The 209698-nt window shown below is 40.4% G+C and overlaps 16 protein-coding genes across 29 annotated transcripts; 12 read left to right on the top strand and 4 right to left on the bottom strand.

The window, feature by feature from the left end:
• The first annotated feature begins 15384 nt into the window (after positions 1–15384).
• On the top strand, positions 15385–47395 carry LOC101474790 (scavenger receptor cysteine-rich domain-containing protein DMBT1). The gene is made up of 26 exons (XM_076885396.1): positions 15385–15491; positions 16050–16438; positions 16855–17169; positions 17531–17863; positions 18280–18594; positions 18956–19336; positions 19717–20019; positions 20282–20713; positions 21130–21444; positions 21707–22157; positions 22573–22871; positions 23136–23586; positions 24070–24368; positions 24633–24733; positions 25000–25148; positions 26089–26331; positions 26420–26579; positions 26678–26687; positions 41122–41451; positions 43301–43615; positions 43915–44356; positions 45200–45498; positions 45794–46135; positions 46520–46834; positions 46988–47196; positions 47378–47395. Exons 1-26 carry the CDS (start codon positions 15385–15387, stop codon positions 47393–47395), a joined length of 7323 nt encoding a protein of 2440 aa, XP_076741511.1.
• A 7660-nt stretch (positions 47396–55055) lies between these two features.
• si:ch211-286b5.5 (guanine nucleotide-binding protein G(I)/G(S)/G(O) subunit gamma-10) lies at positions 55056–63187 on the top strand. Its single transcript, XM_014411937.4, has 3 exons — positions 55056–55278; positions 55806–55932; positions 61851–63187. Exons 1-2 carry the CDS (start codon positions 55189–55191, stop codon positions 55929–55931), a joined length of 216 nt encoding a protein of 71 aa, XP_014267423.1. The 5' UTR covers positions 55056–55188; the 3' UTR covers position 55932; positions 61851–63187.
• Positions 63188–64368: 1181 nt separating this feature from the next.
• Positions 64369–67398, top strand: si:ch211-286b5.4 (afadin- and alpha-actinin-binding protein). Of its 2 annotated transcripts, none has more exons than XM_004539021.5 (12): positions 64369–64558; positions 64694–64794; positions 64869–64937; positions 65025–65148; positions 65233–65311; positions 65404–65524; positions 65887–66031; positions 66143–66246; positions 66333–66494; positions 66691–66805; positions 66887–67046; positions 67237–67398. In XM_004539021.5, the coding sequence occupies exons 1-12, from the start codon at positions 64510–64512 to the stop codon at positions 67331–67333; spliced, it is 1326 nt and encodes a 441-aa protein (XP_004539078.2). In that variant the 5' UTR covers positions 64369–64509; the 3' UTR covers positions 67334–67398. The 2 variants fall into 2 exon arrangements, with proteins under 2 accessions (XP_004539078.2, XP_004539077.2); XM_004539020.4 differs by having other exon boundaries at positions 64370–64558; positions 66878–67046.
• An 827-nt stretch (positions 67399–68225) lies between these two features.
• Positions 68226–69834, top strand: nanos3 (nanos homolog 3). Its single transcript, XM_004539022.3, has 2 exons — positions 68226–68348; positions 68460–69834. The coding sequence occupies exon 2, from the start codon at positions 68491–68493 to the stop codon at positions 69151–69153; it is 663 nt and encodes a 220-aa protein (XP_004539079.3). The 5' UTR covers positions 68226–68348; positions 68460–68490; the 3' UTR covers positions 69154–69834.
• Positions 69835–69946: 112 nt separating this feature from the next.
• On the bottom strand, positions 69947–75651 carry LOC101465306 (uncharacterized). Of its 7 annotated transcripts, none has more exons than XM_024802895.2 (8): positions 75499–75651; positions 75255–75294; positions 74306–74409; positions 73468–74219; positions 72512–73043; positions 71538–71677; positions 71133–71237; positions 69947–70205 (listed from the first exon to the last, which is right to left on the bottom strand). In XM_024802895.2, the coding sequence occupies exons 2-8, from the start codon at positions 75286–75288 to the stop codon at positions 70127–70129; spliced, it is 1746 nt and encodes a 581-aa protein (XP_024658663.2). In that variant the 5' UTR covers positions 75289–75294; positions 75499–75651; the 3' UTR covers positions 69947–70126. The 7 variants fall into 7 exon arrangements, with proteins under 7 accessions (XP_024658663.2, XP_004539080.3, XP_076741250.1 ...); XM_004539023.4 differs by having other exon boundaries at positions 74306–74406; XM_076885135.1 differs by having other exon boundaries at positions 72512–73034; positions 75446–75648.
• Positions 75652–78931: 3280 nt separating this feature from the next.
• cc2d1a (coiled-coil and C2 domain containing 1A) lies at positions 78932–98249 on the top strand. The gene is made up of 28 exons (XM_014411934.3): positions 78932–79138; positions 79415–79484; positions 79581–79719; positions 79853–79956; positions 80035–80280; positions 80420–80735; positions 81471–81580; positions 81689–81761; positions 82435–82536; positions 82657–82784; positions 83831–83903; positions 84062–84195; positions 84567–84654; positions 85381–85457; positions 85623–85718; positions 87663–87782; positions 88037–88095; positions 88845–88961; positions 89962–90035; positions 90124–90182; positions 90268–90419; positions 90539–90629; positions 90705–90854; positions 92601–92792; positions 92904–93030; positions 94451–94527; positions 94661–94708; positions 94789–98249. Exons 2-28 carry the CDS (start codon positions 79428–79430, stop codon positions 94819–94821), a joined length of 3042 nt encoding a protein of 1013 aa, XP_014267420.2. The 5' UTR covers positions 78932–79138; positions 79415–79427; the 3' UTR covers positions 94822–98249.
• A 2029-nt stretch (positions 98250–100278) lies between these two features.
• mri1 (methylthioribose-1-phosphate isomerase 1) lies at positions 100279–113130 on the top strand. The gene is made up of 6 exons (XM_004539024.3): positions 100279–100863; positions 101852–102075; positions 107682–107851; positions 107940–108116; positions 108211–108435; positions 110608–113130. The coding sequence occupies exons 1-6, from the start codon at positions 100732–100734 to the stop codon at positions 110739–110741; spliced, it is 1062 nt and encodes a 353-aa protein (XP_004539081.1). The 5' UTR covers positions 100279–100731; the 3' UTR covers positions 110742–113130.
• Positions 113131–117972: 4842 nt separating this feature from the next.
• Positions 117973–120108, top strand: lg6h19orf53 (linkage group 6 C19orf53 homolog). Its single transcript, XM_004539025.4, has 3 exons — positions 117973–118128; positions 119412–119467; positions 119562–120108. The coding sequence occupies exons 1-3, from the start codon at positions 118041–118043 to the stop codon at positions 119706–119708; spliced, it is 291 nt and encodes a 96-aa protein (XP_004539082.1). The 5' UTR covers positions 117973–118040; the 3' UTR covers positions 119709–120108.
• A 400-nt stretch (positions 120109–120508) lies between these two features.
• Positions 120509–142659, bottom strand: LOC101466180 (regulator of G-protein signaling 5). 2 transcript variants are annotated; one of them, XM_076885130.1, is made up of 6 exons: positions 142543–142659; positions 122949–123015; positions 122807–122863; positions 122666–122718; positions 121170–121333; positions 120509–121090 (listed from the first exon to the last, which is right to left on the bottom strand). In XM_076885130.1, the coding sequence occupies exons 2-6, from the start codon at positions 122990–122992 to the stop codon at positions 120923–120925; spliced, it is 486 nt and encodes a 161-aa protein (XP_076741245.1). In that variant the 5' UTR covers positions 122993–123015; positions 142543–142659; the 3' UTR covers positions 120509–120922. The 2 variants fall into 2 exon arrangements, with proteins under 2 accessions (XP_076741245.1, XP_004539083.1); XM_004539026.3 differs by lacking the exon at positions 142543–142659 and having other exon boundaries at positions 122949–123450.
• LOC101466476 (mitochondrial adenyl nucleotide antiporter SLC25A24) lies at positions 124646–140818 on the top strand. 2 transcript variants are annotated; one of them, XM_004539028.6, is made up of 12 exons: positions 124646–125192; positions 127744–127961; positions 131612–131735; positions 131821–131908; positions 133329–133440; positions 133578–133736; positions 133868–134020; positions 135317–135430; positions 135555–135722; positions 135803–135950; positions 136955–137137; positions 137534–140818. In XM_004539028.6, exons 2-12 carry the CDS (start codon positions 127767–127769, stop codon positions 137542–137544), a joined length of 1455 nt encoding a protein of 484 aa, XP_004539085.1. In that variant the 5' UTR covers positions 124646–125192; positions 127744–127766; the 3' UTR covers positions 137545–140818. The 2 variants fall into 2 exon arrangements, with proteins under 2 accessions (XP_004539085.1, XP_004539084.1); XM_004539027.6 differs by having other exon boundaries at positions 124649–125192; positions 136955–140818.
• A 501-nt stretch (positions 142660–143160) lies between the features above and the next one.
• On the top strand, positions 143161–152565 carry khsrp (KH-type splicing regulatory protein). The gene is made up of 18 exons (XM_004539029.3): positions 143161–143737; positions 145465–145564; positions 145647–145700; positions 145781–145817; positions 145911–145969; positions 146069–146140; positions 146229–146286; positions 147157–147304; positions 147835–147933; positions 148022–148123; positions 148209–148311; positions 148703–148827; positions 149265–149561; positions 149670–149779; positions 149879–149964; positions 150048–150257; positions 150487–150683; positions 151573–152565. The coding sequence occupies exons 1-18, from the start codon at positions 143648–143650 to the stop codon at positions 151579–151581; spliced, it is 1956 nt and encodes a 651-aa protein (XP_004539086.1). The 5' UTR covers positions 143161–143647; the 3' UTR covers positions 151582–152565.
• A 355-nt stretch (positions 152566–152920) lies between these two features.
• dcaf15 (DDB1 and CUL4 associated factor 15) lies at positions 152921–161741 on the top strand. The gene is made up of 13 exons (XM_004539030.4): positions 152921–153130; positions 153685–153782; positions 154220–154358; positions 154443–154549; positions 154652–154797; positions 154888–155049; positions 156660–157259; positions 157349–157440; positions 157677–157799; positions 159878–159960; positions 160054–160158; positions 160254–160369; positions 161174–161741. The coding sequence occupies exons 1-13, from the start codon at positions 152942–152944 to the stop codon at positions 161227–161229; spliced, it is 2016 nt and encodes a 671-aa protein (XP_004539087.2). The 5' UTR covers positions 152921–152941; the 3' UTR covers positions 161230–161741.
• Positions 161742–163949: 2208 nt separating this feature from the next.
• Positions 163950–179032, bottom strand: rfx1b (regulatory factor X, 1b (influences HLA class II expression)). 3 transcript variants are annotated; one of them, XM_012919290.5, is made up of 18 exons: positions 178921–179032; positions 176512–176881; positions 170937–171034; positions 170658–170747; positions 169487–169560; positions 169059–169356; positions 168786–168967; positions 168572–168691; positions 168127–168248; positions 167861–167979; positions 167292–167395; positions 167052–167203; positions 166761–166858; positions 166357–166506; positions 166035–166246; positions 165793–165946; positions 165627–165672; positions 163950–164790 (listed from the first exon to the last, which is right to left on the bottom strand). In XM_012919290.5, the coding sequence occupies exons 2-18, from the start codon at positions 176858–176860 to the stop codon at positions 164612–164614; spliced, it is 2547 nt and encodes an 848-aa protein (XP_012774744.2). In that variant the 5' UTR covers positions 176861–176881; positions 178921–179032; the 3' UTR covers positions 163950–164611. The 3 variants fall into 3 exon arrangements, with proteins under 3 accessions (XP_012774744.2, XP_004539089.2, XP_012774752.2); XM_004539032.4 differs by lacking the exon at positions 178921–179032 and adding an exon at positions 178014–178166; XM_012919298.4 differs by lacking the exon at positions 178921–179032 and adding an exon at positions 178014–178166 and having other exon boundaries at positions 163950–164787.
• Positions 178249–179657, top strand: rln3b (relaxin 3b). Of its 2 annotated transcripts, XM_076885128.1 has the most exons (4): positions 178249–178687; positions 178770–178826; positions 179002–179127; positions 179230–179657. In XM_076885128.1, exons 2-4 carry the CDS (start codon positions 178811–178813, stop codon positions 179496–179498), a joined length of 411 nt encoding a protein of 136 aa, XP_076741243.1. In that variant the 5' UTR covers positions 178249–178687; positions 178770–178810; the 3' UTR covers positions 179499–179657. The 2 variants fall into 2 exon arrangements, with proteins under 2 accessions (XP_076741243.1, XP_076741242.1); XM_076885127.1 differs by having other exon boundaries at positions 178256–178687; positions 178770–179127.
• A 1143-nt stretch (positions 179658–180800) lies between these two features.
• tnpo2b (transportin 2b) lies at positions 180801–194179 on the top strand. Of its 2 annotated transcripts, none has more exons than XM_004539034.4 (24): positions 180801–181007; positions 181644–181743; positions 181972–182047; positions 182194–182343; positions 182578–182684; positions 182807–182940; positions 183055–183136; positions 183795–183917; positions 184011–184129; positions 184232–184292; positions 184384–184555; positions 185355–185507; positions 186663–186888; positions 186976–187147; positions 187237–187431; positions 187517–187675; positions 188217–188304; positions 188397–188495; positions 188607–188702; positions 188820–188895; positions 189225–189324; positions 189431–189505; positions 191148–191277; positions 191386–194179. In XM_004539034.4, exons 2-23 carry the CDS (start codon positions 181645–181647, stop codon positions 191253–191255), a joined length of 2670 nt encoding a protein of 889 aa, XP_004539091.1. In that variant the 5' UTR covers positions 180801–181007; position 181644; the 3' UTR covers positions 191256–191277; positions 191386–194179. The 2 variants fall into 2 exon arrangements, with proteins under 2 accessions (XP_004539091.1, XP_004539090.1); XM_004539033.4 differs by having other exon boundaries at positions 188211–188304.
• A 3940-nt stretch (positions 194180–198119) lies between these two features.
• Positions 198120–207672, bottom strand: nherf2 (NHERF family PDZ scaffold protein 2). Its single transcript, XM_004539035.5, has 6 exons — positions 207045–207672; positions 206406–206711; positions 199737–199928; positions 199199–199352; positions 198898–199118; positions 198120–198526 (listed from the first exon to the last, which is right to left on the bottom strand). Exons 1-6 carry the CDS (start codon positions 207249–207251, stop codon positions 198359–198361), a joined length of 1248 nt encoding a protein of 415 aa, XP_004539092.1. The 5' UTR covers positions 207252–207672; the 3' UTR covers positions 198120–198358.
• Positions 207673–209698: the final 2026 nt, after the last annotated feature.

Genomic DNA, 209698 nt, shown 5'->3' with positions numbered 1-209698 from the left:
TCTTAAAATGGATAAACAGGTAAATACAGCGGTGAGCTTTTTTTCGGCTGAGGCAGCTCTCTAAAGTCAAACCTTTTTTTCTTTTTGTGACTTGGAGAGAGTTTTACATGCATTTGTGACCACTCGCCGTGATTATTGTAATGGACTTTATGTTGGTATTGATCCGGCCTCACTAACATGCCTGCAAATGGTCCAGAACGCTGCTGCTCGCCTGCTGACAGAGACACGCAAACGTGAGCACATTACCCCAGTTCTTTGCTCTTTACACTGGTTGCCTGTCCATTTTAGAATTAATTTTAAAATCTTATTGTTTGCTTTTAAAGTTTTAAATGGCCTGGCTCCTTCTTATCTGTCAGACCTTCTACACCGATACCACGAAGGTCTCTCAGATCAACTGACCAGTCACTCCTTGCTGTCCTCATGTCGAGACTGAAACACCGGGGGGACTGAGCGTTCGCTGTTGTGGCCCACAAATATGGAATAAGCTGACCCTCCATATTAGGCTGGCCCCAACACTTGAAATGTTCAAATCATTTTAAAAACACACCTTTTTTCCCAAGGCTTTTTAGGAATAGTACCAGAGTGTCACGGTCCCTGTGTCTCTCTGGCTGGCTCACGCTGGCTACACGTTTTGTTGTTGTTGTTCTTTTTTGTTTTTGTTTTCTTTGTCTCTCCTCCTCCTCTCTGCCTGGGTGGAGCTCGTTACGGGCTCTCGCTCTTGGCCCACGCACCTGTGTGATTGTCTCCACCTGCTGCTGATCTGGCTGATTTCCCCAGTTGCTATTTAAGGCAGTGGCACAGAGCAGTAGTGATGGGCAGATGAAGCCCCATGAAGCACTGAAGCTTTTCATCCAATTGGTTCACCCCAACGCGAAGCTTCATGAAGCTTCATTTGCTCTAGCAGGACACCTACTGGACGTAAAAATAATAGCTGGCATGAATTTGAAGAGTGTGGCATTTTGCACACAGCCTGTAAATGTCAACAACAAAAGGAGTGTGTAAAACATGTATATTGTAGTGATGGCAGTATACTGTGTATATTTATAGTGGCAGTATGGGAAATGATTATTTGGAAATGCTTGAAATGGAAATGATCATTTACTGTGAGGTGAGGTGTGGTTGGGGTGTGGACAGTAGTTGTGCTTTTGTAACGTTGAGGTATGGACAGCTACACACTGAGGCTTTGAGCCTCAGTCCTGCCTGTTCACATTTTATTCTGTAAAAACTAAATTTTCACTGCTTTTATGACCTTTTTAGTGGGGAGAACATAGCTAGGATTTAATGATTTAACAAATCTTTTGAATCCTTTGTCCTCCACAATGCTAAATGGCTGGGAGTCCTCAATCACCATGCTGACCAGGTCTTCATCTATTTGAGATTGTTCTCCTGAGGAAAGACAATAAAGATAAAGCACAAATATAAATATCACACACGTAACTTATAACAGTTGTATAATATTGTTATATCATTTAGTAACATTACTGCATGCTATGTTATCATGGCATTTGATGGCTCACCTGGTCTTGCTCCACAATCGGTGTTCCCCTTATTCTCATGCAAAGCTCTGTAGTGCCTAAGCATGGATGAGGTGTTGTTGTTATATCCCAGCTCCCTGGCACATAGCAAACACTTCACCTTGTACAAAAGTCAAGACAGCTCAACATAAATTGTATTGCACCATCAGTATCATGAAAATACATCTTCTGTAGAAATTTACATACCTTGTTGGGAGGAATAAGATCAAAATGTTCCCACACAGGGGAGGACATGCTCCTCTTCTTAGCTGGCTCCATTCTCTCCTGACTTTCTCTCCTCACTCTCATAAACCTCCAAACTGTCTCCAAACTCTCACTAACGTCAACAACTCTCCATCAAACACCCACATTTTTGAATGAAGTCTGAGGGGTTTATATCGCTGTCATATCTCGCGGCAAAGTTCGAACCACTTCATGAACCAGTCACGTGGTACAGCCGGGCAGCGAGACTTCGGACGTCATCATTTTCAGCTCCTCCCATAAATGAAGCAAGCCTCGATACGCGCTTCGCGGAAACGCCCCCTCCATTACTCGACACACGCTCCGAAGCCTCGATACAGAACGTCCCATCACTACAGAGCAGCTCACCGCTGGAACGTTGAGCCTCTTGAGTTCGTGCTCTCGGCATTATCAAAGGAATCCCCTGTGTGTATTTTGCTGTGGAACTAACGTTGAAATTCTGTGTGTAGATATCCATCTTCTGGACCAAATCACGGGACCTGCCCGGCTGTGGCAGCGTGTGTGGAGTTTTGGAGCGAGTGCGGCTGAAGAGGAGTGCGTGTGTGCGGAGGAGCTGTATGGATTCCCCCCCCCCCTTCCCTCCCTGGAATAAATAAATAAATAAATAAATATATATATATATATATATATATAGCACTGAGGTGATCCCTGTTGTAAATAAATAATCTCCTTTTGTTCTCAAAGAAAGAACTGTCTGCGCGTGAGTCCGTCCAGTAGCCATGACACAGAGTCAGCTTGTAGTCAGTAACTGGTCGCTCTTAATCTATTTATTTTGTTAATTTTATTCATTGTATATTTTATTATTTTACTCATGTCTTAATATTTAAGATATACTGATTTTTTTTCTTTTCTTTTATTTATATATATTTCTTTGTCTGTTTAATGTATTTTTTTAACTGTTATCTCTGGTTTTTTATTATTAGAAAGCACTTTGGTCAACTATGTTATTTTAAAGTGCTGTATGTGCTGTGTGAGGATTCTGGGGAGGAATCACCACTGGGACCACAGTGCCTGGGAATGTACATAGTAGTTGTTTCACTGTTAATAAAACTCACTGTTCATCTGCATCAGTCCTGCATTTGGGTCCTACTTTCCCGCAACACCACGGTCTGCCACCGCTGTCTGTGATACCACAACTGAGAATCCACTGCCTTCTGGTCGGTGCCTCAGGTCAGTCACACCTCCAGAGTCACAAACAGCTTCTATCAGAGATATTGACATAACAGTGACAACTTGAGTTGGCGGAATTATTTGGGCAGGTGTGGTGATTATTGATAGGAAAGAAGTGAGGTAATTACTATCAGAGAAATGGAACACCAGCCACACCCCTGGAAAAACACACACGCAAAGATAAGTTGTGAAATTCAGAATGTTAACCTACATTCGGAAGGTTAACACTCCAACAACACAAATGATAATCTTATCTTATGAACCTTTCTGGAAAAAGATGAGTCATACATGCCAAAATTCAGAATTCTGGGCTGTCTTAATAGTTCATGGACCCTATTCTCAATTCGTACCAGGGTAGCCGGCCTCTAGCAGGCTCGACTGCTCCTTACCTCTGGTCCTCTGGGACTCTCATCCTTTGGTCTCCCTGGTCTTGCTGCAGCTTCCCACCTTCATTCTCAAGTACATTGGTGACAAAGACACAAACATTCTCACACTAATTCTCTTTCTCTCACTCTATAAAAGAATTGTTAATTTATGCATCTGTGTATTTTCTAATTATTGTGTTTGTTTGTATGTTTTTTTTAACTATACCACATATAATGTAATAACTGAAATAATACAAATAGAAATGAATAAATAAACAGATAAAAGATTCACATGACCAAGAGGAGCCTATAAATATAGCTGTTCTTGCAAAAGTCAAATGTGTTTTAAAACCACAATGCTGAAACACTGGAAAAAAATATTTTTATTATGACACCTATTTTGCTTCAGTGACCAGAGCAGTCAACAAAAATCATGTAAAGATAGATCTATTAATGATGAAGATCAAAAGCAGCTCACTTTTTCTGTGGCCCCACAACAAGGATGACAGTTGTGATTCGTACCAGCCTGTCAGATCACAGAGAACCAACTGGCCGGATGTTGCCCACACTTTAGGCTACAAAGGTCAACTCTGCACTAAAATTTGAATTCTGGCAAAACAAATTTTCTGTTGTTGGACAACAAAGACAAAGAATCTTGAAACTTGATGTGGGTGTGAATCAAAAGTTTCAAAAGAGTATACGGACAACCTATTTCAAATTAGCACATTTTTAGAATATTTTCATCTTTTTTTATGCAAAAGTTTAAACATAAACAATGAGAGCTGTGAAATTTTAGCTTCATGTATCAAATACTTCTCAACCCAGTTTTTGTGTTTACGATTTTCTTAGTCTGCCAGTGTTTGTACTTCCTGTTTTACTTTGATAGTCTTCTGTTTAATGTGCATTATGTTCAGTTTTGCTTCCCCTGTCTTGTCAGTCAGATTAGTGTCAGCTGTGTTTCCACCTGTGGACGTTGTGCTTTTTGCACATTTTTCATCTGCTTTTAATTGTATTCAGCCCCATATTTTAGCAAGACATCTCACCAGTACACTTAATCTTAATTCTGGCTTGATTTCTTGGCTTACTGACTTTTAAACTGATAGACCTCAGAAAGTGAGAGTCAACAATATCTTATCAGATGTGCTTTTATCTTCCATCAGATCCTCTCAAAGTTGTGTCCTTTTACCACTTTTATTTGTTATTATACAATTAAATGTCAGAGCCTCTACCAGGGCAGAAATATAATCAAGTTTGCAGATGTGATTGTCTCTCTCAGGACGTTATCTAACTAATGAGACAGGGAAACAAAACAGAACATGCTGCACACAACCAGTGTTGGTCAAGTAACTAGTTACTAATGACTGATTACTTCTCCAAAAAAGTAATCCAGTTACTTTACTGATTGCTTATTTTCAAAAGTAATTCAAAAACATGATAAACCCGAGTACTTAATAATGCAATAGACCTTTCAGCCCAATTCTACATTTGTCAGTGGGGATACGGGGGTTTCTCTGTGAACTTCACATTCCCATGGTGGCTTGCTAGGTTCTTGCTCAGATTTGAAGTTTAATTTTTCACTGTAGAAAGACGTTTTCTTCCCAAGCAGAGTACAGCAGACTCTAATGTTTTTGTCACTTTTTACAGAATTAAACTTAAAGTAATGTAAGTATTTCCACGGTTTAAACGCTGCATGGTCGTACTCTCTGCTGCAATCCATATTATCCATTGTTGATCTACACACATCTGTTGCTGCCATGGACGACGCACACGCTTACGTCATTGTCATGAGACACTCTCACAAACAAAATCACGACGGTTTAGTAACGCGGTAACGCAGCATACTTACAGGAAAGTAACAGCAGTCTAATTACTTTTTTGCAATAATAATCCCTTACATTATTCATTACTTGAAAAAAGTAATTAGATTACAGTAAAGCTACCGCATTACTGCCCATCTCTGCACACAACACAAGTGACTATCAAAGTAAAACATGAAGCGAAACAAACACTGAGACACAGACTGACTAAACACAGGGAACAGAGGGAGTGAGGGAAACACGACCCGACTGCAGAACAGGTGAATAAACAAGACAGAGACAAAATTAGAATTACACAGAACAAGGTGGGAGTGCGAGGGACAGAACTTCCCAGGCATGATAGGCTACACAGAGACATGACTAGGGAACAGACAAATTAACACGGAGACAAGACTGACTTCAAAGAGAGATACTAACACAGGAAACCAGACACAAGAGAACGCAGAATGAGAACAGAACCGATCCCAGTTGCCTTAGTGTAAGAGGCTCATTCTATGAATTTTAAAGAAATTTCGTATGGCAACACTGATATTGCTTGATATTGCCAGCCAACTGCTACTCTATCTAATGATATCGGAGGTGATACAAGCATGTAGAGTCCACATTAGGTGATTTTTTTATATGTATATTTCAGCAGCATGGAAAACCAACTTCATGCATCAGAGGTAAAAACATTTCTGCAAAGGAGGCATATGTATTTTAGAATTTAAGACATCCTCTAACGTGACTTAATGAGACTGATCTGCAGGATGAGAAGGGGCACTAAACAGAGAAACGAGAAAGTCCCATGTCTCCAAGACATTAAGTTTCTGTGCTCTTAAAGACCTCTTATGTCAAACCTGTCAAGACCTGCATAAAAATTAAGAATAGCTGATTATCTGTGTTTTAGTAACTCTGAAAGACTGGCTGGACTGGCATTAAAAACAGATTGTCACTGAATATATTACTGAAATAATCAGTGTCAACATTTGTGCCAGTTTTGCAGTTTTAAAAAGAAAGACTGGAGTGGTGTGTTACAGGCACATGGTGTGAAAGAGAAAATTAAAGAAGAAAATGTATATGGCCTGACCTTTTAGCTTAAACAGGTTCAGTTATTAAATAAAATGTTACAGTAAAACAAGTCATGTAAAAGGAATCTATTAATGATAAAGCTCAAGATGATTATTGCAGTGTTACTCTCACATCTATGCTTTGTGATGTATAGTGCTTTATGTTTTGCTTTGGTCTCCACAGTCAATGTTAAATACATCCTGAGAGGAACACAAATATGTGCTTTCTTAATAACGTTCCTTCCTGAAGGGCTGAAAGTTTAGTTTCTATTTGGAACATCGTTGGTGCTCTTTGGTACTTACAGTCACAAAGTGCTGTAAAAATATTACTATCAAACTTTTCTTGTAATCGAACAAAGAAGAAGTCAATCATTAATCAAAAAGGGGAACAAGGAATTCTCTGAATAAATATTGTGTAATGGTGTTTATTCCACTAAGTAATGATAAGAAGTGACATGCCAGCATAATAAAAGTAAAATAAATTGAACTAGAAAATGAGAACGATCAGTCAAATAGAGGTTAAAGTGAGCCACTCCTGTTTTCAAAGAAGACAATTTGATTTATTGAAACCAATTTTTTAAAGCCAGTCGGATAAATATAGAGAACAACACACAAAAGAACAAACGTGATATACAGTGTGGTCTATCTGCTTTTTGAAAATGGCACCTTTTTTTTGTGGTATTTTCGCATCTGTAGAGATGATTTTAATGATAAACACAAAGATGTGATTGAAGCGCAGACTTTTAGCTTTAATTCAAGGAGTTCATCATATATCTACATATATGTGTGTGTATATATATATATATATATATATATATATATATATATAGACACACACACAAGGCTAGACCCCTTTTGCTAAGCAAGCCTACCGTAGACATGAGCGAGACAGATAAATATGAAGGCATGCCAGCTCGGACATCGCCCGGATCAACAAGGTCCGCATCAGGTGTTGAGGAACAGGGCACCCTGACGAGAAGTGGGCTACTGGAACAAGAAGGCATCGGTGGGCAAGAGACGAAAACAGGGCGTTGTTGGAATGCTACTACGCAAGTAACCCTGGCGGAAGGGGCTACATGAATAGGATGAGGGACCTATGGATTCTTCGATACCCAACATCCACAATGACGGCGAAACAACTAGTAGCTCAGTGTTCCAACATTTGGAAGAAGGGACTGCTCTCACAGCTAGAGATTGACGAGGTACAACATAAATGCTATGGCAAGGGGGAGCCAGGACGCCAGGTCAGGGGGGAGATATCATCACCCCCACCCGAGATTGGGTACCAAGCCCCAAGTGCGATAGGAGAATGATCCTCAGAAGGTCTGCTAGATGATGTTAATGCAGCACTACGGATGATACCTACAGCCACGATTACCGACACTAACAAGCTGATCTACAATACGGCAGCAGTGATCAGTGAGATGCTTGGCTACAAGTTGAACAGCCACAAGGGGCAGTACCCTCCATGGAGAAGGAGGCTAGAGGCTAAGACCAAGGTAGCACGGAGGGAGGTTAGCCAACTATCGGAGTTGCAGAAAGGCACGATGAGGAAGGTGCCTAAGAAGTACAGGAAGCTGTCCATACCTGAGGCCTTGGAAACTGCCAAGCAACGACTCACAGCCTTGGCCAGCCGTTCTCCACGGAACCAGCCAAGGTGTACTCTCACTGGCAGGGGAACAATATGAGAACAGCACCACCAAGGCTGGAGACGGAACAATACTGGAAGAGCATATGGGAGAAGGACGCAACCCATAACGGCAATGCTCAGTGGCTAGTGGATCTGAGGGCAGACCATAGCAACCTCCCTGAACAGGGTCCAGTAACCATCACAGTAGCAGATATCCAAGAAAGGGTCTCCAATATGAAGAGTTGGACAGCACCAGGCCCTGACATGTTTCACGCCTACTGGCTGAAGAAGCTGACTGCACTCCACGAGCGCCTGGCAGCACAAATGAACCAGCTGCTAGTTGACGAGAGACACCCGGAATGGCTAACCGAAGTCAGTCCTGATCCTCAAGGACCCCCAGAAGGGACCGGTCCCCTCCAACTACCGACCAATAACCTGCCTCAGCACCACGTGGAAGCTCCTGTCAGGCATCATAGCGGCTAAGATGAACAGGCACATGGGTCAATACATGAGCGGGGCATAGAAAGGATACCAGAGGCGCAAAACACCAGCTACTGGCAGACCAAGCAGTCAGCCGAGACTGCAGGACCAGACTGACCAACCTGTGCACTGCCTGGATTGATTACAAGAAGGCCTATGACTCAATGCCCCACACCTGGATCCTGGAATGCCTAGAACTATATAAGATCAACAGGACCCTGAGAGCCTTCATCAGGAACTCAATGGGGATGTGGCAGACAACACTGGAGGCCAACCTCAAGCCCATAGCACAAGTCACCATCAAGTGCAGGATCTACCAAGGAGATGCTCTGTCCCCACTGCTGTTCTGCATAGTGAGATAATTGACAAGATTGGCTACGGATACCGACTACGGAATGGAGCAGTTGTCAGCCACCTCCTGTACATGGATGACATCAAGCTGTATGCCAAGAGTGAACGAGACATCAATTCACTGATCCACACCACCAGGATATACAAAAATGACATCGGAATGTCGTTCGGGCTGGAGAAGTGTAGTCGGATGATAACAAAGAGAGGGAAGGTAGTCAGAACAGAGGGGATCAAACTACCAGAAGGCAACATTGCAGACCTAGAGGACAGTTACAAGTACCTGGGGATCCCGCAGGCAAATGGGAACCATGAAGAGGCCGCTAGGAAAGCTGCAACCACCAAGTACCTGCAGAGGGTCAGGCGAGTCCTGAGGAGTCAGCTGAACGGTAAGAACAAGATCCGGGCCATCAACACCTACGCCCTGCCCGTGATCAGGTACCCTGCTGGGTAATAGGCTGGCCAAAGGAGGAGATAGAAGCCACTGACATCAAGACAAGAAAGCTCCTTACCATGCATGGAGGGTTTCACCCCAAGTCCAGCACCCTGAGGCTGTACGCTAAGCGGAAGGAAGGAGGCCGGAGACTGGTGAGTGTTAGCACCACAGTCCAGGATGAGACAAGGAACATCCACGAATACATCACAAAGATGGCCCCAACTGACAGCGTGCTCAGTGAATACCTCAGGCAGCAGAAACCCAAGAAAGTGGAGGAAGGCGAGGAACCATCATGGAAGGACAGGCCCCTGCACGGTATGTACCACCGACAGATAGAGGGGGTGGCTGATATCCAGAAATCCTACCAGTGGCTGGACAAAGCTGGACTGAAAGACAGCACGGAAGCACTAATCATGGCAGCACAGGAACAAGCACTAAGCACAAGATCCATTGAGGCTGGGGTCTATCACACCAGGCAAGACCCCAGGTGCAGGCTGTGTAAAGATGCCCCAGAGACAATCCAGCACATGACAGTAGGGTGCAAGATGCTAGCAGGTAAGGCATACATGGAACGCCATAACCAAGTGGCCGGCATAGTATCTGTGCCAAGTATAACCTGGAAGTCCCAAGGTCAAAATGGTAGATGCCCCCAAGGGTGATGGAGAATGACCGAGCTAAGATCCTGTGGGACTTCCAGATACAGACGGACAAAATGGTGGCGGCTAACCAACCGGACACAGTGGTGGTAGACAAACAGAAGAAGACGGCCGTAGTGATCGATGTAGCAGTTCCGAATGACAGCAACATCAGGAAGAAGGAACACGAGAAGCTCGAGAAATACCAAGGGCTCAGAGAAGAGCTCGAGAGGATGTGGAGGGTGAAGGTAACGGTGGTCCCCGTGGTAATCGGAGCACTAGGTGCGGTGACTCCCAAACTAGGCGAGTGGCTCCAGCAGATCCCGGGAACAACATCGGAGATCTCTGTCCAGAAGAGCGCAGTCCTAGGAACAGCAAAGATACTGCGCAGGACCCTCAAGCTCCCAGGCCTCTGGTAGAGGACCCGAGCTTGAAGGCAAAAAAGTATTTAGTCAGCCACCGATTGTGCAAGTTCCCCCACTTAAAATGATGACAGAGGTCAGTAATTTGCACCAGAGGTACACTTCAACTGTGAGAGACAGAATGTGAAAAAAAAAATCCATGAATCCACATGGTAGGATTTGTAAAGAATTTATTCGTAAATCAGGGTGGAAAATAAGTATTTGGTCAATAACAAAAATACAACTCAATACTTTGTAACATAACCTTTGTTGGCAATAACAGAGGTCAAACGTTTTGTATAGGTCTTTACCAGGTTTGCACACACAGTAGCTGGTATTTTGGCCCATTCCTCCATGCAGATCTTCTCGAGAGCAGTGATGTTTTGGGGCTGTCGCCGAGCAACACAGACTTTCAACTCCCGCCACAGATTTTCTATGGGGTTGAGGTCTGGAGACTGGCTAGGCCACTCCAGGACTTTCAAATGCTTCTTACGGAGCCACTCCTTTGTTGCCCGGGCGGTGTGTTTTGGATCATTGTCATGTTGGAAGACGCAGCCTCATTTCATCTTCAAAGTTCTCACTGATGGAAGGAGGTTTTGGCTCAAAATCTCACGATACATGGCCCCATTCATTCTGTCCTTAACACGGATCAGTCGTCCTGTCCCCTTGGCAGAAAAACAGCCCCATAGCATGATGTTTCCACCCCCATGCTTCACAGTAGGTATGGTGTTCTTGGGATGCAACTCAGTATTCTTCTTCCTCCAAACACGACGAGTTGAGTTTATACCAAAAAGTTCTACTTTGGTTTCATCTGACCACATGACATTCTCCCAATCCTCTGCTGTATCATCCATGTGCTCTCTGGCAAACTTCAGACGGGCCTGGACATGCACTGGCTTCAGCAGCGGAACACGTCTGGCACTGCGGGATTTGATTCCCTGCCGTTGTAGTGTGTTACTGATGGTGACCTTTGTTACTTTGGTCCCAGCTCTCTGCAGGTCATTCACCAGGTCCCCCCGTGTGGTTCTGGGATCTTTGCTCACCGTTCTCATGATCATTTTGACCCCACGGGATGAGATCTTGCGTGGAGCCCCAGATCGTGGGAGATTATCAGTGGTCTTGTATGTCTTCCATTTTCTGATGATTGCTCCCACAGTTGATTTTTTCACACCAAGCTGCTTGCCTATTGTAGATTCACTCTTCCCAGTCTGGTGCAGGTCTACAATACTTTTCCTGGTGTCCTTCGAAAGCTCTTTGGTCTTGGCCATGGCAGAGTTTGGAGTCTGACTGTTTGAGGCTGTGGACAGGTGTCTTTTATACAGATGATGAGTTCAAACAGGTGCCATTCATACAGGTAACGAGTGGGGGACAGAAAAGCTTCTTACAGAAGACGTCACAGGTCTATGAGAGCCAGAGATTTTCCTTGTTTGAGGTGACCAAATACTTATTTTCCACCCTGATTTACGAATAAATTCTTTACAAATCCTACCATGTGGATTCATGGATTTTTTTTTTCACATTCTGTCTCTCACAGTTGAAGTGTACCTCTGGTGCAAATTACTGACCTCTGTCATCATTTTAAGTGGGGGAACTTGCACAATCGGTGGCTGACTAAATACTTTTTTGCCCCACTGTGTATATATATATATATATATATATATATATATCAACAATCTGGTACATTCTGGTCAGCTTAGCAACATTAAAACGCCTGAAGGAGCTCAGAAGATGAAAAAGGATGATCACAGAATTCTTTCCTTGGTTAAGAAAAATAACTTCATAACATCTAACCAGAGGTGGGACCAAGTCATTGTTTTGCAAGTCTCAAGTAAGTCTCAAGTCTTTATCCTCAAGTCTCAAGTCAAGTCTCAAGTAATGTCAGGCAAGTCAGAGTCGAGTCTCAAGTCACTGGTGTAAAAGTCCGAGTCAAGTCACAAGTCTGAAATTTTGAATTTCAAGTCCTTTCGAGTCTTTAAAAAAAAAAAAAACAACGAAAAAAGAATGTTGCAGTTATATGCTAAATGTAAATATTAGACCATGTCATTTTAAAATCTGTGTTTTTCTCAACACATGACAAAATAGTGAACTTAGAAAATATACACAAATTGTGAAATTGCACCTCTTTAAAATGCAGCTCAATTAAACCTAGCTCCAAGAATAATTTTCACCGACAGTTCTGAGATAAGCTGCATGTTATTCTTGGATGCGGTTGTAGGACCGGCTTTAAAACCGCATGACAAAAATATCATACACATTAAAAAAAACTGTATCACCAACGTAGCCTGGACAACATTTGCTAGTTAGATGAAGTCAGCTATCTCATCTTAGCATATTTATATGCATATTTATAATCATACGGTTCTTGGAGTGAGTGCACACACTCATGAAGTTTAGTAACTTCAGGTCACTGCAACAAGCCCAGGTACAGTTTACCGACGGATGGGTGCAGGACCTTGAAATGCACCGTGTAGAACGAAAGACCATCGTACGTATCATAAGTTTACCAGTCTCACAAATCGTCGTCATAAATACACATTCGTTAACCGTTTATTAATATAACCTTTGAGCTCAACGGTAATTAATTAGTAGTGGAAATAATTTCTGGTAGCATCACAGAAATGTAGCAGTGACAATAATATTGTATGCTGTAATCGTACTGGGCAATTAGTGATACAAAAAACCTGTTTTATCCTGTGAATAAAAGTATATGTTTTTGTCAATGTACCATAATAACAGAAGCGAAACGCAATATTGTGTCAGGACAATTCACTATTTATGCACAATAAATAAAGGAGCATAGCGCGACAATTTCTGTTCAGCGCCAGACTTGCTTGTAACCTATATCACCAATTATGTTAAGAAAAATGAGGTATTAACTACTAAAAAACACTGACCTTCGTGTAAATGCTTGGAGCAGACTAACCTGTGAGCTGGAGTGTTCTGGGACGTTATATTTGATCTTTGAATGGCTGCAATCCAGGCCATCCGTCGGGTCTTTGTTACTTCGGAAACATGGCTCGAACAATTTCTCTTCAACGACGTAATCCGATAACAACCGATCTCTTTACCCGTCGGCTTCCCGTGGCTGTCATGCGACCGGCTATTGCAGTTAATAATACAACGGCTTCTTGACATTTTTGTGTTTCTTTTTATCACTGTGATTTCAATTGAAAGCCTGCGTGCGCTAGTACCTCTTGCCACGAGTTCCCAGAATCCTTTGCGGTTCTACCCGTGAATGACGTCACATTTTCAATCTCTATATAATATGCGTGTTAAATTTTATATTTGGGGTAAAATATCAAGTCTTTTCAAGTAAACCGGTTCAAGTCCAATTCAAGTCCCAGGTCATTGGTGTAAAAGTCCAAGTCAAGTCACAAGTCTTAGAACATTTTTTCAAGTCAAGTCTAAAGTCATAAAATTAATGACTCGAGTCTGACTCGAGTCCAAGTCATGTGACTCGAGTCCACACCTCTGCATCTAACCATGTCAAGAACACGTTTGAGGAGGTAGGTGTGTGACTGTCAGTTTACAGTGAAGAGATGTCTTTAAGAATAATAGATGGATTATATGCATGGCTCTGTTCAGATAATGATAAGAAACTGCAAAAGCAACCCCCAAATTTCTCAGAACAAAGGAAAGGAATAATCAATGGCCACGTCAGTCAGACTGTTGAGCTGCCGATTTCAATCCAACAGAGCAACTTTTCAATACAAACCTGAAGGCAAAGAAACACATGCACAAGCAGCTGTAAGTTCTAAACCAATAAAGCAAAATGTTGTAAAGCCCCTCATATTAAAGATGAAAGCCTTTCACAACATCAATGTTTGGTCAAACTTACAACAACAGCAAGTCTTTATCCAAAACCTTTTGGGTCTAACTGTAAAAGTACTTACATGTGCTGGGGCATTTTGATTCATGCATGATTATTAGCAGGGTTCACCTGATGTCACTGGAAATATTGAATAGTTGAAAGTCTAGATGCCAACAGGATCTTGAGATAAGAATATTGGATCAAACAACATTTCTGAATGTCGGGCAGATAGCTTCATTGCACAAAACTTAGTGTACTCTTTATCTTCTGAGATGGTTATAAATGAGCAAAGTGCGAGAAAATACTGGATTGTGCAAACATCAATTTGTTGTACCATAAAAATGACTGACTTGGGCTTTGTGGATGTGCCCTTTCATTGTGGACGTGATTCTTTTTCGTTCTTTAGATTAATGAGTAACTCCTTTGATGTCATATGAATAAGTTCTCTATCTTGCCCACTTATATATTTCACCATCAATCACTTCAATTTGTCCTTTGCACACAGAAACAGGCCTATAAATTCCCATCCTTGCTGTGAGCTTAAGCGCTGGATTCTCAGAGTCTCTCCAGGGTAAGTACAGACACATCAGAAGTTATAGATTTAATACAGAATAAGATGGCATAATGTAAAAATGCAGTTTTAAAACATCTCCTTTGTCTTTTTCACGCAGTTTGAGTCGTGGATGTGATCAATAATGGGAACGCCTTCTGGACTGTTCTTACTCATACTTGTGCATATTTTCACAGGAACTTCTTCAGGTAAATCATCTCTAGTTAGACATAAATTCATTTTCTAAATGGACTGATGTAATTATTATAATGGTACTTTTTCCTTTGTCAATTATTGTGCCTCTAATTAAGACACTAATTAAATAATTGCTCCAGACAAACTATAATGAATTTGCTAATTTTACATTTTCACATTTCTCCTTTAGAAATTTTTTAGGTAAGGTATGTTATTTAAATATCAGTTTGAAAGTAGACAAATATTTACCTCATATTCAGTAAGAGTATTCAACAGTGACGTGAAATGCCTCCAAAGAGTTATTTTGATGAATTATCTAAATTACAACAAATTACTCAAATCTTTCTTCTTTTTAAATTCAGCTATTTTACACTGTGGTGAGATTTCAAAAGATGTTTCAAAATGATTATGAATCAAAAAGTCTTACTTGTATTTAAGTGCTGTGACAGATGAAATGCTGTGACTATTTTGTCTGCAGGGACTCCTGTGACCAGCTGTGATTCATGTCATGGCAAAGCCACCTGCTTGGAGTCACAGGAAAGAGGTGACACCTTCACCGGCCACGCCCTCTCATGTATCTGTAAAGATGGCTTTGTAGGTGATGGCCTCACCTGCTATGACCCAAAACTCTGCAGTGACTCTTCTTGCTGTGACCGAGGTTACCACTGGTCCTCAGAGAAGGGCTGTGTGGACACTGATGAGTGTTCCCTCCCAAACTCACCATGCACACCACCTCAGATTTGCCACAACACGCCAGGCTCATACGAATGTCCGGAGCCTTCCTCCAAGAACAGACCAGCTGCCTCTTCCCAATCTGTCCGGTTCTACTGTGGGAACACAGTTTGTCCTTCAGGCACGGACTGCATCAATTCCCAATGTGTGGACCCTTGTCAGAACTATGCAACATTGAATGATGACTGGCGTTCAACAAATAACACAAATACTGAGGTCCTACACTGTGATCAATATATAAACTGGCAAGGCTGGTATCGCCTGTTTTTGAATCAAACCAGTGCTCGTATTCCAGAGAGGTGTGTCGAATCAAACAGGTGTGGAACTCATGCGCCTTTGTGGATAACACAACCTCATCCCACATGGTCAGGTGAAATTGTGAATCGCACTGTGTGCAATGTTTGGAGTGGCAGCTGCTGCCATTTTCAGTCACACACCATCCATGTTAAACTTTGCCATGCAAACTACTATGTCTACAAACTTGTGAAGCCATATACATGCAACCTTGCATACTGTGCAGGTAAACCTATGCTTTAAATATAATTAACCTGTTGATGATTCAGTTGGTTCAATGGTTTCTGAGTGCATGATTATTATTATTATTTTAAACAGAAGTGAACACAATTACACCTGTTTTACCTACCACAACACCAAGGCCACAGAACTTCACCACCACACATGTGACCGCTAACATCTCTACCACAACACCAGTGGGCAACAGCACAACAGTCGAGGGGGAGGTCCGCCTGGTTAATGGAAACAGCTCCTGCTCTGGCAGGGTGGAGGTCTTCCACAGTGGACAGTGGGGGACGGTGTGTGACGATGCCTGGGGCCTGGTGGATGCTCAGGTGGTGTGTAGACAGCTGGGCTGTGGCAGGGTCTTCTCAGCACCAACAAACGCGCGATTTGGACAGGGCAACGGACCCATCTGGTTGGATGAAGTCACATGCACAGGCAATGAATCAAAGCTCTCTGAGTGTCAACACAGAGGGTTTGGATCTCATAACTGTGCCCACTCTGAGGATGCTGGTGTCGTCTGTGAAGGTAAATATGAACATGTGGGGTTAAAGAGAGTGAAATCCAACTTTGTTCGTGTGTGCATTTGGGATAACACTGAACTAAGATGATTTATAGTTACATACTACTACAGGTTTTTATCCACACAACAATTTTTTCTTTTAGTCTTGAATTATGAGAAATTTTTCAATAAAGATAAACTTACTATGAAGATATTTCCATGAATCCAGAACCTGCCCCCAAGAACTATCAAATTACCAACAAATTAAAAATAAGTTTAAAATAACGTGTTGTCAGCTGAAGTAAAATAAATGGTAGAAAGATGATTATGTTATATTATTATATATTATATATATTATTATATTGTTATATTATTCTAATAAATCTACATTTCCTCTGAAGTACTCCCATAGACAGTGTTCCTTCTTTTGGTTTTCTATTAGCTGCTTCGTCAGTGAGGCTGGTCAATGGTGAGAACCGCTGCTCTGGCAGAGTGGAGGTCTTCAATGATGGACAGTGGGGCACAGTGTGTGATGATTCTTGGGACCTGAATGATGCCAAAGTGGTGTGCAGACAGCTGGGCTGTGGAAGCGCTCGTTCAGCACTACAAAATGCAGCTTTTGGACAGGGCAGCGGACCCATCTGGTTGGACGATGTATACTGTTTTGGAAATGAACCATCAATAACTGACTGCAGACACAACGGGCTTGGAGTCCACAACTGTGGTCATAACGAAGATGCCAGCATCATCTGTGAAGGTAAATTTTATGCATTTTTCAGGTACCCTCCATTTCTTACTGCTGACACCTAACTGATGAGAAAACTATTCTCATTTGTTGCTTTAATTTACCATTTAAATATAACCTTGTTGTGCAGCACATGGAGTCAAATGCAAAGTAAACAAGGAGTTTGTGAGAAAACAATAATTTTGAGATGTACTAATGAGAGCTTATCCTCATTAATTTAGATGGAAGTGCAAACTGAGTTTGTCCTTTTAGTTCAAAGACACTTTTCTTTCAGTCCAACCAGGAATCAACAGCACTGTTTTTCCAACAACACCAAGGCCACAGAACTTCACCACCACACATGTGACCGCTAACATCTCTACCACAACACCAGTGGGCAACAGCACAGCAGTTGAGGGGGAGGTCCGCCTGGTTAATGGAAACAGCTCCTGCTCTGGCAGGGTGGAGATCTTCCACAGTGGACAGTGGGGGACGGTGTGTGACGATGCCTGGGGCCTGGTGGATGCTCAGGTGGTGTGTAGACAGCTGGGCTGTGGCAGGGTCTTCTCAGCACCAACAAACGCGCGATTTGGACAGGGCAACGGACCCATCTGGTTGGATGAAGTCACATGCACAGGCAATGAATCAAAGCTCTCTGAGTGTCAACACAGAGGGTTTGGATCTCATAACTGTGCCCACTCTGAGGATGCTGGTGTCGTCTGTGAAGGTAAATATGAACATGTGGGGTTAAAGAGAGTGAAATCCAACTTTGTTCGTGTGTGCATTTGGGATAACACTGAACTAAGATGATTTATAGTTACATACTACTACAGGTTTTTATCCACACAACAATTTTTTCTTTTAGTCTTGAATTATGAGAAATTTTTCAATAAAGATAAACTTACTATGAAGATATTTCCATGAATCCAGAACCTGCCCCCAAGAACTATCAAATTACCAACAAATTAAAAATAAGTTTAAAATAACGTGTTGTCAGCTGAAGTAAAATAAATGGTAGAAAGATGATTATGTTATATTATTATATATTATATATATTATTATATTGTTATATTATTCTAATAAATCTACATTTCCTCTGAAGTACTCCCATAGACAGTGTTCCTTCTTTTGGTTTTCTATTAGCTGCTTCGTCAGTGAGGCTGGTCAATGGTGAGAACCGCTGCTCTGGCAGAGTGGAGGTCTTCAATGATGGACAGTGGGGCACAGTGTGTGATGATTCTTGGGACCTGAATGATGCCAAAGTGGTGTGCAGACAGCTGGGCTGTGGAAGTGCTCGTTCAGCACTACAAAATGCAGCTTTTGGACAGGGCAGCGGACCCATCTGGTTGGACGATGTATACTGTTTTGGAAATGAACCATCAATAACTGACTGCAGACACAACGGGCTTGGAGTCCACAACTGTGGTCATAACGAAGATGCCAGCATCATCTGTGAAGGTAAATTTTATGCATTTTTCAGGTACCCTCCATTTCTTACTGCTGACACCTAACTGATGAGAAAACTATTCTCATTTGTTGCTTTAATTTACCATTTAAATATAACCTTGTTGTGCAGCACATGGAGTCAAATGCAAAGTAAACAAGGAGTTTGTGAGAAAACAATAATTTTGAGATGTACTAATGAGAGCTTATCCTCATTAATTTAGATGGAAGTGCAAACTGAGTTTGTCCTTTTAGTTCAAAGACACTTTTCTTTCAGTCCAACCAGGAATCAACAGCACTGTTTTTCCAACAACACCAAGGCCACAGAACTTCACCACCACACATGTGACCGCTAACATCTCTACCACAACACCAGTGGGCAACAGCACAGCAGTTGAGGGGGAGGTCCGCCTGGTTAATGGAAACAGCTCCTGCTCTGGCAGGGTGGAGATCTTCCACAGTGGACAGTGGGGGACGGTGTGTGACGATGCCTGGGGCCTGGTGGATGCTCAGGTGGTGTGTAGACAGCTGGGCTGTGGCAGGGTCTTCTCAGCACCAACAAACGCGCGATTTGGACAGGGCAACGGACCCATCTGGTTGGATGAAGTCACATGCACAGGCAACGAATCAAAGCTCTCTGAGTGTCAACACAGAGGGTTTGGATCTCATAACTGTGCCCACTCTGAGGATGCTGGTGTCGTCTGTGAAGGTAAATATGAACATGTGGGGTTAAAGAGAGTGAAATCCAACTTTGTTCGTGTGTGCATTTGGGATAACACTGAACTAAGATGATTTATAGTTACATACTACTACAGGTTTTTATCCACACAACAATTTTTTCTTTTAGTCTTGAATTATGAGAAATTTTTCAATAAAGATAAACTTACTATGAAGATATTTCCATGAATCCAGAACCTGCCCCCAAGAACTATCAAATTACCAACAAATTAAAAATAAGTTTAAAATAACGTGTTGTCAGCTGAAGTAAAATAAATGGTAGAAAGATGATTATGTTATATTATTATATATTATATATATTATTATATTGTTATATTATTCTAATAAATCTACATTTCCTCTGAAGTACTCCCATAGACAGTGTTCCTTCTTTTGGTTTTCTATTAGCTGCTTCGTCAGTGAGGCTGGTCAATGGTGAGAACCGCTGCTCTGGCAGAGTGGAGATCTTCAATGATGGACAGTGGGGCACAGTGTGTGATGATTCTTGGGACCTGAATGATGCCAAAGTGGTGTGCAGACAGCTGGGCTGTGGAAGCGCTCGTTCAGCACTACAAAATGCAGCTTTTGGACAGGGCAGCGGACCCATCTGGTTGGACGATGTATACTGTTTTGGAAATGAACCATCAATAACTGACTGCAGACACAACGGGCTTGGAGTCCACAACTGTGGTCATAACGAAGATGCCAGCATCATCTGTGAAGGTAAATTTTATGCATTTTTCAGGTACCCTCCATTTCTTACTGCTGACACCTAACTGATGAGAAAACTATTCTCATTTGTTGCTTTAATTTACCATTTAAATATAACCTTGTTGTGCAGCACATGGAGTCAAATGCAAAGTAAACAAGGAGTTTGTGAGAAAACAATAATTTTGAGATGTACTAATGAGAGCTTATCCTCATTAATTTAGATGGAAGTGCAAACTGAGTTTGTCCTTTTAGTTCAAAGACACTTTTCTTTCAGTCCAACCAGGAATCAACAGCACTGTTTTTCCAACAACACCAAGGCCACAGAACTTCACCACCACACATGTGACCGCTAACATCTCTACCACAACACCAGTGGGCAACAGCACAGCAGTTGAGGGGGAGGTCCGCCTGGTTAATGGAAACAGCTCCTGCTCTGGCAGGGTGGAGATCTTCCACAGTGGACAGTGGGGGACGGTGTGTGACGATGCCTGGGGCCTGGTGGATGCTCAGGTGGTGTGTAGACAGCTGGGCTGTGGCAGGGTCTTCTCAGCACCAACAAACGCGCGATTTGGACAGGGCAACGGACCCATCTGGTTGGATGAAGTCACATGCACAGGCAACGAATCAAAGCTCTCTGAGTGTCAACACAGAGGGTTTGGATCTCATAACTGTGCCCACTCTGAGGATGCTGGTGTCGTCTGTGAAGGTAAATATGAACATGTGGGGTTAAAGAGAGTGAAATCCAACTTTGTTCGTGTGTGCATTTGGGATAACACTGAACTAAGATGATTTATAGTTACATACTACTACAGGTTTTTATCCACACAACAATTTTTTCTTTTAGTCTTGAATTATGAGAAATTTTTCAATAAAGATAAACTTACTATGAAGATATTTCCATGAATCCAGAACCTGCCCCCAAGAACTATCAAATTACCAACAAATTAAAAATAAGTTTAAAATAACATGTTGTCAGCTGAAGTTAAATAAATAGTAGAAAGATGATTATGTTATATTATTATATATTATATATATTATTATATTGTTATATTATTCTAATAAATCTACATTTCCTCTGAAGTACTCCCATAGACAGTGTTCCTTCTTTTGGTTTTCTATTAGCTGCTTCGTCAGTGAGGCTGGTCAATGGTGAGAACCGCTGCTCTGGCAGAGTGGAGGTCTTCAATGATGGACAGTGGGGCACAGTGTGTGATGATTCTTGGGACCTGAATGATGCCAAAGTGGTGTGCAGACAGCTGGGCTGTGGAAGCGCTCGTTCAGCACTACAAAATGCAGCTTTTGGACAGGGCAGCGGACCCATCTGGTTGGACGATGTATACTGTTTTGGAAATGAACCATCAATAACTGACTGCAGACACAACGGGCTTGGAGTCCACAACTGTGGTCATAACGAAGATGCCAGCATCATCTGTGAAGGTAAATTTTATGCATTTTTCAGGTACCCTCCATTTCTTACTGCTGACATCTAACTGATGAGAAAACTATTCTCATTTGTTGCTTTAATTTACCATTTAAATATAACCTTGTTGTGCAGCACATGGAGTCAAATGCAAAGTAAACAAGGAGTTTGTGAGAAAACAATAATTTTGAGATGTACTAATGAGAGCTTATCCTCATTAATTTAGATGGAAGTGCAAACTGAGTTTGTCCTTTTAGTTCAAAGACACTTTTCTTTCAGTCCAACCAGGAATCAACAGCACTGTTTTTCCAACAACACCAAGGCCACAGAACTTCACCACCACACATGTGACCGCTAACATCTCTACCACAACACCAGTGGGCAACAGCACAGCAGTTGAGGGGGAGGTCCGCCTGGTTAATGGAAACAGCTCCTGCTCTGGCAGGGTGGAGGTCTTCCACAGTGGACAGTGGGGGACGGTGTGTGACGATGCCTGGGGCCTGGTGGATGCTCAGGTGGTGTGTAGACAGCTGGGCTGTGGCAGGGTCTTCTCAGCACCAACAAACGCGCGATTTGGACAGGGCAACGGACCCATCTGGTTGGATGAAGTCACATGCACAGGCAACGAATCAAAGCTCTCTGAGTGTCAACACAGAGGGTTTGGATCTCATGACTGTGGTCACTCTGAGGATGCTGGTGTCGTCTGTGAAGGTAAATATGAACATGTGGGGTTAAAGAGAGTGAAATCCAACTTTGTTCGTGTGTGCATTTGGGATAACACTGAACTAAGATGATTTATAGTTACATACTACTACAGGTTTTTATCCACACAACAATTTTTTCTTTTAGTCTTGAATTATGAGAAATTTTTCAATAAAGATAAACTTACTATGAAGATATTTCCATGAATCCAGAACCTGCCCCCAAGAACTATCAAATTACCAACAAATTAAAAATAAGTTTAAAATAACGTGTTGTCAGCTGAAGTAAAATAAATGGTAGAAAGATGATTATGTTATATTATTATATATTATATATATATTATTATATTGTTACATTATTCTAATAAGTCTACATTTCCTCTGAAGTACTCCCATAGACAGTGTTCCTTCTTTTGGTTTTCTATTAGCTGCTTCGTCAGTGAGGCTGGTCAATGGTCAGAACCGCTGCTCTGGCAGAGTGGAGATCTTCAATGATGGACAGTGGGGCACAGTGTGTGATGATTCTTGGGACCTGAATGATGCTAATGTGGTGTGCAGACAGCTGGGCTGTGGAAGCGCTCGTTCAGCGCTACAAAGTGCAGCTTTTGGACAGGGCAGCGGACCCATCTGGTTGGACGATGTAGCATGTTTTGGAAATGAATCATCAATAACTGACTGCAGACACAACGGGCTTGGAGTCCACGACTGTCGTCATAATGAAGATGCCAGCATCATCTGTGAAGGTAAATTTTATGCATTTTTCAGGTACCCTCCATGTCTTACTGCTGACATCTAACTGATGAGAAAAACTATTCTCATTTGTTGTTTCTAAATCACCATTTAAATATAAAGTTGTTGTGCAGCACATGGAGTCAAATGCAAAGTAAATAAGGATTTGGTGAGAAAACAATTATGTTGAGATGTTCTAATGAGAGCTTATCCTCATTAATGTAGAAGGAAGTGCAAACTGAGTTTGTCCTTTGAGTTCAAAGACACTTTTCTTTCAGTCCAACCAGGAATCAACAGCACTGTTTTTCCAACAACACCAAGGCCACAGAACTTCACCACCACACATGTGACCGCTAACATCACTACCACAACACCAGTGGGCAACAGCACAGCAGTCGAGGGGGAGGTCCGCCTGGTTAATGGAAACAGCTCCTGCTCTGGGAGGGTGGAGATCTTTCACAGTGGACAGTGGGGGACGGTGTGTGACGACGCCTGGGGCCTGGTGGATGCTCAGGTGGTGTGTAGACAGCTGGGCTGTGGTACGGTCCTATCAGCACCAACAAATGCACAATTTGGACAGGGCAACGGACCCATCTGGTTGGATGAAGTCACATGCACGGGCAATGAATCAAAGCTCTCTGAGTGTCAACACAGAGGGTTTGGATCTCATAACTGTGCCCACTCTGAGGATGCTGGTGTCGTCTGTGAAGGTAAATATGAACATGTGGAGCTATGAAGAGTGGAATCAAACTTTGTAACTGTCTGGCTTTGAGACAGAGCAGAAGCCCATGCCAAGAAGCTCCTGTTGCGCAGTTTTTGAACAGCTGTTAATGCCAGAGGAGGTCTGGAGCACTGCAGTTATTGAGTCAGCTGAGTGTTGGACATTTTAACATACTATGTGCCTCAGCACACAGAGACACTGCTCTGTAACTTTACATAGGATGATTCTTTGTGACTGAGCTGCTGTGGTTCCTAAGAGTTTCCACTTTGCAATAATATCAATTATAGGTGATCCTGGAATATCTAAGAAGCAAGAAGTTTCATGTACTGACATGTTGTAGTGGTGTCATCTTTTACAGCACCACCAGAGGTAGCAAAAGTACAGAAATTCTGTACTTAAGTAGAAGTACAGATACTACTATTGAAAAATATTCCAGTAAAATTTGACAGTGTTCCTTCTTTTGGTTTTCTATTAGCTCTTTCGTCAGTGAGGCTGGTCAACGGTCAGAACCGCTGCTCTGGCAGAGTGGAGATCTTCAATGATGGACAGTGGGGCACAGTGTGTGATGATTCTTGGGACCTGAATGATGCTAAAGTGGTGTGCAGACAGCTGGGCTGTGGAAGCGCTCGTTCAGCGCTACAAAGTGCAGCTTTTGGACAGGGCAGCGGACCCATCTGGTTGGACGATGTATACTGTTTTGGAAATGAATCATCAATAACTGACTGCAGACACAACGGGCTTGGAGTCCACAACTGTCGTCACCATGAAGATGCCAGCGTCGTATGTGAATGTAAGTTAAAGTTCTCACATACTGAAAAATTGAAATAATGAAATCTTTTATCTTATCTTATATTATGACATTGAAGTACTCATGCTGGCCTCATTTGGTATTTCCTATTTCATCTGCTTTCATTTTTTATTAGTGACCTCATGTCTTTTTCTTTAGTCCAGCAGCCTCCACTCCAGACTTCACAGTTAATTTGTGGCCGTGATAAAATCCAAGTTGGTCTGCATATGGGCAGCATGTCATCCTCCGGTTTGAACCCCTTCTCAGGCAACCTGGCTTCCAGCAACTGTTCCTGGGTCAGAGTCCGTGATGATTATGTTTGGTATGAAATGGAGGCTCGGGCAGGTGCCTGTGGAAATGTGCTGAGGGTAAAGACTTATTTCTTTTTCCTATTGTTTAACTGTCCCATTAAAAAACACTACTGCGCAATTAATTTGTGATAAGATGGCTGTAGACTGTGTTTTGGCATAAAATGGCCTTTTTGTTATTCAAGGAGAAAAAAGTGAGCAACAGCAGTCAGAGACTTCAGAAGGATTCACTGTATTAACCCCTGTGGACATGTCTCTGGTGATTAGACTTTCTCTAGGTGACATGATTTCTTAACTGACTGAAAATGTCATCACCTGTCTTTCAGACCAACAGCACACATGTCATCTACTTCAACAGTTTATTCATCTACCCTCTGACTAATTTGTCCTTCGCTCTTCCTGTGGGTCTTCCCTTCTCCTGTGCTTATCCCCTGGACACAGACGCCAGCCTGAATGTAGCTATCAGGCCAGACCTGTAAGTTCATTGAATTTAACTGCAGCATCACTTAGTATATGTAGCTCTAAAATTCAGGGCTCTCATGTGTGTAATAGTATAGTTATTACCCCACTCTTTTCAATTATTCTGTTACCAAACTGCAATAATTAAGATGAATCTTGTTTACTGTGTGTGTTTCTTTTAACCATTTATGAGAGAGTAAGCATGCATTACTGTGAGCTGTTTGTAATTTAACATGACCACTGAAAGTCATTTTCAGATCCTTCATGCATAAACTTAAGTGCTTTTAGCTGTGAGGCTACTTTCCAAACAGCGTTACAGTTTGTTTAGAAAGCTCCACATTAAGTTGTTTACTCAATCCAGTTAACAGTTTGCTGCCTAGTTGTAGTTTAAAGATATGTTTTGTAATTAATCAATGCAGAATTTAACAAACATTTACCACCAGGAGGCAGCGTTTTACCAGTGCAAATGTCTTTTTAGTCGCACAATTTCCTCAAGAGACTTTGTTGCTTTTTGCTCAAAATACATATATATCTTGGACTTTATAAAATAAAGTTTATAAAATAAAATAAACAAAGTCTTCTTTCCAGTCAGAAAGGGAGATTTGTCAATTAACATAACAAAACATGTTTACTGGATTAAAACTCTAGTGTAAAATTTAAATCAGCTATATAATCTGTTATTTAGGCAGTGCTATTTCACTTGTTCAACTACTTGATTATATGCACTTGAAGCACTTTTTATCTGCACATGCTCACATACCAATGGATGCATGTTTAGCACCATCTCCAAAGACATTTCCAGCATATGGTCTGGAGGAGCTGGGGCTCGAACCATCAGACTTTTGAAGAAAACAAATCCAAAGCTGTCTTCTTACACAAACCAGGAAAAAGACAGAATAGCAGCAAGTAGTGTCTGAGAGATCATTGCATTATATAATTTTCTTTCCCTTTGTCAGGTTCACTGGAGGAATTTCAGGTTCGGGTCCAAAAGCTCGAGCCTCCATGTCTCTGTTCCGCAACTCCAACTACACTGAGTCTTATCCACCAGGCCAAGTCTTCCTCCCAGTGGGTTCACCTCTGTACGTGGGCGTCTCTGTGGAGGACACAGACCCAGTTTTGGCAGCTGTTCTGGAGGACTGCTACGCCACTCACTCACCAAACCCTGATGATCCCACACAATATCCTCTCATCCAGAACAAGTATGTGCATCTCTCCAACCTCACCAATGCTTTGTGAGATACAGTGAAGTGTGTGGACCCTGCTGATCTCCTCCCTCCTGTCTCACAGGTGTCCCACTGACCGCCTAAAGGTGTCAATAGTTGAGAGCGGCTCGTCCCTCCGAGCTCGTTTCTCTGCTCTGCTCTTCCTGCTCCAGGGTGAATACAGAGACATATATCTTCACTGCAGCCTCAGCCTGTGTAACCAGAGGAACTACAACTGTGTACCAGTGAGTTCCACATTTCATTTTAGCAGTACTCCATAATCCAAAATGGTTTCTCTGGTTTAAATCCTATATCTCTTTTCTCATTCTTTTGCCCTTTGCAGTCGTGCACAAGTAGGGCACATCGCTCTGTTTCCAACTCAGCTTTTATGAATCCCGTCACCATTGGACCGATCACTTGTGAGTATGAATTAAAACCTGGATTCAGAGCTCATGTCTTGACATAGTGATTTATATTAAACTAATAACTGCCATATCAACTTTTTCTTCTTCTTCTTTTTTTTTAGTGGACAAGCCAGCTGAGTGATCTGGAACATCCAATAACATTCTGTAGTGTGAAATTAACTGCCAGAACTCTGTTTTCAGAAGAGAGATGATTTAAATATAATATTCACAAATATTTTACACATATTTTTTTGATATTATGTTCCATTTGGGCTTTTTTTCATTGTATAACTGCAAACTGTCCAAATAAGGTATGCATCCTATTTGTAAAAACTATACCTTGATGCTAGAATGTGAAACCAACTGGGTGATAAACTGCAAAGCCACCAAGTATCACAGTTCACACACTCTAATCATACCCTTTACATTTCATTGCACCGTATGAAAATTGCAGAGAAGGTATTAATTCAATTCAATGCAATTTTATTTATAAAGTGCCGAATCAGAACAACTGTTTCCTCAAGGTGCTTTATGTTGTAAGGTATAGACCCTACAATAATACAAAGAAAGCAGAGAAAACACCAACAAACATATGACCTCTATGGCCAAGTGCTTTGGTGACAGTGGGAAGGAAAAACACACTTTTAACAGGAAGAAACCTCCACCAGTTTCTTTCTCTCGAGTCCGAACTGGAAGTTTGTTCCACAGAAGAAGAAGCTCTGCCTGCCATTCTACTTTTAAATACTCTAGGAACCACAATAAAGCCTGTAGTCTGAGAGTGAAGTGCTTTAATGGGGTGATTCAGTACTATAAAATCATTATGATAAGATGGGGCCCGATTATTCTAGACCTTGTGTGTAAGGAAGAGGATTTTAAATCTGATTCTGGATTTAACAGGAAGCCAGTGAAGAGAAACAAATATCGGAGAAATCTGCTCGCTTTCTAGTCTGTGTCAGTACTCTTGCTGCAGTATTTTTGATCAGCTGAAGGGTTTTCAGGGAATTTTTAGGACATCCTGATAATGAATTACAGTAGTCCAGCCTAGAAGTAATAAATGCCACCATTTCTTCTTTTTGTTTTGCGGGATAAATCAGCTCGGTGAGCTTGTAACATCCTGTAATATCAGAAAGACTTTCTATGATGTAATTAAATCCTTTTTTCAAATTCATTCTATATAATTTAATCAAACTGATGTTACATTGTAGAATTTAATATGTTATTTCATATGTTATATGCTAAGTACATTATATCCAACCTTATTATTATATTCACAAAACATTTTCTTTATTACTGGAACTAATATAATCTTTCTCAAAAAAACACTGGATTCCTCTCTGGGTTGGTTTACTGACTTTCCATATTTTGATAAACTGCCATTAAATTTGGGATGGGTATCAACAGTCAAAGAAGGAGGATTTGAATGACTTTGGTTAACAGATGACTTTTCCTCTGGCGTCACCATGAGGTTGTCATTTGTATTACATGATGAAAATCAGGTCTGTAAGCTTTTGGACAATGACTGTTTCTGTGATCTTTCCTCTGTACACTGCAACACTGAATTTTCTAGATATGAGCGAAGTGCAGATTCCAGCTTGAATTCAAGAGGTTTTTACAAAAGTACAGCATTAACAGCTTAGTCAGGCCATCATTTGACTTAAAGACATATATACCTATGAGCAAGATAATGAAGAGTTCACGAGTGGTCAAATAAAGAAGGAGTATGATCCAGAGTATACCACATCACCAGGTAATGTCATGGCCTTGGCATGTATGGTTAAGAATAGAAACAAGTTAACTTTGTGTTTACTGATGATGTGACTCCTGGTGATGAGTACACGACTGTACTTTCTGCTCAGATTAAACAAAATCCTGCAAGAATTTCTCAAGGCAACGAAATGGGATATTCTTCAATAGACACATCAGTCACTGATCTGAACCCTAGTAGACCATAGTTTACAGTTACTGAAGGTAGAAAGACCCACAAACAAGTAACAACTGAACATGGGCTCAATAAAAGCCTGTTAAAGCATCTCAGAGGAGGAACCACAGCATTTGGTGATGTTCACACGTCCCAGTTGCTGTCTTGGTAGCCGGGGATCGGTCTGCCAGGGCCTCCGCTCCTGGCTGCTGCCCGACACACGATGCACCCGACCCCTGTGATACCTCCTGCGGGTGGTGGGCCTGCAGGACGATGGGCCTATGTCCTTTTTTTGGGCTGTGCCCGGCTGGGCTCAATGGACTAAGGCCTGGCCACCATACGCTCGCCCTCGGGCACCCTCCCTGAGCCTGGCTCCAGGGAAGGGCCCTGGTAACCCTATCCCAGGCAGGGTGAACTGTTCTCTTCTCATAATGGTCTTCTGAACCGCTCTTTGTCTGGTCCCTCACCCAGGACCAATTTGCCATGGGAGACCCTACCAGGGGGCAGAAGCCCTCAGACAACACAGCCCCTGGGATCCCTGGAACACACAAAACCCTCCACCACGATAAGGTAGCGAATCGCAGAGGGGGATTGGTGATGTTCATGGATTCTAAACTTCAGGCAGTTATTGAGAGCAAAGAATCCTCATCCAAGTATTCAAATGTAAAATTATGTTATTTTATCTAGTTAATTTTGAACCTCTGAAATACAGAACTATGTATAAAATGGCTTCCTAAGCAGTTAATAGTTTTGTTAAACCCTTTGAATTAAAGCTGAAGGTCAGCCCTTCAATAACATCTCGACTTTATTATTTAACCTCCTAAGACCTGAACTCTTTCACGGCATGCATTTTTAATTTTTCTTTGCCATTTGGGCTGATTGGGACCTAATGAATATAAAAACAAAGAATTACCTGATTTTTTTTTTTTATAACCTAATTTTTGTTTCTGAGAAAAATGAGATCAACATATGAGGACATTCGTTTTAAATTTTGATAGAACAGTGGCAGTATAATGTCCTCGTAAGTGGATATCAGTCCCTTGTAGAGCAAAATTAGGTATTTTGGTCTAGACATCCAAAAATGTGATGTCCACATATGTGGACGCCAGGTCCTAGGAGGTTAAAAACAAAATTACAAGAATTGTACAGTTTTCCAAAAGGTTACCGACCAAACTGCACCACCTAATTAGTGCTAAATAATGGTAAATAATGCTGTTTAGACCAGGATGATATATCTGTCTTTCATGCTACTCTGTAGGCACCAAAGTAAAAATTACGCTCTCCTGTTATTACATTTGATGCCTCCAACAAAACACTGGATTTGTGTTTAGTAAGCTATTTACCCTCACATTTCATTTATTTTATTGTAAATAAAGCTATCACACTGGTGGACGTTAAGTGATGTGATGAATGCTGTGGCTGAAGGTCATGTAATGGCTAATGTTTTCAGGGGCGTGTCTCTGAGTTTACTTTTTGATTGACTGGTCTAGAGTCCAATCCAGTGCTTTTTTTTTTAACTCAAATTATAATTTATATATATATAAATAAATATTATATATAATGTATATATGTATGTAACAGGTTACTGAGCTGTGCTGAGCCTCAACTCGAGATTTCAGTGTGACAAAGGTGGCCTTCCTTTGTACCTGGTAAGATCGCCATAGTAACTTAACACTGAGCACCTTTTATGTGACCTGAGTTATAATTTAAAATTGTCAAGCAGTGCATAGATTCTCCGCTGAAGGAATGCTTTTTGTGCATGTCACCGTGACATCAGCACAAACTGCATGCATTGCATTGCTGCCAGAATTTGCATGTATTCAGTTGGTGACTCCAAAAATGCATAAATGCGTTTTTATGTGTCGCCTTCCTGTAAAGTCTGTTTTACGCTGCTTGACCTGAAGCTCACAGGCTAGAGCACCTTTTCAGTCAGTGAACTCAATTTAGCTTACAGAAGACTATAAAAGTAACTGAGGAAAATTTAAAATCAAATCTACATTTAGCAGTCAGTTAGTTTGGCGGCACACAGACGGGAGTAGTTGAAAAAATTCTTCAGTTATGCTAGTTGATCAGATGGTTTTATAAAGGCTGTGAAGGTTTTCATTGTATTTATAGTAACAAGCTGATTGCCGTGTGTGTCCGAGAGGAGAGGCTACTGCTGCATAAGACAGCATTGTCATCACTAGTGTTTTTTGTTTACAGGCTTTTAGTTGAGAAAAAGAGGCTACTTGGGCTGGTTGTATTATAATTTTTATACATGTGTTTGACAGTCTAAATGCTTTTATTGTTAGTAAAAGTGAAATGAATTGATCGTGCTGTTGAGCCTCTTGTTTTTTCTTTCACTAACTTCAAACACTAGGCTTTTGTTCTTTTAATCTTAAAACAGACTATAGGCAGAAAAAATGTTAGTTTTTCTTTACAGATGAATTCATGCCTTTGAGGCAAATATTATAGAATATGACCAGATCAAATAACATCACTATTTCCCATTGGGTCTTATCATGTGCACTTAGTTTAGGATAATATGATGTCTTGTCTATGTAATATTTTGATCTAAGAATCAGAATCAGAATACTTTATTAATCCCGAAGGAAATTAGGGTTACAGCAGGCAGCACGCTAATGGCGCATGCACACTTACAAAGGAACCTTCTGACCAAACTTACACAAACAACACATTGGGAAGACATGTCAGAGAGGTAGGCTGATAGGAAAAAAACAACGAAAATACATAACATGAGGTGAGAGGAGGAGAAAAAAAAACTCCACTCAGACTGAGCTCCTAATGGGAGAACAGTTTGATAACAGAAAAAAACACCTCAGCACAAAAAGCACATGACTATCAGTACACCATAGAAACACAAGACAAGCAACAGGGTGGGTAAAGGGTAAGAGAGAGCCGGTGTAGACAGCGCATCCGGTCCTGCAGCATGTCTGCGCTGGTCCAGTCGATCGCCATCTTCCCCAGGAGGGGACAAGCATCGAAGGCGTTTGGAAAGGGAGGGGGGATGAGTGTGTATCAGTGTGTGTGTGTGTCCAGAGTTCAGCTGAGACAGTGTCCTCCGCCCTGCTAGGCTAAGTAAACAGTCTTCCAGCCAACCCATGGTGGCCTTGCGTAGGATAGGAAGAACAGTCTAAGCACAGTCTGTTATCAGGGTGTTTTTGTTCAGCTCCTGCCTTGAGATCACAGCTGGCGCCGAAGTGGTAGCCGCATGAAGTGATGGTGGTTTTTACTTTAGTGCGAACAACTCATGTGAATTTCAAAGCTGTTCTAACAGTCCGACACTGGTCTCTCAATCTCCCGTTGGAGAGCCGTGAGCTTCTCCATGATCTTATCAAACCTACGCTCCGTGATGTTGTCCTTCTTGTGCTCAAAGAGCAGATTCTGAGAACTAACGACTGCAGTGAGCTTCTCCAAGATGTAATCAATTTTCGCTCAGAGATCTTATTCTGAGTGCGATGTAAGATGTAATCCATCTTAGATATGACAAGTTTGTATGTTTTTTCTTCAAATTCAAAAGATTTTTTTTTACATTTTTATTTGTTAAAAAAACGGGGGCCTAACGACATCTTCTGTAATGACTCTAATTGTAAGACTTGAATGTTGTATGACACTACCTGCATAAAACAGAAAGGAGGTCAGATTATATCAAAGCCTATTCCTCATATCTTACAGTAAAAATCACGTGAGAGCAAATCTAAAACAAACATATCTTGATAAGATACCAAGATTTTATCCTATCAAGATACAATACCAAGATATGGTATCTTATCAGTGCAATAGTTTAACCTGAATTGGTTAGATAGGTTATCTGTTTTCATTCTTCCTCTTCTGGCTGCTCCCTAGCATGCTCTCCACAGTGGATCACCTCCATCTCACCCTATCCCTCCTCTGTCACACCAACCCTCTGCATCTCCTCTTTCACCACATCCATGAATCATCTATGTTGTCCAGCACCTGGAAGCTCCATAATCAACATCTTTGGTCAAATACATCAACTCTATATCTTCTCTGCAGATATCTAAACTATCTCAGCAACTACCCTCTCTCTCAGACAAGTCGATAAAAGTCTTTTCTCTTTGCTGTCTCTTTGCTACCTCTCTCTTTTCTGTACGCCAAGCCGCCCAGTGCTCTAGTCCAGCGGTCCCCAACCCCCGGGCCTTGGACCGGTACCGGTCCGTGAGTCGTTTGGTACCGGGCCGCGAGAGTTGAGGCTCAGGTGTGAAATGTATAGTTTTCAGGGTTTTTATCGGTTTTCAGCGTTATTTTGTTATCGTTTTTATCGTTTACTCGGTTTTCCTTGGTCTTTTCACGTGTGTTATGAATAAATTTTCTTTTTTTCGGTACCGGTACTAGTTTTATTTTGTTGTATTTATCCGCGACACCTTAAAGGCCGGTCCATGAAAATATTGTCGGGCATAAACCGGTCCGTGGCGCAAAAAAGGTTGGGGACCGCTGCTCTAGTCTACTTTCTTCATGTCCTTCACTACCCCTCTTTTTCTTCACTGATCTCTTTGTTTTGTTTTGAACACTTTCCTTTACTTCCTCATTCCACCACCAATTCCACAGTCCAGAGGACACAACACCTTCTTGGGAATTTCCCTCATCACTTAAGCTGTACTTTCCAAGTCATCTGGCAACTAATTCCCTACTACCCAGAGGCCATGTCCACATAATACGTTTTCATTTGAGAACGCATCTTTTTCTCTCCGTTTTGGCCTTCCGTCCACACTGAGACGGCATTTTTGGTCAAGGAAAACTGAGCTCTTTGAAAATGCTCTCCAAAGCGGATACATTTGAAAACATCGTTTTCGAATCGCAGTGTGGACTGCGAATCCGGAGCATTTAGAAAATTCTTTAATTCTCACTCACTTTTGCTACTTTGTACTTTTGTGTTACTTGCAGCAAGAACTCCACCTCATTGTCAGTCCATTTAAAAAACTTGGTGCTTTTCCTCAACATTTTACAGCAACGTTTCAAAGAGCCGGTAAGTAAATAAACAGCAGGCAGAAATTAGCAGGTCGAATCGTTTTCGTTTCACGCATGCGCAATACAGGAACAAGCGCTTTGAGTCGTTTCAGTGTAGATGAACAACTGTTAGGAAATGACTGAAAACGACAGTGTGGACGCGGAGCGTTTTTAGACGAGAATGTCGTTTTCAAATTTATCATTTGAAATTAGTGTAGACGTAGCCAGAGTCTGTATCAGCTTCTCTGTCTCTTATCTCTTATAGATTGCACAGGAGACAACAGAGGGCGAAAATAAAACAGGAAGTAACAAACACGGAGAGAGACAAAGTGTTAACAAGATACAAAAGGACACTGGAGATGTTATGCTGAGATATAAACCAATGCTCAAAATGCAAACAGAGCCAGAGTACAAAAGTAACAAGAACTACAGACTGAAATATCCAAAAGAATAAACTAAGAATAGAAACACGAAACTCTTGCCCAAAGACCCAAAGCAACAACACCTTCCCCCATTCTTCCACATCATCCTATATGTTAGCAGTCATCATAGCAAGCCTTGTCTACCAATAACATTATTCTTATTTTACTTACCCCAATTAATATTTTGTTTTTCTGTTGGTGATGATTCCTGAGATCTTAATGATGCCAATGTGGTGTGCAGACAGTTGGGCTGTGGCAGCGCTAATAGCACTACCAAATGCAAACATACTTGGTTTGGGGTCCACAATTGTGTTAACTGTAAAGATGCCAGAGTCATCTGTGGAGGTAAATATTATAACAAAGCAGGCTTATGTCTCCTTTTATGAATTTGCCACCGGGCCAAATCCAGTGACGTGTTTACTGGCTTCAGTGAGGTGGAGACGGTGCCTGCGCAAAGTGTCTGTGTACCCCTTTCTGTCTCTCTCTCTCTTCCTCTCTCTCTCTCTCTCTCTCTCTCTCTCTCTTTCTTGATAGTGTTGCGTCCGTCGGCCCCAGAAGGTTAATAACACTCACCTTCATTCCATTTCCAGAGTGTAACAATCAACCACTTGTGGCACATGCCACCCCAGTAGATCCGCCCCTGATAATCAGGAGGGCTGGAAACTGGTCACAGCTGGGATAAACCTAAGTATTAGTACAGAGGAAATAGAATGACTACAAGTAAATCACCAAAGTTTGATTCTGCTCATCTGGACGTGAAGTTTTCAGTGGGAGAAACGTTTCGTCACTAATCCAAGTGACTTCTTCGGTCTCAGCTGAGTGCAGGTTTCCCCAATCTTATAAACAGTACGCTGCATAACGGCTGAAGGAACAATGGTCTGGGAGGTCAGTTCCTTAATCATTAATATGCAAATTCTTATTTTTCCCTCGTTTCTTCCACTAAAAACGTAAATATGGATAACAAAAAGTGTAGATGAATCTGAGATGGTTTAACAAAAAATAGTCTAAACAATTTGATGAGTCAACATGGAATAGAATTTTTTCATTTTTGTGACTGGGAATTTCACATTGGATTTTTGGATTTATGTGTGTTCAAATATGGGACTTTGCAATCTTTGGACAACCAAGCCCTGCTGGTCAAGCAGAGGACTTAGTTGATTTGAAATACAATTACCCAGCAATGTTAATGACCTTATAGAAATTAACCAAATTAGTTGCAAAATGTTACTTGAGATTTTTCTCTTTAGCTCCACTTCATGACATTTCATGAAGTGTCAAACATTCAAGAATAATGTTTGTGCAAATAAAACTGCCAAAATTAATGAATTCTTTTGGTACTCTGGTGCAAATAAATATAAAACATAAAAAAATATGATTCTTCAAGATTTTGTGACTAAAACACCACAAATGTCCTTTATTTAAAATCATCTTCTTCAGCCCATCTGTTATATGTTGTTTTTAAACATTTTTCATCTTTTCTCTGTGTTTTTGTACAATAGTGTTGTTTTGCTTGGCGTTCCTATGGTGGATTACCACGTGGTTTCTAAGATGTAAAGAATACGTAGGAAGCGTCTTCTTATTTAGTCAAATCACATTTATATAAAACATTTAAATCTAAAAACTGTTTACTTAAAGTTTTAAAAACAAATTTGAGACAAATATACTTAATAATAAAACCTAAAAACAAACTCTAATTCCAGTAGAAAGAAGAGGATTCAGGGGGCAAAAGAACCCACCTGAGTCTTTAGTGAGAGGCTGAAACAGAGTTTTCCCACAAAGGCTTTGAGGAAGAGAGGAGAGATAGCAGTGAGATAACAGTGATCACTTGACTCAGCAGAATGATTGGTGGGGTGAAGTGATTATACACACACAATCATACACACACGCACAGGCACAAAGATAAATTGTGAAATCCAGGTCAATAATCTCAAAGTGGTGCTGCTCTCAGGCACATTTTTGGTCATTATATGGTCCCTGATTATGCTGTATAATTTTTTTATTTAATTTTTTTACCTTTCTCCAGCTGAGGACAGTGTTTTCCATAAGGGTGCGTCTACTTGGCTTCCCATGATGAAAGGGAAAGTAGATTACATGGTCACTGATAGGCATAGGGCCAAGACAAATGTGGTAATTATATTCATTTCCTAAATGATTATTTATGACTCTTTCTGAATCAAATGATCACACACACGTCAAGGTTCAAAATTCAAGGTTGTCTTAACTGTTCATCTACAGGAAATTTGTTTGGTAGCAAGCGTTCACATATTTGAGTGAGCAGCCGTGGGATGTGAAGAGTACATTTTTTAAAGAGAGCACTTCCTGTTCTCAAAAGTCTTTTCTTTGCTTCATTCCATAATGTATCCTGTCCATTTTAAGAACAACAGGATAAACATGAGAAAACAGGACAAAAAGATTCTGCAATTAGATTTTTATCACTAAAACAAGTTTCTGATTTTTTACAGCCTTATTTATTATTTAACCTGTCCTTGTTGACTTGTTGAGCCTCCTGTCATCTGAGGACCTGATTATTCATTAACAAATAAAGATCAGTACAGTGAGAGGAAAAAACTCAAGGAGATTTCACATGAGAGATTTCTATATTTGTATTTGTCCTTCTTTTTGCTATTTCTATGTATCCACCAATTCAGAAATGTTGTAACAAAATTATATGACAGCCACATTGCTTTAGTGAACAGAGCCGTCAGTCAATAAAAATCATGTAAAGACGAATCTATTAATGATGAGGATCTAAATACCCACATTCAAGTACTGACAGGGACTTTAAACACTTGCCTCGAGGCAACAATTTGGATTTACAAATTAACATAACCCCACAAACTGTATGTATTCGGACTGTGGGAGGAACCAGAGTACCCAGAGAGAGAACCCACACGAACACAGGAGAACATGCTCCACACAGAAAAGGTCCCAGCCAGGTGGTGGAGTCGAACTAGGACCTTCTTGCTATGAGGCAACAGTGCTAACCACTGTGCCGTTGTGAAAAGAAAAAAGCAGGTGAAGATGAGTCTATTCATGATGAAGATAAAAATACGCACAAAGCCTATAATGAAGCTAATTGTGTTTGACTGTGGTTATTTCACATCTAATAACAGTCAGAGTGTTAAATACATCCTGAGAGATGTAAACAGGGTTGTAGCACATGACTCTGGAACCCCTCTTTGAGAGCTCTTCTGTCTTTCTTGATCCATAACCATGTCATAGCCATATCTCTCACACGTGTTGCTTTCTGTTCAAGCTGCTATCAGTACAAATGATTGTTATTGTATCAACTCACTTTGTTTCACACCATTTGGAGATGGGACGCTCATGCTTATTCACCATCTGGCTGTTTGGAAATGAAGGATGGTTGCTTTTCATGCCTTTTAGCTGTGATGGCTCATTTTGACATGCGGTCACATCTGGGAATTGGCTTACTGACTGTAAGAACGGCTGCCTGCATAAACCATTCAGTCAACTGTGCTCCTCTCACCTTTATTTTAAAATACATTTGTTAACAGCTAACTTTCCTCAGTTAACTTTTTCCTCATTCTCAGTGCTTATACTAAAAAACATGACTCAAAGTGCATATTAGCAGTCACCTATATATAATTTATTAACATTCCCAGAAGCTGATTATTTTGAGTAAGAAAATGTTAAACAAAACCAAATTTTCATTCTAGGATTGCAACAGGCCTCCTGCTACTGAGGCCTTGGGTATTCAATCCGACTCCTCCCTCCAACTTAGGCCCTTGTGTACATAAATATATGGCTTTTTAAAAAGCTTTCTGTTGATTTTGGACTCTTCTCTGGCAAGCATTTCTCAGAAAAAATAAGGAGGCTGTCATTAACTTAAATATAGCAAAGCAGAAACTGCAACCGACTTAAGAGATACTATGTAATACTATTTATTCCAATAAGAAGTGACAAGAAAGTATCAAAAAATGCAATAAATCAGATTGGGTCAGCCAAGTTTGATGCACAAGTCCTGCTTTCCAAGAAGCCAGTATGACGATGAAAATCAAGTTTTTAAAGCCAGTCACATAAATGCAGATAAACTGAGAAATACATGCATGATGATCAGTGTTAAAGTTCACTTGGCATCATTTGAAATATTATCAGATGAGAATTTGATAAGAGGAACCTGAGGTAAGATTATCAGGTTAAACAATATATACAACGTGCAAATATCGCGTTTCAACTCAGACGCCAAGACTGATAATAATAACATAATAATAATAAGTGTTATAAATGAGCAATTTATGTCTTCCAACAAAGAAACACAGAAAGAGGTCATATATATATATTCTCAGGCTCACACTCATTCGAAATTAAAGATTCAGTACAGACACTAACAAAGTTTTAGGATTTTTAAAACGTTTTTTAAAATGCAGTCATCGTCAGATCAGATTTTTAAAAAATAGAACGTTTTTAACCCAAAAAGTCTCCTCGCTGCATCTTTGACCGACATGTTTCTCTATTCTAGTGTCTGTAAGTGTCTTGCACTTACAAATATGAGAATAATGTTAATAATTTTATAGACTGATATATAATTTGATTTATAAGAATGTTGTCAGATTTGTGTCGCTCTGTAATGAATGAAAGAATGAATGCAGGAGGAAAATATCCTGGCCCATAAAACATTTAACCTCTATTTAAATGGATGCATCAGTATATGGCTTTTCTTTCTGCAGGAACTTGTGTTACCAGCTGTACTTCTTGTCATCCTGAAACCACCGGCTCGCAGTCATGTGAACAAGGCCGTGCACTCGCTTGTGTCTGTAAAGATGGCTTTGTAGGTGAAGGCCTCACCAGCTATGACCCAAAAATCTGCAGTGACTCTTCTTGCTGTAACCGAGGTTACCACTGGTTCGCAGAGAAGGGCTGTGTGAACAATGAGGAGTGTTCCTTCTCAAACTCACCATGCACATCATTTCAGATCTGTTACAACACACTGGGATCATATAAATGTCTGGAGCTTTCCTCCAACACCAGACTGTCCGTCTCTTCCCAATCTGTGCTGATTCCCTGTGGAAACACAGTTTGTCCTTCAGGCATGGACTGCATCAATTCCCAATGTGTGGACCCTGTCAGAACTACATCACATTGAATGATGACTGCCGAAGATATTTTGGATATACACTGTGATCGAGGTAAAAAACTGGGAAGGCTGGTATCGCCTGTTTCTGGACCAAACCAGTGCTCGTATAGTAACATGAGGTGGAGATGAAGTCAGCCGTGGAGGTGTGCAGGTGGATAGCAAATGAGCAACAGCTTTTAACTTTCCACAAGTACTCATTTATTTTAAATATCAAAATTAAAAGTGCTAGCTCTACCACAAGTTACTTGGGAGCACACTAGTCCGCGTACACACGGCGGAATCCATAACAGAGATAGGGGGTTACAACTGTTACAGTATTCCAGAGTGGTGTGTGGAATCAAACAGGTGTGGAACCGATGCGCCTTTGTGGATAACACAACCTCATCCCACATGGTCAGGTGAAATTGTAAATCGCACTGTGTGCAATGTTTGGAGTGGCAGCTGCTGCTACTATCGGTCACAGACCATTCATGTCAAACATATGCAAACTACTATGTCTACAAACTTGTGGAACCACCCACATACCAACTTGCATACTGTGAAGGTAATGTTGGACTTTAAATATGATTAACCTGTTACTGATTCAGTTGGGTTAAAGGCTTCTGAGTGCATGATTATTATTATCGTCAACAAAGGTCAATATAACAGATGCTAGAGTTCCCCAAACCACACCTATTCCACCTACCACAACTTGAGTGGACAACAGCACAGAAGTCGAGGGGAGTGGTCCGTCTGGTTAATGGTAGCAGCATCTACTCTGGCAGCGTGAAGACCTTCCACAGTGGACAGTGGGGCACAGTGTGAGATGCTTTGTGGGACCTGAATGATGCCAACGTGGTGTGCAGACAACTGGGCTGTGGAAGCGCTCGTTCAGCACCACAAAATGCAGCTTTTGGACAGGGCAGCGGACCCATCTGGTTGGACAATGTAAGATGTTTTGGAAATGAATCAAAACTGTGGTCACCATGAAGATGCCCGTGTTGTATGTGAACGAAGTTAAAGTTCGTACAGACTGAAAACTTTAAATAATGCACTTAAAATGTTAAGTTATGATTATGGTTTGTGGAGATACTCATCTTGACCTCATTTGGTATTTTCATTGCTGGAATGTGCAAACATCAAGTTATGACTCTGGCTGACTCTAATTGTTGTACCATATAAATTATTGACTCAAGCTTTGTGGATGTGTCAGTTCAGTTTGAATGTGACCTTCTTTTTCTTCTTAGATTAATAAGTAACTCCTTTGATGTCATATGAATAAGTTCTCTATCTTACCCACTTATATATTTCACCATCAATCACTTCAATTTGTCCTTTGCACACAGAAACAGGCCTATAAATTCCCATCCTTGCTGTGAGCTTAAGAGCTGGATTCTCAGAGTGTCTCCAGGGTAAGTACAGACACATCAGAAGTTATAGATTTTATGCAGAATAAGATGACATACGGGTAATAAGTTTTAAAACATCTCATTGGTCTTTTTCATCTAGTTTGAGTGGTGGATGTGATCAATTATGGGAGCACCTGCTGGACTATTTTTACTCATACTTGTGCATATTTTCACAGGAAGCCCTTCAGGTAAATAATTTCTAGTTAGACATAAACTCACTGTGTGATTCACTGTCTTTTCCTTTTTCAAATACGGATGGGATCTAATTAAGACACTAATGAAATATTTGCTCCAGACAAATTATAACGAAGTCAGGACAGATGTGAGGACAGATGTGCAAATCACAAATATGAACATGTTAATTTTACTCATTTAACTTTGATATGGAAACTACTATCTCTACAAACTTGTGGATCCACCTGCATTGTACTATACATACTGTGCAAGTAATGTTACACTTTAAATATGATGAATCTGTAACCGATTCAGCTGGCTCACTGGTTTCTGAGTGCATCATCATCATCATTATTATTATCATTATTATTATTATTATTATTATTATTATTGTTGTTGTTGTTGTTGTAAACAGAGGCCAACACAGCAGTCGAGGGGGAGGTCCGCCTGGTTAATGGAAACAGCTCCTGCTCTGGCAGGGTTGAGATCTTTCACAGTGGACAGTGGGGGACGGTGTGTGACGATGCCTGGGGCCTGGTGGATGCTCAGGTGGTGTGTAGACAGCTGGGCTGTGGCAGGGTCTTCTCAGCACTAACAAACACACAATTTGGACAGGGCAGCGGACCCATCTGGTTGGATGATGTCGCATGCTCAGGCAACGAATCAAAGCTCTCTGAGTGTCAACACAGAGGGTTTGGATCTCATAACTGTGCCCACTCTGAGGATGCTGGTGTCGTCTGTGAAGGTAAATATGAACAAGTGGAGCTATGAAGAGTGAAATCCAACTTTGTTACATCCTGCCTTTGAGGTAAAACAGTGCTGAGAGGATTTATAGTTGCATAACTGTAGAAAAATTGTCAATCCACATTAAGTACTTTATCCACAGTAATTAAATCTTTTGTCTTTAAGTTATGATTTCTTAGAAACACAGTTCAGATGTCTTTAATAATCTCTTTACAAAAAACAAATTTGTCTAGCATTAAGGTCAGTTTTTATATTTTTGAATAAAATTATGTTTTTATTAGTTATTTGTCCATGCATTACTTAAAACCTTTGTTGAAAACATTCAACAAAAGAGAAGCAAGTGAGTAAGAAAGGGGAAGAACCCCATAACTAGTAGCCCCCACTATACAGGCAAAAATACTGAGCAGGTGCATATCACATGTACCTGAGCTGCTCAGCCATAGAAACCCATGCCAAGAAGCTCCTGTTGCACAGTTTTTGAACAGCTGTTAATGCCAGAGGAGGTCTGGAGCACTGCAGTTATTGAGTCAGCTGAGTGTTGGACATTTTAACATACTATGTGCCTCACAGAGACACTGCTCTGTAACTTTACATAGAATGATTCTTTGTGACTGAGGTGCTGTGGTTCCTAAGAGTTTCCACTTTGCAATAATATCCCTTACAGGCAGAGATGGGCAGATCTGATTACTTTTTTCAAGTAACGAGTAAAGTAAGGGATTACTATTGCAAAAACGGTAATTAGATTACCGTTACTTTCCAGTAGGAACGCTGCGTTACTGCGTTACTAAACCGTGATTTTTTTTGGGAGAATGTCTCATGACAGTGATGTAAGCGAGTGCGATGTTCGTGACAACAGCTGTGTGCAGATCAACAATGGATAATATATCGAGTGCGGGAGAGAGTATGAGCATGTAGCGTTTAAAGCGTGGAAGTACTGACCTTACTTTGAGTTTGATTCCATAAAAAGTGACAAAAACATTAGTGTCCGTTGTGCGTGGGAAGAAAACTTCTTTTTACAGCGAAAAAAACCCTAAACAAGCTCCGAGTGCGCAACGAGGTAATGGGAAATTCACAGAGAAACTCGCGGATTCTTCCACTGACCGCTGCGGTACACCTACACCAGGGCAAAACTTCGCCTGCCCTACTCCTGCTTTACAGGTGAAAATAGAACAACAGGACCGCTGAGTCTTTGACTTTATTTATGTTCTGCTGTGTTTTACTTGCATCTATTTGAAAGAGTGAGTGTAAACACAAAAAATATTTTATTTTATGTGCTGGAATGTGCAGAAAATAGGTTTAAATGTTAAACAAATTTCTTCAAGTCACAGAATGTTGCATATAATTAATTGTTGCTTGATGCATAAAGTTAAAAGATTAAAACTAATAAAAAAAGTTTTAAAAAGAGACTTTTCCATTTGATTACATTTTGTATGATGGATTATGCAGAAAAAGTAGAATTGGGCTGAAAGATCTATCACTTTATTACCTATTCAGGTTGTAAATTGTGATTATAAAAAGTAACTAAGTAACTAAGTAACTAAGTAATTAATTACTTTTGAAAATGAGTAATCAGTAAAGTAACGGGATTACTTTTTTGGGGAAGTAATCAGTAATTAGTTACTGATTACTTTTTTCAAGTAACTTCACCAACACTGCTTACAGGTGATCCTGGAATATCTAAGAAGCAAGAAATTTCATGAACTGACATGTTGTAGTGGTGTCATCTTTTACAGCACCACCAGAGGTAGCAAGAGTACAGAAAATCTGTACTTAAGTAGAAGTACAGATACTACTATTGAAAAATATTCCAGTAAAATTCGACCGTGTTCCTTCTTTTGGTTTTCTATTAGCTGCTTCATCAGTGAGGCTGGTCAATGGTGAGAACCGCTGCTCTGGCAGAGTGGAGATCTTCAATGATGGACAGTGGGGCACAGTGTGTGATGATTCTTGGGACCTGAATGATGCCAAAGTGGTGTGCAGACAGCTGGGCTGTGGAAGCGCTCGTTCAGCGCTACAAAGTGCAGCTTTTGGACAGGGCAGCGGACCCATCTGGCTGGACAATGTAGCATGTTTTGGAAATGAACCATCAATAACTGACTGCAGACACAAAGGGCTTGGAGTCCACAACTGTGGTCATAATGAAGATGCCAGCATCATCTGTGATGGTAAATTTTATGCATATTTCAGGTACCTTCCACTTCTTACTGTTGACATCTAACCGATGAGAAAACTATTCTCATTTGTTGTTTTAATTCACCATTTAAATATAAAGTTGCTGTGCAGCACATGGAGTCAAATGCAAAGTAAGTAGCATGTATGTGTTCAGAGCATGACTTGAGTTTGATTCCCAGTAAGAAAACAATAATGTTGAGATGTATAAACAAGAGCTTATCCTCATTAATGTTGATAGAAATGCAGACCAAGTTTGTCTTTTGAGTTGACATTTTTCGTTCAGTCCAACCAGGAATCAACAGTACTGTTTTTCCAACAACACCAAGGCCGCAGAACTTCACCACCACACATGTGCCTGCTAACATCACTACCACAACACCAGTGGGCAACAGCACAGCAGTCGAGGGGGAGGTCCGCCTGGTTAATGGAAACAGCTCCTGCTCTGGCAGGGTGGAGATCTTCCACAGTGGACAGTGGGGGACGGTGTGTGATGATGCCTGGGGCCTGGTGGATGCTCAGGTGGTGTGTAGACAGCTGGGCTGTGGCAGGGTCTTCTCAGCACTAACAAACGCACAATTTGGACAGGGCAGCGGACCCATCTGGTTGGATGATGTCGCATGCTCAGGCAACGAATCAAAGCTCTCTGAGTGTCAACACAGAGGGTTTGGATCTCATAACTGTGCCCACTCTGAGGATGCTGGTGTCGTCTGTGAAGGTAAATATGAACAAGTGGAGCTATAAAGAGTGAAATCCAACTTTGTTACTCCCTGCCTTTGAGATAAAACAGTGCTGAGAGGATTTATAGTTGCGTAACTGTAGAAAAATTGTCAATCCACATTAAGTACTTTATCCACAGTAATTAAATCTTTTGTCTTTAAGTTATGATTTCTTAGAAACATAGTTCAGATGTCTTTAATAATGTCTTTACAATTAAAAATTTGTCTAGCATTAAGGTCAGTTTTTATGTTTTTGAATAAAATTCAGTTTTTATTGGTTATTTGTCCATGCATTACCTTAAACCTTTGTTGAAAACATTCAACAAAGGAGAAGCAAGTGAGTAAGAAAGGGGAAGAACCCCATAACTAGTAACCCCCACTATACAGGCAAAAATACTGGGCAGGTGCCCAGATCTACAGGAGCTGCTCAGCCATAGAAGCCCATGCCAAGAAGCTCCTGTTGCACAGTTTTTGCACAGCTGTTAATGCCAGAGGAGGTCTGGAGCACTGCAGTTATTGAGTCAGCTGAGTGTTGGACATTTTAACATACTATGTGCCTCACAGAGACACTGCTCTGTAACTTTACATAGAATGATTCTTTGTGACTGAGCTGCTGTGGTTCCTAAGAGTTTCCACTTTGCAATAATATCACTTACAGGTGATCCTGGAATATCTAAGAAGCAAGAGGTTTCATGTACTGACATGTTGTAGTGGTGTCATCTTTTACAGCACCACCAGAGGTAGCAAGAGTACAGAAATTCTGTACTTAAGTAGAAGTACAGATACTACTATTGAAAAATACTCCAATAAAATTTACAGTGTTCCTTCTTTTGGTTTTCTATTAGCTGCTTCAACAGTGAGGCTGGTCAATGGTGAGAACCGCTGCTCTGGCAGAGTGGAGATCTTCAATGATGGACAGTGGGGCACAGTGTGTGATGATTCCTGGGACCTGAATGATGCCAATGTGGTGTGCAGACAGCTGGGCTGTGGAAGCGCTTATTCAGCACTACAAAATGCAGCTTTTGGACTGGGCAGCGGACCCATCTGGTTGGATGATGTAGCATGTTTTGGAAATGAATCATCAATAACTGACTGCAGACACAACGGGTTTGGAGTCCACAACTGTCGTCATTATGACGATGCCAGCATCATCTGTGACGGTAAATTTTATTCATATTTCAGGAATGCTCCCCTTCTTACTGCTGACATCTAACTGATGAGAAAACTATTCTCATTTGTTGTTTTTAATTCAACTTTTAAATATAAAGTTGTTGTGCAGCACATGGAGTCAAATGCAAAGTAAAAGATGAGTCTGTGCTCAGAGCCTGAATTGAGTTTGATTCCCAGTAAGAAAACAATAATATTGAGATGTACTAACGAGAGCTAATACTCATTAATGCTGATGGAAGTGCAGACCAAGTTTGTCTTTTGAGTTCACAGACACTTTTCTTTCAGTCCAACCAGGAATCAACAGCACTGGAGTCGAGGGCGAGGTTCGCCTGGTTAATAGAAACAGCTCCTGCTCTGGCAGGGTGGAGATCTTCCACAGTGGACAGTGGGGGACGGTGTGTGACAATAACTGGGGCCTGGTGGATGCTCAGGTGGTGTGTAAACAGCTGGGCTGTGGCAGGGTCATCTCAGCACCAACAAATGCACAATTTGGACAGGGCAGCGGACCCATCTGGTTGGACGATGTCACATGCATAGGCACCGAATCAAAGATCTCTGAGTGCCGCCATGGAGGGTTTGGATCTCATGACTGTGGTCACTCTGAGGATGCTGGTGTCGTCTGTGAAGGTAAATATGAACACGTGGAGCTAAAGAAAAATCCAACTTTATTACTGCCTGCCTTTGAGATAAGATTTAACTAAGATGACTTGTAGTTACATACTTTATCCACACAGCGATTTTTTCTCATAGTCATGAATTAAGAGAACATTTTAAATTAAAGATAAACTTACTATGACAATATTTCCATGAATCCACAGACACTGCCCCAAGAACTATTTAATTAGCAACAAATTATAAATAACTTCTAAATAAAAAGTTGTCACCTGTCAACCATTGCAAGACAGAGGACGAAGCTGATTATGTTGTTTTCATATTGTTCTAATAAGTCCACCTTTGACCTTTCTGAAGTACCTCCCATAGACAGTGTTCCTTCTCTTGGTTTTCCATTAGCTGCTGTATCAGTGAGGCTGGTCAACGGTGAGAACCGCTGCTCTGGCAGAGTGGAGGTCTTCATTGATGGACATTGGGGCACAGTGTGTCATGGTTCCTGGGACCGGAATGATGCCAACGTGGTGTGCAGACAGCTGGGCTGTGGCAGGGTCCTCGGATCACCACCACACGCATATTATGGAGAGGGCAGGGGACTCATCTGGTTGGATGATGTAGGTTGTTTTGGAAATGAATCATCAATAACTGACTGCAGACACAACGGACTTGGAATCCACGATTGTCTTCACCGTCATGATGCCAATGCTATATGTGAAAGTAAGTTAAAGTTCTCAAATATTGTTGAAATAATACACTTACAATGTTATACTATGATGATGGTTTGTGCAGGTACTCATCTTGGCTTCATTTGGTATTTTCTGTTTCATCTACTTTTATTTTTTATTAGTGACCTCATGTCTTTTTCTTTAGTCCGGCAGCCTCCACTCCAGCCTTCACAATTAATTTGTGGCCATGGTGAAATCCAAGTAGGTCTGCATATGGGCAACATGTCATCCTCCGGTTTGAACTCATTCTCGGGCAACCTGGCTTCCAGCAACTGTTCCTGGGTCAGAGTCCATGATGATATTATTTGGTATGAAGTGGAGGCTCGGGAAGGTGCCTGTGGGAATCTCCTGGAGGTGAAGACTTTTGTTTCTTTCTGTCGTTTAACTAGCCCAACAAAACACACTGCTGTCATAATTTGGAACAAATAGTGATTATCTTTAAGCCGAGTAGGTTCTGATCATTGCAGAGTGATATTTACCCGATGATCTCATAATTGTGTCAGCTGTAGCACATGCTCTTCCATTTTGTCTTCAGATCAACTCTTTTATGTAGACCTCATACACAATCTGTTCTGTGTACAAACATAGTGCATCAAGTCAGTGAACTGCTATGCCTTTTTGAATCTGTTCATGATTGCTGTACTTAAGACTGTGTTGTTGGCCAGAAAATGTTTGTTTGTTTTTTTTTATCCAAGGAGAAAAAAGTGAGCAACAGCAGTCAGAGACTAAGAATTCACAGTCTCAAACCGTGTGGACATGTCTCTGGTGATTAGACTTTCTCTAGGTGACATGATTTATGAACTGACTGAAAATGTCATCATTTGTCTTTCAGATCAACAGCACACATGTCATCTACTCCAACACTTTATTCATCTACCCACTGGATAATTTGTCTTTCATTCTTCCTTTGAGTCTTCCCTTCTCCTGTGCTTATCCCCTGCACACAGATACCAGTCTGAATGTAGCTATCGTGCCACACAAGTAAGTTCTTCTAATTTAACTGCAGCATCACTTAGTATATGTAGCTCTACAATGCAAGGCTTTTATGTGCATAATTGTATAGTTATCACCCCACTTTTTCAATTATTCTGTTACCAAACTGTGGTAAGATCTTGATTACATTGTGTGTTTCTTTTAAACGTTCATGGTAGAGTAAACACGCATTGCTGTAAGCTGTTTGCAATTTGACATGACCACTCCAGTTAAAACATGGCTGCCTAGTTATAGTTTAAAGATATGCTTTGTAATTACGCATTGCAGAATTTATCTGTTTATCTATTAGAATTTTTTTAGTCCCACACTAACTTCCTCAAGCAGCTGTGCCTTTTCTTTTTCAACTGTCAATGTGAATAAAATTTTTATTGATATTGCTTCACTACAATACTGACCTCTTTGGGTCAGAACATTTTAATTGTTGATAGGATTTTAGTAATGCAATTTTTTAAATTGTGTTTAAACAAAGGTACAAGAACTCTTGAAACCCTGGACTTTTTAGTCTTTAATTTGAATGCCTGTAAATAAGAAGTTAGTCTTCTCTATAAGGTCATTAAGATATGATGGGGCCTCATTATTTAAGACCTTGTATGTGAGGAGCAGGATTTTGAAATAGAAGAAAACAATCCTACGTATTTTTTTAATATGTGCACTGAAGAATATGTCCTGGTGAAAAATCACTCCAAGGTTCCTCACAGTGTTATTGGAGGCTAAGGTAATGCCATCCAGAATAACAATCTGGTTATATACTATATTTCTCAGATTTTCAGGGCTGAGTACAATAACCTCAGTTTTACCTGAATTTAGAAGCAGAAAATTGGAGGTCATCTGGGATTTATGTCTTTAAGACATTCCTGCAGTTGAACTAATTTGTGTGTTATCTGCATAGCAGTGAAAATGTATGCAATGCCTTCTGCTCATACTGCCTAAGGGAAGCATGTATAATGTAAACAGAATTGGTCCTAGCACTGAACCTTGTGGAACTCCATAATTAACCTCATTGTGTGAGGAAGACTCTCCATTTACATGAAAAAACTGGAGTCTATTAGATAGATATGATACAAACCACTGCAGCGCAGTACCTGTAATACCTACAGCATGTTCTAATCACTCTAATAGAATAGTATGGTTGACAGTATCAAACGCTGCACTGAGGTCTAGCAGGACAAGCACAGAGATGAGTCCACTGTCAGAAGCCATAAGAAGATCATTTGTAACCTTCACTAAAGCTGTTTCTGTGCTGTGATGATCTCTAAAACCTGGCTGAAACTCTTCAAATAAGCCATTCCTTATTCTATTAATGGCAGGACTTCTTTGAGCAGTCTTGCAGGAATGGGGTCTACAAGACACGTTGGAGGAAAAGACTAAAAAAATATCAATGGTACTGAAAGTAGCTGTACATAACGTTACATCTGTGAGATGATTATGAGCAATCTTTTCTCTAATGGTTATAATTTTATTTGTGAAGAAGTTAATGAAATCATTAGTAGTTAAAGGCATGGTTGGCTCAACAGTGCTCTGACTTTTTGTCAGCCTGGCTACGACTCATCTGCTTTAGGCTAGAAACTCTGTTTTTTACAGGAGCTACAGTATCCAGAGTCGTACGTAGTGAGGAGGTAAAATTATTAACAAGATAATCGACCTCTGTTGACATAGCATTCAGGTAGCCGCTCTGCTCTGTGTTGGCACAGGGCGTTGAAGATGATAACAGTGGGTGGATTATATTCTTAAATTCAGTTACAGCACTTTCAGACAAGAGAGACATCTAATCCCTGATGCTGTGTAATCAATTATTGTAAATGTAAATGTTATCAGGAAATGATCAGACAGGAGAGGGTTTTCAGGATACACTGATAAATGTTCAGTTTCTATGCCATATGTTAAAACAAGATCTAGAGTGTGATTAAAGTGGTGGGTGGGTTCTTTTTCATTTTTTGAGAGAAGTCAATTGAGTCTAATAACAGATTAAATGCTGTGTTGAGGCTGTCATTTTTAGCATCTAAATGGATGTTAAAATCACTCACAATAATGGTTTTATCTGAGCTGAGAACTAAATCAGATAAAAACTCTGTGTGAGGCCCAGGTGGACAATAGATGATAACAAGTAAGACTGGTTTCTGAGTTTTACAGCTGGGGTGGACAAGGTTAAGCATCAGGCTTTCAAATGAATTAAAGGTCTGTCTTGGTCTTTGGTTAATTAATAGGCTGGTGTGAAAAATTGCTGCCACACCGCCCCCTCGGCCTGTGCTTTGAGGTTTCTGATAGTTAGTATGACTCGGGGAGTTGATGCATTTAAGCTAACATAATCATCCTGCTGCAACCAGGTTTCTGTAAGGCAGAGTAAATCGATTTGTTGATCAATTATGAAATTATATGCTAAAATTAGAGAGACTCAATGTTTAATATTCCACATTTCACTTGTTTCTCTTCTTTGTGTTTTTTATGTCTGGGGTTTGGGGAAGATAATGGGAGGAGAGAAGCTGCATAGCAAAATGGGTATGGTTCGGATCTAGCCCACACAATGTGCTTACACATGGCCCACATACTGCAAAGAATGACGGCCCTTTGCTGGCCCATGTGTGGATTACCTCTGACAAACCTGGTCTGGGCCACCAAAGGGCTGTCATTCTTTGCGGTATGTGGGCTATATGTAAGTTGTGTGCAGCCACGGGCCAGTTGCAGACACACTGCTGGCCTAGAACAGTTTCAGCTTTGGCCCCAGATGTCAGCCAAATGTGTACCTTAATTAAGCCATGTAATAACAACATGCATAATAGTGCAAAAGTAACATGACAAAACTCTGTTCAGACAGCGAATGGACTGATTATTATATAGCATTTTTCAACTCTCCCAGATTACTCAAAGTGCTCTATACAACATGCCACATTCACCCAACCACACACTTCCTCTTAATTGAGTGCTTTCTAACTACATTCATACACATTCACACTCTTGACATGCAGACTGGAGAAGCCAGGGATCGAATTACTAACCTTCCGATCAATAGGTGACCTGCTCTACCGCCTGAGCTACAGCCACGCACTGGCAAAGATGAGTAAACTGTTACTAGGTTTTGGATAAAGTGTAAACTCACAAACCTGTCAAACCTCCATTTAAAACGTTGGCTACCATAGCAGTATAGTATTGCAACATGGAATTTGGGTCTTCTAACGAAAATAGTAAAATAGGAACATAAAGAGTGCGTCATTGCCAGACCTGGCCCACATCTTGTTGACATACTCCCTGCCATAACACCTGATGCTGGATCCCGGCCAGACCTGTTTGCTATGTGGGAAGACTGCAACTTCTGGTCTCAACTCTAGATAGTGACATTTTGGGGTGTTTACCGGTAATACATTTGGCCAGATTTCTAGAAATGAGAGCTGCTCCATCTAAAGTGGGATGGATTACATCTCTCCTAACAAGACCAAAAAGTTTCCCAATTATTTGTAAAGCCCACATCGGTTTTTTGGACACCACTCAGACAGACAGCAATTTAAGGAGAATATGCGGCTAAACATGTCACTCCTGGTCTGATTGGGAGAAAACTAGAGCCCGACACTGTTTTGGCAAAGTTACTCACCGATTCAATTAATTTATTTTAATGACTTCTGATTGATATAACCGGGGATCATTACTGCCAACTTGAATTAGAGGATTTCATTAAAGAAAAACATAAATATCTAGAACTTTTCAGAGTTCATAATTCTCAACAAGCTAATAAAACAATAAATAAACAAAGCTTACTTTCCAGTCAGAGAAGGGAGATTTGTCAGTTAACACAACAAGAACACATTTACTTGAATAAACTTCTATTGTAAAATTTAGATCAGCTGTATGGTCTGTTATTTAAACAATTCTTTTTCACTATTACTAAGCACACAAAGCACTTTTACACTACAAGCCAAATTAATTTGTTCAAGTACTTGAGTCTATGCACTTGAAGCACTTTTTATCGGCACATGCTCACATACACACATCTCCAACATATGGTCTGGAAGAGCTGGGGATTGAACCATCAGACTTCTGATTTAGAGATGTCCACTCCGGAGCACAGTGGGCATAAAGACATAAAGTGAAAACAAAGCAAACAAACTGAAGGCCTCCACTTACACAAACCAGGAAAAAGACAGAATAGCAGCAAGTAGTGTCTGAGAGATCATTGCATTATATAATTTTCTTTCCTTTTTTTCAGGTTGTCTGGAGGCATTTCAGGCTCAAGTCCGAAAGCTCGAGCCTTCATGTCTCTATTCCTCAACTCCGACTACACTGAGTCTTATCCACCAGGCCAAGTCTTCCTCCCAGTGGGTTCACCTCTGTACGTGGGCGTCTCTGTGGAGGACACAGATCCAGTTTTGGCAGCTGTTCTGGAGGACTGCTACGCCACTCACTCACCAAACCCTGATGATCCCACACAATATCCTCTCATCCAGAACAAGTATGTGCATCTCTCCAACCTCACCAATGCTTTGTGAGATACAGTGAATTGTGTGGACCCTGCTGATCTCCTCCCTCCTGTCTCACAGGTGTCCCACTAACCGCCTAAAGGTGTCAATAGTTGAAAGCGGCTCGTCCCTCCGAGCTCGTTTCTCTGCTCTGCTCTTCCTGCTCCAGGGTCAATACAGAGACATATATCTTCACTGCAGCCTCAGCCTGTGCAAAAAGGGGACCTCCAGCTGTGTAGCAGTGAGTTCCACATTTCACTTTAGCACTACTCCATAATCCAAAATGGTTTCTCTGGTTTTAATCCTATATCTTTATTCTCATCGCCTCTCTCCTTGTAGTCATGCACAAGTAGGACACGCCGCTCTGTTTCCAACTCAGCTTCTATGAATCCCATCACCATTGGACCGATCACTTGTGAGTATGAATACAAATTTAGATTCAATACTAATGTTTAATGATCGGTCTCAAATCAATAACCACCATTTCTTCTTTTTCTATTAGGGAATAAGTCACCTGCATGAACTCATAATATCCAAGTATATCGCAAGGACATTCTATGAGGGCATATTCATTTTTTTAAATCCTTTTTTCAAATTCATTAAATATTCATATTTAAATAATAAATATTAATGCTGTGATATTGTACAATTTAATCAATAATAAAAATCAAGATGCATGTACTTTCTTTTGTATTTGTTTTTGTTTTCTTATTTGTATAAAAAATTGTTTGAATTATTGAACTATTATTATTACTATGTTCACAACTATTTTTCTTTATTACTGGGACTAAGACCATCTGTTTCAAAAAACACTGGGCTCCTCTCTGGGTCTAATAACCAAACCAGTTATAAAGTTTCACAGCATAAAAGGTGAAAAATATGATGAAAAACAACTGCTTGATAATCTGTCATTAAATGTAGTATGTGTCTCAATGGAGGATTTGAATGACTTTGGTTAACTGATAACTTTTCCTCTGGCGTCACCATGAGGCTGTCATTTGTACTACATGATGAAATTCAGGTCCGTAAGGTTTTGGTCAATGACTGTTTCAGTGATCCTCTGTACACTACAAGAGTGAATTTTCTAGATGTGAGTGAAGTGCAGATTCCAGCTTGAATTCAAGAGATTTTTACAAAAGTACCTCATTAACATCTTGACTTAAAAACATATATACCTATGAGCAAGATAACAAAGAGTTCACGAGTAGTCAAATAAAGAAGGAGTATGATCCAGAGTATACCACATCACCAGGTAATGTCATGGCCTTAGCATGTATGGTTAAGAATAGAAACAAGTTACTAGTGTTTAGTGATTATGTGACTCCTGGTGACGTGTACACCACTGTACTTTCTGCTCAGATTAAGCAAAATACTGCAAGAATTTCTCAAGGCAACGAAATAGGATATTCTTCAATAGACACGTCAGTCACCTGATCTGAAACCTAGTAGACCATGGTTTACATTTACCGAAGAAAGCCTGAAGCATTTGGTGATGTCAATGGGTTCTAAACTACAGGCAGTGATTGACAGCCTGTAGGCAAGGATCCTCTTGCATAATTAAAGTTATGTTGGTTTTTCCGGTTAATTTTGAAGTCAAAGCAAATCTTAGCAAAATCCAGACAGATAAGTTATAAAAGACTCACCCACTACACCCAACACCATTTTTACACAGGGCTCTAAACATACTTTTTGTTTGGCCGTTTTTACCGTGGAAGTCTGTGGGGACTGATTTGTTTTTCAAGCCATCCTGAAGTTACTCCAGGAACTACAATTTTTGGCATTTCCGTGTTGGCTCAATTTTTAGCCCTCGATTACAATGCAAAACAGTTATCAGATAATAGCTAGACCAAGTATTCATGCAGTGACAATGTTCATGAGATATCACCTTCATACCGATACAGTACTAACACTAGAACTGTGCTTACTGTTTTAACAGTGCTGAACTAGTCACTTACTTGCCAGTTTGATGTCACCCAGTTGTTAGTATGATCCTATTCTATCCTATCCTACACAACAGGACCATCCTATAGTATGGTCCTATTGCAAACACTCGAGGTGAGCATTTTTGCCACTTCCAACTTAGTGATTTGAAAGTGGATATGATGAGTGATGTGTGGGTGAGTACTGTGAAAATACACACCCAGGGAGCCGATCTTGTATAATCCTGTCAGACTTTTTGAGTGACCATCATTTGCAATTCAAACAGACTTAATTTTAAGTTCAGTATGACTGGAAAGTATCAATTAAGCTCATAAACTCATTGGGAAAGTGTTTACTGAGGTCACAGATTAAGTGAGCCCTGGACCATTTTCCCATGTTTTCTATACAAGTCTTTCTGAAACCACATGAGTCGCCCCCTGGTGGTATTAAAAAGAAGGCAAAGGTTAGCACACTTTCACCTTGGCTTGGCTTTTCAGATCTGGAAGTTATGTCCGTCTTTCATGCTATTGTGTAGGCACCAAAGTAAAAATCCCTGAATTACGCCCTGCTGTTGCTACACTGGATGTCTCCAACAAAACACTAGATTTGTGTTCAGTGAGTCATTTACCCTCACTTATTTTATTTTCACGTATTTTATTGTAGATATGGCTATCACAGTGGTGGACGTTAAGTGATGTGATAAATGTTGTGGCTGAAGGTCACAGGATACCCTCGAGATCTGCTCTCTAGGAAACTAATAATAATGGTTAATGTTTTCAGGGGCGTGTCTCCGAGTTTACTTTTTGATTGACGGGTCTAGAGTCCAATCCAGTACCTCATTGGCGCAGCGGGGGCGGGGCACTGACCAGTGGACGATGTTTCCCCTCTCGGGTTTAGTTTGGAGCCGTTAGGGATAAATTGCCTCTGGCTCGGTGGTGGCAGTTTATAAGAAACAGCCTTCAACGTGTCTTTACCGACAGCCGTCGCCATGTCTAACAACAATGCCAACAACAACTTAGTTATCGCCCAGAGAGCCGTGAAGCAGCTCCGGTTCGAGGCCAGTATCCGGAGGATCAAGGTACGAACGAACCCCTGCTACACTCACACACAAACACGGAAGATTGAGCTGTTCTTGCTGCTGAATGGCGGAGACCGACCGTAGAAGTGACGCTGTGTCCGTAGATTCAACAAAGTTGTCCACACTAAGTTACACTTAAGACTCACAGATTGCTTTCTGGTAGCTTAAATCGCAGCTACAAGCGAACAAGTTTCTTCTGCTTATTAGTTTGTTTTAGAAAGTCGCTCTAAAGTGTCAGGAGAAGTGACCCGTTTATGGAATTTCTGAAAGTTAAACCTCCCTGGGTTGATTATTTTAAGGAGACTGTGAGCATAATCTGTCAGAGATACACAGCAGACACACCCGTTCGTGTATGGAACTGTTCCTTGCAAATGTTATGCAAAAAAAATGAGCCAGTTAGTCATGTAAATGAGAGAGTGGGAGGTACAAAGGGTTGTAGCAGGAATCACAAATACTCTGTTTTTGTTTTCATGATCCCCCACCCAACACACACACACACACACTCACTCGTGTGTCTGGCTCTGCAGGTGTCCCAGGCTGCCGCAGATCTGAAAAACTTCTGTATGCAAAACGCCTCCAAGGATCCTCTCCTGATGGGCGTCCCCTCCAGTGATAATCCCTTCAGACCCCCCAAGTCCTGCTCCCTGTTCTGAGGTAGGCTTGCTTGCTCCTTCATGGAGGTTTCATTTGGTGGGGGTATAAAACTGTATATTTAATTAAACTAGGGCGGAAAAAAAAATGCAGGGTTTTAACTGGGTCATAATGGACATTTTTCAGAATCAGAATTTGATTCTGATTCTGAAAAATATCCATTATGACCCAGTTAAAACCCTGCATTTTGGGGGGCATTTATAATGGACATTTTTAGGGGGTTAATGCATATATGGGTCACACACAGTTGAAGTAGATGGTATCAAATAATGTAGTGTTACCTTAAAGTACATTCCTGATATTTGATTTAAAAAAAAAAAAAATGTAAATAAAATTAGTTGTAGTTTAAAATTGTCAAGCGGTGCATCGCTCCTCTGCTCAAGGAATGCATTTTATACATGTCGAGCTATCTTGCTAACACATCTGTTTTGGAGGAAGGTTCAGAGCCTTTACAACAACATCACAAGGAAGCTGTGTGGTAAAGTCACAGCAGCGCAAATTGCATGCATTACATTGCCACCGGAATTTGCATGGATTCAGTTGGTGACTCCAAAAATGCATAAATGTGTTTCTATGTGTCGCCTTCATGCAAAGTTTGTTTTACGCTGCTTGACCTGAAGCTCACAGGCTAGAGCACCTTTCCGGTCAGTGAACTTAATTTAGCCCACAGACACTATAAAGGTAACTGGGGAAAATATAAAATCAAATCTACAATTACAGACAGTGAGTTTGGTGTCACGTGGATGGGAGCGATGTGACTCTGTCTCTTTGAATTTGGAGATTTTTGGCTGAGACTCACACAGAGTGACTTACAAGCCCAAATGTGATGAGTTGAAAGTATGGATGACTTTCAGGTTCTGCTTGGGATTAAAACAGTTTTAACTTTGGTAATATCTCTTAGTTGGAGAAGGCATGACTGTCTAAACAAAGCTCTGAGTCAAACATCACATCCAGATTGGTAGCAGAGTCCTCAATGTAGGAGAACCGGTTTCCATGATTGTTTTCCAAGCTACAGGTCAGGTTTGTGGAAATGAACAAAAGGACCTCAGATTTGGAATCACTGAACCAAAGTTTTGTGACATCAAATATCTAACGTCATAGAGACCAGTCTTAGCGGCATCCAATGTCGCAACTTTGGGCACGTGATTGAAAACTTTTTTTTTTTTTTTTTTTCTCCCACAGCCCTGTTTGTTCTTTTCCATGTTATCAAAAACAGCTTTAATTTGACAGTTTTAGTTTACATACACACACAAAAATATTAACTAAAGCTTAAACTAACTTAATTAAAGCTTTAATTACAAACATGAAGGACTCTAGCTTTTCATGCTAGGAGTTACTGAGGTTAGCTGCCTTCAGCCTGCAGCAAAGTTTACAAGAAATCTGATGAATTTAAAGATGCCACAGTAAACAGTGGCATCTCACTGTTTATCCTGTGCCTGTATGGGATTTCTGCAAGTAGTCAGTCATCCTGATGGTGTGCATGTATTTGGACTAGTTTTAATTTATTCTAAATAAAAGAAAGGCTGGAGATCAGGCGGGTTGATTAAGGCTGTGAGGGTTTTCATTGTAATTATGATTGTAATTACAATTGTAATTGTTTTCAGGCTTTTAGTCGAGATAAAAGAGGCTAGTTGGGCTGGTTGTATTATACGCACGTGCCCCTAAATATGCTTCACAGTCCAAATTTTTCTATTGTTGGTAAAAGTGAATTGATCATGCTGTTGACTGTGAAGGTTCTCAGTCATCCAGGTCATCGTAGTCAAAGGAGCTTGCAAAGAAAAGCGTCTGGACTTCTTTAAGTTGCTTGAAGACGTTTCACCTCTCATCCGAGAAGCTTCTTCAGTTCTAAGGTCAAATGGTGGAGAGTCCCAGATATAAACCTAGTGGGAGTATCCCCCACAGAGAGGGACAAAAGGACCCCCTGATGATCCTCTAATCGCCTGAGCCAAGGTGTGAAACTGGGTGTGGGTCCCAATCAGCCAGAGTTTCGGGTGAGTTCATTGTGAAACCTGGCCCCACCTTATCATGCGAATTCCTGAGATCAGATGGCCCAGGATGTGAGTGGGCGTTAAGGCGTCTGGGAAGGGATCTCAAATCATGCTGTTGAGCACTACTACAAACACTAGGGTTGCTCCACCCAGCCTTTGGGGCAAATAGGCTAGAATATAAACAGACTATAAACAGGCCGGGGCGGCTTTTTTTTACTCGTCCTCGCCCTTCAAAAGATTTTTGTATTTGCATATAGTTGTGTGTCATCAGCATAACAGTGGAAATTAACAGTATATTTACACATTATCTGACCCTACAGAAGCAAATGGAAAGAGAATAAAAATGGGACAAAAAAACACATTAAGTTCAGTTTTATTTCTTTATCGACACGTGAGTACATCCATTTAAGTGTATACTATCCATCAGTCTTCTTAACAAATTTATTCTGTTTAGGGTCATGAGTGGGGCCTATTGTAGCTGTGGACAGGTCACCAGTTTATCACAGCACTAATGCAAAGATGTTCATGCCTGGAGCCAGCCAATGCAGGCACAGAGAGAACATGTAGACTCTATACAGGAGAGCCCCAGCAGGTCAACGGATTAAAACCCCAAATATTTTCGCTGTGAATTGATGGCGCCAGCTGCTGCACCATTGTGCTGACCCATTTATTTTTATTACAAACATCCAAAAAACATCCATAGAACCATTGTTTTACTGAAATGTTATCATTTGCCACCATATTTTCTCAAACTTATTTATGTTTTACACAAATGACAATGTCGGCATTGCTTTTCCCACAGTTTCTCCAGCACTAAGAATATAAACCCAGTACAGCTATACTGGAGTTTTCACTTGTCTGTTAAGGTTGGGTGGAGTTTTCCAGGAAATTACATCAGATTGCCAAGCTGCATGTGCTACTAAGAGCACATGAAATACTTTTACTTTTCACCACAGGAAAAGGCCAAGTGTTGATAATACTTGTAATGATGCCCCTATTTTATTTACCTGTTCCAGTAAGGCTACAGTACAAACCACCCAGAACATTACTCCCACACTCAATGCTGTTACACTGTCATTATTTTTAATTATTTTTGGTATCTACACAAAGCATGATTAAGCATTCAGTAATATTATTGCACTTCCAAGCTTCTTAAACCTAAACCTAATTCTAACTTTAAACCTAAAAACTTTAAAACATAGGTGGAGTAGTTCCCTGTTAAATATGTGAATTAATTAAGTCACTAATTTTAATATGAAATTTAAAACCAAAGTTAAGTGCTTTTCAATGGAGGCAAATGGACTATGTAGTCTTCAAAAATGTGCAGAACCAGCAGTGACAAAACTGAAAACACAAAATACAAAAAAAACAAACCCATAATCAGTGTTGGGAAGGTTACTTTTAAAATGTATTCCATTACAGAATACAGAATACATGCCCCAAAATGTATTCTGTAACGTATTCCGTTACGTTACTCAATGACAGTAACGTATTCTGAATACTTTGGATTACTTAATATATTATCATGCTTTTTACAACAACGTGAATGTACTATTGCTGTGTGATTTATTACTATTACTGAAGGTCCGCGACTCCGAACTGTAGTAAAGGGACCTCAGACTAATACGGCGGGGTCCGTGTCAGCTCGTAGCCGAAAAATAGCTTTACTTTGTTGTGTGGGTCAACTTTTCTTGCGAGACACAGAGAGAGGCGTTGAAAGGCTGCTCCAACGGAACTTATTGTTTTCGGAGGAAAACATGAACACGGTGTACAGTCGAGTCTTAATAGCTTACTTACAACTGGGCTCGTCAGGCTCTCTTCTTGGCTGAAGTGGTTATTATTATATTTACATGCATCCAGCTCCCGTTTTTCCTCGATGACAACTTGTACCTTTCCACTCCCCTTTTTCTCCCTCCTCGCGCTCACAGACACTGCCCATGATGCTACATTCTTTAGAGCTATGCTTGTAGCATTCTGCCTATTAGCTTAGCACAACAACAACAACAACAACGAAAAGGCGCTCTCTCACCCAGGAAACACACAGTCGCAGAGAGAGAGAGAGAGAGAGCGTCGCCCTGTAACCATGGCAACCGTAACGCTGCTGCCTGGAACAACAGCACGTAGCTGTCAAACAAAACCCAAACAGTCCTGACCCGCGACAAAATGAAACAGGAAAGTACCGCAGTGTAATCCATTTATTTCAACAAAGTAACTGTATTCTGAATACCACCTTTTTAAATGGTAACTGTAACGGAATACAGTTACTCATATTTTGTATTTTAAATACGTAACGGCGGTACATGTATTCCGTTACTCCCCAACACTGCCCATAATTACAAAATAAGAGAATCACGTAGACATAATAAAACTAATAAAAGACAAATAAAATCTGCTTTTAAAAATGTCGAAAAAAGAGAAAATAAAAGTAAAAGGTACAATAGTCAAATAATATTTTAAGTAAGAATAAGTAAATAATATTTGAATATTTTATTAAAAATAGTTAAAATTAAAAAGTAGAAAAAACAGGTAAGAGATAAACATAGCATGCAGTACTTGAAGTGTTGCTTCATTTGTTTCTTAAAGCTTTCTTTATTGTGTGTTACAACAGTGTGTGTGCTTTTGTGTTACACAAAAGGAAGCAATTGACAAAAACTTGTGTTTTTGTGTTATTTCTAACATTTTGAAAAACAAAAATGTGCTTTAAGCAAAACACTGGTAAGAACAAAATATTATATCCAAGTACTCGTGTTTTTCTTTTGGCTTGGGCTAAAACGTATTCCACTAAACAGCAAAAACCCTAATGCTGTCTGGCCTGGTCAGATATGCATGTGTTTGACAGCTGAATGTGAGTTGACTATATAAACAATTAGGAATTTTCCTGACCTTAATGTTTCCGAGAAAAACCAACAGTGGTGTTGTCATTGCTCTCCTCTGTGATCTTTCTGTTATCTGGCTTCATTTACCCTAACATCATCAGTCAGGCTGAGAGGTCACATGGAGCGTGTTGACACAAAAGATAACAAACACAAATAAGTCTGTTTAGCAGCAGAGTGGCTGATTTTGCAAGGATAAAACCGTGATATTAGAAAAATATGAAGGTTACACACATAATACAAACTGAGAGCAGCTGAGTGCGTGTCCACTTGTTTAGTAATTTGTTTAAGCACTTTTGTAAGTAAGACCAGAATAGACCTACTTTGTTAATAAAGATTGGCCTATTTGAAGTCAAAAAGGAAAGTTGGCAATAAAACAAAAGATGACTGTGTAAATAAAGCAACAATATAACATTACACATAATGTGGTATTAAGACTTGGTAAGAGAATCTTACAGATTATAATAGTTGTTGTTTTAGTTCATCCTTTCAGCTGCAGCCAGAGTAAAGAATAAAACATACAAACCAGTGCTCTGGTTTAGGAGCGAGCATTAAGGCTTTTAGAACAATGAAAAGTTTTTCAAATTGTTTGCAGCCAACAAGTGGGGGGGGGGGGAGAAATAAAGATGGTTCTAAGAATATTTATTGTATGTATGGATTTATTATTGATGTTCATTAGAGAAAGACAAAAGACTTTAGATGATGATTTTTAAAAAAAACAACTTTTGGTCCTCCTACTGTCTACACACAGAGGTCTGAGTGATATTCTAGGAATGCTGAAGCTGTTCTCTGTAGAACTGGTTGGTCTGTAGGCAGTGATTTCATACCTTTTTTATCTCAAATTTCAAACATGCACTCATCTGGAGCAGGTTTATTCTGCAGCATAAGTTACCATGGTGATGTACCTTGGTACCGAGTGAACCACCTTCATAACACAAACTCAGAGTTTTAGCATGCATTAGATGTCATCAGATGTGTTTTATTGATTTACTGATTTTTGTCATTTTGGCCTGCAGCTTAACTCTTTTTTTCCATGTTTCTGTTTTTTTTTTGTGTGTAGCGGAAGGAGACGCGGAGGATTTCTGGATCTGTTCTTTGAAGGCTTTCTTCACTTCTAGTTGTTGCCGCTGTAGATCTACCTGCAACACCTCTTGGGATGATGCACACAGGGGTCGGGGTTTTGGGAGAGGGGAGGAGGGATTATGGGGGGCAGTTATTCCACTTGTTTGCCAAACTAATGGCTTCATAACTCCAATCTGTTACATAAAAGCAGGTCTAAACTCTACATGTTTAAAAAAAAAAAAAGTTGTTCCTGACACTAACTTGACTAATGATTAAGCCGCTCTGGGTTTACCTAGTACTTAACATGTCCACTCTCCATTTACTGACTGAACAGTGTCTCTTTCCAGTCAGTGAAATTCAGCCCATGTTTAACGGCCAGTGCAAGTGTAACTTCCTCTTGTATTCTGCGTAACACGTGGAAGTACAATCAATCATTAATTTAAAGCAGGTGCTGCTCAGCAATAGGAACATGTTGTTATCCATGCCAAGTGTGTCATTACAAAGCACAGACATTAACACTACAGACACAGGACTAACTCTATATGTGGCCAAAAGAAACTGCTCATGTATTTGTGATTATGTAAAAGGTGTTTCTAATAATCTGATTTACGACACTTTTAACCTCTCGCTTTAGGGCATGTGATTGTTCATTAACATTTTGTCCCGCTGTTTTCTGTATGTATGTAAGAGCCCATTAGACGTGCTTTTACCTGCCTGTATCTGTACCTGTCTTTAATTTAAAAACACATTATGGCCTTACACAATTTGGATAGTGGCAGAAATTGAATGTATATCACATTAGAAACATATTTCTGATAATGTTTGTATTTAATGAATCTACTGCAATGACTTGTTGCAATAGTTGTTTTCCACACTGGAATCATTTTACTATCAACCAAAACCTTCACTGCTGTTAGTCTGTATCTTTATAAATGTTGCTTTTGTGGGAAGCCTTCAAAAGAAACTAAATTTTTTTTTTTTTTTTTTTTGAACACTGAAAATCTGTATGCTATGCTTTTTTTTGTTTTTTTTTTTTAAGGAAATGTTAATCCTTTGCACAGATAGCATAAGAAAATGATTATTATGAAGTGTCACTTTTTTGACTTATTTTACGACTCGCACATTAGCAGGTCAGAAGGTTCAGTCTCAGGTGTTTTATAGTCAAAGTGAAAAGACTGAAGGATATGCAAACATCAACATTTTCCAGATCATATATTGTGTAAAGTGCATCTGAGGAACAGAACTGCATCAAGTGTGATGCTCAAAAGTTTGATGTCATTTTGAAACGTGGTTTCACTTTTTTAATCTGATATTAAAGCCATCTGAACAGCTGAATATGAAATCATTTATGATTTTTAAATGAATATTTAGGGTAGGCATGCACTGACTCAGTTCCAGTGACCATCTGTCTTGTATGCAAGTGGCATGTTTCTACATTAACACAAACTTTTGTGCACTAGTAAGTGTCTGCCCACATGTCATAAATCTCCAGGATCTCACCAGCATCAGTATGTCATGTGTCACCTCTATAAATCAAGAAAAATATACTGATAACAGCAGTGTCTTCATAAAAAAAAAAACAAAATAAATGTTGATAATGTGCTGCATTTGTTCTATTCATGCATTTGAAAACAAAATACAGCACCAAGCTCAAAGTCACGGGACAGATGACGAACACTGTGACTTACAGCAGTGTGACACTGCGAAGACGTCTCAAATTATCGCTGCTGCTCTTGTTCGAGGTACTGCTTTTAATTTGACATTAAACGGGAAAAAAACCCATCTGGATTTCTTTATTGGCATTCAGTCGATACGTTACAGATGCATTGCTGAACGAAATTATGAACACAGAAAAACAAAAAGGGGACCATGTAAAAATGCTCTAGTGCAGCTGTCAAAAAAACATTACATTTATATAAGAAACCTGAAAAAGCTAAGTCGTGCTTAGGTTATTGTACTACATCCATTTATGATGTACATTATGAATTTACCAGTCTGATGGCAGTTGGGTAAATTCACATTATACTGCAATACCTTTTGCCTGAAGGCAGGAGGGAAAACGGCCAGTGACCGGGTGAGTGATGACCGTCACGATCCTTTTTGCCCATGAAGGGCAGCGTTCCTTTGCCAGATCCCCAGATGGTGGCAGTGAGACCCCGATAATCTTGTCAGTGCCGTTCTTTCTGAGACACTGCTACTCTCATGTTGCAGACGAATGCAACACTCTCTGCGGTGACTCTGTAGAAAGTGGTGAAGCCCGATGGGTTGGGATGAGTCTTTTTTAGCCTCTGTAGGAAGTGCAGGTGCTGGTGAGCTTTGACACTGGAGGAGGTTGTCGGTCACATGCACCCCCAGGAATCTTGTGCTGTTCAATCTCCACAGCAACAATTTGAGAAGTAGTAGTGGAATTTCTTTTATAATAAGTAGTTTGATTGAATAATGGTCTAAAGCTGCAGTCTCCTCATTCATCATTGTCAGTGATAATTAACAAAAGTGCCATCACCTGTGAACACAGGCTGGACTCACCTGAGGAGGTTTTGCTGCTCAGGTGAGAGCCTTTGTAAAGTTATATATAGCCGCGTTTCCTAGATGTTGTGCACATCAATTAGAATTGTAAAAACATCTACCTTTTGCTATTATACGTATACTGCAGCCAGATGGCTTCCAGGTTTGTGCAAAGAAAAGACGACAGACAGGAGTACTCAGGTAATGACATCCTTTCACTTGAAAGAACATTATCTAAGCTACCAGACCACAGATTTTTTTTAAAAAAAGAAGACATATTTGTATTCATATTTCACCTTATCTCCACCTACTTGCTTTTTTGTGTTTCTCCTGCAGACTCTCATCTGTTTAGGGATCCCAGTCTCAACCCTCTAAATGCGCACCCCCAAAGCGCCTCCTGGTGGGCTGATAGGGAGGAACAAGGAGACTCACTGAGGGTGTGTTACAATAAATTTAAGAGCACAGATTTGTGTTTCAGATTAAGGAGACAAGGTGAACTCTTTCCCTCTAGGAGCAGCTAAAAGAGATGGATGAGCATGTGGCCAGGCTTCAGGACATGCTGAGATGTGAGCGGGTCAAAGTAAGATGAAAGCATGTGTGAGGGTTTTTTAAATGAATGCCTTCATATTCATTTCCAATTCCTAAACTATATCTTTCCACTTGTCAGTGCGGCCATCTGCAGCTCCAATGTAACCAGCAGGAAGCGGAGCTGCGACGGCGAGAACTGCAGACCAACAGACTGAAGGAGCGACTGTCACAGATGACTGACAGACATGGAGAGAAAGGACCAGGTGAGATTAACCCCAGCAGTTTGCTTACCTCTTAAATATTTCTCACATCCTGTAGCTTTCAACCCGTTATGTTTTTCTATCCAGCCATAGAGGTGCTAAACTTTCCACCTGGAAGCCGGGGCAAAAAAGAACAGCCAATTAAATCATTCAGATCTACTGCGAAGTACGTTAGCTGGTTATTTTCATGCATTTTCTGATCTTGGACTCTCATCAAATTGCTCTTCCTAATCTTGACTTGCTCTCTCCAACTCGTAGACGAGAAGAGGCAGCACTGCGTCTGATGCTGGAGCGAAGAGAAGCAGAGCTCAGGGAGGCGATGAAGCTGCGTCACAGCCTCACCACTTTACTTCATGCACTCAGAGTCGACATGGAGCAGGTGGGCAAAGGCTTAACTAACACCAGAGATGCTGAATAAGTTATGTTGAATGAACTGATCCAAAAACAGTCAAATGAAAACTCAATCCCACCACAAGATCCTTTTAGAGTTTCAATCCCTGCTGCTGCAAACATTTGGAATGATACACTAATGAACCTTATAGTGACTGATCATATATTCATAAATCTGCTGCCTTAAACCACAAATTACATTTGCTGATGAAGACCATGTAAAGTTTAAAGTTCTGGAATAGCTACTAAAATAATGTCAAGATAATAAATACACTTTCAAAGCTTTTGAATATTTTTAACATTAGAGTCTTCTTCCCAATCCCAATAAATCGATCTAAACTTTGATGTAAGACCCTGTCAGAGTCGATGGATATGGCCCAGGATGGAGATAAAAGGTTGGATCAAGCTGAGGAAGCACTTGGAGAACATGTGACAGGCGGGGTTGTTCAGAGTTGGAGGAAAGTGCAGAGGCTACTACCGGGCATCATGTTTGAAGGTAAACCTCTTTCAAACACACTTTAAAACAATCTGTGAAATATTGTTGGGTCAAAGAAGACTGTATCGAGTGTTGACTGGAAAACTTTTAAGAATTACAGTGTTCATGCAGGTCAGACTACTGCTGGTACCGACCAAGAAAAGCTTCTGGCTCAGCTGGAAGCTGAACTGAAAGAGAGTCAACATCTTGTCAGATTGCAGCAGCAAATGCTGCAGGTATTGCCCTCTAATATGAGTTAACATTCTTTGTCTTGTAAACTTTTGCTAGTCTCAGACTTTTTTCCCCTCATTTCTTTGTGAAGGATACCCTTGCTTCACCCATCCCCTCCGAACTTACTGATAGCTACTTTTTGGAAGAGTGGGAACGTCTTCAGGTGCGCTGGGCAGAGTTCCATCATATGAGGAGGACTTTTGAAAGGGAACGTCAGTCGTTCACTGATGCCGCCATTCGACTGAGCCGTGAGGTTTGAAGAAAATAAGGCAGACTCATTTATAAAGGGTTATATAAATGTCATTTGCTGTCAGTTCTGATAGTTCCCTAATAAGGTTTGTCAAAAAAAATAGTTTATCAGGACACCATCACACTGGAGGATTGTACATTTTCGAGTGGTTCTCTTATGCAACTTGTTTTTCTGCTTTGTTTTAATGTCTTGTCTGCAGCGCTGTGATTTTGAGCAACAGAGAGCCTCTCTTCTCAAGCAGCAATATCTGTATGACTCACCTCTGTTTAACAAAGGAGCGCCAAACAACAACAGAAGAGAGAGCACTGCTCTCAGTGAGTGAAGTCGTTTTAATAGGTTTAAATTTACGTCAAATGCTTTGAAGTCACACACATGTTTGACTCCAGGTCTGTCAGGTTTGGGACCCACAAACATATCTGGCTGTCTTCCCCTTACTCCATCAACCTCTGAGTCAGGGACCGCTGCCGTTGCTGGATTACATCAGGGAAGAGGCAGAGTCCAAACTCCCAGCACTCCTGAGCTCTACTCTTCCCTCAATCTACCATACAACTGCAGGTGGATTGATATGACTCTTCAGTTCTCTCCTGCACTCCTTTCATGCAATAATTATTTAACAAAGTATTTTTTGGGTGGTGGGGGGTTGTGACATGAAAACAGATACAACTTCTGTATTTACTGCAAACTCTTTTCCTCCTGACTTTATGAAAGTGCTGCTTATTTTAAATTTTGTTTCTGTATTGTGTAGATCCAGAGATGTTGATCAGCACTTGGAAACATGGGACGCTGGAGCAGACAGGATTGGGCACACGCCCCATGCTCCACATTTAGATTGGTCATTTTAATGCAATTTTATTCAACAGAAACTCAATTTCCCCTTTTTAGAATTGACAATAAATATTGAATTTTATTTATCTCCACTGTTTTGTTTCTTCTTTTTTTTTTTCATGTGGATGCAGTGCTGTTTGCTGTGATCTAAAGTTGTCAGTAGACTTGCACTATATTTTAGAGAGAACCTCAAGAATTTAGTGAACTGTAATTCCCTGCTGTGAACAACACTTTGCAACAGCAGAGTGGAAGATCTCCCTTTTAACAGGATGACGACCCAGGATCTGGACCAGGTCAGGCAGCCATCTGCTATGACTTGTTAAACCCTTGTGTTGTCCTCAGGTCAAAAACGACCCGTAGGTGAATGGCAAACAAGTATATGGGAATCCCGAGGACAACACAAGGGTTTTAAAAGGAGCATAGAGACTTTGCACGACAAAAGGGGACCAAATTCAAACAGGAGAGAGTACATAAGTTAGCATGCAATAGTGGCATATTAACAATGGGAGTGAAAAGGAGTGGTGGAAAGTTCATCATGGGAGGTCTCACAGCAGTCTGAGACTATAGCTGCATAACTAAAGGGTGATCCCATGAGGTTCTTTAAGATGCCATTGGCCTTTATCACTGGTTTAACTTATTTGAATCAAGTGAAGCTCAGCAAATTCATAACTTTTTTGGGGGGGGGGTATAATCCAAAATTTCTGAATAGTAGTTCAACTGGACTAAGATGGGCACTGAGAAGGTGTCTACATATATAGAATGATTTATGTATTTCTGGCGCTTCGACTTTTCAGTCATTATCGAAATAAAATAGAATTTATTTATTTTAATGTTTATTCCAATAATAAAAAAGTTTGTATACTGACATATATAATTTGACATTGAAGCATGTTGAATATGTTTACGTACAGAAAATGAAATCTATGTACCCATTAACCCTCGACAAGGGCTGCGCAAACATTTGGAGGAAATTCACTTTAATTGCCCTCACGCGTTGGGCACGTGCTCACGTGACTGGCTGCTGCGCTGTTGGTGAGGTCACACCTTGTGCTCAATTACTACTCGTAAATTCTGTGCGCAACGCGAGCTGTTTTGTCTGCTGGTGTTTGTTTCAAGTAAAAAAACTGGGTCATCTTCCCGAAGGGGCCGAAAACATCGCCGGACTGGAGCTAGAATGAACGGAATGGTTTGGGGATTCCTTCATCACCTGCCACGCGTCATGGAGTCCGACAGCAAAAGTTTCCAGCCCTGGCGAGACTACATGGGACTGTGTGATACAATTCGAGATATCCTGGGTCGCAGCACCGTTTCCGAGTCCTCCCAGCCTGTGTCCAAAGCTCATCACACGGAGTGTGACGACACGAGTCAAGCTATGGTATCTGTGCGCAATAACGCAGCTCGCCAAGGTGGCCTCGGAGCAGAGAGCGCGCCGGATCCCTGCTCCCGCGAATGTGCACTAATGCGTTCCCCTGCTCGCACGGATCCAGTGGATGGTGTGGCGTATGCACCAAACGCAATTGATGTGAAAGTGATGCAAAACCCGCCGGGCTCCCGGGGGCCAAAAGATCGAAAGAAGACGAGTCGTTTCAAAACACCTGAGGCAGTCTTACCCACTCCTGAGCGCATGTTCTGCAGCTTTTGTAAACACAACGGAGAGTCTGAGCTGGTCTACGGATCCCATTGGCTGAAGAACCAAGAAGGAGATGTTTTGTGTCCCTATCTGCGCCAGTACGTGTGTCCTCTGTGTGGAGCCACGGGGGCCAAGGCTCACACCAAGCGCTTCTGCCCCAAAGTGGACAGCGCATACAGCTCCGTGTACGCCAAGTCCAGACGCTGAACCAGCAGGTGGCAAGGGACAATAAGACACTACACAGAAGGCAGGACCCTCGTTTCGTTTAGTGTGACTTTATTTTTTCTATTTGTGTATTTATTTTAGCACTAGTGTGGTTTTGCTTTTGTGTGCTTTTCATTTGCATGCTTTGGTTCGTTTGCTGTGTAGCTGATTAGAGTTTCTTTGCAGCTGGTCCTGCCAGCCTAAAATACCTCAGCTGTTTGGTGTTTGGATTTGAGAGGCACTTTCAAGAACGACTGCCAGATTTTATGTTTGGGAGGAGACATGTTTCAAAAAATTAATGTATGTTTCTTTTACATACTTTTAAAACGTGGCCAGCTGATATCGTTTCATATTTCCTGTCCATGCATTGAAGGATTATAACACTGTCAAACATTATAAGAGATGCAGTCATCATTAATAACTCTACTAAAACAGGTAAAGCATTATGTGACCATGTCAGCATTTTAAATTTTTTAAAAATGAGTGACTTGTTCTTGTTTCTGTGTGCAAGTAGGCCTCTGTTCTTGAGGATAGATTATTTTATTTTGAAAACTGTAATTGTGGCTTTTCTAAAAATGTTAACGCTGTTGTAACTCTTCTGCCTTTGTGGAAAAAGTCTGAAAATTTCTCTGTGGATATTCTTGTGTGCTAAAAAGTTATAAATAACTAAATTGGTTAAGTTTATTTGCATTCTATGTTGTCATTTTTCAATTTTGAAAATTTTTTTTTTTTTTTTTTTGACATTTTAAATGAGCCATGTTCAAATTAATGTGACTAAATCACCAATGACAAGACGCATGTAATAAACATCCATCTTTATTTGGGAAGAAGTGGAATGAGTCATTAAACTAAAAAAGCAAAACAAAACTGAGCTGCAGTTAACTCCAGAACAGTAAACACTTTAAAACATGTTCTTTACCAGTGAACCACTGGGGCAGCAGTAAAATAAGGACTGAAGAAACCTGAAACAACTCTCTTAACGAGTTGAGCTCCTTGAACTTTTACTGCTACGGCGCAGACTCTCCAGCTCTCGATGAGCAGCCATGACTCTCCGACTAGAAGAAAGATGGAGGACATTTTTTTTTCATTCATGACAATTTAACTCTGTATCCGTCAACCTGCCGGGTGGGCTACAAGCGTCATGGACACCTAAGCTTGTGAACTCAAGAATGAGGCGATGTAGAACTTTAAGATAAATCCCAGAGAAGCATCTAGTAAAAATCTCAGACAAGTTCAAATCCAAATGACTTTGACCTTAAGGTCAGAGGTCAACTTCTCTGCAAATCACCAACGATCTTCAAATTTGTACCATAGGTGCATCTACTGGGAAGCTGAGAGAAGCCACTATTATATTTAATTTTGTCAGCGATTCTGTTTTACCATCCTCAACCCGCTGTGCATGTCGACGATGCACAACAGGGTTTACTGTTTTTCTGATCTTGGCTCTGTGTAATGTCAGTGAGAGTAGATGGCCCTACTTTGGTCATCTCAGGCACACAACTGTGGCTTTTTTTTTGTGTGGGGCACCCAATCAGAAGAAAACTGCCTTGCTTGGAAGAGAAAGGGAGATAAAACATTCATTTTTTTTGGACATGTGCAACCTACAAAGTTGCTCTAGTGAAATTTTGGAGTTAGAAATTAGAGCAAGAACTGCCTTTTAAGTGACTGGTTTAAAGAATGGGAGAGGTGTGTAATAACAGATAAATGTCATGGACTTTAAAGGTGCTGCAGGATTATTCAAGCAAATTTGCCACTTAAATGTCGGTCTCTCTCACATCTACATACTTTCGCTTGCTCATCTTTGACCAGACGAGATCTACAGCTGGCAGAGTTGACCACACATGCTTTACCCCCAACCAATCACAGCAGGGAGGCGAGTATAAAAACAATTAAACTGACTAATGGTAGTGAAAGTCAAAAGGTTACCTATAGGAAGAGACGCTAAGACGCTGGTAGCTGAAAGAAGAATGGCATGTACTAACTTTAGAGAGGAGAGTTCTCTGATAAGTCCGCAGATTAGGTCTGTACCATCTTCATCACAGTCTGAGGAATCAGGGTCTTCCTCTTTCTGCATCGCCTCATCCTCACTACAGAAACACAAACATCGGAATAATTTAAAAATAGAGGTGTTAAAGCTTGTCTGTTAATTTCATAAGATGACCAAAGTACATTTTTAACTTTAAGACAGCATTGTCTCTTAAAAATGTCTTTTTTTTATATTTGAGACTATTTTTATAAAACAGTTTCTTGAATATTGAGTAAAATTAGCACAGTAGAGTTGAAAGATACACATACAGAGACTTGTACATCTGAAGCATCCGACTGCTCGTGTGTGCAGTCTTTTGTGTATCAGCGGATATACTGGTATTTCCTCGCTTATTTCTTACATCAGAATGATGGTGTTCAGCTGGGAGTCCGACACATAATCTAAGCACCCAGATCCAAACGAGTCAGCAGTGAGTGAGAGTGTCTGCGAGCGATCAGCGTGAACAGCTGACGGACCAGCAGCAGGTTCATCAGGATCACACTGTATTTATAAACACAAAGAAACAAAAACAATAAATGCTCTTTCCACATGATATTAATTAAGTAGCTATTTTATGTTGGGCTTATTTTCAGTTAATTAATTTCATAGTTTAGTTTTTTAAATATTAAAATAATTAATTTGTCAAATTAACATCACAAGTAAAGAGAACATAAGGAAAACTGACTGTAAATCAACACAGATAAATATACTAGAAACACACAAGATTGAAACATTTGTTCTTGATATTTTTAACATAAATGACTTATAATTTTACAGACAGTTTAATCAATAACTGATTAAGAGTTTCAGCACTAATGCCCAGTGCGTTTACTGGTGGTGCATAAGTGTGAAAGACTGTGATGACATTATAAACTACATTAATGAATCATTAAGGGGAACAAAAGGGCAAAATAAGAAGAAAGATTTAGTCCTTTAGTCCTTAAAATAGAAGAAGAATAAAGTTGAAATGTGGAGATTAAAATTGTTGTTTCAGGTCATAGACGTGCCACGGCTGCTACAACCTCTAAAAAATGGTTTGTGCTGATGAGTTAGTGAAATCATACTTGCAAAATTAAATAGCTGGCAATGGACAGTATATCGATATGGATGGCTACGCCCTCATGCAGTACAGAGGGGAAACAATGGCAGCTGATCAAGCTGTTTCCCTAGCTCATCTACACAGGGCATTTTGTAGAGCTTATACGAGCTGTGGAAGTTGTTTGACTTGAAACAACAACTGTAATCGCCACATTTTGACATTATTCTCAAAATAATACTCTGTTGCATAACAGTCTGTTCCTTCCCTCCGTTTTAGGTTTTAGCGCCACTACTTACACTGTCTTTCCTCTCTGAGACACTGGGTGTAGCTGCGCTCTCACAGATTTCCACAGAGCCACAGTTTAATCCTCCCATTTGGGTGTGTGAACAGGAGACATTTTTATCAGCTCCATCACCACTGAACACATTCCCGCTGATCTCTTCCTCCTTCTCATCTCTTGTTCCAGTAACACTGTCCACCTGCAGAAGGAGAGCCTGCAGGTGGACAGTCTTCTCATCTTGACTTGTGCAGAAAGACATGGCAGAGCTGCAGTTTGCTTCTGCTAAGCCAGCTTCCTCTTGATTTTTAGGTACTTCAGCCATAATTTCATTGGTACAAACTTTGAGTTCTTGGAGTTTTTGGCTGCCCAAATCCTCCCCTGCTTCTTTTTCTGCAATGTGATCTAAGTCACCGGCTTGCTCTGAATCAGTAACTATGCCATCTTCACGCTCACTACCTTTTCCCTCTGAGCAGCCGGAATCGAAACCAGCGGTGGAGCCATCTGAAGGACTGACAGAAGCACAGGCTTCACTTTCTGCTCTGTGTGTTCTCAAAGAAAGAAATGACAAATTAGTATCTCTTGTATTTTACATATACAAGTCAGTTTTAAAAAGTCATTTGAATTTTTATAAACCTCTTCTGAAACGGTTATTTAACATCTTGACTCGCAATGAAAACAGCACTTTGCAATCTTAATTTTTCTCTTTGTCCTGTGATTTTCAATTCTGGAAAATAAAACTGTCTAAACTGAACTCCATTTTGATAATTAAGGTATTTAAAACTAATCATTAACTGAAGTTCATGGTGTTTAAATTTTAAATGAGCAAAACTGTTACGTGAAACCTCTTTTAGGTAAAATATAACTAATGTAACAGTAGTTGTGTTAATGTTCCTTTCCAACACTGCTGGTTGCTAAAACAGTGTAAAACTCTGAAAAATGTAATAAATGTAATAAATGTAATATTACACTTACCTTTCATCTCCTTTACAGTGACTAGGCTGAAGCTTTATCTCTTCCTCTCTCGGCTCCCCGTTCTGCCCGTCTGCTGGGATGGATGGAGGTGAGGATGGTAACGGGAGTGAAGATGTGTTTTCTTCCACAGTCACAGGTTCAGCTGTGTTCTCGCAAATAGGTTTCTCCACTTTACCCTCTCTGTTTTGCCCGTTTTCACGCTTTTGTGTCATTAAAAAATGACTCCGCTCCTTCTCTGTCAGGCCACACATGCCCATCCTTCGCTTTTTCTTGGCTGGCAATCCTGCTACCGACCCCTTTGTGACATCACCCAAGCACACGTTGGTAGGTTCTTCTGGGCCAGTGTGTTGATTGCTCTCCACATCAGAGTTCTTCTTTCCATTCAAAGCAACCGGGCAGGACTGGACATGTTCTTTGGTGATAGGCAAGAAGACCTTGAGCTGATCTGTGCGTGTGTCATACAATGATCTGTTACATTCATCTAAATCCATTTCCTCCTCATTTGTTCCACTCTTGTTGGTGAAATTTTCAGAAAGTACTTGAAGGTCTTCCAGCTGAGAATCATTTTTGGGATTGTTAGCATCTTGCTCTTGAAGTTCCACATTTGTAAAGCAGCCTGCATCTTCTTCCTGTTTTGTGGCACAGGCTTGATCTGCTTCCTGCTGATTTGTAGTCTTAGCACATTCCTGAGCAAGAGACTGAGGACACTGTGGTGGTGTGGAAACTACTGCTGAGTTATACTCTTCAGCATCCTGAAGTTAAAGAAAAGACAAAGAGAATCAAGCAGCTTGTCTTAATGATATGTGAATGTAGGTTCTGTTTCAATCACCTAAAGTACCTGTTGATGTGGAGCCTGAACATCATCGGTTAGAGAAATGTCATCACTTGGACATTCCCTCTTTCTAGACCTGAGTGACTGAGCCTGGGGTGGAGCTAAGTCTTCTTAAAACAAAGCAATCCGTTCAATTAATCAAATACTGTGGAGAAGAATCACTACATATACTCACCATTAACATTTAGTTGGTGCTATGTCAAAGAGGAGAGTCAAACCCTTTTTAGTTCTTAAGTCACGTACAGCAAGTTTAATCTCAAGTAGGCCAGACAAGTAAAATTACTATATAATACCTTATATATATTTATGTATTATTAGTAGGATTATTCCAAAATGTTTTTCCTTTATTACTATTTATCTTGTGTTAGCCTTCTGTAACAGGAGTTACAAAATAGTTATCCAAAGAAATGGCTTGTTGTTTTGTGACTCTGCATTATTGTACCTAATCAGTAATAATCGATCCAGTCCTTTTACTCCACATAAAATATCATTATAGATGATGTTATATTTCCTGCTTCCCTCTTAGCCAGAATCTCTTGAAAAAAAAATTAATGTCAATGAGAGTTTTGTCTATAAATAATAATAAATAAAGTATATATATAAAATATAAATATAAAAGTCACTTTGCCAAAAGCTGATTGCTACTTTGTGGCAGAAATGTTCTTTCTGGACAAAAATGACTTTTTTTTATCATTCATCAGAGATATGTTGAGATATGTTGGTAGATTATAGGCCAACAAGTCATTTACAACAGTTTAAATACTGGTAATCACTCTCTGGCACAAGACAGGAGTCACAGGACACAGCACAACACAACACACTCCTTTAAATGGACTGAAATCTAATTCGTAACTTTTTTCAAAATCAACTTATTTTAAACCATAATTAATCTTATAATTATTTATATTCGGCGGCTAAATTAGCAAATATCTGTGTCAGTAGCATCTCCTGTTACCACTGCTCTTGATCTTCGTTTTGTCTTTCGCCATCTCCTCCTACGAGAAAGATAAAGACGTGAAAATATCAAAGATATATCAGCTGATAAGCCAGCTAACTTAAGGTTATGCAAAAGAGTCAGCTAACTGTTAAAGACATTTTTCTCGAAACAAATGTATTAGCTAGCTAACAAACGTAAACTTTGCTTACTCAATGAGAAAACGTACAGATAATCGGAGCACCGATTAAATGTGTCTGCTTACATTAAGTAATAAAAATATGGGGATTAAATAACTCCTGTGACAAAGTGACGACTTTTTTCAGCTGACTTTTTCTTCCCACGGGGACATACATCCACCCACCAGATGCACGGACCGTGTGCTTACGTTTTACGTCAGTGATGGACGTGTTTCGTCAACACTTGAAGCTGATTTCAAAAGCAACTCAGTTCTCAAAGACACGCAGATGTTTCCAGCCTGGTACAAAAACGTTTCGTGGCACTTTCCCCATTTCACAAAAGTTGCATTGAAGTATTTTTTTAATATAACTTATCCATCTGGATTCAAATAAGGCCTGAAGTAAAGGGCTTTTGTTAGCGGTGGTGTTCCCAGAATCTTAAAACACTGGACTTTCAATCTAACAGATAACAGCACAATAATAGCACCTTTTAAAATTTAATTTATACATTTTATAGTAAACTGAATACTAAATGTCAAACACTTTCTTCCTAAAGCTTAAAGTCTCACAATTATTTTTTTAAGCAACAGAAGTAAAACCTTAAGAAAAAAAGTAAAAATGTTTAGTTCAGTTTTTAAAGTCAGTTTAAAGTAGAAGCTCTGAGACAAAGACCAGTACTGGCCTTCTACTTCCATTGTGCCATAATGGTCCCTTTTACTGTTTTTTAACTCTCACGTCTGTCTTGTATTTTGGAAGCTCACCTCTTCTTCACCTTTCCTGCTCTTTTGCTTATCAATCTGCTGCACTCTTAATATCCTCTTTCTTCCCGTGAGGAGTTTGAATATTCTCTCTATGTTCTTTTGGATTTTTCTCCGGGTATTCCAAATTTTTTCCAATATCCAAAAATATGCACCTGACTGAAAATTCTAAATCACCCACCTGATTTGGCTACTAATTTCAAAATAAATCTGATCATCTGAACATTAAACCAATGCTTATATGTGATTTTCTCTAAAATATGAATTGGTTTGCAGGAAATCTAATTGACCAATAGATGGTGGCAAAAACATAGATGAACAAAACAGTTACTAGTTTGTGCTTGAAGATAACATTTAATAATATATACTACTAAGAACTACTCAGTAGATTTGACATAAAAGTTTAATATCTCTAGATGAAGGAGCAAAAAACTCTTTTGATGTTGGGCTCACAGGTGATGAAACTGTACAAGTAAAGTAGGGAGTAAACTTTTTTTCCCTTTTTTTTGGAAGTACTGCTTAATTTAATATTCATTTAATATTACTATATTGTCAGTGATGTACTTATGAGAGTAAAATAAGAGTAAAATAAGATCAGAACCTGCTTATCCTCCCGTAGTTTCTGCCCACAGCTCCACTGATGTGACCATACCATTTTGTGAGGGGCATGCCTCACCCCTGCTCTCACTCCTCAGCACCAAAAACTCAAAGATAGTAAAAATCTATCCAGGTGGCATCCCAGCATCCCACAGAGTAGTAGTTATTTTTCTTTTTTAAATCCATAACTCCACCTGAGTTTAATGCTATCATTAGAAAAAGTGAATCAGAACTACTGAGCATTCTTACAAAGTGCTTTTTATTGCTTCATAGACTTCATATATGCTTCTGAAATTTTCAGATTGTGGTCCTTGTGGAAATGCTGATGTAGCTTCGGGGACAACGTTGATAGGAATTCTTATTATGTCATAAATTTAATGGGTCACTGAAAGCCTCCCACACTGACAGATGCATGGTTTCTCTCTTGTGTGGGTATGCCGTGTCTTCAGATTTGTTGACTGGGTAAAACTCTTTTCACACTCATCACAAGAGTCGTGTTTTTCTTCACTCAGGCTATACAGATGAATATTAAAATTGCATAAATGACTGAAGCTTCCAACGCTGGTCACAGACGTGTGGTTTATCTTCAGCTGAGCTGAGCTGATCCAGCTGTCCTTGAGTAAAATCCACCCCACTCTCATCAGGATGTTTGTCAGGGATGTTGCATGTCTGGTTCTATTGAGCAAAAAGAGATGGACAGAGTAACAACAATCTGAGAACATATTTGATTTGAAATATTTCCTATTTTTTTTCAGTTGTAACATTTCATTAACTTTAATAATACTTTCTAATTAAAAATAACAAGATGTCCTGATGCAAATAATAATTTGAAATATCATTTACGGCTTCATTTACGGTTTTAGCCAGAGCATCAACGTGGTTAACATCTAGCTCCTCCCACAAAGTGTTGAGCAAACATCATGCTAATTCCCCTCATGGATGCAAGAGAAACAATATTGAGTACATGTATACCAACACGCAGCTCAAACTGTCCGAAAGCTCTTCTCTGATTGGCTCATATGCTTCCCATTTTGGCTGTTGATAGGCACTTTGAGGTTAGAGGACCATTACAATAATATCAGTGGTTCTTTGATGCTATGTTTTCTCCCTATCTAATTTCTCAGGTTAAAGTGACTCATCTCTATCTGTGGTAGACAGTTTGCTGCTGGTGTTACTCTGCTCTTGTTCCACAAAACTCCTCCATCAGTGAATCAGCTCTGACGTACATAAAGATAACAAGTTAGATAAAGCTATCCAAATATAGCCATAAAAACTACAATGATAAGAATTAAGAGTTATTACCAAAATACATACATAAATAATCACATATTCACTTTTAAACATTAGCTTGAAAAAAGAAATACTTGTAAGCAGCAATAAGAAAGATAGTAGGATGCCACTGGGATGACTGTAGATGTAATTTATAATCTGATCTCTGAGTGAGCAGCACAAGGATGTATACAGGGATACATGATACACAGTAACTTGTTTTAATGTAACCTTCCCAGTATTGATGTTCTAATTTAGTAGCAGATTGTTTTTACATACACAACAGAAAGGTTTCTGCCTATGTCATGCAAAAGAACAAATAGCAGTATATTATTATTATTATTATTATCAAGTGTGCTATGTATTTACAAAGAAAGCAGACTAACGCTCATGCTAGTGCAGTGAATTGTTATAATGTCATCCTTCATAACCTTTTCTTAAATAACATAAATTTATGATAAATTCTGAAAGGACAATGAAGAAAACGTGGCAGGTAGGAAATAATTAACTTTTAAATATTTATTTTGTTCCATCAACATATAGTAATATATTTGGTTTAGACTCTTTCTGATTAGCATGCTGTTAAACAACACATGAACAACAATTCAACAGTTTTAAAATATGTTGAGTAAGCAAATAAGGCTTCCAGTTCAAATGAATCCTAGAATATTTGAGTTATAAATAAATATACAAAGATGTTAATGGATGTACCTCATCGAGGTATACACACTATTACATAATGATGCATTTCTTGATGCCTAATTACAAAAAACAACAACAACAAACACAAAAACACTTTTTCGCTCTGCAATCACACTCCCTAAGCACTTCCGGGATCGATTTGCCCTGCATGAATCACGTGAGACGTGACTCTCCATTCAACGGCTCTGGTCTAGCCGTAAAGTGCAATGCTCGTTGCTATTGGAGACGCAATATAGGAAGTAAATTCCACTGTCTGCGAATCTTGTTTTGGGAACTCGAAAAGAAGGCAGAAATATATCTGTCACGGTAGATCTGGTCTGCTGTTCCTCATTTGGATCCGATTTTAACCGTCGACCCGTGTGGCTGTAACGCTAACGTTTAACTCCGTTAATCTAAGCAGGTAAACAGCCCGTGTGAAGCTGTGGGTCTAGCTATTAGCTGGCATAAATATAGAAGCTAACTGCATATTAGATCATAGAAGTTGTTTGATTTATTACGCCACATTGCCCTTGAGGCTGATAGTGAAGTGTACCGACTCAGGTGTACTAAGTAATCATTATTTATGTATATTTTACTCCAAGGAGTCAGAGTTGTACTTGTTTTAACTTTATTCTATATCTATTGGTTTCCCTTTTGGGGTAATTTACTGTCATCCTGTTTGTGCGTTCACTTTTAGGTATTAAAAGTCAATGAGTCGCAGTCGCAACCCACCTCCTCGGGGTCAAGGGGCGGCCCGAGCCAAACAGGTAATTACCCTCCCTGTCTGATAACTGTAAACTTTACGTGTGGCAAGCAGGCAGGACTCTGAAGCCGTTTCTCCTATCTGTCTGTCTGTGTCACAGATGGGGCTGCTCCTTGACCTGTCTCCGGATGGCGGCATGGATGATGAGGGAAATGATGATGAGCTGGAGGCAGAGTTGCTCAATCTGGTGGGAGGAAGGAAGGAAGGAAGAGCACAAGGGAAGAAAGGTGATGGGAGAGGTGAGGATGACACACTTCTGGCACATTAAGCCTTCTTTCTTTCTCATTCATGTGCTAATGTTTAAACTGACCTTTTCCTTATATCACAAAGAGCAGTTGACATTATGTTCATATGTTTGCCTCTTCTGTTCAGCTCCTGTTCCCATGGCTGAAATTGAGCGAATGGCAGCTCTGTGTATGAAAGATATAGATGATGACGACATGGGGGACGATGATTTGGATGATGAAGATCTGTTGGTAATGGACACAAACAGACACAAACGTAAGCGTTTCAGGGACTAAACAGTTAACTGACATTTTCCTTTCTGCACATAGGCAGAACTGAATGATGTTTTGGAGGATGATGAGGAGCATACTCCTGCTCCAACTCCACCTGCCGCTACACCAACAGCTCCTAAAACTAGTGTCGCCTCACACCCCTCACCTCCTGCTGCTCCCAGTGGTGCAACTGGGTTGGAGTCACGGCTCCTCGAGCGTATTGAAATGTATCAGACTGCCATTTCCAACGCCAAGGCTGCAGGCGAGACTAGCAAAGTTCGAAGATATGAACGCGGGCTGAAGGTAAAGCAAATAGGCAGAAACGCATCTTATAGGATGTGAAGTCTTGTGTACATACTTTTGTCTTTATTTAGAGTCTTCAAGTTTTCATTTACTGCTCAGATCAAGCTTTATGTTTATGGGTTTTTTTCTTCCACCTTAGACTCTACAGTCCATGCTAACATCTGCCAAGAAAGGAAAACCAGTCAATGAAGAAGAGATGCCTCCACCTGTTGCTCTCGGCGGAAAGTCGGATTCCCCAGCCCAGCCTGAAGTGGTTAAAGAACGAGAGGTGCCCAAGCCTGTGCTGGTCCCTCCCCCTCCCACCAATCAGAAACCTCTGAGGGAAGCTGACCCGACACCTCTGAACACTAAGCCAACGCGTTTGATCCCTCCCCAAAAGCAAGCTGCTGCCATGACTCCGGAAACACCTGCCATCTCTCCCCTCACACCCAGCCAGCCTAATGCTCATCACTCAGGTAAACACATTATGTGAATTATACTGTATATTAGAAGAGTATAAAAGTAAATACACGGTCATAGTGCAAGTTAATCAGATTAGCATCGTACTCAAAAGAATTGAATAATATTTGGTCATTTAAATAACTGCACTAAACAACACTGCATAAAAGATTAATTTGCGTTGTTTTTCTTTCCTTCTGCAGATCTTTACTTCTGTTTCAGTTTGAGAGAAGCTTTCTTTCCTTTATTAAGATTAAAATACATGTGGGATTTTTTTCACTTCTGATCAGACAGTACATTTTCTCTAGCTTCTGTTATCGACGACACCTTTTTAATAAATGCCTCACAATGTGATCTCACAGCAAAACGGTTCTTGGTTCAGATCCCCTGGTCAGTGGCTTTTCTGCGCGCAGTTTGCATGAATGCTTTTGTCTCCTTGCTAACACCGTCAGACATACAGTACATGCTTAGTTAATGAGTGACTCTAAACTGGCTGTAGGTGTGGATGACAGTGTGTTGTCTATCTCTTCGAGTTAGCCCTGTGAGTGCACCACTCTACCTCTCAGTCCTGTAGCAGCTGGGATAGGTTTTAGCTCTTCCATGACCCTTATTTTGATAAGCGGTTAAAGAGATCGATGGACGCTTAACTGACAACATACATTATAATTTATGCTGCTCTGACAAGTAGCGTGTCTGCTAACTAAATGTTACTGTAATGCTCGCCCTCACATGACTATGTCTTCTTCACGCAGAGGCGAAACAGGCAGTGTTGACCAGACAGAGGGATTATAAGATGGCTGCCATACACGCCAAACAGAGCGGCAACATTGACCAGGCCAAACAGCACTACCTCACTGCCAAGGTAACACAGCTGATGTCAGCCAGGGCTTTGGAGTAAGAGTGTGTGTGTGGTTGTAGTGTGAGGATTTTTCATAGTTTGTTTTAACAACGCTGCTCTTGATTTATGCAGAACTTCGATGTGATACTGGAGGCACTGGACCGGGGCGAACCAGTAGACCTGAGCTCACTGCCTCCTCCACCTGGTCAGTGGTTAAAGGAGAATGTTAGTTTTAAACGCTCATTCATGCACTCACTATAGTGCTAACAGTTTCCTTTAATAAAATTAAATTAATGCCCATTTAAATAAAATAATTTTGCTTAAAAAACGTCCAGTTTATAAGCTCCACTCTAACACACGTCATCTGTACTTAATTGAGTTATGTTATGTATGTTCATGTCACATATTTGTTTCTGCACATGTGCCAGAGTCTCACTCAGATGTTGCTTGTTCTCTGGCTGGTCTTGTTGAGGCACAGTAAAAATTGAGAAACTGTAAGAACATTAGCGCCAATCACACAAGCATCATTTAAAACATTTTTATATTTATTCAGCTGCAAAGTGCTTTCCAAGTAATGGAGATGTAAAAGAGTTTCAGAGACTAATTCACAACAAAAACTATAAAAACAACTCTGATGATTAAGGACTGTATATTAAAAAAATCTGTTTCACTGTAATACTTGAGAGCAAGAGTTACATCATCAAGTCTTTGGATAAAGTTCAATCGTATATTTTTTGGTCCAGAAACTTCTCGGCCACGGCCTCTATATTGTACCAAAAAACGGTCTTGGATTTGATAATCATGTTCAAACGGGGTTTAATGTGTACTTCATAATTAGTTACAATCATAACCTGTGTCCACTTCTCCACCGTCTGCAGGAGACGTAATAACAGAGCAAAGTGCGCCTCCTCAGTCTTCTTCTAAACCTGACCCCCCTGCTGCTCCTGCTGCTCCTGCGCCCTCCCAGGTGGCCACTGCGGGTAAGATTCCAGGAGTCCCAGTCCTTCACTTTAACCAAAAAGTGTGATGAAGTGATTTTAAATAAAAAAAGTCATGTTAAAATAATAATGTACGTTACTGTGTGTTTGTGCCTTCTGAAGATCTGCCTGCTCCCAAAAGTTTGGCTGAAGCCCTGCAGCAGAGGTTGGATATATACAAGTCAGCAGCAGAGGGAGCTAAGAGCAAAGGGGACGATCGCAAGGCCCGGATGCATCAGCGCATTATGAAGGTACACAACACAAATATTGTGGCACATGTGTTTGCTTGTTTTTTCCAAATAAACTCTATGCTCAGTGAAACTAAAAGAAACAAGATATTAAAACATTTTTAGCTGTTACAGCTTCTTTTTTTTAAAAACTAATTCCTCGATTTTGTGCTTGGATTGGAATGGAAATGGTTTTGTGTGCTTTCATATGTTAGATTTCAATATATATATATATATATATATATATATATATATATATATATATATATATATATATATATATATATATATATATATATATATATATATATATATATGTCTTGCAAAACTTGAGTGAAGGAAACGGTTTCCAGGGCCTAATCCGTGGATCGACTTCCTTCGAGGCGTGGACGTCTATCAGCAGAGAATGTACCTTCACCTATCAGCAGAGAATGTCCCTTAGTCTGTAACACAGTCAAATATATTCTCAAGCAATATTCAAGCATGCCATTCAGCGTGTTAGTACGAGCTCGGGAGCAGCTTGGGAGAACAAGAAAACAGAGACTGCTTTAGATTGTCTTCCCAAATTGACTCAACTTTATTCACAAGTACAACAGTTTATATAGAGGGTAAAATTCATGAGACAGCAGATTTATCAGTTTAAACCAGTACAGACCAAGATAAGGGAGCGTCTTCCTGCCCTTGGGTGAAGAAGCATCCTTTGTGTAGTTTATTAGTTCAGCTACAATTGTGATTATCTCAGCGACATATTTTCAAGGCACAAAACGAAGAGTTCTTTCATTAGTGAAATCTGAAACAAACCATTTGGCCTTCAACAGGCGTCTAAAAGATTAAGAAACTAATGTAGCTGAGGGAGTGATCTCTGTGGTATTTCAACCTTGTACCAGCCTGTGATTCTCACACATCAATTCTTGGGTCAAAGAGAAAAATAACTAAAACAAAGGGGCCTTATTGAATGACAGAGTTTTCCTGCATAATGTCACTATAAAACAATATCCAGTAAATGCTACCATGGTACTAAAATACCTAACATTGAGTAATATTAATTACTTAATGTTCACTCTTAACAGCAATATCAGGACGCCATCAAAGCTCACAAAGCTGGCCGACCTGTTAACTTATCTGATCTACCCGTGCCACCAGGTAAGTTTTGAGTTCATGTGTGTCTTGAGATTTTGATGTCTTGAGTTGATGTGTAAGGCTTCTTCGTGTGTGTGTGTGTGTGTGTGTGTGTGTGTGTGTGTGTGTGTGTGTGTGTGTGTGTGTGTGTGTGTGTGTGTGATTTTTGTTATTTGCTCCAGGTTGTCCACCGCTTCAGGGCACAGAGGGTGGTCAGCAGAACTTCATGGGTGTCCTGGAAACAGCAATGAAAATAGCAAACCAGGATGCAGACGCAGAAGATGAGGAAGAGGATGGGCACGAAGAAGCTGCCAAGGTAAAAAGAAGAATGGGGGGAAAAAACAAATTCAGGGACTGCCAAATGGCCAAATTGTGTTTTTTGCAGCCAAGAAATCTGATTGTTTTTGCACCAAGCCAAAAAAAAAAAGCTTTATTGTCTCCCATAATAGCTTCTGCAACTTCTATGGCAGATTATTCAGTCATTGTTTTCTCAACTGCACCTTCTGCCTATTGCATCATTTTTGGGCTTGTTAACAAGTTTATTAATAGCCGTAATAATTTACACAAACGCTTTAAGGTAAATCAGTTTATTCACACACAAACTCACAGATGTATTAAGCTGTATTTTGTGACCTTGAAATCTGTTCTTGTGTTCATTTCATTTGCTATTGATCCTAACCTCTGCAGGCTGTGGTGCGTCCACCTGTCCAGAAAGCAAAGTCTCCAGCTCCTCAGGCTCCTGCAGGCTCCTCAACTCCGAAACTGGGAGCTAAAGGTGAGTTTCAAATGTGGGTGTGTGTAAGAGGGGCATGTGCATGTGTCATGCGCGATGTTTGAGTGTTACACAACACTGAAGTGTTGTCATACTGCAAACCTTATGGCCCATTTATGCTCACCGTTCTCGCTCTCACAAAAGGCGCTATATGAAAAAAGTGACTGAGCAATATCAGATTTCATTGTGACCTGGTCTCAGTCCTGAACTTACCTGCATGTGCAAAAGAAGACGAGGGCACTAATTTTGCTGTTGCCAAGCAGTAAACATGGAGGACACCTGAGTCAGTGTTTACACTTTTGTCTGTGTGCAGTAGAAGTCAGCAAACTTGCGACTGGACAAAGAAGACGAGGGTAAAGCGAGACAACACTTCACTTTTGGTTTTTTGTACTGCAGTGGCTGCTAAGTCTTTACAGAGGTGTATGCAGCTGGAGCCAGGAGTGGATCGTGATGCAAATGGCTTCAGTAAAACAAATTTCATCCAAAAAGTTCAGGATGTAAAAATGACACTTATTTCAAGCAAGTGATGAATCAATTTTTACTGTTCAGACTGCGAAGAGAATCAGACCTGTATCTGATTCAGCACCACACACTGTTCAACCCAATATGTGACATAAACAATGTGTGGTCAAGAAGTGAGTCACAGATAAGCTGAAATAAACTTTTTCTAACGGTGTGAACGTGGTATACAGTAAGTTTCGCTTATTTTTGTCTTAATTATCCTTGTAGCCCAGCAGCAATTGGATTTCCTGTTGCTAAGGCGACAAGCTTTCATGCGTGCGGCACTGCGCTCCAAAAATATGAAGGTAATCTTTTGACTTCCCAGCTTATTTTCTTTGTTTTTGTTTTAGATGCATACAGTGCCATCTTTACAGTTATGCAGATGTTTTTAGCACAGCTGCCTTTGATGTTATTGGAATTCCAAACCTTTGTTGTATTTTTCATTGATGCATCTGTTGCTGCGTTTGTAGGACATGACAGGAGCAGCACAGCACCTCAGACATGCCAAAGGACTGGACGCCATGATCACTGCTGCAAAGTCTGGCCTGCCAGTTGACATCACCAAGGTTATAAATACATTTTCAATATATTAGTAATCACTGCTTGCCCTACGGTAGCTAGGATAGGTTCCAGCACCCCCACGACCCTGAATAGGAGGTGGATCGGTAATACTCAGGATAATCTTGATCAAGGGTGTCAAATTTAGTTTCACTAGAGCCACACTGGGAAATAAGAGTCATGTTGACTGTGAGACATCTGTAGTTTGTCAGGCTTTGATGGTCATGTAACCTGCATATACCACATAGCCTCATCAAACCTCACAGAAACTCTCAACTAGTCAACACAAAAAGCTGCACAGCCATTCTGATTAGTTTTACAACAAGCAGATGACTCATAACAACCTGTTTCATAAGCTTGAATATGATGGGCACTCACAATAAATGGCATATTTACACGTATTTGGAAAAGGCTCTCATAGCTCATTTTACTGGCTGGGATGTGACAATATAGTGGCAGCATTGGGGGAAAATGTTTTTTAATTTATTCTTTTTTAATTTAAAACATTTTTTTGTTCATGTGGTTTACCTGTACCCTACAGCAGCGGTCCCCAACCGTTTTTGCGCCACGGACCGGTTTATGCCCGACAATATTTTCATGGACCGGCCTTTAAGGTGTCGCGGATAAATACAACAAAATAAAACTAGTACCGGTACCGAAAAAATAAGATTTATTCATAACACACGTGAAAAGACCCAGGAAAATCGAGTTAACGATAAAAACGATAACAAAATAACGCTGAAAACCGATAAAAACCCTGAAAACTATACATTTCACACCTGAGCCTCAACTCTCGCGGCCTGGTACCAAATGACTCACGGACCGGTACCAGTCCGAGGCCCGGGGGTTGGGGACCGCTGCCCTACAGCATAACCTTCTGGCGTGAACTTGACTAAGCACACACTAATCACATAGCTTGAAAAGTCAGTTTTTGCCTGTAGTTACATGCGTCTTTTCAACTCGCCAACATTTTGCCTCCATACCCAGCTTGTGGTTCCATGTCTCTGCTGGGAAAGAAAATACTGCACATTTATATTCTTTAAAAACACCAATTATCTCACAGTGAATGGAAACGCAGGCCTGTCTTAACACTTGATGAAGAAACTCTGTCTCACACCTCTGTTAAAGTTGGCTTTGTGTGCGCTTCTTTGTTTGCTGGTTGGTTAGCTTGCAGGTGCTCTTCCCTTTTTAGTTTGGCATGTCCACTGGGCGCGTCACTGTGCATACCTCAGCTACAAGTAAACAGGAAAAATTTACTAAAAACCTGAAATAATACACAGACTGGTTGTATCATGCTAAAATAATTTATATTAAACGAGTTGTGTGTGTGTGTGTGTGTGTGTGTGTGTGTGTGTTTGCTGCTATACAGGTTGTCACGGCAGCAGGAGCTGAATGTGTGAGGTGTGTTAACACAATGTGACGGAAATAGAAGATGATAGGAAGGAAACACGGGGTGAAATCAAAACACCTGGTCTCACCTCCTGTGTGTGTGTGTGTGTGTGTGTGTGCGCACGCCTGTGTGTGCGCACGCCTGTGTGTGTGTGTGTGCGCGCACGCATATTTTCAGCATCATTACACTATTCATATTTCATATCTGTGCCAGTTGTCCCATAAGATTTTGATTTATTTTTGCCTCACTTTTATTTGACTTCTCTGCATATAACTCACTATAACTTGTTTATTTCTCAGTGTGTCCCCTCATGTGTTAACCAAGAATATTATGCTTGTGCTTCTGTTTGTTTGTCACACAAGTGTAAAAACAGACAGACAGGAAACGAAGTAACAAATGATTAGAGTTCGATCCAAGTTGGACATGCGGTTTTCAAAGCTGTGTTGTAACTCATAACAGAATATTTGTATTAAATCAGTTACATTTGTATTTGAATGGGTCCTGGTAACTTTCTAATTGTCTTTATTATTATTTGTTTGTTTCTATTTCTCCTTTACAACAGATTCCCAGTCTTCCAGTAAGTGAAGAAGACTACACCCTGGCTCGTTCCCGTACCTCTCCTTCTCGTACCACGAGTGAGCAGTACCATAACCTCATGGATCACTTGAAAAAGCAGTACGAGGTTAAGATGCACCTTTCCCTCATCTTTATGCTACATTTTATCTGAAAAAGCACCTTCTTGACGTCCACCTTACATACTGATGTTAATGTCATGTGTTAGTTACGGTTATTAGTTACGAAATGTTCATACATATTGTGATTGTGATTCTTAAACAGACAAATAACAGTTGTTCTTTATTTTGTTGTCCTCGCCTACGGTATGTTCTCTCTCTCACACACACAACACGCCCTCTTTTGTTCTCTCTCCATGAACAGAAATGTCTGGGCCTCTCCCAGCAATTCACAAACACGGGAAACGTGGCCGAGGCTTTAAAGTAAGAAACTTTTTTTTGTTTTAGTTTTATAACCGTGGGATTTTTTTTTTTGCAGTCATGTTGGAGCTTAACATTGAAAAGATCACTGTTTACCTCAAAGGCATCAACACCAACTTCTAGAACAGATCTGGTTGTGATCACATTAAGTATAAATTCACCTTTTCACAAAATTTCAATAAAATCTGAAATACAGAGAAAGGGTTTTATGACTCAGATTAATGTAGTTTTTTTTTTTCATTTTAATGAATGTCTGTAATAAATCTAACTGAGAACTTCTGTAATTCTTAATTATATTGTCAGCATGCACACAGTGATTTTAGCTATCTTTATATATGATGTACCTCTTTATAATATTTGTAGTTTTCTTCAAATATTTTGACATTTAACCTTTGAGAATTGTACTTTAAAACTTTTTCTTATCTTCAGAGGGTTTGTCCTGCTTCCTCATTTTTCTGGCATGGTTTGAAAAATCTTGTCCTGTCCTAGAAAATTAGGATTTATTTTTACAGATGATGCACAGAGTGTTTTGTAATCGCGGATTTTCAAATGCAGTGATATATGTGTTTGTCTCAGGAAATAGAGCTGTTCAGCTGTGCAGTTATTAAACTTGTTGTATTTCAGTACCAGGCGAGACCAAGATGTGTGTAGACGTGTAGACACGAAAATGCATAAAAATGACAAAATCAAACTAAAAGAAAAATGTTTTTTGTCACACAGATCTAAAAATCATGACTCTGTCTCTCACCCAGGTCTGAGAAGTTACTTGAGGAGACCATGAAGTACATAGAGATTCTAAAGAGCGCCTACACAAAGGGTCATCCAGTCCCCAAGTGCCGCACCGAGGAGAGAACCTTCAACTCTATCAAGTCAGTAGCAAACATTCAGAATACAGATTCATTCATAATAAACACCATCGCAAGTCGCTCAGTTTGTCTGTTGGTCCATCACTTTGGTCCAGAAGGATTTCTGTAAATCTTTCGTGGTCTCCTCCGGCCAAACGTTACCTGATTTTTCTTCTAGTCATAGTTCTGCTGCGCTCTGTCAACATTATCCTTATTTTACTTAACTATCAAATTTTCAGATCAGTTTATATCTTAGTAACATCCTGACTGGAGATCAAGTCACTTCAACAGCGTTATCAAAATTAGAAAAGAAAAAACTAACCAGCTCTGTAGTCGGATTAGATTCGTTAGATTATATAATTTGTGTTTTGGTTATTTTTTTTAAATGGTTGATTTAAGCCATGTTTTTAATTAATTTTTAAGGCAGATGTATTTGACAAATGACAAATACATCTGCCTTAAAAACCTAATACAAATCAGCCTGCAGTATAATGGCCAACATGATGTTAATTAATGTAATTCATCCATCCAGAGGACGCCTATGATAAAGACTACTAATCATCTGTATAACTTTTTGTTACTCATCTTGTGGCATTATGTCAGTGCCTGCAGAAAAAGGAAAATCTGTCAGTCAGTCAATTAAGCCGCGGTTCATCAAACTGTCACTTTTATTGTGTATTTTTTAAAACGTTATAATCAAGATGTTTTGACTCTATGAGGATTGTCCTTTATATTTAATTTTCTACTCGTACATGAGCTGTTTAATTTTGAAAGCAAATGATTGAACATTAAAGGTAGTGCTTTTCCTGACTGGATTGATGGATGACTCAGAGTGACTCATTGTGACTCACTCTGCCTCTGCTCCAGTGTCATACGGAGCTAACAGCTAAGCGACTGTGGCGGTGACTCATTCATCAGTTAATTGTTTGCCTCTCCGTGATGCTGACTGATGCTGACTTTTGAAGCTGTTTCTGAATGGTGTTTTTTATGTTTGTTTGTTTGTTGTTGTTGTTTTGCTCCGCAGGATCAACCCCAACCTGACACTCAATGACCTGATACTGTACGTCACCCGAGGCATCAACCTCCCAGCTCCCTCTGGTATTGAAGTCATCCCCATCTTTGAAATTACCAGGCAGTAATCTGTCAGATCGCTGTGCACTGACACCTAGCTTCTCTCTCTCCACAGGTGTCTCTGCTAATGATCTGGATGCCAGTGTAAAATTTGAGTTTCCTTTTCCCAGCGCGGTGAGAATCTTTCACATTCACTCGCTGTGGACGTTTCAGTCCGTGTATTTACATATGTGCGTTAATGAATTCTGTGTGTGTGTAGGAGGAGGCTCAGAGGGACAAAACCAACACAGTAAAGAACACCAGCAGTCCAGAGTTTAAAGAGACTTTCAGACTCAACATCAACCGCGGCCACAGGGCCTTTAAACGAGTCATACAATCCAAGGGAATCAAGTTTGAAATCATCCACAAGGGGTAAAACGCAGCAGCTTCAGTAGAAAAAAAGAGAATATGCTTCCATATCGGTGTGTTTTGTTTGTTTTTTTTCCCCTCGTTGTAGCTTCTGTAAATTGTATTCTCTGCTGTGTTTACAGAGGCCTGTTTAAGAATGACAAAGTACTGGGAACTGCTCAGCTGAAGCTAGAAGGTCTAGAAAATCACTGTGAAATCAGAGAGATCTTAGAGGTGAGTGTTGATTACGCGTGCGCGCACCCACACATGTTCAGAGGCGGTTTAACTGCGCGCGTTTGTTTTTTGTAGGTGATGGATGGACGTAAAACTACAGGCGGAAAGCTGGAGGTGAGGGTGAAGATCAGAGAGCCTCTGTCAGGCGTCGAGTTGCATCCAGTGAAGGAGAAGTGGCTGACTCTCGAACCAGTCTCCACGCCGACAGAGAAACAAAAGGAACGGGTGAGTAGTGTTATCAATTAAACTGACCCGCCTTTGTCTTTGGACTGAAACACGTCCAGCTCAAGCAGGGACGTACACAAGACTTCCATGTGTGATGCAAACTGTGCAAAACACTGAGCCAAAGTGCTGCCTCACAAACTGGATGTTCATATGTGTCAGAGCAGAAGTGTGAAGTCAGCCAGTATAAACAAAGTGTTTGGTGGCTGATCAAATAGTGTCTGAAACCACATCTATTTTAAAACTGGTGATCTACCAGTAACATCCCACTTCACGCAGCGATTTTAAGTCTTAGAGTGTACAAGATTTTAGCGTCTTCGCGAGTTCTCTTTATTCTTCACGCAATTACTTTATGAACTCAAGTGCTAGTGGTTCTTTGGCACAGGAGAAACTGGCAAACTCTTGAATCCATACTGCTGCATAATGTTTAGTCAATGAGTGGAAACACCGTTATAGCCTTTCAGGAAAAATGGAGACTACAGCGATATCTTTATCTGAACAATTGTCGTGTTTCGCTGCTTTCTGAGAAACAGTTTTCACACGTGAATTTCAGACAGTTTCAAAAGAATCACAGTTTTACTTTCTCACATGGAAAAAAAAAACAGAAAATTGGATTCTTTCAAAATATAGACCGTTCTATGCAGTTCAAGTCATAGAGCTGCCTGGGTAGAATTACAGAAGCCAGGATGCATGATCACATAAATGCAGCAGATACATGGAGTGGAAATGCAAGAAATATATTTGAAAAGCACAAAATAGGGAAAAAATGGCTGTGATGGAAGTAGTTTATTAAACATGGCTCCACAAAAGAAGGAAAACAAACAAGAAGCATGTACTTTCCTCAAATTATTGCTTTTTGTTATTAGTTGTTTTACTTGCGTAATTTTTTTCAACCAGGTTGTTTGAGGTGCGACTGGCGCTGTTGTAATTACATTAGCTCATTGTGTCATCTTCTGCTGCGATGATTCAATGAGGCCTGACTTGAGTGTTAATACATTCGTGTGCTTTTTGTAAAGTATGTGCTGCATTTAAATAGAAATGACAAACAGCCTTGCTTTAAAACTCACTCAAACTCTCGGCTTTAGGCATCTTTTTTCCTTCTTCGTGTTTGGGTGTCTTACTGATGCTTACTGACTTTTTTTTAGTCAGCCAGGCTTCTTTACTGATTTTAATTCATTCTGTATCGTTTTTTTATTTTTTTTTTAGGACAATTAATGTTTATTCTATTTTATTTGAGTACACTGCCTTGCTACCACTTATCTGTGAAAAGCAGTTTTAAATAAATGATGCTTATTTATTGATGTTTTGCATCTACACATATATTCTTACCCATGGTTTAAACTGCAATCTATTTCACGAACAATTACAAACAAAGTTGAAACAGAATAGTGACAAAGATTTGAATTTAAACACTCTGAGCGTGCTGGAAAGCAAATCGTCAGTCCAGTAGCTGTACCAGCTTTTAGTCTTTCCCACTGTCAGTAGCCAGAAGAAGCAAAAAGCATTGCTCACATCGTAGCAGACTGCAGGCTTTTCACTCACATTAAGTGCAGCCAGTACCTTTTAGATGTGTTTGGACTGCAAACTTGTTGTGTGTAAACCAGCCTGCTAGTCAGATTACGGGTAAATAAAGGTAGGCATTACAAAAACTAGCAATGCACAAGTCAAATAACCTGATTTTCATAAACCTGGGTGAAAATGAGTCAGTTGCCCAAGAAATCTAAGAAATGCTCTGGTCTGCTTGTTTAGGCTCCATCTCCTCAGTCCAAACCGAGACATGGAGGAAACGGCAGAAGCAGCTCTGATCAGCCTGCATCTCCTCGGTCTAAACCGAAACACGAGGCGAGCAGCAGGAGCGGTCACTCCAGCAGCTCCCCTCCACAGTACAAACTCCACAGCTTCAGCCTCCTCAACTACGACAAGGAGCGGCTGGAGAGGAAGGTAGTACTGCGTGTTCATGCGGCCCGAGTCGACCCACAACGTGCACTTCACTGATGCTTACAATGGCCCGAAGGCGCCAAGGTCTCGTCACTCATTACGCTTGTCTCTCAGATTACAGAGTACAGAAAGAACAAGCGGGAAACCCCGTCTGACCTCATCCATCAGCACCAAGAGGTCACACACCGACTGCAGTGGCAGAAAGCACAGCTGGAACGAGCCTCTCCTGCCATGCTCACAGGTAACACACACATCTCTTACTTTTGAACATGTGCTTTTACCCCTCCCTAAAATCTTAGCCTGACTCAGTTTTGGAACAACTTGACCGAGACAGGAAAGTCTTTCGTCAACAGCATCTATGTAGAGCAGTCCAGGTCCTCAAAGTACTGGCTGATAGCAGCACACAGCTCCATCACAAGTCCATCACCGGGATCACCACTACAGCCTAGAATTGTTTCAGCTAAATGGAACAGTTTTTGTCATTTCTGCTCTGTATACCACAATATTAGATATTAGATTCAGATTCAGTTGCTGCTTTTTTGTGAGTCTTTGCATTCACAAACTATTTAATAACTGAAAAGCTCCTTTAGGTTAGACTGTCCCATTATTTTTTTTGCCTTGCGTTTCATTATTCGTTTGCACTGTGAAGTGAAGTCGGATCAGTTTTGCAGCATTTGGCTGAATCTGAGCAGCACCCTGTGCACTTCAGAATTGATCTTGCAAAACTCCAAATCTAACTTTTAAATTATTACATTGATGAACATCGGGTTATGGATGCAACAACATCTCTGCATCTTCTTTTTTGTCAGGCAGGTTTTGTGGCAGCTTTAATTTTTGCAGTAATTCAGTCTGATAGATGCATCAAATTGGCACTCAAGTCATAAATTGAGGATCCCCTCTGCGGAGAAAGTAAAAGTTGTTTTATTATTAAGGATTATTTAAGGTTTCCTGCTGCTGTCACTGTCTCTGCATCTCAGAGAAACTCTACCTGCATTTGGCAGTGTCCCTCAGAGTGGTTGGTTGGTCGGTTAGTTGGTTAGTTGTGGGCTTTGCTGTCCTTGCTGCTGCTGTGTCAGTCTCTTGATGTGTGTGATTGTGCTGCCACTCCACAGATCCTGTGGTGGAGGCTGCTGCATCGAGGGGCCATGAGTGGCCCTTGCGTGCAACTTTACCCAAAGCACAGGCAGAAACGAGCTGTTTTATGGTTACTGGTTTATTTGTTCTAAATCTACTGAGGAAAGCAAACACAGGACTCACTGGCTGAAGATGAAAAGAGAATTAGCTTTGAGTAACGAGACGTCTCCGTATAACTGTCCATCTCAAGAGTACATAGGTGGCAGTGCTTCCTTACTGGCTTGCAGTTGTAGCTGAAGAACAGACTCACTGCTCACAGAAAAGCTTATGAACAAAATACTATACAATGTTAAAAAAAAAACAACAAAGAATGCATAAATAACAAATGCAGCATAACTATTTCTCAATATGGGATTTGAAAAAAAATCTAAAAATCAGTATGATGGCAAAAACTGAGCCTAAATCCCAGGTCGGGATGAACCGTTTCCCCATCACTTCTTTCTGTTTTCTCGCAAAAAATTCATTCTGTTTAAGATGATGATGATAACGAATCATGTAACTCACTTTTTCCTTCACCACATGTGCAGAATATGAAAACGTGCTGCAACGCTTCGTTCAAGGACTTTCTGAGTCTGTGAAAAAATACTCCAGCCAAGGAAACCGGGTGAGTGCAGGGTCAGGGTATGGACAGGCGTGTGTGTGTGTGTGTGTGTGTGTGTGTGTGTGTGTGTGTGTGTGTGTGTGTGTGTGTGTGTGTGTTTTAGTGTGAAAATTTTTTTTTTATTCTCCTTATATAGGACGCTGCCAAGGATGCACTGGGCAGGTTGAAGATGGTTGAGAATGAGGTAAGGCTTGCTGTTGTGTAATTGTCATGTGTATATAAAAGCAGTTTGTTCAGTGTGTTTACACCTTCTCTCTGCTCCAGCTGGAATCGCTGAAGAGGAAACGCACTGGATGAGAGCAGAATAAGGAGTGGAGCCTTGGCTGGAGTACTGTTTTCTCTCTCTCTCTCTCTTTCTCTCATACACACTCATATACCAAACACTACAGTGGGTACAATAAGTACCTTTAGCATGATTCAGTGCTGCAAAACAACTGCATGAGCTAAACTGCTAATTCAGTCAGTTGTTCCTTTAGCTTGTGTCATATGTGGTTAGTTACCTGCCACAATAACCTAACAAACGGCTGCAGCCGCCAAGCAGACGGCAATTAAAAACACATCCAAATGTGTAAAGAGGGAGATGCATTTGCACTTAAACAAGACAAACACTACAGGAAACTGCTTCTAAAGAATGGCTTTACAGACTTTGCTGGTATTCTATTTTGTTTTGGGTTTTTTTTTGTTTTTTTCCCAACGTTCCTGTGACAATTCTTGATGAAGTAATCTGCCAGAAGACTTGACGTTTTACATTCGGCACCAGCTTTTGGTGTCTACAGATGACCAAAAATATGTGTGTGTGAAGGTGCGTGTGTGTGTTTGTCCACGCACTCTTAGGTGTGTTTAACCAGTGAACTAGAGGGTTTTTTTTTTACCTTTTTCCCTGTATTTTATGTGTGTAATGAGCTTAATCTAATCTGTCTGCTCCAGTGTTCACAGATTACAGTAATCTGCTCCGTTTGGAGTGCTGTGATACGGGAATAAAAGAAAAAAAAAAACAACAAAAAAAATGGGGCTTCGGGGTGCAGCAGCCTACATCCCATGATAAGGGATTAGTGTTTATGTCACCAAAGAGGCGACTACATCAGACGTAGAGTCGCCTCTGGGGGCTGGGAAGAGGGGTTTTAACAGCGTGCCATGAATGTGGTAGAAGCTTAGCCTCGCTAAGAGATTGCTGCGTCTTCATCAGCTGTTTCTTCTTTGTCGTCTTCGTCATCTTATTTTCCTCGCACCCATTCCTTTCAAGATTATTCTTGATTAATAGGCTGCCCTACTCATAATCTATTTAAACTCTTAAACAATATGAAGCCCGCTGTGCTGTCACTTAGTTTAAAACAGTTTAGAGCTGCTGCGTCAGAGTGCTTTTTTCCCCCACAGATTGTGGTGGATGCAAAAACAGAATTTGTCCCATTGAGCTCTCCAGTGGCAGCACAGTGGATACTGAAAAATCTAACCACAGGAAGGCGGCCCTATAAGTGTCAGTATGGCTGGGTAATTGCTCATTTCTGTCTCAGTTCTCCCACAGACACCTATGTCATCATCATCTTCCTCTCTGCCTTCCCTTCTTTTTGGAGAATAAAGTCAAGCGGACAAAATACAGATAAAACCACTTAAACTTTGACACGCTGACAAAGTTGAGGTGGGCAGATTGCAATGATCAGAATGATTTGCCACAACACCACAAGATGTACAAAAAAAAAAAATCCGACAAATGTGGGCTGCCATGTATTCTGAGATCTGGGCAGATGTTTGGTGTGCTAATCTGACAATAGCTCCTGTTGCACGTTGATTGCATCCAGCCGGGATGTAGCAGACTACTTTAAGTGAGCCTTATTGTGCGTTTTGTGTTTGAATCCTCAATATTAACGATGTCTGGTAACTCCAGTTAATAGTTTTTTGGTCATGTGACACATCAGATAATCATGTGTTCACGCTAATCCACTCACTGCTTCACTCCATTAGCAAATAATCCCGGTTAAAGTTGGCCTTCCACTGTGTGGTGACCCTTATGTAACACCCGTTGCCCCACTTTTTCTTTTTTTTTTTAATCAACAGAGGACATCTTTTGACTCTTTGTAAATGTTATGCTGATTTTGATCATCTCATATTATTTTGTAGATAGATCGTAGCATTAGAACATCAGATTGGAGTATTAAACATGGCTTCAAATCTTTAAACGTGCTCCCTTTCCTTCTAGGTGATCGTTTGTGTCTTATTTAAATCTTTGTACGGCACAGACTATAATCTTGAACGCTCCTAAAACTCGAGCTCGAGCCAAGCAGGTCTGGATTAATGTCAATGATGCATTTATGCAGCAGTGTAGTTTAAGTACAAATTTATTTGTAAAGCTTTGGGCATTAAGAAAGATTTAAATAGTGAATCAGCGGATTACTCAACTTGAGCAAATTTGAAGGTTCTGCTAATGGTTTTCATACTGTACGCAGGGCAGAGCCAAGGGATGAACACAGCTGAAAGTCTGAACCACCTCTCTGTCCGGACCTTACACTCAGCTGTAAATCTGTTAGAGGGGCTATGCATGTAAAACTGGAGTAAACATGTGCCTGTTTGTTTCAGCAGAACCATTTTCTTTGACAATCAGCAGAGGGTTACATAAAAAAACAAAATTCTTAAAGTCCTTATGGTGGACCTCTATACTTCCTTGTATAAGTTAATCATGAAACTGAATGACCAATATTTGGAGATCAGTTTCTGGGTCGCCGGAAGTAATGGCCTCATGTTAGCAACACACACAGAAAGGAAAGAAGCCCCCAATTACTGCTTATAACTTTAAAACAAAGGGACTAGTATTTAATTTTAATGTTCCCGTGTTCTGTTTTGTTTTTCCTGTGGATGAAACGCAAAGCTGAATGAATTATTTGAAAACAGAACATCTGTCCCAGGAGTGGGGTTCACAGAAAGACCAGCTCTAATGGAAAATAGTGAGTTGGACTAAAACAACAACAACACAAAGATGTCGTTCCGATTAAAAGAAAAACATCTGAGTGTGACCGTGTAGCAGCTGCATGTTTGAGCCTGCACAAAAAGTGCAACTGCACACCGCCACCCCCATCCCCGCCTAGACCACACCCACTTTTTTTTTTTTCTTTTAAATCCAGAGCTGTAACCCCACGTCACCCCAAACACACAAACGCACTCCTGCCACATCACCCCACTCCCCAAATAACCTCGCGGCCTCTGAGGCTGACCTGTTGTCGTAGCAACGAGCTCATCAGCATTCAGTGTGGTAGGTGGATGGTCAGGACCCGGGTGGAGGGACATATTGTTAGTTTGTCCTGCTGGTGACTCACACTCCGTTTCTGCATATACAACACACCACAACACACACACTCCTGCTCACTCTCTTTTCATACGATTGTTTGGCTGTCTGTCTTTATCCTGTTATTGATTTCATTTAAAAAAGTTTGGTCTAAGTTTTGTTATTTTTTTGTTTTTACTACTTTCTTCCCGATGAGTTGGGTAAATGTATCCATTTATTGTTGAAGCTGACATCTTTTAAAAAATTTGCTAAGTCACGTAAGGGCAATCATTATAAATGTAATATTTATATTTGGTAAATATGGCATAATATGCTCTGTCTCTTTTTTTTTAAGTGAATGTCTTGATGATTGATGCAGTTTAAAATGGGAATGTATGACGGCCTGATTCTTGAGGCTTTATTATCTTATGTATGAGGTTGGTGTTGACACGAATAAAGTGGTGAAACCGCAGTGAGTTTGTGTCATTATTAAGTCTACTATAGGTAAGTATAACACTAAAACACATGAAATGTAATAAAGCTAACTAAAATAAAATATAAATGCAGTTTTTGTTTTGTCAAGAACACCCAGCCCGAGGGAGTGTTGATGCATGTGTTTGGTAAGGATGTCTACTTAACTCTGAGGGTTTGTATAAAAACTAAACCTAAGAAATGTCAAATGATGACAACTACACTGAAAGAATGAGAAGAAAAACATCCCAGAAACCAGCTGAACAAAAACGAAAGAACAATTAAGAAACACATGTTTGAAACCACATTTGAGTATTGAGAATAAATTAAGCAGGGGTCAGTTTGCCCTTCCACATGGAAGACTTGGTTTAATTAATTTGAATTTTCTCTGCATCAGAAGAGGATGCAAATGTATTTATGTAAAGAAAAACACAAAAATCAGGCACCCGTTGACGATTCAACACGTATTTTCCTTGTAGTGGAATATTTCACTTATGCTTTCACTCCTTAGCAAGCACACTTTATCTCTCTGCAAACAGCAGAGTCTTTAGTGGCTTTTACTCAATGCCAAAGGGTAGAACAGGTTCAAATGCTTCTTGTTTTTCCTCTGTTATCCGCTTGTGTGACTCTCATTTCAGATAATGTGAGAGTCACAGACTTGTATATGAAGCACTGAGGTCTACTGTGCTCTTTACTCGTTAATGCAAATCATTTATGAGTCTGTGCTGTGGTTGGTAACATGATTTTAATTTTAACTAAAACAAAACACTAGGTGTGGGGAAAAATAGTAACTGGATTGAAAACAAAAACTAGACTTCAGACAAAAACTTGAAAAAAAAACCATGTAAAACATCTTTTAGGTTTATAATAATAAATAAAATAATAATAATAATAATATACTGCTACAATATAATAATAGTGATAAACTTTTTAAACTTAATCTTAAATCGCCTCCCAAATACCTCCCAAATTATAGTAATAGTTAAGAACTGAAACACAAAGTAAGCTGAAAATAAACATTATAAATAAATAAATGAATAAACCTGCTCTGTAAACCAGCAGAAACAAAAATGTATTGTAAAATACTTAAAATGGAAAAATAAAACAGTTTTGTAATTTTATTACTTTTGGATTTTATGAAATTTTCACATCTTTACTTTTATTACATTAAAAAAAGTTTAGTTTCAGTTGAGATTTTATTACTTTCCGTGTCAGCCCAGCTTTTGCTTTCATCGTAATTTAGTTGTACAATTTACTTAAGGTAGCTAAGTTAGAGCAACTTGTTAATTGTGAGTGCACGGTACGGCACTGGCATATATACTACATGAATCCGTTGCAAAAAGAAAAATGAGGTTATTCTAAGTACTGTGCACTAACTTAGCTATATTAAGTAAACTGTACTTTGTATTTTGGCAATTTTTTTAGATTTTACGGTTATATTTAGAAGTTGAAACAGGTACAATAAAAACGAATACTGTGACTCAGTACTTGAGCATGTTGGACTCAAGACATTTCCTATACATTTTTTGCAGTGCTTATTTTAATCAAACTTCACAAGTCACTTTTGTTGGTTTTCCCTTTTAAGCAAAAGTCCAGTTTATATTTTTATTTCAGTTAACCGGTTTTTGTTTTTCCATTTATAATAATCTTGATTATATATATATCTGCACTGTGTTTAACAGGCATCGCCCCCACAGTCCCGTTGAGAGGATCCCCCATTGAAATCTACTCCGGTAACATATTGGATTGGTTTTTGCAGTGATTACTGCACACAGAGCATGCGGTGCTTGGTGGGAGGAGGTGTCGCCAGAAGACAGAAACAATAAAATCTTGGGACAAAAATAGACTTGTCTTTGCAGAAGGAGTCTGCTGTTGTTGGGGGAAGCTCGTGGTTCTTTGGTGTTATGCTAATAACGCGCGTGAGTGTGAAATTTCCCGAGACAAAAGATGGGGGGAAAGAAAAAAATAAGAGGAAAATGTTGGGGGAAGGGATGGCGCACAGAGGCATAAGAGGGGAGCCTTAAAGAAATTGGACAACCCCGCGAGACTTTAGTGGGCGTGGACACCGAGGCGAGGGCTTCCTGCTCGGATGAACACGTGGTTCCGTGTCTGCCTTCCTGCTCGTCTGTCAGTGTGTGTGTGTGAAGGTTTCCAGCCCTTCTCTCACTCCTCTCCCTTTCATCCTCCCATACAGCAGACAGCACACCACCTTCTCCTCTCCTTCCTCCGTCCCACTCGCACCTCCTCATCCTCCCGCTACACTTTCCTCCTCTTTGCGACGGGACTGCCGACAGCCAGGCCGCGGTCACTTCAGCGTGGATCAGCTCAGAGAGGGAGAACGAGTGTGTGTGTGAGTGTGTGTATATATGTGTGTGTGTGTAAGTGTGAGTGAGTGAGTGCGTGTGCGCGCACCCGCCGGCAACCGGTCCATCCGCGTTATTCCCTCTCACCCCCTTCCCGCTATCCTGCCTCGTTGCTCGGTCATGACGCTAGAAGCGATCCGCTACCGGACCGGGTCTCTGCAGATCCTCAACCAGCTGCTGCTGCCACACCAGACCGTTTACGATGACATCCGCTCGGTGCAGGACGCTTACGAGGCCATCAAGTCCATGAAGGTACGGGGTTCTTCTTCTCCCCTTTCTCCAAACCTTCTCCTTTCACCCGCTCCCCCAGCCTGCCCTGCACGCCTGCCGCATGTGCATTCATTCCCGTCATGCATGTGTGGGGTTTTTTGTGTTGTGTTTTGTATGTGTCGGGTCTTTTGTGCTCTCACCGCTGCATGCATGCAGGCACACATACATGTGCTCGCCGCCGTGGGCCTGTATTTTTGTTTTTGGACCTACCTGCAGCATCGTCTCACCTACCTTTAAACCATCCGTTATTTATAGTTTTCACATCATGTGTAAGCGCGATAAAACTGGGTGTCTGCGCTCACTGAGCCACCCAGCCATGAAATATGCCTTCCCCCCTCTCTTCCTCCTCCTCCTTTCTTTGGGAGAGATTATTGATGAATTATTAATGACCTTTGCCAGGGTTTTTTTTTTTTTTTTTTTTTTGTTCGCGTTTTTTGGTTTTGTGCTGCACTCGGTGACACCTCCAGCTCCAGTTTGTCTCCACACCTGAAATCCTGAAATACCTGAGTGTTCACATACATGTAAGACGCTCAAGTTCTGTAACAGCTGGAGCATTTTAAGGTGTTTATTATTATCATTATTATTGTTGTTATTATAAGAGCCAAGAAGACACTAGACCTTTTGTCTTTCGAGTTGCACACACACTCACTAGCTGTTTGTTTGATCCTTTGTGTGTGTGTGTGTGTGTGTGTGTGTGTGTGTGTGTGTGTGTGTGTGTGTGTGTGTGTGTGTGTGTCAGAGTGAAGGAATGTGCCATAAGCAGAGGGGTGATGTCATGTTAATAAAGTCTAATGGTAGTGAGAGAAATGTCTCCAGTAACGGAGATGAGATCATTTTAATCAAAGCTGTCGTGACAACTTTTGGCTCTGTGTTCACCCACTTCCAGCTTTGTGCTGGAAAAACATTGATCGTCCTCTTTAAAACTGATGGTGATGATGATGACTACTGTCCTCTTCCTTTTCTCCTCCAGGTGCGCGGGGCTCCGGCCATCGCCATCGTTGGCTGTCTCAGCTTGGCCGTGGAGCTGCGGGCAGGCGCCGGAGGTGACGACCCTGTGACCTTCATCAGGGAGTCTCTGTGTCACCTGACCTCAGCGAGGCCCACCGCCGTCAACATGGGCCGCGCCGCCCGCGAGCTGATGGAGTTTGCAGAGAATGAGAGTATGGAGAAGAACTCTGAGCAGCTCAGAGAAAGGTAGACAGCAATTTGCGGTTTGTTGGTTATGTTTGATATGTTTGAGTGGAGTCACATTTAATTAATCGGATAACAGACAGTATTCTTCTTCGGGTCCTGCACGTCTGTTACTCCGGGACCTGTAGGCCACCTTACACTGATCAATCCCAACCAAAATCTTTGGCTGGTTTCTCAACTTCTAATCTACCTTAAAAAAACCTCTCTGTGGAGTAATTGATACATTTCTGCTGTTATGATCAGCGATTCACATGCATGCTGCTGATCCACATTTTTGATGATAGTTTCACATTACTTCCTGGTCTACTGATGGTGGTTTGGGGTCAGAAAACGCAGCAGTGTGCCAGTAAAGATGAGCAGGATGAAGTGCACAACAGAAGTGGGGGATGATGTCTGTATAGCAGTATATACCGGTACTGCATTGTTTCTTTGAAGGTTTGCAGGGGCTCTTAAGGAGTTCCCTCTCTCTTTGAGGTGTTGGACCAATGGGCAGTGATCTCGTGGGTTGCTGGTGGTTAGAGTGATTTTAAATAAATTTTATTTTTTAAAGCATGTTTTCTTCGCTAATGCATTAAAGCAGCACTGTTATTATTATTCCCTTTGATGTCAGAGTCTCCACATGTGGCTGACATATGAGATGCACATACCTTCTGTGCTATTTAAAATGAATGTGAGGAGCAGCTACAGTGAAACGTCGGGCGGTGTTTGTCTGTTGACTTTGCGTGTTTGATTTTTAAATTAGAACTTAATGTAAACACGTTTGCAGAGACTCTCGCTCGTCTCATCTCCTGAACTTTTTGTTTCACGGTGTGTGCATTTGCGAGTAAAAGACAAGTGGAGGACACGCAGGGGAGCTTTTTTACACTCAAAAACGGACTAAAAAAACTGGTTGAACCAAAAAAAATGTAAATAATCAGGTGAATCTTCTCAGTATCTGTTCAGCTGATGTAAATCCACTTTTAGTCCCTAATTACAGCTGGATAGATCATTCTTCATTGTTTACGCAAACGGCTCTCACGCCGGCCTTTGTCTTCATGCTTTAAGTGAAAAATAAACTCCCAGGGTTTCTGTCTTACCAGCACTGGTAGCTCACTTCTGGATTTTTTTGGATCACGGTGTTTGCATTATGGAGGTGGAATAACAAGTTAACCATGTCCCTGTTAGCCACACACAGAAGCACAAAAATGCTATGGAAAAAAAGACATTCCAGCCTTTTCCCTTTTTAAGGATATTTGTTTTAATTGTATCTTGGACATCTTGCTTGGATTGTATTACAGAATCAATGGATTGTGTTAATATTATTCTTGTCTGCAACATACCATGATCGTATCGTGAGTTCTGGTACTTCCCTTGGACTGGTGTTATGTCATGCGAGAGATTACTCCGTTCCCCGGCATTGGCCACGTGATGGACAATCAGTTAGATAGTCGATGACTGACAGATGTTCTAGATCTTCTACAGGCTTATAAAGAGTTCACCTGATCGGAGAAACGCTTTGTGTGGTCTGGTTTATGATTTCAAACCCAAATCAACATGGCAGCTTAACTGAAAACGTTCTCATAATGGACAAATGTATGTTTTGAAATCATTTGGTATCACAAATACTCCATGCAGTTGTTGAAGTTATCTTTATTTGAGATGGACATTGACTAGTTTTACAGATTTTCAGTAGTTTCCACCAGACCGGTTTGGGGTTTGTGGCCTGCTGTTAGGCACACAGTGAGAGCTTGGTTCATGTTGTTCGCAGTAAGTCGGTCTTGGTTCGAGTTGGACACTGCTAGAGGTGCCATTTAACTTTTATGGAGAGAATTTTCATTCTTGTGGGTCTTCTGCTTTCATTAAATGATGACCTCCAGCTTACACTGGGGAATTTTCCAGCTGAGAGTGACAAGCAAAGAATGAGAATTGGCACCGCCAAACCCTAAAAAAGGTGGAGTGCTGTCTTAGGGTCTGGGAAAAGTTGCAGAAAATGGATTGATGGATGTGTCTGTGTAGGCTTTCATGACATACAGTGGATTCCTGAAATCCCAGGTATTTTGAACTCGCACCCACACCTCGCCATATGTGACCTCAATAGCTCGCACAATGGCGGGGTGGGGCAATATCTCAGAGGTTTTAGTCGTCGGCCACGGTGATGGTAATTACCCAAACCACCTTGGCTCATGCAATGACTCGTGTGACCAAGATTGGGTTAACGGCTCCTAGAAACGCCTCCAAACAGGACAGACCCCACTAGGGGTTTATGACCTGGGACTCTCTGAAAGTTACGCCTCTTATCCAAGACGTTTCTTCAGTTCTAAAACGTCTTCAACAAAACAAAGACAAAAAAACTCCTAAAGACATCCAGTTACCTTCTTTCCAACATTTGAGGTGGGAAATAAGCCACGTGGTCTTTGGGTCCTAACAATGATTCAAAGATTTGCAGATTTCCTTGTTTTGCATAAAGTAGTGGGTAACTTGCTGGAAATGCAGAGCTATGTGGACACATGCCTTCACTCTGTGATTTGCACATCTGCTAAAGAATGGTTCAAACTGTGAATAGCTGGCTTTGTAAAAGTTTCATCAGGAACAAAAAAACATTTGCATTTTAAAAACGTTCATTTATCTAAAGGATTCACAGACTTTATGCTGTTGAATGCAGAGGCAAAATTGCCAACTGATATTGACTGATATTAATATTTGGCGATATCTGACATCAGGTGAGATTTTCTTAATTCAGACATGCGTAACAAACACACTTCACTTTTTTTTATGTGTACTTATTTGTGAGTCTTAATATATTGGTGCTGTTCAGCAATAATCTTTTTTTTTTTTTTTTTTTTTTTTTTGTTGCCACAGCAAATCATGAATTACTCGTTTACACTCAGCCCGACTGCTCGGATCAAAGAGTTTCCTCTGGTAGATAAACTATGCAGCATTAATATGCTCATAACATGATTGAATGGCGTTTTTTTTGTCTGTTCTTTACTTTTTCCATTTTCATTTATTGGCCATCATAAACGTCGATACGAGCATATCCGCAAATAGTAGGGCTGTTCGATATAACGATATATGTCGGATGACGATAGAAAAACGTCTATCGTTTCATTTTACGCTATCGTTTGTTTCGTGGTGTCGCAAAATAAACTGTTCACGGCAATATTTTTTTTTATTGTTTTGATGGTCACTGTAGTAGCTATATTAATTTCTTAAAGTTCTCTCTTTCTCTTATATTTAATATAACCACACTACAGACGGACAAGCGCCTGTTTTTATGGGTTGTCATTAGCAACAACGACGGTAACACCATCGCATGTCCGCTTGTTTATTTTCCACATAAAACTTTCACAATAAAGCTCAAGATCCTGTTGAGAATTTTCAAAATAAACGGAATCACGTGAAAAAGTATGCCGAGTATTGACGGATGAGAAGCAAAAAAAAAAAAGAGTCGTCAGGTGCTAAAAAATAAACTTTAGACTCAAACGTTAGAACAGGCTTTCCCCGCAGCACGCCGTGTAATAAATACTCACAAAGAAAACGGCGGCCGTTACAACTTATGTCTAAAAATGTATAGTTTCATGCATCGGTTAAAACACTCGACTCCAGCTACATGACGCCCAGCTGGAAACACTTCACCTACCTGAGATTCACAGAATTTACAGAAAATATTAAATTTTTTGTGATTTATACCGTTATCGGACGATAGATGTTTTATATCGGGATATGAGATTTAGGTCATATCGCACAGCCCTAGCAAATAGTTTTCTCTTTTACCTCAGAAGGGTTAAATGAGAATACAAAAAATAAATGAAAAAGTAAAGCTAGTGTCAGCCACACCGATATATCGGTCAGGCTCTACTGTCAGCTTTTCAGTTGTTTGCTCTGTATGAACTTGTTCTGTTACATGAAATCATCTCGGCTCTTCAGTTTTCCTCCTGAATGGTGTCTCCCGAGTTAGTTGCTGCTGTAACACTTCCTCATTTAACACCAGCTGCAGGTGTCTTGCTGAAGAAGTTGCAGAAGCTATCGGATCAGTTGTGAAGTGAAAATTGGAAAGCATCAATAGTATACATTTTTGCAGCTTATTAGTGTTAAAACCAAATTATCAAGTGGTAATTTTTACAGAGTTCACTTGTTAAATAGTGATTGAATAGCAATTTGATTCGTTTTTATTTTCAGACAAGTGGAAAAGAACACGTGTGAAAGACATTGGTGTTTCTTGGTGACGGAAAACGTTCAGTCTAGGTGGATAATGTCTGTCAGGGGCAGATGATGCAGCTTGTTTTTGACAGAAGGGAGTGATCTACTTTACAGTAACCCCGGCCTCAAGGCAGCGATTCACTTAATTTTGTGCAGAAAGCTACGTAGAGTTAAAAGAAGAAAATGCTGGTGCCAAAGCATGAATCAATATTTACTGCGGTTGCACCAATACATTCATTTCATGGTAACTGTTCCAGTTAAGAAGCAAGTGTTTCAGTTCATCAGTCACTGGCCTCTATGCTTATCAGTGATTGAATGTTTTCCTGACTTTCGTGTCAGTGGGCTGAACATAAGGGGGCCCTTGTCTTCGTCACCGTTTTTAGGTCAGGGATCAAAGTAACGCCATGTCAGTCGTTAGCATCCACTCAAAGGAATTTGTTGAAAATAAGCACTTTTTTAACAGGTATTTTAATTTACCTTTAAGCTGGTATTGTGCAGCACGCTCGTTATAATTTGCTTTCAAGGAGTCAAAAGGTCTCTTTGGACGTTGGCTGCTTTTTCACTCCTTTTGCACTTTTTAGCTGAACATTTTCAGAGGTTTGTTCGTTAAGCCACTTGGAACACTGACTTACGAGTCATTCGAGCCCTGTCCAAACAAAGTGTCCCTTTAAAGACTGTGGAAACTGAAAAGGTGACTAGCTCCCTTCCCACGTGTTAAATAAGTTAGATTTCCATTACAAAGCAGTGAGTCACATTGCTTGGGGTGACTGTAGCTCAGAGACCTGGTCAGGTAGAGCAGGTCACCCACTAATGGAGAGGATAGTAGTTTGATCCCTGCATGCCACATATCCTTAGGCAAGGTACTAACCCCAAGTTACTCTCTGAGTGTGAATGTTAGATACAAAGCACTTAAGCATAGAAAAGTGATTGTGTGACTGGGTGAATGAGGCATATTTGTATAAGGTGTACAGTAGAAAAGCTCTATATAAGAACCCGTCCATTCATCTGAGAATAAGTTGGGCTAAAGAGAAACACTGTAGTGGTGGAGTGAAAGACCTAGCAGGTAACCATGGAAGATTTATGTTACTTTAAACTTGGTGTGGTTTGAATTGTGGGCCAGTCTCCAAAAACACTTGTGCAAGTGTTTACTTGATAATGCGTGTCTGCAAGGTAAGAATCGAGACTGTGCAGCAAGAATAATGTAAGAAAGTGAGAGAAAATGAGGGAGATGTGGCACAGCTATGGCAGAAAAAGAGAAGGAACAGCATGAAGAAAAAGATTGTGTATGAGAAAAGCGGAGAAAGCAAAGTCATGACAAACAGAAACACAAAGCCGTATTGCTCCTGCAGATATGATGGACACATTGAGCCCACAGTGGCAGACATATATCCTCTTCTCAATTCCCACCTCTTGTGGCCCCCCTCCTGCAGTGTAATTGCCTGGATCGAAGACATGCTGGAGCGTGACGTCAATGACAACAGGAAGATCGGTAACTATGGAGCTCAGCACATCCTTTCTGGCGTCCCCAGGGACTCGGTGACCATCCTCACACACTGCAACACCGGCTCGCTGGCCACAGCTGGATACGGGACGGCGCTGGGTGAGACTGGAGCGCTGGCTCTGAATGAGAAAAGAAGGTGGTTGTTGAAATATTTAGAGCACTGTAACTGATATGAGTCTGTGTGTAGGCGTGGTGAGAAGCCTCCACGCGCTGGGCAGGCTGAAGCGCGTGTACTGCACAGAGACGAGGCCGTACAACCAGGGGTCCAGACTGACGGCGTACGAGGCTGTAGCGGAGGGAATCCCTGCCACGCTTATAACAGACAGCATGGCAGCTCTCACCATGAGGGAGATGGACATCACAGGTGTGTGTTTGTGTCCCATCACGTCTCCTTCACTTCACTAAAACCTCACGTTTTTTTTTTCTTAAGACTTCCTTTCTGCTGTTTTCTCCCTCAGCTGTGGTGGTGGGTGCAGACAGGGTGGTTGCTAACGGTGACACAGCCAACAAGGTCGGCACGTACCAGCTGGCCATCGCCGCTAAGCACCATGGGATACCTTTCTATGTGGCGGCACCCAGCACGTCGTGTGACCTGAGTCTGGAGAGCGGGAGGGACATCATCATCGAAGTGCGCCCCCCCGAGGAACTCACTTCTATAAACGGGGTTCCCATCGCTGCCCCAGGTAAGGCGTGAGGGATGTCTGTGCAGAGAGAGCACTTAAATAAGCGCGAGCTCGGTAGAGTATCGACAGGAAAGCATCAAGGTTGGAGAGGAGATGAGCTTGGCCCAGTTCCAAAGTCAGCCCAGAGGCTTAAGCACCGAACACACTCAGAGTTAAATTGGCATCACATGAAACGTAAGTGCCAGAGTGAAGGAGGCTGTTAGCTCATATGTCCTGCACAGAGGCGCCCTGTGGCCACTAATGTGCACACAAAGTTCTTCTGTCATCGTCCTTTTTATTTTCTCGCCGGGTTTTCTTTCTTGAACTTTCTTGCAGGCCATTTATGCGTCTTTAGTAGTCAGTGGCATGATAGAGATAAGAGAACAGAGTCATTTTCACACATGCACCACCGCCCACAGAGGTGTACGTGACACCGCAAATGTCAGACGCATTCAGGTGGGACTTTAACTGGTTTTTAACCTCTTAGCTCTCCAGTACAAAGTCTGTGTGATGTCATGTGCTGCTGAACAAATTATGGAGCTAACAGTCCGGCGTATTCAGTGCTAGTGAGTGGGTGTCATGTGTCTAGCTGCCTCTACATGGGGAGCTCCTTTCAGCTGAACCGCATGCATCTGAAGCAGACTGTTTACTGCTCTGTGCTGCATTACAGAAAGAACAACTGTGCAAAGCTGGCCAAAGTTCATGTGTGGAAATGGCCTGTGCTTGGACAGAAACACAGTGGAAATGTGTGAGGGCAAACTAAAGCCTGGATTATCAGTAAATATATTAATGCTATGCACTTTGGAGTGCTCAGAGCAGCCCTACTGAGCTCAAGTGCCCATATACCTTACGGCTGAAGCCCAGGTTTGAGTCTGACTTGCAGCCCTTTGGACCTGAGCCTGAGTCTGTCGGATCAAACCTTGAAAATGTATTTTAGTTGAGTTTGTGAGAGTTTAGTTGAGTCATTTAATCTCTAGGTACCCAGTGACATCACAGTAATTGTGCTGAATTAATGAGTACACAGGCCCCCGGGGACGAGGATGTGTGCTTGCACATTCGTTTTTTCCACTCTTTAACTTTCCCCACAGACTTTAATAATTATGAATTAACCTTTAGTTAAGGTTTTGGTGTACTAGAACCACACTGTTGCAGTCGTTAAACATTCCTTTACCACAGTAAAGAAATGCGTAACGAGCAGTGTGGGGTGTAGTCCTGCTGCTGTTTGAAGGAATAATAAACCCGAGACAGAAAGCAGGGTCAACAAACTCTGAGTCTAACTGTGGGAGACTCTGAATATCCAGAAAGGCTCATCAGACTTAGTTAAATCAACTCTGAGTATGTTCACCCTGATTGTAGCGCGATTAGGGAAAGAAAGCTATCATCAGTGGAGCTCCGATACTATGATTTACCCCGGCGACAGGTAAATATAGAGCACAGCCTCCATTTTAATCCAGTGTACTGAGAAATATGAACACGTTTCACTTAAAACCATGATGTTTAGTTTAAAAACAAGAGGGCAGTCCACTCAGCGTCCACTCAGTCATCGCTTACCCACTTTCAGTTTGTATTAACAGGAAAAGACGGAAAACCTAACACAAACGTACATTTTTAAAATGATTCTGCTTCTGACCGGGACAAAAATGCAGTAACAGCAACTGTAAATAAGAGTATGTTTTATTATGACCTACTTGTAGTTTTTGTACATAAGTAAGACTGATTCGGGTCTTTTCGAGTGGAAAAGATGTCAAACTTTAAGCTTTTTGGGCGTCTGTTTTGCTTGGCAGTATTTAATGATAATTTAATCCTAAGTGTGCAGACAGTGTTCGAAAACTCACATTAAGGCACATTATTTCAGACATAGTCTTAAAGTTATTCAAGCCTCTTTTTGACTCAGGAATCTTCACATCTTCAATATGACGAGACTTTTTTCATCACAGCAACAGATTGCGACACATGATTATTCATATTGATGATAGATTTTTATTTTTTAAATCAATCTTCATCTTGTTGTTTAAATCAATGTTTAAACAACTGACAAGGAGCACGTTGGGCTCAGTGTCAGACCGTTCAACTGGGTTTTAATTCTCAATATTGTGTTCAGTACAGCTAGCTTACACGCTAGTGCACTTGCATTATAATAACCTGTGAATTGTGTTGTGTGACTAACACCTCATTCCCGGCCGCTTCCTGCAGGTATCGAAGTGTGGAACCCGGCCTTCGACGTGACCCCTCACCAGCTCATCACAGGGGGCATCATCACAGAGCTGGGAGTCTTCCTCCCCTCTGAGCTCCAGGCGGCGCTCACCGGCCGCCTCACTGCCCTCTAGAGCCACTCGGCTCCTCCTGCTGGTCCGTGCACACCACTGCACGTTTACGTCACACTAAGAGACACTTTCTCATCATCACAGACGCTGCACAGTTGTATTTCTAATTGAATTTTGTTCAATACACAGTCACTGTTGCATTCAGTGGTGCACACAGGAAAAAAAAAACTTGTTTGTCACTTTTCCACATACACAGCTACATAGAGTCTCACTGCAGGGAGTCGAGTAGCCACACACATGCGGTCTCCCCTTTCTTTTAAATCCCTGTTCTGTCTTTACCTTTCACCTCCAAAGCTTTCCATTGCATCTGTCATTGTCTCTTTCAGCCTCTCTTTCCAAATGGCTTCTGTACCAACAAAAAAAAAAAGAAGCTCAGCTGGACTCGAACCCAGAAATTCAATTTGGCAAACAAACCTAAATGCGACCTTACGAAAGTCACATTGTAACAACTTAAAGAATAAAACGAAAGCCTAAATAGCACGACTGGTTCTTTAATTTGAAACAAGTCGTGGTTTCTAAAATGCTGCTACCTACTTGTAAATATATATATCCTTGCTGGTAGTGTGTACATATGTAGAAACTAACCCCCGCTCGTGAAACGCGCCGCTTTTTCATCCAAATAAGCGGTTATGTAAAAAATACATTTCGCATCTAAAAATGTTATATTAACATTTCATTTCTTTTGCTCAGTGTAGGAACTTTTTTGTAATAGACAAATTCACATTTTTAGCTCATAGTCTTAATATGGAAGAATTTTGTGTGTCAAAATAATTGAACGATCGGTCACGCTAGTCAGCTGAAGCCTTTAACGTTACATGGCTACTTTTATACCTCACTCCTTATTTGCGTTTTGCTCTTCCCAGTTATACTGTATCATACCACACATGTACTCTCGTAATAGACTTGTATAAACTGATCAGCCACAGCATTAAAACCACCTGCAGAAACGGGTCCAGATCGGTCTCTTTCTGATGCATCCCGCGGCCGCTCGATCAGATTTAGACCCGGGGAGTTTGGAGGCTGGTCAGCACTTTGGGCTGCCTGTTACCCTTCTCTGTAAGGAAGAATCATTAAAAAAAAATAGGAGTTAAAGGAGTAGTTTGCCTCAAAATTAAGGTTTAGTTGTTGGCTTGTGTGCACATCAGTCAAGACTTTAAAATAATTTTTCGATGTCAGCTTTCCTGCTTAGAAACGAATCTCTCTCCAGATGGTGCGTTTAACTACATCAGCCTCAACACACGAAAAGCTGCACAAAAAAGGATTTTTACTCTCACACTTCCTGCTCTGCGTGACGCAGCAGACGGACACAGCTGACAAGTAGAAGAAAGAGATAGTTGCTTTGATTTGACTCCAAGCTAATGGTTAGGTTGCTCTGTGACCACAGTGTCATCATAACAAACCGCTTTGCTAACACATCCGCCTTGATGGCTTGTTTTAACATTGGGTTAAGCAGCCTAATGATTATATTCCAAACCATGTGAGTGAAATCTCCAGTGTTCAGTCCTTTGTTGCGTGTCATACACCCACATCTCTGCCTTTATGTCAAGCTGCTCTTAACTGCCAAATAAATACCAAAATACTCTTTTAATATCTCTGTTATTTTGTGTGTTGTTAGTTTGTTTTGCCACTAAAGTGTGGAAAACAAATCAATGCAGTTTTAAAGCCCTCCAGTATTGACATCGTGATGGCGTTTCAAAGTGTCAGAGACACAAAACTTAGTCTAAAGGTGAAGTCTTAGATTTCAGACTAACTAGTTGGGCCATACAAACCTGAGAGACTCACAAATTTAATGTGGGGGTGAGTAGGAGCTGACTGTCTCTTTTTGTGGGGGCATGAACTACTCCTTTATGATGGAGGGCATCTTCTGCGTTATGTACTTTTACGCCACCACCAATGAGAATGTAACATTTAAGTCGTATAAATGTTGTTTTCGTTTGGGGCCGGACGTCAGACACTCAGCCACTTCTTGCCTTTGCGCTCACCTTCGAATGTGTTTCGACCGCTTGGACTAATCCCTCCTCATAAACTCCCAGACATGCTCGCGACTTGCCGAAATCTGTGCCGCGAGCGACTGAAAGCAGGTCGATATCAAGAAGTACACAAAGGTTTTGTTTTTTTTCTCAGAAGTTATTGTTTGACATTTCTGGCCCCTGAGTTTCTTTTCTCTATCCTGATGAAAGAACAGGACTATAAAGGAAAAATGAATTTCATAATAGTAGGAAATGCCAAACTCGTCTAGTGCTGAAACTATTTGTACAGGAAAAGAATGAATATCCTAACAATATAGCAGTTGTTTAAAGGGAACCTATTATGCTTTTTTCCATATTTTTATTCTTGGGCTCTAGTAGAGTAGATTTGAATGATTCACAGTTAAAAATAGTTCTCGTTTATTTTATTTATCCTCCAGTTCATATGCCATCTGAAACAAGCCATTTTAGCTCCTGTCCATGGAAGACCTTTAAGAAATCCCTTTATGAGCATCCAGCATTGTAACAATATGTGTGCATTTATAACAGAAAATAAAGCATTTTCACACAAAATACTAGTTGAAATTTTACACCCAATATTTGGACCGTCCTTCAAGTTAGTTGCCAACTTACTAACTGATAAATCCAGCATCGTTAGGCAGACTGATTGATGCAAGCCTGTGTTTGAGGTCTTGTATCGTGATTTAAATGCACTGAATTTTTGCCACCTGGCCTGCAAGCTTACGGTGCATTTGTCGTTGCGAGAGGCTTCGTAGAAACATCCCAGACGTCTCTTATCTGCGTGCTGACACCTAATCATTTACCCAAAGTCACCAGGTCCACACTGTTTGCTGCCTTACAGGTGCAGCCTGATTGTAGCTTACTGATGTAAGGCAGTAGTCCCCTCGCTCCGTCCTTCAACAGAGTTCATATCGTGTTGCCAGAGTGCTTAAAGGCTGAGGCAGGCAGTAATATTTTTTTGTGGTTATTAGACAAAAAATCCTTTAATAACCTTTCAGCATATTGTAATTCAAGTGCTCTCAGAGGAAACCAGACCTCTGAACCATCTCTTCACTCTGTTTTCAGGCTTTATTAGATCTAGCCTACGTCTTTGTTCAATCACAGGCCTAATGGCTCCTCTGCAGATGTGCAGAGGAGTCCTTTGCCCATACTTCAGATTGTGAAAAGTAGCAGAAATTCCTGAAGGAAAATATGATTTTCAAAATTCACAGCTTGCACTGCGTCGCAGTCTGGTTTTTTGTTTTGTGGTTTTCCTTGTATATTACCTGAAACTCGGCCATAGCAATTGAATGGTAACATTTTTGTTTCATTTGAAAATACAAAGCCCGATGGCATGTTGAAATCTCAGACTTGCCTGTTGGCGGCGTGTTTTATGCCTATTCAAACATTTTTGCCTCGTGCAGAAAGAACAAAACCTTGTTAAAGACACCCTAAAAACACAGACAGCGTTTTGATTTTTGTGCTCTGTGTCAGAAAATGCTATCCCACTCCTACACACAGTGTCACCACTCTTTTGTGAGTGAGTGGATTTACCTGCACACTCATAATGGTGAAATGTGTGCATATAAACACACATGAAACGTGATTGTACTCCTATGTGCGTCAGTCAGTATCAGTGTAAATGGCCGGAAACTGCGGAGATGGCTCAGCTGATGCATAAATGAGCGGAAACGCGATACTGTAATTACGCAGGGTTATGACTAACATCAAGGTTGAAAAGCAGTGCTCTAGACCAGCATGGTAATGTGCATGTAAATGCATTTACTGACTCGATTAGAGAGATGTCAGAGGTCTGGCCACAGGCACCACCACCTCACACATTGACTGTCTACTACACAACTTCTCTACTCTACAGGACCACAGGGAGGTTCTGAGAAAACATCATTTTAAAAAACAAAACAAAAAGCTTAACATCAATAATTACGACAGTGTCTATTGTCTATATCTTAAGATATGCTGTAATGTAAGCTCATTTCTTCACTTTCTTCCTCATCAATCATCACCTCTCTCACCCATCAAACCTCAACTCACAAAGATGCTGGTAGGTCACACGCAAGTGTTAAAAAATTTCTTTCGTTTTGTAAAGTTAAAGACTTCATGCTTTTTTGGGGGAGGGGGGGATTTTAGACAATTTTCCTGACATATGTAGCAATTTTATGGCCCGTTAGATGCGCCGCCTGTCATTTCTGTTTAAGAGGTACAAGATTTTTGTTTGTCTGTAGGTCATGATTATAACTGTTCTGCTGTGGTTTGTTGGTTTATTTCATGATTTCATTGTGATTCCTAGTGACTAGGCCATTAGAGCACCACACTGGGGAGGCCTCCTCAACCATACGCACTACCTCTCCGTCTGCCTGCACGGACTCGAACACTGAAATGCATGAACACAAGCACTTAATGCGCCAGCCTGCAGCAGAGCAGATTGACAAGGTTGATGAAAAGAAATATGGATTACAATTTTCACTCGTTTGTATCTTGAACGCTAAGTGACAATTAATTTGTGGCGGTGCTTTTAGTTTGCCAAAGTAGCCTAGATTCAGGCTCGTCTGTTATTTTAGGTTGCAGTTGAATTACAATACCTTGCAGATGTCTCGAGTTCTCCCTCATTTCTTTATATTTCACTTCTAATAAGTCACATTTTCTTGTTATTTTTTTTATTTTATTTTAAGTGGTCTTGAGTAATAGTTCTGTAGGCTTTCTAAAGGTCTTTCAAAGTTCTTCTTGGGACATTGGCTGCTACATAAAATAGTAAAATGGTATATTTGCCCCAGCAATGTGATTCCCGAATAGCTATTAGCCAAAAATTTTGCATATCTCAGCATGGAGTGCTCTGAGTTCTTAAAAAATTTGAGGAAAGTGGACAAAAGAAGAAAAGGCCGGTCTGTAGAAGTGTCTACAGCAGAAAGTGTTTTTTGTCTTATATACTTACATATTTGTTACCATGTTTTCATAAATTGGTGCAGTTATTTCCAATTTCTTAGCAAGATATAAAGAAATGAGGGGTGACTTTTGCACAGTACTGTATTTCTGTATTATGGATTAATGCTTTTTAAGCAGCAGCAATATAATGTCGTATTTTAAAAAGAGATAACGCAGTCCTCTCCTTCCAAAAAGGCCAAAACATGGATAATAATGAGGTGCCAAAATCCAGCGCCGCCTGTCTCGTACTTTCCAAGTTGATTCGATTAATCATAGCAGATGTGTATGCATTATAAAGCGATTGGTGCAGTCTGCATTTACCATGGAAGGAGTGTTGTTCAGATGGCCTCTTTAAGTGCAAGTATGTTGTTGTTGTTGTTGTTGTTCTTGATAATCACCTGGTCTGGGTTTGATTTTGTAACATGTGGAAAGTGTTCTGAACTGGGTTTTATTTTTTTTTTTATATATTTACGTATATGAATATAATGCTGTAAAGTGCAGTCATAAATTAAGAGATTTCTCTTTCACATCAATAAAGGAAAGAAGTAAAACCACAGCAAAAATGCACAAGTAGAATTTGCCTTTTTGTCATTTATTGAGCAAAATTGTGAATACATGACAGATGACATAAAAAGTAACCAAGTCTTTGGCCTCAGAGGTGCCGATGAGCGGGCTACTATCACCTCACAACAAGGTTCCTGTTTTGAACATGTGTGGGTTTGATTTCTCTCTCCAGAGCATTTCATTCCCAAATACTTGGTCTTTGTCATATGTTCACTGGGAAACTGAGGCCTTTTTGTTAGCAGGCCTCCCATGCAGGTCAAATGTGTAACCAGTGGCTGCAGGATTGTTCTGCAGATTGTTCTGTGAAATTTGGCAGACTGGGGGACATGGGATAAAATTGCTGGGATGGCAGTCCTAGAGGGACAGGAGTTAACAATTCCACCTCACAGCAAGACGTCTATGTTCAAACTCAAGTTAACTTAAACGCTTCCTTCAAGTGTTTAAGTTAACTGGTGATTCTAAACAGTCTGTAGATGTGGACTGAACAGACTATGGCTCTCTTTTCTTTGTGTTAGCTGTGAGGGCCTGGCAACCTGTCCAGTATGTGCTACCTTTTTTTCCCCTCACAGTGTCACCTGGGATAAGCTCCATCTCCACCACAACCTTGAAATGGAATAAGTGGATGAGCCACACGCTGTTCAACCAGCATTTGTCACAAGTCAGTCACTGTGGTTGTGTTGGTCCCTTCTGCCTCAACAAAGAAATCATCAACAAAACACAAATATCCTTAGTTTTTGTGCTAGGTTTATTCATCCACTACCGTTTATGGCTTCAAGGACTCTTTTGAACTTGGAATAGCAATAGCAGATGTCAGAGGTGTGAAATAAGACTGGTTCCACCTGTCCCTAAAGTACTGGACCTTTAAAAAGGATAACAATGCTAATGACACAAAACCACTAAGGAGTGATTTAAAAAGAAGAAATGGTTGGTCATGGAATCGCTTAAATTAAGGTAAGCACAAATGGCCACATATTTTCTAAAAGCTGAATTAAAGCGTTGTTAAAGGTTACAATGAAAATATCACATTATTACATAGAAATCCACCTGAATCAAGGTTTAAGTTGCTCTACAGCTTTGTCACTGCGAGCCGGACAGCACAGACTGTGCAGTCATTTGCAAAATGCAGCAAAAGACTCATCGCCCCGAAATGCAGAACTGATCGCCACAGTAAATCCTTTGTACCGGTGGCAATAAGACTGTACAGCTCTTCCTCACTCTGTAGGTGATTTTCCTAAGACTAATACCAATGTTATTCTGTTCCTTTTCAGACCGTGCAATATCACCCAACAGTACCTTATTGAATATTTGTTTCATCTCCCCATCATACGCTGCTACTCCCTTTATTCAATTGCACAACACTATGTCACCTTCTAGAATCGCCTGCACTGATAGTTAAGTTATTTATTCTCCAGGATATAGTTATATTGTTACTTTGTTAGAGTTATTTGATACTATATTTTGCACTATCTTACTGTATAATACTGTATACTGCTATTCTTATTGTATATCTTATTCATCTGTTCCTCTGTCTCTCCTGCTGCTTTGAGCATATCATATGACAAAAGAATTTCCCTCGGGATAAACAAAGTTATACTTATCTTATTTGCAAGAAGATACTTGAATATCAAGTAAATTAAGTTTAAAAGGGACAAAGTAGGTTTAGACTTAAGTTTATGAAAGTGTTCGTGTGATTCTAATGCAGCGCTGAACTTCATTTCCAAGGCTGTACTAAACAGCTGTAAGCTGATTAACCAGCAGGTGGCGCTAATGACAAAAAGAAGGCTATAAAGCACCTTTTTATGCAAAGAAGAAAAAAACGGAGGAAGCAAAAATGGCTCAGGGTTCGCAGAAGTTTAAAGCTCAGCGTCCAGGATCCAAAAAACAACAACAGAGCAAACAGAAAGGCCCGAAGAAAGGAGGTATGGCTCTGATTTCTTTCCCTTATGAAGCCCGATGATTAAAAATATTAACAATAACGTGTGAAGTATTTTTAGTCGGTCAGCAGCTCCACCATGTGCCCCGCCTGTAAACAGCTGAGCACGTTTCAGATTATTTACCTCAAACATGTGGACAGTCTGTCCAGCACGGATATTTAAACAGCAATGAAACCAGTAACCCACTAAAGCCTTTCAAAAGCACACAAAAAATAAATAAGTACAAATAAAAAAAATAAGGGGGTCGAGAGTAAAACAGAAACATCAAATTAGCTTCATGCCTTTGTAAGCAAGCTAGTGACAGATGGATACGGTATTGATGCCACAAGGGAAATGATTGTGTTACAGCAGCAGAATAAAGAATAGAAATAGTACAGTCTACAATAAATAAACAGCATAGTTAAAATGCCACAGGTGCAAAGTACACAGTGCAAGTACTGATATATAGAACAGTGGCTAAAATGTTATAGAACAGTGAAAAAAGAGAGTAGTGCACATCACATTAACATATCTATCTAGATAGATAGATATCGATAGATAGATATCGATAGATAGATATACGCACGCACACACATATATATTTATATACATATATATAAAAGAAACGGCTGCAGGAAGGCATAACTCGGAAATATGTGTGTCTTAAGGAGTATTTAGTTGTCACAGAAACTCAGAACTGATGAACTTGTGAAGAAAGGCGGGACAAGTTTGGATGTGATCCAATCAGAATTAATATTGTTAAAAAAAAGTCTCCCAAGTTTCCTGTTTTTTTATGAAAATGTGACAAAATGTCAGCACTTGGGAGCGAGAGAAGTGTAAACTTACAGACTTAAATTTGATATCAAGGAAAACTGTAAGCCATGAGGAGCAACTTAAAGTGAACTTTCTGAGGAATGCTTAAGCTGTTTTCTGACGTGTCTTTATTAAAGTCTTAACTAATACATAATGAACATTTTAAAATATGACCTCAATTAGAGTCACAAATGAAGATAAAACACAGTATGCTGTAAGCTTGCCGGCCTTTTGAATGACACGTGAGTGAACACATGTCACAAATGATTTCAAAAGATGGTGATAACAAACATTCAGCTCAAAATTCACTAAATTCATTAACCGCTGTGATGTCATGGTGGCTACATCCATCTTTCATATACAGACTGTAGTTTTTGCAGGGTATACCAAAAAGCGCTTGAGCTCCATCTGATGGACAAACCTTCAGAGTATCTGAAAAAGGAAAGTTGATGTTTGTGACACTTTCTGTTACAAAGGGAGGATCATAGCACCGAAGAAGGCTCAAGTGGTTCAGCAGCAGAAGCTGAAGAAGGTGAGTAGGACAAGTGACAGGAAATCAGAGGAATTTAACAGTGAGTACAGGTCTGAGCTTGACCCGCTTTAACTTGTCTCCAACTCTGCTGAAGGGTCTAGAGGTTGCCATCAGGAACAAGATTGAGCAGGAGGTGACCCAGAAGGCCAGCTCCTCCCTCCACAAGCCGCTGAGTGTGATTAAAACTCCCGAGGCTAAAGGAAACCCTGGAGCAGCCCGTCCTGGAACCAGCTCCAAATAAAACCAGCTCGCTCGAGACCTGAGTCTTCTGGTTTTATATTACAAATTGATTAAAATGAAGTTTGAATGGGTTGCAATTAATATCAAATGTTACATGTCCTGCTTTGTTTTGTTTTTTTGACTGCAAGCTGACTTCCATGTTTTTAAGAAGTTAATCCAAAACATTTAGCGATTACACTCACTGGACAGGTTACATCAGGCTGTCACAGGATTTTATCTTTTCCTGCAAAGATAAAATCGACAAAGGAGACAGATTTTTGGTACTCTGTCAGATTATTCTGTAGTTATCACTGTACAGAAAAATTGTATTGTAAAATGTATAAATGGGCTTGATTTATTTAATCTTTTGTGTTGATAAAGTGTTTTGTCAGCTTGCTTTATAAAACTAAAGATGATCAGTTCACTGTCTCTCTCTAATCTGTTGTGAGAATGTTTACACACTGCACTGTCAATAACTATGAAACTATATATATATATATATATATATATATATATATAATTTTTTTTTTTTTTTTTTTTTTTTTTTAAATATGAAAATTTTTTGGGTGTCACTTGTTTTCTTTCCTTTGATGGTACTTGGTCCATGCTTTGTAAGGAGTATAAGAATTTTACAAGGATAACAGAATCTGCCCTGCTCACGCTGACAACTAAATATGATTGGCAGGTCCCCACACCCTTTTCCAAATCACAGTGAAAATATAAACAGGTTAAATAAAAGCAGCAAAATCATTTTTAAATGCCTCGGCTCAGTCAGACTCCAGCCATGCTGACAATAGCTGCATGATCGGACATGGTTGCAAGTTTACTGGTGCTTTTCTAACGTAAGCACATGCGTTGTAGTGATTGGAGACAAAGTTAGACAGGCAAGGCTGAAATGGTTTAGACGTGTGCAGAGGAGGGATGGACAAAGGATGCTGAGGAAGACCGCAGAGAAGGTACAAGAGTTCTCTGTTATGAGGTATTTATTTAAATCCTTTTGCTGGATTTAATTTGTAGCCATGCAGAGGTGCAACATCTACATTTAAGTTTGATAATTATGAGGTTACAACGTCAGACTTAAAGCTTACTGATACTGTGCATATAAGGACAGCACTACCTTATGGTTAACATGATCACATATGTTAGATTAATTGCTAAAATACAATCAACAATTGAAGCAGTACAGATTCACCAGCACTTATTTCTAAAGCAGGTCTAGTACTAATCTGAGCATGTTTAAAAAGCCTTAACGGCCTCCATGCAGTGATGTGAGCGCAGGAAACGAGGGAAGGAGTCCTTGGCCATCAGACTGTAGATCCTCTGCTGTGCTTTGTTGAATGTGTTGGGACATGGAGAGTCCATCACACTCAGCAGAGCCTCCCGGGTCTCAGCATCCAGGTTTACCTAACGAGGGAAAAGTTATTTAAATAAGTTTTGTTCTTCATCATTTGCTGTTTAGTGATGTGTGCTCCTCTCTACCAACCTCCTGTGGAGCGTCAGGGTTGATAAACTGGCTGTAGATGCTGCAGGCCTTGTTCTTCTGCAGGTTTGAAGGGGAAACCCTGTAATCCTCGCAAGCCAGCCAGAACTGAAGGTTCTCCTCACTGAACTCGGAGCGCAGGAACGCCCGAAAGGCCTGCAAACCACCTGAGAGGAAGAAGAAAAGAAGAGCTAGAAGAACGGTTCAGGTTTGACACAAATTTCAGCTAAACATCTGAGCTTTTCATGTTTTTACTTGGTTACAAAAATTCAAAAATACTGTTCTAAAAGCCATTTTTACACAGTTCCTATGATAAACTGTGCCACTGGAATTAACATTGAGTTATGTGAGATTATAATATTATTTTATGCCATGTTAGACCCTTAATTAAAGATCGTGAATTATTATGTAGTTTTAGTTTGCATTATTCTCCTGAATTAGAAGAAGGTGATAACTATTGCATTTGTTAAACTGATTTGCATTACATTAGACTGCTGATTTATTGTGAATGAATGATATTGTTTTATGATGCATTATACTGCTGAGTTATAAGAAATACTGTTCGCAGAAAGTCATCGCCTTATTTGTCTGATTAGAAGAGAACGGAACATGCTGGAGTTTTCTGCCCCATCTCAGCAGGAGCAGATAAACAGGGAGCCAAGGTCATAGCTTAGGCGCCGTGTGAGAGAAAGCATGTGAATGTTTAGGCTTTTATGATTAGGTGGGGGCCACTAGAGGCTATAAGAGTTTGATCAATGCTCCACCATTTTGAGATCTGATGCTGTCTGCGTACGGTGTCCATCTCCCACGCGTGTGATCATTAAAATCATCGTTTGACTCAACCCGGCCGGACCAGTGTGGTTATTGTGGTTTTTCCTCTTGTATCCATCCCCAATATTTGAATCCGTAACAGTTATTTCACCTTAATTCTCCTTATTGAGGCTTAAATAGTACAAAATATGCAGTTGTCAAACACAGCTGACTGCCTTTCCTTTGATACATACTGTTTTAAATAGTAAGTTAGCATTAGCAACACTAAAAAATAAATTAGCCAACAGTAATATGATGGTTTTCACCATCTATCTAGAGTATTAAGAATACAGGAGATATAGATGTATAAAAGTAAAGGTACTTTTACTTTACAATTAATTAATTATAAGAATTAACTCAGTAAAAAGTAAAAAGCAGTTCAGTTAGGATGCACCCTGAATAAACATTACCATGTCACATTTTTAAAAAGGAAGAACACTATATGTTAGTGATAATAATGCCTAATGTCTTCAGATTTTTAGCTGAAATATCAGTGTGCGTTCTTATGTACAAAATAAAAGCACTTTGCTGCCTGTGCAAACGACTGATTAACCTTTCTCAGTAAAGATGTGCTAGAATTAACCAGAAAAAGGTCACATCTCCTCACCCTCCAGTAACATTGAGCTGTTTTTCATGTTTGAATATTAAAGTGGTGACTGACTTCAGAAGCAAAATAAAGTGAATCTTACTTTTGCTGTTCAGCAGCGTTTCCAAGTCTTGCAGAATTCTTCCGTCCTGAGTCCTGATAAAAGGGGCACAGGGAGTCAGAAATGTAGCTTCAGCTCCTCTGATTTACTCCTTATTCAAAATACGGGTTTCAGTGAACTTACTTGTTCTTGTGGTGGGTCTCAGCCAGGTGGCTTAGCTTCACCCGCATCTCTTTTGCCCTGAAACACAGACAAAAGAAGATGTAAAACAAACTCAGGGTTTCATTTATTAATGTAAAACATAATATCAAAAATAAACACGTACTTCTCCAGACATGAGGAAGGCAGGTAGGAGAGCCCCCTACACATTGAAGCTGCTAGTATTAAATGATCTGCAAAGGGAAAATTAACCGAGCTGTATTTGAAGAATTATTCTGAGCCAGTCTCCTGGACTAAAGCGTGCTGCTCTTATATACAGCAGTCCGCCCGTGTGCTATCTGATCTGTCAATCTGCTTCGATTAGAACAGCAGGTGTGGAGATGGGAAGTGAATAGAGATTAAAACCGTTGAATGAGAGGCTGTATACGTGCTCAAAGGCCATGTAGTCCTGTCAACAAGAGATACAAACACAGTCAATATATAATATAATAGTAGGAAAATCACATGTGTGAGTGTACATGAGTGGTCAGGGTACACCTGTCATCTTAAAAGTGTGTCATAAACGAAACACAGAGTGGGCTGCAGAGTTATATCACAGAAGAATAAAGTGATGAGGGAGGAGCAGGTGGACAGGCACAACCACTCATCGCTGGAGAATGTCTGAGATCTGCAGGCCGGAGATGATGATGGACAAGCTGGTGGACAAAATTAGAGGAACATCTGGCAAAATCATTAAATAAGGTTCAGCTTTTCTTCTCCATTTCTAATTTGTTAGTTGGCTGTTTTATAACCCTCTTATGTGGCTCTCTGCAGACAGTGCTCATCTGTATGTCACTGCAAATAATGTTAAAAAGAGAGCTAAAACTTTGTGCCAAATTCTGATCGACTCCATATTACTGTAAATTTGTAAAAATCAAATCAGAGACACATAGAGACAAAAATGCTTCTGTTGAATCATAACTTCCATTGTTTGAATAATGTGACGTATGGGAGGCCTGCAGATTATGTCGTGCTCCTCCTGAATGAAAAGATGACACTGGTTGGTTAAACATTTGCACACATGAGTCAACTAATTTTTAAATACTGGTGTTTCATTAGACGCTGTGAGGAAAATCCCAAATTATCTGAGATACTCAGAAAGATCCCCAGCTGTGTTCTTGTTCATTGATGTTCCTGTCTCACCTGGAGAGAAATATCATTTATGAATACATATCAGTGCATTCGGTTATCTTCACTGTTTAAATTAATGACTTGAACATGCATGAATATCCTCTCTACATGTTAGTGATTCCTTTTTTTCCTTCGACCTTATGCTTTTGCCAGCTGTGATAGGTTATAAAATCTCCGTGCTCATCTTCAAGAGCTGCAGGGAAGAAGCAGGAATTTTGTGACATAACTAGTGTGGAAGCCAGTCACGTGTGATTTGGAAACTTGAAACCTCCAAACACACTGAAAATAACGAAGAAGGGGACACCTTGTGCCCAACAGCGGAATTGTTGAAATACCTTGAATAATTTTAGGTAATATACTGTGTTAAAATAAACAGAGAGTGGTTATGCACGTGAATACTCAAAGTATTTTTAAAAAGTCAAACTAGTATAGTTAAAATCCAGCATGCACGAAAGTGTCCAGCCTTTAAAAACCGTTCGCAAAGTACATTGAAGGTAAAGAAGCTCATTTAGCAGAATGTTTTTCAGTGATATACAATTCTGTGCAGGCTTTCAGCTTTAAGTCAAGGGATTTCACAAAAGTACTGCATTAACTGTTTAGGAAGTGCCGCCATTTTTAATCATATTGCTCAATAGTAAAGGGACAAATTAACATAACTTTAAATATAAGGAATTTGTACTTTAATTACAGCATGGCTGTTTGAAAGGCCACTGTGGTGGTGAACAGAGGCAAAACTAAGAACACTGTCACTGTCCAAATACTTATGGACCTAAATGTATTAGCCTGTTATAAGCATTAGGGAACCATGGACTGATGATCTTAGTATTTATTTAGAATCTGGCCCAGGGGCTCTAGCTGATGTCATGTGAGAAGTCCTTGTCGTAAACAATTAATAATTCTTTTTATTGACGCAAAATAAATTGCCGGCTTCACACTCTGAGTACACTGCGGACACACACGGATCGGACACTTCTCCACCAGAAGGCTTCAGCAGCAGCAGGAGGAGGACGACTGCGTGTTTCGGTCGCTTCCTGCTTCCTCAACAAGAGTGTCTGAGAAATCTGCAAGACGCAGCGCCAAGCGCCGCAGAACACGGAGACCCGCTGAAGCCAAGGGGAGCCCGCTTGTGTGGTTTCCAGTGCTGTTTTAGGATTGAGCGGACCTGCCGGTTTCTCCTGCGTCCTGATCCTCCGCATCCGCCCGAGCATGGGCGGCGAGTCGGTCTGCAGATAAACACACTGTGAGTGCGCCTCAAAATGGTCTCGTAGATGTTATAATTAGACCGTAACAGCGTGCGTAACGCTGTGAGGATCAAGTGAAAGGTGTTGTCATGTATTTAAAGGATAAAATGCTGTTGTGTATGTGGATGAACATGTGAGCCGGGGTATTTCATGGCATTCCCAGTTTACCGGTAATAACCAGTAACTCAGTTACTGGAGAGTGTTCGAACACATCAGTATTAGGTTACAAATTTAGTAAACGTTCCACTCGATGCCCACATGCCCTGCTGCTTGCATTCATTTTTCAAAATAGGCTAATCGTAGCCTATCAGATTAACAGGGTGGGCACAGTAACAGCGCCTTACACAACTCACACTACGTCCTGTGCTGCAAACTCAACTACAATACACACTCTGAATCGACTACACATCCACTATGAATAATAGCGTTCAACTCTATTCATTTCAAATGGTGTTTTATAACAGGAACACTATGTAACAGCTACAGTACACCCAGTTTAACCCTGCCAGATGTAATCTCTACCTATCATCAAGGCTTTGTAAACAAAACTGTGACGGCTGCCTGTTATCAACAGATACAATGCACACACACACACAAAAAAAATAAAAATAAATAAATTTGAGGTTTAAAACTGCAAAATAGTGAGTTTACATCGGAAGCTTCCTCCTCGTGTTATCTCTGCTCAGGGGCATCTAGTTTTGGGTTAAAGCTCTTCGGTGGCAGGAGGAGCCTTTTCTAGCTTGGAATGAAATGTTTGTTTTTCCTTTGCTGTGTTTCATCCGTAAGTAAATTAGTCATAGTTAAATTGCCTGAATGCATCAGCTTGGTGACTGAATTTTGATTTCTCAAAAATAGTGGAGGCTCTACTAGAGGTGTAGAGGTGCTACATTCACCTTATACAAATGAAGCTGACCTCCTTGGCCTCGCTTTTACACCACTAATTTATTGTATCTAAGTGACAGCTAATGGCATGAATCAACAAAGGAGGGAAGGCAAAGTGAGGGGAGTCAGCTGTTAACAAAGGTTAGCAGAGCACAGATAACAGGCTTAGGATGGTTTAGCAATTGTTAAAGACAGTGAGCCAGTTTCAGATGTGACATCTACCAAAATGACCCAGTACAACTTACAACCAACAGTATGAAACACATGGCCTTTCATTTCAGAAACAGTCAGAGTGAGTGAAGCAGCCCCAGGCCCCTCTCCAAATGTAACACAAACTGAGGTCACATCACGGCAACTCAGAGTTATTCCAAACAATCATTTCTATCCAGAATAGTTTCAACTGAAAGCTTAGCCACACTAATGCCAAGTGTCTTCGTGATATGCTGGACCAGTGACTCTCAGCAATTAGACAGTGAGATTTTCAGGCTGATGAAACAGCATTTTTAAAATACCACAGTGACACTGCTTCTTATTTAAAAAAGAAAATTATGTAGACACTTTTATGGGTGCGTTTATTCAGCTTTTGCTGTTTGCTGTACACCAGCACCTCTTTGTACACCCACAAAGATTGTCATATGTTCCAAAACCACCCGATATATATCTGCAAAAACAGTAGACTTCCTTATATGATATATTTAACTTCTGCTTTAAACGTGAAATAAATACCAACAGAAAGTGGCTGTTATATATTATTTTATCACATATATCATTAAATTGAATGGATTTCATTATTCTGTTATTCAGCCTACACAACCAAAGGACTGTAATTGTAGTTATTTCTCACTATGTGGAAACGCCCTCTGGTGTGACTAATCACAGAAGCTCCACCACTACCACGTCTATTCAACAGACCAATCACTGCAAGGACATGAGGCCCCCCTTTATTACAGTCACTGGCCCCACACAAGGTATTTTCGCTTTCTTCCAAAAGAGCTCCTTAGCGGAAGCTGGGAGACTTATTTAAACTTTCACAATTATCAGGATACTCACATTGTTACAACTTCTAGTGTGTCTCAGTGATCTGGGTAGACCTCTAATGTACCTTAGCACTAAACAGGCTGAAAACAGTGTTAGGCTGTAAGAAGGTTAAGAGGCTTATACAGGCTACAGTATGTTATGAGATGAGGATCCAAACATGGGGAGATTTTAAGGTGGGCAGACTATTGGACATATCATAGTTTTGTTTTTTGTGTTTTTTAATCAAATGCAGAATATGAACAGTTAATTATTAGCTACACTGAAAGATACAGATCAAGAAAGAAAGGGGGCCCACAGAGACTGGTTATGATTGGGGTCCAGGGTCCTGCGCTGTGCCCCTGTTTCTGCTTAATATTACATTTGCTGCCTCTGCAAAACCCGCCAACCAGATAACAACTGTTTGCAGTCAGTTTTAATAATTTTCTCGATTGTTTTTGGTCTCTTTCTTTGCAGCCCATAAGCTTCAGTTTACTGACCCTAATGGGTTGCAATGCTCTCATTAACAAAACTTAATTTTGATAACTGAATAGTTTGTTGTACAAATGAAAGTTTGAGGTATTCACAGATAAACAGACATACTGTTCTGTGTCAGGCTGTGGATACTGAACTGGTGCCCCTGTATCTTATCAGCTAACTCTGACTGGTGACCAGTCATGGGACCCCAGCGGACTTGGTTCCCCTGGGTGCACTGCCAGGAGAGTGAATCCTCTAGTCCAGACGAGGAGCGGGAGCAGCGCTGGGCTGAACTCTTTGAACAGCTGGACATCAACAAAGATGGACACATTGACATCCTTGAACTGCGGAGAGGGCTGGCAGACCAGGGGCTTTCCAAAGGCTCAGTAGAGAAGGTAATACAGCAGCATACAGTGATACTGTGCATTACAAGTGGGTTCATTTTCTACAGATATTTGCCAGTTCACATTAGACACCTCCCAATGTCAGTGATCAGACTGTTTTGGTCTTTAGGAGCTAGCCGTCTGGGTGGCTGTAGCTCAGGTGGTAGAGCAGGTCACCTACTAACTGGAAGGTTTGCGGTTTGATCCCAGTCTGCTCCAGTCTGCAAGCCAAATATCCTTGAGCAAGACGTTAACCCCATGTTGCTCTTCGATGCATCCATGGGAGTATGAATTTCTGTGAATGTTAGATAGTAAGCGCTTAGAAAAAAGTGCTTGTGTGAATGTGCAAGTTGTCTAAAGTGCTTTGAGTGCTCAGATAAAACAGAAAAGCACTATATAAGAACCAGTCCATTTACCATCTGACACAGTTTTACCATTAAACAGTCAATAAATCATTCCTTATCTGCTCTATGCTCTTTAAAAATCTTGTTACCTAACATGCACACAAATAGTGGGCCATTTTGATAAACGACTCTACACTTCAACCTTCCACGTCATTCAGTCTTTGCGAGCTGCGTTGACCCTAAATGTAGCTACATTTCTTGGGAGGTGCACATCAGATTACGTGGAATGTTACACCGTAGGGTTAAAAGGAGTTTCCAGTTACATCATAAATTATGAAGCAGATTTCCCGCTGAAGCATAATTTAAGCTCAAAATGGTTCCTAGCAGAGTGGGAGAGTCCTATTGTCTTCCCAGTCTCATTACACATTTCCACCCAGCTGAATCCTGGAAAAAGGAAAGTTGAGTTCCCAGAAAGTTGATTCTGTTTACCCGGACGTTGAGAAATGCAATGTCCAGGTAAACAGGATCAACGTTCTGGGAACTCAACTTTCCTTACCTTTATGACTGAGCGTGCAATACACTTATTCAGGGTGGTTATAGCGAAGATTTTAAACAAGTAGACAAGAATGAAAGTGAAGACATTTCAGCTTTGTATTTCTTTTATTTTAGATAGTTTTGTAAGCCTGCAATTATGCTTTTGTTATTTCTTTGGTTTTTCCACATCTAATTTTAGTTTTAGATGATAACTTTGGTCCCCAGGTGGCCTACTGTCTCTACAACAGATCACACTCGAGAGAGAATATATCCACCAAAATCCTCCAGCAGGCTTCTACTTTTGGACTTTGCCATTTGCCATTTTTGTATATTGAAGTCAAGGTGCATTAGAGGACTCATGAGGGCTGGTCTCTGTAAATGGCAAACATAAGTAGAGGGCACTCTGTAGTACCAGCAGCCACTTCACATTAAAGGTCACATCAAGTCAGTTTAGTTGTAAAGAAAGATTTTTAAACCAGATGCTGGTTTCAGATAAAACCTCAGTAATTCAGCTTTTCAGTGCTTTTTTGCCATTACTTGTTGCTCTACTGTTGGAAGGTCATTGTTTAACTCAGTGGTTTAACCTGCTTATGCATGGGTTTTTGTGGGAAGGAGAAACTGTGTCTAAATTTCACCTTCCTGCACACTTTCTATTCATTAAGAATAGCACCCGTTCATCTTTCCTCTTCTCTTTACATTAAACAACCAGGAAAGGCAAAATCTCTGCCCTTCTCCCTTTACCTTCTAGTTCCATCTTATCTGCATCCTTACTATTTATGCAGCAGCAGCAGCAGCAGCAGAGAACATAAACAGCATGGATTTGTATTGAGAAAGCACACACGGTGTCTCTCTTCTCTCTTTGAGTGTTTGTTTTGGTAAAAAGTGTCTGGGTCACCAAGAGAACTCATCAGTTCTTCTAGTTCTGCTTCTTCTCTCGCCTGGACTGTGTGAAAACTGTAAGCTGAGCCTTGCTCCTCTTTGTGAATTAAGAGGGCTGCAAGCATAATATGGTTTATTTCAGAGTTTGAGGCTTATGTTAGGGTAAGATTTAATGTGTGAGTGTCTGTCTTTGCACACATGTAAAGGGCAGCGGGATGCTATTTTGGTCGAAGGAGCAGGACTTTGTAAGCTGAGATTAGTAACCTTTTGCTCTGTCATATGCTTGATCTCTCTACACATGGATAATTGTCCAGTTTCTTTTTCTCCTGTAACATTTATCACTGCTTCTGTGTAATTCACTCTCTACTTTCAGTGTGTTTTGGCCCCTGTTTTTCCAAGAATATTTCTGCGACAGAGTTACTTTTTAGGTAACTAGACAGGGATTCTTATTGTTATTTGAGCCACTACATAAAACAGAGATGGACACCAAAGTTTTGGAAAAATGGGGTGTAGCTGTAACTGTAAGGAGAGTAAGGGTTGCAGAGTGGCATACTAGTCATCCAAACCTTTTGTGGACATTCATAACACACATGGCCAAAATTTCAAATGATAACGTCATGGTAAAGTCAGCATACATAAATGTGTTCACTGTAAGTCATACAGCTCTTACAGTGAACACATAAGAGACTATTGTTTTCTCTTCATGAGGGGCAGCCAATCAGAATGAAATGGCTTGTTATAGACTGAGGAGCTGCACACAGATAAATGTCATACAGTATGTGAAAAAGTCCAAACATTCTTTTTTCTTTTTATGTTTTCTAAAATTTCAAAACTTCTAGATTGCAAACAACAAATTTGTCTATCATTTTTTAACTTGATAAGATATGAAACTGTGTCAGTTCTGACAAACGTAAATGCTCAGCAGATAAATGATTGTTTATAATCAATTAAAATTCAGATAAAAACTCCTTTACATTTACATGAAACCGTTGATTGATTACAATCCACATGGTGTCATCGCCACAGGCTAAAGATGAAAAAGTTGCCGGCATCACTAAGGAGGTAATATCCACTAACAGATTTAAGGGAAAATCGGTGCGTTGTTTATCTGCAGTTCATTCATTAGAAACTGTTTATTAAACTAAATTTTGGACACAGTTTCGAGAGATATTAGTAGACAGTGAAGTTAACAAACACTGGAAATATTGGAAAATCTGAATGGTCTTGATCGCGTCATTGCTTGGCTGTTTTTGTGCAGCTGGGATTCTCAGTGTACGTCTTTTGGACCCTTTACATGTGCTTCTAATGGAAAAAAAAATGTAAACTGTGAATCATGCAAGCTACACTAATAGAAATAAACATTGAAGTGGCCCATTAAATCTTCGAGTATGGTGAATACCTTAAAAATAATTCTGTTCACAGCTTAAATTAACTATTAGCTGGATGTGTAAAGTTCAATTAATAGTTTTAGTTTATAAAACAGCCTTTTTGACTTTTTAAAACAGATGAACCGATCCTTCTTGGGAGAAAAGCATTTCATTTAACACATATTTCCTTGACTGCACAACACCTATCAGCCATATTTTCCCAACAGATTGCAAAGTTTATGTAAAGCCCAGAGGCTGCTGGACTTTTGTGAGGAGATATTTCTTTGCTGTCAAGGTCACCTCAGCTCTGTGTGCTCTGATAAGCTGAAGCAACCTTATGCTGTTGTGGAGAACTACAAACACACTGTCTTTGTAGTAATGTGTAGACAGGCTAAAGTCCATTTTTGGTCCGGATACTTTCAAGTAAAAGTAAAAGTATACTTTTAAGGACCAAGCAGCACTGTGTAATTACACTTGTTTAAAGACCTGTTTTTTGTTCTTGACCAAATGTTGTTTTACATCACGTCCTTGCTGTCAGATCGTGGAGGCCGGAGACACCAACCGTGATGGAGTCCTGGACTTAGAAGAGTTCACTCAGTATCTTCGTAGCCATGAAAAGCAGCTTAAAGACATGTTTCGCAGCCTGGACAATAACAACGATGGTCTGTATCAGATCACAACATGATAGTTTTTGTAATTATCTCACTCGTCTCTCACTCAACCCCTGTGACTTGTGGATATCTGCAGGTCGCATAGATGCAACAGAGATTCAGGTCTGTCTTCGCAACATTGGTGTGAATATTAGCTTGGAGGATGCCAACAGGATTTTGTTAAGGTATGTTATCAATCAGTAATCCATATTGCATTAATAATTCCTACGATCCCTGTCTATCATCAAAAATACTACCTGCCACCATTTCTAATAGGTTGAGCAGCGTGACACTTTCAATATTAAGCCACTGACTATGCTCTATAACCAAACTGGGGAGAATCTTTAGAAGCTGTTCAATCACCTCAGTCACAGTGACCCATTGTTACAGGTTTGTTAGTTACTCTCTAACCTAGAGATTTAGTTTTGTGGAAGATATAATGTCAATTTTTGCTGGAGTCAATCCTCACTCTGGCCCAGTGATGGAGAGGAGGGAGATTTGTAGTATTTACAAAAGCTGTCTTTTATCCATAAAACCTTGATTTTAGCCTCATATTTTAAAAAAACTAAACTGATTGAATCAGTGGATTATTTTAAGGGGATATTGAAAACATGATCTGAAGAACATTCAGAGAGTTGAAAACATGAATATGAAGAGATCTCCACACTAATGAAACTGAGTCTTTAGAATGGATTAGAATAGCCCTTTATTGTAATTGTACATTTACAACAAAATTGTAGGTGCTCTACACCAACTGTCCTGCTGGGATAAAATATAAATAGTAGACAGCAGGAATAAATAGAAAACAAGAGAAAAATATACAAAAATAAGAGAACGATTGAAACATTGGACAACAAAATAGTTGCAAAGTGCTCAGTAGTAGTGCAAAGAAAAGACTTGGTCTGAAAAGAGTCCATAGTGATGAAGGTTACTCCGACCATGGCTCAGACTAGGGAGGCAGGATTGGTGGGCAGGGTGTATAGTGTTTGTTGACAGTCTGAATTGCCCAGGGGAGGAAGCTGCTTGTGAGTCTGGAGGTGTGAGACCTGATTGACCTGAGGCGCTGGCCAGAGGGCAGCAGGTCAAACAGCTGCCCTCTGGGTTGGGTGCAAGGGGTCACCTGTGATGGGCCTGGTTTTCCTGAGACAGGAGGAGCTGGCGATGGCCTCAAGGGGTGGCAGAGGGCAGCCAATGATTTTTTGGGCAGTGTTAATTACCCTCTGCGCAGCCTTCCTGTTCTCAGCTGTGACCCCTGCATACCAAACGCCCAGGCAGTACTAGAGCACACTCTTCACTGAGGAGCGGTAGAATGCCAGCAGCAGGTTCTGGTCCAGGTTATTCTTCCTCAGGACATAGAGGAAGTGCAGCCGCTGAACTACTAATAGTAGTAGTAGTAGTTAATAATAAGATGAACTTTTATCGATTTACATGAACTTACTGTGGTTTCAGACGTAAGGTGTCTGAACCCTGCAGACATTCTAACCAGAGGGTGATGTCACTGTGGCTGTGTCCATCTTTGTTGTACAGTCTCTGGTGTTTTTCTTTATATGAATTTTATGACCTTTTTATCTATTTTTTAATATTTATTTATATGTGTTTCCACAGTATAGATAAGGATGGTACAATGACCATTAACTGGAATGAGTGGCGGGACCACTTCCTGTTTAACCCTATCACTAACATGGAGGAAGTGGCGTGCCATTGGAAACGCTCATTGGTAAAGTCGGAAACAAAATTTATCATACAGTATGCAGTGTGTTTGACACCACTGTTAAGAATTCAAAATATTTTTTTATTCCCCACTCCTTGTTACTTTTTTTTTTATACATCTTCTGACCTGCATGGCTTCAGTAGATGGTGGACATCGGTGAGCAGCTGACAGTCCCAGATGAATTTTCAGAAGAGGAAAAGAAGTCTGGGTTTGTCTGGCGGCAGCTGATGGCTGGAGCCATAGCCGGATCTGTATCCCGGACTGGAACGGCCCCTTTAGACAGGCTCAAAGTCTTCCGACAGGTCAGACTGGTGCACTTACTGCCTTATCTCTCTGATCACTCTGAATTCATCCATGTGTTACTGTTTATGTATAAAAAGTCTTTTTTGAGCTCTGATGCTTTAATATTGACTTTCTTGCTTTACTCTGCCAGGTACACGGCTCCTCTGATTTTAAAGGGAATGTGCTAAGCAATTTTCAGACGATGGTGAAAGAGGGAGGAATCTGGTCTCTGTGGAGGGGAAATGGAATCAATGTCCTAAAAATTGCCCCGGAGACTGCTATCAAGTTTGCAGCTTACGAACAGGTGGAGAAAACTATGAACACACATTCAATTTTTCACCTTACACTCCTAACTCTTTCAAGGCTTTACCGTGATTCATCATTCTCTTATTATTATTATTTTCCTTTGTCCAAATATTTAAATCGTTCTAAATGATCTATTTAGATCATTGTGAAAAATAAACATATTCTCTTATTTATTCTCTCTGTATCGAATATGAATCCAAACCAGCAGCAGCTAGTTTGGTCGAGATATCGCGGAAGTGAGAAACAGATGCAGGACTTCTCAGGCTATTATTTCCTTCACTGTATTCTGGTTGCATGGCAACAAGACTGCAGAAAGTCACAATGTTTTTAACCTTCTGTGGTACAAATAAAAAAAAAAGATTTAACTAATGAGAGGTGCTTTCCTGAAAATGCTCATTAAATTCTAAAACATGACAGTGTTGTTTCCTCATTAAGGATGTCACCCAAAATGTTGACTTCCTCATTGTGTATTATTATACACAATAAACGCTTTCCCCTCGCTCGTGCACCAGTTTTGCGTGTAAACTTTACGTCTAATTTTGTTTCATAACTGCGATGTAAATATACTGTTTATACTGTCCTTAATCATTAATTATATGAATAAATAAACATTTGATTTTGTGAAATTCTCTTGCATTTTAAATTTAAAATTATTGCTTTTGTTTATGAAGGCAAAGATTTTTTTTCTTTGCCTCAAAAGAAAGGAAGTGTTTTTACGGGGTGTTATGCAGTGGCTTTACTGGTCTGTAAATGTTGCACCTGATCTAAAACAATGGGACTCCAGTATTAGACTAACAGGCATTCAGCTTCCGTTACCTACTGATCTACTAGAAATTCTGAGAACCACAAACCCTCCAAATCCTGGAGTGCTCACCACTGACCCAATCTGAGGCTCACTTTGTGCTATTTCTCGATTCTATTACTCTCTTTCCTTGCTGTTTCCATTACCAGGCCTTCAGTTTTTGTTTTTTGCTTTTTTACCAGGTAGATTTTCTACAAGTGTTTTAGTTGTTCTAGCATCCAATATTGAGGAAAGCTGCTGATAGCTACCAGTCATCTTTTTTTTAAATTTCACAACTCAAGGCTTGAATTTCTTGGACATTTTGTGCTTGGTGACATCTTAAAAGCAAAGCTTGCATGGAACAGATGTAAAAGCTGACAGTCATGTTATTCTTATTGTTCAGTTTACTTTTTAACGATACATTAACAATAATTGCCAAAATAATTTGTCTTTCTTCTCTGATTGTACAACCATTTCATATTATTAACTTAAAAATTATGTATTTCTGCACAGATCAAGAAAATGATGCGTGGCAGTAATGAATCTAGGACTTTAAAAGTACATGAGAGATTCGTTGCCGGTTCTTTGGCTGGAGCAACAGCTCAGACAGCCATCTATCCAATGGAGGTAACAGACATAAAGAATATTTTTATATTATTGAGAAAACACATTTTATAGACTTAATGAAAATGAACAAGTTCTCTCCTTTTGTCTGCTTCTGTTTCTTTTCCTTCTCTCTTCTTCCCCTCAGGTGTTAAAGACCCGTCTCACACTGAGAAAAACAGGTCAATACTCAGGAATAGCAGACTGTGCCAAACAGATCCTACAGAGAGAAGGCGTCGCAGCCTTCTACAAGGGCTATATACCTAACTTGCTGGGTATTATCCCTTATGCTGGCATCGATCTGGCTGTCTACGAGGTCAGAGAGACATGAAAACCTACAGCTCCCGCTGTGTTTTCCTTAGTCTTGATCTTCTTTTCATGTCTTTTATTCAACAGACTCTGAAGTTTTCTTGGCTGAACAGGAACAGAGGTTTAGTGGACCCAGGGGTCACGGTGCTGGTTGGATGTGGTGCCGTGTCCAGCACTTGTGGACAACTGGCAAGTTACCCTTTGGCGCTGATCCGTACCCGAATGCAAGCGCAAGGTGAGGATACGCGTGCTTGTACTCACAGTTACAAATAAGTGACAAGTGAGAGGAATTTCAACACATGCTGGTGTGCAAAGAAATTCCTTCATATATGAATTTTATATTTATAAGATTTGATGTGACTCTCCAGGCGATACATATGGTAAAGCATCATTCAAAGCATCAACTGCACATAATCGCATAAAGTAATGAGGGCAACTGTTTTTATTGTGCTAATACAGCTGAAATGGACAAGTACTACAATATAAGCTGATGCCGTCTCGAAGAAATATTGTCATATGCTTTGGTTATTGACAATTACGGTTCTGAGGGGTTGTGCACTAGTCGAATAACTGTCTTACGGCTAATTTAGCCTTCTGCTGTAAATCTATGTAAAGCCTACGATGCAACCTACGTAAGTGGCCGAATTCTTTAGCAGAATTCATGCTTTCGTGGGGGTTTTTATGGGTTAGTTAGTTATATGTTGCCCCGGCCATAATAGAAAGAAATAAAGTGTTGGGTCCTTTTTCCTGTGTCCTGTGTCCCTTCTATTTGTTCTGGTCATAGGGAAACAAATTATTTCCATTTGTTTGGAAATCCACAGGAAAAATTAACAGTACTGAAAAGGCCAATCACAATAGTCGCAGGTTGCATCTATGCATCTATGTCATTAGATTTCCAGGGAGATACAAATCAGGTTACAGTGTACTTATGGCATAAATGTAAAACATAAATTTAAAACAGAATCATAAACTGCCTGTTAGCAAGATGTCGAGCCACCAGAGGGCTTTTAAACAGTAGACCAAAAAAAGGAAACAAAGAACATCTTAGTCCAAGGTATATTTCTTAACTTTTTTCCAGAGTCTTTAGCTCAGTTTTCTTTCAACAGAGTTTGCTTAGTGTTTATAACAAGTTCAGAAATATGTAGGATTGACATGTTCAGCTCCATCAGATGAAGACCATATTGTGCCCCTTGTGTTAAAATGATCTTGATGTGGCTCATCTCTTTACTTTCCCAACAGCTTCAGTGAAGGGAGCCCCTAAAGTCTCCATGCTGACATTGCTTCAAACCATTTTGAGCCAGGAGGGCATCACTGGACTTTATCGAGGAATTTCTCCCAACATGCTCAAAGTCATCCCCGCTGTGAGCGTGTCCTATGTCGTCTATGAATACACAAGGATATTCCTTGGAGTGGATATAGAGGGTAGGAGGGTAGGAAAAGGAAAGGGGTAGCAAAAGGAGAAACTGTGGTGCTTTTTACCTGCAAGCTGTTGGAAGTGCATGGGTCGACAGGCTTTTAAATGATACAAGAGAATGTAAGTCTTGAATTTTGAAGATAAGGATGAGAGAAATCGACATATATACTGTATGTTATATATACAGTAATCTGTTTGAAATTCTGACATTTGGGTGACATGTGATCTGTAATTGCTTTGCAATGCATGTCAGCAGATGTGTGAAAGCTAACAGACTGACATTTTGCTGCTGGAGTGACCTGGACATATGAGGATTTGCATGAACTTGACTGAGAACAGGTAAAAGGTATAGTCGATCTTGAAAACCATATTATATTGCTACAACATTATTTTTTTTCTTTCAGGTGGTACTTAGAGAAGATGGAGGGCTGATCCAATTTCCTCAATTCTCTCTAAGTAGAGAGACTTACAGGGTCTCCCAGTCCCACATATTTTACATGTAAGGGGTCTGATCTCCATGGGGATACTCTTTAAGAGACATCACTGATTGGCTACAGAGTCAGAGAACCTAGATTACAAAGTAACTAACTGTTCTCTTATGTATCAAGGCTCTCTCTCCACCCATTTTCCATGTATATGAGGACTCTGTAACAAACACAGTTAGGAAACGAAGCAAATGTAGCACAAAATGGCAGCTGAGTACTAGTGTGATTGTAGAGTTCTTCTACACATAAGCATATGCTCATGGTTTTGATCCAAGATGCTACCAAAGGTTAGCTGCCTCTCCCAAGCACTACGCCTACTTGCAAATGTAAGGAAAGCCACTTGGCTACAGTGAAAAAACAACATCATTCTCAACCATATGTGAGCCATGTGCTACAGAATCTAGCATGTGTTTTTCAATTAAGTCACTTTTAGCAGTCAAATCTGGTAAAAGTAGACAAGTTCGTCCAAAAGGCTCCTGTAAAAAATTTCTGTGAGAAACACATCCTGCAATAAAGCACATGAGGTGGGAGAACTCCTAAAGGGAAGACATGCATTCTGCAGGTCCTGGACTGCCCATTTAAATGAATAGTAGGTCACCTCCACAATCCAGTGACAGGTTTTCCCAGGCAGTCTGGTCTATTACCAACGAGTAGTTCACCTACTGATCTCTGAGCACAAGTCTGAAAAAGATACATCTTGAAAACAAGGCCTTAAAGTGAAATGGAGGTTTTGTGTAAAGCACCGCCTGCATAATCTGGCAGCCAGCTGCAACACTACCTGTGTGCTGAAAGGTCTGACGTTCTCACAGCTGACACCACAACCAGCATGCACACAAAACCATTACCTCCAAATCCCATGGCAGGACAGCACAGCATAACACTACGAGCACTTTTGGCAACCAGGCAATACAGGTGCTAGTTTATGACGACCAGCAAAGGTTGTTTTCATGGCTGCAATCAGTCCCCTCAAAGCTAACAGGAACTTGTAGAAACTGGAGAATGTCAGGGGCTGTGCAGATGAGGGAATCCACCTGTCTCACATTGAACTCTCTGTTTCAACTTTGCTTGAACTACTATGTAGTCATACGAACACACCACCCTGTTTGATCAAGAGCCTTCGGCAACGCTGTGGCTGGAAACTCAGAGGCCAGGCCTAAAGCCTCAGCCTCTGTGAAAGGAGATGATAAATGTTGCTAAGATACAGACCTGATGACCACAATGATGAGGGTCACTCAACCTAAACTCTTTGCAGGACGATACAGAGGCGGGTAAAGGGATGCAGGTCAAATAGAAGGCCCCTAAGGCCACGGATGTGCCACTGTGCAGATAGCTGACCGAAAACACAACCCAGCGACACAAAGCTCACATCACCTGAGTCCTCTGAAACTGGCTGGGCTGGTGTAGCCTGTGGTGTCTTTAGGATACATTCTTCACAGCCTTGTGGGTGCATCGTTAACACTTCCTCTTGAGCCTGCGGTAACATCAAGGTTCCATTTGACTTGAACAAAGCCGGTTGTACAATCCTTTGGACAGACAGACCTGTCTTCACATCTTTTCTTACCAGCAAGTGGAAACTTCTGCTAATCACAATTACACAAACAATAGACACAAACACTCAATGCAAGTTGAACAAACTGTAACACAGTGGTCACGGGAAACACACCACACAACTCCAGTCTCTCAGTTTCAACTGTGCAAACCCTGTTTATTCTCACAATTAGTGATTTAGTGGTCACACTTTACAGTGCCCTTTCCTCCGTCTGCGTCCCTCTGATTTCTCTCTCTGCTTCACACTGCCGGTCCCAACGTCCTACTATGTAAATAAGGGAGGTCACGATTAGCTGATGACTGGCAACAGTGCCAGTCAGGCTCCCCTGGCACTGCCCCGGAACCCTCTGCCCCACCCCTCCCCTGCCGCTGCGCCACAAACCGCACCCCGCCACCATACTCATGTTTTCTGGACTCCATGGAAATCAAGTTAGTAAAAAGCCCTGCACACATTGCACCTACACTGCAGTATTGCCAACCATTGTGTGTACACCACAGGTGATGTCTTAAACAGTATACACAGTAACTGAGCTTGGGGGATCAGTCCTTGTACATGTGGAATATGTAGGGTGGAGGTACACTCCTGACTTAAAAGGGCCACAATTAGTAAAGCAAAGCAATAGGTATTGAAAAAAAAAACTACTGAAGAGGCACTCTGCCATGCATTTTCTAGAAGAGTTACAACTGAATAAAGCACACCCAAAGACTTTATGTTTTACAGAAGATGAACTGCCAAAGCCATATCAAGGAGCACAGATTGTTTCAGATAACTTCTTTGGCTAAATGCTCATAGGTAATGTCACTGTTCTTATGCAGAGAGGTATTTGAATGCTTTCTTACCACATGGGCCAGTGCCATGTACAGTATTTTCATAAACACTATACTAAGACTTATCTTTGTCTGTATCATGAAACAATAATAGTATTTAATGCAAGTGAACATTTTTTCTCAATATCAAAATATGTATCAATGAGAAATAAAATGAAAGCAGTGAACTAAATAAACTTTGTAATTTGTGTTTATTGAATGCTCCTTGTATTTGGTGACAGTGTGTTAAAAGATGAAAGTCAGACTTTAAGAACACTCCTAGTAAACCCCACCTTGTTATTTTTACCTGATATACAGCAATTATGCAATTAAATTCAAATTTAATGAATGAAAAATTGTTTGTGGGGTTTGTACTTACCGTTTCCTATGAGAAGTAATTATTTTGTGAATTTCCAAATAATTTCCTGCGGTTATCCAGGAGAGCACTTCATTGCAGTCTAGAAGCTGTTGAACGCCAGTGAAGAGTGAGTTTTTAAATGTTTCCAAATCTTTGAAATTGTCAGATTTTTCTTAATTTGCAATACAATATGAGGATTTTTTTTTTAATCAGAATTGTGGCCCTTACCTTATATAATTTAGTTCTTCTAATAGTCAAGACTGTTCAATTGGGAACAGTTGATAATAATGAAGAAAGAGGAAAACCTCCAAATTCTTCAATTTCACTCAGATCAATAGCTACACAGTTCAAACTTGGACACAGTTGGGTGTTTCAACTGGACACTGATCCCAAACACACATCGAAACTGGTGCAGGAATGGATAAAGCAGGCAATAAACATAAAGGCAAAAAATAGACTCAACAGAAGCTTCTACCCACAGGCTGTCAAACATGCCCTACCTCCAACCTGATTGAAGGTTAACTGCACTGACAAGACTCATGGATGTTATATATATAATATATATATGTGTGTGTGTGTGTGTGTGTGTGTGTGTGTGTGTGTGTGTGTGTGCGCGTGCGTGTGTGTATGTATGTATGTATGGGTGGGTGTATCCGTATGTATGCATTTGTATGTATAACTTATACATATCTTTCTTGTGTAAATGTTACGTTATTGTGTATTTCACACAATGGAAAGATGCCAAACTGTGTGTCATTGTTCTTGTAGCAGTGACAATAAAAATCTATTCTATTCTAAAGCTCCTTGAATGGCCTTCCCAAAGTTCTCAACACTGTTGAAAATGGATCTGTGCCAGGAAACCAACCAGTTTAAATGAACTCCAATTCTGCCAAGAAGAGTGGTCAAATATCCAACAATAATTGTACTAGAAGCTTGTTGATGGCTACCAAAAGTGTTTGGTTGAGGTGCATCTTGCTAAGGCACTTAGCACTGAGCCAAATATTATTGGTGATATAAAAAAATGAAAACTTGTACATCCAGTTTTTATTTTTTAAAGTCATGACAGATGTATGTTTGGAGTTTAGTCTGTTACTGTTGCTTTTTTTTTTTTACCATTTCTTCTTGGAGCAACTGTAACCCACATCATTTCCTTAGGGGTTAATAAAGTATTCTGATTCTGATAGTTTCAGGCTACATGTCCTGCCATTATCCAATGACACATCTGCTTACCTGTATCTTTTGCTTGTTTCTCCTCCTCTTCTTTTCTATTTTTTCTAAGCTGAGGACTTGATGGCTTTGAACTTTTCTTGTCCATCTTGGTTTTAATTTTGCACTCCAGTACGAACACCCATTCCCCAACCCGAGCATCACCACAACATAACCTAATAGACCTACACCTTAGTTCACAGATTCACTTTGTCTAGGGTTTATGTCTGGGATTTCGCACAACCCAGGATTCAAATCATGAATACATAATGGGCTTGGACTGACAACATTATGAATGAAATGTGCTCTGGAAGCAGCCGGCCGCCTGCCCTTTCGACAGGTTGTGTGTGAGACTTTAAATCATCAAACTATAAATTTTAAATTGTTATTGGTCCCTTTATCCCTAGTTGTAAAGTGTATATTTACTTTTTTACTCTTCTTATATTTATTGTTTGTTTACTTGCACTGCTGTAACTGGAGTCTCGTCGTCTCGTCTCTCTATATACTGGACTGTATGTAGCGGTATGTATGCTGTATGTAACGATGCCGCCCCGGGCAACCGCCCGTATTAAAAACCGCTACTGGTTGTCAGGACCAGAGCCAAAGGGTATAATGTATTCTGAATACTTTGGATTACTTAATATATTATCATGCTTTTTACAACTACATGAATGTACTATTGCTGTGTGATTTATTACTATTACTGAAGGTTACTCACCATACCAATACCAACTAGATTTTTAAATCTTAATATAAAATGAGTAACAGGGTGGACATTAGGTAAGGCTGCACTTTTTGCAGCGATCTCTGAAAACTATTCACGTGTATATAAAACAGGTTTGCGGCTCCGAGCCGTCGTAAAGAGACTTCTGGCGGGCTTGTAGCCGAAAACTAGCTACCCTTAACTTGTCTGGGTCAACTTTGCTAGCGAGACAGAGAGAGGCGTTGAAAGGTTGCTTCGAAGGAAAACAGAACACAGTGTACAGTCGAGTCTTAACAGCTTACTTACAACTGGGCTCGTCAGGCACTCTTTTTGGCTGCAGTGGTTATTATTACATTTACATGCTTCCATCTCCCGATTCTGCTCGGTGACAACTCTGACTTTCCACTTCAGTTTTTCTCTCCCTTCCTCGCGCTCACACACGCACGGGTATGGCAGTCCATTCTCCCTGCAGCACGCACTACACTGCCCATCAGGCTACATTATTTAGGGCTATGCCTGTAACACTCTGCCTATTGCCTTCATATTAAATCATTTTTGTGAATAACTTTTTAAAAATATTTATTCACGTGATTATGCGGCCGCAAGTAGGGGTGACATGGGCCGCGAGATTGAGATGCAGACATTAGAGCCTCTTAATGCGTGTTTTGTTTGGGTTTCCCTGGCGTGGAATTACCAAAAATAGAGATGTCATAGCCTAACATGTGAAACAGGAAAAGACCACCGTGTAATCCATTTTTTTTTTTAAAAAGTAACTGTATTCTGAATACCACCCTTTTAAAAGGTTACTGTAACGGAATACAGTTACTCATATTTTGCATTTTAAATACGTAACGCCGGTACATGTATTCCGTTACTCGCAAACACTGTCTGTATCAGCAATTACATAAACATGAATTTAAGCATCCATTGCAATGTCTTCATGGTGTATCTCTACATAAGGAAATTACATATGTGATATAATGTTATTAAGCTAAAAAATACAGTTAAAAAGCCTACCATAATACAATTACTTGAACACATTGAAAGAAAAACCACTGAGATGACTAGACATCGGTTTCTGTGCAATTTCAGTGCAACTACGCTCCAGTCCAGATGGAGGCGACATTTTTTTATTGTGTTTGAAATTTTTAACAATTTAACCCTCAAAGGTACAAGGAAGAGGAAGAAGAAAACCCGGGGTCGAACATGCATTGATTGGTTATTTCAAGCAGGGAAGTTTGCCGGCGTGGTAGGAGATCTCACACACATCGGTGTCTCCCTGTACGCTCCTGTTAACCTTCCCGCTTCTGCGCAGCTCGACCCGGCCAAAGCCGTCCAGCCCGCCTGCCCCCCCTGTGTGTGTGTGTGTGTGCGCGCGCGCGCGTGTTTGTGTTAGCCCTCTGGGAGCAGCATGTCTGATTACAGCTCTCTGCCATCAAATGGAGTCGGAGCAGGAATGAAAAACGACGCTTTCGCAGATGCCGTTCAGCGAGCCAGACAGGTAATCCAAGCGCTCGACTACGAGAGGAGTCAGCCGGCGAGCTAATTAGCTGCTCTGAAACCGCAGCTAGCATAACGACCAGTAACGTTAGCTTTAGTTAGCGAGGTAGCACACTAGCTAATAGCAAAGCCATTCATTTGCCCTACTTTCTGTTCAGATCGAGGCAATTGAATTGTGTGTGTTAGCATGGCTCTGTTACATAAATGAAATGTTTGTCCCTACCGCGATCCTTGAGGTAAATTTAGTGAACTTGGGCTAAGTAAGCAACATTTACTTATTACCCGTTAGTTAACGGTTAGCTGTTATATGGGGATCATCTCCATTCATTTATGAGGCATTTATTAGGTAACTGTATTATAGCATTATGGCTGTTTTGTTTCATGTAGACCATTGACTGAAAAGAGTTCAGGAGCCATCGTTTACTTTTTTTTCACTGTAAAGGGTTATTTTTCAGCTAATGGCTATTTTCATTAACAAGTATAGTTGTTTATTTCAACAAAATAAAAAAACACATCGTATATTTTATCTGGTGATAGTTATATTTTGAGATGTTGAATATAGATATATTAAATTAATATTTTTTGATAAATTAAGATCGTTTAAGGTTATTTGTGATACTTGAAGGGACTGCTAGCATTGGATTATAGTTTCTTTGATTTATTAGATTTAAATTAGTGTCGGGTTGTCTGACTGTCGTGCTTCCATTAATTTGGGGCACAGTCACAATGGCTCATGTTTCAAAGTGGCTTCTAATATTATAATAAGTACTTAATATTTGATCAATTATATGTGGATAAGCCCAGGGAGTCAGAACAAACATTTATACAACAAGTGGTAAGATATTTATTATAATGCATAACACAACAAAGGCGAACCAACAATAACCAATAATAAAAAGCAAATTAAACTACACCATCATACAAAACGAACCTATTAAGTTATTCAGTTAGAGAAGAAATAAATGAACATACTGAATAGACATAGAAATAGAAACGAATAGACTTACTGAAAACATAAGTCAAAAACAAAGCTTGTTTAAAACAGTGATAAAATGGACATTTAAAGATAATTTATTCCAAACAGAAGCCACTTGACACATGAAAGCTTTTTTTAAACCATTTTTCTGTGATACAAAAGGGACATTAAAAGACCTGGGGATCACATCTTTTTAATTTATAATGTGGAGCAGAACTAAACATTGTTTTGGACTGTAAGAATAACCAGAGTTAAAATGATAACTAAATCATTTGTACCAGCAATTCTTAAACAAGACAGTGTCCATATCAGCACTATGCAGTGAAGGGTTAATGAAAAGTCTGATACAAATCTGTAGTCAATTATATATAATATTAAGAGAATGATGATCAGTTTTGTAGGGATTCAATGCACTGCAATATTATCATTAGTTTATTCTTCCCAACCTGGCACATGCTCACATCTCTCAAAATTTCTACTCTTTCTTTGTAACAAACAACCCAAACCCCTGAATGCCGTGGGAGCATCATTTATTAGCACTACATTATCTCCTCATAATTAAACATATATTCATGTGTCTGTTGATTTGCAGTTTTAAATGTGAAGATCTTTTATTTATATGACATGAGCTGAACATGTCTGAAAGCTCCAAGCAATGTCAAAGATTTCTTACCAAAATAGACACATTTCAGATGTCTTAATGGTGTCTTTGCAAAGGTTTCTGGTTTAATCCAGTATTCACCTCTTTCCAGATTGCAGCTAAAATTGGTGGCGACGGTGTGTCCCCGACAAACAACGGAGGAGCCGAGAGCTACCCGTTCACATCACAGAAACGATCCCTGGAAGAAGGAGGTAGAAAATCTGATCAAACTTGGACTCTGTCTACAGTTTCCTTTACTCCACTTTGAAGGCTTACTATTATTTTTGTTTCCAGATGAACCCGATGCCAAGAAGGTAGCATCACAGAGTGAAAGAGATTCTGCAATGTGTACGTTAAACAATTCTCTAGTTACAATAACTCCTTTTTGCTCAGTTTCCACCTGCTCACCAGTTTTGAATCTCTTACAGCTATTGGAGCTCAGCTAGCTGCTCTGTCCCAGCAAAGGTTTGACTTTTATTTTTCTTTATGTAAACACCTTTTGCTGTTTATTGTTGAAACACTGTATGTCATTATTTATTCACGATCATGTGTCTGCAGTGTAAGGCCCTCCACAATGACAGAAGAGTGCAGAGTGCCTGATAGCATGGTTGGGCTCAGTGAGTAGACAAACCCTTCATAAACTGTACAAATTATTCCCGTGTTGCTATGTTACACATGTTCAGACTAAACTCAACATTCTTCTGTTTTCCTTAAAGTCATTGGGCGAGGAGGCGAACAGATTAACAAAATTCAGCAAGAATCTGGCTGCAAAGTCCAAATTGCACACGGTGAGCTGTGATTAGTTAAGTAAACGGTGCCTCATCGATATACCATCGTCCCTTTTTGATTTATAATTGTTATCATATCAATCCACAGACAGTGTTGGTCTGCCAGATAGAAGCATTTCCCTCACAGGATCACCCGATGCCATACAGTAAGTTGGTCCTTTAAGTCTTTTAAATATTGGGAAAAGCTGTCAAGAAGTTTGGTTTGTGGTAAATTTTATTTCATTATTAATATCTGTAGGGAGAAATGGTAACGAGATTGATGGCCAGCCTAGTTAAATGATAGACAAACCTCCTGGTACAGCTTTAGATTGTGTGAAATCTTTATTTCCTGTGTACTTGTTAAGTTTCAGTGGTTTGCACTATTGGGATGAGTTTGGCCTCTAAGACATGACTCTGTGTTGTCTGTGTCCTATATTAAGCTTAAACCATAAATATGGTCCTTAAACTAATCATTGTTTGTTTGCTATTGTATGTATGCCATGAATCTTTAGGTGACTGGAGGAAGTTGGCGTGCTCTCAGAGATTTGGACATGTTGTGTAACTGCTTGGATACTATAAGATGTCAGAAGCTTTATCAGTTCTAAGGCACTCTGTGCAACATAGATCTAATGAAACTTGTCTAGGACAACAAGACAGGTTGGCTGCATGGTGATTTAAAAAATATTGAATCATGGGCTGTGACTGCTGTAGCTTGTTCCCATTCTTTGTCCTCCTTGAGGCAATCATGATTTATTTTTATTTTTTTTGGATCAGCGTGTTATTTCATGCAGCATTCCTGTTGGTTGGTCCTAGGTCGTACCTACAGTCACATTGGGAGATAGTCCTTATTATAAACATTTGGCAGTGTTACCTGTTCAAATCCTTGCAGCTTTCTGAGGCAATGCCATACTGTGTGCTGTAAAAGTTGCTTGGACCTTCTGCAGTAATGGTGTGAAATGTTAACTAGGTTGCGTCTGTGCCACATTAACCTTGTGTTCTTCAATCATTTCATGACCTTGATATGAATTTGCTTGCAGGAGAGCCAGGGCGATTCTAGATGACATTGTGTCCAGAGGTCACGAGTCAACCAATGGTCAGTCAAGTTCCATGCAAGAGATGATAATCCCTGCTGGAAAGGCTGGCCTTATTATTGGCAAAGGAGGAGAGACTATCAAACAACTGCAGGTGACACATGCAGCATTCAGTTATACAGATGGTGATGATTATTTATTTAACCAGGAAAAGATAGCCAGCAACACTGCTTTTGTAAGAGTGCAGAGATCAGTAGTTGCATAAACTAGTAACGCAAACAAATGTGCGCATAAAATGCACAAAATTAAGTATATAATTAAAGTAACAATCAAAGTTGCAAACTTGAAGCTGGGGAAAACTAAAACAGCAGAACAGTTAATTGTTTTGATTTGTGCCAAGAAAGGCCTTAATTATCAGGAGTAACATTTAGAACCTGAGGTAACTCAAGGTCATATAAAGTGACTTTAAACATTTAGACCATCTCCTGAAGGTTGTTTTTAATTCCAAGATGAGGGAGCTGTAGAAATTAAAGCATAAAAATATTTGGAAAAAAATTATTATTACAAATAACACCTGACATATCACATAGTACGAAATACAAGTGCAACAAATGGACAGTCTGATGTGCCGAAGTTTGGTTAGTCTGCCATGTGTCTGTAATATACCTCTTCCTTAATTCTTAGGAGCGAGCTGGAGTCAAAATGATTCTTATCCAAGATGCGTCGCAGCCACCCAACATAGATAAACCTCTTCGTATCATTGGAGACCCATACAAAGTCCAGGTACCGTTTTGGGTTAAGTGGTTTCATTTGTGCGGGAAATATGTTAAGCTGCTGTTGGTTAAAATTTTTCATTGTGTTGCCTTTCTAGCAAGCTAAGGAGATGGTTAATGAGATCCTACGAGAGAGAGAACATCAGGGTTTTGGAGAGAGGAACGAATATGGATCAAGGATGGGAGGAGGGGGCATAGAAGTGAGTAAAGACAGTGTGTTTGAATTCGACCAGCACAGTGAGACACATCAACTCTGAATGGTTAAGTGTTTATTTAATGTTACAGATAGCTGTCCCGCGGCACTCTGTGGGAGTTGTGATTGGTCGCAGTGGAGAGATGATCAAGAAGATCCAGAGTGATGCTGGCGTGAAAATACAATTTAAACCAGGTACACTCTCACTCTACTTTCACTGCATGTAATAAAATTGAAAAATATCTTCACCCCACTGGGGAGGTGGGCGACGTGGACACCCAAGTTTGGGAATACGATAACTCGAAAATGAGATGACATAGTTTTGAAATTCATACCACAGGTGCATCTGCTACAAATCTTGGATGAATTTGAATCGTGACTTTGACCTTGAGGTCAAGGTCAGAGCTCAAATTTTCTGAAAGTCTTGTGGGTGTGATAACTGAGAAGGAAGTCACCTAGGATGTTCACATTTATACCATACATACATCTACTCAGTATTGGTGGCTAGAAATTTTTGTTTGTTTGTTTTTGTCTCAGTGTGGACTCTCATCAATAAACCCAACTGTCATTTTCCTACTCTTTACAGATGATGGTACAGGTCCTGAAAAGATTGCTTATATTATGGGTCCACCAGACCAGTGTCAGCACGCTGCCTCGATCATCACTGACCTGCTACAGAGCATCCGTGCCAGAGAGGAGGGTGGGCAAGGGGTAAGTACACGCTGAAGAGACGGGCAGGGGATGTAATTTAAAATGCTCAATTTAAACTCCATATTTTTTCTTCTTGGATTATGCTAGAGTAGCTTTGCATGATTCCAAATAATCCTTATTTATTGCATACTGGGTGTTTATGCAGACCCTCAGGTTATGTGTATGAAACAGATCATTTTAGCTCCTCTTTTCCTCTCTAGATAGGCTAGCCATTAAACAGAGAAGGTGCAAACACAAAGTGGGTGGGGCCAAAGCTGTGTGGCTGAGATGACCATTAAGTCAGTCTTCAGCCTGAACTTTTGGCACCCAGGGATAACTGTTATAAACACTGACCTCATTATTTGAAATGTTACACATGTTTATTAAGGGCCTCTTTAAGAAATTTTAATGTTGAATTTTGTGTTAATTAAAAAGAATGTGGCATGTTTCTTTCACAGGGTCCACCGGGTCCTGGTGCTGGTATGCCACCTGGTGGCCGAGGGCAGGGTAGAGGCCAAGGGAACTGGGGTCCACCAGGAGGTGAGATGACTTTCTCCATCCCTGCTCACAAATGTGGGCTTGTTATTGGCAGAGGAGGAGAGAATGTCAAGTCCATCAACCAGCAAACTGGTGCATTTGTGGAGATATCTCGTCAGCCACCTCCAAACGGTGACCCGAATTTCAAACTGTTCACCATCAGAGGGTCTCCACAACAGATTGATCATGCAAAGCAGCTTATAGAAGAGAAGATTGAGGTAGGTTCACATTACTTACAAAGCAGAGAATGACTTTAAGCAGCTGCCTAAAGATCCCATGCAGTCTGAAGTTATTGGTATAATGATTTTTATTCCCTGTTTTTCCAGGCCCCATTGTGTCCTGTGGGTGGTGGTCCTGGTCCAGGAGGGCCACCTGGTCCAATGGGTCCCTATAATCCGAACCCTTATAATGCAGGGCCTCCTGGTGGAGCTCCTCAGTAAGTACAGTGTGTAAATAGTTGTGCCAGTGTGTTTTCTTTCAGGGTTAACTCATATAAGTAGGTGGTTTATGCTTTAACTGTCCCGTCTCTCTGCAGTGGAGCTGCACCAGGTGGTGCCCAGTATTCTCAGGGTTGGGGAAATGCCTATCAGCAGTGGCAAGCCCCAAATCCATATGACCCCAGTAAGTCCTTTATTTATTTCTCTTTTGTTTGTTTCAGTACTTTATTATTTATTCCTCAACTCAATTTCATCTTTCCCAATTAGATAAGGCTGCAGCAGACCCAAATGCAGCATGGGCAGCCTACTATGCACAATATTACGGGCAGCAGCCAGGGGGGACAATGCCAGCTCAGAATCCAGGAGCTCCTGCAGCAGCAGCAGCACCAGGGGACCAGAGCCCGGCAGCCCAGACTGCTGGGGGTCAGCCAGACTACACCAAGGCTTGGGAAGAGTATTATAAGAAGATGGGCATGAGTAAGTTGGAACTAATTTTGAGTAAATAATGTTTATTAAGTCTGTAACTGACAGCCTTTAACAACTTCAAATATTTAATTCTTAAAGAATTTAAAAAGTCACAACCGTCAAATGTGCTGCCATCTCACAAGTGACTTTAATGCTAATATATTATTCATTCATCCATATGTGCTTGTAGCATGTAACTGTACATATATAATGTATGTTTGCACTTGTTTTTCTTTTCCAGCTCAGCCAGCAGGAGGGGCAGCAGCTGCTCCAGGCACAGCAGCAGCCCCCACAGCAGCTGCAGCAGGAGGAGCTGCACCTGGTGGCCAGCAGGACTACAGTGCAGCCTGGGCTGAGTACTACAGACAGCAGGCTGCCTACTATGGACAGACAGGCCAGGCTCCTGGACAAGCAGCTGCTCCACAGCAGGGACAACAGGTATGGCTGATGTTTAAAACTGACCTCATGGCTGCTTGGAAGGGGGTAAACTAAGCTAATTAATTGGCTATATATTTAATTAATGAAAAAAGAATTCATTTGGGAATAATTCCCCAAATTTTGTGTATAGAATTCTGTAAAAATGGATAATAGAGTGATCCTCACAGCTATGAGATAACATTATGGTAGGCTACAAAACTGTTCTGGAAGCAGGGTAACAAATGGACACCGCCTTGTGTAAAGATGGAGTAAAAAGCAAGATCTGGATATATGTGATTTGTAGTTCAGTTGGAATGGTAACATGCAAAAATGTATATGCATCTATGTCAAAGTGGGTTGGTCAAAAGGCCAGCAATGATGTTTCCAACCATCACTGGTATGAGTTCACCGATGAAGTTAAGCTCAATTACACGTAGGATTTTTTTATATGAACCAGGGATGTTTTATCTTGGGTTAAGCTTCTCAACCAGTAGCTTAAATCAACCACATCAGTAGTTTCCATATTCTTCTGTCTAACGATGGAAATGGCATTTACGTTGAATTATTTATTTGGCACCTTTCATGCAAGTTACCTTCAGTTCAAAGTATTTTACAGATAACTGACAAGAAGATGGAACAAAGCAAATAAACATTTATAAATCAAAATTTAAAATGACTCTTTAGTACCATAAGGGTATATCAACTGAATTTGAGAAGAACTAGAAAATATGGTAAAACTTAATACTAAAAGAAAATGGTTGAAAAAAAACAGAAAAGGCCTTTTTAAAAAAAAGTTAATACCAGGAAATCGACTACATCAACTGTTGATTTTGATTGTAAGAACATTTTTGTCTTTTATTAGTGTGACTAGATCAGTGCTTCTCTATGACATCTTTTCTCTTCTTTTCAGGCCCAGTAAACGTGTGACGTGTTCTGTTGGGCAGATGTGTTGAATCTCCGGGCTTGGTTTTTTTTGTTTGTTTGTTTTTTTAAATTCCCAGTTTTTTTTGGGCTTTAATAGGACAATAAGCCTGTGGTTAACTCATCCTCTCAGACATTTTGTATTCAAACCTTCCTGTTTGTTTAATTTTTTTTAATGAAATTCAAAAGGGAATGCGTTTTGCAGATGTATTGAAAAAAAGCACTAACTTACCCCTTCACCTCACCTTCACCTTGTAATACATCAGATGGTTTGGAATTTTTTTCTTAAATGTGAAATAATAAGCATCTTTTCTTGCAAGCTAGCACAACAGCATCTCAACAATGACTCACATGTCAGTAGTTTTCCCCTTCTGTTTGCTGAAGGTAAAAACTGTCTAGCAGTATTTTGAATATATTCAAAAAATTATGTTTGTATGGCAGAAGTTGTTGGTCTTTTTTCTTCTTCTTCTTCTTCTTCTTCTTCTTGGTACTTTTTTAAACTTCAGTTTTTTTACAAAAAAAGATTCCAGTGTTTAAGTTGCAGGTGAACTTCTCCCTGCTGTCATAATTTCTTATTTTTAATTACATTCTCTGTGATTTTCCTCAAGGGGCAAGTCTTGTGTCTGTATACAGTGTATGCTACTGAACAGAAGACCGTGTGTAAGTTGGCTGTAATAAGGCACTAACTGTCCTGCAGTTATGTAGGCTGGTTCTTTGTGCATGTATGTGTTTGTGTGCTTGACTGCCCTTGGTTTCATTTCTACATCTTTACAATGAAAAGAATAGTCTCTTTTCCAGTAAGTTCTCTTATTGTATGCTGATTTATTTTTTTTTCTTTTTGTTTGTTTTGTTTTTTACAGCTTGTTTTTAAATACTTAAATAAAAACATTCAATTACCAGTCTTGTGTGATAATCCCCTGTGCTGTTTGTAATGCCACATTAGCTAATATGCCTAAAATTAAAGTTATTCTTTCAAGTTTAATGTTTTTTATTCATATTTGAAAGTTTTCAACACTGAGATAAAAACTATAGCCTCTTTAATAGTATTGTAGGGGATACAAAATATTACCCCTGACAAGTAAGATAAGATCAGATAAATGAAAATAAAAAAATCCAAGTGGACGTCACAATCTCACTAAACATCTTCGTATATCTCATCTCATTCTTAATGTCTTGACAAATTTTCCCAGGTTATTTTTTATATCAGATCACTAAGAAGAATTTTCACACCTGCCTATTTGTAACTAAAATCCTAGGCACGTCAAAAAACAAACAAACGCATGCATGTCTTCCTTTGTGGTTGCTTCCCTCGGGATGTTCCCCTTGTCGTGCCTTACTTTTGTTTGGGGTTTTGATGGATGCGAGTACTGGCGGATGAGGGCCGCCCCGTGCAGCCTGTGAGCCAATCGGGACGGGCCTCTGACGGGCAACTGGGAACAGTTCAGGGGGAGATGGCGCCCAGCTCGAAATCTGAAAAGGACGACAGCAAACAGAAAAGCCAAAGAAAACACAAAGACCATGTCGTGAAGCTTCTTATGCGCGGAAAGGTAGGCATGCATCAGCAGGACCTGAAGAGAAAGGTTTAGAATGAGCCGTCAAAGAGAAGGCCTCTACGGTTTCAGGAGCTTCTGAGGCCAGCTAGGAGCTAGCTGCTAACTAGCACCGCGGCTAACTTAATAACAGCCAACGGCTGGCAGGTGGCTAATGCTCCAAACTGTAAAACAATGCAGCTTCCCTGCTCTATGTTATGATATTTATCCATTTTACTTCCCAAGTTGGTTTGCAGATGGCCCATACACATTTTAATGCAACCGAACCGTGTTAAAGTGCTAGCCACTTAAGCCACATTTGTAAAGGTCTATTTGATCTGAGTTTTAACTTTACCAGTCAGCTTTAGCGTTTATTCAACCGCGGCAGCACACCTCAGATTTAATGGCAGTCTTTGTGCATCAAGCGTAATTCATGTACTGTTCGTGTCGTCTTACTGTGCTGGGCATTACACGAAGATGAAGCACAGCAAAATTGCAAAGTATTTTGGGCTTTATGTTACACCGTGTGCTAATTAGCTATATCTACCTCCACTGTGGTTTCTTTCCTGCAGCTGTCAGGGCAGTTTTCTCAGCGCCTGTTCAGGAAGCTGCCACCTCGAGTGTGTGTACCATTGAAGAACATCGTAAGCGAGGAGTTCCTCAGAGCAGGGTACGTATGTGTTTACTGCATTGTTTTACTGTGATTAAAGAACCTTGACTGGCACAGTATGCTTCATTACATGCATGTATACCACACTGGCTGCATCTCAAATAGACTGGGATTATTGGTGACTGAATCAGAGCTGTTGACACTTGTGACACATGGCTGTCTCTTGAAGTTATGAGGGTTCAAAGATGCTGGAAAAAATTTGTTAAAAGCACCAAGTTTCCACCCGCCTCTGGTGTACTTTCAGTACCTGGTACTCAGAAAATATTCATAGTATGAAAATAAAATTTTCCATATGTTCTTTGAATATGATAACATTACTGTATTTTTAAAAAAAGGAATTAGCAGATTCTGAGGATGTCTGGTGGGTAATTGTTGTTATTTTGTATTGTTCATTGTGGAGCATATATGACACCAGTACTTTATCTTTTTGTTTTCAGGCACATCTTTCTTGGCTTCACCAAATGTGGACGCTACGTTCTGTCTTACACCAGTGATTGTGGAGAAGATGATGATTTCTCTTTCTATACTTATCATCTTTATTGGTGGGAGTTTAACCTGCACAGCAGACTCAAGCAGGTAAAAAAAAAATCTAATTGTAATATATAAATATAATTGTAGAATTTATTTTTATTTTCTTTAACTCCTTTGGTTTCTCTTTAGGTCCATCATGTGCGACTGTTTGCAGGAGAGGAAATCTACAGTGACCTGTACCTTACAGTATGTGAGTGGCCAAATGATCACTCCAAAATTGTCATCTTCGGCTTCAAGTAAGGAATGATAATTATTTTTATGAATGGCAAAAATAACCTTATTGCAAGCCACAGGTAGTGATGGCTAAATTATGTGTTGGTGTGTATGTTTCTGCTAAGTACACGCAGCTCCAACTCAGTCCTGATGAATCTAATGATGAGTGATGAGAACAATAGAGACATCTACATCACCATCGCCTCCATGCCACCTCCTAAACCTTGTGCTCAGTGCTGTCCTGTTCCTTCAGTCACTACTATACGCACAGGTTAACAAAAACACATACAGAGCTACTACTTCACCACTCTCATTACGTTTTCCTCTCTCACTCTCATCAGACATCACTTTTTTTCCACAGGAAGTGGTGAGTGTCTTGAACACGGATATGTGCTCAACAGCAGGTACCAGGTGGTATATCCGTTCCCCACTTTTCAGCCAGCTTTCCAGCTTAAGAAGGACCAGGTCATTCTGTTAAACACTAGCTACTCTCTTGTAGCCTGTGGCATCTCACTCTGCCCAGGTAAGACACACACAAATAGTAAAATTGCCACATTTCTCATCTCTTTATAATGCGTCAGATAAGATTTTTATGGATTTAAGATCACCACATTATGAGTTTCCTTATCAATGAGTCCACAAGGGTTTACGCAGCTGAAAACTTCAGACCACCCAGACTCTGCAGACTGTGCACATACACAGACTGGTAATATAATGGATGCAGTTTCTGAGCATAAAAGAGAAAGGCAGTGTTGGAAGATCCTCAATTCTGCATTCATTCTGTTTGCCAGCAGGCAAGTGATTTTGCACTGGTTGCAAAATCACTTACGATTGCAAATAGGGAAATTGCTCTCATCTCCCCTAATCTGTGACTTCAGTAGACACTTACAGTGGGGCAAAAAAGTATTTAGTCAGCCACCGATTGTGCAAGTTCCCCCACTTAAAATGATGACAGAGGTCAGTAATTTGCACCAGAGGTACACTTCAACTGTGAGAGACAGAATGTGAAAAAAAAAATCCATGAATTTACATGGTAGGATTTGTAAAGAATTTATTCGTAAATTAGGGTGGAAAATAAGTATTTGGTCACCTCAAACAAGGAAAATCTCTGGCTCTCACAGACCTGTAACGTCTTCTGTAAGAAGCTTTTCTGTCCCCCACTCGTTACCTGTATGAATGGCACCTGTTTGAACTCATCATCTGTATAAAAGACACCTGTCCACAGCCTCAAACAGTCAGACTCCAAACTCCGCCATGGCCAAGACCAAAGAGCTTTCGAAGGACACCAGGAAAAGTATTGTAGACCTGCACCAGACTGGGAAGAGTGAATCTACAATAGGCAAGCAGCTTGGTGTGAAAAAATCAACTGTGGGAGCAATCATCAGAAAATGGAAGACATACAAGACCACTGATAATCTCCCTCGATCTGGGGCTCCACGCAAGATCTCATCCCGTCATACCTCTGTCATCATTTTAAGTGGGGGAACTTGCACAGTCGGTGGCTGACTAAATACTTTTTTGCCCCACTGTAGGTTATGAGTCACACCTTTCAAGTTCTATAAACCGTGATGTTGAGTTTGTAGATTTTTTTTCTGTTTTTGAGTCGCTAAGCGGGTAAAAGCCTGTGAACGTGTGGTAGTGCTCGGTTTCTCAGATGTGCACCTTGCTCATCACATCTCATTGCAAAACACCGAGATGGTGACAGTGAAAAGACTCAGAAGTTTTGCAACCAGAGGGTCATATCATGCTGGCGCTCTCTCTCTCTCTCTCTCCCCCCCCCCCCCCTAAAAAGAATATTTTATTTTTGCTGTCAGGATGTTAACATCAGTTGTTTTTGCTTTTTTAATGCATAGGTGCATGGTGTGTCCATGTACAAATATCTTCTTTTTTTGTTTGCTTTGTTAATTGTAGGAGCATATATGTTGATCATATCCAGAAACACGGCTGTTCATAGACACACCTTAAACAGCAACTCACTCTTATCTCCAGATAGGATTAGAAGGAACAGTGCTACACTGAGTAGAGGCCTAAAAATGTTTGTGTCTTCAAGAGTAAAAAACCATCACAGTGATGTTTTGCTGTCTGATTTTATCATTATTAGTTTTTTCATTCCTTTTTCTTTGTTTGCTTCAGGTAAACAGGGTCAGTCATCGCAAATCCTTTACACAAAGAGAGCAGCCCTGTCAAGTCAAGCTTCGACGTCTTTTTCCTCCTCTTCTTTGGTCTCTTCTTCCTCACTACCTCAAGAATCTCCTGAACATCGACTTCCACCTAGCAGACCCACTCCAGTCCCCTCATCTCCTAGCCATTCACAAGCAGCGATGCGAGCCCGGGAGTTTGCTGCTGACCTTTTCAGGCGAGCCCAGGGAGGAGGGAAAGATGGTGAAGGCCAGGGGGAGAGGAGAACGTCTGATGGTGGTGTAAAAGAGGCAGTACAGTCAACTGGAGACAAAGGGACCATTGCAGAGACTGTGAGAGAGGAGGGTGGTTGTAAAGGGTTGAGCGTAGAAGAGAGGACTAATTTACTACAACCATTAACCTCAGGTGTTAGCCATAGTCTGCCACAGGTATCGGAACAAGTGATGTCTCCCGCCTCTTCTTCCTCATCCCCGTCAGCCACTCCAACTATGTCTTCATGCCAGGAAGCCAGCCCCAGTGAGCCTGGATATGTAAACTACTCACGCCTACACTACCGCTTACAACAGCCAGGGGCAGCAGAGCAGAATGCCGGAGGTGAGAGATGATAAAAGACAGAGTCAAAGAATGTGTCCGGTCAGATCCAAAGATGCTGACTGGTATTTCTTCCTCATTTGTTTTTCTAGGTTATGAAGATGATAAAGTCCAGCTGCCTTTCACAGTCACAGATCTGAAAGGACGTAACCTCCAGCTGGTTACAGGGCCACACAATGGACAGGTAGGTGTTGGTGCATGTGACTGTAAAGTCAATGGAGAACATGTATGGAAGTAGCAGTAAGGAATAAGTAAGAACTGTCCTGGGGATGTTGGAGTTACAGGGCTGAGTAACCAGAATGGACATGAATTAGACACTTTGAAGACAAAGGTAGAGAGGCAAAGCTGAGATGGTTTGGACACGTACAGAGTATTTTTGTGTGTGTGGTTGATCATGAATTTGTACTTTTTGTTTTGCAGAGTGTTTGTGTTGAGCAGCTGACTCTGGATTTTGAATATCTAATCAATGAGGTGATCAGGAGTGATGCTGCCTGGGCCACACAGTTCTGCTCCTTTAGTGACTATGATGTTGTGATATTAGAGGTCAGCACACACACACACACACACACACACACACACGGAGCTCAGGACACTCGCATTGTCTAATTTACACCTGACTCAAGGTTGCTGTAGCTTTTATGAAACTTGTCATATATGCAGACTGTTTTTATTGTGTTTATTATAAAGTCTTACAGTATTAAAACAGTACTTTCATGTTGCATCACGGCGTGGACTGCAAATACCAGTTCTCATTAAACCTTTGGGTCTTAAAAACTAAGCTGTGTAACTTATCAGTCAGCTGACGCTGCAGCCACTAGCTGGTTGTTTTAGTAAAGTATGGTGACTGTTTGTTCCAAAATGTTACATCATCATCTGCAACTGCAAACAAAAGCAAGAGAAGTCCATAGACTAGTTGTTCCACTTTTTTTTTTTTTTTTTTTTTTAATACTGGTTGCTAGTGACGGGACACAGCTACAACATGTAGACAGCAGCCTGCAAAACAACTAATCTGATATTGAGTGTGAGCAATATTATGCACAGCTCAAAGTGTACATTTCAGCGACATTTAAAATATGATTTGATTTTTAAAGAATGTGAATCCTAGTTTTAAACAGTCCTCCGCTTTCTCTCCTCTGAGTCAGGCTGGTGTATTGCATTGTTTAAAGTTGATTCTAATAGTGTGTTTGTTACTTTCCAAATTGTAATTGATCTCAGATCATGTTGGTATTTATATCTTGGGACTTAATTGAAAAAGTGTCATCCTAAAAATACCTGCCTTTGTGAATCTTAAACTCACTTTTAGAGAACATATTGAGCCCTAAATGAAGTAATTGAAGGTTAAATTCGTTTTTTAATTATTGTAATATGGCCTGTAGTAATTTGATTTTGGAGGTAGGAAGACACTTGCACATGCTTCGTTCCTAAAAGAGCCTAGTTATGGTTACACTTAATTACTGGAATGCTGCTGCCTCTACAGATCATTGTCTAGACCAGGGGTAGGCAACACCAGGCCTCGAGTGCCGGTGTCCTGCAGGTTTTAGATGTGTCCTTGATTCAACACAGCTGATTCAAATGGCTAAATTACCTCCTCAACATGTCTTGAAGTTCTCCAGGGGGCTGGTAATGAACTAATCATTTGATTCAGGTGTGTTGAACCAGGGTGAGCTTTAAAACCTGCAGGACACCGGCACTCGAGGCCTGGCGTTGCCTACCCCTGGTCTAGATTCACTTTTGCATCTAATTTATTGTCCAGTACACATCACAGTTTGACTAGTATTGGCAGGGATAGCTCAGTAGGTAGAGTGGTTGCCCCACGATAGGAAGCTTGTGGGTTCGACCCCACTGAACACCTACCCTGAGGTACCCCTGAGCAAGGTACCGTCCCTACACACTGCTCCCCGGGTGGCTGCCCACTGCTTCACTTAAATGCAGAGGAGTAATTTCCCTACGGGGACTAACACATACACATTATTATTATTATTATTATTATTATTTGTATATTTTTAACAACAAAGCCAAATGGAGTAAAGTCTTCCTGATTTGTCACAAACCTACACTTAAGATTTTTCCCTCGTTTAGACCTCTTAAGGATACTTGTATTTTTGCAGAACTTGGAGGCATAGTGTTCTCTTATTTTGCACCTTGGTCACAGAGTAACCTTCATAACAACAAGAACTAAAGGTTAATGTTTTTGTTTTGCTGGTGGGTTTAAAGAACTTATAAATGATTCTGTAACTGAAGAGTGCAACTGTTGCTCCAGAGGTGGATTTTAGATTATGTGTTGCTGTCTGTTTATGGAAAATGCAGCTTTATCATTTTTGCAGGCTTTTGTTTCCTTGGTTATGCTTCCCTTGAAAAAAGAAAAGAGATATTAATCTCAAGGGACTTTCTGGTTAAATTAAAAATAAAAAAGCAAGGCTTAAATACACACAGTCAGTGTTTAAGCCTGTTCAGTAGATTGTATGAATTCTTTGCATTTTTTTTTTTTTTTAAATTTCTAGTCCACTAGTTTTCTCCAACTAGGAAATTTCTGATTTCCTTAATTTTAATTTCATACATTTAGTGCATGAACCATGGAAGAACACTTTGCATGTAGGTAACATGTTTTTGATGTGTATCAGGTGTGTCCAGACAGCAACATTGTGATGATCAACATTGGTCTGCTGTTACTAGCATTCTCCAACTCTGACGAGGAGCACTGCAGGTACTTCGCCTGCTCTTTTACCCTAAAGCACCTCGACCCTCACCTGTTTGACCCGCCTTGGATTTTTGACCCGGTGGCTCTTATTGTTTTCAGGCCAAACACATACCATTCCAACCTGCAGGTTAGCTGGGACCTCAACACGGGTGTATGTCGCACTGTGGGTGTTGGCGACCTCACAGAAGTCAAGGGTCAGACAAGGTGAGCCCTGCAAGCCTGTACCACATACACAGGTTCTCTCTGCCTCCTGTTTCTCGTTAGTTCAGTTGTATTGAAAGGTTTTGTCTGTCCGTCAGCGGGACCGTCTGGAGTTCGTACAGGAAGTCCTGTGTGAACACGGTGATGAAGTGGCTTGTCCCCGAGAGCAGCTCCCGTTACATCAACCGCATGACCAATGAAGCTCTCCACAAGGGTGAGTATATAGACACAGAAACAGATGAACATAAATCCTCCCAAATAAATCTGTCAAAAATAAAAACTGCCAAATGTTAAGTCCTTTTTGGAGAAATGAGACCTTAGTGAGCTGTAAGATAGAAGATCAGAATAAACAAGAGAGCCTTTGACTTTCTAGTCCCAAAAAAATACTGCACTTTCTTTCTGTGTTTAGGACCAAACATTTGACAGCAATAGGCTTTCTGTGCCCCCTGTTTAGAGACCAAAAGCACATCAAAAACATTAAAAGATGAGACTTCTCAGATGTTAAGGACCTGTGTATTTGGACTAATGTTTCTGACTGATTGAAAAGATGAATTGATTGCTTTGTTTTTTAAGTATATGGGATGAGTTTTTATGTTACCAATGATGAAATCACATTCCACCTCATCTATTAAATTACTAAGCTTAATACTAGAAGTCAACTGAGAAAAAAGTAAAGACTGATCCCCTGCGCAGCTTTAATCCAAACTCATGTTTCTTCCTTATACTGAAAAAGAAATAGAGATCTGACTTCTCTTCCTTAACCCCCTCAGGCTCAAATTAAACTTTTTGTTGCTAATGCACAACCAAGTCCTGCAGTGGTACTTCTGAGTAAAAAAAACTCATAAAATATGTATGTGGGGTAATCAGGTTGTTAGTTTTTAACTGTTGCAAATCTGCAACGCCTGCCTCCAGAGGGTTAAAAACGTCTTATTTTATTTTATTTTTAGTTTTCATCTTTTGTATCAATAAAAGAAAAAGAGAGAGAGAGAGTTAAGTCCCGCTCTTTTCTCACCTGCAGGCTCATCTCTGCAAGTGTTGGCAGATAGTGACCGGTGTACCTGGATTGTATTGTGAAGGAAGAAGCGATCCACATGTGTCCAAACAACATAAAGAAAAGCACACAGAAGTACACGTTGACATGAGCTCACCTGCAGTATCGACCTTAATCGGAGGCTCCGTTTGTAGCATGTGTTACAAACCAAGAGCTGGACTGAACAAAGACTTCATTTTTACTTTTGTTTTTATACATTAAGGCAGTTTTATTGTCAGTGAGTGTGAGTAACTGAATGTATGTGATATCTGTACAAGGTGGGTGTATGAGAAATTTAACAGATTTTGCTGCTTCTGAACTCATTTCTTATCCAGTGTGGACCAGCTCTGTCCAGCTGTGTGTAAGGCTGCAGTATTTGAAATTTGAAAAACTCTACTGCTTCACTTGATTTCTGTTTTTGTTTTTTTAAAACCCTCGTCAGTGGAACCAGGAGTCACCTGCTTAGCTGGCTGCTGTCGTGCTGTATGAGTGACAGCATGGAATACAGACTGTATTCTGCTGGGATCTTTTGTTTAAATAAAATGTTCAAAAACGTTATGAGTGTGCTGTGATGATAACTGGATACATGAAAATAATCCAACAGTCTGCAGAGAAGATCTTGCCTGGAGGGGAAATAATTACCACAAAAGTTGTCATGTGACTTCAGCTGAAGCAGTGCTGGTTCCCTAACTAGAACCATTTATATACAAAACAGAACAGGCCCAACATTGGAACAGACCACACTGTCTAATACTAAAGTTACATTAAAAGACGCAAAGAGCTGGTTTCGCTCAAGGAAAACATACACAGAGAAGAGGTAAAAGTACTCCACATGTTTAACCGATTAACATACAAATAAAACACAAACGTGTTTTGTTTTTCTTTAAACGTCGTACAGTCTTGTCAACTTGTGAGATCTGCATGATCCATAAAGCAACTGAGTTTTGGGTCTGTTAGTGTAGTACTGGGTATTTGCAGTGAGGCTAAAAAGGTTCCATGAGCTCCTAACCGTCAGAATTTTTATTCTTTGTTACATTTTCAGTTTGGTCGTCTGAAGCCTAAAGACCTTTTGGACTTTTTATCAGATTTTGTTCGTCTCCTTCTACAGCCATAAAACATCTGTATAATTTGACATTTATACCTTTTTTTTTTTAAATTTCACTAGTTGAATGTATTAATAGAACAATTTTGTAGACTAATCAATTTTAATACTACAATGTCCCAAATTTATAATTTAAGTACAGAGAAACTTAAATTTAGGTTTACCTTTTACTGTTCATTAAATGGTCCCTGATCTTCTGTCTTTTAGCTGAAGTAGACCCCCGGGCCATCCATCAGGTCTGACTTGTACAACCTGAGCATTAATTTGTATAAGAACCAAAGAATGAATGAGGGACACGATCAGTTCTGCAAACTCCCACCAAACCAAACCTGAATCTGAGGTTTAACTAATGGACGAACTCCCATCCTCCGTGGCATAAACTTTCCCAGGCAGGTTGAGGATCATGATCCCCCTGAAATGGCTACATGATCAAAGGTCTGCTGCCTTAGTTTGCCAATCCAGAGGAACTGCCCCTGACAGCCGATGTTGCGAGGGGCATCAGTGGCAACAGCCCCACAACATCTAGAGCAGGTCTTCTCGGAGCCCTCAGGTTCTCTTTTTCCTGAGTCTCCGTTTGACTTATTTAAACCTAAGAAAAAAATATTATGAAAACAAAGGTGGTCATTTTTTGGGACAATTCCATTACAGCCTTTGTTTCATTTTGAGGACTCCCAAACCAAACTGCCCATCCCCAAACCAACCTCCAGTTGGAAAATGTGGTTAAGAAAGAAATTCCAAGAACAACACAGGGAATGAAGGAAAAACAGTCTGGCACAAGTTTTGATAGCAATCACATCTCTTTAGTTATAACAGTGAGAATAAAGCTACAAACATTGATCACAGGTTTAAGTACAAAGGTCTTCAGAATAACAGCAAGAACCTCGTTCAGAAATGGTTCTGCAGCACAAGCAAGGGACAGAATCCACGGCACAGTTTGTATGACATCGCAGTTGGCGGTTAATTTTAATTCGAGTCAGATTTTTGTAGCCTGCTCTCACATATATATTTATATATAAATGTAAACATACTTTTTTTTTTCTCCTTTGTTATGTTCTTTGGTGACATCTTTGTAATCAGGTGGTCCTGAGGGACATCCCACTACCATTATAATATTTTTATTTCTTTTCCCCTCAGTCCCACAGTCACACATTGCTGCTGGTTGAGCGTGTGCTCTTTGAGGGGGTTAATCTTAAGTCACCATACTCACATGCTTGGTCCATCATCACAATAAAAATATAGCTCAAGACTCTGGCTGGTGGACATACCACGACATACTTATTAAGGCAATAATGGTTAAACAACATACGAATATTTTGGATATATTACGGCGTTCACAAAAAGGTACATAATATAAGTTATCTACAAACGTCCAGCATACACACTTTCTGAAAATAAACATCTACTCTTACACTACAAAAACTTTGAGATAGCTGGTACATCTAGCTGGTACAAAGATTGCAAAATATGTGGAGCTGATCAGGTGGGAAAAGCTGGGGGGGGGTTGCACTCGAGTCATCTGGATGTTTATGTGTGAAAGAAAGATGTTGATGATGAAAGAAAGGATGGATGAAGAAAAACAAACCAGGCAGAATCATCACAAAACTAGACGATCAATTTTTTTTTCTTTTAACAGCTACAAAAAGTTCATGACAACACCACGACTACTTCACAGGACCTTCATTTATTGAACCACCGATACAGAATATATAGAGCACAACCTTTTTTTGTTAAGCCTAGAAATCTCTCAAAAGGCACAGCGTATCAGTTAGTTGGCTAAATGAATAAGGAGTCACATTTATAAAGCCAAATACCTTTCACTCAACGTCCATGTGCCAACAAAAATTCATGATGCAGTATCATTCTAGATGCTACTCTTAAACAAATATATTTTTCAGACAATATCATTCATTCAAGTCCAGCTCCCCTGCATAGTCATTGTGTTAAAGGTAATTAAAGTGATATTTGAGTTTAGAGGACAATGAATCTCTCCACAGCAATCAGGTCAGTGGTTAAGGCGGGATGGGAGGGAATCAAGAATATGCGTATATATAATTCAGGCTGGGCAGGAGCAGCCACTGAAAAGGCAGGGAAGGCACAGGGAACGAGGGGGGGACTGTGAAATGATAAAGTGAAGGTAAACATAAAGGCTGCAGCACAAACAGTACAGCAGAGAAAATTTGGCAAAAGGCCCTCCCACTTTCTCACCACAGACGACCAAACATGCAAACCAGAAGCTCACATGGTGCGACAGAACGAGATGACATGATTTGAAACTTAAAGCAAAGGCATGTGTCAAGCATTGTGCTAACCGTACAGGTGATTAGCTAAGGTGGTGTGCTGTCGGTCTCATTGAGCGTGTGCAGGCTTAAGTTTGTCCTGGGCTGTTTGACTGGCGGCTCCATCACCTCCTTCTCATCATCAACTGCGCTCAGAGAGCTGGACTGCAGCACCAAATCTCCAGTGTCCTCCTCACTATATTCATCGTCATCCTCCTCCTCTTCTTCTGAGACATGAAAGACAATATGTAAATACCATGGTGCCATGCTGAGTGTTGGCCTGTTGCAGCAGCTACTGTGCACTTTTGTTTTGTTTTTTGTTTGAATCTCTAATGCATACATAATTCATTTGTCTTCTCTTTGTCTCACCATCTTTTTCTTTTCTCCCCCTAAACATGAGTTCTTCCTCCCCACCATCTCTATGTAATAGCGCCTCAAGCTGATTTTATTTTGATTAAAATTGGATCAAACCACCAAATTTAAAAATCTGTAGAAAAAACAAAACAAAAAAAACCCCTTTATATTACCCACAGTTTCTTATGGGTGATCTTCAAACTTCACAACAATATACTAAACATTACATACTAAAGTATACCATTTTAGTATGTAAGGTCAAAGGTCAGGGTAACACAAATAAGGCAAAAGTTCAGCACTTTCGTTGCTTTAACTTAAAACATGATTTCATGACTTCACAATGATGCAAAATATACTTTGCTCCATTTCCATATTAACAATACTGATATCACCATAAATGACCTCTAAAAACCGCTGATGTCATCATATTGTAATAAAAACTTCTCCTCAGTGGGGACCTTGTTATTGTTTGCATTTAAAAAAAGAAAAAGGTGTGAACTCTAAATCTGTAACGCAAAGAGTTTCATAAAAGATGGACGAGTGTCTGAAAAGTGAAGTCAATGCAGAAGTGCATTAATTCAGCATTCTTTGTAATGGCCAGCAGGGGGCAACTGCTGTGGTTACAAAGTAGCAAAACGGCTAAGGCTGAGGCTGGTGCTTATGAGGAATCCTAATAAAAGAGTATTTAAGGAAAACCATCCTCATTTACCTTTTTCAATATCTTGAGAGGTCCGGCTCTTGACAGTACTGGCAAACTGTGTCCATGGCAAAGAAAGCACATTTATAAATGTTTGTGAAGGTTCTCATTTATAGACATATTTATAAACTTAATTCAAAAGTGGAATACAAGTATGAGTGTGTGTTCAGGTACATACTTCTGCCATGACTGCTATGGGAGTTTCTCCTCTAGCCTGAGCCACTCTGTGCTCGATTAGGTAGTACATGTACTCATCATACAGCAAGCGGATCAGATGAAAGGACCCAAAACTTGCAGCACTGCGCAGAGTCAAGTCCCGGATTACCATAGAACTGGTGAAGAAAAGAAAAGATTCAGAAAATGTTTCTTTAACATAAAACTGCATCTTTACAAAGCCCATTTTCCCCCATTTCCCCTCACCTGTAGAAAGACCAGTTGAGCAGGAAAACCTTTGCAGCCTTTGGCAGGGCCATAGGGTTGTGCTCATAGGGCTTTAGGACCTGGGACACAACACTATCTAGCCAGGTAGCCCACTGTTCCAGAGAGTTCTGCTGCTGCAGAGTCGCTTTAAAGTCTTGCTCCAGCCTCTGGATCAAACGGTCTTCACACTGACAAACCCAGGATGCCTGTTCCTGAGGTGGACGCAGGCAAGCACAGTGAGCAATCTGCTGTTTTATTTTAAAAAACACTGATGTACAGCAGCAGGTAAGCGCAGGAGACACAGACGGCAGTACTGGCAGACCTGTACGTTATTGAAATCAACCCGATTGAGGTCAGAGAGCATCTGGTTGATCTGAGCTGAGTTCTGGAGGACGGCCCGGGCAGCCTGAGCCAGGTGGTTCAGACTGGTGTAACGACGCAGCGTCTGGGAGAAAGAGCCAATGCACACCACCTGAAAGTAAAAGCGAGGAGAAATAAAGTACCATTGTCAAAAAGAGCCATAAAGAGGACAAGTCACATTTTTCCATCACAATATGGCAGCACTAAAAACCACCAAGTCAGAAAATACATCACAAATCCCACTTATCAGCTTACATTTGGTGATGTAAGGTGAGCTAAGTGCTAAGGGATGCACCCGTGTATTAAAGAAAAAGCTCTAAATTAAAACACGGATACAGAGCTCAGTGTAAAAAAAAATAAAAATACCTTTATGCGAACCATCTCCTCTGGGATGTTCATCATGGCACCTGTCAACCAGTTTTCCAGACTTTTGGCAAAGTTGCGGATGGCCTGAGTTAAGGCACCTGATGGCGGTGATGCAGAGGAAAGATGCAATTTACAGGGATATACAAAAACACAGGAACACTTCTCTCCATTTTAAATGAGCCGCAGTGTATAATTCTTACATACAGTATACATCACTAAAACAGCACTGAAACGTATTCAGGTGGGTTTCGCAGAAAATTAAAACGTTTCTACATGACATTATTAACTTACTTGGAATGGGTCTCAGTACATCAGGGATGAGGATCTCCACCAGAGTCTGGTACAGCAGGTTGTCGCACTCTCTCGTCCAGCGTAGCACTGGCTCAAACTTACACAGCACCACCAGGCACGATTTGGGCAGTCGCTTCTCAGACTCGTTGTGTCTGGGTGGGCATGTGAAACAGCTGATCAGCTTCAGTTTCAGCAGGGGATGCTTGGGTGCACACATTTGAGTGTGTTTGCAATACTTACAGGTTGAGCGATTCTGCATCATTGCTCTGGCTAAACCTCCAGAATGATTTCCACAAGGTCTCAACAAGAGTGAACTGAAGGTTGACCATCACATCCAGAATAGCCTGCGAGGATCACACTTAGCATCACAGAGGTGTTCATGGGACCTGTATGTATAACACTGCACAGCTGGATGCTTGTATTTATGTTAAAAATTTCAAGTAATAGGCTCAGCGAGTGAAACCCGATGCTAATTTACACAGGATAGAAAATTAGAAGAAACTGGGCTGGATAAACTTAGGGGTTGCATCAATGTCCAACATAAAATAAAGATTATTTTGAACTGTGTGAATCATCCAAAACTACTTTGTGAATGAGCACAACTTCACTTCAGTGTTTCTGTTTGCATTTCTTCGGAAGCTGATGTTACTGTGCTTTACAACAACTACAAGAACCTTGCTTTTTTCAATGACAAAATGAAATGGCAAGAGAAATAAGTAAATAATGGCAAGAGAAATAAGTACACACACATGGAAAGCATGTCTATTATATTCAGTCTCCATGTCATTTCTTTTGTCTAAGCTGCATACCTCACAGTGTTCTCTGTACAGAGTCTGAAAGGCCTTGAGGTGCTCTAAAAGGATCCCATCGGGCAGGGTTCGATCTTGAAGATCAATTTCCACAAAGTCTGGCAATTGCTTTGATGCCTCTGCACATGATAATGCACAGGAAACAGGAACCACGGAGAGTTGATTCAGTATCATTTGAAATAAAATCATATCCATCCATTTTTTAAACTGCTTATTCAATATACTAAAAAAGAAACAATGATGAACAATGTGCAGGTGTTCCTCACCTAGGAACTGCTGGTACTGTTGCACCTGGGCCGAAATGTCACAAAGTGTCGAGCCCTGCTGTTGACCTATCCCGCCTACTGTGCCGTTGGTGATCCCCTGTGACTTCTGAACTGGCTTTACCCTATTTGTCACATCATTCACACAGAAACAGAGCCAGAGTTAATGAATATATGAATATATGTGTGCATTGTTCTATTTTTACATATTTTTGTTTGAGTGGATCTTTTCACACAAGGTGTTCAGTTTTGACAAAATAACGTAAAACCCGACAGGAGGACCAGTTGTGGATAAGAACGAAATGTCATCCATGCATAGAATGAAATCATAAACCACAGGAGGAATATTTTTCAGCAATGATGTACTCTACTAGTATTTCATACTATATTTAGAAGCTCAGTACCTGTAATGGCTCAAGGACAAGTTTTAGAGTGCATGGGTGGCTACCTGTTTTTCTGTGAGAAAGGCTGCTGCCTCATCGCCATGTGCTGTTGTTCATCCATCAGTCTGAGCAGAGGTGACCCGGATTTGATCCTCAGACCATAGTAGTGGTACTTAGAGTTCCCTCTGAAACATACACAGGAAAAAGTTATGATAAACCCTTGAGAGACTGGTCTTGCACAGTTCGTGTATGTGTGTCTGTATGCGTGTTTTTCTGTACCTGGTTCCTAATCTCCGTGTACGCAGCCCCATGAAGACAGACCTGATGAGTTTTCCAAAAGATGCAGCATTAACAGGTTCTAGTTTCTGTTCCTGGCAGTGAAGCAGGTAGTGGTAGTAGAGGGTGCAGCGAGGTAAACTCACCCCCTCAGCCCCCTCGTAATTATCACAGAGCCACTGCACCTGGGGAAAAAGGACGTCACAGTATTTGAACCTTTGGGTGGTAGGCTGTCACGGATCATAGATGTGCTTCACTTTCAACTTTTCGACTCACGGTAGCAGGTGGGGCACGAGAGTTGGGGCTGGAGTAACTCTGTCCTCCTCCTCCTCCACCTGCTGTTGGAGTTCCTCCTGCTCCTAAGACATAACCTCCTTGAATAACGTAACCACCTCCACCTGCAGCAGCTGCTGTGCTGCTGGCTCCTGCTGTTGCCACAGAAACTGGCTGTGAAGTCACAGATCCAGTGATGTCTGACTCAGAGCTGGGCGTGGCCTCGTAAAAGGTGGAGGCGGACGTAGGAGGTGTCTGGGAATACAGGGGCGACTCGGAGAAGGGGTAATTGTTCGGTCGACTGGACAAGAAAAGACACAGACAATGAAATATATCAATGGCTCTGTGACGAGCAAAGTTTCAGAGTGTGTGTAACTGAACGTGTGAGCATAGAGCAAACAGACAGACAGATCAGGTGCTTTACTACTTACATGGTGGGTGTGGTGAAAGTTGCATCTCCTGCTCCATCCACATATTGGATCTGGCCAGAGTACACATGCTCTACCTGAAAAATTAGCAAAAAGGAGATTAACACAATTAAAGGGTTGCAAGAACTGAATGAAGTCCTCCTTTAGCATAGAATATATTGGACCATCCTCCTAAAGGAAAGGAGATGGCACCCCACATCTCACAATTTAAAGTGTCACACTAACAGACTGTGCTCAACATGACTAACAGTTGCATTTTCCACCTAATGACATAACTCAGCAACATGCAGATATGTTTTGAATGTCCCACTTTATTAAAATCTGCTCCTTATGATGGTGTTGCATGAACAACTGTGAAAAGCACTCTATAACTAAAGATAACTAATGTAATTAAAGTGTAATTGAAGTGAAGGGTGCAGTGAAACTTAGCGTGCATCAGTTATGCTCTCGATAATTATTCGTATTTTACTTATTAAAGCAGATAGTAAATATTGTAATGACGGAAAGACAAATCGACTCTTTAACCGGAACATAAAATATGTGTGGGCACAGTGTGAACAAGACTGCTAAACCTTTTGATTTCACATTTGTGACTGAAAAGCTATATTCTATTTTTTTTTTTTTAATTCTAAGGAGTTACTATACAAGATGCACTTGTTATAGTACATTTCAACTCAATGAAATGCAAGCTTAATACATGCTATGCTGGTGTGACTACTAGGTAAAAAGCTGCAAAACTGTTCTCTTTCTACACATCCACTTGGCATGAAGTTATCTTTCTGGCAATTTCAAATTGGTTGCAAAAATATTCCTTAAAACATTTATACAAAAGCAATGTCTTAATCTTCATCAGGCATTATGAAGAAGACAAGCAGAGCACGCATTCGTTCACCAAGTTCAATATTTGATTTGCTTTCATCGAGTCCTGAAAAGTAACTGTCTCTTTGACTGCCCACGAGGTTCTCCCGGTCTTCAGTAATATCATACTGTGCACTCAACATGTTGATTACACATTAATTAAACCCAATTTGTTAACTTAATTGTATGATAGCAGGCTATTAAGGATTACAACTAATGAAACAAAACTGGCAGCGGTGTGCTGTTGCAGATCAATGTACGTGGTGTGGCATGACTGACATGCTGATGAAGTGATGAGAGGAATTATCTTCCTTACCTCTGGGGTTATATGCACAGACTGTAGATTGTTGACGTGGCCTGTCTGATTCCTCTTGGCTGCCTGAGACACGGCTTGCAACACTGACCTCTGTTGATGTATAAAGCCAGAGCGTCAGATTGAAAGTTGAAAATTTCTTGTAGTGTTTCGTGAATGTCATTCCAGTAAGTCCTGATCAAAGAGCAGTCCCACAGTATGTGTGGTGTGCTCGTTGGTGTCCACATTGTCTCCAACATACAGGGGGATTCCCATCATAATGAATATATGTGTGCATCTTACCTGTGGGGTGGTCTGCACTGATTGGACCACCTGAGTAGGTACACCAGGGGCGGGCGGGCTGGAGTCTGACAAACTGTCACTGGAGGGCACAGAGTCATCTGTGGATGAAACACAAAAGGTAAAGGAGAAAGGTTTCATTTGACGATCAGGCACATTTAACTGAAAACCCATCCACCATCGCTTCAAGCGAAGCACTCACGACAGACTGGTTCCAAATCGTAATAACAGCCACCACAGAACATCTCGCAATCAAGTTTCTTTTTTTGCTCTACTGAGGAAAGATGGACAGTGAGGAGGAGGAGAAGTGTGTCTGTCCAATTCTCATTTCATCCTTATATCTTGTATGCAGAAGGGACAGCCTTGGACAGCTAATCTCCCCAGATGGAGAAAGAAATCCCTCCATCTTGTAAACATGGAGATCAGATGAGAGGGGAAAAAAGAGAGATACGTGTGGGTTGACAACAGCGGGAGAAAATAGAGAACGGAGGTTGGGTGGAGGAGAGGGCAATATTCACTTGTTTTTATTTTTCGGGTGAGAAAACGTTTTACTTTAACCACCTGTACTGTTACTCCTGTTGTGATGCTCTTACTCCAACCAAGGTTGAACACTGTGGAAATAGACTACCAGTAACTACACTTTGGTCAAGTCATAGCTGACTAATGCCCAATGTACCACTCAGTTGAATTTTACATTATTATAGCTAAACGCTCTGGCCTAGGTGCTTGAAAATGATAACTCTGATCACAATTTCACCTCCCATTTTACAAGAAAAAGTTTTTTATTCAGGCAACAACATCAGTCTGACAGCTAACTAGTCACCTGTGTTTGGTGCAACAGTATAAATCCAGTCTGTCTGTGGTTTGGTGGATACATTTATACAAGATTTGTCAATCCTGTGTAAAAAGGATGGCTTGCGTTGTTTAACCTGGTTTAGGGCTTGTTTGTAACCCCAGCCCAAACACACCACTTTAGAATTCTATTGTTTTCATCAATTGGTATAATTAGTACAGTTGATAAGTCAGTTATTTGTTAGAGAACTTTGCTTTTATTTTTTCAATCACCTACCAATAATCCAAGCCTATACAACCTGAAGGTTACAAGGACCATAAATATTTTTTTCTCGTTTTACAGCTATATTGTTAACTATTGAATAATGAAAATGTAAATGTTATGTTCTAGACCAGACTGAAGCAACATTTAAGAAACACCATCTAAACCTTACAGTGCAAAACAACATCTAGTCATATATTATGACTCATAATTATTTGGACAATGCCAAAAGTTTTGTAAATTTGCCTCTGTACACCACCCCAATGGATATGAAATCAAAAAATCAAGCTATGACTGAGGTGCAGATTTTCAGTTGATTTTTTTTTTTTTTAAAGTACTGTATTAACCGTACAGCCATGACTGTATAAATCATTTTCAACACCTAAAAAAGAAAAGTAATTGGACAACTTGGAAGCAATTTAATGGAAAGGTGAAGACAGTTCCTTGTTATTGCATGACAAATTCATTAACTGTGCTGATACTGCTTAGGCAACTGTTTACTGGAACATTCAACATGAGGTCTACTTGTCAATCTAAGCATGGGAAGCCATCCTTAACCTGAAAAACCACAATAAACCTATCAATAAACCTATCTGAGAGACAGCAAAAACGTTAGGAGTCATCAAATTAACAATCTGGTGCTTTCTTAGAAAGGAGGGCTGATTTTGCCAGGTCAGCAGCAACAAAAGACCTGAAAGACCACTACAGTGGATGATCACAGAATTCATTCCTTGGTTCCAGCTTCAAAATATCTAACTCAAGAGCACTCTCAAAGAGTAAACGTCTACATTTAAGAGAGCTTACAACAAAGTGCACACCACAAAATACATTCAAGAACAAGACGTCCACATTAAACTTTGACAGAAAGCAAGCGCCTACACAGTTCTTTGGACAGATGAGACCAAGATTAATGTGTGCCAGAATGATGTGAAGAAAAAAGTCTGGAGGAATGGAGAAATAGCTCATGTTCGGCAGCTTACGACATTATATGTTAAATATGGTGAAGATAATGTTATGGAATGGGGATCTATATCAAACAGTGGAACCCAGTCATTAGTGTTTAGTGATGACGTGACTGCTGAGAAAAGTATCAGGATAAATAACGATGCATACGGGGCTATAGTCTCTGCTCAGATTCAGCCAAATGTTGCAAAACTAATCAGACGGGGTTTCGCAGTGCAAATGACCATAGTGCTGTGGATTATGACCCAAAGCATACTGCAAAAGCAGTATGAATTTCTCAAGGAAAAGAAATGGGTTATTCTTCAATGATCAAGTCACCTGACCTCGACCCAAACAGAGCAACCTTTCTGTTATTAAATAATGAATGCAGGGAGATCCACGAACAGCTGAAGGCAGCTGCAGTTCCAGACTTCAGGCGGCCATTGGCAGGATAGGATCTCATCCAAGTATTAGAAAACACTCCTTATTTTTAAAACTGTCTTAGTTTGTCCAATTACTTTTACGCCTCTGAAGATGTGGGGCTGTGTGAAAAAATGGCTATAATTCTCAAAGAGTTAATACGATTTTTGTTTTGTTTTTTTGTTAAATTACAAAAAATGTGTCAGTCACTAAATACTTATGCCCCTAACTGCACTATATTTCCAACAAGCTATCAAAAAGCTATCAAAAAATTGAAATACAGAAAACAAACATGCACAAAGTCTGTTCTTTTTACTGTAGTCCATGTTCTAGATACTGTTACATTGTGTACTTTGTATTCCTACTTTATGAGGCAGAGACAAGCCCCAGGCAACAGGCCTGTGAGGCTCTCACTCTGGGTGAGAGGGCACAGCGTCACTCGATACTGGCAGGAAAAAAGATCTACAAATAGAAGGCCCTAAAATAAACATACAGATGGGCACTGACACTGGGGTCTCTTTTCATTTCCTCTAGTTAGCATAACTTTTTAAAATACTGATTAGGTTTTTTTGACTAAGCTTTTGTATTTATTTAATAGAATACATTTTAAAATAAGCCATGGCTGATTGAACTTTTCCTAGATAAGAAGTACTAAGCTCAAAAGTGTTATTAATCCATCTTACGTCAACTACCTTCATTTCTACGGTAATGTCTAATTTTGTACATTTGCTACTATGATTTGCAACTTTTGTGGCATCCCAACCCAAAAATTTCTGGTTTTGTTTTTTTTCTTTTCTCCAAAAGAAATTCAACAACTGCTAGGCAGAAATTTAAAGACATGTTGATGTAGAATAAATATTCTTAAAATCCCCATACGAAGATCTATGTATAACAGTAAAAGCAGCAGAAAAGAGGTTCAGTGAAGTTTCATTCATTGGCTACCCATAGTCCCTAGTTTCCGACTATTAAGGCAAACAATCCAGTGCACATAGATTGTCATCATAACGCATCACCATCACACCGCACAGGTTCATTCTACATCAGTGGGTTTTCTTTCTTTTTGGTGGGACTTTCCACCAACAGACTGCCTGTGCTGAGATAGGTTTACCTTGGTGCCTTTTTGAGAACCATCCCACATTTGGACATTTTTGAAGACTGAATGTTACTTAGTGTCACTGGCGAAAGCTTCCATTGCCGACACAATCTGTAGACTGCATCTGTGAATCATCAGTAAAGTTCTTATGGTAGTCCCTCCAGTAGCCAGTGGATTCAACTTTTGGGAACAGGAATTATGTAATGTCTTGCCAGTACTAGCTTTTTGGCACTAACACCTTTTTATTTTATTTTTTTTCCCCACAGGGGAAATGTGTGGAACCGGTTCTACAGTAGGCACCAGTGCTGCTTCGTTGGAAAAAAGGTATTAGATATCGGTCTGACTTCTTCTTTCTTAAAGAGATAGCAAGAGATGACAGAAATCTTCTGTAATAAGACTGATGGGTGATCAGGAAACATCAATGCAAAATTATTATTTATTATTATTAATAGAATAATTATTATTACTTCTGATATTATGCTCTAGGTATTCTAATTGAGATTGAAATCTCATTTTCTGTGTAAAAACATAATGCTTGGATATCCAAGCATTATGTTTTTAGTGTTTGTACAACACACATGCACTGACATCCCTTCATAGAAGTTCTGTTATTCAAATACCCACGAGCAAGCCAAAGTTTGCCACATATCTGGGCGGTTCTAGCCCGGGAGGTTAGTGGTTTGATCCCCGGCTCCTCAACTTCACATATCAAAGTGTCCTTGGCCAAGATAGTAAAATCCCAAAGATGCATCCATTAGTAGTCTGTGAGTGTGTGTTAGGTAAAGAGCTCAAAGTGCATAGAATATAGTGCTGTATGAATGCGTGTGAATGACTCAATCTGGCTTAAGGTGTAACGAGTCTTTGAGGAGACAGTGGGACTAGGAAAGCACTGCATAAATACCAGATCACGAGCATGAGGTTTGCGAATGTAATGAGCTTAAAACATTGATTTGAAATGCAAAAAAAGGTGAACAAGGCCTTGTGTTTTACATGCCTCACCCAGCTATTCATTTCTGTGGAGGAAATTCCCTCTTTCTTTCAAGTACAACAACACAGTTCATTCACAGAGTGACAAAGCGATGAGTCTTCCTCCACAAACAGCATCTGGGAGAGCGCATTTAAAGACAAGCAAAGAGTCACTGTAGTTGTAAAAAAAACATTAAGTGTGTGATACAAAATCTAGTGATTCTCAGTGTTTTTTCAAGGAGTAGTTTTTTTCTGTTAATAAAATGTGTTTTGAGGGTCTAATTGTCTTGTCGAAATCAAAAAGCTTGAATCCAAGCCAGTATTCATCTGAAACATTAGGGACAGATTTATGGGATAAATACCTCTCCTCTGATCATACAGCCTAGTGCTCAATCTAGAATTGGCTCCACACATTTCTACAAAACAAAAAAACAGCTGCACCCAGAGTCTGAAGTAGAGATGCCAGTAGGTACAAGAGGGGCTGCTGCAAGAAATTTATCACCCATTTGCTTCCACATAAGCATATTAATCCAGTTTCTGGTAGACAAACTATGTAACACAGCTGTCTAGAGACTTTATCCAACAGACACGTGGCGAAAAAAAAAATTCTACTAGTTTAATCTAAATAACACTCAACCCTGCATGCTGCGCTAATCATTGCCAGAGAGGGATGGAACACTGCTGTCAGCCTTCAACAAAGTTTACAAGAAATCTGTGAAATTTATACATTTCACAACTATATAGTAAACAGTGTCTGCACACAGACAGTTTTCATTTTCTTTTCATTTCTTCACTTCTTAATTCAGCAGTGGTTTGACTGTGTAAAACTAACTGCCGGTGGATGGAAGTAGAGCAACAGATCACTTTCCTTTGCATTTAAACAATTTTATCTTCATTTTCAACAAGACTTTTGTTGGCATTTTAACATAAAGATACTGACTGTGAGAAAAAAATACTCATTAGTGAAGCTTCATTCCAGCCAGTTATCCAAACATTGGCAGCTGACCAGTCAACATGCCTGGGCTACGAGTTCATTGGTAATGTTGAATCCTGGTGTGTGTATGTGTATGTGTGTATCAGTCACTCCTAAGGTAGTCTCTCACCTGGAATTGTTACTATGATGTACTGAGGTGAGCTGCTTTGACCATTACTCTCCTGGACTGGAGAAGGCTGAAGATTAGGGTTCACGTAGTGCTGTGTGGGAGTAGTCAGAACCACAGCCTTCTGGCTCTGGGCTTGGGTGGGCGGAGCCTGAGAACAAAGTGCATCCTGTCCAGTTTTAGAAGCAGCAGTTGACTGGTTAGCTGACGAAATGGTTCCAGAGGCTGGTGGGATCTCGGACAGGAAGTGTGCAGTCTTTGCGGATGAGGGTGTGGTGGAAGCAGGTGTTGCTATGGTTACTGTGTTGGCCTGCTGAGGCTGAAGGTCTTCGGAGTATCCAGAAGTTGCCATGGCAACCAATGCTTTGAGGCACTGGTTTTATGGATACAGAAAAAATAACAGTCATTAATGAAGGTGCTATGAACATACACAGAAATACACTTTGTTGTCCTATTATCTCACCGTGCTTTGACCACTCAGAGTGAGTGAGCGCTTGTGTGTGTGTGTGTGTGTGTGTGTATGTGTGTGTTTGTCCTTGTGTGCCTGTAACATAAACCTTATGAGGAAGTAGGGCTTTTGTCTGAGACTAAGCAGTAGTCTAAAGCCTTTCCTGTTTTGTCAAAACGGAAAGAACCAGTATAATCTTACAGCATAACAGATAACGCAATTAATCAAATTTTCAAAATGTTTCTGACTGACCATGGCCATGACATTTCATCTCAAATAAAACAATCAAAACCGCTGAGCAAAAAAGCAATTAAATTTACGGATTGTGGATAGTCCCGTGATTGCATAACCTGAAGAAAAAAAAATACTAGAGGCCATCCTACTGCGCGAGAAGCCAATCCTGCGTGAACCAACATGCCACACAACACAAGCATGAGGCACACCGACCTCACGACAGTCACTTCCACTGGATTCAATGTCAGCGCAAGAAACTTTTTCAAAGTCACTAAATGATTATGAAACATAGTGCAATCATCTTGTGTGCGTTTAAAACTCATTAAAAACCCAGTGGTGCGTGTGTAGTTTGGTGTGCGTTTCGGTATTTAATCTCTTTAGTCAGCTTTTGTTTGAAATGTGAGTTGAGAAAGTGATAGCTCCCCCCTCTCCAGCTAGGAGATCGCTCACGTTGAGTTATGACGTTAACGCAAGCTACCCAACTGCTAGCTAGTCACGTCGGTAGCGAATAAATCTACGACCACGTTACAAATCTCGCCTCGTGAGTTTCTCGGTAATCGAAACTGTGACAAACAACCTGAACATTATGACAAAATAGCAGAAAAAAGTACGACAGGCGCCACAACACACCCGCCATCTTGTGCTCTTATCAAAGATCTGACATCGCCATAACAACGGTCTACGTTTGGAAGGAAGCTAGCAACCACTTTCATCACCTAAACGCTCGAGCGATTTTGCGCGAGTGTTCGCGACTGCACAAACACACGCACACACACAGTTCACCTAAAATTAAATGGAAATTCAGAGATAGTTTACTTTTCACCTGTTTGTTCCGGTTTTGTCCTTTTTAGGCGTTAAAGTTTTTTCCTCTTAGATTTAGGTTGTTGTTGTTGACTCCCGTTGCTTAGTTCTTGTCGCCAGGACTACCGTGACTATGGCGCCGAGCCTTCACCGGGGCAACTGTTGCTACCCTCTTGTCGTTACCCCTCCCTCTGCTAAATGTTGGTTGGCTCTGTAAGGAGGTGGTCGAAGCATCGGTTGGAAAACTCGACCGTTGATTGGCTGGTTACACCTGTCTATCACGTTCGCTAGATTCTAACGTCAAATGAACGCTTGTAATGTTACTTTTTTTGATTGCCCAAAATGTCACACAGATTGGAAATGATGGGATGTAAATTCATTCTTATTCACAGAAAGCGGTGGTTATCTCTGTCCCCGTGTGTCTCTCTTATAAATAATTAGTATTCGATGATGATAATGGGACGTTCACAACTGATTAGTCACTGTGGGGTCCACTGAAATGTCTCTTTAGTGTGTGTGTGTGTGTGTGTGTGTGTGTGTGTGTGTGTGTGTCAGCAGTGAACAGCACCCTTCCTTGGGGTGCAAAGATAGTGATCTTAGTCCCATGGTAGGCAGAGTTAATGGTGATACTGTGCTGGTGTCAGACAGCCCAATCAAAATGATGTGAGGGACAGAAAGGCCACTTAAAGGTCACAGGTGATGAGATTCCCAGTGGCACTGTTGACATCACCTCTGGTATCGTTCAGCATTTTAATCACAACTTTTCTTTTCCTCTGAGTGCATTGTTGCCCGTAAAGGTCTCCAGCCTTATCTCGAGGTATGACGAACACTGGAGGTGAGTTCAGGTCCTCCTCGCTGATGCTAGGCCCTATAAAAGGTGGAAAGAACATCCAAAAAGAAACACAAACCACAGAGACACTTAAACATACCTTCGAGATACCTTCAGTATTTGTTCAGCATCATGTGGAAGGCAGCGCTCTTGACCCTGGGCTTGTTGGTGGCTCTGGTAGACAGGGTGCGCCCCAATGACGGTCATCCCTCTTTTTATGGGGTGAAACTGTGTGGAAGAGAGTTCATACGAGCTGTCATCTTTACCTGTGGTGGTTCTCGCTGGAGGAGAAGCGCAGAAGACTCGGGTAAGACGGTGTGATTTTGTGTGCTGATTTTCTATAATGTGCTTTGTTTTCAAAGAATTAAACTGCAATATTGACAGATTTACTTTTTATTCTTTTTGTCAGCATTTATTGGAGAGAAGACCTATGATCCATGGAAGGCAAATCCCATCCCTCAACTTATGAGCGAGCAAGATCCTGCAGAATCCGAACCATGGAAAAATCCAGCCTCTGTAGCAGCAGGACTCAGCCGCTCAGCTCGCTCACCGATAACAGAAGAGGTCCTGGAGGCTCTACGGAGCGCAGACAGGAAAGGACGGGACGTAGTGGTTGGACTGTCCAATGCTTGCTGCAAGTGGGGCTGCAGCAAGAGTGAAATCAGCTCTCTCTGCTGAACTTAAATTTTTCTAAATATACACCCTGTTCTGTTCAAAATGAAGAACTTTACTCCCATACGCAATTTCTTAAATGTCCACTTTCGTTCAACTACCTGTCCATAATGTGAATGTCTTCTTGATATTTGTTTGCTCTGGTTGATGTGGTTGTTTAATAAAGCTTTGCTTAGTTGATTATGAAATGTTTTGCTTCGTTAAAAAGAAGAAAGTTATAATAAAGATACTTCATGCTGTTAGAGCACTTCCCATTTTCCAAAGGACTGTTTCACAGTTTTGGTAAGTATTTCAAAATTAAGGAAGTGGTGATGACTACGAGTACATGGTTAAGTACATGGCCTGCGATTAACTGAATTATACCGAAGTCATTTTCCTTCCTTAAAATGTAGTTGCTTACTCTGATTCTGCAAGGGCTTACAATGTGACAGCCCTGCAGCATATTAGGCTTATGATGCTAGAGTTTTTTGTTTTTTTTTTCTTTTGGGAAGGGGTGGGGGGGGGGGGGGTTTCTTTTTCGAACCTAGGACCCCTGTGGCAACAGTGCTAACCACTGTTCCATCTTACTACCGTGTATTACTATAGATAAAGCTAAAATTAGTCATTTAATTAAGTAGTAATATGTGAAGCATGAAAGTGTACATATTGATTAATTAATATTTATCATCCAATAATATCACACATATCATATGATAATGCAATAGTGGGTACGTTATATATTTTAGACATGTTTTGAAAACTTTAGTACAATTACTTATGGAATTATAACTTTTACTTAAGTAAAATCGTCTAAATACTTGTCTAAGCACTTTACAAAGTACTTAATTTGAGTGTAGTGCCACTCTTCAAACAATACATATGTCTGAAGGCACAGGAGCCCTTGAATGTATACACAGTGTTTTCAGTGCCAGTTTTAACACTGTATTTACCTTGCTCATATCTCCTCTGTGCCATACCGGTGACAAAAATCACGGAGACGCTCATGATTGTGATTGTTGATGGGCCATCATCTCTGGTGACAGTGTTTTTCTGTCAACGCCCTGTCTCACTTCATACACATAGCTAACAGGCTAGAGGCGTTGAATATGGCTCCATCTAGTGGAGAAAAATGAAACCGCACAAACCGACGTAGGTATATTGTATAATCTGCTCCGTTCACGGAATAAAATGTTATCATAATTTTATAATCATACATGCATTATTAATTAAGCGGCAAATGCTCATAAATGCTGAACACAGACTGAAATAACAGTAATACTTAAAGTTGTTTACGTCGCTTTCACCTCGCTCGAATACGGAAGCCGAACGTGATCATACAGATCACCCGGCTTGATTGCAAGGCATGCAATCTCTGTCACATACCAACTAGCATAGCAACCACGTAGATCTACTGCGATTAGAAGTTTGTATTTACCTACACAGACCGCGGATATATATATTATTTAATGTTAGTTGGTACATTGCATCTGCGCGGTTGTCTGTAGGAATATAGATCTACCACATCGGAGAAACCAGGTAAAACCTTTCGCGGTACTTTCAGGATGCTGTTAGCTAGCGGTGCTACTGATAGCTGCCGGGGGAAAGGGGGGGTTGGTGTGCGGCTGCCTTGTTATGCATATTAATTGAACCCCTTTAGCGGCTTTTGTGGCTTGGATTAAAACATAACTGTGGCAGCCGGGTAGTTGATGTGAGAAAGCGTTTCGGCAATCAGTGAATCGTTTACCTGTTACTGCGACGCCAGGCTAGCTTGCTAGCTGATGGAGCGAGACATTTGCGCCTTTACTGTCTGGGCCTCACGTAGAAAAGGTTCTTAGGGTCACGGTTGATAGTTGTTGATGTTTAGCTACTTATTCGTGAAGCCTTAAATGACCACTGGTTGTTGGTGGTCCTCGCCAGAAATGTCAAATGTTCATAAACGCCACTGCTTCCGCAGCACTGTTTTGCTACGCTATACATATTTACACTGACTCCAGCATTTTGTCTCAAATTACGATTCAAAGAACCGGTTTTGAGGCTATTTTAGAATTTGATGCTTTTAATAAGTCAGCATAATTCATTTGTTCTGTAGTCATTACATGGCGTTTTGATTTGTAAGATTACAGGTGCTGCAGTGAGCCCCTAAACGGGTAACGTGTGTGTGTTCTGTTGTAGGATGGAGTGGCAGCCGGATGAACAAGGTCTGCAGCAAGTGCTTCAGTTACTCAAGGATTCCCAGTCCCCAGACACAGCAACACAGAGAGCTGTGCAAGAAGTATCCTTACATCTGGCTCTGTATGTGTGTGTGTTTGACAGTTAGGGTGAGAGGAGAAGGTGTGAAATGTTGCCTCCCCCATGAGAGCTGGTGTGTCAGTTTGGAGGACAATGAGAAGATACTGTTTGTTCAGCTTGCATCAAGTGTCTGTGAAATGAAGGTCTGTGAGGATGTGTGAATTCTTGCTCTGTATTTATAGATGATTCAACTCCTTAACAGACTCTGCAGAAACTGGAACAGCTTAACCAGTTTCCAGATTTCAACAACTATCTCATCTTTGTTCTCACAAGCCTAAAATCTGAAGGTGAGTTTGTGCACATCAAATTTATAATTAAAACAAACAAACAAAAAAAACGCGTACTAGATTTTTTTCATCTTTGCTTACCTCTCTGTATCTCACCACCTCCTTTTGGGTTTTCATGTTGCCTCTCTGCTGTCTTCCTTCTCAAGATGAGCCCACTCGCTCTCTGAGCGGTCTGATTCTGAAGAACAATGTGAAAGCTCACTACCAGAACTTCCCTCCCAATGTGGCAGACTTCATCAAACGAGAATGCCTCAACAACATCGGAGACCCTTCACCGCTTATCAGAGCTACAATCGGTGGGTGTTTCAGTCAGAGAGGGAAGCTTGAGAAATAAAAGGTTTAGTTAGATGGAGTTTTTCAGCAGTGTGAGTCAGATTATTATGGAGGTGGGTGAATTTTTGCAGGTAATATGGTTGTGTGGGAGAAAGCGTTGTATTTTCAAGATCTTTAAATGACAGAGGGTGAGTTATCCGGCTGGGTTTTAAAGCCTAATGTACTAGTGTGTAACTTTTTAACTCTTTATTATAAAGGCATTCTGATCACGACCATCGCCTCCAAAGGAGAGCTGCAGACCTGGCCAGAGCTGCTGCCTCAGCTCTGTAACTTGCTCAACTCGGAGGACTATAACACCTGCGAGGTTAGGGTTACATACCTTAAACACATGCACAGCCTTGCAATGAAAATTTGGTACTATTTTGGTGATAAGGTTTGTGTCTGTTTCTTTTGTAATTTGTTTCTGATTTGTTTTTTTTTTGGCAGGGTTCTTTTGGAGCACTGCAAAAGATCTGTGAGGATTCATCAGAGTTGTTGGATAGCGATGCTTTGAACAGACCTCTTAACATCATGATCCCCAAATTCCTCCAGTTTTTCAAACATTGCAGCCCCAAGATCAGGTCAGTGAAATCCAAGTCTCAGTGTCTGAATCTTGCAGAATTAGCAGTTTTCCTTTCCTCCTCATCTAAAATCTCCTTGTTAAAATTATCTCTTGTTTTTTCTTTTTCGCCAAGGTCCCATGCTATAGCTTGTGTGAACCAGTTTATCATTGGCCGAGCTCAGGCTCTGATGGATAACATCGACACCTTTATTGAGGTGAGCAATTCAACATTTTTTACTTTTACTTACGTTTTTACGAGGATCGCAAAATTTTGCTCCATGAAGGTATTTTTGTTGTTGTTGTTTGGGTTTTTTTGGGGGGGTTTTTGCGAAAGCCTCTTTTTGACTTCAAACAGAAGCTGCATGAACACGGCACTTTTTCAGCTTACTGTGAAAACACCATTTGGCGCCGCACCACCATCTGCTCAGCTGTGATATACTCTGCCACATGTGTTGCAGACAGTGCTGACAGTTTTGTAAACAATGAAGTCTGAGCTGCTCTGCTGGACAAACTATGTGATGACATAATTTCTAAAATGTTCCAAGCCGTTTTTTTTGCCCTGTGTTCTGTAAAACAAAAAAGAAAAGGTTGCATATTTATTCCTGTTGAGCGACATGTCTGCTGTGTCAGTGATGGGCCAAAATGTTCCTAGACTCTAGTTAGTTTGTGGATGTGGGTAGATTGCCAGCACATGTAAAATAATTAAACAGACCTGCACACGTTTTATAGTAAAGGTGTAAAGCCTCATAAAACCTCTAGAATAATAAATGAATAATAAATTGTTTTTGTTCCTTCACCTTTGTTGACCCTACCTGTCTTTCCTTCCCGTTTTTAATTTGTTTTCTTTCTGTTGTTTGTTTATTTTCTATCCAGAGTCTGTTTGCTCTGGCTGGGGACGAGGACAGTGAAGTGAGGAAGAATGTGTGCAGGGCTCTGGTCATGCTCCTAGAAGTCCGAATTGACCGTCTCATCCCTCACATGCACAGCATCATCCAGGTAAAGGCCTGACTCATCTCGACCTTAAACTATGTTTGGCTGTCGCTTTCTCATCTTCTTAATCACTTGTTGTTGGGGGGTTTTTTTTCCCAGTATATGCTCCAGCGGACGCAGGACCCAGATGAGAACGTGGCCCTGGAGGCCTGTGAGTTCTGGCTGACACTGGCTGAACAGCCCATCTGTAAAGAGGCCCTTTCTGGCCACTTGGTCCAGTAAGTGCTCACTTTCTCCCATAGCAAGGACTGGTTTAATGATGAGATAATTTCATCTGAGTAGTAATGTGTTTCCTTATCTTTTTTTTTTTTCCTTTTCAGACTGATACCTATACTGGTGAATGGGATGAAGTATTCTGAAATAGATATCATTCTACTAAAGGTTAGCATCCTCTGGACAAATCTGGCATCTCTTCTTGTGTTTTGCTGTTTACCTGTGTTCTGAATTCACCTTGAGCTCTGATCTCCTCCAGGGTGATGTTGAAGAGGACGAGACGATTCCAGACAGCGAGCAGGACATCAAGCCTCGCTTCCACAAGTCCCGCACTGTCACCCTGCAGCATGAAGGAGGGGAGGGCGAGGAGGGGGAGGACATCGATGAAGATGAGGACGATGATGATGACACGCTGTCTGATTGGAACCTACGTGAGTTTCGCATGCAAAGTTAGAATTAAAGTTAGATTAGATTTCCTTACCAAAACAAGTAAAATGGAGCAGAACAGCACAAAAAATTAAACGTAGAACTAAATTATTAATAAAGAAAAGGTTCTTGTGAAATCTTTTGTGACATAAAATAATCTAAGCATTAGAAGGAAAGAGGTAGGACTGGGTGATCTTTTGAACATTATTTTAAAATTAAGGTTAAAGTAGAATAGAATACAAGGATGTTTGATTGAAAAGGGATCCTGTAGGTTTTTTGAACCTGCGTGGAAACTGCGTCATGTCAAAAACGTCTTTCAACCTAAAACCTATTATATACTGTTTTGTTGTGTAGTATTAATATTAAAAAAGTGCTTCACTTTTTTTTTTCTTCTATTTTTTTCTTCAAAACAGTACATTTGAAAATTCATGGACAAGGTTTAGGGTTAGCATTCAAAACAGTTTTTGGTTAAAGAGTGTGCACATACCGGTGAATTACTCATTACAGAAACATAAAAAATGATTTTAGCAATTACCGATACTGTTAATTGTTAATGTTTAATTATTAACCTTCATTGGGTGGTGGTGTAACAAATTTGTTAAGCGCCCCGTGTGTGTTTGCAAGAGTGCGTGCACGCGCAGGTATGTGAGAGATATGAATAGAAATGGATTGATTTCTCTGGGGAGCATTTACCAAAAAACCCCACCTACTTATCCTCTTTATTATAACCATTATAACCCTGTTGTGGTACCTTTTATTATAACATAGTTATCCAACACTGATCCTGGATTTTCCTCTTTTCAGGGAAGTGCTCTGCTGCCGCTCTGGATGTTCTTGCCAACGTGTTTCGTGAGGAGTTGCTGCCTCATCTCCTCCCCTTGCTCAAAGGCCTGCTTTTCCATCCTGATTGGGTCATCAAGGAGTCCGGCATCCTGGTGCTTGGGGCTATTGCTGAGGGTAAGATGAGGCAGAAGCACAGTAAAGGGGACTTAATATGTTTTTCTATTTTACCTGAGAAAAAATAAATTTCTAGTTTTAATCTGGGCTTTTTGTGGTACCCCAGTTCATCCACTACTGAAACAAGCCATGTTAGTTTTCTTGGCCCCTCCTTTTAAGCTAACTTGCCTATTGCTTGAACAGAAGGTGGATGGATTTTTTTTGCTACAGCCAGAGCTGTGTATCTGAGATTAGAGCAGGGCAATATGACCAAAAACATTTATCGCGATATACATTTGAAAATTTGCGATAACTATATAACTGACAATATAATTGACACTAGACAAAACATTTGACATATTTTTGAGCGCCGTGTACCACATAAAATCGTTTCGAGGTCAGTAAACACAACCAGAATTCATACAGAAGGCACACGGGATTATAAGGGGCACTGTTGATTTTCAGAAAAATCCAAGTATTGATTTTAAGTGTGCCGTATTTTCCAAAAAACACGGTAATAACGACGGCCCGCTAGCATGCTCTACCAAAAATAGTGCTTTGTTGTGTATCGGAGGGACAAAAGCCAAACCAGTTCCACACCACTGAAGTTACAGCATTTTTACAAACCAATTCTGGTTCATCTGTTTCATTTAACGATCCACTTTCGCTCTTCTCATTCTCCGTCGCCGCCATGCTTTTTCCGCCATGTGCGTATGAAAACAAAGGCACTGTGCGTTTTACCCATATTCTATCGCGATATTTCATTTTCTTATCGTTGCCCAACATTATACCGGTATTACCGTGAATGTTATGATATGGCCCAGCCCTATCTGAGATCACATTAAGGATATCTGCTCTCACTGACCAGAACCAAGAGTACAAAAACTGCCTGAAACAAAGCACTTAGAGCAATCTGAAAACTGAACCTTTGGCTCCTAGGGATTACTTTTGTATATGACAGAAAATGGGTATGTGTTGTTTACCTAGGTCCCCTCTAAAGAAAACTGATCATAGATGATAAGTTTAAGACTGTAACTATGGGGAGACCCCCCACATATTGTGTAATCTTTTATAAAACATTTTTTTTTTAATTCTTTTTTAAATTTTAGAAATATCAAAACAAATTCTTTTCTCATTTCCACAATAGTGATAAATAAATTATGTTTATCCTTCCAGGATGTATGCAGGGTATGGTACCTTACTTGCCTGAGCTTATCCCTCACCTCATCCAGTGTTTATGTGACAAGAAGGCCTTGGTGCGCTCCATTGCCTGCTGGACCCTCAGTCGCTATGCCCACTGGGTGGTCAGCCAGCCCCCTGATGCTCACCTCAAACCCCTCATGACGGAGCTGCTCAAACGGATCCTGGATGGCAACAAGAGAGTACAAGAGGCTGCATGCAGGTACAGATCTTCCCTTTTCTTTGTTTTCTGTGTGCTTTCTAGTTTCTTACTAATAAGTGGTTAAACAAATTGCGTCCTTCCTCAAAGTGCATTTGCCACTCTGGAGGAAGAAGCATGCACAGAGCTGGTACCATACCTGAGCTTTATCCTGGACACCCTGGTTTTTGCTTTTGGGAAGTACCAGCACAAAAACCTCCTCATCCTCTATGATGCCATAGGAACACTGGCAGACTCTGTGGGACACCATCTCAACCAGCCTGTGAGCCCGAACGTTTTAGACACAGCTGCATGCATTTACACAAAAATGACAAAAAACAAAGACAAAAATCTCCCTCTTGTTTTGTTTAGGAGTACATACAAAAGCTGATGCCTCCACTGATAGCCAAGTGGAATGAGTTGAAGGATGAGGACAAAGATCTCTTCCCTCTGCTCGAGTGTCTGTCATCTGTTGCCACAGCGCTGCAGAGCGGCTTCCTTCCCTATTGTGAGCCCGTCTATCAGCGCTGTGTCACCCTGGTCCAGAAGACCCTTGCTCAGGCCATGGTGAACCAAACATGCATATTTAATTACTCACAATTTATGCTTTTGCTGCTTTACATAAATGACACTCGTTTTGCGTACATCTCAGATGTACAGTCAGCAGCCAGATCAGTATGAAGCACCCGACAAGGACTTCATGATTGTGGCCTTGGATCTTTTAAGTGGCTTGGCAGAGGGACTCGGAGGCCACGTGGACACACTCGTGGCTCGCAGTAATATCATGACCCTGCTTTTCCAATGCATGCAGGTGAGGAGAGCCTATGTTTGTGTGAATGCCTTTCCAGAGATCATTCAGAGTCAATGCTGTATATGTTTAAGTTTTCATTTTTAATGTTGGTGTATGAATCTCTGACTCTCTCTCTGAATCAAATTAGCTGCATGCATGTACATCAGTATTAGTGTAATTTCATGTAATGGATTTTTTTTTTTTTTTTTTTAAATCCCTGGTTCTTTGTATCAGTTGTATTTAGAAATGCTCATGTAAACAGGATATTTTCCACTACTTTTCACTCTGCATTTAATTTTAATGTGAAGTAGCCAGAGGAAATGTGCTATATTTGTAGCAGAGTGCTCAGCGCTTGCAGCCATTTGATCACAGAAGGTTTATCTGGAAAGAAACACTTTTTTTTGTTTTAAACTGCTCATGTTTTGCAATGTTTTATTTTTTTCAAAATCGCAGAAGAAGGAGGAGGACAACTGCCACGACGTGTTAGATGTGCCAAATTCTTTCAGTCATTTGATGGTGTATATTCACATTACTCCTTGTCTTTCTGTCTCTTTTGTCCCAGGATACGATGCCCGAAGTAAGACAGAGTTCATTTGCTCTGCTGGGTGACTTGACCAAGGCTTGCTTTCCTCATGTCAAACCCTGTATCGGTAAACATTTAGCTGTCTGTTACCCTTACACACCTGTACATACATATACGTATCCCATAATTCTACTTTTTAACATTTTGTGTCTCTCTTAGCTGAATTCATGCCAATCCTCGGAACAAATCTGAACCCAGAGTTCATCTCCGTCTGCAACAACGCTACCTGGGCCATAGGAGAGATCTGCATGCAGATGGGTACGTGGAAGAAGCCCAGTTTTTGTTCTATGTATTTATGCTAACTTTTTGATGTACGGCTGTACAGTGTGAGATGTCGTGTGTCTCATTTTATTTTTATTTCTCTGTCAGGAGTGGAGATGCAGCCATACATTGCTATGGTTCTGAACCAGCTGGTGGAGATTATTAATCGACCCAATACTCCCAAGACCCTGTTGGAGAACACCGGTATATGATTTCACAGATCATTTTATACATGCTTTCAAGGGGAAGGGAAGGGACTTGTACAGATACAAATACGCATTTATCTAAGAGCAGGTTTGACTCATCTCTGTTCTCTTCCAGCAATCACCATTGGCCGGCTGGGCTATGTGTGTCCTCAGGAGGTCGCGCCCATGTTGCCGCAGTTCATCCGACCCTGGTGAGAGATGGTTTGATTCTGAGTCTGAAAAGTGAGGTTGAAGTGAAAATGCAGACTTAAGATACTTTGTTCTAATGGATGAATTATCATTTACATAACTTCATTCTTTAAATGATTTCCAGAATTGTTACTAATTCCTTGGGAATAAGAATTCTTTTCTTCAAGCCCAATAGCAAAATAAGTCGTCTTTCACAGTGACACAACAGTTTGCATGTCTCCCATAAATTTTTGATTTGGTTTATCTCTTATTAAAATGGGACTTGTGAACTCACAATTCTGGCAGCATCATGCTTAGCGGTCACTAACTGGTTAATAATTGCACAATGCAGGTGTACGTCTCTCCGAAACATCCGAGACAACGAGGAGAAAGACTCCGCCTTCCGTGGGATTTGCATTATGATTGGCGTGAACCCTGGAGGTGTGGTGCAGGTGAGACACTGCTCATTGCAGTCATTAGGATTCACAGTGTGCGTATTTGGCTGTAAATTAAATCAAAAGATAGTGTTGAGGTTGATCTCTTCCTGTGTTTGTTCAGGACTTCATCTTCTTCTGTGACGCTGTGGCCTCCTGGGTCAATCCTAAAGATGACCTGAGAGACATGTTCTACAAGGTGAGGGTCCACCTCATTTTAAGGGGCGAGTTCTTGTTTCCACAGCTAGTACCATCCTTCTGTCTCCTCTCCCTCTGAGAGTGACTCGGTGTGAGGTGCAGTGACCTTAGGCGCAGCAGAGTGTTAACTATGAACCTCAGCAGCACAGACAGGGATGTTTCTATGCAGAAAAACTGACTGCACACATTCCCCTCAGGGTCCATCACATAAAGTGTGATCTAAGACTAGACAGACAAACGTCAAAGCACAAGGATCCATTCAGTAATGTTTAATTCAGTCTAATGTATCAGTGTGCTGGGCTTCATTATAAAAGGAACCCTTAATATGGATTTGGATCAGACTGATTGCATTGCAACAGAACTTGTGTAGGACCCTTCCTTTGATGCATTTGATTACTGACCTGTTTCATAATACCCCGTTCCTCTATGGCGAACAAAATGAAATTGGTAAATCTGCCTGGTCTATAAATTTACCTTTTATACTAGGGCTGTGCGATATGACTAAAATCTCATATCCTGATATAAGACATTTATTGTCCCGACAACGGTATGTATCACAAATGTTACATTTTCTGTAAATTCTGTGAATCTCGACTTGCGTGAAGTGTTTTCAGCTGGGCATCGTGTACCTGGAGTCGAGTGTTACATAAGTTGAAACGGCCGCAATTTTCTTTGAGTTGTTATTTTATGGCGTGTCTAAGGTTTATTTTTTAGCACCTGACGGCTCTTTTTAGCTTCTTGTCCGTAAACACTCTGCATGCTATTTCACGTAATTCAGTTTATTTTGAAAAATCTCAACAGGATCTTCAGATTTATTTTGAAAGGTTTATGTGGAAAACAAAGAAGCGGACAGCGGAGCCACGAGATGGTTTTACCGTCGTTGTTGCTAACGGCAACGCATAAAAACTGTCGCTTGTCCGTCCGTGGTGTGGTTATATTAAGAGAAAGCGAGAACTTTAAGAAATTCTACAGTGACCATCAAAACGATGAAAAAATATTTGCGTAAACAGTTTATTTTGCGACACCACGAAATAAATGATAGCGTAAAATGAAACGATGGACGTTTTCATATCGTCATCCGATATGCATCGTTATATCGAACAGCCCTATTTTATACTATTTTGATCTAAGCTGATTTTGGCCTAGTTTATAGTATTTTGATACTATATGACGTAGGTCTCCAGAAAATATTGGGTGATGCCTATTAGTTTCACTCCATGTCCCTGAAGGAAGTAACCACTTACTGGACACTGTTTTGCACACACATACTTTACTTAGGTGGGACTCTCTCAGCTATATACGGCTCCTTATTTAAGTTTTTGTTTTTTATGTTCCTCTAAGAGAACTATTGCATTATTTTGAAAGTTGAATCACTGCTAACCGGCTATCTTCAGCTGGATTGCTGGCTCGGTTGTAGTTGTGGTGGTTAAAATGTGACCACAAGTGACACATTCAGTGGGTCTGTAATGCAGTAAGCAGTGGTTGCAGCATAACATATAGAGACAAAGTGGAAATTTTAGAGCAGATAATAACACAAGATCCTGAGGTTGTAATTATGCTTTTTCACTGGACTGTTTCTCGATCAGTCCACTTCTCCTGCCTGCTTGAGATATTGAAGAGATGCCATTTTTCTGTTTCCAAAGATCTTGCATGGTTTTAAGGAGCAGGTTGGGGAGGAGAACTGGCAACAGTTTTCAGAGCAGTTCCCACCACTGCTGAAGGAGAGACTGGCAGCCTGCTATGGGGTTTAGATTCTCTACACCCACCTAAGAGGTAATGCCACATCCAGCTTCATTTAAACTGCATTTTTAGGCACAAACTGCATTTGATTAATATTAACTTATTTGTGTCCATCTCTCTCTCACTTTTCGCTCCTTCCAGGTGAGCCAGCAGGAGGAGGGTGAATGGGAAACTCATCCATCTGTGTATTGCACTGCCCTGATCTGGGGGGAGGGAGAGGGATGCTATTGGCCGCTCCCCCTGATGGACGGCCCCCACGCCCTATGTGTTTGTCCATAGAGGGAGGGTAGGCGGGTGGGAGGGAGGGACAGGGAGGACACCTCTAGATTAACTAGGCAGGGACCTGACACAGAAAAACTAACTGGTAGGGACAGATAGAGAGGGACAGAGAGAAGGAGACGGAGGAGAGATGGAGGGAGAGACAGGATGGGAAAGAGGAGAGGCAGGGAAAGATACCAGCATAGAGTGAGTTCAGGGAAAGAAACGGAGGGAATTCAGTAATAAGGAAGGGAAAAAAGAGCCACAGAAAGGTCTGTTACTTGGCTTTGAGGACAGGGACAGCTGAGATTTTAATGGGATTCTTAAACTTAAGAGTAATTCTTGACCGACAGAGACAGACCAACGAACACAGACTCTCACACTTTAACTTGCACATGCTGTACATTCAGTACATGTAACAGACTGTAGGTGGCACTATAATTTAGACTTTTTAAGACCTACTACATGTAGTTAGGGACCGACAGGTGTCTAAATTCTGTTCATTTTCTGGGTGATACATTTCTTTTCCGGGGAATAGGATTCAGTATAAATTACTTCATCCATAGTCACTGAAACAATACTTAACTGTAAGATAATCTAGCTATCTTCATCTGTGTTTCCTACCTTCATTTTTGACCAGAGTGCTGCTTCACAGAGCTTTCTATCTATCAGACGTATTCCTGTCACATTTTCTACCTGATCAAACCAGAGTAAGAGAGCAGGAGGGAAAAAAACTAAGCATCTTTTCCTCTTGGCTTCACAGCAACCATTCCTCTAGGAAGGGAGGATTAGGGCTAACACATTTGTTTTCTCTCCAGAGGGGGAGGAAATATTACCAAGAAAATCACATTTTTAGTTGTCTCTGTGCAGCTTTGTGCGTGTGAATGTGCACGCGCGCACGTGTGTGCATGTGCAGTTTATAAATCCTTACTTCGGCATTCTGTGTTAACAGTCCGTGAAATGTGTATTGTTTTTGATATGGTACCGAGCTAAAACTTGACTCCCACCGCGATGTCCTTTGGCACCTGTTAACTGTGACCAAGTGTGTGTGTTTGTTTGTTTGTTTTTTTTGTATGTGTGTGAGTGTGTATGTGTTTGTCTACATTCGTACTGATATCCATTTGATGCCATATCAATATCTTAAGTAAAACAGTGATTGGCAGTGTCATTGTGATCTTTATAATGTTTTAAAACTGGTCCTTTTTTTGCTGCTACTGATGATTCTTGTTTTTGTTTTTGTTTTGTTTTTTTATATAGTGGATTTAAATTCGCACACTTAACACAAAAAATGAATTAATGCTATTTTCAGTGACTAAGTTGTTTTTTTGCACTTTTTAAAAAATTTTTATTTTACCTATATTTTGTTTTTGTATGGATTTTTTTTTTTTTAACCTCACCCATATGATATGGTTTGACCCTAATGTCAGTGTTTGTCATACTGTGTTGCACTGTGAAATTAAGTGTCTGTGACTGGCAAAAATATCCCAATACTAAATGGCAAATAAAAATAACTTTGTGAAACTGCGACTAATCCGCACTTTTACAATGACTAACCTTGCCATATTGCTGAGTGGTACGTGTGTGCGTGTGAATGTATGTGTGTGTGTGTGATCCTGCATGTGTAGGTGCGCATGAGTACCTTTTTTTTTTACCTATGAGCATGTTTTTGATAGTTTAGTTATGATGTGTGCACAGTAGGGATGCAAATGATATTTTCTTTCTGTATTTGGAAGGGTTGTAGCCTGCCCCAGCATACTTTGTGTGCATGCTCAGTGTCGGTGTTTTCACTTTGCGTGCGTGAAAGTGTGTGTGTGTGTGTGTGTGTGTGTGTGTGTGTGTGTGTGTGTGCAGTTTGATGGATATTTTAGAAAAAAATGATTGCCCTTTACACACCAACACACCACCTCAAATCACAATAAGACAAGAGCACAGTACACTTAAAATAATAAAAGCTAGGACACTGCCAAAGAGCAATAGCCACTGAAATTTTAAAAGCAGACAGTGATTAGAGGTGAGCTGCTATTTCCAATAGTCACCTTGTTTGTCGTGCTGGTGTAGAGTTAGACGCACAGTGGGGCTTTTATGGATAATCATTGTTAAGGTTTTTCCAGCAAAATTGACTACAGGGATTTTTTTTTTTTCCATTTGATAATCTGCCAGTGTTTTGCAGCATGTTGACATTTGGAAACACGCAGTGGTACTTGGTTTGACCTAGACTGTGACCATAGAGATAATCAAACCGATCCTTAGTTATTTCAAATATGAGATAATCTCAACCCCAGTTTAATTCTCTCGCCACTGTCTCTTAGTTCAAAGCTTGAAAACACATAAAAATGTTTGTGGTTGCTTGTTTTTTGCTTTACTGCTATATATTTTTTTTTTTTTAAATCTTCATGAGCAGTTTTTGTATTGGCAAGGTCGGTGTATTTTGTTTCTTTGTCTTCTTCAGTGCCAGTCAAGATTATGATGAATTTGAAGTGAAAGTGGGGGCATCACGGCTTCTTTAAGAGGAAAAGAAGCAGTTTATGTGTCCGTTCTGTTTATATAATAAAAAGCATGATAATGTTGCAGTTTGGCAGAAAGACTTTGGTACTTTTTGTTTTTCTGTGAATTCCTCTCGCCAGTCTTGTTCCCTTTTTTGGAAGATGGGAATAGAAATAAAAATGCTTTCAGTCTATTATATGATTTATAGTTTGTGTGGAATCTCAAAAGTCCAAATGGATAGTGGAGTCGTGAAATAAATCATGACGTGCATGCTGAAGGGTGATTGTTACAGTTGCCAGTCCAGTGTTTTTTATCAAAGGATGACGGTTTGGTGTGAATTCTTAACTCTTAAAAATCCTTAGCCCTTAGGGCTTAAAAGTTTGTTTGTTTTTATGCTGTATTTTCTGTTCATGCAAAACTGAGCTGCAAACTCCATCATGTTCAGCCATGAGTTATCTCTGGAAATATTAATGTTACCAGAATTTCCTCAGGTCACCTCGTCAGGAACTCTACTTGGCACAAAGGTGGATGTTTTACAAAAGCGCACTGCAGGACTCTCAGGAAATAAAAGTAACATCGCTTGCTCTGTTTAGTTTTCACAGCAGACCTGGCTCTTGTACTGAAAAGTAATGATGCAAACGTCCCAGCTGTCCCGCTAAACTGTTACCTTTATCCCAGAAAACATTACAGTGTCTCTTAATCTGCAAGGGTCACTTATAGATCTGGAGGAACAGGAAGAACAGTTACTTTATTGTGTAGATGTTCACGGAGAGAAAATGTGGCATATTCAGATGTTTGTATCTTGTATCTGCAGTTTATTTACTTAATTTCAAATATGAACTTTGTATATATTTCACACATTTTTCACTGCTCAGTGTAGATTTTTTTAATATACCAATTTCATTTTCAAAATTAAGATGTATTGTTTTGATCATTGTAGTGCATTTCGGGCACATCTATGGAAATGCGTTTATAAAATGTTATGAGTAATATGATCCACCGCAGACTGCAGACTGGGTCAGTGATTAAACACATTCAACATAAATGTAACATAGTACATGCATAACATTTCTTTCTCAGCTACTTTTAATTGTGAACTAAAATATCTTATACGAGTGTATATAACAACAGCCTTTAGTTCATGGATTCTGCATTTGAAGCCTCCATATTAGCATTTTGTAGCATATAGCATTAGCATGTTATACTTTTAACGTCAGTAGTGACTCCCTAAATTGCACAGCTACAATGCACAGACATACATAGGCTACTTTCTAATTATGTTGATAGAATACAAGAATTTCACTCACCAACACTGAACCACAAACATCTGGGACGTATAATTTCTCAGAGCTCAGAACTCTTTCCAGGATATTTAATGGAGATATTTCAGCCAGTTGAAGAGGTTTGTGGGAAATTAAAAAATTCTATCAGCAATAAAAAAAAATTAAGTACTTGAAAAAACGCTTAAAAAGGAGAATTCGGTGACTTTTAATGACGTATAACGTGCACGAACATCCAGCTTTCATATAAACTCATACACAGTAATTTAAAGCAGCTGCACTCAATCACAAGATTTAAGGATGAGGTAATGGAGCTAATAAAATTTAATTTATACAGAGTGTTAGAGTTGAATAACACTGCATCACAAAGCTTTGTTTACAGTTTGCAAACTAGTCGAGGTACATGAGAGGGATTTAGCCTGAAGCTTGAGGTGAAGTTTGGGCAGAGAACGTTCAGGGAAACCCCCGAGTTAAGCTCTTTTCTGTCTGATCACTTCTCTCCCAGTGTTTCCTTCCTTACCTGTCCCTTTTCCGTCTCTGTACTGAGACACCATCACACGTAGATCAGCACACAAAATCTGCATCCAATGCAAAAACTGTGAGAAAGCTGGCTCGCTCGCTTTGACAGATAAAAATGTAGGCTCAGTTGTTTCTATATGTGTTTGTTTCAGCTGTAAACTGATACGAACAGGCTTTCATCTTCTGTTGGTGTCCTTATTCAGCTTTTTGTTCAATTTACAAAGTTCACAAAGAAGAAGGGAAGAGCTGATGGTCCCACAGGGCCAGATATTTTTGCCATGACCTCATGAAGACTTTAGTTACAGTTCACTCTGGTCTGGTTTTTGCTACAATGCTTGAAGAGCAAACCTACAAATATAATTTCACCTGAAGGCAAGGCAAGGCAAGGCAAGTTTATTTGTATAGCACAATTCAACAACAAGGTGATTCAAAGTGCTTTACAGAGACATTAGAAACAAGAACAAATAAAAAGCATGATTTAAAATTGATTAAAACAAGCAAATAAACTAACTAACTAATTAACAAACAAACAAACAAAACAGTATATAAAATCAAAACAGATAAAATCAGAACAGTAGATAAAATCAGTAGTTAAATGTAAGTTTTGAAATTTAAGCTTAAAGTGTGGATTTGGTGCTTTATTCAAATGCAGCTGAGAACAGGTGAGTCTTCAACCTGGATTTAAATAAACTGAGTGTTTCAGCTGATCTGAGGCTTTCTGGGAGTTTGTTCCAGATATAAGGAGCATAAAAGCTGAATGCAGCTTCTCCGTGTCTGGTTCTGACTCTGGGAACTGATAAAAGACCGGATCCAGATGACCTGAGGGATCTGGATGGTTCATACTGGGTCAGGAGGTCATTGATGTATTTTGGTCCTAAACCATTCAGAGCTTTATAGGCCAGCATCAGAACTTTAAAGTCTATCCTCTGAACAGAATGTTTTGGTTGTTTTCTGCACTAAATCATATCTAACAAGACCTTTTGGATTTATTTTTTAAAATAAAATCCAAAAGATTGTTGACCTTTAGAATTGCACATGTACACACCTTCATACTGAAATCATGTAGTTGTTTCTTTCACTAAGCTAAAGCACTTAATTTTTAAAGTTTCTCTTACCAGCAGTTCTGCTAACTAACAACTTTTGGTGGGATTAATGGAAAAAGATGCAAAGGGATGGTGGTTGAACAGCTGAACGGGTCATAGCGTTCATGAGAAACTGCCAGTTGAGCAACCTAAATCTTTCAGATCATCAAACAAATTTTAATATTAGACATCGATGTGGAAGAATTTAGGTTCTTCTTTGCAGATTTGTTGAAATTCAACCACAGTGGAGGGTTTGTGAGCATAAATGGCCCGTTTAAGGTCACGCCAAAGCGCCTCAGTTGGATTTAAGCCCACACTTTGACTATGTCACTCCAAAACCTTCATTTTTTTTTCAGAGTCGTGCAGAGTTTGACTTACTGGTGTGTTTTGGATCATTGTCAACATTCCTCCACAGCAATGATAGTTGTAGCTGCCAGACAAAAGGAAAAGGGCAAATACGAGGCTTGTGGAGATGGCGACGTGTGCGACAGAGGAATATGACAACAGGAAGTGTTGGAAATGAATGATCTGCTGAGGTGACCCCAAACAGGAGCAGCTGGATGAAGGTTAGGATTGGCCTTGCGCATAAATGCTTGTCAGACCTGGATATTACAACACTACTGTCGCATTTTGCTCATATTATGAAAGTTTATTTCACACAGCGAGAAATAAATGGGCACATTGACAAGAAAATAATTTACAAAGCTAAAACAAGTAATCAGAGGCTACTTAGTCTAACTTTTAAATATTTTCTGGTGTAGAAATCACTGTGGACCATTTAAGAAAAGTGCTGAAGTGATTAAACATCATATATAACATTGCCCTGAATTCACATTTAAAAGTCACATGGTACCTAAGCTGAGATATTGAACACATATGGTGACTACCTACTCCAGGATGCCAGTCTGATGGCTTCATTTATAATTGAAAATAATAATAATAAAAAAGCTTTATCTATATATATCTATATCTATATATATCTATATATCTATATATCTATATCTATCTATACACACATAGATATAGACATAGATATATACAGAGGAAAAAAAGAAACATTTATCTACAGCAAATACAGCAGGTACAGATAATATCATAGAGACATGAGAGCACTGTGCTCATGGCTGTGAAATTGCTATGATTTGATACACCCTCTGTGGTCTGGGCACCATAAAAACAGTAAATGATCTGCCAATCATCAAATGTCATTGTTTAATACAGCCAGATTCCTGACACATCCACAGGGCATGTCTTGGTCCTTAAAGACACTGGAAAGTAGACATATAGACAATATTATGCAATATCTTAAAATGATTTTATACACAGAATAAAATTTAAGAATATTACCACAAATGTTCCTTTCCTTATACAGTTTATCTTCTTGCACCTCTTTCCTTCCACATGCCTTTGCAAAGTGAAGCTATGCTCTTGCAGCAATCATGATATCAATCCCCACTTTGTTTCAGTCTCTTATTTTACCCCTTAATGGGGTCAGAAGTTGCTGAAGATCTCTTGTTTCTTGCTCCAGTCCATAGGGGGTGCTCTTTTCCTGTTGCGGCTGCCCAGGACCTTTTGCTTAGCCTCGGCAGCTGTTGGGCTAAGACGCAGACCGCTGTCCATAAAAGGGTCTGGAATATGACTGTCATCCTCATCAGGGATCTACAGTACACACAAACACACTTTCTTTAATTACACTATCATTTTCAGATCGTATTGTTGATCTCGCACATCATTTCTGTGTAGGTTCTGACTCATACAGGTCACGGTAGTCTTAGGAGCTTGAAAAGAAGGTGACTGTGCCTAAAAATCAAAAGGCTGAGAGTCCCAAGGTGAGGCCTATTAGGTCACCAGATGCACGGTGTGGATTCTCATCAGGTGTGAGTAGGGATTGAGGCTCCTGGAAAGGGATCTCAAGAGTGCATTATAAGTCCCTGAGAGTTGGTATTGTAAGCCACGCCCTCTGTTCAAAGAAGTCCAGTCACCTTCTTTTTAAGCCCTAAGATGGGTCTCATAAATAATTCCTCTCTCACCTGAAAGCTCATGTCTGAGCTGCTGATCTCTGACTGGGTGGTGGAACTTCTGGAGGACTGGGACGCTGAGCTGCCATTGGTACGGGACTTGGGAGACAGTTTTGTAATCAGGGAGTTTGTCATGGTGACGTTTATTATCGGTGCCTCTGTGGCAGAGAATTCAGTGGTTGGAGAGGGCGTAGGTGGCTCACTCTCAGGGGCTGGGTCATCCACACACACTTCTGTGAAAACCGAAACAATAATAAGCATCTCCTCTCAAGAACAAAAATAACTGTGTCTAATAGCACAGGCACTATTTAACCTTTAATGTGGGTGATAGTAGGTATGATTCCCAGTCTGTTAAAGAGCTCGTCTGTCTCCTGGTCCACCACTAGGAGGCGTACTTCATCCCCTGCTGCTCTGATGAGGCCTACGACTTCTGAGTGCCTCAGGCCCTCTGTGGTCACTCCATTCACCTGAGACAGAAAACAAAAACAGAACAGCATTGGAGACAAAAACAGCACAATTAAAGAGCCTAAAGGCACGACACAGGACAAAGAATAGAGAGTGGCTTTAAAACTACGTGACAATCAAAAGGTATGAAAAGATCAAATCCAGAATGATTTGCATGAATTCCCTTCCTGCCTCCTCACACTTCCTTTACCCAACATAGAATAAAAATCTCTGTCCGTGAGTATCCCATAAGACTTCACTTTCTTTTTGCCAGTAAAAAACATCGCTTTCCCACACAGACTGACAGGAGCTGATGTTTTTATCCCAAAATTAACGACAAATAAATGAAGACTTCCAATAATCACCAGGTATTTAAAAAAAAAAATGACTAAATGATTTTAGTTTACCTGCAATATTCTGTCTCCAGGACGCATGCCTGAACTCTCAGCAGGTGAGTCGGGATCCACGGCACGTACAAACTGTCCACGCTTTTTCTTATCGCTGTGCAGATTAAAGCCATAGCCTTGCTGTCCCTTTACCATCTGACACAAACGGGGAAGGAGCTGAACGGCTGGCTCTGGCGAAGGCTCTACCTGCAGCTATAAAAGAATGAAAAAGAAAAGCAAAGATTACTTTTACTTTTAACAAAAAGTAATGTTTAAATGTTTTCGATAGCGATGGAGAAGATACACATTACCACAACACTGGCCAGTTGAAACTAATGAGAGGTGAGGTCAACCAAATTAAATCTATTTCCCCTGAGTTTGTGTGTGTATGTATTAATGCAGTATAATCCTTAACATTTAACTCAATAATGTTTGATATACTGATAAGGCTTAACATTTAATAATGTTATAAGATGAATAATGTACAACCTAAAAATTTCCATTAGAGAGAATAACACCAATACTGAAGGGCAAGCAAACATTTTGAAAAGGTCTGAGGACTCTTTATAAACTTTACAAAGGATTTGGATTTTACAAAATAGCTGTCAATAGAAACCATGCGGTATTTAGTGTCAACTAAATACCGCATGGATGCCGTTTGATTTTGTGGCAATTGTTGCCTGGTTGTTATTATTTTTACTTGTTAAAAGAAAAAAAGAGCAGAAATGAGCTCTACCATGAAGCAAAAACTACTCAGGAGCCGTATTTGGGATACCTCCTCTTTCTCCTCTTTATGACATCATACAGAGCCAAGAGTGGGGAAAAAACAGCCTACTCTTGTCGGTCAGACAACCTGAGACTTTGGCTCATATGGGTTACTTTTACATATGCTGATAACACTGTTTCAGACTTTGTCCATGTTTAACAGAGACATTGATGATGAACCTTTGATTAAATACATGAACGCAGATTCGATGTAATAGACTTAAGGAGTTTATAATCATGTGAGATTCAATGCCTGGAAAAGAAAACGTCGACTATGTCAGCGTAGCTTGCTGTGATATGAAGTATACTATAAACACATTATATTTTATAGCAAATTATGTGATAAACACTTAATACAATATAAGGTTCGTAAAGATCCTTTATCTGAACTTACTCCACCTTATAAACTGGTGACTCTCAGTTTACAGCAATTAGCCACAACATTGAAACTGGTTGTCTGATAAAATGGGAGGTGGGTTTAGTATTTAATTCAAAAGAACATACTAGTGTCCTGTAAGAATTAACTGTGTGAAGAACTCACTATTCTTTACATATTTATCAAATATGTAACGTTTCACGCTGTTATACAGTAAGCAGCAGCTCCGAGTTCTTGACACAGAGGCGATCCTTTAAATGTGCAATATGTAGAAATTGTTGGTTAGGTTGATATTTTGTTTTTATCCAATCCTAATCTAGTTTGATGTCAAAATGTCTTTTTTCTAACAAGAAACAAGCAAAAACGTCACAGTACAGCTGCCCCAAGATATCATTTATAACAAGGCTCTTGTATTGGATTGCAACAGATTGTTCTGGGCATTCATTCATTGTGGTGTATCAGCTTTCAGTACAATGGTGTAATGACAATATGATCATATCAAATTATTTTTTGACATAATTCAGTTCTAATAAGTTTCACACGTACATTACGAGTCAAAATGAACAGAACAGACGTTTTTTTGCACACTTAAGATATTTTGCTATATGCAGTTTTACATTTCGTGTGCAAACTTCCACAGGTGTGGAGGTGAAAGTGTTAGGCTGTCTGTTTCTCTGGGTTAGCTCTTTGATGGATTGGCTATCACACCAGGGATCAGCTACAGTTGCCTCCACCTTTCGGTTGGATAAAAGAATAAGGTGGAGGTTTACCTTACACAATATTGCGGGTGCACTAAAAGTTGATCAGAAGGTAGTGGTTGCCAGGTTGAATTAGTAGTCTAAGTGGATCTGGCGAAAACACATTAAGCCCAATGAAGGGCCTAATCTCCTGTGACAAGAATTGGCACAGCGTATGACTCAGCTGCTGCTCAGACCTTGACTTTGGCTTATAGTACTAGGTACATGCTGGCTTTGTGTGTGTGTGTCTCTGTGTGTTTTGCACCAGTGACTTGTATTAGTCCTTGTCCTGAGGGTAGCATTTAATATTGACTGTTGAGTGACGCAGTTCTGACTACACCTTCATGGGTAAGCTGGCCTGAGGGCGTTGTGACAGATCGCTGTGCTCTCTGCTCAAACAAAAACTGAATGCAAAGCACTCACAACTCCAGGAGTAGCAAACATATATGAATAACTACAGTGCGGAAAGGTTCATCCCTGACTGTCAGCTTTAGCTAAGGAACAACACAGCAACTGTTTTTAAAGATCTCTGTTATATTATAGACGGATTAGCTGTATTTGTCATGTTGACCCAAAATAGCTGACACATCAAAACTGCAGGACATGCTTATCTGGAAATATCTCAACTGATCCATTTGAGGATCTAAAACTTTTCCTCTGTAGATAAAATATTTGCATATTATATTAATGATAATCAAATAGGCAGGTCAACACACAGAATTAATTGCCTGCAATGGAAAACACTGTTTTAGAGTCTTGCTTCAGGTTTAAAATATCTTTGTATTTTTGCTCTAATTGTCAGACAAAAAGTCCTTTTTGGGCTCTTGAAAACCACATTTTAATAATTATCTGACAATAAAAACAATTAACTGAATGGTAAACGCAGAAATCTGCACACTAACAGATGCTTTTTTCTATATCTATCCTATAACATCTAAGCAATAACAAATGATATATTGTTTTTAGTCTGAGTCTGAGTAATTGAACACAGCAAGTGGAAGCGAAGTGTGTCTGTATGCAGGTAGCATTTCTGTGACTAAGCCAGATCAATGTGCAACTGTAATACCAGCCAACACTGTAGTTATATTAGACTGTTGTATATGGGCATCTGCTTCCATAATAACACCACGGAGCAATGAAAATGTGTCTGTATTTACACGTACCATGACGTGAATGTCAGTCACAAGACAAATGACACAGAAGTGGAGAAATTAGAGCCACTGTGTCTGTGTATGTGATGTGCTCGTCAAGGGCATAAAAATTTTGTCTCTTGTGCACATCTGCAAAAAAGTATATGTATCATATACACAGAATTATCCTTCTGTGTAAATGATACAGGCAGCTGCAAAAAAAAGTTCAGGTCCAAAAAAATCCCAGATGTAACTATAATATAGAAAATCCTTTAGCAGCATCCTCCATCATATGTTTCCTGTAGCTACTCATGAGACTTTTACAGCAACAAGTAAGAATTCTGGAGCATTCCTCCCAACAAAACTTCATCAATATTTCTAGGATGCCAGGATTGAATACGCTTGTTCTGATCCTGTCACACAGTGTGTTTGGTTAAGGTCGGGACTGTAACATGGTCAATCCAGGTTTATTTTTCCCGTGGCATTGCCTCTGAGACCAGTGGGAGACACAAACTAAGCGTCTGGTGGTTACAAGCTAGTGCCCAGATAAATCTGTGCCGTGGTACCACTTGGGTAATAAGTACTTTTTAAATCATCCCTGACATTCTCCTGTAAAATTTAGATTTCACGGTTGCTTCATTATTTCAAAACATTTACGAGCTGAGGTAGCAAACAAGCCTTGGGAACAGTTGGGATAAAGTTCTGATAATGACATTGCTTTTGTGTGTGTGTGTGTGTGTGTGATGTCTTTATAACACAACTTTTAGAGATTTTGTTCGACTGGAAGACTTGACAACAAAGACTGTACGAAGCTGTATTGATTTTTGCAGTTGTGTTGCTGTGGGGTTGCTCACTTATTTTAGGTCTCCACAGGAGGTCCACTCCCATGGACAGTAGCAATAATTTGTCCCAGTTTGTTCTGGTCTTTAAAAAGATTTATGTAGCCCCTTTCAGCTACAACTCTATTGTGCTTTTCAGTTTTTGAGTTTTTAGACTTTGAATTAATTTGTAACTATCTTGTATCTTTAGTTTTAGTTGTTGTGCTTTGTTGTTTAGAGTCTTTACTTTAGAGTCTGGGTTCCCCTTACTTATGTTAGCATTAATCTCATATGGTTTTATGCTGTGAATATTTTGTTTCTCATGTGTTTCTCAGTTGTCTGTACTCTTCAGTAATTACCCTTCTGTGTATATATATTTGCGGGCTCCTTTTGTCTTTTGTGAATGCCTCTATTTAAAGTCCCTCATGGCTCTCAGTTTATGTTTTAGAATTAAGTGGACTGGATTTCTATATTTTTGCACCTTGTGGAGTTTGGCTTCCTAGTAAAAAGTTCATTTTTATGTTTACCTGGTTTACCTATGAATCCTGGATTTTGGTCCACTTCCTGCACTGCGTCATATTTTATTTTGTCTTGTATTATATTTTCACACTAATTATGTGCCTACAAAGCAACTTTAAAACATCAGAAATCTAAAAGAAAAGGCCCTTGCAAATGATATGTTAGAGACTCACGTTGTTCCCTGCAGAGGTGGTGGCCACAGTAACACCTGCACAACATAATGTAAAGCTTAGTTAACTTTTAGTTTGAGCAGCTGTTGGCTGTGGTGTAACATTGATGTAGAGAGATTTCTTATATTTCATTTTATTCTTTATGCAAACCTTTTCCTGAAAATAAGCTGCTGTAATGGCCATCAAAGCAACAGCCGCTATTTGCTCTGCCTTGAGCTAAACAGATGGCAGTCTGACGTGAGCCACTGGCCTTAAAGATCCTGGTCCTCTTTGTTTATATCCCAAACAGCTAAATCTCTGACAGCCAGTTGCTGTTTATTTCTGCAGCAAGACTGACATTACAACGTCACATTGAGGTCTGGTGGGCACTTTTGGAAATTTTGTTTTTGCTCCATCACACACACTGAAATTTAGGACTTTAACCCTCTCAGGCTCAAATTAAACTTTTTGTTGCTAATGCACAACCAAGTCCTGCAGTGGTACTCCTGAGTAAAAAAAAATCATAAAATATGTATGTGGGGTAATCAGGTTGTTAGTTTTTAACTGTTGCAAATTGGCAACGCCCGCCTCAAGAGGGTTAAATGATTTTGTGTTTATTTTGTTAACAAAGAATTTACAACAAGAATTTTTTGCAGGCAGATGCAGTGCAGACTCTCACTGAAGCAAAATAAGAACTTTGCTAGAAGGCTCACATTTTTCGACTGTTTTAATGTAGCCTGTAGTCCTGCTGTACTTCACCTCATTATTCTCTGTATATAAAACAGAACAAAGTTTTAAGACTATTTCAACTACAACTTCACACTATATTCTCAAAATAAAAGTCTGTCTAAACAATAACTATTGTATTGTGCACTGTATTTGTCACTGGTGTTCAGTCAGGTGGGAAGAACCAGATTACATCAATGAGAGGTGATGATGCTCAAAGAGACAGCACTCTTTAATTACAGCTAAATTCTGTATTCTAAATGTTCGCACCTGTCTGAGACAACAGTGGCTTAAAACTGATGTAACAATGACCTTTCATCATATTTAAGCAGATTCCTGAATCACAGGAAATGCTAAATATAGAGCAGTAATATTTGACAATGCATTTTGACTAGAGAGGAAAGTAACAAGTGTGTTTCTGCAAACCTGTGTGGGTGTAAGACTTCTGTAACACAGACTGAAATTTCAATGCAAACAGCCTCTATGTTGCATCATAGTATATTCCCTTACCACGCTACCCATGTGGCCCTATTACTGCCAGGCAAAGCATGCATAAAATGCTTCAAAATAATAGTTTTTCATTACAAAAATATATAATTATGATCAAGTTTTCAGGCATGTGGTCTCCCTATTTTTTACATTGATCCCCTGCATAGAAAAAAAACAAGCAATGAACCGAAACCATGGGGTGGAGCATTTTCACTTCTTGTGGATATCATCTCTGTCCAAGACAGCTAGCTCAATGAAACAGAAAGTGATTTAACCTCCCAAATAGTCCCCCCATCCTTTTACGCTTATCCAGTTAAGGGTTCTGGAGGGGGGGGGGGGGGTGGAGCTTATCCCAACTGCCAAAAGGTAAGAAGCAGGGTACACTCTGGACAGATCACCAGTCTGTCACAGGGGTAAGACAGACAACCATTTGCACTCACATCCAACCTTATGGACAATTTAGAATTACCAGTTAACCTAACCAACTGCATGTCTTTGGGAGGGATATAACCCACAGGAACACTTTTGATGGATTTGAACCCAGCACCTTCTTGCTGTGTGGCGACAGTGCTAACCACTGTGCCACTGTAAATGTCAGTCCAAGACACCTACCTCATAATTAATAATAATTATTTAAACTCCCACATACAATTTTATATTTTATGAAGAAATTCATGTACCTTCATCTTAATGTTTTAACCCCATTTAAGCGAGTTTCAGGAGGTCAGCCTTGTGATTTGTTATTGTTGGATTTTTTCAGTCTTACCTGTTAAGACAAGTCAACAGGCTTTCTAAAAGTACTTGTCTGAGACTGAATCCAGGCAGCATGCCAGCCAAGTACAGATTAGTGCATGAGAAACATCAGGTCTTACACACTCTTAGCACATTAACACATTGGTTCACAGTAATCACATAGAATTATTTTGAAGACTCAACTGTTCCTCTGGTGCTCATAAAAAGTGTCTTGATGCTCACTCTTACCTCTGGGTCTGTCACGATACTTGAAGTCACGGAGGAGCTCTTGACCTTGCCTTGTGTGATCATGCGAGTGGGTGACTCTGCAGCTGGATAATGAAACACAGGAGTGTAGCTGGGCGTCATGGGTGAATTAGCTCTGGGAGAGATGCAGGGTGTCTGCCCAGGAGAGGGACGTGGGGAGAGGGTTCCCATCTCAATGGCCAGGTCCTCTGTGCAGGCCAGGCCATGGCTGCGGAGGTAGTCTTCTGTTTCTCTATCCACCACCAACAGTCTGGTGCGGTGGGGCACCTCACGGATCCTGTTCACTACCTTCAGAGAGGAGAAAGGAGTAACAGCAAGGAGTTTCATATATATTAAAATGGTTAGATGTGTCATTCAGTCTAAGCTGTTTACAATGAACTGATCAGCTCATTACATTTACATTACATTGCACTTTTGTGTTATGACAAAGGCAAAAAGTCATTCCCATCACAAAAGGCTCACACTGACCCATTTTACAACCCCACTCTCTCCTACTCCTCAGGCAAGAGAAAGTGGTCTAACAGGTACTCGTTGCATATGTAAGGGTTCATGGGCATTCCTGGATCATTTCAACCAAGCAAACACATGAAAATAAATATAAATTACCGAACCAAAACTCACTTGATGATGAGTTTCATTCTCTACATTCTCTCCGTTCACCTCCACCAACCGGTCACCTGGTCGCAGCCCGGCCAGGTCAGCCGAGGAGCCGGGCTCGACTTTGCGGATAAATTGTCCTCCTCTATTCCGCTCGCCATGCAGATGAAATCCATAGCCACGCTCTCCTTTGACCAAAAAACACAGCCTTGGTCTCAGCTCGATTTCCATCCCAGTGCGTCAGTAAAGGAGGGAAACAGGTTAGAAGGTCTCGGGAGAATAAGCAGGTGCTTTGCCTAAGAGCTGTGGAAACGCACTGGCTTTTAATCCAAAGTGGTTATGCGCTTCAGTGACCAAAAGATCAGCATCGCTTGGCATCCTGTGAGCCTTTAACTAATCCACAATTGTTCTGATGAAATAAATTAAAATGTAGGCTAAAAGTAATGAGTGCTTAATCCATCGTGAAATATCCAGAGCTGCAAATATGAGCGCACAAAATTGTGCAGAGTGCGCGTAAAATTGTGGTTAAAAAAACCCCCCCCAACAAAAAACAAAACAAAACAAAAAACCACGGACAAGGACTAAGTCCCGTCCGTGAAAGGAATAATCCAAGAGATCAGAGATTAGAAAGCTGCTCCTGGCACGCAAAACTTAATTCTCTTCGACAGCCGGGCGTGTGTCCTCCTGTCCCACCCGGTGAGAGTGAGGAGGTGTCAACGGCACACGGACTATCCCCCTTAGCGCACACCTGACGCCGCGCTCTCCAAGCAAAAAAAATAAAATAAAATAAAATAAAAATTATATATATATATATATATATATATATATATATATATATATATATATATATATATATATATATAGCTTGAAAGGAAACCTTGTTTAATCAGTGAGAGCAGGCGTTTGAAACATGCTCAACAAGTACTGAAAGAGTTCTTCTGAGGGCATTTTTGTCTTTCACAGCCTCCCCAGAGAGACAGAATCTTTTCCAAGTAGGTGGAGTTGAAACACGAATAAACTGTGACCTGAGAAAGGAAATCTGCCTTATCCGTCCTTTAGCCTTATCTTTGCCGGAGATCTATAAAAAGAAAGTTGGGTAAAAATGTTTCGTGAAATATAAGCTGTCCTTGCGTGACGTGATAGCTGGTGCACGCGCATTTATCTCTTTCAAAGTGAGTCTTTAAAGAAATTCAGGACAGTTGACGTGCAAGGACTGAGAACCTGATCGGTAAATATGAGACACTGACATGGTAAATATTTGCATAGGCAACAGTTTATCTATACTAATCGTGTAGGTTTGCATATAAAATCATCCGTGACAGACATAGGTCGCTAAAGCAGATCTTCCCTTGAGCAATCAAGGAAAGAACATTATTAAATCCCACACACGACATATCTGAAGATAGGTCTATCTTCAGATATATCGTCAGATATGTCCATCACATGACATGTCTACATGTCATGTGATGGATGCATAAAAAGAAACTGCTTTTAATAGTAGTTTTTTTTCTGGTGTTTTTGTGTGTGTTTTCTCTCATCTCCCACAAATAAACCCCACAATTTATGCACATGCACATTTTTAAAAGCTTTGATGGATCCGAACTTCCACATTCCCGTTTTATGAACTAGAAGCAGATTCTCGTCTCAAGTGCACATCTTAAACTTAGAATTAAAACGTTTAACTTTCTCAACAACAAAAAAGCCCCAAGAAAGCAAATATTTCTGCACAGTAACGATCAAACAGGCAAAATAAGTGAACAAGTGAACTGTAGGGAGGCTTCTGTAAACACACCTGACTAATAATATAACTGACCCTTAAGCAAGATGCTCAGCCAGCTCTGGTTAAAGACATCAACTAAATCACTAAAACAGACTTCAAAGTAGCTTCGAGGTACGTGCATATTTAAGACTTACATAGTGTTAAGTTCTTACATTTTTTTAAACCTTCTGCAGAAGAAATATTGTTACACAGGTGTAACTAACAAGCAAGTCTTTTCACTTTAAGCGGTGAGTTATGGCATGCAGCATACATACAGTTTTATCTGGGCGCTCTGGTTAGGTCTATGAGCAGGCTGATAGTGCAGTCATTAATACTGTTACTTTACAGCAAAATGGTCCTGTGCTCAAACCCATAGGGGACTTTTTTATTTTTCTATTTGGTTTCTCAGAAAAATGTTGCATATAAGAGTTTCACTTCCTGCTTAAATAAAGTTTAGCCTGTATAGTTAGAAATAAAGCTTTCATAGGACTCTCTGCATTCATGCGAAAAACAAAGTACACCCCATGTTTCAATAGTGTGTAGATCTGCCTTTAGCAAGAATAACATGAAGGAAGTGTTTTCTGTATAAATGTATCAGTTTCTTTCTTCTTGTGGAGAAATTATGGCTCACTCTCTCTTTACAACATTCCTGCAATTCATTGAGGTTTCTGGGCATCCTTCGATGCACATCTCTCTTAAGGTTCTGCAATAGCATTTCAATTAGGCTTCAAAGTTCTTTGACATCAACATCTTCTTTTGTTTTTCAGCCATTCATAGATTTGCTGCTTTGCTTGGTGCCATTGTCCTGTTGCATGACCCAATTTGGGTCAAGCTTTAGCTGTTGGACAGATGTCCTCACATTAGACTCTAGAACAGCCCACTTTGATATACAGATATATTTATAGTCAACTCAATGACT

The sequence above is a fragment of the Maylandia zebra genome, linkage group LG6 (assembly GCF_041146795.1).
Source record: "Maylandia zebra isolate NMK-2024a linkage group LG6, Mzebra_GT3a, whole genome shotgun sequence".
Classification (NCBI taxonomy): Eukaryota; Metazoa; Chordata; class Actinopteri; order Cichliformes; family Cichlidae; genus Maylandia; species Maylandia zebra.
This window is presented reverse-complemented; position numbering and strand designations above follow the sequence as displayed.

Coding starts and splice junctions, on each gene's coding strand:
- khsrp (XM_004539029.3), top strand. CDS start 143,648: ATGTCTGATTACAGCTCTCTGCCATCAAATGGAGTCGGAGCAGGAATG. Junction 146,141..146,228: donor CAAAGTCCAAATTGCACACG/GTGAGCTGTGAT, acceptor ATCAATCCACAG/ACAGTGTTGGTCTGCCAGAT. Junction 149,965..150,047: donor CCCAAATCCATATGACCCCA/GTAAGTCCTTTA, acceptor TTTCCCAATTAG/ATAAGGCTGCAGCAGACCCA.
- lg6h19orf53 (XM_004539025.4), top strand. CDS start 118,041: ATGGCTCAGGGTTCGCAGAAGTTTAAAGCTCAGCGTCCAGGATCCAAA. Junction 118,129..119,411: donor GAAAGGCCCGAAGAAAGGAG/GTATGGCTCTGA, acceptor TCTGTTACAAAG/GGAGGATCATAGCACCGAAG. Junction 119,468..119,561: donor AGCAGCAGAAGCTGAAGAAG/GTGAGTAGGACA, acceptor ACTCTGCTGAAG/GGTCTAGAGGTTGCCATCAG.
- LOC101474790 (XM_076885396.1), top strand. CDS start 15,385: ATGCACACCACCTCAGATTTGCCACAACACGCCAGGCTCATACGAATG. Junction 16,439..16,854: donor TGCTGGTGTCGTCTGTGAAG/GTAAATATGAAC, acceptor GTTTTCTATTAG/CTGCTTCGTCAGTGAGGCTG. Junction 41,452..43,300: donor TGCTGGTGTCGTCTGTGAAG/GTAAATATGAAC, acceptor GTTTTCTATTAG/CTGCTTCATCAGTGAGGCTG.
- LOC101466476 (XM_004539027.6), top strand. CDS start 127,767: ATGGGACCCCAGCGGACTTGGTTCCCCTGGGTGCACTGCCAGGAGAGT. Junction 127,962..131,611: donor CCAAAGGCTCAGTAGAGAAG/GTAATACAGCAG, acceptor CCTTGCTGTCAG/ATCGTGGAGGCCGGAGACAC. Junction 131,736..131,820: donor CCTGGACAATAACAACGATG/GTCTGTATCAGA, acceptor GGATATCTGCAG/GTCGCATAGATGCAACAGAG.
- cc2d1a (XM_014411934.3), top strand. CDS start 79,428: ATGAGTCGCAGTCGCAACCCACCTCCTCGGGGTCAAGGGGCGGCCCGA. Junction 80,736..81,470: donor GCCTAATGCTCATCACTCAG/GTAAACACATTA, acceptor TTCTTCACGCAG/AGGCGAAACAGGCAGTGTTG. Junction 82,537..82,656: donor CTCCCAGGTGGCCACTGCGG/GTAAGATTCCAG, acceptor TGCCTTCTGAAG/ATCTGCCTGCTCCCAAAAGT.
- mri1 (XM_004539024.3), top strand. CDS start 100,732: ATGACGCTAGAAGCGATCCGCTACCGGACCGGGTCTCTGCAGATCCTC. Junction 108,117..108,210: donor GAGGGAGATGGACATCACAG/GTGTGTGTTTGT, acceptor TTTCTCCCTCAG/CTGTGGTGGTGGGTGCAGAC. Junction 108,436..110,607: donor GGTTCCCATCGCTGCCCCAG/GTAAGGCGTGAG, acceptor CGCTTCCTGCAG/GTATCGAAGTGTGGAACCCG.
- tnpo2b (XM_004539033.4), top strand. CDS start 181,645: ATGGAGTGGCAGCCGGATGAACAAGGTCTGCAGCAAGTGCTTCAGTTA. Junction 187,676..188,210: donor TGCTTTTCCAATGCATGCAG/GTGAGGAGAGCC, acceptor CTGTCTCTTTTG/TCCCAGGATACGATGCCCGA. Junction 188,305..188,396: donor TCATGTCAAACCCTGTATCG/GTAAACATTTAG, acceptor TGTCTCTCTTAG/CTGAATTCATGCCAATCCTC.
- si:ch211-286b5.4 (XM_004539020.4), top strand. CDS start 64,510: ATGGCTTCCAGGTTTGTGCAAAGAAAAGACGACAGACAGGAGTACTCA. Junction 64,795..64,868: donor AACAAGGAGACTCACTGAGG/GTGTGTTACAAT, acceptor CTTTCCCTCTAG/GAGCAGCTAAAAGAGATGGA. Junction 66,806..66,877: donor AAGAGAGAGCACTGCTCTCA/GTGAGTGAAGTC, acceptor GTTTGACTCCAG/GTCTGTCAGGTTTGGGACCC.
- LOC101465306 (XM_024802895.2), bottom strand. CDS start 75,288: ATGGCGAAAGACAAAACGAAGATCAAGAGCAGTG. Junction 73,044..73,467: donor CACTGTAAAGGAGATGAAAG/GTAAGTGTAATA, acceptor TCTTTCTTTGAG/AACACACAGAGCAGAAAGTG. Junction 71,238..71,537: donor CTGAACACCATCATTCTGAT/GTAAGAAATAAG, acceptor GTGTTTCTGTAG/TGAGGATGAGGCGATGCAGA.
- dcaf15 (XM_004539030.4), top strand. CDS start 152,942: ATGCGAGTACTGGCGGATGAGGGCCGCCCCGTGCAGCCTGTGAGCCAA. Junction 153,131..153,684: donor AGCTTCTTATGCGCGGAAAG/GTAGGCATGCAT, acceptor TCTTTCCTGCAG/CTGTCAGGGCAGTTTTCTCA. Junction 154,550..154,651: donor ATTGTCATCTTCGGCTTCAA/GTAAGGAATGAT, acceptor GTTTCTGCTAAG/TACACGCAGCTCCAACTCAG.
- nanos3 (XM_004539022.3), top strand. CDS start 68,491: ATGAACGGAATGGTTTGGGGATTCCTTCATCACCTGCCACGCGTCATG.
- si:ch211-286b5.5 (XM_014411937.4), top strand. CDS start 55,189: ATGTCTAACAACAATGCCAACAACAACTTAGTTATCGCCCAGAGAGCC. Junction 55,279..55,805: donor CCAGTATCCGGAGGATCAAG/GTACGAACGAAC, acceptor CTGGCTCTGCAG/GTGTCCCAGGCTGCCGCAGA.
- LOC101466180 (XM_076885130.1), bottom strand. CDS start 122,992: ATGTGTAGGGGGCTCTCCTACCTGCCTTCCTCATGTCTGGAGAA. Junction 122,864..122,948: donor CCTTCCTCATGTCTGGAGAA/GTACGTGTTTAT, acceptor TCTGTGTTTCAG/GGCAAAAGAGATGCGGGTGA. Junction 121,091..121,169: donor ACCCTGACGCTCCACAGGAG/GTTGGTAGAGAG, acceptor TTCCCTCGTTAG/GTAAACCTGGATGCTGAGAC.
- rfx1b (XM_012919290.5), bottom strand. CDS start 176,860: ATGGCAACTTCTGGATACTCCGAAGACCTTCAGCCTCAGCAGGCCAAC. Junction 169,561..170,657: donor CTGTGCATATAACCCCAGAG/GTAAGGAAGATA, acceptor CTAATTTTTCAG/GTAGAGCATGTGTACTCTGG. Junction 168,249..168,571: donor CCTTTCTCACAGAAAAACAG/GTAGCCACCCAT, acceptor TGTGACAAATAG/GGTAAAGCCAGTTCAGAAGT.
- nherf2 (XM_004539035.5), bottom strand. CDS start 207,251: ATGGAAATCGAGCTGAGACCAAGGCTGTGTTTTTTGGTCAAAGGAGAG. Junction 199,929..206,405: donor GTATCGTGACAGACCCAGAG/GTAAGAGTGAGC, acceptor ATTCTTTTATAG/CTGCAGGTAGAGCCTTCGCC. Junction 199,353..199,736: donor CTGGAGACAGAATATTGCAG/GTAAACTAAAAT, acceptor TTTCTGTCTCAG/GTGAATGGAGTGACCACAGA.
- rln3b (XM_076885127.1), top strand. CDS start 178,953: ATGTGGAAGGCAGCGCTCTTGACCCTGGGCTTGTTGGTGGCTCTGGTA. Junction 179,128..179,229: donor GAGAAGCGCAGAAGACTCGG/GTAAGACGGTGT, acceptor TCTTTTTGTCAG/CATTTATTGGAGAGAAGACC.